Source organism: Ranitomeya imitator, chromosome 9, assembly GCF_032444005.1.
Source record: "Ranitomeya imitator isolate aRanImi1 chromosome 9, aRanImi1.pri, whole genome shotgun sequence".
Taxonomy (NCBI): domain Eukaryota; kingdom Metazoa; phylum Chordata; class Amphibia; order Anura; family Dendrobatidae; genus Ranitomeya; species Ranitomeya imitator.
The window spans coordinates 6,531,415-6,809,398 of NC_091290.1; the positions used below are offsets into that span (position 1 = coordinate 6,531,415).

The 277,984-nt window shown below is 45.9% G+C and overlaps 1 protein-coding gene and 1 long non-coding RNA gene across 2 annotated transcripts; one reads left to right on the forward strand and one right to left on the reverse strand.

Moving 5' to 3' along the window:
* Positions 1–6,305: 6,305 nt before the first annotated feature.
* Positions 6,306–188,109, reverse strand: LOC138649849 (uncharacterized). Its single transcript, XR_011315376.1, has 3 exons — positions 187,997–188,109; positions 34,956–35,094; positions 6,306–6,877 (listed from the first exon to the last, which is right to left on the reverse strand). It is a non-coding gene; the product is annotated as an uncharacterized lncRNA (long non-coding RNA).
* A 9,852-nt stretch (positions 188,110–197,961) lies between these two features.
* LOC138649505 (vomeronasal type-2 receptor 26-like) lies at positions 197,962–201,935 on the forward strand. The gene is made up of 4 exons (XM_069739979.1): positions 197,962–198,107; positions 200,473–200,653; positions 200,745–200,868; positions 200,945–201,935. Exons 1-4 carry the CDS (start codon positions 197,962–197,964, stop codon positions 201,847–201,849), a joined length of 1,356 nt encoding a protein of 451 aa, XP_069596080.1. The 3' UTR covers positions 201,850–201,935.
* Positions 201,936–277,984: the final 76,049 nt, after the last annotated feature.

Sequence of the window (277,984 nt, forward strand, 5' to 3'; positions counted from 1 at the left end):
GGTTTCTTTATTCCCTTTAGGCTAACAAGTACGCCAACCCTATCAGATAACCTAAAATCGGCTCGCGAATTCCCCAACATTCTTAGACAAAAAATTGGAAAGGAGGTAGAATTGGGTAGGGTAGCAGGCCCCTTTCAGTCGCTCCACTTCAAAAACATTAAAATATCTCCATTAGGCATCATACCAAAAAAGGAATCGAGTAAATACCGCCTAATCCACCATTTATCTCACCCAAAGGGCGATTCGGTTAACGACGCAATTTCCCCAGAAGAAGCTTCCGTCTCATACGCGTCGTTCGATAAAGCGGTAGAATTAGTACGGGCAGCCGGACCCGGCGCCCTGCTAGCCAAATCTGACATAGAATCGGCATTCCGTTTACTACCCATGCACCCCGAATGTTTCCACCTCCTGGGCTGCAAAATGAACCAATACTATTACTTCGACATGTGCCTCCCAATGGGATGTTCCATCTCATGTCACTATTTCGAGCTATTCAGCACCTTCCTAGATTGGGTAGTTCGGTACGAAACGGGCAGTAAATCCCTAATTCACTACCTCGACGATTTCCTGTTCGTCGGCCCCAGAAATTCTAAACTCTGCTCCGAGCTACTAGAAAAATTCAAATCTATCCCACTCAAATTCGGCGTGCCCTTGTCACCGGAGAAAACGGAGGGACCATGTAATGTATTGCCCTTTCTGGGCATTGAAATAGATACCAACATGATGGTGTTCCGCTTACCGGAGGATAAAATACAAAAAACCCTGCAAATGTTGAAAGGCTTCCACGAAGTTAACAAGGTAACCCTACAGCAAATGCAGGCGTTATTGGGTCTTCTGACGTTCGCCTGCCGCGTAATGCCGGTCGGCAGAGCATTCTCGTGCAGACTATCTCTGGTGACAAAAGGCGCTTCTCAGCCCGGCCACAGAATTGGGCTCACTCGTTCGCTAAAAGCAGATCTGCTGGTATGGCAGACGTTCCTACAATCGTACAACGTTCATACGTGCGTCATGGCTAAAGAGATCACAAGCAAGGAATTAGGGCTGACAGTAGGGTGGAACAAAAAAGAGGGTTTTGCAGCAATCTATAAAAACCAATGGTGCAAATCTGGTTGGCCAGAGAAATGGACGTCAACAAAGTGGGGGCAAGACCCAGCCCTATGGGAATTGTTTGCGGTAGTAGCAGCGATGGAGATATGGGCCGATCAGTTGAGGAACATGAACATTCGTTTCCAAACTAAAAATGTGAAAACAGCGAGGAGTCTAAATCAAATGTCTTGTTCATCCTTGCCCATACTCGCTCTCTTGCGACGGCTCGCACTGATATGCCTGGAAAACAATATTTGGTGTAGAGCCACCATGGTGGCGGAGGTCGACGAGAATATCATTAACCCATTGTTATTTTCTAATTGGCAGACTTTCCAGCAGCCCAACGTGCAACCCCGGGGTATTCTGTGTCCACAATCCCTGTGGGACACAGTGGCCAATCATTGATGCCCTTAATCCGGGCCTCCGTTTCGCCAGCTACCTGGCAGGTGTATGGTAAGGCTTGGGAGGAGTGGTGCTCACTAATTCAGGGTAGGCCAGTCGATAAATGCGACCGAGCACGAAGCGCGGTGACAACCGATTTCCTATTACGGATGAGGGAAGGTGGGGCTTCGGGCACCTCGGCACAACGGAAATTATCGGGGCTAGCATTTTTCTTTCAATTATTGGGTTGGGTAGACGTAACTAAGTCCTTCTGCATAAGACAAGCCATAAAAGGTTGGAAAAGGCTTCAGCCAAGAATGTCGCCGCCCCATTTCTCTGAGACTATTGCAGGACCTGATTGCGATATCCCCGTCGATCTGCTTATCGCAATATGAGGCGGCCCTCATATCAGCAGCTTTTGCGACCGTCTTTTTCGGAGCACTGCGTATCAGCGAATTGCTACCGCGGTCAAAAAACGCGTCGGAAGGAGGCCTAATTAATGAGGACATAGTTATATGCAGCGACGCCCTGCGCATCAGGGTTAGAAAGTCCAAATGCGATCCCACTGGTAGGGGCACATGGGTCCTGGTTAACTCCACAGATGGCCCAGCTTGCCCGCTAAAAATGGTTAGAAGATACGCCGGGATAAGACACGCTGGTAGATTTTTCTTCACTCATACAGACGGGTCCCCTCTGACTAAGTACCAATTTCAGGCGATGTTCAAGCTATGCTTGGAAAAAGCCGGCGCAAATCCAAAGGAGTACGGAACACATTCGTTTCGCATAGGGGCAGCCACAGAAGCAGCTAGGGCAGGAGTGTCAGAGGCCGAGGTGCAGAGAATGGGTCGTTGGAAGTCAGCATGCTTCGCCAGATACATAAGACCCGACTTGCTTAATTAACATGTGTTGTCTCTTACAGGGGTTGAAGTTTGGGTTGTAGGAGATTCCTACGTTTACTGGGCCGAAAAGAGGGCCAGACTGCGGCCAGGAGGAACAAATCTTTACCTCCCGGGCATAAAAGTAAACTGGAGGGGTATCAGAGGCCTCCAGTGGAAACAGGTGTTTAAAGAGATGGTTGGCATAGCAAGGATGGCGGAACATCCGGTGATAATGGTGGTACACACGAGTGGCAATGACCTAGGCAAACAAAAGGTGGCTGAATTGTACAAATGGGTGACAACGGATATGGATCGGTTCAGCTGTCTATTCAGGAACATGATACTGGTGTGGTCGGATATAACACCACGGGCCGTCTGGCGAGGAGTAAGAGATAAAAAAGCCATAGAGTGGACAAGGAAATTCAACGCGCGGATTGGAAAATATGTGAGAGGAAGAGGCGGTATCGTGATTCGTCACCACCAGCTACAAGGGGATAACACGCCACAATTAAGACCGGACGGAGTTCACCTAACCGACATTGGCCTCGATATTTTTCTGTCTGGTTTACAGGATGGGGTTGAACAGGCCCTAACATCGATGGGTGGGGTCGGAGTCCCGTGTAGGTAATACACGGGATCCTCCGTGGTGGAAAAAGCGGAGGAGGGCAAAGGTCGTAACCGCTCGTTAGGCCAATTCCCCTGTCGATCACGGACAGGAGCTCGGCGCGAGCCGCTCGTTACGATATGTAATTGCCCTTTCTCTGATTATTTAATTAATAAACTGTGACCGACCTGTTCAACCCACCTAGAACTGTGTGTGTTTCATTACGGGATTGATGGGAGGGGGGAAGGCACTGGTTACGACACCCAGGTCTCCACAGTCTTGGATAGGTTTGGGCTAGTCAGGATTTGGACCTACCGGTCACTTGAGCCCCATGGGTACATTTGTGGAAGCTTGGTTACCTGGCTCCATGAAGATATTCAGAAAAGCCAGGTTGTGAACCTCTGGTCAACTGGCTTTCTACATCAATGGACTGTCATCTTTCTAGCTTGTCATCACCTCCTCTCTGTGTGTGCCACAGGTGCGGTAGTCAGCGCTGAAAGCTCTGAAATAACAGCTGCTCTAATCCCAACTAGTCAGCGGAAGAGTGAGACTGTAAGTTGCACCATCTTGTGTATTTTGCTGTGACTGTTCCATATGTGCTGGAGCGTGCTTTCTGAGCTCACATCACCGAAGCTACCAACCACGATGACAAATATTTCCCCTGGAGGACCCGTCTGGTGGCCATGTAACTATACATATATATATTTATATATTAAACTAAGTTAAGTGTGAATAAATTAGACTCAAGCCATGCTTACAAAGCTTCGGCTTCTGTTCGAAAATAATACAAAAAAGCTAAAGTCTGTAAGAGCAAGATGGTAGATCTCTAGATGATTTAGTATGCCTTTGATGTGTTACTATTTAATTCAACATCCCTTTTGGATAAAATGGATATGAACAGCACGTACTCAGCATGTAATTTGCTTTTCATGCAGAAAATAGAAGTTAGAATGATTTTGAACAATATTGGCTTTAGATGCTATACTTTCACTGTCGTTTGGAGCTGAATGGTGTCATCTGCCGAAGAATGTGACAATTCATAAAGTTTATAAATTAACTTGTCAAAGGAAAAGAAAGGATATCGTCTCCTGCTCCTTCTCTTGCTTTAAAAGCTTTAAGCAGTAGTTTTATTAAATTCTGTCCAAGTCTTTTTTTTTAAATAAAAGACTTCCATGCTCCCCATCTGTCTAGTCATTTTCAGAGGAATGAAGAGTTTCCTAGGTAAATTGCAAGATTGACTTAAGATTTTAAATGTTCTGCCAGCAACAGGAAAAAAATGAATTATTTTCTAATCGTCTCCTCTTAAACTATTAGGCTATGTTCACACAGCAGTATACTAAGCTTGTGAGCGTAGCCTTACAGAAGCCCAAAATAGAAATAAGACTAGGGTCATGCGAGCATATTTTCTGTCATCTGAAAGATTTGGGCCAATTATGCCAATCACACTCTGATCAAACTCTGATGAGAGTTTGATCAGAATTGATCAAAGTATAATCAGAACATGATCCCATTTTCTCGGACGAGTAGAAGATGGAGAAAAAATGTCTCTGTCTTCTCCATTCTGTCAGGCTGTGAAAATTGGACTTCACTTTGTGGTCATTTCAGTTAAGTACAATTTTTTCCAGGGACTCGTTGATTTACATTAACAAGATCAATGTCATGATTGACTTTTTCCAGCTTGGTCTAAGGGAAAAAGCTGAAATGGAATAATATTGGTCTGAAGACGATCTAATGTTTTTCCATATCACACTTGTACTGAAATACGAATGAGCCCTTAGGAAGATTAATTAACACTAGAAGTCCCAGAGAGGGGTAATTTAACATTTCTACCTTTGGAACCCAGATACGGGTCAAATGACCTGAAGGATTTTAGCTAACATCCTCTAATCACCGTTTTTTGTTCTTTAATAAGGCCATTACTGTCACACCACAGGAGGTTGTTGTTTTCCATTGAGTTTAGCCATTTAGTTTCTAGTTAGTTCTATTCAGTTTATTGTATTTGATAATGTAAAGAATATAAATATTATATTAAGTTTAGCTTTATTTGAGCAAAAAAGCACTGAAACAATGATATATTTTAAAAAGAGAATTAGAAATTTTAGGGCAAGCTATAGCTGTGAGTAATGACCAGAAGCATGTGTGTCTAAGGCCTCAAGCACACTAGCGAAAAAAAATCGCGTGAAAATCGCACAAGAGGACTGAAATTTCAGTGTGAAAGATATACAAAAGAACAACTGTTATTTGTTTCCATGCTTTTTATTTTTGTTATAAAAATAATTAAAAAAATTCAAGGAATAAAACAATTCCACACATATTTACAATAGGCTGCAGTGGGGGGCTGCATGTGTGTGTGTGTGAGTGGCATGTCCTTCTTGTGTATCTAATGATAAACTTACCTGGAGCAGCCAGTGCCAGGCAGCAGCTGCCAAGGCAAACAGGATCATGGGGTGCATTAAAAGAGGTCTGGATACACATGATGAGAGCATTATACTGCCTCTGTACAAATCCCTAGTTAGACCGCACATGGAGTACTGTGTCCAGTTTTGGGCACCGGTGCTCAGGAAGGATATAATGGAACTAGAGAGAGTACAAAGGAGGGCAACAAAATTAATAAAGGGGATGGGAGAACTACAATACCCAGATAGATTAGCGAAATTAGGATTATTTAGTCTAGAAAAAAGACGACTGAGGGGCGATCTAATAACCATGTATAAGTATATAAGGGGACAATACAAATATCTCGCTGAGGATCTGTTTATACCAAGGAAGGTGACGGGCACAAGGGGGCATTCTTTGCGTCTGGAGGAGAGAAGGTTTTTCCACCAACATAGAAGAGGATTCTTTACTGTTAGGGCAGTGAGAATCTGGAATTGCTTGCCTGAGGAGGTGGTGATGGCGAACTCAGTCGAGGGGTTCAAGAGAGGCCTGGATGTCTTCCTGGAGCAGAACAATATTGTATCATACAATTAGGTTCTGTAGAAGGACGTAGATCTGGGGATTTATTATGATGGAATATAGGCTGAACTGGATGGACAAATGTCTTTTTTCGGCCTTACTAACTATGTTACTATGTTACTATGTTACTATGTGTAATTTGCCTGTTTTGTGGTTTAATAAAGTATTTACACACTGTTTTACCCTCACCCTCACACAGTGTTGTCTGAATAGTATAATTTTGCAAATACTAGGATTTCATCAGCTCACGGATCACCACCAAGTTCCAGGTGAAAATGCAAATTACTCACTTGTCCAGCTCATGCAAATATTAAATGGAGGAGATGAAAATAGAATAAAATCTTGTCCTTTATTAGTGCATCATAAAAACAAGCTGACGTGTTTCAGGCAGTACTGCCCTTAGTCATAGCAGATAAAAATACTTTATTTTTGACAATCGTAGATAAGACCAGACAAAAATTGAATATATATATTGTAACAATGCTACTCATTTGAGAGCAATATGAGGTACCAAAGGAACCATTTCTATTAAAAAGTTCAGCTGGTTTATTTCAGTCCTCATAAACCACATCACAGGAAAAGTTAAATGCAGCCTTTGCCCTGCACAAAGTGAAGCATAAACTAAACAGTCTAAGCCAATAGTGACGAATTGGCACTTTTGCATGGAGTCCAGCTTCTTAGTGGATCGCCCCTACGTCAGGGCAATGGGGTACTCGGATCCGGGCCCTTCTTCTCTTCTCAGTGGGGATGTCACGGTGGCTTGAGCCGGTCCGTGGCCCTTTGAGCGGCGTCCAATAAAAGGACAACAGTTTATAGGATAATGTTCATGGCGCCACCAGTGTTATTCGGTCAGGGTGACCGACGCTGCTTAGGGGTCCGCTGGGGTGATGTTATGGCAGCTAGATGGTATCCCTTCCCACAGGTGAAGTGTGTCTCCAGGGCTTCCCAGAGTGTAGTTGGTAGATGGTGAATGCTGTAAGACGCAGGGAATAACAAGTACACAAGGTTGAAGTCTCGTTACCTTTACTGAAGGCTTCAGCATCCACAGTCCAGGGCACCAGACCACAGGGTAGGCAGAGTCCGGCCGGTCCGAAGGCACATCCAGAGTCTCCTTATCCAGGTGGAATTCAGTAGCCTTCCTACTAGCACCTGGGTGTTGTAGTACCTCCCTGCTGAGCAACTCAGTAAGGTCCTCACAACTGTTGTAGATGTTCTAGATGTTATTTCTTCCACTCTGTCCCCCTGATGGTGTGGATAGGACAACCCGTATGACTGATGGCCTGAGGCTTGTTTATAGGGACCCTAGAGACGCCCCGACCCCCACAATTTGCCACCGTGTCTTCTTAGGTGTTTAGGTCGGACAGCCAACTTGGAATTGACTGTCCTGCCGGTCTCTGAAGTAAAGCGTAGAGTCTATTACTCCCTCAGTGTTCCGGCCACCGGCTACGCGCCTCAGAAGGAGGCAGCCTCTCTCAGGGCAGAACTCCTTCTGGTTTTCTTCTCCTTGTACTATAACTTCATGTCTCACTTTCTACAATACAGTTCTCTTTGTATCCTTTGTTAGGATGCTGCCGCACGTGGGGCAGGTGCAGCTCCGTGTCTTTCTATCTAGGTCTCCGACAGGATCCCACCTCTGTCTGGGGCCCTCTGTCTGCAGCTTTGTGGTGTTCCTCCTTTCCCGCTGTCTGCCTGACAGGAACTCCCTGGGTGAAGCCCAGGCAGCGTCTGACTAACTTTCTATCCAACCCACCAGTTTTACCCTAATGTGAGGAGTGCCTTAATAGATAGGAGCAAGTCTCCCCCTGGTGGACCGGAGTGTGAAGTGTAGTGTATGGTTTGTGATACCTGGCAGGGTGGAATCCTTTAGTGCCATCAGACGTAATATCACTCCCCCTGGTGGAAGAATAACATTACTGCAATGACCAGGACTCTGGGGCGCTGTCCTTCCCCGTTAAATCCAGTACTCCTGGACTGGGAAAAGAAAACAATAATACATTAGCAACAGACATGTAAAATTTTTGAAATGCTATTAAACAAATTAATTTAACTGTACCTCCCTTTATGGGAGGTGAGAACACTTGAACATTGCAAACAATAACATTTTTACATTGTGCGTACAACTTTTAAAGGCAAATATAAAAAACAGTTACTATCTAACTATGAAACACAATTACCCATACAGGTATTCTATCTACTAAGTGCAAGTACCCTCTAAGGGTATACTATCATTAATCCTTAAAGTGCTAATCAACATTTTCCTTATCTTTTTTCTTCATATGCAGGACTATCTGTCTACCCCCACGGGCCTACTGCATTTTCTTTCCTAAAACCTATCATTTTTATTTTAAAGTACATCAGTTTAACATTTTAGCTACATACTATCTTCTATGTGAACTTTATTACTAACTTTTTTTTTTTTCAGTAAATATATTTATTGAAATTTTAATGAAATTTTAAACAGGAAAAACAATAAAAAGAATCATTACAATGTCCAGAGCTATACATTACGCCTCTGAGAACACAGCACAAGTGTAGTTGAACAAGGACTCTGGCACATAAAGGGTACATGCTTCTCATCTTGAGAATCACCTCGGGACATGGAACTTATATACAGAATACAGAACCTGTAAGAAAAGCAATTGTAGAGATAGGAGAAAAGGAAAAAAAGAGAAGAAGAGAAGAAAAAAAAAGGGGGGGGAGGGGGGGAATGAGGGAGAAGGGGAGTTAGGAGGGGGAGGGAGGGGGGTTAAGGGAGACCCAGCAATGTACACACCCACGTATTGAGAATTTTGAGTATGTACGCAGCCAAGTCAGGAACCCTGTGCTCTCCTTGAAGGATTGCCAGAGGAACCAGGTGCATCCCTGGTCATTTGCAGCATCACCATCACCCGCCACCAGCGACTCCAGACGATGTAATCTATCCATTTCAGCTATCCATTCCTCCGTGGAGGGGACCTCAGTGGACCTCCAATGTCAGGGAATAACTGCCCTGGCAGCTATGAGGCAAAATCTCAGGATCCCCTTTTTAACGGAAGCTATCGAACTGGGTATCAGGGACAGTAGGGCCATTTGGGGGGAGGGCTCGTGGCAGACCCCAGTCATCAAATGAAAGGCATCGAAAACTGAGTTCCAGAAGGGTTGCAGGGGACCACAGGACCACCAAACATGAAGCACAGAGCCCGTGGCGGAACCACATCTCCAGCAGGCGTCCGATATCTCCAGGTTAATCCTGTGGAGAAGGGTGGGACACCTATACCAGTGTGTCAGTAATTTATAATTTCTCTCCTGCGCCTGACTGGACATCGTCATCTTATGTGCAAGAGTGAAGATTTTTAGACTATCCGCCTCAGAAAAGGTGATACCCAGGTCCCTCTCCCAAGCCTCCATAAATCCAAGCATAGTTGGGGGAAGTGAATTCAAGACCAGGCCATAGAGCACCGAAACCACGTGGGAGGAACCCTCGGTAGGGAGCATCTGGGACTCAAATGGTGTCAGCGCCCCCATTGGCACACTGGAAAGAAAGCTCCGCGATTGCAGAAACTCTAGTCAGGACAGCGGTGTCGTAAGACCAGAACCTCGTAACCCCCGCATGCCGGAGAGCCCCGCAAGCTTATCCTTCACCTGACCCATTCCCACCCCGTCAAGTTGTGACCAACACAGATACGTAGATCTATTCATTGCTGGGGGAAAGGCCGGATTGTCAAAAAAGGGACTCAGTCTGCTCAATCCGGAGGTCAGGCGTAATTTTACATAGGATCTATCCCAGAACCTCAAAACAATCTGTGTGAGTGGGGCAAAACTCGACACAGGTGGGCGTCCGGTCCCCCCCCAGCCAAGGCAGCCAGTACAAAGAAGAGGGCGATAAAAGTTTCTCCAGGAGCACCCACTGTTTATGAGCATCACTGAACTTCCAGTCGACAATCCTAGAGAGCAAGACTGCCTGATAATAACGTTGCAAATCAGGAAGGCCTACCCCCCCTTCAGTCTTGGGTTTCACTAACACTGAGAATCGAGTCCACGGCTTCTTAGTTCCCCAAATAAAGCTATTGATGGCCGACTGTAGGTGCCTGAAAAAGCAATCCGGACCCTGCACTGGAGTAGTCTGAAAAAGATAGAGGAATCGGGGTAAAATATACATTTTGACCACTCCCACCCGTCCGAACCAAGATAGCTGAGGTCTGCCATACCGTTTAAGGTCCGAGATAGTTTTCTGCACGAGCGGGACCTATTTCAGAGCATATGTTGTGCTAATGTCAGCAGGTATTAAGTCTCTTAAATATTTTAAGGCATCGGTCTTCCACTTAAAAGAGAAGGACGCCTGGAGCTGAGAGACTAGATAATCAGGCAGGGAGATATTGAGCGCCTCCGTCTTGGAGTAGTTGACTTTAAAGTTTGAAACCTCCCCGAACCTATGGAACTCTTGGAGGAGTACAGGAAAAGCCACGGTCGGGTTGGTAATGTACAGCAATAAATCATCCGCATACAGGGATATCTTAAACTCATGTTGGCCAATCCGCAGACCCTCAATATCAGGTGTCTTCCGTAATGCCACTGCCAGATGCTCCATCACAAGGATATAAAGTAAGGGGGAAAGGAGGCAACCCTGACGGGTCCCGTTTCTTATGTCAATGGGTGGGGAAAGGGTGCTGTTCACTCTAAGACGGGCCATATGCCTATGATACAGAGCAAAAATCCTCTCCAACATGTTAGGTCCCACTCCCAGCTGCTTCAGGGAGGCACGTAGAAAGGTCCAGCCTAGGCGATCAAACGCCTTCTCAGCGTCAATAGATAATAAACATGCTGGTACCTTTCCTGTGCGCATGTACGAGGTCAGAGGCAACGTCTTCTCCGTGTTATCCTTTGCCTCCCTGTGCGGCACAAAGCCCACCTGATCACTATGGATGGACCCAGGGAGAATAGGGTTCAGTCTACCAGCTAACACTTTCGCGAACACCTTCACATCCACATTAATGAGGGATATGGGCCTATAGCTTACACACAATAGGGGATCTTTTCCCGGTTTAGGAATCACGGTGATTGTGGCCATCATCGTTTGGGGGGCAAAGGGGCAGCTGGCCGAGATGGAGTTAAACAGTTTGGTCATGAAGGGGACCAGGGAATTCGCATATAACTTATAGAAGGCGGCGGAGAATCCATCAGGACCAGGGCTTTTACCATTAGCCAAAGATTTTATCGTGTCTAAAACCTCCTGTTCCGAGAGAGGACTCTCCAGGGCCTCAGACTCCTCCACCAACATAGGCGGGAGCTCAGTGTCCCGGATGTAGTCGTCCACCCGTGCTTGAAATTCAGAAGGGAACATATCAGACAACGGGCCGCTTAAATTGTAGAGAGAGTCGTAATATGCTCTGAATGAGTCCACAATCTCCTCAGGAAAATGGACCAGTTCACCCGTAGCAGACCTCATGGTAGGGATATAAGTGGTGGGGGCACGATGGTGCAAAAACCTCGCTAGAGCTCTCCCGGGTTTACCAGAGTACTTATACAGAAATTTATGCTAACGTCGTGTCCAGCAAGGCACTCAACTCACAGCATGCCCAGAGGAGATCAGCCAGCACCCCAGCATCTCTAGTCCATTTATGATCCAACTCCAGAGTTTGGATACGAGTCAACAAACCCACAATGTTAGTTTCCCTCTTGTATAAATACTCCCCTTATAACTCCTTTCAAAACCTCCCATTGGTATGGGATGGCCATGGGGTCATGCTTGTGAAAATCTAGAAAGTCCGAGATTGCTGTTCGCACGGCTGCCTGCCAAGGAGACCAGGGTTTAAGGACCAAGTCCATTCTCTCGGAGAAAGGCTCGGCAGCCGAAGGGAGAGCAAAACTGGGGCATGGTCCGACCACAACATCGTGTCAATGTCAGACTTTGGGTCAAGAGACAGGAGCCCGTGGCTGATCAAAAAATAATCCAATCTACTATAGGAATCATGTACTGTGGAGAAGTAGGTATAATCTTGGGTAGTGGGGTGTAGTAACCTCCATACATCCACCAACCTTGAGTCCCTCAGGGCCCGCCGCAGTCTCTCCAGCTGTGAGAGGGACACCGGTGACCTGCCCGAAGCGAAATCCACAGCGCGGTCCGACACCATATTGAAGTCCCCTCCCATAATCACATAGCCTTCCACAAAGGCCGAGAGGTCCCGTAGGTACATTCTGCACGCTCGGACCTGGTCTTGATTGGGGAGATAAATGTTAGCTATGGTGAACAAATCATGGGCAATTTTGAGCTTTAAAAACACATATCGACCATTAGAATATGCTTTAGAGGCAACTACCTGAGCCTGTAAAGACTTGTGCAATACAATGCTGACTCCTTTAGACTTGGAGTCAGAGTTACTGCCATGGAAACACGGTGTGTAGTATTTATGGTTAAGCTTAAGGTACCGTCACATTAAGCGACGCTGCAGTGATATAGGCAACGATGCCGATCGCTGCAGCGTCGCTGTTTCATCGCTGTGTGGTCGCTGGAGAGCTGTCACACAGACAGCTCTCCAGCGACCAACGATGCCGAAGTCCCCTGGTAACCAGGGTAAACATCGGGTTACTAAGCGCAGGGCCGCGCTTAGTAACCCGATGTTTACCCTGGTTACCATTGTAAATGTAAAAAAAAAAAAAAAACAGTACATACTTACATTCCGGTGTCTGTCCCCCGGCCTCAGCTTCCCTGCACTGTCTCAGCGCCGGCCAGCCGTAAAGCAGAGCGGTGACGTCACCTCTGTGCTTTACGGCTGGCCAGCGCTCACAGTCAGTGCGGGAAGCTGACGGCGAGGGGACAGACACCGGAATGTAAGTATGTACTGTTTGGTTTTTTTTTACATTTACAATGGTAACCAGGGTAAACATCGGGTTACTAAGCGCGGTAAAGACCAAGGAAAGAGAGTAGTTCAGCCGGAAGACAGGGTTCCGACCAAAAAGAAAGAGAAAAACCAAGAAGCCACTAGGCCTCAAGGGTACAGGACAATATCAGCGAAAACTCTGAGAAGTAGTGTCAGAAACACACCCTAGTGGGGAGGTGATTGAGCAGAGAGCAACCAGCAGAGCCCCTGCAGCAAAAAAGAAAATAAAAAAATCCAACTCTACCCAGTAGGCCCATGACCCTGGTAACATAAACATTGTTAACTAACATAACAGCGGATCGTGGGCCAAGTACATTTGTCGAAATGAGCAGAGTCATAACAAGCCCCCGAAGGGGTATCATCAAAAGTCACATTTCAGGAGAAAGAGCAGCATTAGCCAACATAAAATAACATTAGCACATTAATGCGGTAGTGCAACAGTTGAGCGCAGTACATGAGGAGTCAATTGACGTAGGTGGACATTCATAAATAGTGCAAAATGAACCATGCTAGGAACCCCGCTCAGGAGTCCCAGGTAGAATCAAATAGAAATATCACCGCTACAAAACATTTGGCTCCAATCCATCCACAATTAACAGGCTAAAGCAAAGTCACGACCAAGCCCCCCGTGGGAGCCCGGCAACATGGAGGGACAATGTAGGCGGCAAGAAAGCAAAAAGAGAAAAGGAGCAGTAGTGATCATAAGGTCTCAGAAGGAGGCAGCCTCTCTCAGGGCAGAACTCCTTCTGGTTTTCTTCTCCTTGTGCTATGACTTCGTGTCTCACTTTCTACAATACAATTCTCTTCGTATCCTTTGTTAGGATGCTGCCGCACATGGGGCACCATGTTTTTCTATCTAGGCCTCCGACAGGATCCCACCTCTGTCTGGGGCCCTCTGTCTGCAGCTTTGTGGTGTTCCTCTTTTCCCGCTGTCTGCCTGACAGGAACTCCCTGGGTGAAGCCCAGGCAGCGTCTGACTAACTTTCTATCCAACCCACCAGTTTTACCCTAATGTGAGAGTGCCCTAATAGATAGGAGCAAGGCTCACCCTGGTGGACTGGAGTGTGAAGTGTAGTCTATGGTTTGTGATACCTGGCAGGGTGAACTCCTTTAGTGTCATCAGACGTAATATCACTCCCCCTGGTGGAAGAATAACATTACTGCAACGACCAGGACTCTGGGGCGCTGCATTAGTCCTTTAGCAAAGCCATACAATCCAGGCGGTCTACACACCTCCATACAAAGAACCATGTGTGAGATAAACAGGCCCCATTTTACTATCTGAAGGGGGCCTCAAACTGTCCCTGGAACTAGAACCCTAATTATCCTTGTCCCTGGGGTACTCTTGAATGTAGAGAGGCCTGAGTCTCTGACCTCTCTATGCTCCTGATAATCCCTGGTCTGTCCTCTCCCCCACATGATGGAGCTCTTGACTGAAATGTAATGTGAACAAGGCACAAAAGACAAAGCAGGGATAAAAGAAACCCTCTATTATACAATATAGGCCCTTTACCAGAAGAGTGTTAGTCATGGAAATTTGTGCAGCTGCTCCCTCTGACATGATCCGTGTTACCTGTGAGCTTTGGTCTCGTTACTCACCACCGGATACATATACACCTTCAATAGTTGGGCTATAGGTAAAGTTGTGATAGAACTCTGATCCCCAATAAGCCCGGCAAATCTCCCCTTCTTTCTGCACGAATAATTCGGGACGGTCACTCCGGGTCCCGATAACAACTGAAACACATTTTTAATTGCCTTTCGAGGATTTAAACATGAATCAAAATAGTGATATCCCAGAGTCACGTTTGGTAAAAATGTTGGATCTTTGTTTATATAGTCAATGGAAAAAAGAAAAAGTTGGAGATTCCTGTAGAACTGATGCAGTGGCCTGTGGGGAGAGTAGACCAGTTGTAATTGATGTCCTTATTATTATATTACATGTGGATTTTACTTTTGCAGTTGATGTAGTTTTGTTATTTTAAAGTATACCTTTCTTTTGTACCTTCAACACAAAATCGGTATCAGCACCCCCAAGCACCACCTACCATTTCTAATAACAATATGTTTGGCTCTGGCAGAGGGAATATTGGGCTCCGCAGGCACCATGCTACTTCAATACTCCTTACAGCTATTACGTTCATTCTTTTTACTATTGCAACTACAATAAATGATTTAAAGCGGACCTTTCACCAAATTTTTCATGTTGAACTAGACACAACAGGCAATAGTGGCTGCAGAGCCAAAAAAAAACTTTTTCTTTTAATGTCACCATTCCTTGTTGGAGATATTAGCAGTCAAAATACTTGGCACCTAATGAGTTCTCTTTCGTTAAGTCCAAGTGGATGTCCTGGCCTTCACCCTTTAAACATTGTACATTGATTTGGACTTACACAAGCAACCCTACTTTGGATCCGCAGAGTCATTGCTGGCTGGTGTACTAAGCTGGCAGAAAACGGTCAGCAAACAAATGTCAATACCAGGAGATCAAGGAGATAAATAGAATTTTTATGCAGAAGAATAGTGTAATATCAGGCCAGGATCAAAATGAGAAAAAAACAGGCTGAACAAGAGTTGAGAAATTGTAGTGAACCAGATCAAGTATAAACTATAACTGGCAACTCCCAGCATTATGGTGTGAGTTAAGTAACATTTGGTGCTGTCCAATTGGCAACAGCAGGGAGCTGATCACTTCTACTAGACAACACATATAGACATAGTACCAGACTGGGATGCACTACAGGTCCCAGCCACACTAGCCTCTTCAGCTGGACAGAGCCTGCACTGCCCAGAGCTTCTGGTCCTAATGTTTCTGCCCATAGAATGAATACACCTGGTGATAGAAGCAGAAGTCGCTGGAGCAGGTCCTTGCGGAAATGTGACAGATGAGACACTTGAGGACAGTCTCGCTGCTGGTAAACCAGGGGAATACTACATTCTTCCTGATCCACTCAAGAACAGAACCACAAGTTAAGTTAAAGGAACTTTCACCAGTTTTTCCCATGTTGAGCTGGACACAGGATGTAATAGTGGCTGCGGAGCGAAATAAAACGTTTGTTACTTTTTTTATTTATCTGTTGCAGAGAAATTAGCAATCCTAGTATTTGGCACCTAATGTGTTAACTTTAGTGAAGTCCAAGTGGGTGTTATTAGAGGAGGTATACTTCTTCTTATATGAGCTGCTATCTGATAACACGGTGCCCCAATGGAGAGGCAAAATGAAAATATTAAAATGTTTTATCTTGCTCTAGAACCACTATTGCATCCTGTGTCCAGCTCAACATGAAAAATGTGTTGAAATTACCACATTAAACAATATTCCAGTTCTGAGCCCTTAGGACTGCTTTGCAACCATCAAGCCCACTTTGCCACCCTGTATGTCTGTAACCACCAAGCATCTGTGCCTCCTTGTGAAGAAGTAAAGTGTAAAGACTGTGACATGCACTATTACCTGCAGCTGTTCAGATCGTTGTAAAGAACTATTAGAAATCTCCTGATTCTCATCACAATTCCTATCAGGAGCTCAGCAGCAGTAACTCTATGGTGTAGGGTTCATGATTGCAAAGTTTTACTTACTTGGTGCAAAACATGGAGCTGATAACTTGGTTTCCAGGTATCGATTTTTGTTCCATCGAGCAGTGAACAGAGAACATTCCTCCGATGATGAAGTCTCCATCCTGCACATATTCATAATCCTCATAGGTTGGGGCAATGTGCAGATTACAAGCCGACGACTGATCTTTGATTCCAGAACCACAAGGTGTCAAATACAACAATAACAACAGCAGCAACAACACGAGTAAGAGCATTTCCAAATGTGGAGATTGTGTCAGTAGAGGAGAAGAATCAGCGGCTCTGGAGAATCCGAAGTGTCTGTCGGTGTAAGGAGCTGGAATATGTAGAGTCAGACGTCTTATATGGAGCTCAGAAGGGCAGAGACCTGATTTTTAGAGCGTTGTTTGCTCACTGTTGGGATTATTCTTATTATATGTAATGTCTGGAGAGAAAATTCTAAAATACATTTTTTTCATTTTATTATTATTTTTTCTTAAATCCATGATGATGATAAAATAGACGATGTACAAGGTCTGTGCAGCCTTAATGCAAGAGCTTATTAAACGGTGCAAATTTCTTTGGTCAATGCAGGGGTTAATCTGCTCTGTTGAGAGATCCTGAAGCTAAGGCTCTCAGCTGCGCACTGTTAGCCACTCCCTTGATGTATATAAACGGAGTCCTGGCTGGCACTCATTGTCTAAGCTAGCTTTTGCTGCATGGCAGGAGGTTGGTGGTTATTGTTGAAAGGCATTTGGTGGGTTTAACTGTGACTGTTGCTAGGTTTTTGAGTGTGTAACAATTCCCTTTATTCTCCTACTTCTCCTACCTTTGTTTAACCCCATCCCCCACTCCCCAGTGCATGCCTCTGTTTTTTATGTGTGTTGTAATGCAACGGTAGCACCATACGCAGTGAAGAGGCAGTGACCCACAAAGTTCAAACACAAAATGTTCCTTTAAAGGGAACCTGTCACCCCCCCAGACATTTGTAACTAAAAGAGCTATTTTGTGCTGCACTAATGCTGCATTCTGACAAGGTGGCTCTTTTAGTCCTGGTCCCTGGCACTGCTGCAATAATCGCTTTTGAAGTTTGCCGCTCATACCTGAGAAATCGCCAGGGAGGCAGGTCTTTCCTGGCTAATCCAAACGCCTCCCAGCCGTCACTCAGGGTCTCTTCGCACCGGGCGCTGCCTCCTCTCCTTCATTAGTATCCCTGGCGCCTGCGCTGCGCTGCACTACGGGGCGAGATTTCGGGCAGCGTGGCCGCACAGGCGCAGTCAACCTGACATCAAATGATGTCAGAAGACGGGCAGCGCTAACTGCGCCTGCCCAAGGGATAACATAGCAGCCCAGGCTCCGGGACAGATTCAAAGAACGCTGAAGAGGCAGCACCCGGCGCCAAGGGGGTATGAATGACGGCTGTGCTGCGTTGTGATTAGGAAGGAAAGTCCCGCCTCCCGGACGGTTTCACGGAATGAGGGGGCACATTTTATAAGTGTTTTTTTCGGCGTGTGCAAGGAACATAACTAAAAGAGCCACCTTGTCCAAATGCAGCATTAGTGCTGCACAAGGTGACTCTTTTAGTTACAAATGTCTGAGGGGGGTGACAGGTTCTCTTCAAGGACAGAGCCATCCGGGTGCTGCACAAACCTCCACCCATCCGTGCAGTGCCTCTTAAGCGTCCAGCCCTCATGTACCACCAAGAGGTGGCATCATATCTTCAGGTCCCTGTTGAGGCCGATGCACAGGTCCTAGATGATGATTCCTCCACAGGACTAGGCCTCCAGATGCAGGAGCTAACTAAAAGCGTTGCTGCATTAGCCTGGATCATGCAGTCTCTACAGGAAGCTCCCAAGGAGAAGATCAAGCCCCTGGCGATGACAGAAGAGGATCCCGTCGACCAGAGGAAGAGACGACAATCGCTATCACCAGGATGGATGACCCATCTGCGGTTCTTGCAACCAGGCATGACACATTGCAAGGTACTGTCATTTAAACGAGCGACTCCTGGTGCAGAGGGCCAACTCCTAGGAATAGGATAACCAGGCCCACACAACTGGCGAGCCAAATACGTCGGAGGACGATCTGTTCTCCCCATTGTGATCGACGGCATCCCGATGAAAGCTTTGTTGGACACTGGTTCTCAGGCCACAACTATGCCTTACATCCTTTATAAGTGTTATTGGGCCGATACAAACATTACGCGTGGTCCAGATAGTGACTTAACGATAGTAACCAGTAATGGTCAGCCTTTGCCGCAGGTGGGATACAGGGAGGTCACCATTAAAATGGGGTGAGCAGAGTTAACCACCATGTGGTTTTTAATTGCATTTCATCACACTTGGTCCCGGCCAACTCATATGTAGGTTTTGCTGAACAGAGGTGTCCACATTCACCCAGGCATACAGACATTGGCCTTTGGTAAGTGTTCACATTTGGACAGGGGGGTCAGGGACCCATCAGTTATGAGACCACCTTGACGACTGGTTGATGGGCTCACACTATTTGATCATATCAAATTCTGTGCAAAGCGTCTCTTAAATATTTTCCTAATGTTCAAAAGCCATTTTTGCTATTCATATTTCATATATTTCATATTAGACATGCATTTGCACAATAGAGTGCAACCTTTTTTGTATATTCATGTATGGAGGTAGCTGCTCCTGGTATGCACCTATTCACACTAGTTTGGATGTGCGAGTCTTTTTTTGCCTTTTTTTGTCATTTCTATGTTAGCTTACTGACTGCGCACTCCTCCCATCACCATGTGGTTTTTAATTGCATTTCATCACACTTGGTCCCGGCCAACTCATATGTAGGTTTTGCTGAACAGAGGTGTCCACATTCACCCAGGCATACAGACATTGGCCTTTGGTAAGTGTTCACATTTGGACAGGGGGGTCAGGGACCCATCAGTTATGAGACCACCTTGACGACTGGTTGATGGGCTCACACTATTTGATTATATCAAATTCTGTGCAAAGCGTCTCTTAAATATTTTCCTAATGTTCAAAAGCCATTTTTGCTATTCATATTTCATATATTTCATATTAGACATGCTTTTGCACAATAGAGTGCAACCTTTTTTGTATATTCATGTATGGAGGTAGCTGCTCCTGGTATGCACCTATTCACACTAGTTTGGATGTGCGAGTCTTTTTTTGCCTTTTTTTGTCAGAGATGTTACCAGACTTGGTAGACTTGTATAACCATATCCCAGTAAGTTCCACCAACTGTACTCCAGCATACATGATGAAAGTAAGATCCTGTAAACTACCTGTTGCTCTAGACATGGGAGTCCTTACCCCAGAAAATACCTCACCAGATGCAGATTGAGACACTGAGAGACAAGAAAAGTACCATCAAGGCAACACGGTGGCTTAGTGGTTAGCACTGCAGCCTTGCAGCGCTGGAGTCCTGGGTTCAAATCCCACCAAGGACAACATCTGCAAAGAGTTTGTATGTTCTCTCCATGTTTGCGTGGGTTTCCTCTGGGCACTCCGGTTTCCTCCCACATTACAAAGACATACTGATAGGGAATTTAGATTGTGAGCCCCATTGGGGTCAGTGATGATAATGTCTGTAAAGCGCTGCGTAATATATTAGCACTATATAAAAATAAAGATTATTATTATTAAGATTATTAGGGAGAAGTCTATCTAAAGCAAGAAAGAGACTATAACCAACGTGCCCCTGCAATTCCCTTGTCACCAGGTGAACAAGTGCAAGTGCTCAAACGTAAAAGGAGACTACACAAACTTGACGACCAGTGGGAAGCATAACCGTACACTATCCTACCTTCAAACTTTGACAACATGAAAGTCTGCCTTATCAGTAAAGATGGAGGAGAATCTTTGACTACAGTATCCAGAGACCATCTCAAAATATGGCCTGATAAATTGAGGAACAGAGAAACAAACCCAGGAACATCTCCACCCATGGAAGAAGAAGAGAAGAAAATATGCACTGTTCTTGGAGATTTGAGTCTTGGACTCAAATACATCAGGCTGTAGTGATACCTCTTAACTTTTCCCCAGCCGGAAATACTAGAAGTAACTCAGAACCATCCTGAACCAGAAGAGGCTTCAAATCAGCAGGTTCAAGCAGCCAATATCACCCCAGCAGTGGAACCAGAGAATCCACCCTCTGCTATTGGTGAAACTGTCAGACCTATGGTGAATCTGAGAAGCCGCAGACAATTACCTAGTATAGTACATGCACTAGTGGGTACACTACAGCAGACATGGTAGACCAGGAAATGTGTAGGTCTACTCGTAGCACAAAGGGTCAATTTCCAGCCCATTATAGGGACTATCAGTAATTGGTATTACCTGTTTGAAAATCTCTGTATGTATTCTGTTACGGGTTAGAAATGGACATTGCGGTAATGGACAGTGATTACCCAAAAACTTTTATTGTAAATAGTTTGGCACCCTCAAGGTGCACTCTGGTTCTGCCCACTTGCCTTCTTTGTTTCAGCAGACCGAAGATAAAACCATCTGGTGTGGCGAACACCTGGTCAGGATATGCCTTGAAGCCCACCCAAACCTTCGTTGGGGCTTTATAATGGGTCCCTCGCATCGGTATTGTTTAATTTATGAACATGGACACCCTGGTATAAGGCCAGATGTTCTTTTATTAACTGTTACGTTTGCTACGTTCAAGAACCGTGCCTCACGTAAGGGATAAAACGTTTAACCTGTTTTGATGTTTTTTATGTATCTACAAAAATGTCTTTTAACCTGTTGTTTTTTATTTCCTTTTCCAAGTCCAGGAGTACTGGAATTAACGGGGGGGGGGGGGGGAGGGGGGGGAAGGGGCACCCCAGGAGTTTGGGTACCACAGTAGTGCTGCCTTCCTCTCGGGGAGGGTAGTGCTATGCCTGGAGACAAGTAAGATTCCCTTTGGTAGGTTTTGACACACACAACACCTTCCAGGCCAGGAGGGGGAGCTCCAAACCCTGTTTTAGGGCAGCTTCCCTGGATAAAGATCCTAGTTTGCAGGCGGAGTTAGACAGTTGGTCCCAGGAGACCAGTTAGATCAGTCTGCAGTTCAGGGAGTGCAGAGAGTTTGTGTGCGAGGACAGACAGGGACGGAGCACAGTGGAGCTACAGGACTCCAGGAGGCTACAAGAAGGCCTCCAGGGAGTCAGTGTTAGGACTGGCGGAACGCACCAAGTACAAGATGAAATGGAACTAGGTGCGTTCGCAGTCCGAGGTCCACCGTGCAGGTAAAAACCCTGCTGCTAGTAAGACGGACTATATGGCGGTACTACAAGTATACACGCACGGGTTAACTGCACCCTGCGTGAAGGAAGCGATCCTGTTGCGTCACAGGACCGCGGTACCGCACATAGAGCGCGAGCAATAAGTCAGCGAACTCAACCCCAACTAGGATTGAAGTCCGATTAGACACTTGCTGGCACAACACCGCAACTGGGTGTGTAAGGAAACTAAAGAATAATATAAAGGCACAAGAGTGCGTGCGGTGCCGCACAGACGGACGCCACTAACCACCCAGGCTTGGGTCAGGAAAGCGCAGAGCAAGCGCACGGCGCTGTACAGGCGGACACAGCAACTGGTAGCTGTAATGTGTGTTACGTGCTGTTGGATAAGTCGGGCGCTAGATAGCAAACATACACCTTCCGCGAACAGACATTCAATAGGGAGGGTATTTAAAGAGCGACTTTCACTCACAACACACACACATATTTACAAGACAATACTAGCGCATGGCCGTGCGGTCATGCGCAGTTTATATAGCTGCAGCACAGGAAACAGCTACAGAAGTTTTGCCCTTTCAGGACCTGCCAAAAGGATCAATGGGATGTGCTGCAGTACCTGAGCATGTGACCCTCGATATCCAACAAGAGATCTTGCCCTGGGCATGCTCAGTGTGTGCAAATAAGGACTTAGATCCAGAAACGTCCACTCGCCGCTGCCCAGCACTTGCTTCAATGGCAGAAGCAGGAAAAGCAGCAGTAACTCTTCGCACAGAGTCAGACTGAGCGAGACGCTGGGATCGACGTCCCTGCTGAGCAGACTCCACTGTGGCTGGAGGAGAATGGGAGACCGCAGCGGAGACGGATCGAGATTCCCCCTGTGCAGCAGAGGAAACTCGACTCCTAACATGGCCCCCCCCCCCTCCTTGGGCCTCGCTACGTTCGAAGGCAGCAGTGAGCTGCAGGGCCCGAATGTGCTCAACAGGCTCCCAGGACCTGTCCTCGGGGCCATAACCCTTCCAGTCTACCAAATAAAATTTATTGCCACGTACCACCTTGCACCCCAAAATAGCGTTCACCTCATAATCGTCCGTAGACGATCCCGATGTCCCAGCAGATGACTCAGAGAACCGGGACATATACACGGGTTTCAAAAGGGACACATGAAAGGTGTCGGTGATACCCAGGCGTGGCGGAAGGGCCAAACGATAGACCACAGGATTAACCTGCTCGAGGACCTTGAATGGGCCCAAGTAGCGAGGAGCAAATTTAGTGGACTCTACTCGCAGCCTGATGTTACGGGCAGAGAGCAACACCAAGTCGCCAGGAGCAAAGGTCGGAGCGGGGCGCCGATGAGCATCGGCGGAGGACCTCATTCTCTCCTTAGAGGCCCGAATGGCATCCTGAGTGCGGTTCCAAATATCCCGTGCCTGCACAGCCCAGTCTGCCACCCTGGAGTCTGCGGAAGACACGGACATAGGCACAGGTACCCGTGGATGCTGACCATAGTTGAGGAGGAATGGGGTTTGTCCAGTGGAGTCGGCTACGGCGTTGTTCAGTGCAAACTCTGCCCATGATAGCAAGGATGCCCAGTCATCCTGCCTGGCTGAAACAAAATGTCGCAGGTATGTGACCAAGGTCTGGTTTGCCCTCTCTACCAACCCATTCGTCTCGGGATGATATGCGGAAGAGAGATTTAACTCAATGCTGAGAAGACGACAAAGCTCTCTCCAGAACCGAGACGCAAACTGGGGACCCCGGTCACTGACAATTTTGTCTGGCATGCCGTGTAGGCGGAAGATGTGTCTTATGAACAACGCTGCCAAGGCCCGTGCAGAAGGTAACCGTGGGAACGGCACCAAATGCACCATTTTCGAGAAATGATCGGTAATAACCCAAATGACGGTACAGCCGCGAGACTTGGGCAAACCCACTACAAAGTCCATCCCGACCATCTCCCAGGGCCTGTCTGCCACCGGCAAGGGATAGAGTAACCCAGATGGCCGTTGTCGAGGAGACTTATTTTTGGCGCATGAGACACACGCTAGAACGTAATCTCTGACATCTCGGACCATATGCGGCCACCAGTACGTCCTCGCCAGTAGCTCAGATGTCCTCTTTGTCCCAAAGTGTCCACCCACCCTGGACGAATGAGCCCAAGAGAGAACCTCCGGTCGCAAATTAATGGGCACAAAAGTCTTGCCCGGAGGCACAGACTCTAGCGAAACCGGCGCTACGGTTCTCAGGCTCTCGGAAGGGACAATAAGCCGAGGCTCCTCTTCCTCCTCCTCAGTTGACATAAGGGAGCGAGAGAGAGCGTCAGCACGGATATTCTTCTCACCGGCGAGAAAATGAAGGGAAAAGTGGAACCGGGAGAAGAACAGGGACCATCTGGCCTGGCGAGAATTTAGCCGCTGGGCTATCTGCAAATAGACCAAATTTTTGTGGTCCGTGTAAACTTGGAAGGGAAACCGCGCACCTTCCAGAAGGTGTCTTGACTCCGAAAAGGCCAACTTCATTGCTAGCAACTCCCTGTCCCCGATGGAGTAGTTTCTCTCCGCTGGCGTGAAGGTCTTAGAGAAGAAGAAGCATGGATGCTTCCGACCTTGAGCATCCTTTTGATAGAGGACTGCTCCAGCACCAACAGACGAGGCATCCACCTCCATTAGGAATGGCTTATCCACATCGGGACGATGTAAGATGGGAGCGCTAGCAAAGTGGGACTTAATAGAAGTGAAGGCCTTGGAGACATCTTCCGACCACAATTTGGGATTCGCTCCCTTCTTGGTGAGGGCTACCAAGGGAGCTACCAGAGTTGAGAAGTGGGGAATGAACTGGCGGTAATAGTTTATGAACCCCATAAAGTGCTGCACCGCTTTAAGAGAATGGGGCTCTTGCCAGTCCATCACAGCCTGTAGTTTGGCAGGATCCATAACCAATCCCTGGGCGGAGATGATATAGCCCAGGAAAGGTAAAGACTCCTGCTCAAACATACACTTCTCCAACTTTGCATAAAGAGAGTTTGCCCGTAGGAGGTCGAAGACTCTGCCAACATCTCTCCGGTGGGAGTCAATATCTGGAGAAAAGATGAGAATATCATCCAGATAGACTACAACTGAGGTGGAAAGCATATCCCGGAAGATGTCGTTGACAAAGTCTTGGAAAACGGCTGGGGCATTACAGAGCCCGAAGGGCATTACCAGATACTCATAGTGCCCATCTCTGGTGTTAAACGCCGTTTTCCATTCGTCCCCCTCACGGATGCGAATCAGGTTGTAAGAACCCCGCTGATCTAGTTTAGTAAACATCCTTGCTCCCCGAAGCCTATCGAAAAGCTCAGATATCAAGGGCAAAGGATACTTGTTCTTAACGGTGATAGCGTTAAGACCCCTGTAGTCTATGCATGGACGTAGTTCCCCATTCTTCTTCTGCACGAAAAAGAACCCTGCCCCAGCAGGTGACACCGACTTCCTGATGAACCCTCTTGCCAGATTCTCTTGAATGTACTGAGACATTGCCTCCATCTCCGGGAGAGATAATGGATAGACTCGACCCCGGGGAGGCTCAGCACCAGGCAAGAGATCAATCGGACAGTCATAGGGGCGATGGGGCGGAAGGGTCTCCGCCGCCTTTTTGGAGAACACGTCTGCATAAGACCAATATTGCTTGGGGAGAGAGGATAGATCTGCGGGTACCTCTGTAGTAGCAACCTGAACACACTCTCGGTGACACCTACCCCCACAAGATTCACCCCATCCCAGAATTCCGCCTGAGGACCACTTGATGTGAGGAGAGTGGTACCGTAGCCAAGGTATCCCCAACAGGACCTCATCAATTCCCTCAGGAATGATGAGCAGAGATATAATCTCCTGATGGGATGGCGACATGGACAGAGTAAAAGGGATGGTCTGTTGTGTTATCTGTGAGGGCAGTGTCGACCCATTCACCACGCGTACCGTTACTGGTTGAGGTAGCATAACCAGGGGTATTGCATGACGTTGGGCGAAGGCAGAAGACATAAAATTGCCCTCAGCCCCAGAATCCACGCAGAGCTCTACCGAGTGGGAGGATGAGCCTAATGTTATTGTCCCCTTAAAGGACAATTTGGAGGCAAACGTCGCCGTGTCTAGTGTACCTCCACCTACTACCACTAGACGCTGACGTTTCCTCGTCCGCTGGGAACATCTGGTGGCAAAATGTCCTGACTGCTGGCACACATGACAAACCTGGAGTGCACGAGCGGTCCGGGACTTAGATCCCGCTCGTGACACTACCATAGGCTCATGGGACTCAGGGGCCTGGACTGGAGATTCCAAAGGTTTGGCGAAGGTGGGAGCCAGCCGAAACCTCTGCCTACACTGGGCTCGCTCTAACCTCCGCTCGTGAAAACGGAGGTGTTACGCCCACAGGGCATGGGGAAATATAGTGGACTCACTAGACCACTGATGGAGCAGTGGCAGCTGTATACCCGGTACACAAGAGACAGGAGAATGGCTTCAAAATGCAAAGGTATTTAATAAAATGAAGTTTTAAACAAACAGAAAGAGGTGCCTGAAAGAAGAACCCTCTGGACCACAACACTGAACCACGTAGTGGAGCACCGGGCAAGGTGTACCCCTATACAGGGATTCCCCCGTCACAACACCAGATGGCCTAAATGCCGCAGTACCCGGACCAGAGGGACGACCCGTACAGACCATATAAAGAAGACGGTGGAATTCAAGCTCTATCAGTGAAGAGGATCCTGGAAGCTCTGTGTAGTTTCGGAAAGGCTGATCCAGCCGGCAGCAATATCAGGATAGTTCTGCGAGGAGCAGCTCAGTCAGCCTGGAGTGGAAACCGGGGAGTCCAGAAGGATCCAGAATAGGGAACTGCCAGCGGAGGATACTGAGGAGACAGAGGGATTAGAAAACCAAAAGTAAACTACACTTTGCAGAGCAGAGCACAGCAGAGTGTGGACTGAGCAGAGGGCCATAAACAATAGAATGAACACATTGTCCAGGCACCTCCCATAATGGGAGGATGCCTTTTATGCACAGAGCATCATAGCACAGAGAGCCTTAATAGAGAACAGGTGCTCTGCTGTTTTAAGTATGTGCAGGAAGCGGGGCGCGCCTCCTATGAGCATTTCCAGGAGACCTGCCAAGAGGATGCAGGTTCTTAGCAGAGAAAGGAGCCGCTGATCGTCTGGAGCCACGGACAGGGTGAGTAGTACCAGTGGAGCTGTGTGAAAGGTGCCGGTCTCCCTTCACAGCAGAGACCGAACCCGCAGCTGAGGGCATGATAGTACCCTCCCCCTTACGCCCCCCCTTCCTCAAACCTGCCAGGAACTTTCTAAGAAGGACCGGGGCATTAATGTTCTCCTCAGGCTCCCAGGACCTCTCCTCAGGACCATATCCCTTCCAATCAACCAGAAAGAGCGACCTGCCCCCTCTTTTCTTCATGGCCAATATGTCCTTCACCTCATAGACATCCTCAGAACAGACAGGAGGAGGAAAATTACCTGGATCCTGGGTAAAGCGACTGAGAACAACTGGCTTCAGCAGGGAGACATGAAAGGAGTTATGGATCCGTAAGGAGGCAGGCAACTTCAAACGATAGCACACATCATTGATCCGGTGGAGCACTTCAAAGGGACCGATGAAACGAGGAGCCAGCTTATAAGAAGGGACCTTAAGACGGATGTGCTTAGAAGACAGCCATACCTTATCTCCTGGTTGAAAAGGTGGTGGATCCAGACGTCTCTTATCCGCATGCTTCTTGGTTTGAACCGATGCCTTCACCAGAGAGGTCCTGGTCTCAGTCCAAACCTTTGTGAAGTCCTTGGCCAGGGAGTCAGCCGCAGGATTGCCGGAGGCAAGAAGCAATGGAGTCGGGATCCTAGGATGCTGTCCATAAACAATGAAAAACGGGGAGTTAGAGGAAGACTCACCAACATGATTGTTGTAAGAAAACTCTGCCCACGGCAGCAGGTCAGCCCAGTTGCTGTGGTGACCATTCACGAAGTGTCGCAGATAGTTGGTGATGACTTGATTCACTCTCTCCACTTGGCCATTAGATTGTGGGTGATAGGCCGAGGAGAAGTCCAGGGTGACCTCCAACAGCTTACAGAGGGACCGCCAAAATCGGGAGACGAATTGAACTCCTCTGTCGGAGACAATGTGCAGTGGAAGTCCGTGAAGCCGAAGGACATGCAGAATGAAGAGCTCCGCAAGTTTAGGAGCAGAAGGGAGACCAGATAGCGGAGTGAAGTGTCCCATCTTGGAGAACCTGTCCACAACAACCCAGATTACTGTACAACCAGATGATGCTGGCAAATCTGTGATGAAGTCCATGGCAATGTGTTGCCAGGGAGCAGACGGAATCGGTAGCGGGAGGAGGCGACCGGCTGGCAGTTTCTTGGGTGTTTTATTACGAGCACAGGAGGGACAGGCTGCAACGAAGTCCAAAACATCTTGGCGCAAGGTGGGCCACCAGTAGTGTCGAGATATTAATTGTAAAGTCTTCTTTTGACCGGCGTGTCCGGCAAGCTTAGAAGAATGACCCCAGTGTAGAACTCTCCTCTTGTCTCTTTCAGTTACAAGGGTCTTACCGGGAGGGGGCTGCGATAGCTTGACTGGAGCCACCGTGATCATCTTGGATGGTTCAATGATATGCTGAGGCTCCTCTTCAAGGTCGTCAGACAGGAAGGACCTGGAAAGCGCATCAGCTTTAATATTTTTTTCTGCAGGACGGAAATGGAGAGAGAAATTGAACCGAGCAAAAAATAAAGACCAACGAGCCTGGCGAGGGTTGAGTCTTTGAGCAGACTGAAGATAGGACAGATTTTTATGATCAGTGTAGATGATGACTGGATGAACTGCGCCTTCAAGCAGATATCGCCATTCCTCTAAGGCGAGCTTAATTGCCAGTAACTCTCTATCCCCAATCGAGTAGTTACGTTCACAGGGCGAGAATGCCTTAGAGAAGAAACCACAGGTCACCATCTTACCGGTAGGCAGTTTTTGTGTGAGGACCGCTCCGGCTCCAGATGACGAAGCGTCCACTTCAAGGAAAAACTGTTTGTTGATCATTGGTCTGTGCAGGGCCGGTGCGGTTGAGAAAGCTTGTTTGAGGGAGGAGAAAGCTGACTCAGCCTCAGGAGTCCAATCCTTAGGTTTGGCACCTTTACAGGTCAAGGCAGTGAGTGGACTTACCAAAGAGGAGAAGTGAGGGATGAATTGCCGATAATAGTTGGCGAATCCCAGGAACCGCTGAATGGCCTTGATTCCCTCAGGTCGGGGCCACTTAAGCACGGCAGAGACTTTCTCTGGATCCATCTCGAGACCTGTATCGGAAATGATGTAGCCAAGAAAGGGTAAAGACCTCTGTTCAAACAGACATTTCTCGAACTTTGCATAGAGACGATTCTCCCTCAATCGTTGAAGAACAAGACGAACATTCCTCCTGTGACTTGGTAAGTCGGGAGAAAACACCAGGATGTCGTCCAGATACACCACCACACAAACATAGAGCAGGTCACGGAATACGTCATTGACAAACTCTTGGAAGACGGCGGGTGCATTGCTTAAGCCGAAGGGCATCACCAGATATTCATAGTGACCATCTCTCGTGTTGAAGGCAGTTTTCCACTCATCCCCAGATCGTATCCTGATGAGGTTGTAAGCCCCACGGAGATCCAACTTGGTGAAAATTCGGGAACCTCGAAGACGATCAAAAAGCTCTGGAATTAAGGGAAGAGGATATCTATTCTTTACAGTTATTAGGTTGAGACCACGATAGTCGATGCACGGGCGAAGAGATCCATCTTTCTTCTTGACGAAGAAGAATCCAGCTCCAGCCGGAGAGGAGGACTTCTGGATAAACCCTCGAGCCAAATTCTCCTTAATGTACTCGGTCATGGCTTGAGTCTCAGTGGGAGAAAGAGGGTAGATCCTACCTCGAGGCGGAGAAGATCCAGGAACAAGATCGATGGGACAATCGTAAGGCCTGTGAGGAGGAAGAGTCTCGGCTTCCTTCTTGTCGAACACATCTGCGAAGGACCAGTAGGCACGAGGTAACCCGGGTAAAGCTGCAGGAGGCCGCAGGATAGAACCAGGCCGAACCGGTTTGAGGCAGTGATCGAAACAGGACTGACCCCAACGAAGGATATCCCCAGACAGCCAATCCAGGACAGGTTCATGGAGACGCAGCCACGGAAGACCTAGTAGAAATGGTGGAGAAAGATTCGGTAACACATAGAAAGAAATCTTCTCCCTGTGGAGTGCTCCAATCTGAAGTTCCACCTCCTCGGTGATGCCAAGAATGGAATCCTTCAGGGGTCTTCCATCTACAGAGATAATGCACTGGGTCCGCTGTAGAGGAATGATTGGGATCCCGAACCGCCTGGCCACAGTTTCTTGAATGAAATTTCCACCAGACCCAGAGTCCAGATAGGCCATCTCGGAGAACCGCACCTTTCCGTAGATCACCTGTATGGATATAGTTAGTGGAGGAGAGGAATCATTCTCACTTAGGGAGACCTCCCTTACCTGTCCTAGGCGGAAGAGTTCTTCCAGCCTCTCAGCTCCACTGCATTGCTCGGGAGCGAAGCATCCGCTATAACAATACGGATTTCTAGTGGGCATCTCCTGCAGATTCCTCTTCACCTTTACGCGATCAAGCTCCATGGGTCCATCCCCAGAGACAAGAGCATGAGAAGGCGGAAACCGGGGTTTCGGTGAAGAAGATGCTGGATGTGGAAATTGCTTCTCGAAGATCCTCTCTCTGGAGCGCTCCCGAAGACGCAGGTCAATCCGAATGGCGAGGGATATGAGATCATCCAAAGTCTCGGGTAGGTCCCTGACTGCCAACTCATCCTTAATTCTTCCAGATAGCCCTCGCCGGAAGGCTCCGACCAGAGGCTCATTGGTCCACTGGAGCTCCGAAGCTAGGGTGCGGAAACGGATGGCATACTGACCGACCGAGAGCGAGCCCTGTTGCAGATTGAAGAGAGACTCCATGGCAGATGTAGCACGACCAGGCTCGTCAAATATCTTGCGGAACGTGTCCAAGAATACCTGCAGATCAGACACGATGGGATCATTCCGCTCCATTAGGGGGTTGAACCAAGCTAAAGCCTCTCCCTCCAGATGAGAGGCAAGGAAAGCCACCTTGGCCATGTCTGTCTGAAAATGCTGAGGCGAAAAATGAAAATGCAGCAAGCATAGGATGAGAAATCCTCTGCACAACTTGGGGTCACCATAGTAACGAGGAGGCTTGCAGAGACGAGGACAGGGTCTCATGGTGGGCTCAACCGTCAGATGCTGTACCTTAGTTAACCGGTCATCCACAGAGGTCATGAAGTCCAACAAGCGGGTCTGCGTCTCAAGTTGGCGATTGAATTCCAGACGGAGCTCTGCTAGCTGTGTCATGTTGGTGGACTCGGCAACCTGTAGAGTAGATAAGCGGGTATCCAGAGTTTGCATGAAGGAAACTAGCTGATCCTGGTCCTGACAAAGCGTAGCCAGCTCTATCAGTGAAGAGGATCCTGGAAGCTCTGTGTAGTTTCGGAAAGGCTGATCCAGCCGGCAGCAATATCAGGATAGTTCTGCGAGGAGCAGCTCAGTCAGCCTGGAGTGGAAACCGGGGAGTCCAGAAGGATCCAGAATAGGGAACTGCCAGCGGAGGATACTGAGGAGACAGAGGGATTAGAAAACCAAAAGTAAACTACACTTTGCAGAGCAGAGCACAGCAGAGTGTGGACTGAGCAGAGGGCCATAAACAATAGAATGAACACATTGTCCAGGCACCTCCCATAATGGGAGGATGCCTTTTATGCACAGAGCATCATAGCACAGAGAGCCTTAATAGAGAACAGGTGCTCTGCTGTTTTAAGTATGTGCAGGAAGCGGGGCGCGCCTCCTAAGAGCATTTCCAGGAGACCTGCCAAGAGGATGCAGGTTCTTAGCAGAGAAAGGAGCCGCTGATCGTCTGGAGCCACGGACAGGGTGAGTAGTACCAGTGGAGCTGTGTGAAAGGTGCCGGTCTCCCTTCACAGCAGAGACCGAACCCGCAGCTGAGGGCATGATAGGAGGTCAATACGAGTGGATACTGTTATTAATTCCTCCAGTGTGGCAGGAATCTCCCTAGTGGCCAGAGCGTCCTTAACGTGGTCAGCCAGCCCCCTCCAAAATATAGGAATAAGGGTTTTATCCAACCACTCCAGCTCAGATGCTAGGGTGCGGAAGTGTTCGGCAAAATGGCTGACCAAGGACGAGCCCTGAGTCAATGCCAACAGTTGGAGCGCCGTATCATGGGTGACACGAGGTCCTAAGAAGACCTGTTTCAGAGTGCTCAGGAATAACGGAGCACTCTGCACCACATGATCGCCACGCTCCAACAGCGGCGTAGCCCACTGCAACGCCCTGTCCGACAGGAGAGACACGATAAACCCCACCTTTGCCCGCTCTGTAGGGAAACGAGAGGCCAGAAGCTCGAGATGTATAGAGCACTGACTCACGAAACCCCTACAAGACTTACTGTCACCAGAAAATTTCTCTGGTAGCGGGAGGCGAGATAGAGTCGGAACAAGGGTGGCAGTGGACAAGGTAGCTGCAGCCACGCTAGCAGCCTGAACAGCGACAGCAGTGACATCCACAGCTGAGGTTGAACACTCTAGAGCCGCCAACCTTCCCTCCAGCTGCTGGATGTACCGCTGTAAACGCTGATCGTCCGCCATTTACTAGCCAGACATTGGCGCTAGTATTATGTTAGGACTGGCGGAACGCACCAAGTACAAGATGAAATGGAACTAGGTGCGTTCGCAGTCCGAGATCCACCGTGCAGGTAAAAACCCTGCTGCTAGTAAGACGGACTATATGGCGGTACTACAAGTATACACGCACGGGTTAACTGCACCCTGTGTGAAGGAAGCGATCCTGTTGCGTCACAGGACCGCGGTACCGCACATAGAGCGCGAGCAATAAGTCAGCGAACTCAACCCCAACTAGGATTGAAGTCCGATTAGACACTTGCTGGCACAACACCGCAACTGGGTGTGTAAGGAAACTAAATAATAATATAAAGGCACAAGAGTGCGTGCGGTGCCGCACAGACGGACGCCACTAACCACCCAGGCTTGGGTCAGGAAAGCGCAGAGCAAGCGCACGGCGCCGTACAGGTGGACACAGCAACTGGTAGCTGTAATGTGTGTTACGTGCTGTTGGATAAGTCGGGCGCTAGATAGCAAACATACACCTTCCGCGAACAGACATTCAATAGGGAGGGTATTTAAAGAGCGACTTTCACTCACAACACACACACATATTTACAAGACAATACTAGCGCATGGCCGTGCGGTCATGCGCAGTTTATATAGCTGCAGCACAGGAAACAGCTACAGAAGTTTTGCCCTTTCAGGACCTGCCAAAAGGACCAATGGGATGTGCTGCAGTACCTGAGCATGTGACCCTCGATCTCCAACAGGAGATCTTGCCCTGGGCATGCTCAGTGTGTGCAAATAAGGACTTAGATCCAGAAACGTCCACTCGCCGCTGCCCAGCACTTGCTTCAATGGCAGAAGCAGGAAAAGCAGCAGTAACTCTTCGCACAGAGTCAGACTGAGCGAGACGCTGGGATCGACGTCCCTGCTGAGCAGACTCCACTGTGGCTGGAGGAGAATGGGAGACCGCAGCGGAGACGGATCGAGATTCCCCCTGTGCAGCAGAGGAAACTCGACTCCTAACAGTCAGTGCACAGAAACTGGGTACCGGGAGCCCAAGGCTTTTGTGGACTACAATACACAGAGCAAAACCGGAGGGCATAGAATTACATGGACTTTGCCCATATTTACCTGTGGCACAGCAGCACCTTGGAGCCTGGAGACACCATGAAAGGACCCCAGTAGGCACGGCTCAAGCTACCTGCCATGCAGGTACCTGTTTCCAGACAGAGGAATGAAAAGGACCTTGTTTTAGACACTTAGTGAAAGCAGGGACTTCAGAGACAGTGAGCGCAGAGTGGAAGGCTCCTACCTGACCTACCCAGGGGAACCCGCTTGTCTCTGGACTAACCAGACTCCTATTGGACCTGTTGCCGTGCCCTATACTGTGGCCTGTCACCCACAAGTAAGCCAGGGGACCCCTTAAATGCAACGTCGGTCCCATTGCTGACCGAACTCCACAGGTGGCGTCACAACAAACTTTGAAAATTTAACCCCCTTTAACGTTGATGCCCAGGACCATGGACCGGGTCGCAGCCACCGTGACCTTATTATTATTATTATTATTTATTGTTATAGCGCCATTTATTCCATGGTGCTTTACATGTGAGGAGGGGTATACATAATAAAAACAAGTACAATAATCTTAAACAATACAAGTCATAACTGGTACAGGAGGAGAGAGGACCCTGCCCGCGAAGGCTCACAATCTACAAGGGATGGTTGAGGATACAGTAGGTGAGGGTAGAGCTGGTCATGCAGCGGTTTGGTCGATCGGTGGTTACTGCAGGTTGTAGGCTTGTCGGAAGAGGTGGGTCTTCAGGTTCTTTTTGAAGGCTTCGATGGTAGGCGAGAGTCTGATGTGTTGTGGTAGAGGGCTCCAGAGTAGGGGTGATACGCGAGAGAAATCTTATATACGACATCCCCCGTCTTGCGACCGGACCCGGTAACGAGTACCCCACTGCCCCGTGGGTGCGTCACAAACAGCAGTAAGAGGGGTCACTGCCTCACAGTGTGTATTTCTATGTTTGGCATTTTTTGTTACCCCTAGTTATATTACCTTGTTAGTCTGGTTGGTGTATTACCATACACTACTACTCACCTCCCTCCCTGAGTCTCGGAAGGGTACAGAATGAGGGCATATTCAGGAGCTAAGGCAAGGTATGTGACCCCGGCATCTTCACCATCAGAAGTAACCCGGTAAACAGGACGATCTAGGGCACCCCTAGGTTAGGGACAGGGAAGGAGCCCCTGGTCCCGGGACACCTGACAATAGAGTCATTTTATTGTACTACCCTCTTTACCTATCGCCAAGACCTTGGCGCAAATTTTTATAAGTGAGATAGTAAAATTACATGAGATCCCTACCGATATTGTGTCTGCCTGAGGGATGCAATTTATTTCCAAATTTTGAAGGGCATTTTGCACTCGTTTAGGGATCCATCTGTCATTCTCTTCTGCACTTCACCCACAGTCTAATGGGCAAACTGAATAGGAGAACCAGAATCTCGAGACTTATCTTAGGTGTTTTGTTACTGAGAATCAGGAGGATTGGGTTACCTACTTACCTCTATCTGAATTTGGTAAGCTTCTGATTTCTCCTACTCCTGCATGGATTAGAAGTATTTTACCTTTAAGCGGTGAAAACTGTTGAACGAAAGAGCGCAAATAGTGTCTTATCTAAGAATGTTAAAAGGTTAATCCATAGGATTGCACTCACCAGATGTAGCTGAGTTGAAGCATTGAAAAGATTCGCTGCAGCAGATCCACGAGTCCAGGAAGGACCAGCCGTTAGATACAGATACTGATTGGGATACATGTTGTTCCTGTGGTGTTTCCTGGTGAAGCAGTCTTGAACTCTGAAAAGCATAAAATAATAAAGCCACATGTACTAATAATTCTGGAATTCTAGTGATTCATCAGCGCAGAAATTTACCACAATTATCCTAATCTGTAGCTTTAAGCGGTGTAAATTTCTTTGGGCAGTGCAGTGATTAATCTGCTCTGTTGAGGGCTCCTGGAGCTAAGGCTCTCAGCTGTGCACTGTTAGCCACTTCCATCTCCTATATAAACTGAGTCCTTGCTGGCACTCATAATAATTCCCTTCCTTCTCTTACTTTGGTTTAATTCCATTCTCCACTCCCGGGTGCATATGCATACCAAATTTTTGGGGAAAAGTGTGCATCTTGTAATCAGAAAATTGCAGTAATTATTGGGTAAAATGCAGTAACTAAAATTTGACTATTATGGTGCTTTGGTTTTTTTTCTCCTGTTTCTATATTCATCATATTGAGTAATTATTTTTAGGTTTTTATAGTTGAAGCAATTATGCACTATATAATTTGTTTTTACTTTTTTTGTTTTGCTGTTTATGTTTTGGAGAAAAAGTAAACTATATTTCTAACAAATACATTTCAATTTTGTTTTACACTTTTAATTAATCCCTTTAGGGGTTCTAAAAGGGGCCTTTTGTGGACCCTCAGCTGCGAATGGAAACCCATCAGTATTCAGAGATTACGTCACGCAGGGGCTGATGACTGAGAGTACTGACAGCCACCACTAGTGATCGAGCTTGCTCACTACTACTCGATACTCGATCAAGCATTGGGGTGCTCGGGCACACTTGGTATTCAATCAAGTACCACGGGTGCTCAAGTACTATGCTCGACTCCCCACCCCACATGTTTGACACCTGTTAGACAACCAATAAATATGCAGGGATTGCCCTCCCCATGCACAATAATTCCGTAGCCGTGTTGGCTACTGGCATTACTATGATTGGCAGGCTGCATAGCATCATGGGGTTTTAAATAAGACCTAGTGACTCAATACTCGGCACTGTATTCTCGAAGAAGTTCAGGGAGAGTTGTTACAGGTGGGAGAGTGCAGATTATAGCAGTGATATTGTTATGGTTTAATAATATTGCTATAGGAGTACTTCTGTACTGCTTCAGCATTAAAACAACAGTCCTTTTCAGGGCTGTGAAGAATACTAGAGATATAATTTCATGTCAATCATTTGTATCCTCTCTCCTCGCTACTCCTCCGCTTCCCCCCTCTGCAAATCTCTTCACTGGCTCCCATTCCCTCAGCGTATCCAGTTCAAATTACTAACACTGACCTACAAAGCCATCCACAACCTGTCTCCTCCATATATCTCTGAACTAATCTGCCGATATCTTCCCTCACGTGATCTCCGGTCCTCCCAAGACCTCCTTCTCTCCTCTACACTTATTCGCTCCTCACTCAACCGCCTCCAAGACTTCTCCCGAATATCCCCCATCCTCTGGAATTCTCTGCCCCAACACGTCCGACTATCAACCACATTTGGATCCTTCAGACGGAACCTGAAAACCCATCTCTTCAGGAAAGCCTACAGCCTGCACTGACCCCGCTGCCTCCTCATCACTACAGGAGCTACTGCCTCACCAACACCGGAGCTACCGCCTCACCAACACTGGAGCTGCTGCAACCCTCAACCTCTCAACCTATTGTGTCCTTGCCCACCATCCTGTAGAATATAAGCCCGCGGGGGCAGGATCCTTGCCCCTCTGTATAAGTCTGTAAATGTTAGTTTACTGTATGTGATATCGGTAACTTGTATGTAACCCCTCCTCGTGTACAGCACCATGGAATCAATGGTGCTATATAAATAAATAATAATAATATCCTATTGGTATGGGATTATAAAAACCCCTTTGTTTGTGCATATTTAAGAGGACACCTAGCTCAGCAAGGGATCAAGACTCAAAAGTCTGTGAGTGACAAATCTCACACCTTGAGCCAGCTAAGCTCATCACAAAAGGCATGTGTCACAGGTTTACTGTGACATAGAGGAGCCAGAAGACCACAGTGTCTGATTTCTCCTACTAGTGCACTGATTAGAAGCACTTCACCTTCATATTAAACAGTGCAGTTTTTTTTAACAGTGCAGGGGTTAATCTGCTTAGATGAGAGATCCTGGAAGCTTTCCTGTATTAAGGCTCTCAGCTGTTCACTGTTAGCCACTCCCATCTCCTATATAATCTGGGCCGTGGTTAGCACTTATTGTCAGAGTTAGCTTATGCTACATCGTTTTGGAGTTGCTGTGTTTGACGTCTCTACAGCGACCTAAACAGCGGCGCTCCAGCGATCGGCTCGTTGTCTATATCGCTGCAGCGTCGCTGATTGTGACGGTACCTTAACACTAGAGAAGACAGATAAAGGATTCAGAAGCATCTAGATAAGCTTGAACAATGATCAGCAACTAATAGAATGGTATTTATCAGAGCGAAATGCAAGTGTCTACATCTGGGCAAGAAAAATGAAAATTACATCTATAGAATGGGAGGAATAGAACTAAGCAACAGCACTTGTGAAAAAGACTTGGGCATACTAATAGATCACAGACTGCACATGAGTTAAAGGTGTGATGCAGCCGCAAAAAAGGCAAACACAGTTTTAGGATGTATTAAGAGAAGCATAGAGTCTAGATCTCATGAAGTAATTATCCCCCCCTACTCCTCCTTGGTTAGGCCTCGTCTGAAATACTGAGTCCAGTTCTGGGCACCACATTGTAAGAAAAAAATTAAAAACTGGAGCAGGTTAGGAGAGGAGCTACCATTATGTGAACGACTGCAAAGTATGTCCTACAAGGAACAATTAAAGGATCTGGGAATGTTTAGTTTGCAAAAAAAGAAGGCTAAGAGGAGACTTAATAGCTGTCTACAAATATCTGAAGGGATGTCACAGTGCAGAGAAATAATCCTTATTCTCATTAGCACATGGAAACGTGAGAAGCAATGGAATGAAACTGAAAGGGTGAAGATAAAGATTAGATATTAGAAAAAACTTTTTGACACTGAGGGTGACCAATGAGTGGAATAGACAGCCATGAGAGGTGGTGACTGGTGAGTTCTCTTCAATGAAAGTCTTCAAACTTTCAAAGTCTTCAAACTTTCAAAGTCTTCAATCTCTTCAATCTCAGACATCTGCCCAAGATGGTTTAATGAATCCTGCAATGCATTAACCCCTTGTTGGACACGATGACCCTTGAGGTCCCTTCCAACTCTAACATTCTACAATTCTAAGTCAAGGAACAGAGGGGACTACAAGCCTCCCATGTGGCAGCCCCTCCCCACAAGGCAAGCCTTTCATCTGACTGCTAACTGACTTTTATATTCTGCATACTTTGCCCTACCATTATTGTATTTGCATATCCGACCATTGTATTTCAATAACCATTTTCTATATAGTGTATTATCTAGTGTGTCTTTAAGGTGATTAAATATATAATTTAACGTTGGGCTGTTCTTTTATCTTGATCCATGAATCCACATATTCATTTCTTAGCTTAACTTTCCATGCTACCGGACCTGCTTTCTGGCCAGATAATAATACTGTCAACGGACTCGGCCTATATCTAGGAAGAAACTGGTGGCAGTCCCACCGGGCTAACCAGGCACTGTTTTACTGGTGCTAGTGGAAGGGGTCTCTCAGCCTGTCAGGGTTGTGGGTGAGTGTTGTGCCACATCAGTGACTGCGTGGGCCACATCCTCTCACTCCCGTGCCTCGCTGGGCCCATGTGGACAGGGGTTGTCTGTGTAAAACTGTACCAAGCTATATGTGTTTCCAGGGGGAGCAGAACGTCACTATGGTGCAAGCAAGGAGACCGTACTACATGATCCTTCTGATGTAATAGTGACGTTAGGAGAGGTGGGGGTTCATCACATGTGGTGGCAGAGTAGTGGGATTGGGATAATAATGTGTGTGAGTGTGGGACCCATACTCCCAGACACTCCCAGACTACCAGCAGTAACTTTTGCTGCTGGGGTCTTCAGATCAGCTCAGCGTTAGATAGTCCCAGTGCACATATTGTAAGGTGTGTGGCTGCATCAGGTTGCAGCTCTGTGTCAGTGTCCAAAGATTGCAAGGATGGCAGAGCCAGGGAAATAGCCAATCCTACGGACGTTGTGGAAGATGATGATGCTCAAGCAGAGGGCTGTCCAGCCTAGGCTCCCCGAGGAGCCAGTCACCAACAGTCAGTCCCGCAGTGGGCAGCTCACCACCTACCTGTCCCTCCAGCCAGGCAGGTTTGGATACCCTCTGCAAGCTGCCCTGGCCGAACTCAAGGCCTCCTACAAGACCCTCATAGCGGCAAAAGAACATTACAATGCGGCAGCATAAGCAAATGCTTCAGCTTCAACTCTAGTTTCAGCAGACCCCAGACAGTTTTTAGTCCCCAGTGATCCTGGTCAAAAGGTACAGGCGGAGGACTTCCCCCTGTGGGACAAAGGAAGAGACTTGGACACTTTCTTGCTGGCATTTAAACAAACTTGCCAGCAGTATCATCTGAGTACCAGTGGGTCCGATTCTTAACCCCTCACCTCAGGGGTAAGGCTGGAAATCTTTGGGTACCTGCCCAGCGAGACAACTCTGAGCTATGAGGACTAGGGTTGAGCGACTTTAACTTTTTTAGGGTCTAGTCGGGTTTCGCGAAACCCGACTATCTCAAAAGTCGAGTCGAGTGAAATCGGCCGATTATCGCAAAAAGTCGGGGATCGACCGAAACACGAAACCCAATGCAAAGTCAATGGGAAAAATCTCTCTCTCTCTCTCCCCCTCTGTCCCTGAACAGAAAATCTGGTGTTACACATTGCAAATCGCTACATCACACAAGCGAGAAGATGGCGATAGGCGTGCACGCCCCTAAGACCTATGCCATCACTCTGCCCACGCTCCTTCATTGGCTGAAAAAATGGCACCAAACGCATCATACGAAACGCGACTTTGTCGCGAAGATCGCCGACCGCATGGCCGATCCCACACTAGGATCGGGTCGGGTTTCATGAAACCCGACTTTGCCAAAAGTCGGCGACTTTTGAATTTGTTCGATCCGTTTTGCTCAAGCCTAATGAGGACATCAAGCAGCCTTTGGTCCGGCAGTACAACTTAACCCCTGAGAAATACCGGAAGAACCTCCAGAGTATGCAGCGGGGTCCTGCAGACAGCTGGACCAATCACATGCAGTCCCTACTGAGAGCAGTCAACCAATGGACCACGGTATTGAAGCTCACCACCGTCCAGCAGATGAAGAAGCTCATTGCAACTGAGCAGTTTTTGTGGAACTGCTTGTAGGACCTCCAGCAGTATTTCCATGACCTTAACCCAAAGGGGGCCTCTGCAACAGCGACCCTTACCTGGAGAGGGAGTAAGTTGAATGCAATGCATGCTGTCTCTGTCCCCAATCCCAAGGGGGCTCCTGCCCATGCATCCCTCTCCACGTCAGTGGGGGAACGTAATCTATGCAAACAGCCGAGGCACCTCAAAGTCATGTGTCTCCTGCGCCAGAAGGGCTCGTTCTGATCCCAGAAACTGTCCACCTTTTTGTGTCTAGGTGGAAGTTGTGGGAGGTCCATTAAAAAATTTCAGCCTGTCACCATAGGCCAGGCCATGGCCATGGGACTCTGAGACACCGGCACTGAGATGACTCTTGTGTGGCCTGAGCTGGTGTCCCCACAGAATTTGGTACCCAGGAAAACGCTTGCTGTCTCTGGTATTGGAAGAGTAGAACCAGCGCTCTTCATCGTCAAGGTGTATTTGGTGTTGGGCTCCAAGCAGGGAATGCCGGTAACCTTGAATATTGCTGCAAATGATCTTCTAGGGACAGACTTGGGGCAGATAGTGTCCCAGTATGTGGCCACTAAACCCCCAAGTATGTAACCAAAGAGAGGGACGGTCAAAAATAAATCGCACTTCCTATCATAACAAGATCCCAAAAAGAAAACGGAAGTCAAGAGCAAACTAACCTCTTTTGCTCCATAGTTTATTTTGTACTACTGGATATCCTTCCCCTCTCCTCGTGCCTTGAAGATATGTATTATAGCCTGTAGGCCTATGGTGTTCCTTGCCATGTGACACTCTATGACTCTTCTCCGTAGCTTATTTTATTGATTATTAATTGCGTAAATAGCTTTTTTTTTCATGTAATACAATGTATTACATGGTTTAGGATTCTTGACAGTATTACATGGTTTAGGATTCTTGACAGTATTACATGGTTTAGGATTCTTGACAGTATTACATGGTTTAGGATTCTTGACACAGTTGGCACTACTCTGTCTGCATCCCAGCAGCTAAGGATTGTTGTGGTTTCCTAGGGTGAGCGCCAGTGTAATCTGTTCAACTTTTTTTTTTCTTACCGCATATGTTAGTTCACTCTTGACTTCTGTTTTCTTTTCTTCCCCACTATACTCCCAAGGCCTGATTCTCCAGACAACAATGTAATGTCCACTCCTGTTGATGTAAGTAGTGTATAATCGGGTGGTTTCATCAAAGTGTGTAACCCCTCCCCTGTCAGCCAGCTGTCCCTGTGTCTGGCTGATTTCCCCTTTTGATATATTTTGATATTGTTAATTTGATCCTGTGATTATTATCCCAGTATTTCTTTTTATATTAGATTTTCATATGTATTTGTTGTGAGAATGTATATTGCATTCCGTAATCAGGGCAGTGTGTTTTATTACCAATGAGCACATATAGTCCAGTATTTGTTTTTTTATATTAGATTTTCATATGTATTTGTTGTGGGATTGCATATTGCATTCTGTAATCAGGGCAGTGTGTTTTATTACCAATGAGCACATATAGTCCAGTATTTGTTTTTTTATATTAGATTTTCATATGTATTTGTTGCGAGATTGCATATTGCATTCTGTAATCAGGGCAGTGTGTTTTATTACCAATGAGCACATATAGTGCAAAATTGTGATCTATAACACACCAGGGATTCAACAAACCAGGGATTCAAGCTTCAGGAGGCTAATTTGCATATTCCAGGTGCCTTCTGGGAGAAGCGAAGTCTCCCTAAGCTAGAAGATCGTTGGGTACAGCCGGGACCAGCTGCTTCGAAAGCATCACCAAACCAGGGATTCAAGCTTCAGGAGGCTAATTTGCATATTCCAGGTGCCTTCTGGGAGAAGCGAAGTCTCCCTAAGCTAGAAGATCGTTGGGTACAGCCGGGACCAGCTGCTTCGAAAGCATCACCAAACCAGGGATTCAAGCTTCAGGAGGCTAATTTGCATATTCCAGGTGCCTTCTGGGAGAAGCGAAGTCTCCCTAAGCTAGAAGATCGTTGGGTACAGCCGGGACCAGCTGCTTCGAAAGCATCACCAAACCAGGGATTCAAGCTTCAGGAGGCTAATTTGCATATTCCAGGTGCCTTCTGGGAAAAGCGAAGTCTCCCTAAGCTAGAAGATCGTTGGGTACAGCCGGGACCAGCTGCTTCGAAAGCATCACCAAACCAGGGATTCAAGCTTCAGGAGGCTAATTTGCATATTCCAGGTGCCTTCTGGGAGAAGCGAAGTCTCCCTAAGCTAGAAGATCGTTGGGTACAGCCGGGACCAGCTGCTTCGAAAGCATCACCAAACCAGGGATTCAAGCTTCAGGAGGCTAATTTGCATATTCCAGGTGCCTTCTGGGAGAAGCGAAGTCTCCCTAAGCTAGAAGATCGTTGGGTACAGCCGGGACCAGCTGCTTCGAAAGCATCACCAAACCAGGGATTCAAGCTTCAGGAGGCTAATTTGCATATTCCAGGTGCCTTCTGGGAGAAGCGAAGTCTCCCTAAGCTAGAAGATCGTTGGGTACAGCCGGGACCAGCTGCTTCGAAAGCATCACCAAACCAGGGATTCAAGCTTCAGGAGGCTAATTTGCATATTCCAGGTGCCTTCTGGGAGAAGCGAAGTCTCCCTAAGCTAGAAGATCGTTGGGTACAGCCGGGACCAGCTGCTTCGAAAGCATCACCAAACCAGGGATTCAAGCTTCAGGAGGCTAATTTGCATATTCCAGGTGCCTTCTGGGAGAAGCGAAGTCTCCCTAAGCTAGAAGATCGTTGGGTACAGCCGGGACCAGCTGCTTCGAAAGCATCACCAAACCAGGGATTCAAGCTTCAGGAGGCTAATTTGCATATTCCAGGTGCCTTCTGGGAGAAGCGAAGTCTCCCTAAGCTAGAAGATCGTTGGGTACAGCCGGGACCAGCTGCTTCGAAAGCATCACCAAACCAGGGATTCAAGCTTCAGGAGGCTAATTTGCATATTCCAGGTGCCTTCTGGGAGAAGCGAAGTCTCCCTAAGCTAGAAGATCGTTGGGTACAGCCGGGACCAGCTGCTTCGAAAGCATCACCAAACCAGGGATTCAAGCTTCAGGAGGCTAATTTGCATATTCCAGGTGCCTTCTGGGAGAAGCGAAGTCTCCCTAAGCTAGAAGATCGTTGGGTACAGCCGGGACCAGCTGCTTCGAAAGCATCACCAAACCAGGGATTCAAGCTTCAGGAGGCTAATTTGCATATTCCAGGTGCCTTCTGGGAGAAGCGAAGTCTCCCTAAGCTAGAAGATCGTTGGGTACAGCCGGGACCAGCTGCTTCGAAAGCATCACCAAACCAGGGATTCAAGCTTCAGGAGGCTAATTTGCATATTCCAGGTGCCTTCTGGGAGAAGCGAAGTCTCCCTAAGCTAGAAGATCGTTGGGTACAGCCGGGACCAGCTGCTTCGAAAGCATCACCAAACCAGGGATTCAAGCTTCAGGAGGCTAATTTGCATATTCCAGGTGCCTTCTGGGAGAAGCGAAGTCTCCCTAAGCTAGAAGATCGTTGGGTACAGCCGGGACCAGCTGCTTCGAAAGCATCACCAAACCAGGGATTCAAGCTTCAGGAGGCTAATTTGCATATTCCAGGTGCCTTCTGGGAGAAGCGAAGTCTCCCTAAGCTAGAAGATCGTTGGGTACAGCCGGGACCAGCTGCTTCGAAAGCATCACCAAACCAGGGATTCAAGCTTCAGGAGGCTAATTTGCATATTCCAGGTGCCTTCTGGGAGAAGCGAAGTCTCCCTAAGCTAGAAGATCGTTGGGTACAGCCGGGACCAGCTGCTTCGAAAGCATCACCAAACCAGGGATTCAAGCTTCAGGAGGCTAATTTGCATATTCCAGGTGCCTTCTGGGAGAAGCGAAGTCTCCCTAAGCTAGAAGATCGTTGGGTACAGCCGGGACCAGCTGCTTCGAAAGCATCACCAAACCAGGGATTCAAGCTTCAGGAGGCTAATTTGCATATTCCAGGTGCCTTCTGGGAGAAGCGAAGTCTCCCTAAGCTAGAAGATCGTTGGGTACAGCCGGGACCAGCTGCTTCGAAAGCATCACCAAACCAGGGATTCAAGCTTCAGGAGGCTAATTTGCATATTCCAGGTGCCTTCTGGGAGAAGCGAAGTCTCCCTAAGCTAGAAGATCGTTGGGTACAGCCGGGACCAGCTGCTTCGAAAGCATCACCAAACCAGGGATTCAAGCTTCAGGAGGCTAATTTGCATATTCCAGGTGCCTTCTGGGAGAAGCGAAGTCTCCCTAAGCTAGAAGATCGTTGGGTACAGCCGGGACCAGCTGCTTCGAAAGCATCACCAAACCAGGGATTCAAGCTTCAGGAGGCTAATTTGCATATTCCAGGTGCCTTCTGGGAGAAGCGAAGTCTCCCTAAGCTAGAAGATCGTTGGGTACAGCCGGGACCAGCTGCTTCGAAAGCATCACCAAACCAGGGATTCAAGCTTCAGGAGGCTAATTTGCATATTCCAGGTGCCTTCTGGGAGAAGCGAAGTCTCCCTAAGCTAGAAGATCGTTGGGTACAGCCGGGACCAGCTGCTTCGAAAGCATCACCAAACCAGGGATTCAAGCTTCAGGAGGCTAATTTGCATATTCCAGGTGCCTTCTGGGAGAAGCGAAGTCTCCCTAAGCTAGAAGATCGTTGGGTACAGCCGGGACCAGCTGCTTCGAAAGCATCACCAAACCAGGGATTCAAGCTTCAGGAGGCTAATTTGCATATTCCAGGTGCCTTCTGGGAGAAGCGAAGTCTCCCTAAGCTAGAAGATCGTTGGGTACAGCCGGGACCAGCTGCTTCGAAAGCATCACCAAACCAGGGATTCAAGCTTCAGGAGGCTAATTTGCATATTCCAGGTGCCTTCTGGGAGAAGCGAAGTCTCCCTAAGCTAGAAGATCGTTGGGTACAGCCGGGACCAGCTGCTTCGAAAGCATCACCAAACCAGGGATTCAAGCTTCAGGAGGCTAATTTGCATATTCCAGGTGCCTTCTGGGAGAAGCGAAGTCTCCCTAAGCTAGAAGATCGTTGGGTACAGCCGGGACCAGCTGCTTCGAAAGCATCACCAAACCAGGGATTCAAGCTTCAGGAGGCTAATTTGCATATTCCAGGTGCCTTCTGGGAGAAGCGAAGTCTCCCTAAGCTAGAAGATCGTTGGGTACAGCCGGGACCAGCTGCTTCGAAAGCATCACCAAACCAGGGATTCAAGCTTCAGGAGGCTAATTTGCATATTCCAGGTGCCTTCTGGGAGAAGCGAAGTCTCCCTAAGCTAGAAGATCGTTGGGTACAGCCGGGACCAGCTGCTTCGAAAGCATCACCAAACCAGGGATTCAAGCTTCAGGAGGCTAATTTGCATATTCCAGGTGCCTTCTGGGAGAAGCGAAGTCTCCCTAAGCTAGAAGATCGTTGGGTACAGCCGGGACCAGCTGCTTCGAAAGCATCACCAAACCAGGGATTCAAGCTTCAGGAGGCTAATTTGCATATTCCAGGTGCCTTCTGGGAGAAGCGAAGTCTCCCTAAGCTAGAAGATCGTTGGGTACAGCCGGGACCAGCTGCTTCGAAAGCATCACCAAACCAGGGATTCAAGCTTCAGGAGGCTAATTTGCATATTCCAGGTGCCTTCTGGGAGAAGCGAAGTCTCCCTAAGCTAGAAGATCGTTGGGTACAGCCGGGACCAGCTGCTTCGAAAGCATCACCAAACCAGGGATTCAAGCTTCAGGAGGCTAATTTGCATATTCCAGGTGCCTTCTGGGAGAAGCGAAGTCTCCCTAAGCTAGAAGATCGTTGGGTACAGCCGGGACCAGCTGCTTCGAAAGCATCACCAAACCAGGGATTCAAGCTTCAGGAGGCTAATTTGCATATTCCAGGTGCCTTCTGGGAGAAGCGAAGTCTCCCTAAGCTAGAAGATCGTTGGGTACAGCCGGGACCAGCTGCTTCGAAAGCATCACCAAACCAGGGATTCAAGCTTCAGGAGGCTAATTTGCATATTCCAGGTGCCTTCTGGGAGAAGCGAAGTCTCCCTAAGCTAGAAGATCGTTGGGTACAGCCGGGACCAGCTGCTTCGAAAGCATCACCAAACCAGGGATTCAAGCTTCAGGAGGCTAATTTGCATATTCCAGGTGCCTTCTGGGAGAAGCGAAGTCTCCCTAAGCTAGAAGATCGTTGGGTACAGCCGGGACCAGCTGCTTCGAAAGCATCACCAAACCAGGGATTCAAGCTTCAGGAGGCTAATTTGCATATTCCAGGTGCCTTCTGGGAGAAGCGAAGTCTCCCTAAGCTAGAAGATCGTTGGGTACAGCCGGGACCAGCTGCTTCGAAAGCATCACCAAACCAGGGATTCAAGCTTCAGGAGGCTAATTTGCATATTCCAGGTGCCTTCTGGGAGAAGCGAAGTCTCCCTAAGCTAGAAGATCGTTGGGTACAGCCGGGACCAGCTGCTTCGAAAGCATCACCAAACCAGGGATTCAAGCTTCAGGAGGCTAATTTGCATATTCCAGGTGCCTTCTGGGAGAAGCGAAGTCTCCCTAAGCTAGAAGATCGTTGGGTACAGCCGGGACCAGCTGCTTCGAAAGCATCACCAAACCAGGGATTCAAGCTTCAGGAGGCTAATTTGCATATTCCAGGTGCCTTCTGGGAGAAGCGAAGTCTCCCTAAGCTAGAAGATCGTTGGGTACAGCCGGGACCAGCTGCTTCGAAAGCATCACCAAACCGCGCGCCTTACGGCGCGCGAATTTTTGCCTGTAGGACATTATTGCAAGAGAGCTTGGCTGAGTAGATTACACAAGAAGGAAAACACACAGCAAGTCAGCAGGATCTAGGAGCAACATGGCAGATGTGACAACCTACATGGTGAGCTGTAGCATGTGCTACATGTTCACAGATCGACCAGAAGAAGAATCCAATTTCACCTGTCAGAAGTGTAGACTAGTGGCCCTTTTAGAAGAAAAGGTGCGGGGTCTGGAAGAAAGAATAGCAACTTTGAAACTCATCAAAGAGAATGAAGACTTTCTAGACAGAACAGAAGCATCTCTACTGGTCACAGAAGGTGCAAAAAGTGTCAGAGAACCTCCAAAAGCAGATGAGTGGAAGCATGTGACCAAAAGAAGCAAGAAGACCATGGAGAAATCACCAACCACACAACTGAAGAACCGATATCAAATCTTTGTAGAGGATGAAGATGGCACACCTAAGAATGAAGCAATACCAGCAAGCAAAAAAGAAAAGGGCACACAGCAACAAGTGACAGCAAAAAGTACAGCCAAGAAGCAACGAAGAGTGGTGGTGGTGGGAGACTCACTACTGAGAGGCACCGAAGCAGCCATCTGCAGACCGGACATAACTGCAAGAGAAGTATGCTGCCTTCCAGGTGCGATGATCAAGGATGTGACCGATAGGATACCAAAGCTCTTCAGCTCCAAGGACGTCCACCCATTTCTTCTGATACATGTTGGCACCAATGACACGGCAAGGAAGGACCTACCGACAATCTGCAAGGACTTTGAAGAGTTGGGGAAGAAAGTAAAGGAACTGGATGCACAGGTAGTTTTTTCTTCTATCCTTCCAGTAGACGGGCATGGCACCAGGAGATGGAACAGGATCCTTGATGCAAACAACTGGCTAAGACGATGGTGCAGACAACAAGGATTTGGATTCCTGGACCACGGTGTGAATTACTGGTATGATGGACTCATCGCCAGAGACGGACTACACCTCAACAAACCTGGGAAACACACATTCGCCAGAAGACTCGCTACACTCATCAGGAGGGCGTTAAACTAGAAGAAGAGGGGACGGGAAGAAAAACATTAGACTCGAACAAAGACGACCCAGGAAAACATACTCAGAAGGGAGGTAAGAACATTTCTAAAACAATCCACAGTGAGGAGATTGGAACAAAACAAAATCCTCTAAACTGCATGCTCGCAAACGCCAGAAGCCTGACAAACAAGATGGAAGAACTAGAAGCAGAAATATCTACAGGTAACTTTGACATAGTGGGAATAACCGAGACATGGTTAGATGAAAGCTATGACTGGGCAGTTAACTTACAGGGTTACAGTCTGTTTAGAAAGGATCGTAAAAATCAGAGAGGAGGAGGGGTTTGTCTCTATGTAAAGTCTTGTCTAAAGTCCACTTTAAGGGAGGATATTAGCGAAGGGAATGAGGATGTCGAGTCCATATGGGTTGAAATTCATGGAGGGAAAAATGGTAACAAAATTCTCTTTGGGGTCTGTTACAAACCCCCAAATATAACAGAAAGCATGGAAAGTCTACTTCTAAAGCAGATAGATGAAGCTGCAACCCATAATGAGGTCCTGGTTATGGGGGACTTTAACTACCCGGATATTAACTGGGAAACAGAAACCTGTGAAACCCATAAAGGCAACAGGTTTCTGCTAATAACCAAGAAAAAATATCTTTCACAATTGGTGCAGAATCCAACCAGAGGAGCAGCACTTTTAGACCTAATACTATCTAATAGACCTGACAGAATAACAAATCTGCAGGTGGTTGGGCATTTAGGAAATAGCGACCACAATATTGTGCAGCTTCACCTGTCTTTCACTAGGGGGACTTGTCAGGGAGTCACAAAAACATTGAACTTTAGGAAGGCAAAGATTGAACAGCTTAGAGATGCCCTTAATCTGGTAGACTGGGACAATATCCTCAGAAATGAGAATACAGATAATAAATGGGAAATGTTTAAGAACATCCTAAATAGGCAGTGTAAGCGGTTTATACCTTGTGGGAATAAAAGGACTAGAAATAGGAAAAACCCAATGTGGCTAAACAAAGAAGTAAGACAGGCAATTAACAGTAAAAAGAAAGCATTTGCACTACTAAAGCAGGATGGCACCATTGAAGCTCTAAAAAACTATAGGGAGAAAAATACTTTATCTAAAAAACTAATTAAAGCTGCCAAAAAGGAAACAGAGAAGCACATTGCTAAGGAGAGTAAAACTAATCCCAAACTGTTCTTCAACTATATCAATAGTAAAAGAATAAAAACTGAAAATGTAGGCCCCTTAAAAAATAGTGAGGAAAGAATGGTTGTAGATGACGAGGAAAAAGCTAACATATTAAACACCTTCTTCTCCACGGTATTCACGGTGAAAAATGAAATGCTAGGTGAAATCCCAAGAAACAATGAAAACCCTATATTAAGGGTCACCAATCTAACCCAAGAAGAGGTGCGAAACCGGCTAAATAAGATTAAAATAGATAAATCTCCGGGTCCGGATGGCATACACCCACGAGTACTAAGAGAACTAAGTAATGTAATAGATAAACCATTATTTCTTATTTTTAGTGACTCTATAGCGACAGGGTCTGTTCCGCAGGACTGGCGCATAGCAAATGTGGTGCCAATATTCAAAAAGGGCTCTAAAAGTGAACCTGGAAATTATAGGCCAGTAAGTCTAACCTCTATTGTTGGTAAAATATTTGAAGGGTTTCTGAGGGATGTTATTCTGGATTATCTCAATGAGAATAACTGTTTAACTCCATATCAGCATGGGTTTATGAGAAATCGCTCCTGTCAAACCAATCTAATCAGTTTTTATGAAGAGGTAAGCTATAGACTGGACCACGGTGAGTCATTGGACGTGGTATATCTCGATTTTTCCAAAGCGTTTGATACCGTGCCGCACAAGAGGTTGGTACACAAAATGAGAATGCATGGTCTGGGGGAAAATGTGTGTAAATGGGTTAGTAACTGGCTTAGTGATAGAAAGCAGAGGGTGGTTATAAATGGTATAGTCTCTAACTGGGTCGCTGTGACCAGTGGGGTACCGCAGGGGTCAGTATTGGGACCTGTTCTCTTCAACATATTCATTAATGATCTGGTAGAAGGTTTACACAGTAAAATATCGATATTTGCAGATGATACAAAACTATGTAAAGCAGTTAATACAAGAGAAGATAGTATTCTGCTACAGATGGATCTGGATAAGTTGGAAACTTGGGCTGAAAGGTGGCAGATGAGGTTTAACAATGATAAATGTAAGGTTATACACATGGGAAGAAGGAATCAATGTCACCATTACACACTGAACGGGAAACCACTGGGTAAATCTGACAGGGAGAAGGACTTGGGGATCCTAGTTAATGATAAACTTACCTGGAGCAGCCAGTGCCAGGCAGCAGCTGCCAAGGCAAACAGGATCATGGGGTGCATTAAAAGAGGTCTGGATACACATGATGAGAGCATTATACTGCCTCTGTACAAATCCCTAGTTAGACCGCACATGGAGTACTGTGTCCAGTTTTGGGCACCGGTGCTCAGGAAGGATATAATGGAACTAGAGAGAGTACAAAGGAGGGCAACAAAATTAATAAAGGGGATGGGAGAACTACAATACCCAGATAGATTAGCGAAATTAGGATTATTTAGTCTAGAAAAAAGACGACTGAGGGGCGATCTAATAACCATGTATAAGTATATAAGGGGACAATACAAATATCTCGCTGAGGATCTGTTTATACCAAGGAAGGTGACGGGCACAAGGGGGCATTCTTTGCGTCTGGAGGAGAGAAGGTTTTTCCACCAACATAGAAGAGGATTCTTTACTGTTAGGGCAGTGAGAATCTGGAATTGCTTGCCTGAGGAGGTGGTGATGGCGAACTCAGTCGAGGGGTTCAAGAGAGGCCTGGATGTCTTCCTGGAGCAGAACAATATTGTATCATACAATTATTAGGTTCTGTAGAAGGACGTAGATCTGGGTATTTATTATGATGGAATATAGGCTGAACTGGATGGACAAATGTCTTTTTTCGGCCTTACTAACTATGTTACTATGTTACTATGTTACTATGCTGTTTATTTTATATCCTATTAGATTTTCATATTATTTGTAGCTGTTTGTGAAGTTGCTTCTGTAAGCTGTATTTTTTTCTGCCACAGTCCATAATGCTCTTGATTTCTTTATACTGAAAGGAAGCAACATTTACGGTATACATAGAACGGCATAGAGCTGAAACAAAATATAACTAAAAGTCAAATTATAAAGAAATTAAGATTTATTATCTGCAAAAAGTGGCAAAACAAACTATAAATGTTTTGTAATTGTAATATTCAGGAGACTGCACATTTATGTTACTTGGTGACTCTAAAACCCTATCTTGGGAGCAAAATTAATTCTAATGACTAACAAAATCCAAGGAAACAAAAAATAAAAATAACTGAATGTAACAATTGCCAAGTAGTAGAAACAATAAATGATTTTACAATATCACCCAAACAACCAGTTAGGTCGTTATTCTTTATTTTAATTATGCTTTAACTTTGTGCAAGGTTTTTTTGCATGACAGAAAAATCTACAAAACATTTAATTCAAGAATGTTGTGTGCAAATAGACAGCACAGACAGCTGTGAAATTAATATGTGATAAAATAATGTAGAATTAAAGAAAGATGGAATAATATATGTGGATGTGGCAGAGCTAAAAGTTATGCATTTGTTTCTTGCGTGTCTTGGGATAACCAAGAAGATTTTTATGCAAAATTTCATAGTAAAGTATGCCTATAGAAAAACATTAGTAATTCAATATAAAATGGCTATTTTCAGAATTTGGCATTGTCATTTGATAGAGTCCAAAACAATATTATTGTTTATGATTTTAACATTAACCAGTTACATACAAGTTAAAAGCAAGAATCATTAGCTGTATGTTATAAAATATGACAAACGTTATTATATTCACTAATCCAACAAGTTCTAGAACCAAATTTCTACACATGGTGTTTATTGTAGAGATCCATAAACCCATTGCATAAGCCTTTTTCACATTATCATCAAGGATAGTTTTCATCATTTTTGTTTTATAACTGGAACGGACAATTCTGTAGCATTATTCTTTCCATAACTATTATGTGGGAAACCTTGATAGAACCCCCTTAGACCCCATTAAAATCAATGGTGTATGTCCGGAATTGAAAGTAGCTATTTGGCTCTATTTTAAGCTCCAGATATTACAATAGTCTGAACAGTGCCTAAGATGTAACTTCATATGAAACTACTGTGATACATTATAAATTACAAAATAGTTTTGAAGCTTTGTGTAGAAATATATCAGACAAAGAATATAAAACTACTAGACACTCTAAAAGGATAGTTAAAAGTAACAATTAATATGAATACTAGTGATTATAAAAAACACTCGATTTTTTTAGATTTCTGTACAATATTGAGGTTTAGCGAGCATTGCAAAGTGTGCCTGTGGTTAGCTGACCGCATTGCTGCATAACTCTAACACTGGTCATTATCTGTACAGGCCGCTGCGTCTCTGTACTTGTGGCTATTTTATCTGTTAACCACACCGGGCACGTAGCAGGATATCACAACTAACACAGCCCCTGGACACGGTGGAAAATTATGCTGACACTGCTTCATTCTAAATGTGTAATGTCAGCGCCCTGGGCAGCCCCTGTAACAGGCATTGGGATAGCATTTTAATTATTAAGGATCGTTTTTTATTACACGCGGCCCTGCTGTATGTTATTGTATATCGTGCTGTAATCCACATATAGTGTATTGTGTCTGATACATACTTTAATAAAGTCTTTTAAAACGCATACAATGACTGTCATTTTTCATAATATTGAGAATTATACTATCACACACTATTAAGCAGCGCACTCTGTTTAGATGAGATAACATAACATAACCACAAGCGGAGCATTATGGACTGTGGCAGAAAAAAAATACAGCTTACAGAAGCAACTTCCCAAACAGCTACAAATAATATGAAAATCTAATAGGATATAAAATAAACAGCATGGTGTGTTATAGATCACAATTTTGCACTATATGTGCTCATTGGTAATAAAACACACTGCCCTGATTACAGAATGCAATATGCAATCTCACAACAAATACATATGAGAATCTAATATAAAAAAACAAATACTGGACTATATGTGCTCATTGGTAATAAAACACACTGCCCTGATTACATAATGCAATATGCATTCTCACAACAAATACATATGAAAATCTAATATAAAAGGAAATACTTGGATAATAATCACAGGATCAAATTAACAATATCAAACTATATCAAAAGGGGAAATCAGCCAAACATAGGGACAGCTGGCTGACAGGGGCGGGGAGGGGTTACACACTTTGATACACTTTGATAGGGGCGGGTCCACCTGTCAGATTAAGTTTGACGAAACCACCTGATTATATACTACTGATGGCAATGTGATCAACATGCCTACTGATGGGGATGTGGGGGTGGGCGATATACTGTGTCCCCCTCCCTTGGGGGGGGGGGAGGAGATCAATCAAAGAAGCTGTACTAATGCTTTAGAGTGTGACCAGTTATCCCGGGATTTGTTCAGCAACAAGCCGAGAAGGATAGAGTCAGACATCTATCACGTGGACACCAGGGATCACCCCCCCTCCGGCGCTCAACATATCGGGTCTACCTGGAGGTGCAGCAGCACATGCACCAGGGGATTGACAAAATGCTGAAGCTTGGGGTCATCCAAACATCCAGCAGCGCTTCGGCCTCGCCTGTAGTCCTTGTCCCAAAGAAGGACTGAACAACCCAGTTCTGCATAAACTGTAGGGGGCTCAATGCTATCATTGTCACTGATGTGTACCCAATGCTGCACATCGATGATCTGCTTGATCAGTTGGCTGGGGCCAAGTACCTTACTATCATGGATCTGAAACAGGAAAATTGGCAGATACAAGTGACCCCATTTTGTAAATGAGACCCCTCAAGTAATGTATTTAGATGTGTGGTGAGCACCTTGAACTCCCAGGTGCTTCACAGTAGTATATAACGTTGAGCCGTTAAAATAAAAAAATCTAATTTTCCCAACAAAAATGTTATTTTAGCCCCAATTGTTTATTTTCACAAGGGTAACGGGAGAAATTGCACCATACAATTTGTTTTGCAATCTCTCCTGAGTATGCCGATACCCCATATGTTTAGAAATATTACTTTTGAGACACAGTGCAAAGCTCAGCAGGGAAGTGGCGCCATATTGGAGTTCAGATTTTGCTAGAATGGTTTGAGTGTGCCATTTCACATTGGCAGGTCCTTGAGATACCAGAACAACAGAAAGCCCCCTTATGTGAATTCATTTTACAAACTACATTCCGCAATGAACTCCTCTAAGGGATACAGCGATCATATTGGCACCACATGCACCTCTCAGAATTTTATACCATTGAGCGGTGAAGAAAGAATAAATTACATTTCTACCATGAAAATGTTGTTTTATCCCCAAGTTTTTCATTTTTCTAAAGGCCAATAGGAAATAGAAACATTTTTTACAGCAAACTGAGGTCAATTTTTTCCTGAGTGCGCTAATATCCTACATGTAATCGGGAAATATTTTTCAGGCACAGTGCAAAGCTCAGAAGGGAAGGAGCGCCATACTATAGCGCATATTTTACTGTTATGGTTTGCTGGTGTGATAACCCACTGGGAGAGCCCCTGAGATGCCAGAACAGCAGAACCCCCATAAGCGACCCCATTTTACAAACTACACCTCTCAATAAATTCATCTAGGGATGCAGTGATCATATTGACACCACAGGTGTCACAAAATTCTGCAGTGAAGAAAACAAATTACATTTTTGTCACAAAAATTTTGTTTTAGTCCCAGATTTTACATTTTCACATGGCACAAAAATTTGTCATACAATTTCTGCTGAACGCAGAAATACCCCATATGCGGCTGTACAGTACTGCTTAGCCATACTGCTAGACTCGGGAGGAACAGAGCGCTATTTGCCTCCTGGAGCACAGATTTTCTAGAATAGTTTGTTGAGTCCATATAGAGAGCCCCTAAGAGCTAGAAGAGCAGAATCCCTCCTTCAAGTGACCCCATTTTGTAAATTATACCCCTTTGAGAATTTATCTACAGGGGTATTGATGATTTTGACTCTATGGGTGTTTTCCAGAAACAAGCAGCATTGAATATTGCCAAGTGAAAATTGCAAACTGCCATTGTAGTGACCAGTACGTTGTAGTGACCAGTACGTTGTAGTGACCAGCACGTTGTAGTGACCAGTACATTGTAGTGACTAGCACGTTGTAGTGACTAGCACGTTGTAGTGACCAGTACGTTGTAGTGACCAGCACGTTGTAGTGACCAGTACGTTGTAGTGACTAGCACGTTGTAGTGACTAGCACGTTGTAGTGACCAGTACGTTGTAGTGACCAGCACGTTGTAGTGACCAGTACGTTGTAGTGACTAGCACGTTGTAGTGACCAGTACGTTGTAGTGACCAGTACGTTGTAGTGACCAGCACGTTGTAGTGACCAGTACGTTGTAGTGACCAGCACGTTGTAGTGACCAGTACGTTGTAGTGACTAGCACGTTGTAGTGACTAGCACGTTGTAGTGACCAGTACGTTGTAGTGACCAGCACGTTGTAGTGACCAGTACGTTGTAGTGACTAGCACGTTGTAGTGACCAGTACGTTGTAGTGACCAGCACGTTGTAGTGACCAGTACGTTGTAGTGACTAGCACGTTGTAGTGACTAGCACGTTGTAGTGACCAGTACGTTGTAGTGACCAGCACGTTGTAGTGACCAGCACGTTGTAGTGACCAGCACGTTGTAGTGACCAGTACGTTGTAGTGACCAGTACGTTGTAGTGACTAGCACGTTGCAGTTACGAGTACGTTGTAGTGACCAGCACGTTGTAGTGACCAGCACGTTGTAGTTACCAGTACACTGTCGTTACCAGTACCATACAGTGATTAGTACGTTATGCACAGCTCATGCTTCTGGAGACATGCACCCGTAAGTTAGGTGGGCTCTCATCACTTCAGACTTGTGGACGCTATACGTCATTTAGGTACACTGTGGGACTCAGCAGGGAGGGGGGCATTTGGATTTGGGAGCACAAAATTTGCTGAATTTCTTTTGAGGGGCAAGGAGCCATTTGGGTTTTCCGGAGTCTTTGTGCTACAGTAATGTTGAAGCCCCTATATTTCTATTAACAGACGACAGGTCTGAGTGGGGACTTGTTTTTTTGTGGATTGAATTGAAGTTTTTGTTAGGAACATTTTACATAATGTTTGGGATTACATTTATTCGGCGCCCTACGCTGAGCACTTACATCAAGGTTTCCATTTAAATCTCTGAGTGACGTGACAGATGAAACCCACGAGGGGTCCATTCACTACAATGAGGCAGAAGAGTTACTCTGGACTCCGTCTGGCCAGAAGTGCACAAAGCTGAGTCCAAAGACACTTTTACGCAATCCTAAAAAGGATTTTTCCATATTTTGGCCCACCGAGTCATGTGAGAGCTTCTTTTTTTTGCGAGAAGAGTTTACATTTTTATTGGTAGCATTTTCAGACACATGACTTTTTTTTATCGCTTTCTAATCCGCTTTTTGGGAGGCAGAATGAACATAAAACCGCAATTCAGGATTATTTACAGCGATAACTCATTTATATCGTTTTTATGTTTTGGCGCTTTTACACAAACACTATTTTGTAAACAAAATAATTATTTTTGCATCACTTTATTCTGAGAACGATAACTTTTTTATTTTTACGCTGACGAAGCTGTATGATGGCTTGTTTTTTTTGCGGGACAAGACGTTTTCAGCAGTACCACGAATATTTATATTTGACACTTTGATTGCATTTTATTCCACTTTTCGTTCCTTGGTAAGATGGCAAAGCATTGATTTTTGCATTTTTAAAAAAAAAAAATTTCATGGTGTTTACTAAAAGGGTTAACTTGTGGGTCAGTTTTATAGGTTGGGTCGTTCCTGATGCGGCAATACCAAATATGGGTACTTTTATTGTTTATATTTGTTTCTTCATAAAAAAATGTATTCATGGGTAAAATATATTTAGATTTTTTTAATATACATGTTTTTAAAATGTTAAACTTTTTTTTTACTTTTGTTAATTTTTTTTTACTTTGTCCCACTATGGGACAATCCTTTTTTGCAGGCTGATTGCTTGCATATCATAGAGATATAGCAGCATCACCATACTATGCAAACTGTCGGCGCTGCACTGACAGAGAAACTTGCTGATCATGCTCTGAGCATGATCAAGTAACTTTGCTAGCTCTGGTGACCCGGATGTCATCATGATGACATCGGGTCACATGTCAACGATCAGGACCCAGCAATGACATCACGGGGTCTCCGATCCAAGGGCAGAGGGGATTTCTTCCTTCTGCCTGCTCCTGCAGTGTTGCGATCGAGTTTGATCGCAGCATTTCGGGGGTTACAGTGCCTGGAGCATTGCGGGAGCACTCGTGGCACTGAGTGACGGGTGTCAGCTGTCAGAATCAGCTGACACTCTGTGTGCACCAAATCGCCATGACGTATCCATACATCCCTGGCCAATAAGTACCAGGTCACAGGGACGTATGGATATGTCTCAGGTGGTAAAGGGGTTAATTAGTGATTTTGGTGGGAACGGTTTTATATGAAGTTTATGGTGTTTATTAAGAATCTGACTTTGGCTTTGCCAGAATGACTCTAGTTTCTGAGCTATTTAATAGTTCATTAATTACAGACGAATTCTGGCTTCAAAAAGTCATTTTTATCGCAGTATAAGCTACAAACGGAAATACAAAATAATTATGTGGGATATTTCATTTCCTAGGACGCTGAGAAAGAGTCAAAAGACCAAAACGTATCGCATTTGTTATCACACACCAGTCGCATTATCTCAAAGCTAGAACCGATTCAGCAAAACTAATGGGATTTTTTTATTCAGCAAAATACCCTAAATCCATTCAAAAAACCTTGGCACCAGAAATAAGAGCATTAATGTGAAGACCGACCTCCCTGCTCCAGTGGCTGACAGCTGGCCACAATATATGAAGGTGCGCAGCTGCCTTCCAGTCACTACGAGGAGGGTCCAGAGGGGCGCAAGGACCCCACCTCAGAAATATAATAGACTGACAGCTGTCCCATACAGTCAGTGTTGGACTGGGCTGGTAAAGGCCCACCAGTAACATTGATTCTTGGGGCCCACTGTTTAGTTACTTGCAAAAATAACCTGACCCTATTGCACACATTTACTTTTGCATCTATATAATATTAATTTGGCTAGCTTGTTTAATGAATGATTAGATTATACTTTTTTTTCTGCAAATTGTGAATCATTAGCACGCCGTCACAGGGGCCTACCGGAGGATTCTCCTGTTCTCCTATGGGCCAGTCCGAGCCTGCGGAGAGCACACTCCATTGTATGATCGCCAACAAGACTGTGCGCCTCACGCTTAGGCTACTTTCACATTTCCGTTGGTACGGGTCCGTCACTATGGGTCGGGCCGACGTACCGACAGACGTTGTGAAATAACTGCAAGACGTGGGCAGCGGATGCAGTTTTACAACGCATCCGCTGCCCATTCTGCAGTCCGGGGAGGAGGGGGCGGAGTTTCGGCTGCGCATGCGCGGTCGAAAATGGCGGACACGTTGCACAAAAAAACGTTACATTGAATGCTTTTTTGTGCATCGCGTCCGCCAAAACACGACGGATCCGTCGCATGACGGATGCGACGTGTGCCCATCCGTCGCGATCCGTCGCTAATACAAGTGTATTGGCAAAAAACAAATCCTGCGGGCACATTTGCAGGATCCATTTTTTGCCCATAATGACGGATTGTGACAGATTTCAAAAGACGGACGTGTGAAAGTAGCCTTAGGGAGCAATGGACAGTGCAAAGTAAATGATGATCAGCCCGTGGATTTATAGTTATATAGAAACATAAATCTCATTAATGGAAAACTGTCACCAGAAACACTCAGATTTCTTATCTTTTGTCAGAAGTATTGATAGGATAGATAGATAGATAGATAGATAGATAGATTAATAATAATAACAATAATTTTATTTATATAGCGCCAACATATTCCGCAGCGCTTTACAAATTATAGAGGAGCTATAGTGAGAACCCTGCTGCTCGCAAGCTACAATCTATAGGAAAAAGGATGATGTTTTGCTTCCATTGCTCTCAGTTCTCTCTGGATAATGAAAGATTTCCCATCTGTATGTTTCCTCTTGTGACTTCACAGTTTATTTTACATCTTATTCTACACTTCTTTATTTCTTTATTATTCTGTTTCTAATCATGAAATTATATGGGAGGACGATGAAGTCACCTAATGACACCTTACAGGTGAGAGCGTCTCTGAACCGCTCATTAATTTCTAACCTTGACCTGAAAATCCCACCGGAGAAAGAACCTGCCGAGAGAAGAGAAATTCATCCATCAAATAAATCTACAGCTCAGCTTATTAACCTAATCAGTGCTGGGGATTAAGCTTTTATTCCTGTTACAAAGTGTCATTTTATTTTTTTAACACTAAAATATAAGAATTTTAGTAAGAAATGTCAGAAGTTTGGGATCACTCTACTGACTTAGAGCCATGTTACCAGGTGATTTTTGCTGCACAATTAACGCCGTAAAAATAAAACCTAAATAAACAATGGCAGAATTGCATTTTATCTCCATTTCACCTTATTTGGACTTTTTAGCATTTTTTGAACATTTTATACTAAAATGAATGGTGTCAGCACTAGAAGATCTGAAGACCAGATCATGAACAATAATACCACATACAAAGCACAAATACTGCCTCACCATTACCAGGCCACATATTATCACCACATAGTGACCAAATAATACCATATACAAGGAACAAATACCGCCACCCCATGACCAGCCCACATATTATCCCCACATAGTGACCAAATAATACCACATACAAGGAACAAATACCGCAACACCATGATCAGATCACATATTACCACCACATAGTGACCGAATATTACAATACTGATCATTAATAAAGAAATCACAATACTAATATTTCCATAAGTGCCATTATATAGGAGCTTTGTACATAGTATACAGTGCATAGTGTCACTGTAAATGTAATACAGGGATCACCAGTGATATTATACACAGGAGCTCTGTATATAGTATACAGTGTACAGGTAATACAGTGATCACTGGTGACATATACAGGAGTTCTGTATATAGTGTATAGTCTTCAGGTAATACAGTGATCACTGGTGACATTATACACAAGAGCTCTGTATATAGTGTATAGTGTACAGGTAATACAGGGGTCACCAGTGACATTATACACAGGAGCTCTGCATATAGTGTATAGTGTACAAGTAATACAGTGATCACTGGTGACATTATACACAGGAGCTCTGTATATAATGTATAGTGTACGGGTAATACAGGGGTCACCAGTGACATTATACACAGGAACTCTGTATATAGTATACAGGTAATATAGTGATCACCGGTGACATACTCAGGAGCTCTGTATATAGTGTCAGTGTACAGGTAATACAGGGATCATTGGTTACATTATACACAGGAGCTTTGTATGTAATGTATAGTGTACAGGTAATACAGTGCTCACCAGTGACATTATACACAGGAGCTTTGTATATAATGTCAGTGTGCAGGTAATACAGGGAGATTTGTATATAGTGTCAGTGTGAAGGTAATACCGTTGTCGTATACTGTACAGGTAATAAAGTGACTCACCAGTTACATTGTACACAGGAACTCTGTATATAATGTCAATGTAATACAGGTAATAAAGTGATCACCAGTGACAATATACACAGGAGATCTGTATATAGTGTCAGTGTACTGGTAATGCAATGATTACCAGTGACATTATACACAGGAGCTCTGTATATACTGTATAGTATGCAGGTAATACAGAAATCATAGTTGACATTATATACAGGAGCTCTATCTGTAGTATCAGTGTAACAGTAATACAGAGATCACCAGTGACATTATACACAGGAGCTCTGTATATAGTATACAGTGTACAGGTAATGGACATACATATTAGTCCATAACTGTTTAACCACACAGTCAAAACTCCGTATCAACATGTAAAACACATAATCCAGAGTCAAGAAAATTTGGAAAATGGAGTTGTAAATTTCACATAAAAGATCACAATATTTTATTCAGAAATTACCAAAATACATGAAAAAAACATTGAAAAACACAAGTTCGTCATGACAACAAGAGATGCAGTGGTAGCAGTATACAATCAATAAAAATAATTTCTTTGTAATGAAATACCCAGGAAAAAATACACATGATAGTCTCCTCAAATAGAAGAACACATTAAATACAGGGCAATAAAAAAGGCTGACAGCAAATATGCAGACCAATTAGGCTCAGTGCCTTTTTTAGTTGAATTGCCTAATTAAAGTGCTTCAGTGCATACATATATAGGTCTCTCAGATATGCACAATGCACTGGTACAAGTACATGCCTGTATAGAGTTTGAAGAACTCTTAATTAAAAAAATGAATCATACAAATGCAGAATTGCAGAGTATATTCTTTACCTGACAATCAATGCTAGTGCGGGACCCTTCCTGCATCTTTCCACCCCAACCCAAACACACATTTTGCCTATTCTTCTTCTGCCCCCGCCGGCTTCTGGGCTGATGAGTGCAAATTTGCCTCCAGTATTTGCTGAGAACGTGCTGTATTCATCTTTCCTTCAACTTTGACCGAGTATCCTGTGCCTTTGTAGCTCACACATGCCCAAAACATTAGCGACCCACCTCCGTGCTTTACAGTAGGAATGGTGTTCCTTTCATCATAGGCCTTGTTGACCTCTCTCAAACATTTAGGTTGTGGCCAAAAAGTTATGCTTCTTTTTACCAGATGCCCCATTAATTACTGTAATGTCTGCTTCATGTTATATACACAATTAACAAATTAACACATTAAGTACTGGGCAATTTTTCCTTTTTGCACTTTAATTTTTCCTCCCCTTCTTTCATAACCAATAATTTTTTTACTTTTCCATCAGCTTTGCTGTAAGATGTTTAATTGTTCCCCAGGAAAAGTTATAGTTTTGGATGGTTCTATACGTTTTACCACATAATATACTGCAGCTTGGAATAAAATCCGATTGGAGGGAAATGGTGAAAATTTCACAATTGATTTTTTGGACATCATGAAGTGGTTAAATAAGTTCATCTATGAGACGTGCATAATTGGCTGAAGCCAGTCAGCTATTAATAACTCACAATTCAAAATACGGTAGATTGTACTAAAGTTCAGCTAATTAAAATGAATCTGATAGCACAGAATGACTGTTCAAACCAACTACAGGCACTTTGTGTACCCTTGGCACGGCTAAATGTGTAAATGCATCTTTCTACTTGGTTATTTTTCCTATATCTCCACCCTTCCTTATTCTTTGGAAGGTGCACTTAAAAGTTGGCACGCAGTAGTACACTGGGGGCCTGTGGTTGGTTTCAACAGTCATTCTGTGCTGATAGAGCCCCTATTTAAAGACTAGATTTCATTTACCAGGAAATAGTGACAGCAACATTGCCATGTTCTGTATCCACCTCCAACGACCTCAGGCCTACATTATGCCTTACTGCAATAGTTGCCTTTGCCCCACCTTTCACAGAGATTTCTCCCTGTGCCCCGCCTTTCACACAAACTTCTCTCTGTGCCCCACTTTTCTCACACACTTCTCTCTGTGACTCGCCTTTCACACAGACTTCTTCCTGTGCCCCACATTTCACAGACTCCTATGTGTGCCCCTCCTTTCACACAGACTTCTTCCTGCGTCCTGCCTTTCACACAGAGTTTCTCCCTGTGCCCCACCTTTCACACAGACTTCTCATTGTGCCCCGCCTTTCACATAGACTTCTTCCTGTGCCCCGCCTATCACACAGACTTCTCTCTGTGCCCCGCCTTTCACAGACTTCTCTCTGTGCCCCGCCTTTCACAGACTTCTTCCTGTGCCCCACCTTTCACACAGACTTCTTCCTGTGCCCCACCTTTCACACAGACTTCTCTCTGTGCCCCGCCTATCACACAGACTTCTCTCTGTGCCCCGCATTTCACAAAGACTTCTCCCTGTGCTCTGCCTTTCACACAGACTTCTCTCTGTGCCCCACCTTTCACACAGACCTCTCTGTGCCCCGCCTTTCACAGAGACTCCTCTCTGTACCCCGCCTTTCTCACTCACTTCTCTCTGTGCCACCCCTTTCACACGGACTTCTCTCTGTGCCCCGCCTTTCACACAGACTTCTCTCTGTGCCCCGCCTTTCTCACTCACTTCTCTCTGTGCCACCCCTTTCACACGGACTTCTCTTTGGCCTCGCCTTTCATACAAACTTCTCCCTGTGCTCTGCCTTTCACATGGACTTCTCATTGTGCCCCACCTTTCACATGGACTTCTCATTGTGCCCCATCTTTCATAGAGACTTCTTCCTGTGTCCCGCCTTTCACACAGACATCTCTCTGTGCCCCACCTTTCACACAGACTTCTCCCTGTGCCGACTTATACACAGACTTCTCTCTGTGCCCCACCTTTCTCACACACTTCTCTCTGTGCCCCGCCTTTCCCGCAGACTTCTTCCTGTGCCCCACCTTTCAGTCTTCTGTGTGCCTCTCCTTTCACGCAGACTTCTTTCTAAACCCACCTTTCACACAGACTTCTCTCTGTGCCCCGCCTTTCACAGACTTCTCCCTGTGCCCCACCATTCATACAGACCTCCATGTGCCCCGCCTTTCACACAGACTTCTTCCTGTGCCCCACCTTTCACAGTCTTCTGTGTGTGCCTCTCCTTTCACGCAGACTTCTCTCTGTGCCCCGCCTTTCACGCAGACTTCTCCCTGTTCCCCGCCTTTCACACAGACCTCCCTGTGCCCCGCCTTTCTCACACACTTCTCTCTGTGCCCCGCCTTTCTCACACACTTCTCTCTGTGCCCCGCCTTTCACACACACTTCTCTCTGTGCCCCGCCTTTCACACAGACTTCTTCCTATGACCCGCCTTTCACACAGACTTCTCTCTGTGCCCCGCCTTTCACACAGACTTCTTCCTGTGTCCCACCTTTCACAGTCTTCTGTGTGTGCCTCTCCTTTAACACAGACTTCTTCCTGAACCCACCTTTCACACAGAATTCTTATTGTGCCCCACCTTTCACACAGACTTCTCCCTGTGCCCCGCCTTTCTCACACACTTCTCTCTGTGCCCCACCTCACACAAACTTCTCTCTGTGCCTCGCCTTTCACAAAGACTTCTCTCTGTGCACCGCCTTTCACACAGACTTCTCCCTGTGCCCCGCCTTTCACACAGACTTCTTCCTGTGCCCCACCTTTCACACAGTCTTCTGTGTGTGCCTCTGCTTTCACGCAGACTTCTTCTTGAACCTACCTTTCACACAGACGTCTCATTGTGCCCCACCTTTCACAGACTTCTTATTGTGCCCCAACTTTCACACAGACTTCTCCATGTGCCCTGCCTTGCACACAGACTTCTTCTTGTGCCCCACCTTTCACGCAGACTTCTCCCTGTGCCCCGCCTTTCATACAGACCTCCCTGTGCCCCGCCTTTCACACAGACTTCTTTCTGTGTCCCACCTTTCACACAGTCTTCTGTGTGTGTCTCTCCTTTCACGCAGACTTCTTCCTGGACCCACCTTTCACACAGACTTCTCATTGTGTTCCAACTTTCACACAGACTTCTCCCTGTGCCCCGCCTTTCAAACAGACTCCTCTCATTGTGCCCCACCTTTCACACAGACTTCTCATTATGCCCCACCTTCCACACAGACTTCTCCCTGTGCCCCCCTTTCACACAGACTTCTTTCTGTGACCCACCATTCACACATACTTCTCTCTGTGTCCCGCCTTTCACACAGACTTCTCCCTGTGCACCGCCTTTCACACATACTTCTCTCTGTGTCCCGCCTTGAACACAGACTTCTCCCTGAGCTCCGCCTTTCACACAGACTTCTCTCTGTGCCCCGCCTTTCACACTGACCTCACTGTGCCCCGCCTTTCACACGGACTTCTCCCTGTGCCTCACCTTTCTCACACACTTCTCTCTGTGCCCCGCCTTTCAGAGACTTCTCTCTGTGCCCCGCCTTTCACACAGACTTCTCTCTGTGCCCCGCCTTTCACACAGACTTCTTCCTGTGTCCCACCTTTCACACAGTCTTCTCTGTGTCTCTCCTTTCACATAGACTTCTCCCTGTTCCCCGCCTTTCACAGACTTCTTCCTGTGCCCCACCATTCACACAAACCTCTCTGTGCCCCGCCTTTCACATAGACTTCTCTCTGTGCCCCGCCTTTCACACAGTCTTCTCTCTATGCCCTGCCTTTCTCACATACTTCTCTCTGTGCCCCAACTTTCACACAGACTTCTCTATGGCCCCGCCTTGAACACAGACTTCTCCCTGTGCCCCACCATTCACACAGACTTCTCCCTGTGCCCCACCATTCACACAGACTTCTTTCTGTGTCCCACCTTTCACAGTCTTCTGTGTGTGAATCTCCTTTCACGCAGACTTCTTCCTGGACCCACCTTTCACACAGACTTCTCATTGTGTTCCACCTTTCACACACACTTCTCCCTGTGCCCCGCCTTTCAAACAGACTCCTCTCATTGTGCCCCACCTTTCACACAGACTTCTCATTATGCCCCACCTTCCACACAGACTTCTCCCTGTGCCCCGCCTTTCACACAGACTTCTTTCTGTGCCCCACCATTCACACATACTTCTCTCTGTGTCCCGCCTTTCACACAGACTTCTCCCTGTGCCCCACTTTTCTCACACACTTCTCTCTGTGACTCGCCTTTCACACAGACTTCTTCCTGTGCCCCGCCTTTCACACAGACTTCTTCCTGTGCCCCACATTTCACAGACTCCTATGTGTGCCCCTCCTTTCACACAGACTTCTTCCTGCGTCCTGCCTTTCACACAGAGTTTCTCCCTGTGCCCCGCCTTTCACACACACTTCTCATTGTGCCCCGCCTTTCACACAGACTTCCCATTGTGCCCCGCCTTTCACATAGACTTCTTCCTGTGCCCCGCCTATCACACAGACTTCTCTCTGTGCCCCGCCTTTCACAGACTTCTCTCTGTGCCCCGCCTTTCACAGACTTCTTCCTGTGCCCCACCTTTCACACAGACTTCTTCCTGTGCCCCGCCTATCACACAGACTTCTCTCTGTGCCCCGCATTTCACAAAGACTTCTCCCTGTGCTCTGCCGTTCACACAGACTTCTCTCTGTGCCCCACCTTTCACACAGACCTCTCTGTGCCCCGCCTTTCACAGAGACTTCTCTCTGTGCCCCGCCTTTCTCACTCACTTCTCTCTGTGCCACCCCTTTCACACGGACTTCTCTTTGGCCTCGCCTTTCATACAAACTTCTCCCTGTGCTCTGCCTTTCACATGGACTTCTCATTGTGCCCCACCTTTCACATGGACTTCTCATTGTGCCCCATCTTTCATAGAGACTTCTTCCTGTGTCCCGCCTTTCACACAGACATCTCTCTGTGCCCCACCTTTCTCACAGACTTCTCTCTGTGCCCCGCCTTTCACACAGACTTCTCCCTGTGCCGACTTATACACAGACTTCTCTCTGTGCCCCACCTTTCTCACACACTTCTCTCTGTGCCCCGCCTTTCCCGCAGACTTCTTCCTGTGCCCCACCTTTCACAGTCTTCTGTGTGCCTCTCCTTTCACGCAGACTTCTTTCTGAACCCACCTTTCACACAGACTTCTCTCTGTGCCCCGCCTTTCACACAGACTTCTCCCTGTGCCCCACCATTCATACAGACCTCCATGTGCCCCGCCTTTCACACAGACTTCTTCCTGTGCCCCACCTTTCACACAGTCTTCTGTGTGTGCCTCTCCTTTCACGCAGACTTCTCTCTGTGCCCCGCCTTTCACACAGACTCCTCTCATTGTGCCCCGCCTTTCACAGACTTCTCTCTGTGCCCCGCCTTTCACACAGACTTCTCCCTGTGCCCCACCATTCATACAGACCTCCATGTGCCCCGCCTTTCACACAGACTTCTTCCTGTGCCCCACCTTTCACACAGTCTTCTGTGTGTGCCTCTCCTTTCACGCAGACTTCTCTCTGTGCCCCGCCTTTCACGCAGACTTCTCCTTGTTCCCCGCCTTTCATACAGACCTCCCTGTGCCCCGCCTTTCTCACACACTTCTCTCTGTGCCCCGCCTTAAACACACACTTCTCTCTGTGCCCCGCCTTTCACACAGACTTCTTCCTATGACCCGCCTTTCACACAGACTTCTTCCTGTGCCCCGCCTTTCACACAGACTTCTTCCTGTGTCCCACCTTTCACAGTCTTCTGTGTGTGCCTCTCCTTTAACACAGACTTCTTCCTGAACCCACCTTTCACACAGAATTCTTATTGTGCCCCACCTTTCACACAGACTTCTCCCTGTGCCTCGCCTTTCTCACACACTTCTCTCTGTGCCCCACCTCACACAAACTTCTCTCTGTGCCTCGCCTTTCACAAAGACTTCTCTCTGTGCACCGCCTTTCACACAGACTTCTCCCTGTGCCCCGCCTTTCACACAGTCTTCTGTGTGTGCCTCTGCTTTCACGCAGACTTCTTCCTGAACCTACCTTTCACACAGACGTCTCATTGTGCCCCACCTTTCACAGACTTCTTATTGTGCCCCAACTTTCACACAGACTTCTCCATGTGCCCTGCCTTGCACACAGACTTCTTCTTGTGCCCCACCTTTCACGCAGACTTCTCCCTGTGCCCCGCCTTTCATACAGACCTCCCTGTGCCCCGCCTTTCACACAGACCTCTCTGTGCCCCGCCTTTCACAGAGACTTCTTTCTGTGCCCCGCCTTTCTCACTCACTTCTCTCTGTGCCACCCCTTTCACACGGACTTCTGTGTGTGTCTCTCCTTTCACACAGACTTCTTCCTGGACCCACCTTTCACACAGACTTCTCATTGTGTTCCACCTTTCACACAGACTTCTCCCTGTGCCCCGCCTTTCAAACAGACTCCTCTCATTGTGCCCCACCTTTCACACAGACTTCTCATTATGCCCCACCTTCCACACAGACTTCTCCCTGTGCCCCGCCTTTCACACAGACTTCTTTCTGTGCCCCACCATTCACACATACTTCTCTCTGTGTCCCGCCTTTCACACAGACTTCTCCCTGTGCCCCGCCTTTCACACATACTTCTCTCTGCGTCCCGCCTTGAACACAGACTTCTCCCTGAGCTCCGCCTTTCACACAGACTTCTCTCTGTGCCCCGCCTTTCACACTGACCTCTCACTGTGCCCCGCCTTTCACACGGACTTCTCCCTGTGCCTCACCTTTCTCACACACTTCTCTCTGTGCCCCGCCTTTCAGAGACTTCTCTCTGTGCCCCGCCTTTCACACAGACTTCTCTCTGTGCCCCGCCTTTCACACAGACTTCTTCCTGTGTCCCAAATTTCACACAGTCTTCTCTGTGTGTCTCTCCTTTCACATAGACTTCTCCCTGTGCCCCGCCTTTCACACATACTTCTCTCTGTGTCCCGCCTTGAACACAGACTTCTCCCTGAGCTCCGCCTTTCACACAGACTTCTCTCTGTGCCCCGCCTTTCACACTGACCTCTCACTGTCCCCCGCCTTTCACACGGACTTCTCCCTGTGCCTCACCTTTCTCACACACTTCTCTCTGTGCCCCGCCTTTCAGAGACTTCTCTCTGTGCCCCGCCTTTCACACAGACTTCTCTCTGTGCCCCGCCTTTCACACAGACTTCTTCCTGTGTCCCACCTTTCACACAGTCTTCTCTGTGTCTCTCCTTTCACATAGACTTCTCCCTGTTCCCCGCCTTTCACAGACTTCTTCCTGTGCCCCACCATTCACACAAACCTCTCTGTGCCCCGCCTTTCACACAGACTTCTCTCTATGCCCTGCCTTTCTCACATACTTCTCTCTGTGCCCCAACTTTCACACAGACTTCTCTATGGCCCCGCCTTGAACACAGACTTCTCCCTGTGCCCCACCATTCACACAGACTTCTCCCTGTGCCCCACCATTCACACAGACTTCTTTCTGTGTCCCACCTTTCACACAGTCTTCTGTGTGTGTCTCTCCTTTCACGCAGACTTCTTCCTGGACCCACCTTTCACACAGACTTCTCACTGTGTTCCACCTTTCACACAGACTTCTCCCTGTGCCCCGCCTTTCAAACAGACTCCTCTCATTGTGCCCCACCTTTCACACAGACTTCTCATTATGCCCCACCTTCCACACAGACTTCTCCCTGTGCCCCGCATTTCACACAGACTTCTTTCTGTGCCCCACCATTCACACATACTTCTCTCTGTGTCCCGCCTTTCACACAGACTTCTCCCTGTGCCCCGCCTTTCACACATACTTCTCTCTTTGTCCCGCCTTGAACACAGACTTCTCCCTGAGCTCCGCCTTTCACACAGACTTCTCTCTGTGCCCCGCCTTTCACACTGACCTCTCACTGTGCCCCGCCTTTCACACGGACTTCTCCCTGTGCCTCACCTTTGTCACACACTTCTCTCTGTGCCCCGCCTTTCAGAGACTTCTCTCTGTGCCTCGCCTTTCACACAGACTTCTCTCTGTGCCCGCCTTTCACACAGACTTCTTCCTGTGTCCCACCTTTCACACAGTCTTCTCTGTGTCTCTCCTTTCACATAGACTTCTCCCTGTTCCCCGCCTTTCACAGACTTCTTCCTGTGCCCCACCATTCACACAAACCTCTCTGTGCCCCGCCTTTCACACAGACTTCTCCCTGTGCCCCACCATTCACACAGACTTCTCTCTGTGCCCCGCCTTTCACACAGACCTTTCACTGTGCCCCGCCTTTTACACAGACTTCTCATTGTGCCCTGCCTTTCACACAAACTTCTCTCTGTGCCCCGCCGTTCACACAGACTTCTCTCTGTGCCCTGCCTTTCTCACACAGACTTCTCTCTGTGCCTTGCCTTTCACACAGACTTCTCCCTGTGCCCCTCCTTTCACACAGTCTTCTCTCTGTGTCCCGCCTTGAACACAGACTTTTCCCTGAGCTCCGCCTTTCACACAGACTTCTCTCTGTGCCCCGCCTTTCACACTGACCTCTCACTGTGCCCCGCCTTTCACACGGACTTCTCCCTGTGCCCCGCCTTTCAGAGACTTCTCTCTGTGCCCCGCCTTTCACACAGACTTCTCTCTGTGCCCGCCTTTCACACAGACTTCTTCCTGTGTCCCACCTTTCACACAGTCTTCTCTGTGTCTCTCCTTTCACATAGACTTCTCCCTGTTCCCCGCCTTTCACAGACTTCTTCCTGTGCCCCACCATTCACACAAACCTCTCTGTGCCCCGCCTTTCACACAGACTTCTCTCTGTGCCCCGCCTTTCACACAGTCTTCTCTCTATGCCCTGCCTTTCTCACATACTTCTCTCTGTGCCCCAACTTTCACACAGACTTCTCTATGGCCCCGCCTTGAACACAGACTTCTCCCTGTGCCCCACCATTCACACAGACTTCTCTCTGTGCCCCGCCTTTTACACAGACCTTTCACTGTGCCCCGCCTTTGACACAGACTTCTCATTGTGCCCTGCCTTTCACACAAACTTCTCTCTGTGCCCCGCCGTTCACACAGACTTCTCTCTGTGCCCTGCCTTTCTCACACAGACTTCTCTCTGTGCCCCGCCGTTCACACAGACTTCTCTCTGTGCCCTGCCTTTCTCACACAGACTTCTCTCTGTGCCCTGCCTTTCTCACACAGACTTCTCTCTGTGCCTTGCCTTTCTCACACAGACTTCTCTCTGTGCCCTGCCTTTCTCACACAGACTTCTCTCTGTGCCTTGCCTTTCACACAGACTTCTCCCTGTGCCCCTCCTTTCACACAGTCTTCTCTCTGTGCCCTGCCTTTCTCACACAGACTTCTCCCTGTGGCCCGCCTTTCACACAGACTTCTCCCTGTGGCTCGCTTTCACACAGTCTTCTCTCTGTGCCCCGCCTTTCACACAGACTTCTCCCTTTGCCCCACCTTTCACACAGACTTCTCTCTGCCACGCCTTTCTCACACACTTCTCTCTGTGCCCCACCTTTCACGCAGACTTCTCCCTGTGCCCCGCCTTTCATACGACCTCACTGTGCCCCACCTTTCACACAGACTTCTTCCTGTTCCCCAACCTTCACACAGACTCCTCTCTGTACCCCGCCTTTCACACAGACTTCTTCCTGTGCCCCGCCTTTCACAAACTTCTCTGTGCCCCGCCTTTCTCACACACTTCTCTCTGTGCCCAGCCTTTCACACAGACTTCTCCCTGTGCCCCACCTTCCACACAGACTTCTCTCTGTGCCTCGCCTCCAACACAGACTTCTCCCTGTGCCCCTGCCTTTCACACTGACTTCTCCCTGTGCCCCGCCTTTCACACAGACTTCTCTCTTTGCCCCGCCTTTCACACAGACTTCTCTCTGTGCCCCGCCTTTCACGCAGACTTCTCTCTGTGCTCCGCTTTTCACACAGACCTCCCTTATAGCTGCAGCAAAGAGCTCAGATATCAGGGGCAGAGGATACTTATTCTTAACGGTGATGGCATTAAGACCCCTGTAATCTATGCATGGATGTAGTTCTCCGTTCTTCCTCTGCACGAAGAAGAACCCAGCCCCTGCAGGTGACACTGACTTCCTAATGAACCCTCTTGCCAGATTTTCCTGGATGTACTGTGACATTGCCTCCGTCTCCAGGAGAGATAACGGATAAACTCAACCCCGGGGAGGCTCAGCACCAGGCAAGAGGTCAATAGGACAGTCATAGGGGCGGTGAGGGGAAAGGGTCTCCGCAGCTCTTTGGAGAACACATCCACATAGGGCCAGCATTGCTTAGGGAGAGAGGATAGATCTGCGGGTACCTCAGTAGTAGCAACCTGAACACATTCAGTCTGACATCTACCCCCACAAGATTCACCCCATCCCAAAATTGTGCCTGTGGACCACTCAATATGAGGAGAGTGGTACCGTAGCCAATGTATCCCTAACAGGACCTCATGAATCCCCTCAGGAATGACGAGCAGAGATATAATTTCCTGATGAGATGGCGACATGGACAGAGAAAAAGGGATGGTCTGGTGTGTTATCTGTGAGGGCAGCGTCGACCCATTTACCACTCGCACGGTTACTGGTTGAGCTAACATTACCAGGTGAATTGCGTGACGTTGGGCGAAGGCAGAAGACATAAAATTGCCCTCCGCCCCAGAATCCACGCAGAGCTCTACCGAGTGGGTAAATGAGCCTATAATAATTGTCCTCTTAAAGGACAATTTGGAGGCAAACGTCGCCATGTCTAGTGTACCTCCACCTACTACCACTAGATGCTGACGTTCCCTCGACCGCTGAGGACATCTGGTGGCAAGATGTCCTGACTGCTGGCAAACATGACAAACCTGGAGTGCGCGAGCGGTCCGGGACTTAGATCTTGCTTGTGACCCTACCATGGCCTCATGGGACTCAGGGACCAGGACTGGAGATTCCAAAGGTTTGGCAAAGGTGGGAGCCAGCCGAAACCTCTGCCTACACTGGGCTCGCTCTAACCTCCGCTCGTAAAAATGGAGGTCAATACGAGTGGATACAGTTATTAACTCCTCCAGTGTGGTGGGAATCTCCCTAGTGGCCAGAGCGTCCTTCACGTTGTCAGCCAGCCCCCTCCAAAATATCGGAATAAGGGCTTTATCCGCCCACTCCAGCTCAGATGCTAGGGTGCGAAAGTGGACGGCAAAATGGCTGACCAAGGACGAGCCCTGAGTCAATGCCAACAGCTGGAGCGCAGTATCATGGGTGACACGAGGTCCTAAAAAGACCTGTTTCAGAGTGCTCAGGAACAATGGAGCACTCTGCACCACATGATTGCCACGCTCCCACAGTGGCATAGCCCACTCCAACGCCCTGTCCGACAGGAGAGACACAATAAATCCCACCTTAGCCCGCTCTGTGGGGAAACGTGCGGCCAGAAGCTCGAGATGTATACAGCACTGGCTCACAAAACCCCTACAAGATTTACTATCACCAGAAAATTTTTCTGGCAGCGGGAGGTGAGATAGAGTCGGAACAGGGGTGGCAGTGGACATGGTTGCTGCAGCCACGCTAGCAGCCTGAACAGCAACTGCGGTTACATCCACAGCTGAGGTTGTGCGCTCAAGAGCCGCCAACCTACCCTCCAGCTGCTGGATGTACCGCATGGATTGCTATGTGTCCGCCATGACTAGCCAGACCCTGGCGCTAGTATACTGTTAGGGTTGGCGGAACACACCGAATATATATTTATTAGAAGTTGGTGCGTTTGCAACCCGGGATCCACCGTGCAGGAAAGCACCAGCAGCTAGATATGGCAGTACAATATAGTAGTATAAACAGACTCTGTTACTTCACAGAGTCTGTTAGCAAAGATAACGCTGTGTCCGGTTTGGCTCACAGAGGCACACAGCTGCTTAGTAGAGTAGATGGTGGTCATGCAGTCAAATGCAAACATGAAACTCCTTGCCGGAGGTGCCAGCATTCTAGGGGCTTATTTCAGCCGGGTCCCTGAATACACACACACACGAAACTCCTCGCCGGAGGTGCCAGCATTCTAGGGGCTTATTTCAGCCGGGTCCCAGACTGCATACAAACATGACCACACTGGCGCTGAGCTCATACATAAATTGCTACTAGCGCATGGCCGTGCAGTCATGCGCACCTCTTATAGTTGCAGCACATATAGGACCTTCCTAGAAGGACCAATGAGAGGCTGCCACAGATGTTGAACATCTTCAGGACCTTCCTAGAGGACCAATAGAATTTGCTGCAGTACCTGAGCATGTGACCCTTGATCTCCAATGAGAGATCTTACCCTGGGCATGCTCAGAAGGGGAAAAGTAGGACTTAGTCCCAAAGACGTCTGCTCACTGCTGACCAGTACTGGCTACAATGGCAGAAGCTGGAAGGACAGCAGTAACTCTACGCACAGTGTCAGACTGAGCATGACGCTGGGACCGACGCCTCCGCTGAGCAGGCTCCACTGTGGCAGGAGAAGAATGGGAGACCGCAGCGGAGATGGTTCAGGATTCCCCCTGTGCAGAGGCAGGAACTCGACCCCTAACATCTGCCGCTCCTTGCTTTTCTCCTCCATTGAACAAAGCTGAGCCTCAATTTTCACCGCTTCAGATATTAAACTGCATTTGGCCTACTTGTTTGGTTGGGCCTACTAACGGTGTCTGCTGCTCCTTGTTGTTCTCCTCCACTGAACAAAGCTGAGCCTCAATTTTCACCGTTTCAGATATTAAACTGCATTTGGCCTACTTGTTTGGTTGGGCCTGCTAACGGTGTCTGCCGCTCCTTGCATTTCTCCTCCACTGAACAAAGCGGAGCCTCAATATTCACCGTTTCAGATATTAAACTGCATTTGGCCTACTTGTTTGGTTGGGCCTTCTAACGGTGTCTGCCGCTGCTTGTTGTTCTCCTCCACTGAACAAAGCTGAGCCTCAATTTTCACCGTTCCAGATATTAAACTGCATTTGGCCTACTTGTTTGGTTGGGCCTACTAACGGTGTCTGCCGCTCCTTGTTGTTCTCCTCCACTGAACAAAGCTGAGCCTCAATTTTCACCGTTTCAGTTGTCCTCCACGGAACAAAGCAATGCCGCCTGTTTAGTCCTGTTACCACTTTTGAACTGCATTTAGCCTACTTTATTATTTGGGCCTATATCTGTGTTTCCTCCTCATCCTGCCCATTGGCCAGCCACTGCTAGATGAGTCTGCTGGTAGATTGACCCAGACCACTACATTCCCCTTGCACTCTACACAGCCAGAATCTGACCCTGCTGAAAGTCAGGTTCCCTTTCCCGCATACTGAATCACCTTACACGGGACAAAGTGGAAGGTGCAGATGAAAGTGCAGGTTCCTTCATCAGGTGGGGGGCATACTCGCTGGCACTGGCACAGGGCCCCTCATAGTACGCAAAAGTGTCTCTGGCAGTGGGAGGCACCGCCTGCCATCAAACACACCGCCGTACTAAGAGGGGCCCTGTGCCAATGCCAACTAGTGGGACCCCCCTGCTTGCTCAGGATCGCAGCACTTGCAAAGTTGAAATACTTATCTCTCCCTGCTCCATCGCCGTGACGTATTCCGTGTTTCCCGGGCTCACGAAAATCTTGAGCCAGCCCTACCTCCCCACAACTTTAGCCAAATGAGCCCCTGTTTTCAATGCCTAACTATTATTATAAAGTAAATTAAGATTGACAAGCTTCAGTAATACGAATTGATGTTTTTGGCATTAAAATGGGCACTGTCAGTGTTTTCCTGTCCTCCACTCACTGCCGACTTTGATTCCCCATTGACTTGCATTGGGTTTCGTGTTTCCCCCGACTTTTCGCAATAATCGGCTGATTTCACCCGACCCAACTTTTGACAAAGTTGGGTTACGCGAAACCCGACTCGATCCTAAAAAAGTAAAAGTCGCTCAACTCTACCACTGACTGATCTTCTCAAGGGTACAAAGATGTTGATGGTAAAATGGTCCTCGGAAGCTGAGATGGCATTCCAGGAATTGAAGCTTGCCCTGTGCAAACAGCCGCTCTTGGTCACACCTGACTTCACTACAAAGTTTGGGCTCCAGACGGATGCCTCCGAGGTCGGTTTAGGAGCAGTGTTGTCCCAGGAAATAGATGGTGACGAATATCTAGTTCTATACCTGAGTAGGAAACTTTCCTCCTGTGAAAAGAGCTATGTCATTGTAGAGAAAGAGTGCTTGGCTATGAAGTGGGCAATCGACACCCTGAGATACTACCTAATAGGCAGGAAGTTCAGGCTAGTGTCAGATCATGCGCCCCTGAGATGGATGAGGGAAAAGAAGGGAAAAAATGCCCGGGTGACTGGGTGGTTTCTAGCATTCCAGGACATTCATTTTCATGTGTAGCACAAGCCTGGGAAGTTACATGGTAACGCAAATCTTCTGTCCAGACTCCCCTGTTTAGCAAATGAAGGTGCCAAAACCCCGGGCAGAGGGGAAGGAATATGTGACAAAGTCTGGCTGGAAGAAAAGTTTCACATACGCTTAATGGCATTAGTTATATAAAACCCAGACATTTTTCTCCAGGACACTAAGTGCGGTGAGGGGTTATAAGCTAATAAGCTAAGTATAATGGGCTGAGTTTTATATGGAGTTCCATACAGCGGGTGGGAGGATGTCCACCTTATCTCCACCTCAGGGTGTGGTCTGGGGCTTAAGTAGCTGGCCTCCAAAGGCAGTAAGTGTTTCAGTGTCTGGAGAGGAACACTCCAGAGAAGTGTTTGTGGTTTGCTGATACCTGAACCGTGTCGCTTGCTAATCCTGAGCGGGCTGATCCATGCTAATACAAAGACTGTGCTTAGTGCTGCCATTTAGTTTTGTTTTGCTATTTTGCCCAGAGGGCTTTGTTTACTTTGTGCTTCATCTTGGTTTATTCCGCATTTAATAAACCAAGGACGTTGTTAAGGAGACAGTGTTCCCATGTCTATCTTTGTGTACAGCCGAGGGAGCCGATCTACTACAATAGATAGATAATAGATAGAAAGATGATAGATAGATACAGTACAGACCAAAAGTTTGGACACACCTTCTCATTTAAAGATTTTTCTGTGTTTTCATGACTATGAAAATTGTACATTCACACTGAAGGCATCAAAACTATGACTTAGCACTTGTGGGATTATATACTTAACAAAAAAGTGTGAAACAACTGAAAATATGTCTTATATTCTAGGTTCTTCAAAGTAGCCACCTTTTTCTTTGATGACTGCTTTGCACATTCTTGGCATTCTCTTGATGAGCTTCAAGAGGTAGTCACCGGGAATGGTTTTCACTTCACAGGTGTGCCCTGTCAGGTTTAATAAGTGGGATTTCTTGCCTTATAAATGGGGTTGGGATCATCAGTTGTGTTGTGCAGAAGTCTGGTGGATACACAACTGATAGTCCTACTGAATAGACTGTTAGAATTTGTATTATGGCAAGAACAAAGCAGCCAAGTAAAGAAAAACGAGTGGCCATCATTACTTTAAGAAATGAAGGTCAGTCAGTCCGAAAAATTGGGAAAACTTTGAAAGTGTCCCCAAGTGCAGTGGCAAAAACCATCAAGCGCTACAAAGAAACTGGCTCACATGAGGACCGCCCCAGGAAAGGAAGACCAAGAGTCACCTCCAGGGCTGCCATTAGGGCATTACAGCCGTTACTGCTGTATGGGGCCCGGTCAGCAGCAGTACACAGAGGGGCCCGCAGATCCGGGGCCCCACTGTTGTGCTTCTACTGATCGGGCCCCATCATGCACTAAAATACTCTGCACTGCGGCGCACACGTCGGCGCTGGGGCCCGGGAGCCTTCTTGGAGCTGTGCACGGCCGTCTCACCTAGTCGGCTGCGCAGCTCCTGCTCGGCTGTAGCTAGAATGTATGGGCTCCCTGCAGGTCCTGACTACAGCCCATACATTCTAGCCGTCTCAGTAGTGAATGTGCTAGAATGTAGGGGCTCCTGTCAGGTCCTCTCAGCAGCCCATACATTCTAGCTGCTGCTTCACTGCTGGAAACACTAGACGTCCCGGGAACGACTGAGGTAAGTATAAAAAACATTTTTGTTTTTTTAAATGGATGAGGTGAGTGGGAGTGAGACTGCAGATGATGAAGTGTGTTTTAGGGAGTACTGCACATGATGAAATAATAGGGGGCTGCAAATGATGAAGTGTATTTGAGGGGGTACTGCACATGAAATGATAGGGGGTTGCAAATAGTAACATAGTAACATAGTAACATAGTTAGTAAGGCCGAAAAAAGACATTTGTCCATCCAGTTCAGCCTATATTCCATCATAATAAATCCCCAGATCTACGTCCTTCTACAGAACCTAATAATTGTATGATACAATATTGTTCTGCTCCAGGAACAAATGATGAAGTAAGGGGGACTGCAGATGAAGTGAAGGGGGATAGGGGACTGCAAATGATGATGTGGGGGTGATGGGGACTGCAAATGATGTGGGGGTGATGGGAACTGCAAATGATGATGTGGGGGTGATGGGGACTGCAAATGATGTGGGGGGACTGCAAATGATGTGGGGGTGATGGGGACTGCAAATGATGTGGGGGGACTGCAAATGATGTGGGGGTGATGGGGACTGCAAATGATGTGGGGGACTGCAAATGATGATGTGGGGGTGATGGGGACTGCAAATGATGTGGGGGGACTGCAAATGATGTGGGGGACTGCAAATGATGTGGGGGACTGCAAGTGATGATGTGGGGGTGATGTGGACTGCAAATGATGATGTGGGGGTGATGGGGACTGCAAATGATGTGGGGGTGATGGGGACTGCAAATTATGTGGGGGTGATGTGGACTGCAAGTGATGTGGGGGTGATGGGGACTGCAAATGATGTGGGGGTGATGTGGACTGCAAATGATGATGTGGGGGTGATGTGGACTGCAAATGATGTGGGGGAGATGGGGACTGCAAATGATGATGTGGGGGTGAAGGGGACTGCAAATGATGATGTGGGGGTGATGGGGACTGCAAATAATGTGGAGGGACTGCAAATGATGATGTGGGGGTGATGGGGACTGCAAATGATGTGGATGTGGGGGTGATGGGGACTGCAAATGATGTGGGGGTGATGGGAACTGCAAATGATGATGTGGGGGTGATGGGGACTGCAAATGATATGGGGGGACTGCAAATGATGATGTGGGGGTGATGTGGACTGCAAATGATGATGTGGGGGTGATGGGGACTGCAAATGATGTGGGGGGTGATGGGGACTGCAAATGATGATGTGGGGGTGATGGGTACAGGAAATGATGTGGGAGTGATAGGGACTGCAGATGATGAAGTGTGTTTGAGGGGGTTCTGCACATGATGAAATGATAGGGGGCTGCAAATGATGAAGTAAGGGGGACTGCAAATGAAGTGACGGGGATAGGGGACTAAATGATGATAGGGGACTAAATGATGAAGTGGGGGTGATGGGGACTGCGCATGAAGTGAGTGTGAGGGACGTGGACAGCGATTGATATGAAGGTGGGGGTGAAAAGAGCAAATGATGTATTGAAGGTGGGGAGAGCAAATAATGAATTTTGAGGGTGGGGAAGAGCAAATGATAATGAATAGAGGGTGGGAGAGAGAGAAAACATGGCAATGAATTGAGGCAGAAGGGGCATATAACTATAATGAATTGGGGTAAGGGTTAGGGCGGGAGGTAAATAGTGGAGGTCGTTGAGGATAAAGTGACTCGTAATAAATTGGGAGAAAGAATACAGGTGCTAATTAATTTATATATTACATGGGGAAAGTGGCTATATACAGATAGTGGGGGCACAGTGGCGGATTATAATTTATATTTGGAATGGTGGGTTGCATAATAACCAATTATATATTAATGGTGGGTGAACGTCTGTAGTCAGATGTGTAGTGTAGAAGAAAGGGAAAAAAATGGGTAATGTGCTCTGGAAGCGGTGCTCTAGATAACTGTGTTATTTTATGCAGAGATGAGTCCTGGCAGAAAGAAGTGATAGCGGTCTGCGCTGGATTAAAAAGAAACGCAAAGATGAAGGACTTTAGCTAGAGACGTCACTAGTGAGTATGTTACCTGCACACTGACACCATACACTGTATACTGTATACAGAGCTCCTGTGTATAATGTCACTGGTGATCACTATATTATCTGTACACTATACACTATATACAGAGCTCCTGTGTATAATGTCACTAGTGATCGCTGTATTACATGTACACTGTACCCTATATACAGAGCTCCTGTGTATAATGTCACTGGTGATCCCTGTATTACCTGTACACTGACACTATATAAAGAGCTCCTGTGTATAATGGCATCGGTGACCACTGTATTACCTGTACACACACTGCATACTAAGTACAGATCTCCTGTGTATAATGGCACTTATGATGATAGTATTTTTTTTAAATTAATGATCAGTATTGTACTATTGAGTCACAATGTGGTGGTAATATGTCGTCCGGCCATGGTGTAGCGGTATTTGTTCCTTGTATGTGCTATTATTCGGTCACTGTGTGGTGGTAATATGTGGTCTGTTCATGTTGTGTTGGTATTTGTTCCTTGTATGTAGTTGGTCACCATGTGATGGTAACATGTGGTCTGGACATGCTGCGGTGGTATTTGTTCCTTGTATGTGATATTGTTCAGTCACTGTGGTGGTAATATGTGGTCTGCACATGGTGTGGCGGTATTTGATCCTTGTAGATAGTATTATAGGTCACTATGTAGTGATAATATGGTGTCTGGTCATGGTGTTGTGGTATTTGTCCCTTGTATGTCGTATTATTGGTCATTTGAAAAATTGAAAAATAAATAAAAATACACCTAAATTGTATTGCATATTTTAACAAATGTTTAATAGGTTAGAGTAGAGTAGGGCCCGGCCAAAAGAGTCTACCTTGTTGTCGTCTCAGATTAAAAAAAAACAAAAGCTGCTGGCTGTGCGTTTGATCTGGTGATGGGAAGTGTTAATGTGTGATTTGTGAGAAGTGGAGTTTTGCCAAGAGACAGCGGTGTGGCTGTGGACAGTTCGAGGGGTGGAGCCTGGGCGGAGTCTCAAGGGGGCCCTGAAAATTTTGTCAGTATCGGGCCCTGAAATTCCTAGTGGCAGCCCTGGTCACCTCTGCTTCTGAGGATAAGTTTATCCGAGTCATCAGCCTCAGAAATCGCAGGTTAACAGCAGCTCAGATTAGAGCCCAGGTCAATGCCACACAGAGTTCTAGCAGCAGACACATCTCTATAACAGCTGTTAAGAGGAGACTTTGTGCAGCAGGCCTTCATGGTAAAATAGCTGCTAGGAAACCACTGCTAAGGACAGGCAACAAGAGAAGAGACTTGTTTGGGCTAAAGAACACAAGGAATGGACATTAGACCAGTGGAAATCTGTGCTTTGGTCTGATGAGTCCAAATTTGAGATCTTTGGTTCCAACCACCGTGTCTTTGTGCGACGCAGAAAAGGTGAACGGATGGACTCTACATGCCTGGTTCCCACCGTGAAGCATGGAGGAGATGGTGTGATGTGGGGGGGGGGCTTTGCTGGTGACACTGTTGGGGATTTATTCAGAATTGAAGGCATACTGAACCAGCATGGCTACCACAGCATTTTGCAGCGGCATGCTATTCCATCCAGTTTGCGTTTAGTTGGACCATCATTTATTTTTTAACAGGACAATGACCCCAAACACCTCCAGGCTGTGTAAGGGCTATTTGACCAAGAAGGAGAGTGATGGGGGGCTACGCCAGATGACCTGGCCTCCACAGTCACCAGACCAGAACCCAATCGAGATGGTTTGGGGTGAGCTGGACGCAGAGTGAAGGCAAAAGGACCAACAAGTGCTAAGCATCTCTGGGAACTCCTTCAAGATTGTTGGAAGACCATTCCCGGTGACTACCTCTTGAAGCTCATCAAGAGAATGCCAAGAGTGTGCAAAGCAGTCATCAAAGCAAAAGGTGGCTACTTTGAAGAACCTAGAATATAAGACATAATTTCAGTTGTTTCACGCTTTTTTGTTAAGTATATAATTCCACATGTGTTAATTCATAGTTTTGATGCCTTCAGAGTGAATGTACAATTTTCATAGTCATGAAAATAGAGAAAAATCTTTAAATGAGAAGGTGTGTCCAAACTTTTGGTCTGTACTGTAGATAGATAATAGATAATACATAGTTAGATAGATAGATGAATGACTCGATTGATTGATAGATGATATTTTGTTTCCATTGCTCTCAGTTCTCTTTGGATAATGATAGATTTATTTCCCATCTGTATCTTTCTTCTGGTGACTTCACAGTTTATTTTACATCTTATTCTACACTTCCTTATTTCTTTATTATTCTGTTTTTAGCCGTTAAATTATATGGGAGGACGATGAAGTCACCTAATGACACCTTACAGGTGAGAGCGTCTCTGAACCGCTCATTAGTTTCTAACATCGACCTGAAAATCGCACCGGAGATTATATTGTTCTTCATGTTCCAAAATGTCATTTTAATCATTGTACAATTAAGTTATTGTTCCCAGAGGAGCTGTCACAGACCAGTGTTCCTCCTGCTCCTACTTCCCGACTGATTCTTGTATTTTGCTTGTGTCCCGACCGCTGCTGCTCAGATGAGCCGGTACCTGCAGTCAAACGGGGGGTGCAGCTACTGCAGAGATACAGTGATCACATTGTAGGATGTCAGGATACATACAGACACGTGGGGTCACACAATCATATTATGGAATGTCAGGATACAGTGGCAAGTCTGATGGGGGTCTGTTGTAAAAAAATCACAGTAATAAGCAAGTGCTAGTCAAAAAATGGAAAAAAACAGGGTATTTAGTTGATACGGTTTTTTGCAAAAAAAGTATACTAAGCTGCTCCACCAATAGTCAAGGTATAACCTTATAGAGCAGTCCTATCTAATGTATATAATCCCTATCTGATGTATTTAAAACCTGATCATCTGTATAGTAACCTGTATAAGCAGGGTTCAGAGAAGGAATATCCATGTGGACATGCAGGATGGAACAGCTTTAATGCAAATGACCCATCTTTTGACTAGCACTTGCTTATTACTGTGATTTTATTACAACAGAGTATTTTTGACCTCACTGTGCTCTTTTGTGTCTTCAAGTTTCTTGATGGTGTGAACAGGTTCCTACAGACTTGTTCAATGTGCAAGTAGCCCATGTGTTTCTGGTTCTATAATTGTTCTCTTGTTTCTACAAGACTGGGGAGTCCATCACTCCTTAGTGGGTCATTTGCATTAAAGCTGTTCCATCCTGCATGTCCACATGGATATTCCTTCTCTGAACCCTGCTTATACAGGTACTATACAGATGATCAGGTTTTAAATACATCAGATAGGGATTATATACATTAGATAGGACTGCTCTATAAGGGTATACCTTGACGATTGGTGGAGCAGCTTAGTATACATTTTTTTGCAAAAAAACGTATCAACTAAATACCCTGTTTTTTTTCCATCCTTTGACTAGCACTTGCTTATTACTGGGATTTTTTGACTAGCACTTGCTTATTACTGGGATTTTTTTTTGCAACAGAGTATTTTTGACCTCACTGTGCTCTTTTGTGTCTTCAAGAAATGCCAAACATGTGGATGCTAAATGTGGTTTAGGCACACTGTAGGGCTCAGAAGGGAGAGGTGCATTTGGATTTGGGAGCGCAGAATTTGCTTGTTTTTTTAGGGGGTCGAGCAGCCATTGTGCTTTCCAGAACCTGTGTACTACTAACAACATGGAAGCCCCCTATATTTCCATTGACAGGTGATGGACCTGAGTGGGTCCTTGTTTTTTTTGTGGATTGAGTTGAAGCTTTTGTTAGGAACATTTTACATAACGTTTGGGATCACATTTATCCAGTGCTCTACGCTGAGCATTTACTTTGGGGTTTCCATCTAAATCTCTGAGTCACATGACAAATGAAACCCCCGAGGTATTCATTCACTATAATGAGGCAGCAGAGTTACTCTGGACTCAGTCTGGCCTCTGTCCAGTGGTGTTCTTTTTTCCAGAGGCACGCAAAACTGTGGCTGACCATGCTTTTATGTACGCCTTAAAAGACGAACACCGGCGGATCACTGATAAGGCGCTGGCTGCATCATCGGCAGAAAAAAATCCACGACGGACCATCAAACGCTTGTCTGGCTGACAAATTTGTGATCCCAAAACTAACAGTAATGAGAGTGATGGACTTTCAGTTTGAGCAGAGGTGCTTGTAGTGGTGGTCAACATAGCGGAGGTCTGTGCGGGATCAGCATTACCGCTCTTACTGGCGTATGGGCCCAGTGAGCAGAGGGGGCCCGCACTGGGAATCCTTGCTTTTGCTCACCGGGCCCCAGCAGCAGGATTCTGCAGGTTCAGTAACTGAATGTCTGTCCTCTTCAGTTGCTGTGCGGAAAGGCTTCCCGCACAGCAATACTTAACAGCTGCCAACCAATCACAGGCTGGCAGTTGACATCAGTGCGCACCTTGCCTACGTATGACATCACTGCCACACGCCGACATGTCCGCACCTCAGATGATTTGGAGAGGACAACACGGAACCTCGGCCAGGTAAAGAGAAATTTTTTTTTTACTTTTTCTTTTGTAAAGCCGCACTATAGGGGCAGAATGGAGAGACATGGGGGCCGTAGGGTTTGTGGATTGCAGCAAATTAAATTAAACTATAAAGTGCAATCGCAACCCGGAGACCACCGTGCAGAGATGAATAACTGCTAGTGTGAATAATGATGGATAAAAAGCTAGCGAACGTTCCTCCTTAAACACACTGAGTAAACTCCACACAGTGTGAATGGAACGCAGAAAACCAAACCCAAATACAACTCAGAGGTCCACAGGGAGAGGAGTACCTACTCAGCTAACCACCGAGAGGTACAGGGTCAGTAAGTACCAGCTCAGCTAACCACCGAGAGGTACAGAGTCAGTAAGTACCAGCTCAGCTAACCACCGAGTGGTATAGGGACAGTAAGTACCAGCTCAGCTAACCACCGAGAGGTACAGGGTCAGTAAGTACCAGATCAACTAACCACCGAGAGGTACAGGGTCAGTAAGTACCAGATTAACTAACCACTGAGAGGTACAGGGTCAGTAAGTACCAGCTCAGCTAACCACCGAGAGGTACAGGGTCAGTAAGTACCAGATCAACTAACCACCGAGAGGTACAGGGTCAGTAAGTACCAGATTAACTAACCACTGAGAGGTACAGGGTCAGTAAGTACCAGCTCAGCTAACCACCGAGAGGTACAGGGTCAGTAAGTACCAGCTCAGCTAACCACCGAGAGGTACAGGGTCAGTAAGTACCAGATCAACTAACCACTGAGAGGTACAGGGTCAGTAAGTACCAGATCAACTAACCACCGAGAGGTACAGGGTCAGTAAGTACCAGATTAACTAACCACTGAGAGGTACAGGGTCAGTAAGTACCAGCTCAGCTAACCACCGAGAGGTACAGGGTCAGTAAGTACCAGCTCAGCTAACCACCGAGAGGTACAGGGAAGGTAAGTACCAGCTCAGCTAACCACCGAGAGGTACAGGGAAGGTAAGTACCAGCTCAGCTAACCACCGAGAGGTACAGAGTCAGTAAGTACCAGCTCAGCTAACCACCGAGAGGAACAGGGACGGTAAGTACCAGCTCAGCTAACCACCGAGGGGTACAGGGAAGGTAAGTACCAGCTCAGTTAACCACTGAGGGGTACAGAGACGGTAAGTACCAGCTCAGCTAACCACCGAGGGGTACAATGAAGGTAAGTACCAGCTCAGCTAACCATCAAGGGGTACAAGGATGAATACCATCTCAGCTAACCACCGAGCGGTACAGGGATGGTGAGTACCATCTCAGCCAACCACCGAGGGGTACAGGGACATAGTAACATAGTAACATAGTTAGTAAGGCCGAAAAAAGACATTTGTCCATCCAGTTCAGCCTATATTCCATCATAATAAATCCCCAGATCTACGTCCTTCTACAGAACCTAATAATTGTATGATACAATATTGTTCTGCTCCAGGAAGACATCCAGGCCTCTCTTGAACCCCTCGACTGAGTTCGCCATCTCCACCTCCTCAGGCAAGCAATTCCAGATTCTCACTGCCCTAACAGTAAAGAATCCTCTTCTATGTTGGTGGAAAAACCTTCTCTCCTCCAGACGCAAAGAATGCCCCCTTGTGCCCGTCACCTTCCTTGGTATAAACAGATCCTCAGCGAGATATTTGTATTGTCCCCTTATATACTTATACATGGTTATTAGATCGCCCCTCAGTCGTCTTTTTTCTAGACTAAATAATCCTAATTTCGCTAATCTATCTGGGTATTGTAGTTCTCCCATCCCCTTTATTAATTTTGTTGCCCTCCTTTGTACTCTCTCTAGTTCCATTATATCCTTCCTGAGCACCGATGCCCAAAACTGGACACAGTACTCCATGTGCGGTCTAACTAGGGATTTGTACAGAGGCAGTATAATGCTCTCATCATGTGTATCCAGACCTCTTTTAATGCACCCCATGATCATGTTTGCCTTGGCAGCTGCTGCCTGGCACTGGCTGCTCCAGGTAAGTTTATCATTAACTAGGATCCCCAAGTCCTTCTCCCTGTCAGATTTACCCAGTGGTTTCCCGTTCAGTGTGTAATGGTGATATTGATTCCTTCTTCCCATGTATATAACCTTACATTTATCATTGTTAAACCTCATCTGCCACCTTTCAGCCCAAGTTTCCAACTTATCCAGATCCATCTGTAGCAGAATACTATCTTCTCTTGTATTAACTGCTTTACATAGTTTTGTATCATCTGCAAATATCGATATTTTACTGTGTAAACCTTCTACCAGATCATTAATGAATATGTTGAAGAGAACAGGTCCCAATACCGACCCCTGCGGTACCCCACTGGTCACAGCGACCCAGTTAGAGACTCTACCATTTATAACCACCCTCTGCTTTCTATCACTAAGCCAGTTACTAACCCATTTACACACATTTCCCCCCAGACCAAGCATTCTCATTTTGTGTACCAACCTCTTGTGCGGCACGGTATCAAACGCTTTGGAAAAATCGAGATATACCACGTCCAATGACTCACCGTGGTCCAGCCTATAGCTTACCTCTTCATAAACACTGATTAGATTGGTTTGACAGGAGCGATTTCTCATAAACCCATGCTGATATGGAGTTAAACATTTATTCTCATTGAGATAATCCAGAATAACATCCCTCAGAAACCCTTCAAATATTTTACCAACAATAGAGGTTAGACTTACTGGCCTATAATTTCCAGGTTCACTTTTAGAGCCCTTTTTGAATATTGGCACCACATTTGCTATGCGCCAATCCTGCGGAACAGACCCTGTCGCTATAGAGTCCCTAAAAATAAGAAATAATGGTTTATCTATTACATTACTTAGTTCTCTTAGTACTCGTGGGTGTATGCCATCCAGACCCAGAGATTTATCTATTTTAATCTTATTTAGCTGGTTTCGCACCTCTTCTTGGGTTAGATTGGTGACCCTTAATATAGGGTTTTCATTGTTTCTTGGGATTTCACCTAGCATTTCATTTTCCACCGTGAATACCCTGGAGAAGAAGGTGTTTAATATATTAGCTTTTTCCTCGTCATCTACAACCATTCTTTCCTCACTATTTTTTAAGGGGCCTACATTTTCAGTTTTTATTCTTTTACTATTGATATAGTTGAAGAACAGTTTGGGATTAGTTTTACTCTCCTTAGCAATGTGCTTCTCTGTTTCCTTTTTGGCAGCTTTAATTAGTTTTTTAGATAAAGTATTTTTCTCCCTATAGTTTTTTAGAGCTTCAATGGTGCCATCCTGCTTTAGTAGTGCAAATGCTTTCTTTTTACTGTTAATTGCCTGTCTTACTTCTTTGTTTAGCCACATTGGGTTTTTCCTATTTCTAGTCCTTTTACTCCCACAAGGTATAAACCGCTTACACTGCCTATTTAGGATGTTCTTAAACATTTCCCATTTATTATCTGTATTCTTATTTCTGAGGATATTGTCCCAGTCTACCAGATTAAGGGCATCTCTAAGCTGGTCAAACTTTGCCTTCCTAAAGTTCAGTGTTTTTGTGACTCCCTGACAAGTCCCCCTAGTGAAAGACAGGTGAAACTGTACAATATTGTGGTCGCTATTTCCTAGATGCCCGACCACCTGCAGATTTGTTATTCTGTCAGGTCTATTAGATAGTATTAGGTCTAAAAGTGCTGCTCCTCTGGTTGGATTCTGCACCAATTGTGAAAGATAATTTTTCTTGGTTATTAGCAGAAACCTGTTGCCTTTATGGGTTTCACAGCTTTCTGTTTCCCAGTTAATATCCGGGTAGTTAAAGTCCCCCATAACCAGGACCTCATTATGGGTTGCAGCTTCATCTATCTGCTTTAGAAGTAGACTTTCCATGGTTTCTGTTATATTTGGGGGTTTGTAACAGACCACAATGAGAATTTTGTTACCATTTTTCCCTCCATGAATTTCGACCCATATGGACTCGACATCCTCATTTCCTTCGCTAATATCCTCCCTTAAAGTGGACTTTAGACAAGACTTTACATAGAGACAAACCCCTCCTCCTCTCCGATTTTTACGATCCTTTCTAAACAGACTGTAACCCTGTAAGTTAACTGCCCAGTCATAGCTTTCATCTAACCATGTCTCGGTTATTCCCACTATGTCAAAGTTGACGGTGAGTATCAGCTTAGCTAACCACCAAGGGGTAGAGAGACAGTGAGTATCAGCTCAGCTAATCACCGTGGGGTAGAGAGACGGTGAGTACCAGCTCAGCTAACCACCGAGGGGTACAGGGACGGTGAGTATCAGCTTAGCTAACCACCAAGGGGTAGAGAGACAGTGAGTATAAGCTCAGCTAACCACCAAGGGGTACAGGGAAGGTAAGTACCAGCTCAGCTAACCACCGCGGTGCACAGGGAAGGTAAGTACCAGCTCAGATATTCACCGAGAGGTACAGGGAAGGTTAGTATTAGCTCAGCTAACCACCGAGGGGTACAGAGAAGGTAAGTACCAGCTCAGGTAACCACCGAGTACAGGGACAGTAAGTACCAGCTCAGCTAACCATCGAGGGGTACAGGGAAGGTTTGCACCCGCTCAGCTAACCACCAAGGGGTACAGGGAAGGTAGGTACCAGCTCAGCTAACCACCGATGGGTACAGAGACGGTAAGTGCTAGCTCAGCTAACCACCAAGGGGTACAGGGAAAATAGGAAGTGTGCAATACCCCGTTAGAACCACTGCTAAAGAACACATGGGTAGAACTTGCTCTGTGGTGCAATACCCTGTAAACCCCACAGGGAAGTATAGCATACACAGCGAGAACACGCTGCAAATTTCCTCTCCGGAGGAACCGGAATTATAATGGCTTGATGCCAGCCCTGGACTCACACAGCCAATCTTCTCTCCAGAGGTGCCAGAATTCTAACGGTACAGGGCCAGCCCTGAACACTTACTAACACAGATCACTGACGTCTCACTGGTAGCTGATACGATGCAAAACACACAAAATGCACAGAAAGAGCGGTAGTGTAACCACCCACACACACACACCAAACACAAGTGACGCTAGCACACCCGCATGCTTCACTGAAAGCCCTTTATACACCAGGCTCCACCCCAAACATTCACACCCAGTCAGACGGGGCATCGCCCGTGGACCAATCCAGAGCTGCCACATCAACAGAGCAGAAAGCATCCGAGCACCAATGACAAGGCGCCACATCACAAACATGCTCAGTAAGGTGATTCCTGGACTTAGACTCCAGAGAATGGGGCTGCCTCTGTATACTTTAGCTGGAGAGGCAACAGTAACCATATGTATAACAGAAGCCTGAGCAAGATGCCGGGACCAACGTCTGCACTAACCAGCAGACCCAGCGGCCAGTCCTTGAATTGGAGACCAGAGCCTGTGATGCATCCCACCCAGCATGGGAAATCTCGGCCTCTAACACATGGGACAGAACAGGGCTGCCACTAGAAATTTCGGGGCCCCATACTTGCAAAATTTTCGGGGCCCCCTTGAGACGCCGCCCAGGCTCCACCCCAGCCCCGCCTCCGTGCTCCACCCCACGAACTGTCCACAGTCCCACCGCTCTCTCTTGGAAAAACTCCACTTCTCACCTATCACACATTAACAGTTCCCATCACCAGATCACACACATATAGCTGGCAGCTTTTGTTTTGGCCAAAAGATTTTTTAAGCCGCCACCATAACACGGTAGACACTTTTGGCCGGGCCCTACTCTACTGTAACCTATTAAATATTTGTTAAAATATGCAATACAATTTAGGTATATTTTTATTTATTTTTCAATTTTTAAAATGACCAATAATATCACATACAAGGAACAAATACCGCTACACCATGACCAGATGACATATTACCACCACAGTGATCGAATAATATCACATACAAGGAACAAATACCGCAACACCATGTCCAGACCACATATTACCACCACATAGTGACTGAATACTACAATTCTGATCAGTAATTAAAAAAAAGCACCATACTATAACCATAAGTGCCATTATACACAGGAGATCTGTACTTAGTATGCAGTGTCTGTGTACAGATAATACAGTGATCACTAGTGAAATTATACACAGGAGCTCTGTATATAGTATACAGTTTATAGTGTCAGTGTATAGGTAACACACTGACTCACCAGTGACGTCTCTAGGTGAAGTCCTTCATCTTTCATCCAGCACAGACCGCCATCATTTCATCCAGCCAGGGCTCGTCTCTGCAGGAAATAACACAGTTATCTCGAGCTCCGCTTGTAGAATACATTACTTAATTTTTCACAACTTCTACATTACACCACATGAAGAAAAAGGCAACATAGTATCACGCTATACAGTAACAGGACCGCCCCTCATTTAAAACAGTATACTCCAAAAATAAAATAAATACATCACTGCAGTAATAATATCCCTAAATTAGCCCCTATGGTTATAATATTCCCCATCCTGGCCACCATGTGTCTCATTCCTGGCGTCAGCCATATGTTCTCCCATCCTGCCCTCATGAGTATCCATTCTGCCCCATATGATCTCCCCATCCTGCCCCATATGATCGCCCCATGTGATCTCTCCATCCTGCCCCATCTGTCTCCATCATATCCATCCTGCCCCATGATCCTGCACGATCTGTCTCCAATTCTGCCCCCAGTGTCTCCAATCATGCCCCATGTCTCCATTCTGCCCCCTATGTCTCCAATCATGCCCCCGTGTCTGCAATCCTGCCACTTGTCTCCAATTATGCCCCCTGTGTCTCCATTCTGCCCCATCTGTCTCCAATCTTCCCCATCTGTCTCCAGTCATGCCCCCATGTCTTTCATCCTGCCCCGTGTCTCCAATCATGCCCCGTATCTTTATTCCGCCCCGTGTCTCGCATTCTGCCCCAATGTCCAGCATTCTGCCCCAAGGTCCAGCATTCTGCCCCCGGGTCTCACAGTCTGCCCCTGTGTCCAGCATTCTGCCCCTGTCACTGTGTCCAGCATTCTGCCCCTGTCACTGTGTCCAGCATTCTGCCCCTATCACTGTGTCCAGCATTCTGCCCCTGTCACTGTGTCCAGCATTCTGCCCCACTGTGTCCAGCATTCTGCCCCACTGTGTCCAGCATTCTGCCCCACTATGTCCAGCATTCTGCCCCACTGTGTCCAGCATTCTGCCCCACTGTGTGCAGCATTCTGCCCCAATGTCCAGCATTCTGCCCCTGTCACTGTGTCCAGCATTCTGCCCCACTGTGTCCAGCATTCTGCCCCACTATGTCCAGCATTCTGCCCCACTGTGTCCAACATTCTGCCCCACTGTGTCCAGCATTCTGCCCCACTGTGTCCAGCATTCTGCCCCAATGTCCAGCATTCTGCCCCTGTCACTGTGTCCAGCATTCTGCCCCACTGTGTCCAGCATTCTGTCCCACTGTGTGCCCAGCATTCTGCCCCACTGTGTGCCCAGCATTCTGCCCCACTGTGTGTCCAGCATTCTGCCCCACTGTGTGTCCAGCATTCTGCCCCACTGTGTGTCCAGCATTCTGCCCCACTGTGTGTCCAGCATTCTGCCCCTCTGTGTGTCCAGCATTCTGCCCCACTGTGTGTCCAGCATTCTGCCACCATGTGTCTCATTCCTGGCGTCAGCCATATGTTCTCCCATCCTGCCCTCATGAGTATCCATTCTGCCCCATATGATCTCCCCATCCTGCCCCATATGATCGCCCCATGTGATCTCTCCATCCTGCCCCATCTGTCTCCATCATATCCATCCTGCCCCATGATCCTGCACGATCTGTCTCCAATTCTGCCCCCAGTGTCTCCAATCATGCCCCATGTCTCCATTCTGCCCCCTATGTCTCCAACCATGCCCCCGTGTCTGCAATCCTGCCACTTGTCTCCAATTATGCCCCCTGTGTCTCCATTCTGCCCCATCTGTCTCCAATCCTCCCCCATCTGTCTCCAGTCATGCCCCCATGTCTTTCATCCTGCCCCGTGTCTCCAATCATGCCCCGTATCTTTATTCCACCCCGTGTCTCGCATTCTGCCCCAATGTCCAGCATTCTGCCCCAAGGTCCAGCATTCTGCCCCCGGGTCTCACAGTCTGCCCCTGTGTCCAGCATTCTGCCCCTGTCACTGTGTCCAGCATTCTGCCCCTGTCACTGTGTCCAGCATTCTGCCCCACTGTGTCCAGCATTCTGCCCCACTATGTCCAGCATTCTGCCCCACTGTGTCCAGCATTCTGCCCCACTGTGTGCAGCATTCTGCCCCAATGTCCAGCATTCTGCCCGTCACTGTGTCCAGCATTCTGCCCCACTGTGTCCAGCATTCTGCCCCACTATGTCCAGCATTCTGCCCCACTATGTCCAGCATTCTGCCCCACTGTGTCCAGCATTCTGCCCCACTGTGTCCAGCATTCTGCCCCCGGGTCTCACAGTCTGCCCCTGTGTCCAGCATACTGCCCCTGTCACTGTGTCCAGCATTCTGTCCCACTGTGGGCCCAGCATTTTGCCCCACTGTGTGCCCAGCATTCTGCCCCACTGTGTGTCCAGCATTCTGCCCCACTGTGTGCCCAGCATTCTGCCCCACTGTGTGCCCAGCATTCTGCCCCACTGTGTGTCCAGCATTCTGCCCCACTGTGTGTCCAGCATTCTGCCCCACTCTGTGTCCAGCATTCTGCCCCACTCTGTGTCCAGCATTCTGCCCCACTGTGTGTCCAGCATTCTGCCCCTCTGTGTGTCCAGCATTCTGCCCCTCTGTGTGTCCAGCATTCTGCCCCACTGTGTGTCCAGCATTCTGCCCCACTGTGTGTCCAGCATTCTGCCCCTCTGTGTGTCCAGCATTCTGCCCCACTGTGTGCCCAGCATTCTGCCCCACTGTGTGTCCAGCATTCTGCCCCACTGTGTGTCCAGCATTCTGCCCCACTGTGTGTCCAGCATTCTGCCCCACTGTGTGTCCAGCATTCTGCCCCTCTGTGTGTCCAGCATTCTGCCCCACTGTGTGCCCAGCATTCTGCCCCACTGTGTGTCCAGCATCCTGCCCCCCGGGTCCCCCTAGATCGCGGCTCTCAAAGAAAAAAAAAAACACGAGTTCTTACCTGGCCGTGCTCCTGCGCCGGGAGAAGATCCCTTCAGGCTCCACACAGATGCACTCGCCGGGCCCGGTGGCTGACAATGACGTCAGACGCCGGCGAGTGCGCACTGTGGCCCTATTCAGCTGCCAGCCTCAGACTGGCTGGCGGCTGTTAACTATTGACGTGCGGGCGCAGGCCCGCACGTCAATAGTGTGCCGCAGCGCCTGCAGGGGGGGCCCGGTGAGCAGATGAGACGGGGCCCGATGCGGGCCCCCTCTGCTCACCGGGCCCCATATGCCAGTCATGGCTGTAATGTCCTGATGGCGGCCCTGGGGCAGAATGAGAGACATGGGACAGTGTGGAGAGACATGGAGGCACTATGGAGAAACATAGGTCCAGGATGGAGAGGCATGGGGCCAGGATGGATAGACATGGGGTCCAGTATAGAGTACATATGGGAGCAGGATATGGGACATTATTACTGTAGGGGCTAATTATGGAATATTATTACTGTTTTGATATATTTTATTTTTAAGAATACTGTTTTTAGTGTGGGGGTCCTGATACTGTGCAGGGCGACACTGTCGCTTTTTCTTTATTTGGTTTAGTGTAGAAGTTGAGGAAAAATTGGGGAATGTGCTCTAGATAACTGTTTTATTTTCTGCAGAGACGGGTCCTGGCTGGAAGAAGTGATGGCGGTCTGTGCTGGATAAAGAAGAAAAGTGAACATGAAGGACTTCAACTAGAGACATCACCTGTGATTCAGTGTGTTACCTGTACACTGACACTATACACTGTATATTATATACAGAGCTCCTGTGTATAATGTCACTGGTGATCACTGTATTTACTGTACGCTATATGCTATATACAGAACTCCTATGTACAGTTGTGCTCAAAAGTTTACAAACCCCGGCAGAATTGTTGCTTTCTTGCCCTTTTTTCAAAGAATAAAAAAACGTTTTCTCCACTCATGGTTAGTGGTTGCGTGAAGCCATTTGTTGTAAAACTACTGTGTTTTCTCTTTTTAAATCATAATGACAACCCAAAACATCCAAATGACCCTGATCAAAAGTTCACACACCCTGATCATTTTGGCCTGGTAACATGCACAGACGTTGACACAAATGGGTGTGAATGGCTACTAAAGGTAACATCCTCACCTGTGTCCTGTTTGCTTGTAATCAGTGTGTGCATAAAAGCTGAGTGAGTGTTTGGGATCCAGACAGACTCTTGCATCTTTCATCCAGCCACTGACGTTTCTGGATTGTGAGTCATGGATCTACGAGGAAAGGCAATAGAACTGTATAAAACAGGAAAGGGATACAAAAAGTTATCCAAGGAATTGATAATGCCAGTCAGCAGCATTCAAACTGTGATTAACAAATTGAAAATCAGGGGCTCTGTAAAAACAAAACCACGGTCAGGTAGACCAAAAATGTCGTCCACAACTGCCAGGAAAATTGTTCGGGATGCAAAGAAAAACCCACAAAGAACATCAGCTGAAATACAGGACTCTCTGAAAACTAGCGGTGTAGCTGTTTCAAGATGCACAATAAGGAGGCACTTGAAGAAAAATGGGCTGCATGGTCTAGTCGCCAGAAAAAAGCCATTACTGCGCAAATGCCACAAAGTATCTCACCTACAATACACAAAACAGCACAGAGACTAGCCTCAAAACTTCTGGAACAAGGTAATTTGGAGTGATGAGAACAAAATTTAACTTTTTGGCCACAACCTAAATGTTGGAAAGAGGTCAACAAGACCTATGATAAAAGGAACACCATTCCTACTGTAAAGCACGGAGGTGGATCGCTAATGTTTTGGGCATGTGTGAGCTACAAAGGCACAGGATACTCGGTCAAAGTTGAAGGAAAGATGAATGCAGCACGTTCTCAGCAAATACTGGAGGCAAATTTGCACTCATCAGCCCAGAAGCCGGCGGGGGCAGAAGAAGAATAGGCAAAATGTGCGTTCGGGTTGGGGAGATGCAGGAAGGGTACCGCACTAGCATTGACTGTCAGGTAAAGAATATACTCTGCAATTCTGCATTTGTATGATTCATTTTTTTTTAATTAAGAGTTCTTGAAACTCTATACAGGCATGTACTTGCACCAGTGCATTGTGCATATCTGAGAGACCTAAATATATATGTATGCACTGAAGCACTTTAATTAGGTAATTCAACTAAAAAAGGCACTGAGCCCAATTGGTCTGCATATTTTCTGTCAGCCTTTTTTATTGCCCTGTATTTAATGTGTTCTATTTGAGGAGACTATCATGTGTATTTTTTCCTGGGTATTTCATTCCAAAGAAATTATTTTTATTGATTGTATACTGCTACCACTGTGTCTCTTGTTGTTATGACGCACCTGTGTTTTTCAATGTTTTTTTCATGTATTTTGGTAATTTCTGAATAAAATATTGTGATCTTTTACGTGAAATTTACAACTCCGTTTTCCAAATTTTCTTGAATCTGGATTATGTGTTATATATGTTGATACAGAGTTTTGACTGTGTGGTTAAACAGTTATGAACTAATATGTATGTCAATTACCTGTACACTGTATACTATATACAGAGCTCCTGTGTATAATGTCACAGGTGATCTCTGTATTACTGGTACACCGATACTATATATAGAGCTCCTGTATATAATGTCAACTGTGATTTCTGTATTACCTGCATACTATACAGTATATACAGAACCCCTGTATATAATGTCACTGGTAATCATTGCATTACCAGTACCCTGACACTATATACAGATCTCCTGTGTATATTGTCACTGGTGATCACTTTATTACCTGTATTACATTGACATTATATACAGAGTTCCTGTGTACAATGTCACCAGTGATCACTGTATTACCTGTACACTGACATTATGCACAGAGCTCCTGTGTATAATGTAACTGGTGAGTCACTGTATTACTTGTACAGTATACGATCACAGTATTACCTTCACACTGACACTATATACAGAGCTCCCTGTATTACCTGCACACTGACATTATATAGAGTTCCTGTGTATAATGTTACTGGTGAGCACTGTATTACCTGTACACTATACATTACATACAAAGCTCCTGTGTATAATGTAACCAATGATCTGTTAGGACTGGCGGAACGCACCAAGACAGGTGACAAAGATGCGTTCGCAGTCCGGGGTCCACCGTGCAGGTGAGAACCTGCTGCTAGCAATTTGCAGACTATATAGCGGTACACTAAAGTAAACACGCGTGGGTTAAACCTCACCCAGCGTGAGGAAAGCGATCCTGTTAATTCACAGGACCGCAATACCGCACTAGAGTGCGAGCAAGTGGCCAGCGGACTTAACCCCAGAAGGGATTGAAGCCCGATTAGGCCCTTGCTGGCACAACACCGCAACTGGGTGTGTAGAGAACCTTCAGAAATATAAGCGCACAAGTGCGCGAGCGATGCCGCACTAACGGACGCCACTAACCACCCAGACTTGGGTATGGAAAGCGCAAGGCAGGCGCACGGCGCCGTACTGGCAGGCACAGCTACAGGACGCTGTGATGTGTGTTTAGTGTAGTAAGCTAAGTCGGGCGCTAGATAGCAGCCGTACACCTTCCGCGAACAGACATTCAATAGGGAAGGGGTAACCAAGAACGACTTGCACTCACACATACACACATATCAATTGTAAGACAATACTAGCGCATGGCCGTGCGGTCATGCGCAGTTTATATAGCTGCAGCACAGGAAATGGCTATAGAACTTTTGCCCTTCTAGGACCTGCCAAGAGGACCAATGGAATGTGCCGCAGAGCCTGAGCACATGACCCTCGATCTCCAACGGGAGATCTTGCCCTGGGCATGCTCAGTGTGTGCAGATAAGGACTTAGTCCCAGAGAAGTCCGCTCGCTGCTGACCAGAATAGGCTTCAAAGGCAGAAGCTGGAGAAGCAGCAATAACTCTTCTCACAGAGTCAGACTGAGCGAGACGCTGGGATCGACGTCCCTGCTGAGCAGACTCCACTGCGGCTGGAGGGGAATGGGAGACCGCAGCGGAGACGGATCGAGATTCCCCCTGTGCAGCAGAGGAAACTCGACTCCTAACATTACCCCCCCTCCTAGGGCCCCCCCCTCCTTGGGCCTCGCTACGCTCGAAGGCAGCAATGAGCTGTGGGGCCCGAATGTTTTCAGCAGGCTCCCAAGACCTGTCCTCTGGACCATAACCCTTCCAATCCACCAAATAAAACTTTTTGCCGCGTACCACCTTGCACCCCAAAATAGCGTTCACCTCGTAATCGTCCGTAGACGAACCCGATGTCCCGGCAGATGACTCGGAAAACCGGGACATGTATACGGGTTTCAAGAGGGACACATGAAAGGTGTCGGTGATACCCAAGCGTGGAGGAAGAGCCAGGCGGTAGACCACGGGATTAACCTGCTCGAGGACCTTGAATGGGCCCAAGTAGCGAGGAGCAAACTTAGTGGACTCAACTCGCAGCCTGATGTTACGGGCGGAGAGCCACACCAAGTCGCCAGGAGCAAAGGCCGGGGCAGGGCGCCGATGTGCATCGGCGGAGGACCTCATTCTCTCCTTCGAGGCCCGAATGGCATCCTGAGTGCGGTCCCAAATGTTCCGTGCCTCCACTGCCCAGTCTGCCACCCTGGAGTCAGCAGAGGACACGGGCATAGGCACAGGAACCCGCGGATGCTGGCCGTAATTAAGGAGGAAAGGAGTCTGACCGGTGGAATCGGCAACAGCGTTATTAAGGGCGAACTCTGCCCATGGTAATAAAGATGCCCAGTCATCCTGCCTGGCAGAAACAAAATGTCGCAGATATGTGACCAGAGTCTGATTGGCCCTCTCTACCAACCCATTCGTCTCGGGATGATATGCGGAAGAGAGATTTAACTCAATGCTGAGAAGACGACAAAGCTCTCTCCAGAACCGAGACGCAAACTGGGGACCCCGGTCACTGACAATTTTGTCTGGCATGCCGTGTAGGCGGAAGATGTGTCTTATGAACAACGCTGCCAAGGCCCGTGCAGAAGGTAACCGTGGGAGCGGCACCAAGTGCACCATTTTCGAGAAATGATCGGTAATTACCCAAATGACGGTACAGCCGCGAGACTTGGGCAAACCCACTACAAAGTCCATCCCGACCATCTCCCAGGGCCTGTCTGCCACCGGCAAGGGATAGAGTAACCCAGACGGCCGTTGTCGAGGAGACTTATTTTTGGCGCATGAGACACACGCCAGAACGTAATCCCTGACATCTCGCAGCATATGCGGCCACCAGTACGTCCTCGCCAGCAGCTCAGATGTCCTTTTAGTCCCAAAGTGTCCACCCACCCTGGAGGAATGAGCCCAAGAGAGAACCTCCGGTCGCAAATTTATGGGCACAAAAGTCTTGCCCGGAGGCACAGACTCAAGCGACACCGGAGCCACGGTTCTCAAGCTCTCAGAAGGAACAATAAGCCGAGGCTCTCCTTCCTCCTCCTCAGATGACACAACAGAGCGAGAAAGAGCATCAGCTCGAATGTTCTTCTCCCCAGCGACATAATGGAGGGTGAAGTGGAATCGGGAGAAGAATAAGGACCATCTGGCCTGGCGAGAATTTAGCCTCTGGGCTGTTTGCAAATATAGCAAATTTTTATGGTCTGTAAATACTTGAAAGGGAAAACGAGCCCCCTCCAAGAGATGTCTCCACTCAGAGAAAGCCAATTTCATCGCTAGCAACTCCCTGTCCCCGATGGAATAATTCCTCTCCGCTGGTGTGAAGGTCTTGGAGAAGAAAAAGCACGGATGCTTCCGACCTTGAGCATCCTTCTGGAAGAGGACTGCTCCAGCACCAACGGAAGAGGCATCCACCTCCATTATAAACGGCTTATCGACATCGGGATGATGTAGGATGGGAGCGCTAGCAAAATGAGACTTAGTAGAAGAAAAGGCCCTGGAGACCTCTTCAGACCACACTTTGGGATTTGCTCCCTTCTTGGTGAGGGCTACCAAGGGAGCTACCAAAGTTGAGAAATGAGGGATGAACTGGCGGTAATAATTAATGAACCCCATAAAGCGCTGCACCGCTTTAAGTGAATGGGGTTCTTGCCAGTCCATCACAGCCTGTAGTTTGGCAGGATCCATAGCCAATCCTTGGGCAGAGATGATATAGCCCAGGAAAGGTAAAGACTCCTGCTCAAACACACACTTCTCCAACTTTGCGTAAAGAGAGTTTGCCCGTAAGAGGTCGAAGACTCTGCCAACATCTCTCCGGTGGGAGTCAATATCTGGAGAGAAGATGAGAATATCATCCAGATAGACTACGACCGAGGTGGAAAGCATATCCCGGAAGATGTCGTTGACAAAGTCTTGGAAAACGGCTGGGGCATTACAGAGCCCGAAGGGCATCACCAGATACTCATAATGCCCATCTCTGGTGTTAAACGCCGTCTTCCATTCGTCCCCCTCACGAATGCGAATCAGGTTATAAGCTCCCCGCAGGTCTAATTTGGTAAATACCTTAGCTCCCCGTAGCCTATCAAAAAGCTCAGAAATCAGGGGCAGCGGGTACTTATTTTTAACGGTGATGGCGTTAAGACCCCTGTAGTCTATGCAAGGACGCAACTCTCCATTCTTCTTCTGTACGAAGAAGAACCCTGCCCCAGCTGGTGACACTGACTTCCTAATAAATCCTCTTGCCAAATTCTCCTGGATGTATTGGGACATAGCCTCCGTTTCCGGGAGAGAGAGGGGATAGACACGTCCCCGAGGAGGTTCTGCTCCAGGCAAGAGATCTATAGGACAGTCATAGGGACGGTGAGGCGGAAGGGTCTCCGCGGCTTTTTTGGAAAAGACGTCTGCATAAGACCAATAGTGTTTGGGGAGAGTAGAGAGATCTGCGGGTATCTCAGTGGTGGAAACCTGAACGCACTCTTTCACACATCTGCCCTTGCAGGATTCACTCCAACCCAATATCCTCCCAGAGGTCCACTCAATATGTGGGGAGTGGAAACGAAGCCAGGGCATTCCCAGCAGAATCTCATCCATTCCCTCGGGAAGGACAAGAAGGGAAATAGTCTCCTGGTGGGATGGGGACATGGCTAACGTGAAAGGGACAGTCTGATGTGTGATCTGTAATGGAAGTGTCGACCCATTCACCACTCTCACGGTTACTGGTTTGGCTAGCATAGCCAGAGGTATTGCGTGGCGCTGAGCAAAAGCAGAAGACATAAAATTTCCCTCTGCTCCTGAATCCACACAAAGCTCTACTGTAAGAGTGGATGTGCCTAACAGGATTGTCCCTTTAAAGGACAATTTTGAGGAAAATGCCGCGGTGTCCAGTGAACCTCCTCCAATGGACACTAGACGCGATCGTTTTCCCGACCGCCGTGGACATTTATTAGCGAAATGTCCCGGTTGCTGGCAATTTTTACATAGCACAGGTACTCGAGCGGTCTGAGACCTAGATCCCGCTCGAGAAACCTCCATGGCCTCATGGGAGTCGGACGCCATAACAGGAGATTCTAGAGGTTTGGCAAAGATGGGAGCCAGCCGAAACCTCTGCCTACACTGGGTCCGCTCCAACCTCCGCTCGTTAAAACGGAGATCGATGCGGGTAGCTATAGTAATAAGCTCCTCCAGTGTGGCGGGAATCTCCCTGGTGGCCAAGGCGTCCTTCACATGATCTGCCAGTCCTCTCCAGAACACCGGAATAAGGACTTTATCCGGCCATTCCAGCTCAGAAGCTAGAGTCCGGAATAGGATGGCAAACTGGCTGACCATGGACGAAGCCTGAGTAATTGCCAACAATTGGAGCGCGGTATCGTGGGTGACACGAGGTCCCAGAAAGACCTGCCTCAGAGCGTCCAGGAAGATAGGAGCACTCTGCACCACACGATCACCACGTTCCCAAAGCGGCGTTGCCCACTCCAACGCCCTGCCCGACAAGAGAGATATAATGAATCCCACTTTCGCCCGTTCCGTAGGAAAACGTGCAGCCAGCAGCTCGAGATGTATGGAGCACTGGCTCACGAATCCCCGACATGGCTTACTGTCACCAGCAAACTTGTCTGGAAGCGGGAGACGGGATAAGGTCGGAGCAGGGGTAGCAGCGGACAAACTGGCTGCAGCTGCACTTGCAGCCTGAACAGCGACAGCAGTAACGTCCACAGCTGAGGTTGTGCGCTCGAGAGCCGCCAACCTACCCTCCAGCTGCTGGATGTACTGCTGTAGACGCTGACCGTCTGCCATTTACTAGCCAGACCCTGGCGCTAGTATTATGTTAGGACTGGCGGAACGCACCAAGACAGGTGACAAAGATGCGTTCGCAGTCCGGGGTCCACCGTGCAGGTGAGAACCTGCTGCTAGCAATTTGCAGACTATATAGCGGTACACTAAAGTAAACACGCGTGGGTTAAACCTCACCCAGCGTGAGGAAAGCGATCCTGTTAATTCACAGGACCGCAATACCGCACTAGAGTGCGAGCAAGTGGCCAGCGGACTTAACCCCAGAAGGGATTGAAGCCCGATTAGGCCCTTGCTGGCACAACACCGCAACTGGGTGTGTAGAGAACCTTCAGAAATATAAGCGCACAAGTGCGCGAGCGATGCCGCACTAACGGACGCCACTAACCACCCAGACTTGGGTATGGAAAGCGCAAGGCAGGCGCATGGCGCCGTACTGGCAGGCACAGCTACAGGACGCTGTGATGTGTGTTTAGTGTAGTAAGCTAAGTCGGGCGCTAGATAGCAGCCGTACACCTTCCGCGAACAGACATTCAATAGGGAAGGGGTAACCAAGAACGACTTGCACTCACACATACACACATATCAATTGTAAGACAATACTAGCGCATGGCCGTGCGGTCATGCGCAGTTTATATAGCTGCAGCACAGGAAATGGCTATAGAACTTTTGCCCTTCTAGGACCTGCCAAGAGGACCAATGGAATGTGCCGCAGAGCCTGAGCACATGACCCTCGATCTCCAACGGGAGATCTTGCCCTGGGCATGCTCAGTGTGTGCAGATAAGGACTTAGTCCCAGAGAAGTCCGCTCGCTGCTGACCAGAATAGGCTTCAAAGGCAGAAGCTGGAGAAGCAGCAATAACTCTTCTCACAGAGTCAGACTGAGCGAGACGCTGGGATCGACGTCCCTGCTGAGCAGACTCCACTGCGGCTGGAGGGGAATGGGAGACCGCAGCGGAGACGGATCGAGATTCCCCCTGTGCAGCAGAGGAAACTCGACTCCTAACATGATCCCTGTATTACCTGTACACTGACACTATATACAGAGCTCCTGAGTATGTCACCGGTGATCACTATATTACCTGTATACTATATACAGAGTTCCTGTGTATAATGTCACTGGTGACCCCTGTATTACCTGTACACTATACACTATATACAGAGCTCCTGTGTATGTCACTGGTGACCCCTGTATTACCTGTATACTATATACAGAGTTCCTGTGTATAATGTCACTGGTGACCCCTGTATTACCTGTACACTATACACTATATACAGAGCTCCTGTGTATAATGTCACTGGTGACCCCTGTATTACCTGTACACTATACACTATTTACAGAGCTCTTGTGTATAATGTCACCAGTGATCACTGTATTACCTGAAGATTATACACTATATACTGAACTCCTGTATATAATGTCACCAGTGATCACTGTATTACCTGAACACTGTATACTATATACAGAGCTCCTGTGTATAATGTCACTGGTGATCCCTGTATTACGTTTACTGTGACACTATGCACTGTATACTATGTACAAAGCTCCTATATAATGGCACTTATGGAAATATTAGTATTGTGATTTCTTTATTAATGATCAGTATTGTAATATTCGGTCACTATGTGGTGGTAATATGTGATCTGATCATGGTGTTGCGGCATTTGATCCTTGTATGTGGTATTATTTGGTCACTATGTGGGGGTAATATGTGGACTGGTCATGGGGTGGCGGTATTTGTTCCTTGTATATGGTATTATTTGGTCACTATGTGGTGATAATATGTGGCCTGGTAATGGTGAGGCAGTATTTGTGCTTTGTATGTGGTATTATTGTTCATGATCTGGTCTTCAGATCTTCTAGTGCTGACACCATTCATTTTAGTATAAAATGTTCTAAAAATGCTAAAAAATCCAAATAAGGTGAAATGGAGATAAAATGCAATTCTGCCATTGTTTATTTAGGTTTTATTTTTACGGCGTTAATTGTGCAGCAAAAATCACCTGGTAACATGGCTCTAAGTCAGTAGAGTGATCCCAAACTTCTGACATTTCTTACTAAAATTCTTATATTTTAGTGTTAAAAAAATAAAATGACACTTTGTAACAGGAATAAAAGCTTAATCCCCAGCACTGATTAGGTTAATAAGCTGAGCTGTAGATTTATTTGATGGATGAATTTCTCTTCTCTCGGCAGGTTCTGTCTCCGGTGGGATTTTCAGGTCAATGTTAGAAATTAATGAGCGGTTCAGAGACGCTCTCACCTGTAAGGTGTCATTAGGTGACTTCATCGTCCTCCCATATAATTTCATGATTAGAAACAGAATAATAAAGAAATAAAGAAGTGTAGAATAAGATGTAAAATAAACTGTGAAGTCACAAGAGGAAACATACAGATGGGAAATCTTTCATTATCCAGAGAGAACTGAGAGCAATGGAAACAAAATATCATCCTTTTTCCTATAGTTTGCAGCTTGCGAGCAGCAGAGCCCTCATTCCTCTTGGTATCTGTTTTGAACTGTGATTTTTGTTATGCTGTAATGTCTATTGTCTCTACAAGTCCCCTCTATAATTTGTAAAACGCTGCGGAATATGTTGGCGCTATATAAATAAAATTAATATTATTATTAATCTATCTATCCTATCAAGACTTCTGACAAAAGATAAGAAATCTGAGTGTTTCTGGTGACAGTTTTCCATTAATGAGATTTATGTTTCTATACAACTATAAATCCACGGGCTGATCATCATTTACTTTGCACTGTCCATTGCTCCCTAAGGCTACTTTCACACGTCCGTCTTTTGAAATCCGTCACAATCCGTCATTATGGGCAAAAAATGGATCCTGCAAATGTGCCCGCAGGATGTTTTTTGCCCATACACTTGTATTAGCGACGGATCGCGATGGATGGGCACACGTCGCATCCGTCACACGACGGATCCGTCGTGTATTTTGGCAGACGCGACGCACAAAAAAGCGTTAAATGTAACTTTTTTTTGTGCGACGTGTCCGCCATTTTCGACCGCGCATGCGCGGCCGAAACTCCGCCCCCTCCTTCCCGGACTGCAGAATGGGCAGCGGATGCGTTGAAGAACTGCATCCGCTGCCCACGTCTTGCAGTTATTTCATCCCCTTGAGAAAGCGGCGATCTGCAGCCGCGAAACGCGCGTCGGGGACCACCTCCCAACTGCCCCTCCACCCTGCCCTAGTATATGGTAAGCCCCTGTTATTTCGCTGGCGATTTATGATCTTTTTACTTGTGTGTTGTACTGCCAGCAGCTATGGCACCTGTGTGCACATCGGTGCTTACCGGTGAGGTTAGTGACACTGAAACCTTCTCCATTTGCCCCTAGACCGGTATAATTTTGGTATTATCCCCATGTCAGCCTTATGATTTTTGGTGCTCTATGGGTTCCCTAGATACTGTTTTACATGGCACATGGGGGTCCATGTTTATTCGGGTGGACACACGTGTGGCTTCATTGTGAGTCTTATTCGTGTTCAGTGTGTTACTTTCCTCTCTTTTCCCTCCCTTAGTCTATTGGGGGAGGGTGGGCAGGGGTAGGATATACACCCATCTGGGTTTATATCATAGGGAGAGGGAATAAGGGTATGGGGTTATGTTTTCAGCTTATCATTCACAGTCATCTTTGTTCATATTACCTGAATATATTTGAAATGTTATTATATGTTATGTGTAGCTTTTGAATAAAGTTGATTTATTGTTCATCGATGCTCAGTTTTTCCTCCGGGCATACATAATTTGTTTTGAGCAGATAGAGTGAGTTCGGATTTTCTTGGTGTTATTTTCACCAGGAATCCGTTTTCTCACATTATATACATGGGATTCTTGTTCTCAGTTATTTCACAACGTCTGTCGGTACGTCGGCCCGACCCATAGTGACGGACCCGTACCAACAGAAGTGTGAAAGTAGCCTAAGCGTGAGGCGCACAGTCTTGTTGGCGATCATACAATGGAGTGCGCTCTCCGCAGGCTCGGACTGGCCCATAGGAGAACAGGAGAATCCTCCGGTAGGCCCCTGTGACGGCGTGCTAATGATTCACAATTTGCAGAAAAAAAGTATAATCTAATCTTTCATTAAACAAGCTAGCCAAATTAATATTACATAGAAGCAAAAGTTAATTTGTGCAATAGGGTCAGGTTATTTTTGCAAGTAGCTAAACAGTGGGCCCCAAGAATCAATGTTACTGGTGGGCCTTTACCAGCCCAGTCCAACACTGACTGTATGGGACAGCTGTCAGTCTATTATATTTCTGAGGTGGGGTCCTTGCGCCCCTCTGGACCCTCCTCGTAGTGACTGGAAGGCAGCTGCGCACCTTCATATATTGTGGCCAGCTGTCAGCCACTGGAGCAGGGAGGTCGGTTTTCACATTAATGCTCTTATTTCTGGTGCCAAGGTTTTTTGAATGGATTTAGGGTATTTTGCTGAATAAAAAAATCCCATTAGTTTTGCTGAATCGGTTCTAGCTTTGAGATAATGTGACTGGTGTGTGATAACAAATGCGATACGTTTTGGTCTTTTGACTCTTTCTCAGCGTCCTAGGAAATGAAATATCCCACATAATTGTTTTGTATTTCCGTTTGTAGCTTATACTGCGATAAAAATGACTTTTTGAAGCCAGAATTCGTCTGTAATTAATGAACTATTAAATAGCTCAGAAACTAGAGTCATTCTGGCAAAGCCAAAGTCAGATTCTTAATCAACACCATAAACTTCATATAAAACCGTTCCCACCAAAATCACTAATTAACCCCTTTACCACCTGAGACATATCCATACGTCCCTGTGACCTGGTACTTATTGGCCAGGGATGTATGGATACGTCATGGCGATTTGGTGCACACAGAGTGTCAGCTGATTCTGACAGCTGACACCCGTCACTCAGTGCCACGAGTGCTCCCGCAATGCTCCAGGCACTGTAACCCCCGAAATGCTGCGATCAAACTCGATCGCAACACTGCAGGAGCAGGCAGAAGGAAGAAATCCCCTCTGCCCTTGGATCGGAGACCCCGTGATGTCATTGCGGGGTCCTGATCGTTGACATGTGACCCGATGTCATCATGATGACATACGGGTCACCAGAGCTAGCAAAGTTACTTGATCATGCTCAGAGCATGATCAGCAAGTTTCTCTGTCAGTGCAGCGCCGACAGTTTGCATAGTATGGTGATGCTGCTATATCTCTATGATATGCAAGCAATCAGCCTGCAAAAAAGGATTGTCCCATAGTGGGACAAAGTAAAAAAAAATTAACAAAAGTAAAAAAAAAGTTTAACATTTTAAAAAATATATATTAAAAAAATATTTAAAAAATCAAAATATATTGTACCCATGAATAATTTTTTTTGTGAAAAAAAAATATAAACAAAAGTACCCATATTTGGTATTGCCGCATCAGGAACGACCCAACCTATAAAACTGACCCACAAGTTAACCCTTTTAGTAAACACCATGAAAAGTTTTTTTTTTAAAAAAAAGGCAAAAATCAATGCTTTGCCATCATACCAATGAACAAAAAGTGGAATAAAATGCAATCAAAATGTCAAAGATAAATATTCGTGGTACTGCTGAAAACGTCTTGTCCCGCAAAAAAACAAGCCATCATACAGCTCCAACAGCGTAAAAATAAAAAAGTTATCGTTCTCAGAATAAAGTGATGCAAAAATAATTATTTTGTTTACAAAATAGTGTTTGTGTAAAAGCGCCAAAACATAAAAACGATATAAATGAGTTATCGCTGTAATCGTACTGACCCGAAGAATAAAACTGTCTCATCAATTTCACCATATGCAAAACGAGACATAAATAGAAAAATAATCCTGAATTGCGGTTTTATGTTCATTCTGCCTCCCAAAAAGCGGATTAGAAAGCGATAAAAAAAAGTCATGTGTCTGAAAATGCTACCAATAAAAATGTAAACTCTTCTCGCAAAAAAAAGAAGCTCTCACATGACTCGGTGGGCCAAAATATGGAAAAATCCTTTTTAGGATTGCGTAAAAGTGTCTTTGGACTCAGTTTTGTGCACTTCTGGCCAGACGGAGTCCAGAGTAACTCTTCTGCCTCATTGTAGTGAATGGACCCCTCGTGGGTTTCATCTGTCACGTCACTCAGAGATTTAAATGGAAACCTTGATGTAAGTGATCAGCGTAGGGCGCCGAATAAATGTAATCCCAAACATTATGTAAAATGTTCCTAACAAAAACTTCAACTCAATCCACAAAAAAGCAAGTCCCCACTCAGACCTGTCGTCTGTTAATAGAAATATAGGGGCTTCAACATTACTGTAGCACAAAGACTCCGGAAAACCCAAATGGCTCCTTGCCCCTCAAAAGAAATTCAGCAAATTTTGCGCTCCCAAATCCAAATGCCCCCCTCCCTGCTGAGTCCCACAGTGTACCTAAATGACGTATAGCGTCCACAAGTTTGGCATTTCTGAAGTGATGAGAGCCCACCTAACTTACGGGTGCATGTCTCCATAAGCATGAGCTGGGCATAACGTACTAGTCACTGTACGGTACTGGTAACGACAGTGTACTGGTAACTACAACGTACTGGTCACTACAACGTACTGGTCACTACAACGTGCTGGTCACTACAACGTACTGGTCACTACAACGTGCTGGTCACTACAACGTACTGGTCACTACAACGTACTGGTCACTACAACGTACTGGTCACTACAACGTGCTGGTCACTACAACGTACTGGTAACTACAACGTGCTGGTCACTACAACGTACTGGTCACTACAACGTACTGGTCACTACAATGGCAGTTTGCAATTTTCACTTGGCAATATTCAATGCTGCTTGTTTCTGGAAAACACCCATAGAGTCAAAATCATCAATACACCTGTAGATAAATTCTCAAAGGGGTATAATTTACAAAATGGGGTCACTTGAAGGAGGGATTCTGCTCTTCTAGCTCTTAGGGGCTCTCTATATGGACTCAACAAACTATTCTAGAAAATCTGTGCTCCAGGAGGCAAATAGCGCTCTGTTCCTCCCGAGTCTAGCAGTATGGCTAAGCAGTACTGTACAGCCACATATGGGGTATTTCTGCGTTCAGCAGAAATTGTATGACAAATTTTTGTGCCATGTGAAAATGTAAAATCTGGGGGTAAAACAAAATGTTTGTGGCAAAAATGTAATTTGTTTTCTTCACTGCAGAATTTTGTGACACCTGTGGTGTCAATATGATCACTGCATCCCTAGATGAATTTATTGAGAGGTGTAGTTTGTAAAATGGGGTCGCTTATGGGGGTTCTGCTGTTCTGGCATCTCAGGGGCTCTCCCAGTGGGTTATCACACCAGCAAACCATAACAGTAAAATATGCGCTATAGTATGGCGCTCCTTCCCTTCTGAGCTTTGCACTGTGCCTGAAAAATATTTCCCGATTACATGTAGGATATTAGCGCACTCAGGAAAAAATTGACCTCAGTTTGCTGTAAAAAATGTTTCTATTTCCTATTGGCCTTTAGAAAAATGAAATACTTGGGGATAAAACAACATTTTCATGGTAGAAATGTAATTTATTCTTTCTTCACCGCTCAATGGTATAAAATTCTGTGAGGTGCATGTGGTGCCAATATGATCGCTGTATCCCTTAGAGGAGTTCATTGCGGAATGTAGTTTGTAAAATGAATTCACATAAGGGGGCTTTCTGTTGTTCTGGTATCTCAAGGACCTGCCAATGTGAAATGGCACACTCAAACCATTCTAGCAAAATCTGAACTCCAATATGGCGCCACTTCCCTGCTGAGCTTTGCACTGTGTCTCAAAAGTAATATTTCTAAACATATGGGGTATCGGCATACTCAGGAGAGATTGCAAAACAAATTGTATGGTGCAATTTCTCCCGTTACCCTTGTGAAAATAAACAATTGGGGCTAAAATAACATTTTTGTTGGGAAAATTAGATTTTTTTATTTTCACGGCTCAACGTTATACACTACTGTGAAGCACCTGGGAGTTCAAGGTGCTCACCACACATCTAAATACATTCCTTGAGGGGTCTCATTTACAAAATAGGGTCACTTGTATCTGCCAATATTCCTGTTTCAGATCCATGATGTTAAGGTACTTGGCCCCAGCCAACTGATCAAGCAGATCATCGATGTGCAGCATTGGGTACACATCAGTGACCATGATAGCATTGAGCCCCCACAGTTTATGCAGAACTGGGTTGTTCAGTCCTTCTTTGGGACAAGGACTACAGGCGAGGCCCAAGCGCTGCTGGATGTTTGGATGACCCCAAGCTTCAGCATTTTGTCAATCCCCTGGCGCATGTGCTGCTGCACCTCCAGGTAGACCCGATATGTTGAGCGCCGGAGGGGGGGTGATCGCTGGTGTCCACGTTATAGATGTCTATGCTTCTCGGCTTGTTGCTGAACAAATCCCGGGACAACTGGTCACACTCTATAGCATTAGTACAGCTTCTTTGATTGATCTCCTCAAGGAAGAGGGACACAGTATACCGCCCACCCACACATCCCCATCAGTAGGCATGTTGATCACATTGACATCAACAGGAGTAGACATTACATTGTTTTCTGGAGGTTCAGGCCTTGGGACTCAGTTTAGTGGGGAAGAAAACGGAAGAGTGAACTAACATATGCGGTAAAAAAAATGTATTTACGCAATTAATAATCAATAAAATAAGCTAAAGAGAAGAGTCATAGAGTGTCACATGGCAAGGAAAGCGATAGGCCTACAGGCTATAATACATATTTTCAAGGCATGGGGAGAGGGGAAGGATATCCAGTAGTACAAAATAAACTATGGAGCAAAAGAGGTTAGCTTGCTCTTGACTTCCGTTTTCTTTTTGGGATCCCTGTTATGATAGCAAGTGCGATTTATTTTTGACCGTCCCTCTCTTTGGTTACATACTTGGGGGTTTAGTGGCCACATACTGGGACACTATCTGCCCCAAGTCTGTCCCAAGAAGATCATTTGCGGCAATATTCAAGGTTACCGGCATTCCCTGCTTGGAGCCCAACACCAAATACACCTTGACGATGAAGAGCGCTGGTTCGACTCTCCCAATACCAGAGACAGCAAGCGTTTTCCTGGGTACCAATCTCTGTGGGGACACCAGCTCAGGCCGCACAAGAGTTATCTCAATGCCGGTGTCTCATAGTCCCATGGCCATGGCCTGGCCTATGGTGACAGGCTGAAATTTTTTAATGGACCTCCCACAACTTCCACCTAGACACAAAAAGGTGGACAGTTTCTGGGATCAGAACGAGCCCTTCTGGCGCAGGAAACACATGACTTTGAAGTGCCTCGGCTGTTTGCATAGATTACGTTCCCCCACCGATGTGGAGAGGGTTGCATGGGCAGGATCCCCCTTGGGATTGGGGACAGAGACAGCATGCATTGCATTCAACTTACTCCCTCTCCAGGTAAGGGTCGCTGTTGCAGAGGCCCCCTTTGGGTTACTGTCATGGAAATACTGCTGGAGGTCCTACAAGCAGTTCCACAAAAACTGCTCAGTTGCAATGAGCTTCTTCATCTGCTGGACGGTGGTGAGCTTCAATACCATGGTCCATTGGTTGACTGCTCTCAGTAGGGAACGCATGTGATTGGTCCAGCTGTCTGCAGGACCCCGCTGCATACTCTGGAGGTTCTTCCGGTATTTCTCAGGGGTTAAGTTGTACTGCCGGACCAAAGGCTGCTTGATGTCCTCATAGCTCAGAGTTGTCTCGCTGGGCAGGTAGCCAAAGATTTCCAGCCTTACCCCTGATGTGAGGGGTAAAGAATCGGACCCACTGGTACTCAGTCAGATGATACTGCTGGCAAGTTTGTTTAAATGCCAGCAAGAAAGTGTCCAAGTCTCTTCCTTTGTCCCACAGGGGGAAGTCCTCCGCCTGTACCTTTTGACCAGGATCACAGGGGACTCAAAACTGTCTGGGGTCTGCTGAAACTGGAGTTGGAGCTGAAGCATTTGCTTATGCTGCCGCATTGCAACGTTCTTTTGCCGCTATGAGGGTCTTGTAGGAGGCCTTGAGTTCGGCCAGGGCAGCTTGCAGAGTGTATCCAAGCCTGCCTGGCTGGAGGGACAGGTAGGTGGTGAGCTGCCCACTGCGGGACTGACTGTTGGTGACTGGCTCCTTGGGGAGCCTAGGCTGGACAGCCCTCTGCTTGAGCATCATCATCTTCCACTTCTTCCACAACATCCGTAGGATTGGCTATTTCCCTGGCTCTACCATCCTTGCAATCTTTGGACACTGACACAGAGCTGCAACCTGATGCAGCCACACACCTTACAATATGTGCACTGGGACTATGTAATGCTGAGCTGATCTGAAGACCCCAGCAGCAAAAGTTACTGCTGGTAGTCTTTAGTGTCTGGGAGTATGGGTCCCACACTCACACACATTATTATCCCAATCCCACTACTCTGCCACCACATGTGATGAACCCCCACCTCTCCTAACGTCACTATTACATCAGAAGGATCATGTAGTACGGTCTCCTTGCTTGCACCATAGTGACGTTCTGCTCCCCCTGGAAACACATATAGCTTGGTACAGTTTTACACAGACAACCCCTGTCCACATGGGCCCAGCGAGGCACGGGAGTGAGAGGATGTGGCCCACGCAGTCACTGATGTGGCACAACACTCACCCACAACCCTGACAGGCTGAGAGACCCCTTCCACTAGCACCAGTGAAACAGTGCCTGGTTAGCCCGGTGGGACTGCCACCAGTTCCTTCCTAGATATAGGCCGAGTCCGTTGATGGTATTATTATAAGGCCAGAAACCAGGCCCAGTAGCATGGAAAGTTAAGCTAAGAAATGAATATGTGGATTCATGAATCAAGATAAAAGAACAGCCCAACGTTAAATTATATATTTAATCGCCTTAAGGACACACTAGATAATACACTATATAGAAAATGGTTATTGAAATACAATGGTCGGATATGCAAATACAATAATGGTAGGGCAAATTATGCAGAATATAAAAGTCAGTTAGCAGTCAGATGAAAGGCTTGCCTTGTGGGGAGGGGCTGCCACATGGGAGGCTTGTAGTCCCCTCTGTTCCTTGACTTAGAATCATAGAATGTTAGAGTTGGAAGGGACCTCAAGGGTCATCGTGTCCAACAAGGGGTCAATGCATTGCAGGATGCATTAAACCATCTTGGGCAGATGTCTGAGATTGAAGAGATTGAAGACTTTGAAAGTTTGAAGACTTTGAAAGTTTGAAGACTTTCATTGAAGGAGAACTCACCAGTCACCACCTCTCATGGCTGTCTATTGCACTCATTGGTCACCCCCACTGTCAAAAAGTTTTTTCTAATATCTAATCTTTATCCTCACCCTTTCAGTTTCATTCCATTGCTTCTCACGTTTCCATGTGCTAATGAGAATAAGGATTATTCCTCTGCACTGTGACATCCCGTCAGATATTTGTAGACAGCTATTAAGTCTCCTCTTAACCATCTTTTTTTTTGCAAACTAAACATTCCCAGATCCTTTAATTGTTCCTTGTAGGACATACTTTGCAGTCGCTCACATAATGGTAGCTCCTCTCCTAACCTGCTCCAGTTTTTAATTTTTTTCTTACAATGTGGTGCCCAGAACTGGACTCAGTATTTCAGATGAGGCCTAACCAAGGAGGAGTAGGGGGGATAATTACTTCACTTTTTTCTAGACTCTCATGCTTCTCTTAATACATCCTAAAACTGTGTTTGCCTTTTTTGCGGCTGCATCACACCTTTAACTCATGTGCAGTCTGTGATCTATTAGTATACTGAAGTCTTTTTCACACATGCTGTTGCTTAGTTCTATTCCTCCCATTCTATAGATGTAATTTTCATTTTTCTTGCCCAGATGTAGACACTTGCATTTCGCTCTGATAAATACCATTCTATTAGTTGCTGATCATTGCTCAAGCTTATCTAGATCCTTCTGAATCCTTTATCTATCTTCTCTAGTGTTAAGCTGGAGTCACACATAATGATATCGTTAACGATATCGTTGCAACGTCACGCTTTTGGTGACGTAGCGACGATCCCGCTAACGATCTCATTATGTGTGACAGCGACCAACGATCAGGCCCCTGCTGGGAGATCGTTGGTCGTTGGGGAATGATTAGGACCTTTTTTGGGTCACTGATCACCCGCTGTAACCGCTGGATCGGCGTGTGTGACGCCGATCCAGCGATGTGTTCACTTGCAACCAGGGTAAATATCGGGTTACTAAGCGCAGAGCCGCGCTTAGTAACCCGATATTTACCCTGGTTACCATTGTAAAAGTAAAAAAAAGTACATACTCACATTCTGATGTCTGTCACGTCCCCTGGCGTCCACAGGGTTAAAACTGCTTTCAGCAGGAGCGCTGCTAATGTGTCAGCGCTGGCCATAAAGCAGAGCACAGCGGTGACGTCACCGAAGTTACTGCCGGCGCTGACACAGTCAGTGCAGGGAAGCTCTCGGCAGCAGCGCGTGCATTAGCAGCGCTCTTGCCGAAAGCAGTTTTAACCCTGTGGACGCCGGCGGGGGACGTGACTGAGTATGTAGTGTTTTTTTTTTTTTTACTTTTACAATGGTAACCAGGGTAAATATCGGGTTACTAAACACGGCCCTGCACTTAGTAACCCGATGTTTACCCTGGTTACCCGGGTGCTGCAGGGGGACTTCGGCATCATTGAAGACAGTTTAAACGATGCCGAAGTCTTTCCCCTGATCGTTGGTCGCTGGAGAGAGCTGTCTGTGTGACAGCTCCCCAGCGACCACACAACGACTTACCAACGATCACGGCCAGGTCGTATCGCCATGGTAAGTCGTTTAGTGTGACGAAAGCTTTAGCTATCCCTTCTAGATTTGCATCGTCTGCAAATCTGATTAGTTTACCTTCAGTTCCTTTATCTAGATCATTTATAAAAATGTTGAACAACACTGGAGCCAGGGCAGAGCTTTGTGGTACCTGACTTGAAACACTCTTCCAATTGGATGTGCAACCATTTATTGCCAGTCTTTTAGTATAATCACTAAGTCAGTTATGAATCCACCTAATCGTAGCCTTGTCAATCCCATTCTTGGTCATTTTTAAAATAAGGATAGTATGAGATACCTTATCAAATACTTTACTGAAGTTGAGATATACTATATCTACTGCATTTCCCTGATCCACCCAGTCTTGTGATTCCATAATAGAAGGGAATTAGATTAGTCTAGCATGTCTTGTTTGCGACAAAAACATGCTGGCTCTGGTAAATTACTGTATTCTTACCCAAGTACTTACATGCATGCTGTTTAATAATTTGTTCAAAGGTCTTTCCTGGTATAGAAGTAAGGCTCACTGACCTGTAATTTCCTGGCTCCATCTTCTTTCCTTTTTTGAAGATCAGGACAGCACTTGCCCTTCTCCAATCTTCTGGGACTTCTCCTGTTTTATAGGATTTTTCAAAGATTCTGGCTAGTGGTTCTGCAGTTTCCTCTGCTATTTTTTTCAGTACCCTAGGATGTAATTCATCTGGGCTGGATCAGGATATTTAAGTTCAGCTAAATTAGCTAAGTGTTCCCTTGACATCTGTTTTAATATAGATAGAATGGATTCTTGTATTCCTTTGATGGCACCATGAAGATCAGTTGATGTTTCATTGCTATCTTAGAGAACACAGATGCAAAACAGGAATTTAAAAGTTTGTCCTCTCATCATTTTTGACCACTTCACCCTTTTCATCCTGTAAAAATCTTCTAGCATCTTTGACATTTATTTTGCTTTTGACATAACCCCAAAATCCTTTTTTACTGTTTTTGGTCTCCCTTGCAAGCCTCACTTCATTACTGGCTTTAGCTCTTCTAACTCTTGCCCTGCATTCCCTGCAGACAGCATTATATCCTTCTTTAGATATGCCCCCCTCTTTCCATTTAATAGACATTTCTTTTTTTACTTTTTAACAAGTGATTAAGTTCTGTGTCCCGAATGCTAAGGGCACCCTAGCTCGTCCTGTTTCCCGGATTACTTCTGAAGGCAAAGATGACGGGACCATGTACCTTGCTTTATCTCCTGAATCCACCCTCAGTCTTTACCCTCCCCCACCTAGGGAAGAGGGGAGTCGTAGTGTAACTGTAATATACCAACCAAACTAACAAGGTAATACAAACAGGGATAAAGAAACATACCAATCATAGAAATATACTCACACAAACAACAGAAGTAAACACCGGAGAGTGGAGGATTGGGTAAAACCAAAGTAGGAGAAGGAGAGGATTAGCACACAACCTAAACCACGCAATAGTCTCAGGTAGTCCACCAAACGAAAACTCAAACAACAAACCACCATCTCCTAGCCATGCAGCATAAGCTAACTCTGGCAATAAGTGCTAGCCACGGCCCAGATTATATAGGAGATGGGAGGGGCTAACAGTGAACAGCTGAGAGCCTTAATACAGGAAAGCTTCCAAGATCTCTCATCTGAGCAGATTAACCCCTGCACTGTTAAAAAAAAAACCCTGCACTGTTTAATATGAAGGTGAAGTGCTTCTAATCAGTGCAGGAGTTGGAGAAATCAGACACTGTGGTCTTCTGGCTCCTCTATGTCACAGTAAACCTGTGACACATGCCTTTTGTGCTGAGCTTAGCTGACTCAAGGTGTGAGATCTGTCCCTCACAGACTTTTGAGTCTTGATCCCTTGCTGAGCTAGGTGTCCTGTTAAATATGTACAAACGAAGGGGTTTTTATAATCCCATACCAAATAGGATATTATTATTATTTATTTATATAGCACCATTGATTCCATGGTGCTGTACATGAGAATGGGTTACATATAAATTACAGATATCACTTACAGTAAGCAAACTAACAATCACAGACTGATACAGAGGAGCCAGGACTTACATTCTACATGATGGTGGGGAAGGAGACAATAGGTTGAGGGTTGCAGGAGCTCCGGTGTTGGTGAGGCGGTAGCTCCGTGTTGGTGAGGCGGTAGCTCCGTTGTTGGTGAGGCAGTAGCTCCTGTAGTGATGAGGAGGCAGCGGGGTCAGTGCAGGCTGTAGGCTTTCCTGAAGAGATGGGTTTTCAGGTTCCGTCTGAAGGATCCAAATGTGGTTGATAATCGGACGTGTTGGGGCAGAGAATTCCAGAGGATGGGGGATATTCGGGAGAAGTCTTGGAGGCGGTTGAGTGAGGAGCGAATAAGTGTAGAGGAGAGAAGGAGGTCTTGGGAGGACCGGAGATCACGTGAGGGAAGATATCGGCAGATTAGTTCAGAGATATATGGAGGAGACAGGTTGTGGATGGCTTTGTAGGTCAGTGTTAGTAATTTGAACTGGATACGCTGAGGGAATGGGAGCCAGTGAAGAGATTTGCAGAGGGGGGAAGCGGAGGAGTAGCGAGGAGAGAGGATACAAATAATTGACATGAAATTATATCTCTAGTATTCTTCACAGCCCTGAAAAGGACTGTTGTTTTAATGCTGAAGCAGAACAGAAGTACTCCTATAGCAATATTATTAAACCATAACTATGTCACTGCTATAATCTGCACTCTCCCTCCTATAACAACTCTCCCTGAACTTCTTCGAGAATACAGTGCCGAGTATTGAGTCACTAGGTCTTATTTAAAACCCCATGATGCTATGCAGCCTGCCAATCATAGTAATGCCAGTAGCCAACACGGCTACGGAATTATTGTGCATGGGGAGGGCAATCCCTGCATATTTATTGGTTGTCTAACAGGTGTCAAACATGTGGGGTGGGGAGTCGAGCATAGTACTTGAGCACCCGTGGTACTTGATTGAATACCAAGTGTGCCCGAGCACCCCAATGCTTGATCGAGTATCGAGTAGTAGTGAGCAAGCTCGATCACTAGTGGTGGCTGTCAGTACTCTCAGTCATCAGCCCCTGCGTGACGTAATCTCTGAATACTGATGGGTTTCCATTCGCAGCGGAGGGTCCACAAAAGGCCCCTTTTAAAACCCCTAAAGGGGTTAATTAAAAGTGTAAAAAAAAACATTGAAATGTATTTGTTAGAAATATAAACAGTTTACTTTTTCTCCAAAACATAAACAGCAAAACATAAAAAGTAAAAACAAATTATATAGTGCATAATTGCTTCAACTATAAAAACCTAAAAATAATTACTCGATATGGTGAATATAGAAACAGGAGAAAAAAAACCCAAAGCACCATAATAGTCAAATTTTAGTTACTGCATTTTACCCAATAATTACTGCAATTTTCTGATTACAAGATGCACACTTTTACCCCAAAATTTGGTATGCATATGCACCCGGGAGTGGAGAATAGAATTAAACCAAAGTAAGAGAAGGAAGGGAATTATTATGAGTGCCAGCAAGGACTCAGTTTATATAGGAGATGGAAGTGGCTAACAGTGCACAGCTGAGAGCCTTAGCTCCAGGAGCCCTCAACAGAGCAGATTAACCACTGCACTGCTCAAAGAAATTTACAACGCTTAAAGCTACAGATTAGGATTATTGTGGTAAATTTCTGCGCTGATGAATCACTAGAATTCCAGAATTATTAGTACATGTAGCTTTATTATTCTATGCTTTTCAGAGTTCAAGACTCCTTCACCAGGAAACACCACAGGAACAACATGTATCCCAATCAGTATCTGTATCTAACGGCTGGTCCTTCCTGGACTCGTGGATCTGCTGCAGCGAATCTTTTCAATGCTTCAACTCAGCTACATCTGGTGAGTGCAATCCTATGGATTAACCTTTTAACCTTCTCAGATAAGACACTATTTGCGCTCTTTCCTTCAACAGTTTTCACCGCTTAAAGGTAAAATACTTCTAATCCATGCAGGAGTAGGAGAAATCAGAAGCTTACCAAATTCAGGTAGAGGTAAGTAGGTAACCCAATCCTCCTGATTCTCAGTAACAAAACACCTAAGATAAGTCTGAAGTTTCTGGTTCACCCATTCAGTTTGCCCATTAGACTGTGGGTGAAGTGCAGAAGAGAATGACAGATGGATCCCTAAACGAGTGCAAAATGCCCTTCAAAATTTGGAAATAAATTGCATCCCTCAGGCAGACACAATATCGTAGGGATCTCATGTAATTTTTCTATCTCACTTATAAAAATTTGCACCAAAGTCTTGGCGATAGGTAAAGAAGGTAGTGCAATAAAATGACTCTATTGTCTGGTGTCCCAGGACCAGGGGCTCCTTCCCTGTCCCTAACGCTAGGGGAGCCCTAGATCGTCCTGTTTACCGGGTTACTTCTAATGGTGAAGATGCATGGGGTCACATACCTTGCCTTAGCTCCTGAATCTGCCCTCATTCTGTACCCTACCGAGACACAGGGAGGAGGGGAATAGTAGTGTATGGTAATACACCATCCAGACTAATAAGGTAATATAAATACCCAACATAGAAATACACACTGTGAGGCAGTGACCCCTGTTACAGCTGTTTGTGATGCACCCACAGGGCAGTGGAGTACTCGGTACCAGGTCCGGTCGCAAAACGGGGGATGTCATGGTGGCTGCGACCCAGTCCATGTTCCTGGGCATCAACGTTAAAGGGGGTTAAATGTTCAAAGTTTGTTGTAATGCAACCTGTGGAGTTCGGTCAGCAATGGGACTGACGCTGCATTTAAGGGGTCCCCTGGTTTACTTGTGGGTGACAGGCCACAGTATAGGGCTCTAGCAACAGGTTCAATAGGAGTCTGGTTAGTCCAGAGACAAGCGGGTTCCTCTGGGTAGGTCAGGTAGGAGCCTTCCACTCTGTGCTCACTGCCTCTGAAGTCCCTGCTTCCACTAAGTGTCTAAAACAAGGTCTTTTTCATTCCCCTGTCTGGAGACAGGTACCTGTATGGCAGGTAGCTAGGGCCATGCCTACTGGGGTCCTTTCATGGTGATTCCAGGCTCCAAGGTGCTGCTGTGCCACAGGTAAATATGGGCAAAGTCTATGTAATTTTATGCCCTCCGGTTTTGCTCTGTGTATTGTAGTCCACAAAAGCCTTGGGCTCCCGGTACCCAGTTTCTGCGCACTGACTCCCTGGAGGCCTTCTCGTAGCCTCCTGGAGTCCTGTATCTCCACTGTGCTCTGTCCCTGTCTGTCCTCGCACACAGACTCTCTGCACTCCCTGAACTGCAGACTGATCTAACTGGTCTCCTGGGACCAACTGTCTAACTTCGCCTGCAAACCAGGATGTTTATCCAGGGAAGCTTCCCTAAAACAGGGTTTGGAGCTCCCTGTTATGACCTGGTGGTCAGGACAATAATGGACCTGGTGGTTAAGAGCACACGGAATGACCTGATAGTTACTGATAATAACGACGAGCTCTGGGATGTGGGAACTCTGCTGACCGCAATCCCTAAACCTATCAACCACACTAGAAATATCCGTGGATTGCGCCTAACGCTCCCTATGCAACTCGGCACAGCCTAAGAAACTAGCTAGCCCTGAAGATAGAAAAATAAAGCCTACCTTGCCTCAGAGAAATTCCCCAAAGGAAAAGGCAGCCCCCCACATATAATGACTGTGAGTAAAGATGAAAATACAAACACAGAGATGAAATAGATTAAGCAAAGTGAGGCCCGACTTACTGAACAGACCGAGGATAGGAAAGGTTACTTTGCGGTCAGCACAAAAACCTACAAAAAGACCACGCAGAGGGCGCAAAAAGACCCTCCGCACCGACTCACGGTGCGGAGGCGCTCCCTCTGCGTCCCAGAGCTTCCAGCAAGCAAGACAACAAATTAAAAAGCAAGCTGGACAGAAAAATAGCAAACCAAAGAAATACAAGCTGGAACTTAGCTTCTGATGGGAAGACAGGTCACAAGAACGATCCAGGAGTGAACTAGACCAATACTGGAACATTGACAGGTGGCCTGGAGCAAAGATCTAAGTGGAGTTAAATAGAGTAGCAGCTAACGAATTAACCTAGTCACCTGTGAAAGGAAACTCAGAAACACCCACCAGAGGAAGTCCATGGACAGAACCAGCCGAAGTACCATTCATGACCACAGGAGGGAGCCGACAACAGAATTCACAACAGTACCCCCCCTTGAGGAGGGGTCACCGAACCCTCACCAGAGCCCCCAGGCCGACCAGGATGAGCCAAATGAAAGGCACGAACCAGATCGGCAGCATGAACATCAGAGGCAAAACCCCAGGAATTATCTTCCTGACCATAACCCTTCCACTTGACCAGGTACTGGAGTTTCCGTCTCGAAACACGAGAATCCAAAATCTTCTCCACCACATACTCCAACTCCCCCTCAACTAACACCGGGGCAGGAGGATCAACGGATGGAACCACAGGCGCCACGTATCTCCGCAATAACGACCTATGGAACACATTATGGATGGCAAAAGAAGCAGGAAGTGGCAAACGAAATGACACAGGATTGATAACCTCAGAAATCTTATACGGACCAATGAAACGAGGCTTAAACTTAGGGGAGGAAACCTTCATAGGAACATAACGAGACGACAACCAAACCAAATCCCCAACACGAAGTCGGGGACCCACACAGCGCCGGCGGTGAGCGAAACGTTGAGCCTTCTCCTGGGACAATGTCAAATTGTCCACCACATGAGTCCAAATCTGCTGCAACCTATCCACCACAGTATCTACACCAGGACAGTCTGAAGACTCAACCTGCCCTGAAGAGAAACGAGGATGGAAACCAGAATTGCAGAAAAACGGCGAAACCAAAGTAGCCGAGCTGGCCCGATTATTAAGGGCGAACTCAGCCAACGGCAAAAAGGACACCCAATCATCCTGATCAGCAGAAACAAAGCATCTCAGATATGTTTCCAAAGTTTGATTAGTTCGTTCGGTTTGGCCATTTGTCTGAGGATGGAAAGCCGAGGAAAAAGACAAATCAATGCCCATCCTAGCACAAAAGGACCGCCAAAACCTTGAAACAAACTGGGAACCTCTGTCAGAAACGATGTTCTCCGGGATACTATGTAAACGAACCACATGCTGGAAAAATAATGGCACCAAATCAGAGGAGGAAGGCAATTTAGACAAAGGTACCAAATGGACCATCTTAGAAAAGCGATCACAAACCACCCAAATAACCGACATCTTTTGAGAGACGGAGAGATCCGAAATAAAATCCATAGAAATATGCGTCCAGGGCCTCTTCGGGACCGGCAAGGGCAAAAGCAACCCACTGGCACGAGAACAGCAGGGCTTAGCCCGAGCACAAGTCCCACAGGACTGCACAAAAGAACGCACATCCCGCGACAAAGACAGCCACCAGAAGGATCTAGCCACCAAATCTCTGGTACCAAAGATTCCAGGATGCCCAGCCAACACTGAACAATGAATCTCAGAGATAACTCTACTAGTCCATCTATCAGGGACAAACAGTTTCTCCGCTGGGCAACGGTCAGGTCTATCAGCCTGAAATTTTTGCAGCACCCGCCGCAAACCAGGGGAGATGGCAGACAAAATTACCCTCTCTTTGAGAATACCCGCCGACTCAGGAACACCCGGAGAGTCAGGCACAAAACTCCTTTACAGGGCATCAGCCTTCACATTCTTAGAGCCCGGAAGGTACGAAACCACAAAATCAAAACGGGAGAAAAATAATGACCATCGAGCCTGTCTCGGCTTCAACCGTTTGGCAGACTCAAGATAAGTCAAATTCTTGTGATCTGTCAAGACCACCACGCGATGCTTGGCTCCTTCCAGCCAATGACGCCACTCCTCGAATACCCACTTCATGTCCAACAATTCACGATTACCAACATCATAGTTACGCTCAGCAGGCGAAAACTTTCTAGAAAAGAAAGCACATGGCTTCATCACCGAGCCATCAGAACTTCTTTGCGACAAAACAGCCCCTGCTCCAATCTCAGAAGCATCAACCTCAACCTGAAACGGAAGTGAAACATCTGGCTGGCACAACACAGGGGCAGAAGAAAAACAACGCTTCAACTCCTGAAAAGCCTCTACAGCCGCAGAAGACCAATTGACCACATCAGCACCCTTCTTGGTCAAATCAGTCAACGGTTTGGCAACAGTAGAAAAATTAGCGATGAAGCGCCGATAAAAATTAGCAAAGCCCAGGAACTTTTGCAGGCTCTTCACAGATGTCGGCTGAGTCCATTCGTAAATGGCCTGGACTTTAACAGGGTCCATCTCGATAGTAGAAGGGGAAAAAATGAACCCCAAAAATGAAACTTTCTGAACTCCAAAGAGACACTTTGACCCCTTCACAAACAAGGAATTCGCACGAAGGACCTGGAACACCATTCTGACCTGCTTCACATGAGACTCCCAATCATCTGAAAAGACCAAAATATCATCCAAATACACAATCAGGAATTTATCCAGGTACTCTCGGAAGATGTCATGCATAAAGGACTGAAATACTGAAGGAGCATTGGAAAGCCCGAATGGCATAACCAGGTACTCAAAATGGCCCTCGGGCGTATTAAATGCTGTTTTCCATTCATCGCCTTGTTTAATACGCACAAGATTATACGCCCCTAGAAGATCTATCTTGGTGAACCAACTAGCCCCTTTAATACGAGCAAACAAATCAGACAGCAACGGCAAAGGATACTGAAATTTGACTGTAATTTTATTAAGAAGGCGGTAATCAATACAAGGTCTCAAAGAACCATCCGTCTTGGCCACAAAAAAGAACCCTGCTCCTAACGGTGATGACGACGGGCGAATATGGCCTTTCTCCAAGGATTCCTTTCTATAACTCCGCATAGCGGCGTGTTCTGGCACAGATAAATTGAACAATTGGCCCTTAGGAAACTTACTACCAGGAATCAAATTAATAGCACAATCGCAATCCCTATGAGGAGGTAGGGCACTGGCTTTGGGCTCATCAAATACATCCCGATAATCCGACAAAAACTCTGGAACTTCAGAAGGAGTGGAAGACGAAATAGACAAAAATGGAACATCACCATGTACCCCCTGGCAACCCCAGCTGGACACAGACATAGATTTCCAGTCCAATACTGGAATATGAACCTGTAGCCATGGCAACCCCAAAACGACCACATCATGCAGATTATGCAACACCAGAAAGCGGATATCCTCCTGATGTGCAGGAGCCATGCACATGGTCAATTGGGTCCAATACTGAGGCTTATTCTTGGCCAAAGGCGTAGCATCAATTCCTCTCAATGAAATAGGATACTGCAAGGGCTCCAAGAAAAAACCACAGCGCCTAGCATACTCCAAGTCCATCAAATTCAGGGCAGCGCCTGAATCCACAAATGCAATAACAGAATAGGATGGCAAAGAGCAAATCAGAGTAACAGACAATAGAAATTTAGACTGTACCGTACCAATGGTGGCAGACCTAGCGAACCGCTTAGTGCGCTTATGACAATCGGAGATAGCATGAGTGGAATCACCACAGTAAAAACATAGCCCATTCCGACGTCTGTGTTCTTGCCGTTCAGCTCTGGTCAAAGTCCTATCACATTGCATAGGCTCAGGCCCATGCTCAGATAGTACCGCCAAATGGTGCACAGCTTTACGCTCACGCAAGCGTCGATCGATCTGAATGGCCAAAGACATAGACTCATTCAGACCAGCAGGCATGGGAAACCCCACCATGACATCCTTAAGGGCTTCAGAGAGACCCTTTCTGAAGATTGCTGCCAGGGCACATTCATTCCACTGAGTGAGCACAGACCACTTTCTAAACTTCTGACAATATATCTCCGCTTCATCCTGACCCTGACACAGAGCCAGCAAGATTTTCTCTGCCTGATCCACTGAATTAGGTTCGTCATAAAGCAATCCAAGCGCCAGGAAAAACGCATCAACATCACGCAATGCCGGATCTCCAGGCGCAAGGGAAAATGCCCAGTCTTGAGGGTCACCACGTAACAAAGAAATAATGATCTTTACTTGTTGAACAGGGTCACCTGAGGAGTGAGGTTTCAAGGCAAGAAACAATTTACAATTATTTTTGAAATTCAAGAACTTAGATCTATCACCAAAGAACAAATCAGGAATAGGAATCCTAGGCTCTGACATCGGATTCTGAACCACAACATCTTGAATGTTTTGTATCCTTGTAGTGAGATTATCCATCCAAGAGGACAGACATTGAATGTCCATGTTTACACCAGTGTCCTGAACCACCCAGAGGTAAAGGGGAAAATTGAGACAAAACACACTGCAAAGAAAAAAAAATGGTCTCAGAACTTCTCTTATCCCTCTATTGAGATGCATTAGTACTTTGGGCCACCTGTACTGTTATGACCGTTAAATCCAGTACTCCTGGACTGGGAAAAAGGAAATATAAACAACAGGTTAAAAGACATTTTTGTAAATACATAAGAAACATCAAAACAGGTTAAACTTTTCATCCCTTACGGGAGGCACGGTTCTTGAACGTTGCAAACTTAACAGTTAATAAAAGTACATCTGGCCTTATACCAGGTTGTCCATGTTCATAAATTAAACAGTACCGATGCGAGGGACCCATCATAAACCCCCAACGTAGGGTTGGGCGTGCTTCAAGGCATATCCTGACCAGGTGCTCGCCACACCAGATGGTTTTATCTTCGGTCTGCTGAAACAAAGAAGGCAAGTGGGCAGAACCAAGTTGCACCTTGAGGGTGCCAAACTATTTACAATAAAAGTTTTTGGGTAATCACTGTCCATTACCACAATGTCCATTTTTAATCTGTAACAGAATGCATACATATATTTTCAAACAGGTAATACCAATTACTGATTGTCCCTATAACAGGCTGGAATTTGACCCTTGGTGCTATGAGTAGACCTACGCATTTCCTGGTCTACCATGTCTGCTGTAGTGTACCCACTAGTGCATGTACTATGTGTAGGTATACTAGGTAATTGTCTGCGGCTTCTCAGATTCACCATAGGTCTGACAGTTTCACCAATAGCAGAGGGTGGATTCTCTGGTTCCACCGCTGGGGTGATATTGGCTGCTTGAACCTGCTGATATGAAGCCTCTTCTGGTTCAGGATGGTTCTGAGTCACTTCTGGTATTTCCGGCTGGGGAAAAGTTAAGAGGTATCACTATGGCCTGAACTATGGCCTGATGTATTTGAGTCCAAGACTGGGGAAAATCTCCAAGACCAGTGCATATTTTCTTCTCTTCTTCTTCCATGGGTGGAGATATTCCTGGGTCTGTTTCTCTTTTCCTCAGTTTATCAGGGCATATTTTGAGATGGCCTCTGGATACTGTAGCCAAAGTTTCTCCTCCATCTTTACTGATAAGGCAGACTTTTGTGTTGTCAAAGTTTGAAGGTAGGATAGTGTACGGTTCTGCTTCCCACTGGTCGGCAAGTTTGTGTAGTCTCCTTTTACGTTTGAGCACTTGCACTTGTTCACCTGGTGACAAGGGAATTGCAGGGGCACGTTGGTTATAGTCTCTTTCTTGCTTTAGATAGAATTCTCCCAAATAATCTTAATAATAATAATCTTTATTTTCATATAGTGCTAACATATTACACAGCGCTTTACAGACATTATCATCACTGTCACCAATAGGGCTCATTATCTAAATTCCCTATCAGTATGTCTTTGTAATGTGGGAGGAAACCGGAGTGCCCGGAAGAAACCCACGCAAACACGGAGAGAACATACAAACTCTTTGCAGATGTTGTCCTTGGTGGGATTTGAACCCAGGACTCCAGTGCTGCAAGGCTGCAGTGCTAACCACTAAGCCACAGTGCTGCCCTGGCGGTACTTTTCTTGTCTCTCAGTGTCTCAATCTGTATCTGGTGAGGTATTTTCTGGGGTTAGGACTCCTATGTCTAGATCAACAGGTAGTTTACTGGATTTTACTTTCATCATGCATGCTGGCGTACAGTTGGTGGAACTTACTGGGATATGGTTATACAAGTCTACCAAGTCTGATAGCATCTCTGGCCATAAGTTCCTTTCATGTAAAGGCAATGTCTTCAGTAGATCACCCACACGTTCCGTTGGTTTGCGGGTGATATGGTGTAGGTCAGATCTTTTTGCATCCATACAGGTTGCAGAATTCTTGAAATACTTCCGCTTCAAAGGCTGGTCCTTGGTCAGTAATTACTTTTTCAGGATATCCATGTGGTCTACAGAAGTGCTGTTGGAAGGCTCTGGCTGCTGTCTTTGCTGTCTGATCCTTGACAGGTACAACTACCAGGAATTTGGAGTAGTAATCCACAATAGTCAAAGTGTAGACATAGCCTGACCGGCTTGGAGTTAGCTTCACATGGTCTAAAGTCACCAGTTCAAGTGTAGGGGAGCCCTCTGGCTGTCTCGGTCCTTTCTGTGCAGGTTACTTGGGCTACACTCTCGGCATCACTTTTCGATGGCTTTCCTCTTGCTAATCCAGTAAAATCCTCCACGTAACAGGATCTCCAACTTCTTCCCCCAAAGTGTCCTGCTCCATCGTGGTATGCTTCTAGAACCATGGGCGCATCTTGTCTTGGGACCACTATCTGCCAGACTAACTCATGAGTGCGTGGATCGATGTTTCTTTGGCACAACTTACCATCAAAGATGAATAACTTGCCTTTTTCCTTCCACAGTTGCTGCGTTTCTTGCGGGTCATCTGGACCAGGGTGCGAATCTGCCTGCGTCAGCAGCTCTTTTACCAAACGGATTGCGGGGTCACTATCCTGTGTCTCTGCCCACCCATGGTGGGGGAACCGGGTTCAGTGTGGCTTCTTTTTTGTTTTTGTGCCGGATCCTCAAGTAATGAGAGTACTCAGTTGCTCTAGGGTGAAGGAAAGCTGGCAGCTCTACCTCTTCAAGTTCCTCTGAATCCTCTCCCACATCTGGTAGGTTGGGCATTCTGGATAAGGCATCGGCGTTGGCATTCTTGTGGCCTGCACGGTATTTGTTAGCGAAGTCGTAATTAGACAACCGGGCCATCCATCGCTGCTCCAAGCCACCAAGTTTTTCCATCTCCAGGTGAGTCAGCGGATTGTTGTCCGTGTAGACTGTGAATCTTGCAGAGGCCAGGTAGTGCTTGAACCTCTCTGTCACTGCTCAGACAATGGCGAGAAACTCTAGCTTAAAGGAACTGTAATTTTCGGGGTTCCTTTCTGTGGGGCGAAGCTTCCTGCTGGCGTACGTAATTACCCTCTCTTTGCCTTTTTGTACCTGGGACAGTACTGCTCCCAATCCCACATTGCTGGCATCCGTGTACAGCACAAACTGTTGTTCGCATTCTGGGTAGGCCAGTACCTCTTCTGCTGTGAGAGCCAACTTCAACCGGGTGAAGGATCCTTCCAGCCTGTCATTCCAGTCAAACGGGGTATTCTTACCCTTGGTTTTCTTAGATTGGCCCACTAACAGGTCTGGCAGTGGTGCGGCTATCTTGGTGAAGTCTTTTTTTTTTTTATTTAAATAGATTTTTATTAACAATATAAAAAAAAAGAACAACAGAATGCCATTTACATTGCATTATATCAGATACACATTTTCTTACTTTAATAAACCCCAACATTACCCCAACTACCCCCCTCCCCCATAAGACAGCTCAGTCTCAATCTCCACCCCACCGAGGCATTATCTGCCTCATGTAATTTATCCTCTTCCAGGTCTTAGGAAACACGACGCCTATACTCCTCAATCCAAATCAAGCCAAGGAAACCATATTTTATTAAAGAGTTCTATTTTCCCCCTTTTACTGTACACCCCCTTTTCCAATTTTAGACCATGTTGAACATATTGGAGAAATTCCCTTCTCACAGGTGGTTCCGCGTTTATCCAGTTTCGTGCTATTACTTTCCTGGCCATGTAGAGTAGCCTAGCGATTGCAATCTTCCAAGTATTGTCAACTCCAATTTCTTCCACATATCCCAGCACACATACTATCGGGTCTCTAACAACTCTGCACTTATATGCTGCTTCAACCCGGCTCAAAACCACCACCCAAAAGGCAGCCAGTCTCGGACACGTCCACATCATGTGATATATTCCTGCCTTCTCACTCGCACACCTCGGACACCCAGAATTGGCACGCAATCCCGCTTTGTATAACACTTCCGGAGATTTATATACCCTATGCAAAATGTATAGCTGCGAGAGCCTATATGGTTCACTCAAGGACAGTCGCGGAACCCACTCCATCACCGATTCCCAGGTTTCATTTTCCATCGGCCCCACTTCTCTCTCCCACTTAGCTCTCGCCTTTATAGGGAAATCTAGCAGAAATGTGTGCATAAGGTCCTTATACAGAGTGGAAATAACTCCCCTTGTAGTACCCTCACCACACACATACTCCAACACTATATCATCTTGAACCCTGATATCAGCCTTCTTATTCTGAGCTCTAAAGGCATGTCTCATCTGCGCATACTGATATTCCCCTGTGGATCGCAAACCAAATTCTTCCTGCAATTGGGAAAAGGACTTCAGCTCCTGCTGCTGGATTATCTGGTGAACAAAGCAAATTCCCTTATTCTGCCATTCCATCAATCCTCCCAGGGCCTCAAAATCCTTTAAGTTGTGGTTAGACCATATCGGTGTGAATTTAGTCAACCCTGTAACCCCACGAATCTGCCTTAGTCTATTCCATAATTTACGAATCAGGAACAGGGTTGGGTATATTTTCCCCAGCGCGCCCAATGAGCCATCCTCCAAACACCTGGCCATCGGTCGTCGGTCCGTCACCTCTTCCAATAGCTGTTGTACTGCACTGGATGACGCCCCTCGCGCCCAGCCCTTCAAATGCTGGCTCTGGGCCGCAAGGAAGTATATTTCCGGGTTGGGCAAAGCCAAACCACCATCTTCCTTGGGTCGTTGAAGCGTCTCCAAGCTAATACGTGGATATTGTCTACCCCATATCAAACTTCTAAAGAGGGCATTAATCTGCCTGAACTTCCCCCGAGGGATCCAAATTGGTGCGTTATGCAGAACATAAAGAATTTTGGGCATAAGGACCATTTTAATAAGGTTTACCCTACCGACGACCGATAGATGTAGCTTATTCCAGGCGTCTACCTTTGCCTTGAGTACCCCCATAACAGGAGTCAAATTTCTTTGCAGAAACTCCGCCACCGGCACCGAAATCCATATTCCAAGATATTTAAATTGGGAAACCACCTTCAGCCTCTCATCCCCAACATCCTCACTCACATTCTCTCCTACGTCATCCACTCTAAAAAGAACCGTCTTATCCCAATTAATTGTTAGTCCCGACACAGTACCAAATCTCTCAACAATTTCAACGGCCCCTCTTAGTGAATTGTCTGGATCCTCCAGGAACAGCAAAACATCATCCGCATATAACGCTATTTTTTCCTCTACTTTGCCATACCTAAACCCAGGGACCCCATCCGACTGCCGAATCTTAGCAGCAAGAGGTTCTACAGCCAACGCGAACAGGAGGGGTGACAGCGGGCATCCCTGCCTAGTACCCCTAGCCAGCCCTATAGGACGAGATAGCTCCCCATTTACTCTAATTCTGGCGGATGGTAATGAGTACAACAGCTGTATCCAGGCCACAAACTGCGGGCCAAACCCCATACATTCCAGCACCTGCCAGAGGTACCCCCATTCGACGCTGTCAAACGCCTTGTGTGCATCTAACGATACAATCACTCTTCGACCACAGTTATCAGACTCTACCTGCAAATTTACATATAACCTCCGCAAATTGATCGCCGTTGATCTATCCGGCATAAAGCCAGATTGGTCCGAATGCACCAGACTCGCAATAACACTAGAGAGGCGGAGAGCCAACACCTTGGCCAGAAGCTTGACATCAATTGTTAGTAAAGAAATTGGGCGGTACGACTCCGGTTTCCCCAAGTCCTTATCCTCCTTTGGAATGACCACTATTATGGCCTCTCTCATAGAGGCTGGCAAGCGCCCACAAGACCTAGCTTCCTCCAATACCATTTTTAATCTAGGAATCAACACTTCTGCCAACCCTTTATAGATCTCAGCGGGTAACCCATCAACCCCAGGCGCCTTCCCATTGGCCATAGACATCAATGCCCGACTCAATTCCTCCTCAGTGATAGGGGCCTCAAGGCTCTCCCTATCTGCCTCACTCAGTCTCGGCAAATCCAGACCTTCCAAGAAAGTCAGTGCATCCTCGACCGATTCACCAACCCGAGAGGAATACAAATCTGCATAGAAGTCCGCAAAGGCTCTCAAAATTTCAGGTGTTTCCGTTATTTTACCTCCACTAGCAGAATCCAAAGAGTGTATATATGAAGAACCTCTCTGAGCAGCAGCCACTACCGACAGCATATGTCCCACTGTTTCTCCCTCCTGATAGAACAATACCCTTTGGAAATCTCGTTTCCTCTCAGCTTTACCTAGCAGAATTTTTTCCAAATGATTTTGTGCGTTTTTCATTCTTTTCTCTGCCTCAGGGGTTCCCAGTGTGGCCATCCCATCCTCTGCTTCCTTCAACTCCTCAACTGCCGCTTTTTCTACCTCTCTCGTCCTCCGCTTACACCTACTAATGTCCCTAAACAGTAGTCCCCTCAGGTACGCCTTCATTGCATCCCAAATTGTAAGAGCGTCGGCGCTTCCATCATTTAAGAGAAAGAATTCCGCCACCTCCCGTCCTATACTTTCCAACTCAATACTCTGTAACCAATTAGGATGAATCTTCCATTCTCTCCCACTTAGCGAGCGAGCCCCCTCCAATCTAACCTCTACTTCAATTGGACTATGGTCCGACAAGGCCCTTGGCAGATATCTCACCTCCCCAACCAGTGTGTCCAAGATCCTGTTACCCAGAGCCATATCGATTCTAGAGAGTGTGGCATGTGCCGGTGAATAACATGAGTACCCTCTCTCCCCCACATGTCTAACCCTCCACAGATCAATCAAACCTATCTCCTGTATATAGGTGCCAAATGTTGTTATGTGTCCCTCCGACCTATTCTGAGTATTTTTATTTTTATCCCAATATTCATCACAGATGTTATTTAGATCTCCGATAATTATTAACGGTGTCGGTCCCCATTTTTCCACTCGCTCCATTACTTCTCTAATCTTCCTGCTAGAGTAGGGAGGCGGAATATACATCGCGGCAACACACAGCATCACTCCATACAGTATACACCGTAATAGTACATACTGTCCCTCCACGTCCACATATACCTTCACCTCCTCATACTGAACTCCCGCTGGAACCAAGATTGAGACTCCTCTTGCATACGTGGAGAAGGTAGAATGATATCCCCTCTGGATCCATCGTCTATTCAAAACATCCACTTTTTCCCTTACCAAATGCGTCTCCAGCAAGCATATCATTGAGGCCCTTTGGTCTCTTGCATATTGCAAACACGCAGCACGTCTAGATTTCTCCCCTAGGCCTCTCACATTCCAGCACAAAATCTTAAAACGGGTCCCCATCACTTGGCTCATCTTCACTATAAGTATCATCAATTTTGAGCTCAGGCTGTCTAACTACCCTCCCCCCCCCCCCTCCCAACTCCCCCTCCCACCCTTCCCCCCTCACATCTAACCATTCCACCTCTTTCCAAGAGTGGGGCATCATCGCCCATAGCGAACACTCCGTTTGGCATTACCTTCCCAACCCTCCTCCCACCACTGTACATAGCAGGATTTCAGACATTTTGAAAAATAACGTTCTCAAAACACTTTAACTTAGAATTATTTGCACACACAAGAAGCCTGCATACACTTAAAATATGCCGCATACCCTTCCTCCCCCTTTCCCAGCAACCATTACACCATCCCATTAACTTAATACAATCCAGCTCCCTTCTTCACCACCCATACCCCTTGGCTTGTCAATCACATGACTCTTTTCCAACTGACAGATAAGTAAACAACTTCAGACTCTTCCCACAGTTTCAGTCTCCTTTTCCTTTAAGCTTTTTAGCATTAATATCGATCCACTGGGTAGCGTCCTCCGGCTTCTGGAAAAAATGAATTTTATCAAACGCCACCACCCTCAGTCTTGCTGGGAACATCATGGAATACTGCACACCCAATTCCCTCAGCCGTCTCTTGATACCCGTGAACATCATCCGTTGTTTCTGCACCAGAGTAGAATAGTCTGGGTAGATAGCAATCTTTTGGCCTTCAACTGTCAGATCCGTCATGTCTCTGGCCTTCCTCAGTATAATGTCTCTGTCTCTATAGTTTAGAATTTTGGCGAGCATGGTACGGGGATTCGCTCCAGGGACAGGTGGTTTCGGCGGGACCCTATGCGCTCTTTCTACCGCGAACACTTTTGTTAGCGCCATATCTCCAAATGTCTCTAACAGCCATTTTTCAATATATTCCGTTGGATTCCTCCCTTCAGCTTTTTCAGGGATGCCCACTATGCGAATATTATTTCTTCTGGACCTGTTCTCAAGGTCCTCATTTTTCGCAGCCAATTCAGCTATTGCTTGAGTGAACTTTTTCTCTGCTTTTTGCAGCTGCACTATATGATCTTCTGCAGTGCTCACTCTCTCCTCTACCTCCCCCACACGTTTGTCAATCTTCTGCATGGCTGCGTTTATCTGGGCTGTGTCCCCCTTAACCTCCTGTATCTGTATGGTCAGAGATTGTTTACATGAAGAGACTAGCGCAAAAAGGTCTCTTAGGGTAGGCTCAGCTTCTGGCGCCATTTCCTCGGGTCCCCCTTCTGCCACCGCCATTTTACTCTCCTTTCTCCCCTGTTGTACCTCATGTTCTCCTGCTGGGCTCTCCTCCTCCTCCTCCTCTTCGGTATCAGCTCCGGCTCCCTCCTCTGCGGCCTCCGCTCTCGCAAACTGCTGGAGCTTTGCCGCTACCTCCATGCGCTTTCTGCATGCGGCGTTCTCCTTGTCTGCCTTTTCCCTCAAGTCGGCGCCATCTTGGATTGCGCCTGCATCCCCGGCTCCCGCGTGCTTCTGCCGTCTCCTGGTCATGTTCGTCGGTTCCAGCGCTACCGAACAGCACCGCCGGCCTCTCCAAGTCTCCCCGCAGCCAGTAAGCCCCCGCAGGGACCAAACAGCAGCGGCTCTGCAGGATTTTACAATATACAGCGGCGGGAGCTCACAGCCGCACGTCCGCTCACATGGACTCTCAGGCCACGCCCCCCTTGGTGAAGTCTTTAACAAATTTTCTGTAATAGCCTACCAACCTGAGGAACTGTCGGACTTCATGGAGGTTACTGGGTTTTGGACAGTTCTTGATCACGGTGACCTTGTCTGGGTCTGGGGCCACTCCTTCAGAGCTCACCACATGGCCCACGTACTGTACTTTAGATTTTAACAAGTGGCATTTCGATGGTTTTACCTTCAAGCCAAAGTTGGACAGGGCTTCAAACACCTCGGCCAGGTGCTTCAGGTGATCCTCATACGTCTTGGAGAAGACAATGACATCATTCAGGTACAACAAGACAGTTTTGAAGTTCTTGTGCCCGAGACAGCACTCCATCATTCTCTGAAATGTTCCTGGAGCGTTGCACAGTCCAAATGGCATGTAATTGAATTCGGAGAGCCCCATTGGTGTTGTGAAGGCCGTCTTTTCCTTGTCTGCCTCTGCTACAGGAACCTGCCAGTACCCACTGGTGAGATCCAAGGTAGAAAAGTAATTAGTAGATTTTAATGCAGCCAATGACTCTTCTATTCTAGGCAACGGGTATGCATCCTTGTGTGTAATGCGGTTTATTTGCCTATAATCTACACACATTCTCATGGTGCTGTCTTTCTTCCTGACGAGGACTAGACCAGGGGCTACAACTATCTCTGATTACCCCAGCCTCCTTCATCTCTCGCAACATACTTTTGGCACACTGGTAATGAGCTGGAGATAAAGGCCAGTACCTCTCCTTAATGGGTGGATGACTACCCCGTGGGGATGTGATGTTGTACCCCTTTTACCTGCCCAAAATCTAGTGGGTGTTTACTCAAGACCCGTTCATACTCTTGGACCACCCGGTAAGCCCCTTGTTTCTGGTGTGATGGAGTTGAGTCAGTGCCAACATGTAATTTTTGACACCAATCTCCCATTTGACCTGCAGAGCCATTGTCCTCCGCCTGGGTGGACAGGACCAAGGGTTCTGTCACCTGTATCACACTGTTATCAACAGTAAACAGTTTGGCTATTGTGCCATATCTGGTTAAGTGAACCTCCTTCTCTCCACAGTTGAGAACACCTACTGGTACCCTCCCCTTGTGGACTTCAACCAGCCCTCTGGCTGTCAGGATTGTAGGCCTTCTGAAAGAATACATAGGTTCTACCAGGGCCTGGTAGTCTTTACCTCTGATACCTATTGCTGCCTGACACCACATCAATATTTCACTCCTGGGGGGTACTGCAATGGGGATTCGATCACTCACTGTGACTCTGCCAATATCTCCACCAGACAGTTCTACCTGTTGTCTTTGTACCAGGACTCTGATTTCCTTATGCAGGACTCTGTTCACTGGAACCAGCAGTTTCTGCCACCTGTTTCAAAAAGACAATAGCCTCGTCCAAACAATTTTCAATAACATTAGTACCAATGGTCATCATAGGGTTACATTCATGTCGATCAATATCAACAATCACCATCCCTTGGGCTTTTAACTCTACCCGCCCTACTTTAATGGTGACCTCCCTGTATCCCACCTGCGGCAAAGGCTGACCATTACTGGCTACTATGGTGAAATCATCATCAGGGCCGCAGGTAATGTCTGTATCGGCCCAATAAAGCTTATAAAGGATGTAAGGTATAGTTGTGACCTGAGAACCAGTGTCCAACAAAGCGTTCATCGGGATGCCGTCGATCACAATGGGGAGAACAGTTCGTCCTCTGAAATATTTGGCTCGCCAGTTGTGTGGGCCTGGTCATCCTATTCCTGGGGGTTGGCCCTCTGCCCCAGGAGTCGCTTGTTTAAATGACAGTACCTCGCAATGTGTCCTGCCTGGTTGCAATGAAGGCAGATGGGTCGTCCATCCTGGTGATAGCGATCGTCCTCTCTTCCTCTGGTCGGTGGGATCCTCCAGTCTGGAAGCCAGCTTTATCTTCTCCTTGGGGGCTTCCTGTAGAGACTGCATGATCCAGGCTAAAGCAGCAATGCTTTTGGTTAGCTCCTGCACCTGGAGGCATAGTCCTGTGGAGGAATCATCATCTAGGACCTGTGCATCGGCCTCAACGGGGACCTGAAGATATGATGCCACCTCCTGGTGGTACATGAGGGCTGGACGCTTAAGAGGCACTGCACGGCTGGGTAGAGGTTCGGGCAGCACCCGGATGGCTCTGTCCTTAAATTGCGCAAAGTCCAGGTCAGGGTTTTGCAAGGCCAGGATGCGTAACTGAGTCCTGTGGGTGCTAGACAGGAACCCCTCAATGAACTGCTCTTTCAAAAGTTTATCTCCATCCTGTACGCTGTTAGGATCTACTTGGTTAACAGCCCGGAGTGCCTTCTGTAAATTAAGAGCATAGTCCCGTATACTGTCCTGTGTTTTTTGCTTACACCCGAAGAACTTCATTTTTATCTCTGCAGCGGTGCAGGTGTCAAAGGTGATCTTAAGTTTAGCAAAGATCTGCTGCACAGTCCTTTTATCCACATCTGGCCAGAATTTTACCTCTCTCAGGACCGCACCAATCAGCTGACCAGTCAGAATGTTAATTTTCTGATGCTCTGTCAAAGGATAAACTTTAAACAGGCTGCAGAGCCTTTCTTTAAAGTCATTTAACGTATATTATTCTCCAGAATACTGTGGGAGCCATGCTGCTCCTGGTATATATGGCATGGACAAGGGCATAATGGCCGCTGTAGCTGTGGAGGTGTCTGGCCGGCTTGTTGGAGCTGCGGGCTCTGCGGGGCCAGGTAGCGGTACGGCTGCATCCACCGCGGGGCCTGAGGGCATCACTGGGCCTGCAGGTGCGTCCGCTGTGGGTCCTGGGGGTCCTGGAGGCAGGTCTTTCCCGGCTAATCCAAACGCCTCCTAGCCATCACACAGGGCCTCTGCGTGCTGGGCACTGCCTCCTCTCATTAGCATCCCGGCGCCTACGCTGTAAGTTCGAAGGGCAGCGCAACTGCGCATGCCCCCCAAAAAACAACAGCACAGGCGCTGGGGACGCTAATGAAGGAGAGGAGGCGGTGCCCGGTGTGAAGAGACCCTGAGTGACGGCTGGGAGGCGTTTGGATTAGCCGGGAAAGACCTGCCTCTCTGCCGATTTCACAGGTATGAGGGACAAACTTCAAAAGTGATTATTGCAGCAGTGCCAGGGACCTGAACTAAAAGAGCCACCTTGTCAGAATGCAGCATTAGTGCAGCACAAGATAGCTCTTTTAGTTACAAACGTCTGGGGGGGGGGGTGACAGGTTCCCTTTAAAGGAACATTTTGTGTTTGAACTTTGTGGGTCACTGCCTCTTCACTGCGTATGGTGCCAATGTTGCACTACAAGACACATAAAAAACAGAGGCATGCACTGGGGAGTGGGGGATGGGGTTCAACAAAGGTAGGAGAAGTAGGAGAATAAAGGGAATTGTTACACACTCAAAAACCTAGCAACAGTCACAGTTAAACCCACCAAATGCCTTTCAACAATAACCACCAACCTCCTGCCATGCAGCAAAAGCTACCTCTGACAATGAGTGCCAGCCAGGACTCAGTTTATATACATCAAGGGAGTGGCTAACAGTGCGCAGCTGAGAGCCTTGGCTTCAGGATCTCTCAACAGAGCAGATTAACCCCTGCATTGACCAAAGAAATTTGCACAGTTTAATAAGCTCTTGCATTAAGGCTGCACAGACCTTGTACGTCGTCTATTTTATCATCATCATGGATTTAAGAAAAAATAAATAAAATGAAAAAAATGTATTTTAGAGTTTTCTCTCCAGACATTACATATAATAAGAATAATCCCAACGGTGAGCAAACAACGCTCTAAAAATCAGGTCTCTGCCCTTCTGAGCTCCATATAAGACGTCTGACTCTACATATTCCAGCTCCTTACACCGACAGACACCTTGGATTCTCCAGAGCCGCTGATTCTGCTCCTCTGACCTCTACTGACACAATCTCCACATTTGGAAATGCTCTTGTTCGTGTTGTTGCTGCTGTTGTTATTGTTGTATTTGACACCTTGTGGTTCTGGAATCAAAGATCCGTCGTCGGCTTGTAATCTGCACATTGCCCCAACCTATGAGGATTATGAATATGTGCAGGATGGAGACTTCATCATCGGAGGAATGTTCTCTGTTCACTGCTTGATGGAACAAAAATCGATACCTGGAAACCCAGTTATCAGCTCCATGTTTTGCACCAAGTAAGTAAAACTTTGCAATCATGAACCCTACACCATAGAGTTACTGCTGCTGAGCTCCTGATAGGAATTGTGATGAGAATCAGGAGATTTCTTTACAAGGATCTGAACAGCTGCAGGTAATAGTGCATGTCACAGTCTTTACACTTTACTTCTTCACAAGGAGGCACAGATGCTTGGTGGTTACAGACATACAGGGTGGCAAAGTGGGCTTGATGGTTGCAAAGCAGTCCTAAAGGCTCAGAACTGGAATATTGTTTAATGTGGTAATTTCAACACATTTTTCATGTTGAGCTGGACACAGGATGCAATAGTGGTTCTAGAGCAAGATAAAACATTTTAATATTTTCATTTTGCCTCTCCATTGGGGCACCGTGTTATCAGATAGCAGCTCATATAGGAAGAAGTATACCTCCTGTAATAACACCCACTTGGACTTCACTAAAGTTAACACATTAGGTGCCAAATACTAGGATTGCTAATATCTCTACAGATAAATAAAAAAAGTAACAAACGTTTTATTTCGCTCCGCAGCCACTATTACATCTGTGTCCAGCTCAACATGGGAAAAACTGGTGAAAGTTCCTTTAACTTGTGGTTCTGTTCTTGAGTGGATCAGGAAGAATGTACCGTATTTTCTGGTGTATAAGACGACTGGGCGTATAAGATGACCCCCAACTTTCCATATAAAATATGGAATTTGGGATATACCCACCGTATAACATGGGGGTCATCCTATACGCCCAGTCATCTTATACGGCGTGTGGTTCCCAGGGTCTGGAGGAGAGGAGACTCTCCTTCAGGCCCTGGGATCCATATTCATGTAAAAATAAAGAATAAAAATAAAAAATATGGATATACTCACCCCTCCGAAGGACCCTGGCTCTCAGCGGTGCAAGCGTCTGCCTCCGTTCCTAAGAATGCAGTGAGTGAAGGACCTTCGATGACATCGCGGTCAGGTGACCGATCACCTGACTGCTCACGTGACCACGACGTCATCGAAGGTCCTTCACTCACTGCATTCTTAGGAACGGAGGCAGACGCTTGCACCGCTGAGAGCCAGGGTCCGTCGGAGGGGTGAGTATATCCATATTTTTTATTTTTATTCTTTATTTTTTACATGAATATGGATCCCAGGGCCTGAAGGAGAGTTTCCTCTCCTCCAGACCCTGGGAACCATCCAGGATAGCTCCCTGCACCCGTTCCCGACGTATAAGATGACCCCCGACTTTTGGGATGATTTTTAGGGGTTAAAAAGTTGTCTTATACGCCGGAAAATACGGTAGTATTCCCCTGGTTTACCAGCAGCGAGACTGTCCCCAACTGTCTCATCTGTCACATTTCCGCATGGACCTGCTCCAGCGACTTCTGCTTCTATCACCAGGTGTATTCATTCTATGGGCAGAAACATTAGGACCAGAAGCTCTGGGCAGTGCAGGCTCTGTCCAGCTGAAGAGGCTAGTGTGGCTGGGACCTATAGTGCATCCCAGTCTGGTACTATGTCTGTATGTTTTGTCTAGTAGAAGTAATCAGCTCCCTGCTGTTGCCAATTGGACAGCACCAAATGCTACTTAACTCCCACCATAATGCTAGGAGTTGCCAGTTATAGTTTATGCTTGCTCTGGTTCACTACAATTTCTCAACTCTTGTTCGGCCTGTTTTTTTTCTCATTTTGACCCTGGCCTGATATTACACTATTCTTCTGCATGACAATTCTATTTATCTCCTCGATCTCCTGGTATTGACATTTGTTTGCTGACCATTTTCTGCCAGCTTAGTCCACCAGCCAGCAATGACTCTGCGGATCCAAAGTAGGGTTGCTTGTGTAAGTCCAAATCACTGTACAATGCTTAAAGGGTGAAGGCCAGGACATCCGCTTGGGCTTAACGAAAGAGAACTCATTAGGTGCCAAGTATTTTGACTGCTAATATCTCCAAAAAGGAATGGTGACATTAACAAAAAAAGTTTTTTTTTGGCTCTGCAGCCACTAATACCTGTTGTGTCTATTTCAATATGAAAACTTTGGTGAAAGGTCCGCTTTAAATCATTTATTGTAGTTGCAATAGTAAAAAGAATGAACACAATAGCTGTAAGGAGTATTGAAGTAGTAATCACACTCGGGCATGGTGCCTGCGGAGCCCAATATTCCCTCTGCCAGAGCCAAACATATTGTTATTAGAAATGGTAGGTGGTACTTGGGGGTGCTGATACCGATTTTGTGTTGAAGGTACAAAAGAAAGGTATGCTTTAAAATAACAAAACTACATCAACTGCAAAAGTAAAATCCACATGTAATATAATAATAAGGACATCAATTACAACTGGTCTACTCTCCCCACAGGCCACTGCATCAGTTCTACAGGAATCTCCAACTTTTTCTTTTTTCCATTGACTTTATAAACAAAAATCCAACACTTTTACAAAACGTGACTCTGGGATATCACTATTTTGATTCATGTTTAAATCCTCGAAAGGCAATTAAAAATGTGTTTCAGTTGTTATCGGGACCCGGAGTGACCGTCCCGAATTATTCGTGCAGAAAGAAGGGGAGATTAGCCGGGCTTATTGGGGATCAGAGTTCTATCACAACTTTACCTATAGCCCGACTACTTTCGACGTATATGTATCCGGTGGTGAGTAACGAGCCCAAAGCTTACAGGTAACACGGATCATGTCAGAGGGAGCAGCTGCACAAATTTCCATGACTAACACTCTTCTGGTAAAGGGCCTATATTGTATAATAGAGGGTTTCTTTTATCCCTGCTTTGTCTTTTGTGCCTTGTTCACATTACATTTCAGTCAAGAGCTCCATCATGTGGGGGAAAGGACAGGCCAGGGATTATCAGGAGCATAGAGAGGTCAGAGACTCAGGCCTCTCTACCATCAAGAGTACCCCAGGGACAAGGATGATTAGGGTTCTAGTTCCAGGGACAGTTTGAGGCCCCCTTCAGATAGTAAAATGAGGCCTGTTTATCTCACACATGGTTCTTTGTATGGAGGTGTGTAGACCGCCTGGATTGTATGGCTTTGCTAAAGGACTAAGAAGCTGGACTCTAAACCAATAGTGACGAATTGGCACTTTTGCATGGACTGTTTACTTTATGCTTCACATTGTGCAGGGCAAAAGCTGCATTTAACTTTTCCTGTGATGTGGTTTATGAGGACTGAAATAAACCAGCTGAACTTTTTAATAGAAATGGTTCCTTTGGTACCTCATATTGCTCTCAAATGAGTAGCATTGTTACAATATATATATATTCAATTTTTGTTTGGTTTTATCTACGATTGTCAAAAATAAAGTATTTTTATCTGCTATGACTAAGGGCAGTACTGCCTGAAACGCGTCAGCTTGTTTTTATGATGCACTAATAAAGGACAAGATTTTATTCTATTTTCATATCCTCTATAGGTTTGCATATCCCCATCCGCAATTTTTATAACGGTTTACTATGAGTATTTCTTTATATTCTATTAATGTTAACGGCCTTAACTCCCCCGGTAAGAGATCGCTTGTTTGGCGTCAGCTCGCTAAATCTAAGCATGATATTATATGTTTACAGGAGACACATTTGCTAGAACAGGATAACGCAAGAATGTATTCGAATCTATACCCCTACCAATTTTTCGCAAATGGGAAAACAAAAAAAGCTGGGGTGGCAATTTTTTTTAGCAAAGCTAACTCTTTCCAGCTAATTAGTTCTGTAGCTGATCCTGCGGGCAGATACATTATAATTTTATGTTTAATCCATAATACCCCCTACACCATTGCCTCTGTGTATGGCCCAAACTCTGGTCAGGTTAAGTTTTTAAATAGCTTATTTCAAACACTAGGTAATTTTCAGCATGGTTATAAATTAGTTGCCGGAGATTTTAATATTCCAGTATCTAGGAATCTGGACTGCTCATCGTCTTCCTTGTCTAGGGGTGAGGCAGCACAGCTGATTAACTCCTGCAACCTCCACGATATTTGGAGATATCTTCATTGCAATGAGAGAGACTACACGTTTTGTTCGCCTCGACATGGCTCTTACAGTAGAATTGATTATATCTTAGTAGATGACGTAGCCCTTCCTCACTGTATATCTGCGAATATAGGTAATATCACTTGGTCTGATCATGCACCAGTGTCAGTTACTCTAAAAGACCCTCTTGCAATCAGACCCCCTTCACACTGGCGTCTCAATGACCACCTTCTATCTGAGCAAACGAACTGTACACTAATTAAAAACTCTTTGCAAGAATTCTTTGCTTTTAATGACTCTGCGGATGTGCGCGAGGACTCCCTTTGGTTCGCTCACAAGGCAGTAGCTCGTGGCCTTTTTATTGAGATGGCTGCGACAACTAAACGCAAATATAACTTGAATCTTCAATCTGCCTTGGCTGAAGTGGCCCGATTGGAGTCTCGCCACAAGGCCCATCCCTCCCCCCAATTATTTTCTAACCTTTCTACTGCACGCCTTCACCTTCGCCAACTCCTCCTTCACAGAGCAGAAAATTCGCTCAGGAAATCGAAGGCCAAATTCTACTCCATGGGTGATAGAGCAGGTACCTTACTAGCTAAATGAGTTAAAAAAAAAGAAGCCCATTCCAAAATTGCTTATCTTCTCAAGCCAGATGGTTCCCGTATTTATAATCCAATCCATATTGCTGAAGAATTTGCTTCATACTGTTCTTCATTATATAATCTAGATTCTGACCCAAATATCCCACAACCTTCTCAAGCTTCAATAGCCGCCTTTCTGAGTAAAGCGAACCTCCCTGCAGTCAATTCGGAGCAGCTATCTTTCCTTAACGCTCCCATTGAGGCATCTGAAATTTCCCAAATAATCAGAGAGGCCAAAAAACGTTCTGCTCCGGGTCTGGACGGCTTTTCCTTCTCATACTACTCTCAGTTTCTCTCTATCCTCTCTCCTTTTCTCGTACGCTTATTCAACTACTCTATGGGTACAATCAAGAAAGAGGGATTGGAAGCTTGTATATCGACCCTTCCTAAATCTGGGAAACCTATGACCTCTCCTGGTAATTTTCGTCCCATTGCCCTGCTAAATTGTGATGTAAAAATGTATGCTAAGGTCTGGGCCAATAGGTTACTGTCGGTACTTCCATCCTTGGTTCACTCGGATCAGGTCGGTTTTGTCCCGGGTAGGCAGACTAGAGATGGCACGAGACGCCTGATTGACCTGCTGGATGTGGTGGAGAGGGGGGCCTCCCCAGTGTGTTCTTGTCACTCGACGCAGAGAAGGCGTTCGACAGAGTGCACTGGGGTTATATTGCATCCACTTTGCACAAATTTGGTCTCACTGGCCAAATCTTCTCAGCCATTATGGCTTTGTACTCCAACCCATGTGCTTCTGTTCGCTCAGCCGGCTTCAAATCCCGTATCTTCTCTATTTCAAATGGGACCCGGCAGGGTTGCCCCCTCTCCCCCATCATCTTTGCTTTAGTTATGGAGCCCCTGGCGGCTGCTGTGAGGCAATGCTCTGATATTAAGGGGCTAATGGTGGGAAGTCACGAACACAAAATTGGCCTCTACGCTGACGATGTAGTGTTGTCTTGTTCTGCTCCCCTACGTTCACTATCTGCGGTTTCTTCCATTCTCTCTCAATTTGCTGAAGCCTCCTATTATAAGCTTAACCTGTCCAAATTGTTATGTTTGCTAATGACAGGTGTTATGAAGGCAATCCAGAAACACAGTGTGCTTAGCGATCAGAGCGCACACAGTGATCTGACAAATACCCAAAAATACAAGAACGAGCTCTGAGACGTGGAAACTCTGTAGACTGCACACCTGATCCTATCCTAAACACAACTAAAAGCGGCTGTGGATTGCGCCTAACAACTACCTAGGCAACTCGGCACAGCCTAAGAAACTAGCTAGCCTGAAGATAGAAAAATAGGCCTGACTTGCCCCAGAGAAATTCCCCAAAGGAAAAGGCAGCCCCCCACATATAATGACTGTGAGTAAGATGAAAAGACAAAACGTAGGGATGAAATAGATTCAGCAAAGTGGGGCCCGATATTCTAGGACAGAGCGAGGACAGTAAAGCGAACTTTGCAGTCTACAAAAAACCCTAAAGCAAAACCACGCAAAGGGGGCAAAAAAAAAACCCACCGTGCCGAACTAACGGCACGGCAGTACACCCTTTGCGTCTCAGAGCTTCCAGCAAAACAAAAGACAAGCTGGACAGAAAAAAAGCAACAAAAAAGCAAAAGGCACTTAGCTATACAGAGCAGCAGGTCACAGGAACAATCAGGAGAAGCTCAGATCCAACACTGAAACATTGACAAGGAGCAAGGATAGCAGCATCAGGCGGAGTTAAGTAATGAAGCAGTTAACGAGCTCACCAGAACACCTGAGGGAGGAAGCTCAGAAGCTGCAGTACCACTTGTGACCACAGGAGTGAATTCAGCCACAGAATTCACAACACCAAATCCACAATCTTTCCCTTGTTTATCTCATCCTCCCTCCAATTACAAATTCAGGCTAAATATCCTTTCATTTGGTCTCCTCTTGGCTTTACGTATCTAGGCATTCAAATACCCATATAAAAAACATTGTTCGCATTAATTGTGACTCGACCCTTCTCGAAATTAAAAAGGAAATAGACCAACTTGCCAGCTCTCACCTGTCCTGGATGGCTAGGATACAAACGTCCAAAATGTTAATTCTCCCTAAACTTCTATATCTTTTTAGATGCCTCCCCCTCACTATCCCCTCTAGGCATCTCTCTGCTTTTCAATCAGTTATTGACTGTTTTATTTGGAATAACAAACCACATAGAATAAAACACCTACTAATGACTCTCCCATACGCCAGGGGTGGTCTTGGAGTTCCCAGAATCCAATTATATCACAAAGCTGACCTTCTAGAGCCCCTTAAGATTTGGTTGGAAGGGAATTCTTCTCTCCAGTGGTTTCATATTGAATCGCAGTTTGCCCCTAGGGGTTCCCTCAAATTGTTACTGGAGCTTTGCTTGCTCCATCCGCCTAGATGGGGCTCGTCTCTCAAAACAATCTGCTCTGCCTCTAAAGCTTGGGCAAGTCTTTGCCCTACTCATTTTCCATTCCTATTTGATTATGTCTCTATCCATGCCCTAGAGAATGCGATAGAGAGTCTGTCTCTCTTCGCCTGGGGGGACTGCGGGATACATTGGGTGAATGATCTCTACAACGAGTCTGGCCTGAGGTCATTTACGGACCTCACTGCTCGTTACAACCTGCCCCCCAGGGCCTTCTTTCAGTATTTTCAAATTCATAGCTTCTTAAAACAACGAAGTTCTTTCGGTGTGACCGCGTCCCCCCTGGGGGTGGAGACCCCAATCCACAGATTTTTAAGACCAAACACTTTAATCCCGCACGGTATTTCCATAATCTATAAATCCCTCCTTTCCCATGACTTTTCTGATAGACTCCCATTTATGTCCACTTGGGAGGCTGCCCTGGCATTCGAAGCTTCTTTGGAGGATTGGAGCATGGCTATGTAGCACCCTTCGAAATTCTCTTTGTGTCTTGGTCACCACGAACAAAGTAAAAAAATTCAGCTCCAATGGTATTTCACTCCTGTCAAATTAGCTAAATTTTATCCCACCTCTTCCCCTTTGTGTTGGAAAAACTGCAATTTCACTGGTTCGCTGGCTCATGTATGGTGGAGTTGCCCTCGTGTGCAAATATTTTGGCGTCAGGTTGAAGCTATTCTTTCGGAGGTAATCCATCTTCCCGTCAACCTAACTGGCCCTTCAGTAGTATTGGGTATATCCCTCTTAGACTTCCCACCCCCCCTTCAACCCATTATTTCTAATATTCTTGTTGCAGCCAGACAATGTATTTCAAAACATTGGAGATCTCCTAGTGTCCCCTCAAGATCCGAATTAATATCAAAAATTAATCTCCACTTTAGTTATGAGTCGATCACTGCTGACTGTCTTGCAAAAAAAAATAAGGTCCTTACATGGTGGGATCCATGGATATCATCACCCTTCATTTCCTCTCCTGACCATCATTCCCCTCCATCTCCTAGCTGATCCAAATGTTACTTGTCATTACTATGTATGTACTTATGCATTGTAATTATTGGACTCCTTCTTTGTGGTGGATTTTCTTATAAATGTGTATATCCCCTCCCCCCCTTTCTCCCCTTTTGCACTTTACATGTGTTTTGGTTATTCAATAAAAATTTGATTGGTTAAAAAAAAAAAAAAAAGACGGATATAAATAACCATGGTACTGCTGAAAACGTCATCTTGTCCCGCAAAAAAAGAAGCCACCATACAGCATCATCAGCAAAAAAATAAAAAAAGTTATAGTCCTGAGAATAAAGCGATGCCAACATAATTATTTTTTCTATAAAATAGTTTTTATCGTATAAGAGCGCCAAAACATAAAAAATGATATGAATGAGATATCGCTGTAATCGTACTGACCCGAAGAATAAAACTGCTTTATCCATTTTACCAAATGCGGAACGGTATAAATGCCTCCCCCAAAAGAATTTCATGAATAGCTGGTTTTTGGTCATTCTGCCTCACAAAAATCAGAATAAAAAGCGATCAAAAAACGTCACGTGCCCGAAAATGTTACCAATAAAAACGTCAACTCGTCCCGCAAAAAACAAGACCTCACATGACTCTGTGGACCAAAATATGGAAAAATTATAGGTATCAAAATGTGGAGACGCAAAAACTTTTTTGCTATAAAAAGCATCTTTTAGTGTGTGACAGCTGCCAATCATAAAAATCCGCTATGAAAAACGCTATAAAAGTAAATCAAACCCCCCTTCATCACCCCCTTAGTTAGGGAAAAATAATAAAATAAAATAAAAATGTATTTATTTCCATTTTCCTGTTAGGGTTAGTGCTAGGGTTAGGGCTAGGGATAGGGTTAGGGTTGGGGCTAGGGCTAGGGTTAGGGCTAGGGTTAGGGTTGGTCAGACGGGCCCAGGGCATATAAACGGGATAGTACGTCTGATGTGAGAAAGGGGTTAGTAATAATTTATTCACATTTTTCTCACTATCAGTCCTTCAGATGAAGTAGCTCATCAGGTCGAATGACATCTTGACACTTACATCTTGATCTTAGATGCTTTTTTTCCCACAGGTTCTCATGCTTGCTCCGCTAGCAGGCACGTTGGTTCTTTTTTTTCTTGCTTTTTCACATTTTCTTTTTTCCTTTAAACGTCCTTAATGCTTTCCCATGCAGAATTCTATTGCAATAACCAATAATTGTCTTATCACACTTTGATAGTTTATGTTTTTTTCATTTATATATGTCATGTGCTGTATCATGTGGCACCAGACTGACCTCTGACACTTCTGTCATGTGGATCAGTTGGTGCCAATGTAAAGAGTTTGCTTTCCCTGCTCCTTGCCTGGAACCAAGGCCTCCAAACAATTACACTAACTAAAGTGCAGCGGACCCAAGTTAAGATGATGGATGACAGAAGCACTGGTGCAATAATACCAATAATGCAGCCAGCCTACAATCAGGATTTGGCTGTCTGGCACACCTGTGCAAAATGATCTGCATATGGCATGTTCACACAGAAATGCAGAGCATATGGCTCAAGGCCTATTAATGACGCCATTTTTTTTTCTGTGAAGTATAGTGGAGGTTTTCCTCTTATGGTGTGTTTTTTTTTTTAGTGTAGGACTGGCAATACGTAAGGACCCTTGGCGTGGGTTGCCAGCTTAAATATTATGGCCATAATACCAACCAATACCTTACATACATTGTTATGTTTTTGGGCACGTCATTTTTTCAGAGTGCAGCTGGGCCCTAGATGGCTCTGTAAACTGTGACCTCTGTTCACACAGGATGCATTATAGCAATGGCTAGCCCGCTTTGTGGCGTCATTAATAGGCCTTGAACCATATGCTCTGCATTTCTGTGTGAACATGCCACATACAGATCATTTTGCACAGGTGTGCCAGGCGGCCAAATCCTGATTGTAGGCTGGCTGCATTATCGGTATTATTGCACCTGTGCTTCTGTCATCCACCATCTTAACTTGGGTCCGCTGCACTTTGGTTAGTGTAATTGTCTGAAGGCCTTGAACAGGTAAGCATCTCAGCCTGTCTACTGGGTTATTTTTCTGTCAAGTATAGTGGAGGTTTTCCTCTTATGGTGTGTTTTGTTTGTTTTTTTTTAGCCTGGGACCACTTAGTCAGACAGCTGGGTTGTTGGGGGAAGACTTTCTGCCCTGGACAGAGGGGACTAGGTGACTGCTGGGAGGAGAGCGGTGTGGTCAGAAAAGAGCGGGAGAGCAGAGAGAGGGCAGCGCGCCAAAGAGGGCAGGCTGCAGCGCCGTGCTCCCCTAAAAGTAGTGCTCCCCGTGAGGGCACTGAGGCTGAGATACCCACCATAGTGAAGGCTGTATATGAGGGTGTAGACTCGGAAGCCTCCTGAATCAGAGAAGACTCTTCCCCTGACAGCGCAGAGACAGTGACCGGTGAATGCATTGACAAGCAAAGATTCTTGAGTGTGATAAGTAACTGCCCAGTGTGTGTGTGACTCCGTTACTACAGAGAAACTGCCAGGCTAACACACAGAGACTCCTGCAGCAGTGACCGAGACTGTGCTACTTCCTGGTTTCAGTTTCACTTTGAGAAGAAAAGTCTGCAAAGGTTTAACCCCAGAGTCTCCGGTTCTCAGAAGACAGGAAAGACTTCAGAATCTTCAAGTGCTGCTGGTGACTGTACACACATTGGAATAAGGACCCTCCAGTCAGTATCTCCCTGGACTGATAAGTTACAAGAACACTCGTTTTTTTTTTTTCATTTCTATTCTGCTTAACTGTTTCATAGATTCAGTTAACTTGTTGTGTACTGTTATACTGTTTGCTTTATCTTTACTAATCCCGTTTACTCCCTGCGAGGAGAATCTTAAGGCCCCTTCACATTAAGCGACGCTGCAGCGATACCGACAACGATCCGGATCGCTGCAGCGTCGCTGTTTGGTCGCTGGAGAGCTGTCACACAGACCGCTCTCCAGCGACCAACCATGCCGGTAACCAGGGTAAACATCGGGTAACTAAGCGCAGGGCCGCGCTTAGTAACCCGATGTTTACCCTGGTTACCTTCCTAAAAGTAAAAAAAACAAACAGTACATACTTACCTAACGCTGTCTGTCCTCCAGCGCTGTGCTCTGCACTCCTCCTGTACTGGCTGTGTGAGCACAGCGGCCGGAAAGCAGAGCGGTGACGTCACCGCTCTGCTTTCCGGCTGACCGACGCTCACAGCCAGTGCAGGAGGAGTGCAGAGCACAGCGCTGGAGGACAGACAGCGTTAGGTAAGTATGTACTGTTTGTTTTTTTTACTTTTAGGAAGGTAACCAGGGTAAACATCGGTTACTAAGCGCGGCCCTGCGCTTAGTTACCCGATGTTTACCCTGGTTACCAGCGAAGACATCGCTGGATCGGTGTCACACACGCCGATCCAGCGATGTCTCCAGGGAGTCCAGCGACGAAATAAAGTTCTGGACTTTCTTCAGCGACCAACGATCTCCCAGCAGGGGCCTGATCGTTGGTCGCTGTCACACAACGAATTTATTAACGATATCGTTGCTACGTCACAAAAAGCAACGATATCGTTAACAATATCGTTATGTGTGAAGGTACCTTTACTCCTGTTAATAAATCCCTTTCAACAGTTGGTCTGTCTGTTCCGTGGTGACATACTCTACCCTGCACTTTATTACACCCACATAAAGAAAACTAACCTATTTAAACATTACCTCTGCATTCTCTGTATACATGCGTCCAATCCTGAGGAAGAAGTAATTTAGGACTTCGAAACGCGTCGAATAAACCACTACCTTTTCACCTACTATACCGAAGTATGCAGTATGTCTGAAGCTCATCTAGCAGTGCGGAGGCCACCCACAAATATCCCTTTATTTGATGGCTCTCCACAAGGAGAAACATTAACCCTTAGATCCTTGGCATTATTGACTAATTTATAACAGCTAACTAGAGATGAGCGAAATTGTTCACAAAACGTTCTCCAATCTCACCAAGTTGTGAGAATTCAGAAGCCTGCAATGTAGTAGTCATACATGGACACTTCACTCACATGCGATTTTCATACTTGTGGTCCTGTGACAACGAGCTTCTCTTCTGCTTCTCTCAGTTTTCACTGAACATTGAGAGCATTAGGGAGAGGCGGGCGCCAAACTGAATTCTTGCCCCGGGTGCCAGAAAACCTAGATACACCTCTGTATTCTTGATGTATGGACTAAGAATTAAAATGACTGTTACACTTAAAAATATGCTTAAAGGCTCCTCAAAAACCCTATGTTCCCGTACCCTTATACTTCAACTGATTCTTCTTCTTTTAATACTTGTCCACTCTTTTTGATGTCATAGATCAGTTATGGAGCTGTTGACAATTTCTTGGGCGATAGACTACATTTCCCACACTTTTTCCGGACAATCCAAACTGAATATTACATAAGTTACAATTTAGTAAAACTTATCAAACACTTCGGATGGACTTGGGTTGGAATTATCACGTCCAATGATGACAGTGGAGAACAAGAGTCCAAATTACTGAATCGATTTCTAACTTACTTTCATGTTTGTGTCGCATTTATATTCAGAAATTCAGTGAGAATAGATGATATTACAAAAACAAATCATGAACGTGTTAAACATTTTGCTGTGCAGGTTGTTATACTTTGTGGCAGCTATCATGATCTGATCTTGGAATCCTCTGTCTCTAAATGGCTCAATAATGTGACGATAATCTTAACACCTTCCTGGGGGCCGAACATCGTTCTCATTGAGAAGTTTCCAGAGATTTTCAATGGAAGCTTGTCCTTGGAACCACTCTCAAGACGTAATGCAGAACTGAAGCATTTCATTGATGGCTTCTGTCCTGCAAATTATCCGGAAGACATGTTACTTGAGGATTTATGGATGATATTATGCCGCTGTGCATCAGGGAAAAAAGAGAAGGATCAATTGTATGAAAAGACTTATGGAATTTCCTTTCGGAATTGCACAGGATGGGAACGTCTAAAGGATTCCTGGAATTACTTGCAGGATGACGTTTATGATCCAGTATCTCATGCGGTGACCCTTATGGCCAATGTCCTACGTCTAATACATTGTTCCAAAAACAACTGGTCAAGAACAGACGCATCCTATCGATTCCAGGTAAATGGAAGAAGTCCACCTTATCCAGCTTTACTCATATAGGAGAACAGGGGTTCCCTTATCTGTCTTTGCCTTGACTGGGTATATATATATATATATATATATATATATATATATATATATATATATATATATTTTCTTTGGGTGAAGGACATCCTGTTATTACCAGCACCCATCATGTGGGGGCGCTCATAGCTGTTGCTAGTGACTGATTAAGGGGTTTTCCACTTAATAGCTATCCCTGATGGGCTCAAGGTGATATAATAAATCAGACACCTATACCCCCTCCTGCAGCAGAGCTATGTATTGTGTTCCCAGATAGCCTCTAATGGAGGAGGTGTCACAGGACCAATGCTGCCAAACATTAGCTGCTGATCGACTGCAGCCATCACATTCTGAAGGTAAACGATCCAAATTTGCAGACAATGTAAAGCTAGGAGGGATAGTGAACACTAGAGAACACAGAGAAAGGATTCAGAAGGATCTAGATAAGCTTGAACAATGGACAGCGACTAATAGAATGGCATTTAACCAGGAGAAATACAAGATTCTACATCTGGGCAAAAAAAAGGAGAATCTGTGCCAATGCAGAGGGTGAAGATAGTTTTTTTTTAATTTTTACACCACCATATGGCTCTATAAGATGATTTCCTAGAGTAGTGGACAACCCCTTTAAGATCAGTATAGGTCTCTGAGAGCTACCTTGGGATATTGACTCCTCTTGATCATCTATAACAGTTACATATCTTGTAAGAGAAGTAGTAAGCCATGCACACGAGCCTTTGAGTTCTATTCTAGCTCCCCCATTAGAATTTAAACGAGAAAGTCATACACATGCCGTCAAAGGTTGACTCTTCTCAGCTGAAGAGGATCACCATAATGCCATCAGGATGTTATGGGCTCATCTGTCCATGTGGATCCTTTAAAAAATAACCATCATTTTAATTTTGATTTCATAAATCTATAGTGTTACACCCAGGTATGGACTGGGGCTGAAATTCAGTCCAGGCATTTGAAATCACACAGGCCCATGATGTCCCCGTCCCCAAGCACCAGATGGGATACATTACTAATATTACCCTGGATGGAGGAAAGCAAGATTTACTACAAGACCAAAATTTCTAATGATCCCCGTGGCTGCTGTGGTAAGTGACTGAATCAGTGACTTTGTGCTTCGTCACTACTCTTAACAGTATGAGTGACTTGAGAACACTAATTCTTTTAACAACGTAGCAGACAAGGCAGCACATGACCAGACAGGCCCTTCTGGCATTTAACAGAATTGCCAGATGGCCAGTCCGGTGCTGGTTACACCAGTTGTTACAGTGATGTTGCCTTCCTTTCGGGGAGGGTGATCTCATGCTTGGAGGCAAGGAGGATTTCCTTTATCAGGTAACGAACATACATGCAACACAGTCTGAAACTAGGCCAGAAGGGAGAGCTCTGAACCCGGATTCAGGGGAGCTTCCCCAGCTTTTAGTATTCTGGTCTGGAGGAGGAGTCAGACAGTTGGTCCAGGGAGACCAGGAGAGAAGGAAGTCTGGACAGTAGAGGAGGAAGGATGGAGAGCAGAGGGGCCATGCATGCACGAGAAAGTGGTGCAGCCCCTGGACAGAGAGTTGGACAGAGATTGCCAGAGAGGAGCTTGTCAAGGAACATCAGCTAGGCAGGTAAGGTAAGAGAGGTGTGTAGCTGATCAGACGTGGGAGTCTGCGGCTCCTGGTAGAAAGTGGAAGAGAGCAGTGAGAAGCACTAATGGGGCCGTGCAGCAGATGTGGGAGCTGCAGCTCCAGGAAAGGAAGATAACCTGAAGGGTTGGAATGTTAGTGAGCATCAGAGGCTTACGGACCTCACCTGGGAGAGGGATCACCATTGCCTCCAAGCCGGCCGGACCACATCTCCACCTATTGCTGGTACCCTGGACTGTGGCCTGCTACCACCAGTAAACCAGGTAAAGACGTTACAACTCTGTGTCCTCCGTTTATTTGCTGGCATTCACCAACCTTGCCATACACGTTGGGAGCCCTGGGGACCCCGCTTCACCTGTGGGAAGTGTCATCATCTTTGCTGCAGTAGCATCACCCCAGAGGACCCCTTTAAGCAGCGTCAGTCCCCTCTGACCGAGAACCACAGGTGGCATCACGAACACAAACTTTATTACAAATCCCTTTAAAGGACCTTCCCCTTTTACTTGGGTGCCCAGGGCCACGGACTGGGTCGCAGCCACCGTGACATCCCCTTTAATGATGACCGGACCCGGTATTGAGTACCCCACGGCCCTGGAGGGCGACTCAATAGTACACATGAAAATAAGCAGATTTGTAATATATCTTATCAGATAAATCTGCGTCTTTCTCCTCCTGGATAGATCATTGATACTTCTCAATTCACAGGTAAAATCTGTATTCAGTGAAGAAAGATGGTTCCATTACTGATAGCGGAGATGGCAGTGGTTACTGATCACATTCTATGTAGATGAGCGGGTGGAGGAGGAGCTAGAGGCAGCGCTCATCCCGCCTTCTCTCACCACCGTCTATAAAGAATCTTATCAGTAACCACTGCCATCTCCAATCTCAGTAATGTAATAATTTGTCTTCACTGAAGACAGATTTTACCCGTGAATTGAGAATTATGAAAACAAATGATTCATCAAGGAGGAGAAAGAAGCTGATTCCTGTGCTAAGATATATTGCAAAATTGCTTATTTTCCATGTACTATTTATTGATTTATAATATAAAATTAAAATGACAATCACTATTTACGTTGCAGGTCAGGGTTAGCAGGACGGAACAGAGACGATGGCGCTGTAAAGCAGGGCTTAAGGTCGGGTATGAGGATTAGCGAGGACCAGGACCGGGTGTATACAGGAGCCGGAAGCACCAGATGCAGCAGAGCTAGGAGTGAGGAATCACATGGAAACAGTAGAACTTGATTTCACAGAGTCATGTGTGAATAACACTCAATAGCAGAGATGAAGGTGTAGCTTACAGATTGTGTCACGCTGGGTAAGGGAGAAGTAAAGGTACCTTCACACTGAGCAACTTTCCAACGAGAATGACAGCGATCCGTGACGTTGCAGCGTCCTGGATAGCGATCTCGTTGTGTTTAACACGCAGCAGTGATCTGGATCCTGCTGTGACATCGGTAGTCAGAGCTAGAAGTCCAGAACTTTATTTGGTCATCAGGTCGGTGTGATTCGTCATGTTTAACAGCAAAAGCAACGATGCCTGCAATGTTTTTTCATGGAGCGAAAAACCAGCGAGAACGATAAGGACGTCACTGGATCGCTCCTGCATCGTTCTGCTGTTGCCGTGTTTGACGTCTCCTAGCGACCTAAACAGCGACGCTGCAGCAATCGGATCATTGTCTATATCACTGCAACGTCACTTAATGTGACGGTACCTTAAGGTGCACAACAATGGGGAAAGGGAGGAGGAAGCCCAAACACTAGGGAAGGGGGGAGTCGAGACCCCCTAGGCAGATCTAACAACACCCTGTCTGCCCTAAATGTCCCTAAATAAGTTCCGCCCCTATCGCCAAGCAGGAACCCAATCCCTGCCTGACCCTAGCGATAGGCCCTGGATAGGGAGGGGATGGGGTGTGCACTAGTCAGCCCCACACTGCAACTAAAGACAGAGAGGGTGGGCGAACAAGGTGATACACTTAGCTTGAGAATACCACCAATATATCATGCCAGCAATCCTCCAATGGTACTCCAAGAAGACACTAGCCAACTGCTAGTACTTCAACCAGACAGAGGAAAATTTAGCTAACGCCTGCACCCTGCTGAGGAAGCTGAATGTATTTAAACCTTCAACAAGAGGTGAGTTAATTAACAGCAGAAAGTGGAGGTAACTGTTGGGTCCAAGATGGAGAAGGATCACTCCTTAAAGATGCAAAAATCAAGCAGGTGCTTGTGGCGCTAATCGCAAAGACCTTCTACAGTCTGATCCAGGATGACTATCTGTGACACCAGACATACCCGTGACAGTACCCCCCTTGTACTAGTGGCCTCCGGACACTTAGGACCCAGTTTCTCAGGATGGGAGGCATGGAACAAACTAACTAGTCTAGGGGCATTAATCTCTGATGCTGAAAACCACATCCTCTCTTCTGGACCATAACCCCTCCAGTGCACCAAGGACTGCAGGGAACGATGCTGAAGATGAGAATCAACAATCCTCAAAATCTGGAACTCCAAATTACCATCAACAAGGATTGGGGGTGGTGGCAGGGGGAGGACTCAAGAGGTTCAACATACTTCTTGAGTAGTGATGAGTGAGTATACTCGTTGCTCGGGTGGTTTCCGAGTATTTGTGAGTGCTTGGAGAATTAGTTTTTGTAGGCTCAGCTGCACGATGCTTGAATTGCCTAGCAACCAGGCAACCCCCACATGTACTCATGCTGGCTAGCAGCTGTAAATCATGCAGCTGCATCGACAAAAACTAAATCTCCAAGCACTCACAAATACTCGGAGACCACCCGAGCAAGAGTATACTCGCTCATCACTATTGTTGAGCAGAGACCTGTGGAACACATTGTGAATTTTAAGAGCCTGGGGTAACTCAAGACGAAAAGCTGCAGGGTTAATGACCGCGGTTATTTTATAAGGGTCAATAAACCTAGGTCCCTGTTTCCAGGAAGGGATCCTCAACTTGATATTCCTGGCAAACAACCACATTATTATTATTATTTATTTATATAGCACCATTAATTCCATGGTGCTGTACATGAGAAAAGTTGTTACATACAGGATTATAGATATCGTTAACAGTAAACAAATTTACAATGACAGACTTTTTCAGTGGGGAGAGGACCCTGTCTTTGCGGACTTACATTCTACATAAAGTCAATAACACTTAGGTCCGACCTGGCGAGAGTTTCCAGTCAGCCATACATTTGTACCTGTCTCCCATGAACTTCAAATTATTCTGAATCCCCAGCAACACAGAAGAGAGCGACGAAGCAAAATGTTCCTCCTCGGGAACTCCTGAAGCCTCTCCCCCACTAAAAGTACCAAACGGTGGATGGAAATCGTATGCAACAAAGAACGGTATCCTGCCGTTAGACTCTTGGCGATGATTATTAATAGCAAACTAGGCCAACGGTAAGTAAGATGCCCAATCCTCCTGATTTTGAGAGACAAAATACCTGAGGTAAGTCTCGAAATTCTGATTAGTGCACTCGGTCTGTCCATTCAACTGAGGATGGAAAGCAAAGGAAAGGAAAGGATGCACCTCCAGTCGAGTACAGAACGCTTTCTAGAACTTAGAAACAAGTTGGGTCCCCTGATCTGACGCCACGTCGGAGGGAACCCCGTGAAGCTTCACAATGTAATTAACAAAAACCTGCGCACGAGTCTTGGCATTTGAAAGTATCAGTAAAGCGATGAAATGCACTATTTTACTGAACCTATCCATAACCAATAGAACCACAGTCTTGCCTGCCGATACCAGTAGGTGGGTAATACAATTCATGGACAAGTGTGTCCATGGTCTGCTAGGAATGGGTAGTGGAAGGACTGACGGACAGGTATGAGATCCTTTAGAATGTATGCAAACACCTCAAGCAGACACCTGTACAACCACATTCAGATACAACCCTGGCAACCAAAAACGACGAGAAAGAAGGTCCACGGTTGACTTACCCCCTGAATGACCAGCAAGTACAGAGTTATGATGTTCCCTAATTACATTGGACTGGACTGAGACAATCACCATACAGCGCGAGAGAAATTTTAAAAAGTTTTGGGGAGTTTACAAGGGGAGTCAGGGGGTTATATAAGGATTTAGGGAATGTAGTGCAGATGCTGAGTAAGGTGATATTTTTAGCTGCTATTTCACAAAACTGGTGACAGGTTCACTTTAATATCTGAAGCACCTGTCTCACATACCCATGATGTGTCTCCAAATCAGGTGAATAAACCAAAATGTCATCCAGATAGACCACCACAAACCTGCCCACAAAATGATGGAGAATATCATTTATGAAATGCTGGAATACCACTAGTGCATTGGTTAGACTGAAAGGCATAATCGGACTCTCAAAATGTCTCTCAGGGGTACTGAATGCCGTTTTCCATTCATCCCCTTCTCTGATTGTAACCAGGTTATAGGCCCCCCCTTAAATCCAACTTGGAGAAAACATTGGCTCCCACCAGATGGTTGAATAAATCTGGAATACCAGGAAAAGGATCTGGATCTCGGATATTTTTTTTAAACTCTTTTTATTAAAAGATTCCACATGATAAAGTTACAAACATATAATATCACAGTATATGGTCAGAATGATCCAAACAGTCACTCTTCACAATAACATGTAGGTAACATTACACTCTCAATAATAGAGTAAACACATAACAAAAAATGAGCAAACATTATAGAACATAGCATATTAGGATAATTTCCATTATGAAGCATTGCACACTCAAATGACTTAACAGGTTCTCTATCAAAATTCAGATCACGTACCAATTTGGGACATGATAAAAGTACACTCTTGCAGTTGCCGTTCTAATGTAGTTATCACTTCGCTCCAGTATCTTTGTATTATCCCACAACTCCCAATAAGATGCCAGAAGTGCGCTCCCGATTCCCCACACCTATGACATTCATCAGTTACCAGTCTGCAGAATCTATGTAGTCTACTCAGGGTCGGGTAAGATTGTTGTAGGATATATAGCTGAATTAACTTAATATTTGCGTCTGGTGACACCATCATATGTGCCTCTAGAGCATCATTCCACTGATCATCAGTGACAGAAGGGATTAATTGCGGCCATTTACTCTCAACAGCAAGTTGAGTAGAAGCAATGCTGGAGTTTAGTAGAAAGGTATATACGGAGGATATTACGCCCGTGGCCCCTTGAGTTGTCAGCACTCCTATCAATGGATATTTGGATATTCGCATCCTAGGAAATGGAAACTGGTGCGTTATGGCATGTCCCATTTGAAAATATTTATAAAAATCCCTATGAGGAATCCCAAACTTTGTATGAATTTTTTCAAATGATAATAAAATTTCATTTTCAAAAATCTGATTAAGTGCTGTTATTCCATATTGCTTCCAGAGAATTGGGTCCTGTAAGTTTTTGAGGTGTGGAAACTCGGGATTATCCCATAGCTGAGTCTCTCCCATTTGGTCACTGAATTTCATGTTACGCTTACTTTCTCGCCACACCTGTATTGCCAAGCTGTGTGCAAATAATAAACCTTGTGGCGTCTATATGATCCTTCTAATATTGCCAGTGATGTATTCCAATCTAAGAAGTGTATAAGATGAGCTTCTGCATTAACAAGTCTGCCCCCAACTCTCCACTGCTTCAAGTAACGTATCTGACCGGCCAGATAATACAAAAGTAGGTCAGGTACTGCGTATCCACCCTGGTTTTTGGTTCTCTGCAGAGATCCAATACTTAATTTGGACCTTGATGATCTCCATATCAATGTCGCATCATGCCATGCATTTTCCTAAAAAACCCATTGGGGACTTTAGTTGATGAATGTCCCAACATGTACAAACATTTTGGTAGAATTATCATTTTGATTAAGCCAATTCTGCCTGCCACAGAGAGGGAAAGCTGAGACCAGCACTCGAACCTTTTCTTCATCATATCATAAAAGGAGTATACGTTATCCTTAAGGTCCTTAATTGGGTTATGATTAATTATAATGCCTAAGTATTTGAACTTTTGTACTACTTGCAATCCAAACATCACAGGTTCAGCCATATTTTCCACAAGTGGCATGACCACAGATTTGCTCCAATTAATTTTGAGACCCGACAATTCCCCAAAATAGTTAACGAGGTCAATTGCTCTCAGGAGAGATTGCTCCACTTTATTTAGGCAGAGTACCAGGTCATTCATATATAACCCCACCTTATCTATTCTGGAATTTATATTGATGCTGTCGTGAAATATGTGTGTATATATATATATATATATATATATATATATATACATATATATATATATATATATGTGTAGGGACATATGTCTAGGGTTATATGTGTGACTAGTGATAATGTAACATCTGTCCTGAAGGCAAGTCGCACCTAGGTGTTAATAGGTACTTCGTTGGGAATAGTAGAAATTCTGTCTCCAGATCTCACCAGGTCTAGCTAGGGCCAAAAAGAAAAGCAACATTTGGCACCTTCTAGGTCTCGGAGGGGAGATGCTAAATTGCGGCCTGAGAGAAGCTATCCCTGGGAAACATCTCACACGTGTCTCCAGAGGAAAATAATATATATTCATTAGTAGAGAGGCCGTGCCCAATCAAACAGACCGCAATTATGATATTAACCTGTGAGGCCGGTCTAGAAACGTGACCTCAGACCAAAGTTATAAATTTAGGCTGCAGACAGATAATTGTGTTCACATGATGGGGGCAGCCTGAGAAGCTGATGTGATCCAATCTACCTTCTTCCTTCCCTCAGGGAGCAGAAAGCAACTACCAGTTAGAACATTTCTGTAAGTTTTCTCCTGTTTATTTTGACATTGTTTGCATAAGTTGTATGTCTTTTTATTATCATATTTTTATACCTTTTTCTTATTGTAAGCATTGAACATTTTGCTGTTAAAGTATAAAACTTTAACAAGTTGAACCTTGAATGTTTTAAAAGAATCCATAGCCAAAAGGTGTGTGAGCCTTATGAGTGATAGACATATTTTTATTAGTATTATTATTAGTCCGGGACTCATCGCCCGTGTATTCGATGAGTGGTGGCAGCGCGTATGAGCGGGTGTGTGGCCTGGGTCGGTGTGTGATTTATGCTCCCATTACAGCATAGGACAGAGGTTGAATGCTGGACTGAGAGTGGGGAGATAAGATTAACCGTTGCAGGCACAACCCCAAGTCACGTGTGATAGCGGGCACGTGACAAATAAGTGACACCACGGAGAAGGGATCCGTGACAATTGGTGGCGAGCGGTGGGATAGAATTATTTCTATTAGAGCATTAGTGCATGGTTTAAGCAATTATTCCCAGTACTAAAGAATTGGTATCCTTGTGAGGATTGCACCAGTTCTTCAAGGTTCAACTCAGTGCTTACTTAGACATACTTGCAAACAGTTTCCCCTCCCCGTTTTTCTTTTCTATCTTTTATTTGGCAAAGGCTGTTCATCGATATGGCAGCCCAGTACAAGAAGCAGAGCAAAGAAGCTCTGACCGGCCTCTGTGAGCAGAGAGGAATAGAGACAGCCGACAGATCCAGGAAGCTGCTGATACGCACCCTGGTCAAGCAGGACATAGAGCAAAGTGCTGGAACATCTGGGCAAGGAGAGAGCCCACCTCAGAGAGACCCAGCAATGCCAGCTCTTGCACCAGAGAAGCCTGATGGAAATGTCAGCAATGCCAGTGCTGAGGAGCCTATGGACTGTACTTTGCAAATGGACTTACAACGGCTGGGAACAAGTGATCCCAATCTGCGCATGCAGCTGATTCTACAGTACTGACAGGCTGCTGTTGCTGCAGAACGCCGGGACCGACAGGCTGAGAGAGAGGTTGCAGAACGCCATGAGGAGAGAGCTTTCCAGCTTCAGATGGCTCAAATAGAGCGGAGTATCAGTCCTCAGATAACCCCCCTCCCAGGACATAAATCCGAAAAGGCCACGTCTTGAAAACTTCCCTGTGAGGGAGAAGGATACGGACTTAGATACTTTCCTGTGGGGATTTGAAAAAACCTGCAGGCAATACCATCTACCCTGTGAGCAGTGGGCACAGTATCTAACCCCAGGGTTGAGAGGCAAAGCCCTGGAAGTTTTTGCTGGCCTCCCAGTAGAGCTAGATGCGAACTATGAGGCCATAAAAGAGGCCCTGATCAGGAAATACAACCTGACACCAGAAGTGTATCGTAGAAAGTTCCGGAACCTACAACGTGGATCAACTGACAACTATCCGGATGTTGTGAGCACCTTGAGGACCACGTTCCATCAATGGATTAGGGGACTTTCTGTTCACAGTTTTGAGGACTTAACAGATCTTATGGTCAAGGATCAATTTCTTCACATGTGCCCAACGGATCTACGACAATTTGTGTGTGATCGGGATCCACTAACTGCGGATCAGGCTGCAAGGATTGCGGACTGCTATGTGGCGAACAGGATGCCTGAGGTGCGGAAGCCATCGGGATTCAGCTGGAGGGGAGGTAAGCTGTTGTGAATTCTGTGGCTGAATTCACTCCTGTGGTCACAGGTGGTACTGCAGCTTCTGAGCTTCCTCCCTCAGGTGTTCTGGTGAGCTCGTTAACTGCTTCATTACTTAACTCCGCCTGATGCTGCTATCCTTGCTCCTTGTCAATGTTTCAGTGTTGGATCTGAGCTTCTCCTGATTTTTCCTGTGACCTGCTGCTCTGTATAGCTAAGTGCTTTTTGCTTTTTTGTTGCTTTTTTTCTGTCCAGCTTGTCTTTTGTTTTGCTGGAAGCTCTGAGACGCAAAGGGTGTACCGCCGTGCCGTTAGTTCGGCACGGTGGGTTTTTTTTTGCCCCCTTTGCGTGGTTTTGCTTTAGGGTTTTTTGTAGACTGCAAAGTTCGCTTTACTGTCCTCGCTCTGTCCTAGAATATCGGGCCCCACTTTGCTGAATCTATTTCATCCCTACGTTTTGTCTTTTCATCTTACTCACAGTCATTATATGTGGGGGGCTGCCTTTTCCTTTGGGGAATTTCTCTGGGGCAAGTCAGGCCTATTTTTCTATCTTCAGGCTAGCTAGTTTCTTAGGCTGTGCCGAGTTGCCTAGGTAGTTGTTAGGCGCAATCCACAGCCGCTTTTAGTTGTGTTTAGGATAGGATCAGGTGTGCAGTCTACAGAGTTTCCACGTCTCAGAGCTCGTTCTTGTATTTTTGGGTATTTGTCAGATCACTGTGTGCGCTCTGATCGCTAAGCACACTGTGTTTCTGGATTGCCTTCATAACACCTGTCATTAGCAAATTTAACAGTACAAGGAGCCCGACTAATGATTCTCAATAGAGGGAAAGAAAAAGTTCTGACATCATTTTTTTTTTTTCTGCTCTGTGTTCATTTTTTTTTTTTCCCCTAGACATTTGGGTGATTCTGGACACAGGTGTGGACATGGATATTCAGGGTCTGTGCTCTTCAATGGATAATCTCGTTATAAATGTACAAAAAATTCAAGATACTATTGATCAGAAATCTATGTTAGAACCAAGAATTCCTATTCCTGATTTGTTTTTTGGAGATAGAACTAAGTTTCTAAGTTTCAAAAATAATTGTAAGCTATTTCTGGCCTTGAAACCTCATTCTTCTGGTAATCCTATTCAACAGGTTTTGATTATTATTTCTTTTTTGCGCGGCGACCCTCAAGACTGGGCATTTTCTCTTGCGCCAGGAGACCCTGCATTGAGTAGTGTCGATGCGTTTTTCCTGGCGCTCGGATTGCTGTACGATGAGCCTAATTCAGTGGATCAGGCTGAGAAAAATTTGCTGGCTTTGTGCCAGGGTCAGGATGATATAGAAGTATATTGTCAGAAATTTAGGAAATGGTCAGTACTCACTCAGTGGAATGAATCTGCGCTGGCAGCTTTGTTCAGAAAGGGTCTCTCTGAGGCTCTTAAGGATGTCATGGTGGGATTTCCTATGCCTGCTGGTTTGAATGAGTCTTTGTCTTTGGCCATTCAGATCGGTCGACGCTTGCGCGAGCGTAAATCTGTGCACCATTTGGCGGTACTGCCTGAGGTTAAACCTGAGCCTATGCAGTGCAATAGGACTATGACTAGAGTTGAACGGCAGGAATACAGACGTCTGAATGGTCTGTGTTTCTACTGTGGTGATTCCACTCATGCTATTTCTGATTGTCCTAAGCGCACTAAGCGGTCCGCTAGGTCTGCCGTCATTGGTACTGTACAGTCCAAATTCCTTCTGTCCATTACCTTGATATGCTCTTTGTCGTCGTTTTCTGTCATGGCGTTTGTGGATTCGGGCGCTGCCCTGAATCTGATGGATTTGGATTATGCTAAACGTTGTGGGTTTTTCTTGGAGCTTTTGCAGTGTCCTATTCCATTGAGAGGAATTGATGCTACACCTTTGGCCAAGAATAAACCTCAATACTGGGCCCAGCTGACCATGTGCATGGCTCCTGCACATCAGGAAGTTATTCGCTTTCTGGTGTTGCATAATCTGCATGATGTGGTCGTGTTGGGGTTGCCATGGCTACAAATCCATAATCCAGTATTGGATTGGAATTCCATGTCGGTATCCAGCTGGGGTTGTCAGGGGGTACATGGTGATGTTCCATTTTTGTCGATTTCGTCATCCACCCCTTCTGAGGTCCCAGAGTTCTTGTCTGATTATCAGGATGTATTTGAAGAGCCCAAGTCCGATGCTCTACCTCCGCATAGGGATTGTGATTGTGCTATCAATTTGATTCCTGGTAGTAAATTCCCTAAAGGTCGATTATTTAATTTATCCGTGCCCGAACACGCCGCTATGCGCAGTTATGTGAAGGAATCCCTGGAGAAGGGACATATTCGCCCATCGTCATCACCAATGGGAGCAGGGTTCTTCTTTGTAGCCAAGAAGGATGGTTCGCTGAGACCGTGTATTGATTACCGCCTTCTTAATAAGATCACTGTTAAATTTCAGTATCCCTTGCCATTGTTATCTGACTTGTTTGCTCGGATTAAGGGGGCTAGTTGGTTCACTAAGATAGATCTTCATGGTGCGTATAATCTGGTGAGAATCAGGCAAGGAGATGAATGGAAAACTGCATTCAATACGCCCGAGGGTCATTTTGAGTATCTAGTGATGCCGTTCGGACTTGCCAATGCTCCATCTGTGTTTCAGTCTTTTATGCATGACATCTTCCGTGAGTATCTGGATAAATTCCTGATTGTTTACTTGGATGACATTTTGATCTTCTCAGATGATTGGGAGTCTCATGTGAAGCAGGTCAGAATGGTTTTTCAGGTCCTGCGTGCTAACTCTTTGTTTGTGAAGGGATCAAAGTGTCTCTTCGGTGTGCAGAAAGTTTCATTTTTGGGGTTCATCTTTACCCCTTCTACTATCGAGATGGATCCAGTTAAGGTCCAAGCCATCCAGGATTGGATTCAGCCGACATCTCTGAAAAGTCTGCAAAAGTTCCTGGGCTTTGCTAATTTTTATTGTCGCTTCATCTGTAATTTTTCTAGCATTGCCAAACCATTGACCGATTTGACCAAGAAGGGTGCTGATTTGGTTAATTGGTCTTCTGCTGCTGTGGAAGCTTTTCAGGAGTTGAAGCGTCGTTTTTGTTCTGCCCCTATGTTGTGTCAGCCAGATGTTTCTCTTCCGTTCCAGGTCGAGGTTGATGCTTCTGAGATTGGAGCAGGGGCGGTTTTGTCACAGAGAGGTTCTGATTGCTCAGTGATGAAACCATGTGCTTTCTTTTCCAGGAAGTTTTCGCCCGCTGAGCGTAATTATGATGTGGGCAATCGAGAGTTGCTGGCCATGAAGTGGGCATTCGAGGAGTGGCGTCATTGGCTTGAAGGCGCTAAGCATCGCGTGGTGGTATTGACTGATCATAAGAACTTGACTTATCTCGAGTCTGCCAAGCGCTTGAATCCTAGACAGGCCCGTTGGTCGTTATTTTTTGCTCGCTTCGACTTTGTGATTTCGTACCTTCCGGGCTCTAAAAATGTGAAGGCGGATGCTCTGTCTAGGAGTTTTGTGCCCGACTCTCCGGGTTTATCTGAGCCAGCGGGTATCCTCAAGGAAGGAGTCATTGTGTCTGCCATCTCCCCTGATTTGCGGCGGGTGCTGCAAAAATTTCAGGCGAATAAACCTGATCGTTGTCCAGCAGAGAAACTGTTCGTCCCTGATAGGTGGACTAATAAACTTATCTCTGAACTTCATTGTTCGGTGTTGGCTGGTCATCCTGGAATCTTTGGTACCAGAGAGTTAGTGGCTAGATCCTTCTGGTGGCCATCTCTGTCACGGGATGTACGTACTTTTGTGCAGTCCTGTGGGATTTGTGCTAGGGCTAAGCCCTGCTGTTCTCGTGCCAGTGGGTTGCTTTTGCCCTTGCCGGTCCCAAAGAGGCCTTGGACACATATTTCGATGGATTTCATTTCTGACCTTCCCGTTTCTCAAAAGATGTCAGTCATTTGGGTGGTCTGTGATCGCTTTTCTAAAATGGTCCATCTGGTGCCCTTGGCTAAATTGCCTTCCTCCTCTGATTTGGTACCTTTGTTCTTTCAGCATGTGGTTCGGTTGCATGGCATTCCTGAGAATATTGTTTCTGACAGAGGTTCCCAGTTTGTTTCAAGGTTTTGGCGAGCCTTTTGTGGTAGGATGGGCATTGACCTATCCTTTTCCTCGGCTTTCCATCCTCAGACTAATGGCCAGACCGAACGAACCAATCAGACCTTGGAAACATATCTGAGATGTTTTGTTTCTGCAGACCAGGATGATTGGGTGTCCTTTTTGCCGTTGGCTGAGTTCGCCCTTAATAATCGGGCCAGCTCGGCTACCTTGGTTTCTCCATTTTTTTTGCAATTCTGGGTTCCATCCTCGTTTCTCTTCAGGACAGGTTGAGTCTTCGGACTGTCCTGGTGTGGATTCTGTGGTGGATAGGTTGCAGCAGATCTGGACTCAGGTAGTGGACAATTTGATCTTGTCCCAGGAGAAAGCTCAACTTTTCGCTAATCGCAGACGCCGTGTGGGTCCCCGACTTCGTGTTGGGGATCTGGTTTGGTTATCTTCTCGTCATATTCCTATGAAGGTTTCCTCTCCTAAATTTAAACCTCGTTTTATTGGTCCGTATAGGATTTCTGAGGTTCTCAATCCTGTGTCTTTTCGTTTGACCCTCCCAGACTCCTTTTCCATACATAATGTATTCCATAGGTCGTTGTTGCGGAGATACGTGGCACCTATGGTTCCATCTGTTGAGCCTCCTGCCCCGGTTTTGGTGGAGGGGGAATTGGAGTATATTGTGGAGAAGATTTTGGATTCTCGTGTTTCTAGACGGAAACTCCAGTATCTGGTTAAATGGAAGGGTTATGCTCAGGAAGATAATTCCTGGGTTTTTGCCTCTGATGTTCATGCTTCCGATCTTGTTCGTGCCTTTCATGCGGCTCATCCTGGTCGGCCTGGGGGCTCTGGTGAGGGTTCGGTGACCCCTCCTCAAGGGGGGGGTACTGTTGTGAATTCTGTGGCTGAATTCACTCCTGTGGTCACAGGTGGTACTGCAGCTTCTGAGCTTCCTCCCTCAGGTGTTCTGGTGAGCTCGTTAACTGCTTCATTACTTAACTCCGCCTGATGCTGCTATCCTTGCTCCTTGTCAATGTTTCAGTGTTGGATCTGAGCTTCTCCTGATTTTTCCTGTGACCTGCTGCTCTGTATAGCTAAGTGCTTTTTGCTTTTTTGTTGCTTTTTTTCTGTCCAGCTTGTCTTTTGTTTTGCTGGAAGCTCTGAGACGCAAAGGGTGTACCGCCGTGCCGTTAGTTCGGCACGGTGGGTTTTTTTTTGCCCCCTTTGCGTGGTTTTGCTTTAGGGTTTTTTGTAGACTGCAAAGTTCGCTTTACTGTCCTCGCTCTGTCCTAGAATATCGGGCCCCACTTTGCTGAATCTATTTCATCCCTACGTTTTGTCTTTTCATCTTACTCACAGTCATTATATGTGGGGGGCTGCCTTTTCCTTTGGGGAATTTCTCTGGGGCAAGTCAGGCCTATTTTTCTATCTTCAGGCTAGCTAGTTTCTTAGGCTGTGCCGAGTTGCCTAGGTAGTTGTTAGGCGCAATCCACAGCCGCTTTTAGTTGTGTTTAGGATAGGATCAGGTGTGCAGTCTACAGAGTTTCCACGTCTCAGAGCTCGTTCTTGTATTTTTGGGTATTTGTCAGATCACTGTGTGCGCTCTGATCGCTAAGCACACTGTGTTTCTGGATTGCCTTCATAACACCTGTCATTAGCAAACATAACAGTAAGCCAAACGGGGACCCTTCTCTCTCTGCCGGCCGATCACCAGTGCTGTCCAAGCCCACCTTCTATGGGGCCCCGGGAAATAGACATTCTCTAGGCGATGCATGCTGGTGCTTCTCCTGTAACAAAGTGGGACATGTTAGCGCTGTCTGCCCTGATGGGGAGAAACGCCCAACTACCACCACAAAGCCGACTGTGCCCCCACCATCTGTCCTCTTTGTAGCCTGCTCTGATGGGAGGGCGAATGAGAACTGTCAATCTGTCACTGTTGGCAATAAAGTCACCATTGGTCTCAGAGACACTGGGGCAGAGGTGACCCTGGTGCATCCAGCCATGATAACCCCTGCCGATATCATACCAGGAAGGACTATGTCTATAACCGGGATTGGAGGGGTCAGCCCTGCCGTGCCCATGGCCCGTGTGTACTTGGACTGGGGAGCAGGGAAAGGACTGAGAGAAGTGGGAGTCTCAGAGGCTATTCCCACCAATATGTTGCTAGGCACGGACCTGGGGAGGATGGTGTCCCATTATGTTCCTCCCTTGCAAGTAAATGATGCAGAGAAGGTGGAAGAAAGAGACCCAACTGAGATCCCGTGTGAGGAGGGAAAATGTCCCTATGCACAGGACTGTAATTATGTGGCAGCTGTGACCTGGAGTCAGGCTGCGGCTCAGACTCAGGCCCAGAGATTAGAGGATGAGTCTCAGACAGAACTGCCAAGACAGGAGGCCCATACTGTGCTACCGGAGCCTCCATGCATGGCAGACCCACCAAGGTCCCTGATAACAGACACTGAAAACTCAGCTTCCGACCAGGGCCTGGCAGTCACACTAGGCCAGGGTCTGCAGACTGTGTGTCAAACAGAAATCAGTCCCAGGAGTGCTGAAGGAAACTCAGACAACATATGTCGTTTGCCACAACGCATTTCAACGGTAAACACCGTCTTCTTCAGGTGGGAGGGTCTGCAGACTGACAGTCAGAGCTTCCAGGAGGCCCTGCAGACAGATGTCAGTTTGGAGGAGCTCAGATGTCTTGCTGACCGACCCCCTGCTGCTTCTGACAAAGAGAGAGTATACTGAGACCAGGGCAGACTGTATACAGAGACTATCCCCACGGATACTACAGAATCTTGGGACTATGAAGTGCGGATGATCGTCCCTTATCCATTTAGGGAATAATTACTGAGGATTGCCCATGAAATTCCTTTGGCCGGACACCTTGGAATACAAAAAACTAAAGCTCGCCTGACACATAACTTCTATTGGCCCAAGATGGGGACAGATATTGCCAATTAATGCCGATTGTGCGTAGTTTGTCAGAGAGTTGGAAAGTCTGGCAATATACAGAAAGCTCCATTGATACTACTGACTGTGATCGATGAACCTTTCCAGCGAGTGGCTGTGGATATCATAGGGCCACTTGCAATCCCTAGCAGCTCTGGCAAAAGTGCATCCTCACAGTGGTGGACTATGCAACACGATATCCGGAAGCTGTGGCACTATCCTCCATCCGAGCAGACAAAGTGGCGGATGCTTTACTGTGTTCTCTCGTGTGGGTTTCCCCAGGAAAATGTTGACCGATCAGGGAACCCAGTTCATGTCTGATCTGATGGAAAGCCTCTGTGAAAGAATACAAATACAGCATTTTGTGGCCAGCGCCTATCATCCCCAAACCAACGGACTCTGCGAGCGTTTTAATGGAACATTAAAGCAAATGCTCAAAATGCTGGTGGAGACTGAAGGGAGAGACTGGGAGCGGTACCTCCCCCATCTGCTGTTCGCCTACAGAGAGGTACCCCAGGCATCTCCTGGATTCTCCCCTTTTGAACTGGTTTATGGGAGGAGGGTCAGGGGGCCACTTGATTTGATTAAGGACTATTGGGAGGACGACCCCAAGACTACTGGAGTCTCAGTGGTCGAATATGTACTGCGGCTCAGAGAGAGAATGCAAAAACTGAGCAACCTGGCCCATGAGAACATGGACCAGGCCCAAACCAACCAGAAGGTCTGGTACGACCGTAATGCCAGACTAAGGGCCTACGAGGAAGGGCAGAAGTTTTGGGGGTTGGTCCCTATGTTACAGAATAAATTGCAGGCCGCATGGGAGGGACCATATACTGTACATAAGCGGCTGAATGATGTTAATTATGTGGTGACACTAGATGAGCATGCAAAGCGTCAGAAAGTGTTTCATGTAAATATGTTGAAGGCACATCATGCCAGGGAGGCCTGTGTCTTACCTGTCTGTAGCCTGCCTGAAGAGGGGGAGGCTGATCTGTTACTGGATGTGGAGGCTGGGACTCAGTATATGGAGTCCCTGGAGTCAGCAGAGTTTAACCCTGAGCTATCCCACAGTCAGAGGTCTGAGCTGATGGGGGCGCTCAGCGAGTTCACCGAAGTCTTCACAGGGGAGCCTGGGAGGACACACTTAGCAGTTCACCATGTGGACACTGGTACTAATTCCCCAGTACGGCAGTCTGCATACCGTGTGTCAGCAGAGGTGAAGGCACACATGAGGGAACAGGTAGAGGAGATGCTGAAACTCAAGGTGATACGAAAATCCCAGAGTGCCTGGGCCTCGCCTGTGGTTCTTGTCCCAAAAAAGGACCGTACTACCCGGTTCTGTGTAGACTACAGGAAATTAAATGTATTGACTACATGTGAGGTCTACCCCATGCCGAGGATAGATGAGCTGTTAGAACAGCTAGCTAAAGCATCGTACCTCACCATCATGGAACTAAGTAGAATTCTGTACCTAAGCAGTAAACTCCAGCCCAGAGAAGTGGCTTATACCACCATTGAAAAAGAAAGTTTGGCAATTGTGTGGGCTCTGCAGAAGCTGCAACCATACCTCTATGGGCGCAACTTCACCGTGATCACAGATCATAACCCATTGAGTTGGCTCCACAGAGTAGTTGGGGACAATGGGAAATTGCTTAGATGGAGTTTGATACTTCAGCAATATGATTTCACAATTCAGCACAAGGGAGTTGATCATAGCAATGCTGATGGCCTTTCTCGCCAAGAAGGGGCAGAACCAGATATGTGCTCGGGAGCTGATCTGTAAGTCAACTCTCATGCACGTTCATAAGGAGGTAGGTGTGGTGAAATATGTGTGTATATATATATATATCTATGTGTGTAGGGACATATGTCTAGGGTTATATGTGTGACTAGTGATAATGTAACATCTGTCCTGAAGGCAAGTCGCACCTAAGTGTTAATAGCTACTTCCTTGGGAATAGTAGAAATTCTGTCTCCAGATTTCAGCAGGAGGTCTAGCTAGGGTTGAAAAGAAAAGCAACATTTGGCACCTTCTAGGTCTTAGAGGGGAGATTGTTATGATCTGTTGGCCTAGGAGCAGCATGAGACATACTCTGGAGAAGGTGGTACCTGTACTGAACGCAGACCCTGAACTTAACACTGCAACTAGAAGTAGCCGTGGGATGTACCTAACACTCCCTAAACACCTCGACACAGCCTTAGGACTAAATACCCCTAAAGATAGAAACGGGAAAACTATCTTGCCTCAGAGAAAATCTCCAAAGGATAGACAGCCCCCCACATATATTGACTGTGAGAGGAGAGGGAAATGACATACAAAGACTGAAATCAGAATTTAGCAAAGGAGGCCGTTCTAGCTAAAAAGACAGAATAGAACAGAGTACTATGCGTTCAGTATTAAAACACTAGAAAATATCCACCACAGAAAATACAAAAACTCCACATCTGACTAAAGACATGGAGGGTATATCTGCATCTCCAGAGATTCCAGCATGGCTGAAAGAATCCTTACACAGACAGAGCTGGACAAAACAAAACATGGAAATGCACTGAACTATTAAGCCCACAGCATGTGGACTGCAAAAACAAAGCCAGAACTTATCTTTGTTGACATGAACAGCAAAACAGGATAGACCAGGCAGGGATGTGAATCCTCCAAAAACAATGGACAACTGGCACTGACTAAAGAATCAAGCCAGGTTAAATAGCCCAGTCCAAATTGCAAAAAGTGGAAACACCTGATAAATGCTGCGATCCAAAGGCAGCAGCACTACCACTCATAACTACCGGAGGGAGCTCAAGAGCAGAATTCACAACACGAGATGCTAAATTGCGGCCTGAGGGAAGTTATCCCTGGGAACCATCTCAAACGTGCCTCCAGAGGAAAATAATATATATTAATTAGTAGAGCGGCCGTGCCCAATCAAACAGACCGCAATTATGATAATAACCTGGGAGGCCGGTCTAGAAACCTGACCTCAGACCAAAGTTATTGTGACGGGGTGTACGGCAGAGCAAGAAGGGACAATAGGCCAAGGGATGATTCCACAGATTTATTATCAAGAACGCTGGAACAACACATGCAGGTAGATCTACAGAGTCCACAATTAGTCCAATGGAACAGGTTCGGGGGCACCTCCCGATAATCCTTGTACCAGGTAACAAAGCAATAGTCCACAATTAGTCCAATGGATCCCAAAACAATCTCACGAACAACGAGATATGTCCTCAGCTCCTTGAGGAGGGGTCACCGAACCCTCACCAGAACCCCCAGGCCGATCAGGACAAGCCAAATGAAAGGCATGAACCAAATCGCCAGCATGAACATCGGAGGCAACAACCCAAGAATTATCCTCCTGGCCATAACCCTTCCATTTGACAAGATACTGAAGCTTCCGCCTCGAAAAACGAGAATCCAAAATCTTCTCAACCACATACTCCAACTCCCCATCAATCAACACCGGGGCAGGAGGATCAACAGAGGGAACAACGGGCACCACATATTTCCGCAACAAAGATCTATGGAAAACATTATGGATGGAAAAAGAGGCTGGAAGGGCCAACCGAAAAGACACTGGATTGATAATCTCAGAAATCCTATAAGGACCAATAAACCGAGGCTTGAACTTAGGGGAAGAAACCTTCATAGGAACATGACGGGAAGACAACCAGACCAAATCTCCAACCCGAAGCCGGGAACCAACACACCGATGACGGTTAGCAAAAAGCTGAGCCTCCTCCTGAGACAACACCAAATTGTCCACCACATGAGCCCAAATTTGCTGCAACCTGTCAACCACAGAATCCACACCAGGACAATCAGAAGGCTCAACCTGCCCTGAAGAAAAACGAGGATGAAAACCAAAATTACAAAAAAAAGGCGAAACCAACGTAGCAGAACTAGCCCGATTATTAAGGGCAAACTCGGCCAATGGCAAGAAAGCCACCCAATCATCCTGATCAGCAGACACAAAGCATCTCAAATAAGTTTCCAAAGTCTGATTAGTTCGCTCGGTTTGGCCATTTGTCTGAGGATGAAATGTGGAAGAAAAAGACAAATCAATGCCCAGCCTAGCACAAAAGGCCCGCCAAAACCTAGAAACAAACTGGGAACCTCTATCGGACACAATATTCTCCGGAATGCCATGCAAACGAACCACATGCTGAAAAAACAACGGAACCAAATCAGAAAAGGAAGGCAATTTAGGCAAAGGTACCAAATGAACCATCTTAGAAAACCGGTCACAAACCACCCAGATAACTGACATCCTCTGGGAAACCGGAAGATCTGAAAGAAAATCCATAGAAATATGCATCCAAGGCCTCTCAGGGACCGGCAAAGGCAGAAGCAACCCACTAGCGCGGGAACAGCAAGGCTTGGCCCGCGCACAAGTCCCACAGGACTGCACAAAAGCACGCACATCCCGCGACAAAGAAGGCCACCAAAAGGACCTACCGACCAAATCTCTGGTACCAAAAATCCCAGGATGGCCAGCCAACACAGAACAATGAACCTCAGAAATCACTTTACTAGTCCATCTATCAGGAACAAACAGTTTCCCCACTGGACAGCGGTCAGGTTTATCAGCCTGAAATTCCTGAAGAACCCGTCGTAAATCAGGGGATATGGCAGAAAGAATCACCCCTTCCTTCAGAATGCCGACCGGCTCATGGACCCCAGGAGAGTCAGGCAAAAAACTCCTAGAGAGAGCATCAGCCTTAATGTTCTTAGAGGCCGGAAGATACGAGACCACAAAATCAAAACGGGAGAAAAACAGGGACCATCGAGCCTGTCTAGGATTCAGCCGTTTGGCAGACTCGAGGTAAATCAGATTCTTATGATCGGTCAAGACCACAATACGGTGCTTGGCCCCCTCAAGCCATGTCGCCACTCCTCAAATGCCCACTTCATAGCCAACAACTCCCGATTGCCGACATCATAATTGCGTTCCGCAGACGAAAACTTTCCGAGAAAAGAAGGCACACGGTTTCATCAAGGAACCATCAGAATTCCTCTGAGACAAAACGGCCCCTGCCCCAATCTCAGACGCGTCAACCTCAACCTGAAATGGAAGAGAAACATCCGGCTGACACAACACAGGGGCAGAAGTAAATCGGCGTTTAAGCTCCTGAAAGGCTAAAACAGCTGCAGAGGACCAATTCGTCACATCAGCGCCTTTCTTCGTCAAATCGGTCAGGGGTTTAACCACACTGGAGAAGTTGGCAATGAAATGGCGATAAAAATTAGCAAAGCCCAAAAATTTCTGAAGGCTCTTCACCGATGTGGGCTGAATCCAATCATGAATGGCCTGAACCTTAACCAGATCCATTTCTATAGATGAGGGAGAAAAAATGAAGCCCAAAAAAAGAAACCTTCTGCACTCCAAAGAGGCACTTAGACCCCTTAACAAATAAAGCGTTATCACGAAGGATCTGAAATACCATCCTGACCTGTTTCACATGAGACTCCCAATCATCGGAAAAAATCAAAATATCATCCAAATATACAATCATGAATTTATCAAGATAACTCCGAAAGATATCATGCATGAAGGACTGGAACACAGATGGAGCATTAGAGAGCCCGAATGGCATCACAAGATATTCAAAATGGCCTTCGGGCGTATTAAATGCCGTTTTCCATTCGTCACCCTGCTTAATACGAACAAGATTATATGCCCCACGAAGGTCAATCTTAGTGAACCAACTAGCCCCCTTAATCCTAGCAAACAAATCAGAAAGCAAAGGCAAAGGGTATTGAAATTTGACCGTGATCTTATTCAAGAGGCGATAATCAATACAGGGTCTCAAGGAGCCATCCTTCTTGGCAACAAAAAAAAAAAACCTGCTCCCAATGGTGAAGAAGATGGTCGAATATGCCCTTTCTCCAAAGACTCCTTAATATAGCTCCGCATGGCGGCATGTTCTGGCACAGACAGGTTGAAAAGTCGTCCCTTAGGGAACTTACAACCTGGAATCAAGTCAATAGCACAATCACAGTCCCTATGCGGTGGAAGGGAACTGGACTTGGGCTCCTCGAATACATCCTGGAAATCTGACAAAAACTCAGGAATTTCAGAAGAGGGGAAAGAGGAAATTGACATCAAAGGAACATCATTATGAACCCCCTGACAACCCTAACTAGTCACAGACATAGATTTCCAATCCAACACCGGATTATGTACCTGTAACCATGGGAAACCCAGCACAATATCATCATGCTAATTATGCAACACCAGAAAACGACAATCTTCCTGATGGGCTGGCGCCATGCACATAGTCAGCTGTGTCCAAAACTGAGGTTTATTTTTTGCCAACGGTGTAGCATTAATGCCCCTTAAAGGAATAGGGTTCTGCAAAGGCTGCAAGGGAAAACCACAACGTCTGGCAAATTCTAAGTCCATTAAGTTCAAAGCGACGCCTGAATCCACAAATGCCATGACAGAAAATGATGATAAAGAGCAGATCAAGGTCACAGATTACAGAAAGTTAGGTTGTACAGTACTGATGGTAACAGAACTAGCGATTCTCTTTGTACGCTTAGGGCAATCAGAAATAACATGAGCAGAATCGCCGCAATAAAAACACAACCTATTCTGACGCCTGAATCCTTGTCGTTCAGCTCTAGACACAATCCTATCACACTGCATAGGCTCAGGACTCCGCTCGGAGGACAACGCCACAGTATGCACAACTCTGCGCTCGCGCAAGCGCCGATCAATCTGAATGGCCAGAGACATAGAATCACTCAGACCAGCAGGCGTCGGGAACCCCACCATAACATCTTTGACGGATTCAGAAAGACCTTTTCTGAAAATTGCCGCCAAGGCATCCTCATTCCATTTAGTCAGCACAAACCATTTTCTAAATTTCTGGCAATACGATTCTGCCGCATCTTGACCCTGACACAGGGCCAACAAGGTCTTCTCTGCATGTTCCACTGAATTAGGTTCATCATACAATAACGCTAGCGCCTGAATAAAGGTGTCTAAATTAAGCAAAGCCGGATTCCCAGATTCCAGGGAAAAAGCCCAATCCTGAGGATCACCACGCAGCAGGGAAATAACAATTTTCATCTGCTGAATGGGATCACCAGAAGAATGGGGTTTCAGAGCAAAAAACAGTTTACAGTTATTTTTAAAGCTCAAAAATTTGGACCTGTCCCCAAAAAACAAATCAGGAGTAGGAATTCTAGGCTCTAAAACCGGATTCTGAACGATATAATTGGAAATACCCTGTACTTTAGCAGCAAGTTGGTCCACACGAGAAGCCAATCCCTGAACATCCATGCCAGTGCCAAACTCCTGAACCACCCAGAAGGAAAGAGGGAAAAAAAGACAAAACAGACTACAGAAAAAAAAATGGCTCAGCACTTTTCTTCCCTTCTTCTGAGATGCGTTTAACTCATTGTTGGCCAGTTGTACTGTTATGATCTGTTGGCCTAGGAGCAGCATGAGACGTACTCTGGAGAAGGTGGTACCTGTACTGAACGCAGACCCTGAACTTAACACTGCAACTAGAAGTAGCCGTGGGATGTACCTAACACTCCCTAGACACTTCGACACAGCCGGAGGACTAAATACCCCTAAAGATAGAAACGGGAAAACTATCTTGCCTCAGAGAAAATCCCCAAAGGATAGACAGCCCCCTACATATATTGACTGTGAGAGGAGAGGGAAATGACATACACAGACTGAAATCAGAATTTAGCAAAGGAGGCCGTTCTAGCTAAAAAGACAGAATAGAACAGAGTACTATGCGTTCAGTATTAAAACACTAGAAAATATCCACCACAGAAAATACAAAAACTCCACATCTGACTAAAGACATGGAGGGTATATCTGCATCTCCAGAGATTCCAGCTTGGCTGAAAGAATCCTTACACAGACAGAGCTGGACAAAACAAAACATGGAAATGCACTGAACTATTAAGCCCACAGCATGTGGACTGCAAAAACAAAGCCAGAACTTATCTTTGTTGACATGAACAGCAAAACAGGATAGACCAGGCAGCGATGTGAATCCTCCAAAAACAATGGACAACTGGCACTGACTAAAGAATCAAGCCAGGTTAAATAGCCCAGTCCAAATTGCAAAAAGTGGAAACACCTGATAAATGCTGCGATCCAAAGGCAGCCGGAGGGAGCTCAAGAGCAGAATTCACAACAGGAGATGCTAAATTGCGGCCTGAGGGAAGTTATCCCTGGGAACCATCTCACACGTGTCTCCAGAGGAAAATAATATATATTCATTAGTAGAGCGGCCGTTGTTATGATCATGTAATTCAGTACCACAATGGACATAGAAGTCAGAGCACATACAGTGATCTGACAATAACCCAAAAACATAGAACGAGCTCTGAGACGTGGGAACTCTGCTGACCGCAATCCCCAATCCTCTCCAACCACACCAGAGGCAGCCGTGGATTGCGCCTAACGCTCCCTATGCAACTCGGCACAGCCTGAGAAACTAGCTAGCCTGAAGATAGAAAATAAGCCTACCTTGCCTCAGAGAAATACCCCAAAGGAAAAGGCAGCCCCCCACATATAATGACTGTGAGTTAAGATGAAAAGACAAACGTAGAGATGAAATAGATTTAGCAAAGTGAGGCCCGACTTTCTGAACAGAGCGAGGATAGGAAAGGTAACTTTGCGGTCAACACAAAACCCTACAAACAACCACGCAAAGGGGGCAAAAAGACCCTCCGTACCGACTAACGGCACGGAGGTACACCCTCTGCGTCCCAGAGCTTCCAGCAAGCAAGACAAAACCAAACAAGCAACCTGGACAGAAAAAAACAGCAAACAAAATAACAAAAGCGGAACTTAGCTATGCAGAGCAGCAGGCCACAGGAACGATCCAGGAGGAAGCAAGTCCAATACTAGAACATTGACTGGAGGCCAGGATCAGAGCACCAGGTGGAGTTAAATAGAGCAGCACCTAACGACTTCACCACATCACCTGAGGAAGGAAACTCAGAAGCCGCAGTACCACTCTCCTCCACCAACAGAAGCTCACAGACAGAATCAGCCGAAGTACCACTTGTGACCACAGGAGGGAGCTCTGCCACAGAATTCACAACAGTACCCCCCCCCCCTTGAGGAGGGGTCACCGAACCCTCACCAGAGCCCCCAGGACGACCAGGATGAGCCATATGAAAGGCACGAACAAGATCGGGAGCATGGACATCAGAGGCAAAGACCCAGGAATTATCTTCCTGAGCATAACCATTCCACTTAACCAGATACTGGAGTTTCCGTCTCGAAACACGAGAATCCAAAATCTTCTCCACAATATACTCCAACTCCCCCTCCACCAAAACCGGGGCAGGAGGATCAACAGATGGAACCATAGGTGCCACGTATCTCCGCAACAATGACCTATGGAATACGTTATGGATGGAAAAAGAATCTGGAAGGGTCAAACGAAAAGACACAGGATTAAGAACCTCAGAAATCCTATATGGACCAATGAAACGAGGCTTAAATTTAGGAGAGGAAACCTTCATAGGAATATGACGAGATGACAACCAAACCAAATCCCCAACACGAAGTCGGGGACCCACACAGCGTCTGCGATTAGCAAAACGTTGAGCCTTCTCCTGGGACAAGGTCAAATTGTCCACTACATGAGTCCAGATCTGCTGCAACCTGTCCACCACAGTATCCACACCAGGACAGTCCGAAGACTCAACCTGCCCTGAAGAGAAACGAGGATGGAACCCAGAGTTGCAGAAAAACGGCGAAACCAAGGTAGCCGAGCTGGCCCGATTATTAAGGGCGAACTCAGCCAAAGGCAAAAAGGACACCCAGTCATCCTGATCAGCAGAAACAAAGCATCTCAGATATGTTTCCAAGGTCTGATTGGTTCGTTCGGTCTGGCCATTAGTCTGAGGATGGAAAGCCGAGGAAAAAGACAAGTCAATGCCCATCCTAGCACAAAAGGCTCGCCAAAACCTCGAAACAAACTGGGAACCTCTGTCAGAAACGATATTCTCCGGAATGCCATGTAAACGAACCACATGCTGGAAGAACAATGGCACCAAATCAGAGGAGGAAGGTAATTTAGACAAGGGTACCAAATGGACCATCTTAGAGAAGCGATCACAAACCACCCAAATGACTGACATTTTTTGAGAGACGGGAAGATCTGAAATAAAATCCATAGAGATATGTGTCCAAGGCCTCTTCGGGACCGGCAAGGGCAAAAGCAACCCACTGGCACGAGAACAGCAGGGCTTAGCCCGAGCACAAATCCCACAGGACTGCACAAAAGAACGCACATTCCGTGACAGAGATGGCCACCAAAAGGATCTAGCCACTAACTCTCTGGTACCAAAGATTCCAGGATGACCAGCCAACACCGAACAATGGACCTCAGAGATAACTCTATTCGTCCACCTATCAGGGACAAACAGTTTCTCCGCTGGGCAATGATCAGGTTTATTAGCCTGAAATTTTTGCAGCACCCGCCGCAAATCAGGGGAGATGGCAGACACAATTACTCCCTCTTTGAGAATACCCGCCGGCTCAGATAAACCCGGAGAGTCGGGCACAAAACTCCTAGACAGGGCATCCGCCTTCACATTTTTAGAGCCCGGAAGGTACGAAACCACAAAGTCAAAACGGGAGAAAAACAGCGACCAGCGAGCCTGTCTAGGATTCAACCGTTTGGCAGACTCGAGATAAGTCAAGTTCTTATGATCAGTCAAGACCACCACGCGATGCTTAGCTCCTTAAAGCCAATGACGCCACTAATCGAATGCCCACTTCATGGCCAGCAACTCTCGATTGCCAACATCATAATTTTGCTCAGCAGGCGAAAACTTCCTGGAAAAGAAGACGCATGGTTTCATCACCGAGCAATCAGAACTTCTCTGCGACAAAACAGCCCCCGCTCCAATTTCAGAAGCATCAACCTCGACCTGGAATGGAAGTAAAACATCTGGCTGACATAACACAGGGGCAGAAGAAAAACAATGCTTCAACTCTTGAAAAGCGTCCACAGCAGCAGAAGACCAATTGACCACATCAGCACCCTTCTTGGTCAAATCGGTCAATGGTATAGCAATACTAGAAAAATTGCAGATGAAGCGACGATAAAAATTAGCAAAGCCCAGGAACTTTTGCAGACTCTTCAGAGAAGTCGGCTGAGTCCAATCATGGATGACCTGGACCTTAACAGGATCCATCTCTATAGTAGAAGGGGAAAAAATGAACCCCAAAAATGAAACCTTCTGAACACCAAAGAGACACTTTGATCCCTTCACAAACAAAGAATTAGCACGCAGGACCTGGAACACCGTTCTGACCTGCTTCACATGAGACTCCCAATCATCCGAGAAGACCAAAATATCATCCAAGTACACAATCAGGAATTTATCCAGGTACTCTCGGAAGATGTCATGTATAAAGGACTGAAACACTGATGGAGCATTGGCAAGTCCGAATGGCATAACTAGGTATTCAAAATGGCCCTCGGGCGTATTAAATGCAGTTTTCCATTCATCGCCTCGCTTTATACGCACAAGATTATATGCACCACGAAGATCTATCTTAGTGAACCAACTAGCCCCCTTAATCCGAGCAAACAAATCAGATAACAGTGGCAAGGGGTACTAAAATTTGACCGTGATCTTATTTAGAAGGCGGTAATCTATACAAGGTCTCAGCGGACCATCCTTCTTGGCCACAAAAGAGAACCCCGCTCCCAATGGCGACGATGACGGGCGAATATGCCCCTTCTCCAAAGACTCCTTCACGTAACTCCGCATAGCGGCGTGCTCAGGCACAGATAAATTAAACAGTCGACCTTTTGGGAATTTACTACCAGGAATCAAATCGATAGCACAATCACAATCCCTATGCAGAGGTAGGGCATCGGACTTGGGCTCATCAAATACATCCCGGTAATCAGACAAGAACTCTGGGACCTCAGAAGGGGTGGATGATGAAATAGACAGGAATGGGACATCACCATGTACCCCCTGACAACCCCAGCTGGACACAGACATGGATTTCCAATCTAATACTGGATTATGGACCTGTAGCCATGGCAACCCCAACACGACCACATCATGCAGATTATGCAACACCAGAAAGCGAATATCCTCCTGATGTGCAGGAGCCATGCACATGGTCAGCTGGGTCCAGTACTGAGGCTTATTCTTGGCCAAAGGCGTAGCATCAATTCCTCTCAGTGGAATAGGACACTGCAAGGGCTCCAAGAAAAACCCACCCATCAAATTCAGGGCAGCGCCTGAATCCACAAATGCCATGACAGAATAGGATGACAAAGAGCAGATCAAAGTAACGGACAAAAGAAATTTTGACTGTAATGTACCAATGGTGGCAGACCTAGCGAACCGCTTAGTGCGTTTAGGACAATCAGGGATAGCATGAGTGGAATCACCACAGTAGAAACACAGCCCATTCTGACGTCTGTGTTCTTGCCGTTCAACTCTGGTCAAAGTCCTATCGCACTGCATAGGCTCAGGTTTATGCTCAGATAATACCGCCAAATGGTGCACAGATTTACGCTCACGCAAGCGTCGACCGATCTGAATGGCCTAAGACTCATTTAGACCAGCAGGCATAGGAAATCCCACCATGACATCCTTAAGGGCTTCAGAGAGACCCTTTCTGAAAATAGCTGCGAGCGCACCCTCATTCCATTGAGTGAGCACAGACCACCTTCTAAATTTCTGACAGTAAATCTCAATCTCATCCTGACCCTGACACAGAGCCAGCAAATTTTTCTCTGCCTGATCCACCGAATTAGGTTCATCGTACAGCAATCCGAGCGCCAGGAAAAACGCATCAATATTACTTAATGCAGGATCTCCTGGCGCAAGGGAAAATGCCCAGTCTTGAGGATTGCCACGCAAAAAAGAAATAATAATTCTCACTTGTTGAACTGGGTCACCAGAGGAGCGAGGTTTCAAGGCCAGAAACAGTTTGCAATTATTTTTGAAATTCACAAACTTGGCTCTATCACCATAAAACAAATCAGGAATAGGAATTCTTGGTTCTAACATAGGATTCTGAACCACCAAATCTTGAATCTTTTATACATTTATAACGAGATTATCCATTGAAGAGCACAGACCCTGAATGTCCATGTCCACACCTGTGTCCTGAACCACCCAAATGTCTAGGGGAAAAAAAAAGGCAAAACACAGTGCAAAGAAAAAAAAATGGTCTCAGAACTTCTTTTTTCCCTCTATTGGGAATCATTAGTACTTTGGGCCTCCAGTACTGTTATGATCATGTAATTCAGTACCACAATGGACATAGAAGTCAGAGCACATACAGTGATCTGACAATAACCCAAAAACATAGAACGAGCTCTGAGACGTGGGAACTCTGCTGACCGCAATCCCCAATCCTCTCCAACCACACCAGAGGCAGCCGTGGATTGCGCCTAACGCTCCCTATGCAACTCGGCACAGCGTGAGAAACTAGCTAGCCTGAAGATAGAAAATAAGCCTACCTTGCCTCAGAGAAATACCCCAAAGGAAAAGGCAGCCCCCCACATATAATGACTGTGAGTTAAGATGAAAAGACAAACGTAGAGATGAAATAGATTTAGCAAAGTGAGGCCCGACTTTCTGAACAGAGCGAGGATAGGAAAGGTAACTTTGCGGTCAACACAAAACCCTACAAACAACCACGCAAAGGGGGCAAAAAGACCCTCCGTACCGACTAACGGCACGGAGGTACACCCTCTGCGTCCCAGAGCTTCCAGCAAGCAAGAAAAAAACCAAACAAGCAAGCTGGACAGAAAAAAACAGCAAACAAAATAACAAAAGCGGAACTTAGCTATGCAGAGCAGCAGGCCACAGGAACGATCCAGGAGGAAGCAAGTCCAATACTAGAACATTGACTGGAGGCCAGGATCAGAGCACCAGGTGGAGTTAAATAGAGCAGCACCTAACGACTTCACCACATCACCTGAGGAAGGAAACTCAGAAGCCGCAGTACCACTCTCCTCCACCAACGGAAGCTCACAGACAGAATCAGCCGAAGTACCACTTGTGACCACAGGAGGGAGCTCTGCCACAGAATTCACAACAGGCCGTGCCCAATCAAACAGACCGCAATTATGATAATAACCTGGGAGGCCGGTCTAGAAACCTGACCTCAGACCAAAGTTATTGTGACGGGGTGTATGGCAGAGCAAGAAGGGACAATAGGCCAAGGGATGATTCCACAGATTTATTATCAAGAACGCTGGAACAACACATGCAGGTAGATCTACAGAGTCCACAATTAGTCCAATGGAACAGGTTCGGGGGCACCTCCCGATAATCCTTGTGCCAGCTAACAAAGCAATAGTCCACAATTAGTCCAATGGATCCCAAAACAATCTCACGAACGACGAGATATGTCCTCAGCTCAAGTCTCGCCCTGTTCGCTTCCGCAGTCACAGCTGGACGTGGGGTCTTGCCTCAGCTAAGAATCCCCACTCCTTCTCCTTCAAGGATCAACTCATAGTAACATAGTAACATAGTTAGTAAGGCCGAAAAAAGACATTTGTCCATCCAGTTCAGCCTATATTCCATCATAATAAATACCCAGATCTACGTCCTTCTACAGAACCTAATAATTGTATGATACAATATTGTTCTGCTCCAGTAAGACATCCAGGCCTCTCTTGAACCCCTCGACTGAGTTCGCCATCACCACCTCCTCAGGCAAGCAATTCCAGATTCTCACTGCCCTAACAGTAAAGAATCCTCTTCTATGTTGGTGGAAAAACCTTCTCTCCTCCAGACGCAAAGAATGCCCCCTTGTGCCCGTCACCTTCCTTGGTATAAACAGATCCTCAGCGAGATATTTGTATTGTCCCCTTATATACTTATACATGGTTATTAGATCGCCCCTCAGTCGTCTTTTTTCTAGACTAAATAATCCTAATTTCGCTAATCTATCTGGGTATTGTAGTTCTCCCATCCCCTTTATTAATTTTGTTGCCCTCCTTTGTACTCTCTCTAGTTCCATTATATCCTTCCTGAGCACCGGTGCCCAAAACTGGACACAGTACTCCATGTGCGGTCTAACTAGGGATTTGTACAGAGGCAGTATAATGCTCTCATCATGTGTATCCAGACCTCTTTTAATGCACCCCATGATCCTGTTTGCCTTGGCAGCTGCTGCCTGGCACTGGCTGCTCCAGGTAAGTTTATCATTAACTAGGATCCCCAAGTCCTTCTCCCTGTCAGATTTACCCAGTGGTTTCCCGTTCAGTGTGTAATGGTGATATTGATTCCCTCTTCCCATGTGTATAACCTTACATTTATCATTGTTAAACCTCATCTGCCACCTTTCAGCCCAAGTTTCCAACTTATCCAGATCCATCTGTAGCAGAATACTATCTTCTCTTGTATCTTCTACAGTACTATCTTCTCACATCTGATCTCAAAATAAGAATGGATTGTCTGAGCTCCTGGGATCCGCCCATGAAGGGGGGGTAGGGGTCACACCTTCTATTCAATGGTTGGGTCCACCAGAAGATTCTAGACTGGTGGGCTCCAAAAAGTCTATGTAGTATGTACATTTGACTAGCCACCTGCTGTGAGGAAGAATGGCTATTCTTTCACTAGTGATGTTGACAAAGCTTAATTACATTATAGCTTAAGGCTGCAAGTATTGGGGGAAGGAGACATATTGTTAAGGTACCTTCACACATAACGATATTGTTAACGATATCGTTGCTATTTGTGACGTAGCAACGATATCGTTAATGAAATCGTTATGTGTGACAGCGACCAACGATCAGGCCCCTGCTGGGAGATCGTTGGTCGCTGAATAAAGTCCAGAACTTTATTTCGTCGCTGGACTCCCTGGAGACATCGCTGGATCGGCGTGTGTGACACCGATCCAGCGATGTCTTCACTGGTAACCAGGGTAAACATCGGGTAACTAAGCGCAGGGCCGCGCTTAGTAACCCGATGTTTACCCTGGTTACCATGCTAAAAGTAAAAAAAAACAAACAGTACATACTTACCTACAGCTGTCTGTCCTCCAGCGCTGCGCTCTGCTCTCCTCCTGTACTGGCTGTGAGCCGGAAAGCAGAGCGGTGACGTCACCGCTCTGCTTTCCGGCTCCCAGACAGTACAGGAGGAGAGCAGAGAAGCAGAGCGCAGCGCTGGAGGACAGACAGCGGTAGGTAAGTATGTACTGTTTGTTTTTTTTTACTTTTAGCATGGTAACCAGGGTAAACATCGGGTTACTAAGCGCGGCCCTGCGCTTAGTTACCCGATGTTTACCCTGGTTACCGGCATCGTTGGTCGCTGGAGAGCGGTCTGTGTGACAGCTCTCCAGCGACCAAACAGCGACGCTGCAGCGATTCGGATCGTTGTCGGTATCGCTGCAGCGTCGCTTAATGTGAAGGGGCCTTTACAGGTGAACTCCCAGCACAAGACAATACATAAATTACAGCTAATAGAAACCAGAGAACAGTTACATACATCAAATGGCATATTATTCAAATAAGGGACAGGGCAAAAGTACATATCATGACAGTTATAAATTTAGGCTGAAGACAGAGAATTGTGTTCACATGATGGGGGCAGCCTGAGAAGCTGATGTGATCCAATCTACCTTCTTCCTTCCCTCAGGGAGCAGAAAGCAACTACCAGTTAGATAATTTCTGTAAGTTTTTTCCTGTTTATTTTAACATTGTTTGCATAAGTTGTATGTCTTTTTATTATCATATTTTTATACCTTTTTCTTATTGTAAGCATTGAACTTTTTTCTATTAAAGTATAAAACTTTAACAAGTTGAACCTTGAATGTTCTAAAAGAATCTATAGCCAAAAGGTGTGTGAGCCTTAAGAGTGATAGACATATTTTTATTAGTATTATTATTAGTCCGGGATTCATCGCCTGTGTATTCGATGAGTGGTGGCAGCGCGTATGGGCGGGTGTGTGGCCTGGGTCGGTGTGTGATTTATGCTCCCATTACAGCATAGGACAGAGGTTGAATGCTGGACTGAGAGTGGGGAGATAGATTAACCCTTGCAGGCACAACCCCAAGTCACGTGTGATAGCAGGCACGTGACGAATAAGTGACACCACGGAGAAGGGATCCATGACAATGATGCCCTCCACCAAAGGGTTATGTCTGATCTTAAGAGCAATAGGTTCTATCCCTAGAGCGAAGAGCATTGGGGACAGAGGGCAGCCTTGTCTGGTTCCGCTACCTAGGTCAAAGTATTCCAACAGTATTCCATTTGCAAGGATATTAGCTTTAGGCATACAGTAAAGTAGCTTAATCCAATTACGAAATTTGTCATAGAAATCAAATTTCAGAATCACATATTGCAATAATCGCCACTTCAAGGAATCAAAAGCCTTTGCTGTGTCTAAAGAAGCTATTGCCAAAGGCTCCCCATACTTGTGACCTATCTTTGTTAGCACCTGAACTCTTCTAATATTATATGATGTGGACCTCCCTGGCATGAAGCCAGATTGATCTTCATGTATAATATTCAATATTACTGTTTTCAACCTGTTAGCTATTAGTTTCATAAGTGTTTTGTTTTTCCAACAAATTTGTATTGGTTTTACAATGTTAACAAAGGTAAGGGTAAAGGGTTCGGGAAAAATAGGATACATGGGATAATAGGGAAAGAAAGGGGAAAGAAAATACAGGACTTCCATACTTTAACATACTGTAGCTTACTCAAATAGAACCAGGACAACTGTCAATTACTCAAAAGTCAAATATGGTTCGAAAGGAAAAATAAATACATCCTGGGATGTCTGGAGTCACCTTTAGGTGTTCCTATGACCTTGTGGGGGCAAAGTACAGTTCAAAACAGGCTACAATTGAGGAGTAAATGAAGAAAAGTCTTTCTGGGTGTTCAAATAATAGAGTCATTATGTTCAATAAGGTGTTGTTAGTTTGTAGTATTTCTTCATTTGGGACGAAGATTAGATTTGGACTTAGAGAGGAATCTGTGGGGGTCCATGGAGGATATTATGCCTGCACCTATCAGGAAGTCAGCTCCCACCGCCGGAGATGAAATATCGATCAATTTGGATGCAAATTTAATTTTTAGCGTTGAGATCTGAGATCAATTGTAAGGTATTCCAGCTTTTCGGAGTTCACAGGTAGTGGACTGAAATAATTTTCGCTTTTGTAATGTTTCTTTAGATAGGTCTTTGAAAAAGACCAAGTGGTTATATGGAGAAGAAAGGAATTTCGGCTCCTTTGGTATATTTAGTAAAGCATTTCTAACCCAATTGGGGTAGAAGGAGACAATGACACCTGTTTCAACATCAGGTGGAAGAGCAGAAGGTCTGCGTACTCTAAAGGCCTTTTCAATTCAATTTTCCTCTTTGGTGTTAGGAAGTAGATAAGAAATTAATTGAGAGATGTAATCTATTAGTTGGGAGTTCTGGACTGACTTTGGAATCCCTCTAATTTTTACATTATTTTTCTTTTTAAAGTCTTCAAGATTGTTTAGATTTTTTCTAACAGAGTTGATATCGTGTTGGATATTTTTCTATGAATCAGAGAGTGTAGCAAGATTTTGGTCCTCATTAGGATATGAGGACCTTTGATTTTTGACTGAAGAGATTTTTTTTTTTGAGTTATAGAAGGAGTTATCAGGAATTTGAGTGTGTGTTAACAGCTATGTATGATAACATATCTTTAAAGAGCTCTTTAATGAAACTCTCGGACGCTTTGGTATTGTTTAAGTGTATAGAGTCTTCAGATTCCAAATCGGTTTCAGATATTTTTGAGTCATCATCACTAGTAGTATTTTTCCCTGAAACTAGGAGGGCTTTACATATGCTAATAATACATTTTACTGTTGGATTATCATCTGTTGCTTGGATATCGTTTATCAATGAGTTGTTGGTGTTAGAGAGCTCTTGTAATTTTTTCAGATTTGGTTTAATTTGATTTGGCTTAGTTTTTTGCTTAAATTTTTTATAAAATTCAGAGTTTTCACTACTAGATTTGTGTTCTGAGGAAGAATATGACTCTGAAGAATAGATGTCATCAAGGGCCATATCATCTGAAAAAAGTCACCTCTATAATCAGATGAATCTACATCGCTAAAAAACTCCCCAAAATGACCATTTTCCATCTGTCCTGATGAGTTAATGGATTCATCTGATTGGTAGGAAACAAATTTGTCTGTATTGGAGATATTTGCTGTTTCTTTAACAGATTTAGCAGAATTAGGAGCTATATTAGGAAACTTCCCTTTAATTTTCCCTAAATTGTAATCTCTAGTATTGTATGAGGATTTAGAAGGGGAATTGTTTTCAGGTAGAGAAATCAGATGCAGATCAACACCCCCATCATCAGATCAAAAATTTTGGCCTCATCTGTCTTTAGATTAGATGATTCTTTGAAAGATCCATCTCCTGTGATTACCTGGTTATACAATTGTTTTGTATGTGTAGGGTTCCCCTTTAAATACTCTGTGTTTTATGGCTATTATGTAAAGAAGTAGAAGTGGCACCATTCTTTACATTAAGTGATGGTTGATGATTTTTATTTTTTAATATCGGTATTTTTCTAACTGCTCCATATGAATGTCTGATAATGCCACCTTTTTGATTTTTTTCTTTCTTCTTTTATATCTGAATTATGGAAGAGGGTTTTCCCCTCTGTGTCCCTGTACATTGTGTGATTTTCAGAGGGCTTTGTCTCTGACCATCCAACATGGGGTGTTTCTGACAAGCCCCGCAGTTGTATATCACTTCCTTCCTTATCCTTTGTGGCATTATATGATCTGCCTCCCTCAGCGCTTATCGGCCCCGGCACAAACACCGATGCATCATGTCTCTAATTACTTCATTGATCGATGGGAGCTGAAGAGATCCCCCCACCGTGTGGTGTTAATGCCGGTGATTCTCCTTCCTTTCTCCTCTGCATCGTCGCAGCATCATGTCTGTGATTACTTCTTTGGACACGGAGAGCGGAGGAGAACTCTCCGTGTCTGTGCAGCGATGAAGATGGTGAATCACCATATTGTTCTGTTTGCTGCGTCATACCTTGTGAGAACTCCGCGGCTCCCCCGCTCCTCTTCTTATGTCTGGCAGCTTGCATTAGATCTCCATCGTCTCCACGTCTTCTCCTGCTTCCTCCTTCCGCTGTGTCACAGCTCCGGCAGCCATCGCGATCCCTCGGCGCATCTTTGGATATCTGTCAGCTGGAGCTCCGGAAAGGGCGGGAGTTGTTGCCGCGTCGCCATTTTTCTCCTCTCTGCTGCTTCTTCATTGCCTCAGAATCTCCCGCGCTCCTCCAGTTTCTTTGCAGTACAGCATCAGCTGAGGTCTCGGAGAGTGCAGGATGTTTTATAACAGATGTCTTACAGGCCATATGGCTGTTGTGAAACTGTGACTCTGGTTTATTGCAGGGATCCATTTTGTGAGGCAAAGGCTTTGTCACCTTTACCTCAGATGAGAGCAGGCTTTCATTAGATCTTCTCCAGGTGTCCCTCCTAATAATAAAGGGATTTTCTTGGTTGAATGTTCTTTTTTCTTCTTATAACCCAGTCCAGGCATGTTTTAGTAGGTTTTATAATCAGGTATTCCACAATTTAATATGCTTTAGGTAGCTGAAATAGGGGAATATTAGGAGCTACGTAAAAACACGTCTGCTCCTGTCCTTCGCCATCCACGCCCCCCTTCGTAAGTGTTTTGTAATCCGTATTAAGTATGGATATGGGGTGATAAGAACCACACTCCTCAACTGGTTTATCTGGCTTTGGAATTACTGGATCTCGGACACTAATTAGATTCAATTCTCGGATATCTAAACGGATGGAGACCGCCATCTTTCTTTTTCATGAAAAAGAACTCTGCCACCACAGGCGAAGATGAAGGTCTGATATGTCCATTCTCAAGTCTCTCAGTAATAAAATCTTTCATGGCTTGTGTCACGTACCCACTTCAGAGCCCGCGACTTGGGGTTGCGCCTGCAAGGGTTAATCTATCTCCCCTCTCAGTCCAGCATTCAATCTGTCCTATGCTGTAATGGGAGCATAAATCACAAACCGATCCAGGCCACACACCCACTCATACACGCTGCCATCACTCACCAAACACACGGGTGATGAGTCCCGGAAATACAGTGGGGCAAAAAAGTATTTAGTCAGTCAGCAATAGTGCAAGTTCCACCACTTAAAAAGATGAGAGGCGTCTGTAATTTACATCATAGGTAGACCTCAACTATGGGAGACAAACTGAGAAAAAAAATCCAGAAAATCACATTGTCTGTTTTTTTATCATTTTTTTTGCATATTATGGTGGAAAATAAGTATTTGGTCAGAAACAAACAATCAAGATTTCTGGCTCTCACAGACCTGTAACTTCTTCTTTAAGAGTCTCCTCTTTCCTCCACTCATTACCTGTAGTAATGGCACCTGTTTAAACTTGTTATCAGTATAAAAAGACACCTGTGCACACCCTCAAACAGTCTGACTCCAAACTCCACTATGGTGAAGACCAAAGAGCTGTCAAAGGACACCAGAAACAAAATTGTAGCCCTGCACCAGGCTGGGAAGACTGAATCTGCAATAGCCAACCAGCTTGGAGTGAAGAAATCAACAGTGGGAGCAATAATTAGAAAATGGAAGACATACAAGACCACTGATAATCTCCCTCGATCTGGGGCTCCACGCAAAATCCCACCCCGTGGGGTCAGAATGATCACAAGAACGGTGAGCAAAAATCCCAGAACCACGCGGGGGGACCTAGTGAATGAACTGCAGAGAGCTGGGACCAATGTAACAAGGCCTACCATAAGTAACACACTACGCCACCATGGACTCAGATCCTGCAGTGCCAGACGTGTCCCACTGCTTAAGCCAGTACATGTCCGGGCCCGTCTGAAGTTTGCTAGAGAGCATTTGGATGATCCAGAGGAGTTTTGGGAGAATGTCCTATGGTCTGATGAAACCAAACTGGAACTGTTTGGTAGAAACACAACTTGTCGTGTTTGGAGGAAAAAGAATACTGAGTTGCATCCATCAAACACCATACCTACTGTAAAGCATGGTGGTGGAAACATCATGCTTTGGGGCTGTTTCTCTGCAAAGGGGCCAGGACGACTGATTCGGGTACATGAAAGAATGAATGGAGCCATGTATCGTGAGATTTTGAGTGCACACCTCCTTCCATCAGCAAGGGCATTGAAGATGAAACGTGGCTGGGTCTTTCAACATGACAATGATCCAAAGCACACCGCCAGGGCAACGAAGGAGTGGCTTCGTAAGAAGCATTTCAAGGTCCTGGAGTGGCCTAGCCAGTCTCCAGATCTCAACCCTATAGAAAACCTTTGGAGGGAGTTGAAAGTCCGTGTTGCCAAGCGAAAAGCCAAAAACATCACTGCTCTAGAGGAGATCTGCATGGAGGAATGGGCCAACATACCAACAACAGTGAGTGGCAACCTTGTGAAGACTTACAGAAAACGTTTGACCTCTGTCACTGCCAACAAAGGATATATTACAAAGTATTGAGATGAAATTTTGTTTCTGACCAAATACTTATTTTCCACCATAATATGCAAATAAAATGTTAAAAAAACAGACAATGTGATTTTCTGGATTTTTTTTTCTCAGTTTGTCTCCCATAGTTGAGGTCTACCTATGATGTAAATTACAGATGCCTCTCATCTTTTTAAGTGGTGGAACTTGCACTATTGCTGACTGACTAAATACTTTTTTGCCCCACTGTATTACTACTACTGTCTGCCAATCATAAGGCTCAAACACTTTAAGGCTATGGATTCTTTATAACATGCAAGGTTCAGCTTATTAAAGTTTTATGCTTTAATAGAAAAGGTACAGTGCTTACAATAAAAAGGTTATAAAAAAATGGTAATAAAAGTGACATACAAATATGCAAAACAGTTATAAAAATAAAAGGGAGAAAACTTACAGAAATATCTAACTTTGTAGTCTGCTTTCTGCTCCCTGAGGGGGGATGAATGTGGACTGGATCACATCAGCTTGGCTGTCCCTCAGTCTGTGAACCCTGTTCTTTCTGTGTAGGCCTAAATTTATAGAGTCATCCTGGAGGTCAGATTTCTAGACCAGCCTCTCAGGTTGATATTATAATTGCTTGCTTTTGACTGGCCCATGGCCACTCCACCAATGAATATATTATTTTCCTCTGAACTGTTGTGAATTCTGTTGTCAAGCTCCCTCCTGTGGTCATGAATGGTACTTCGGCTGGTTCTGTCCATGGACTTCCTCTGGTGGCTGTGGGTGTTTCTGAGTTTCCTTCCACAGGTGACGAGGTTAATTCGTTAGCGGGCTGCTCTATTTAACTCCACTTAGATCTCTGTCCCATGCCAGCTGTCAATGTTGTACTATTGGTCTAGTTCGCTCCTGGATTGTTCTGGTTACCTGTTTACTCCAGCAGAAGCTAAGTTCCTCCTTGCTATTTTCTTGTTTGCTATTTTTTCTGTCCAGCTTGCTATTGTGAATATTGCCTTGCTTGCTGGAAGCTCTGGGATGCAGAGTGGCGCCTCCGCACCGTGAGTCGGTGCGGAAAGTTGTTTTTTTCCTGCACACTCTGCGTGGCTTTTTGTAGGTTTTTGTGCTGACCGCAAAGTGACCTTTCCTATCCTCTGTCTGTTCAGTCAGTCGGGCCTCTCTTTGCTAAATCTATTTCATCTCTGTGTTTGTGATTTTCATCTTAACTCAATGTTCCTGTATTGGTCTTGCTCTTTCCTGGATGATTCTTGTGGCCTGCCTTCCCTGCATAAGCTAAGTTCTGCTTGTGTTTATTTTGTTTGCTATTTTTTCTGTCCAGCATGCTATTTTGATTTGTCTTGCTTGCTGGAAGCTCTGGGACGCAGAGGGAGCACCTCCGTACCGTTAGTCGGTACGGAGGGTCTTTTTGCGCCCTCTGCGTGGTCTTTTGTAGGTTTTTGTGCTGACCGCAAAGCTATCTTTCCTATCCTCGGTCTATTCAGTAAGTCGGGCCTCACTTTGCTAAACCTATTTCATCCCTGTGTTTGTGATTTTCATCTTAACTCACAGTCAATATATGTGGGGGGCTGCCTTTTCCTTTGGGGAATTTCTCTGAGGCAAGGTAGGCTTTATTTTCCTATCTTTAGGGCTAGCTAGTTCTTAGGCTGTGAAGAGTTGCATAGGGAGCGTTAGGAGCAATCCACGGCTATTTCTAGTGTGTGTGATAGGATTAGGGATTGCGGTCAGCAGAGTTCCCACTTCCCAGAGCTTGTCCTGTGTTTTTGTAGCTATCAGGTCTTTCCGGGTGCTCTTAACCACCAGGTCCATTATTGTCCTAACCACCAGGTCATAACAGTACAGCTGGCCCAAAGTATTAATGCATCTCAATAGAGGGATAAGAGAAGTTCTGACACCATTTTTTTTTCTTTGCAGCGTGTTTTGTCTCTCTTTTCCCCTTTACCTCTGGGTGGTTCAGGACACAGGTGTAGACATGGACATTCAAGGTCTGTCCTCTTGGATGGATAATCTCACTACAACGGTACAAAACATTCAAGATTTTGTGGTTCAGAATCCGATGTCAGAGCCTAGGATTCCAATTCCTGATTTGTTTTTTGGTGATCGATCTAAGTTCCTGAATTTCAAAAATAATTGTAAATTATTTCTTGCTTTGAAACCTCGCTCCTCAGGTGACCCTGTTCAACAAGTAAGGATCATTATTTCTTTGTTACGTGGCGACCCTCAAGACTGGGCATTTTCCCTTGCGCCAGGAGATCCGGCATTGCGTGATGTTGATGCGTTTTTCCTGGCGCTTGGATTGCTTTATGACGAACCAAATACAGTGGATCAGGCAGAGAAAATCTTGCTGGCTCTGTGTCAGGGTCAGGATGAGGTAGAGATATATTGTCAGAAGTTTAGGAAGTGGTCTGTGCTCACTCAGTGGAATGAGTGTGCTCTGGCAGCAATTTTCAGAAAGGGTCTCTCTGAAGCCATTAAGGATGTCATGGTGGGATTTCCCATGCCTGCTAGTCTGAATGAGTCTATGTCTTTGGCCATTCAGATCGATCGGCGCTTACGTGAGCGTAAAACTGTGCACCATTTGGCGGTATTATCTGAGCATAAACCAGAGCCTATGCAATGTGATAGGACTTTGACCAGAGCTGAACGGCAAGAACACAGACGTCGGAATGGGCTGTGCTTTTACTGTGGTGATTCCACTCATGCTATCTCCGATTGTCCTAAGCGCACTAAGCGGTTCGCTAGGTCTGCCACCATTGGTACGGTACAGTCTAAATTTCTATTGTCCGTTACTCTGATTTGCTCTTTGTCATCCTATTCTGTTATGGCATTTGTGGATTCAGGCGCTGCCCTGAATTTGATGGACTTGGAGTATGCTAGGTGCTGTGGTTTTTTCTTGGAGCCCTTGCAGTATCCTATTCCATTGAGAGGAATTGATGCTACGCCTTTGTCCAAGAATAAGCCTCAGTACTGGACCCAATTGACCATGTGCATGGCTCCTGCACATCAGGAGGATATCCGCTTTTTGGTGTTGCATAATCTGCATGATGTGGTCGTTTTGGGGTTGCCATGGCTACAGGTTCATAATCCAGTATTGGACTGGAAATCTATGTCTGTGTCCAGCTGGGGTTGCCAGGGGGTACATGGTGATGTTCCATTTTTGTCAATTTCGTCTTTCACTCCTTCTGAAGTTCCAGAGTTTTTGTCAGATTATCGGGATGTATTTGATGAGCCCAAAGCCAGTGCCCTACCTCCTCATAGGGATTGCGATTGTGCAATTAATTTGATTCCTGGTAGTAAGTTTCCTAAGGGCCGATTGTTCAATTTATCTGTGCCAGAACACGCCGCTATGCGGAGTTATATAAATGAATCCTTGGAGAAGGGCCATATTCGCCCGTCGTCATCACCGTTAGGAGCAGGGTTCTTTTTTGTGGCCAAGACGGATGGTTCTTTGAGACTTTGTATTGATTACCGCCTTCTTAATAAAATTACAGTCAAATTTCAGTATCCTTTGCCGCTACTGTCTGATTTGTTTGCTCGTATTAAAGGGGCTAGTTGGTTCACCAAGATAGATCTTCGAGGGGCGTATAATCTTGTGCGTATTAAACAGGGCGATGAATGGAAAACAGCATTTAATATGCCCGAGGGCCATTTTGAGTACCTGGTAATGCCATTCGGGCTTTCCAATGCTCCATCAGTATTTCAGTCCTTTATGCATGACATCTTCCGAGATTACCTGGATAGATTCCCGATTGTGTATTTGGATGATATTTTGGTCTTTTCGGATGATTGGGAGTCTCATGTGAAGCAGGTCAGAATGGTGTTCCAGGTCCTTCATGCGAATTCCTTGTTTGTGAAGGGGTCAAAGTGTCTCTTTGGAGTTCAGAAGGTTTCATTTTTGGGTTTAATTTTTCCCCTTCTACTATCGAGATGGACCCTGTTAAAGTCCAGGCCATTTACGATTGGACTCAGCCGACATTTGTGAAGAGCCTGCAAAAGTTCCTGGGCTTTGCTAATTTTTATCGTCGCTACATCGCTAATTTTTCTAGTGTTGCTAAACCGTTGACTGATTTGACCAAGAAGGGTGCTGATGTGGTCAATTGGTCTTCTGCGGCTGTGGAAGGAGTTGAAGCGTCGTTTTTCTTCTGCCCCTGTATTGTGCCAGCCAGATGTTTCGCTCCCGTTTCAGGTTGAGGTTGATGCTTCTGAGATTGGCGCACGGGCTGTTTTGTCGCAAAGAAGTTCTGATGGCTCGGTGATGAAGCCATGTGCTTTCTTTTCTAGAAAGTTTTCGCCTGCTGAGCGCAATTATGATGTTGGTAATCGAGAGTTGTTGGCCATGAAGTGGGCATTCGAGGAGTGGCGTCATTGGCTTGAAGGAGCTAAGCATCGCGTGGTGGTCTTGACTGATCATAAAAATTTGACTTATCTCGAGTCTGCCAAACGGTTGAATCCTAGACAGGCTCGTTGGTCGCTGTTTATCTCCCGTTTTGATTTTGTGGTTTCGTACCTTCCAGGCTCTAAGAATGTGAAGGCTGATGCCCTGTCAAGGAGTTTTGTGCCTGACTCTCCGGGTGTTCCTGAGCCGGCGGGTATTCTCAAAGAGGGGGTAATTTTGTCTGCCATCTCCCCTGATTTGCGGCGGGTGCTGCAAAAATTTCAGGCTAATAGACCTGACCGTTGCCCAGCGGAGAAACTGTTTGTCCCTGATAAATGGACGAGTAGAGTTATCTCTGAGGTTCATTGTTCGGTGTTGGCTGGTCATCCTGGAATCTTTGGTACCAGAGATTTAGTGGCTAGATCCTTTTGGGACTTGTGCTCGGGCTAAGCCCTGCTGTTCTCGTGCCAGTGGGTTGCTTTTGCCCTTGCCGGTTCCGAAGAGGCCCTGGACACATATCTCTATGGATTTTATTTCGGATCTCCCCGTCTCTCAAAAGATGTCGGTCATTTGGGTGGTTTGTGATCGCTTCTCTAAGATGGTCCATTTGGTACCCTTGGCTAAATTGCCTTCCTCCTCTGATTTGGTGCCATTGTTTTTCCAGCATGTGGTTCGTTTACATGGCATTCCGGAGAACATCGTTTCGGACAGAGGTTCAAAGTTTGTTTCGAGGTTTTGGCGAGCCTTTTGTGCTAGGATGGGCATTGATTTGTCTTTTTCCTCGGCTTTCCATCCTCAGACCAATGGCCAGACTGAACGAACCAATCAGACTTTGGAAACATATCTGAGATGCTTTGTTTCTGCTGATCAGGATGATTGGGTGTCCTTTTTGCCTTTGGCTGAGTTCGCCCTTAATAATCGGGCCAGCTCGGTTACTTTGGTTTCGCCGTTTTTCTGCAATTCTGGTTTCCATCCTCGTTTCTCTTCAGGGCAGGTTGAGTCTTCGGACTGTCCTGGTGTAGATACTGTGGTGGATAGGTTGCAGCAGATTTGGACTCATGTGGTGGACAATTTGACATTGTCCCAGGAGAAGGCTCAACGTTTCGCTAACCGCCATCGCTGTGTGGGTCCCCGACTTCGTGTTGGGGATTTGGTTTGGTTGTCGTCTCGTTATGTTCCTATGAAGGTTTCCTCTCCTAAGTTTAAGCCTCGTTTCATTGGTCCGTATAGGATTTCTGAGGTTCTTAATCCTGTGTCGTTTCGTTTGACCCTTCCAGCTTCTTTTGCCATCCATAATGTGTTCCATAGGTCGTTATTGCGGAGATACGTGGCGCCTGTGGTTCCATCAGTTGATCCTCCTGCCCCGGTTTTGGTTGAGGGGGAGTTGGAGTATGTGGTGGAGAAGATTTTGGATTCTCGTATTTCGAGACGGAAACTCCAGTACCTGGTCAAGTGGAAGGGTTATGGTCAGGAAGATAATTCCTGGGTTTTTGCCTCTGATGTTCATGCTGCCGATCTGGTTCCTGCCTTTCATTTGGCTCATCCTGGTCGGCCTGGGGGCTCTGGTGAGGGTTCGGTGACCCCTCCTCAAGGTGGGGTACTGTTGTGAATTCTGTTGTCAAGCTCCCTCCTGTGGTCATGAATGGTACTTCGGCTGGTTCTGTCCATGGACTTCCTCTGGTGGCTGTGGGTGTTTCTGAGTTTCCTTCCACAGGTGACGAGGTTAATTCGTTAGCGGGCTGCTCTATTTAACTCCACTTAGATCTCTGTCCCATGCCAGCTGTCAATGTTGTACTATTGGTCTAGTTCGCTCCTGGATCGTTCTGGTTACCTGTTTACTCCAGCAGAAGCTAAGTTCCTCCTTGCTATTTTCTTGTTTGCTATTTTTCTGTCCAGCTTGCTATTGTGAATATTGCCTTGCTTGCTGGAAGCTCTGGGATGCAGAGTGGTGCCTCCGCACCGTGAGTCGGTGCGGAAGGTTTTTTTTTCCTGCACACTCTGCGTGGCTTTTTGTAGGTTTTTGTGCTGACCGCAAAGTGACCTTTCCTATCCTCTGTCTGTTCAGTCAGTCGGGCTTCTCTTTGCTAAATCTATTTCATCTCTGTGTTTGTGATTTTCATCTTAACTCACAGTCAATATATGTGGGGGGCTGCCTTTTCCTTTGGGGAATTTCTCTGAGGCAAGGTAGGCTTTATTTTCCTATCTTTAGGGCTAGCTAGTTCTTAGGCTGTGAAGAGTTGCATAGGGAGCGTTAGGAGCAATCCACGGCTATTTCTAGTGTGTGTGATAGGATTAGGGATTGCGGTCAGCAGAGTTCCCACTTCCCAGAGCTTGTCCTGTGTTTTTGTAGCTATCAGGTCTTTCCGGGTGCTCTTAACCACCAGGTCCATTATTGTCCTAACCACCAGGTCATAACACTGAACACTCTTGTGTAAGTTCTCAGATAGATAGTAAATAGAATTTGTCAGGCTGTACTAGGTTCCATTTGGCATCTGCCTTTGAGGCCTCATAGAGGTGTTAAATGTTTCCAATTCTGTCTTTCCAGGAAGGCTCCCCTGTGGTCTGAGAACAGGAAAGCTGCCTTTTCTCAGGATAACACATATTGTCACCTTGGTGAGACCTGCAGCCTTCAGGACAGATGTTAAATTACTGTTAGTCACACAATCATACCTATACATATTTCACTACAGCTTTTTTCTCAGGACCGGAGACATTGGACAGTCTGGACTTTGCTAGTTTAGCTCTTGGAGTCAGGTCAATAGGACAGTCATATACACGATGGAGGGGGGGCAAATCCTGACACCCCTTCTCAGAACATACAGTACATCCTCAAGGCCAGACAAAAACACACGTAAGGTCCTCGTAGATACTGCAGAAAGGCAAATGTTTAGGCAGTTATCATGGCAGTAATCTTCCCACTCCACAATATCTCTGGATTGGCAATTTACAATCAGATTATGTTTCACCAACCAGGGCAAACCCAGAACAATTGGAGAGGGGAGACCTTCCAGGACATAAAAAGGAATTACCTCATAATGAAAAGACCCCACCTTCAGTCTTATGTTATGTACAATCTGCTTCAAAGCTCTTTGTGCAGTTTATGGCGTAAATAGGAATAGGCTTAGTTAAGGTAGAGCAAGCCCATGAGTTCTAGCAAACTCAGCATCCACCATACTGACTCCAGCTCCACTGTCTACAAAAACAAAGTCTCTCAGTCCTGCTCTCTAGCACCACCTCTGCTGTCAGGACAAACCGAGAATTACAAGTTGAAGACGAGCATACCCTCGAAGTGAGGGTATGAACCCCTCCATGAGGCTACAAAATCCACTGATGAATCCTTAAAGTGGAAGAAACGTGATGGGAGGTGGTCGCTCGTCCTGCTAAAAAGAATTTACCCCTATACTGCCCTTAAGAATGAATGCATAAGAACGGATATTTGCGGGCGTTTGCACCCTGATGGGCTGTTAATAAGGGCCGGTATATTTTGAAACAGGACTTCAATCAAAACATGGGTGATATTGTTCTGTGTTTTTTTTGAATAATGTAATACTCATCTATGCTTAATTATTAGTCATATACCACTTACCGGTATGTGAATTTCTGGGTCTCCAATACACGTTGTTGTGGAAAAATCCAGTAAATTTCCTTTTTGAGCTGTAATTATAGCATAGCTGGGGCTGAGAGACCTCTGACTGTGGTAATACTTGGCGAAGGGAAGTGGTACATATATTCTCACTATACCTCATATTTCATAGATCACGTTCAATCAGAAGGTGAGGGATAGTATTATAGGTCCTTTCCTCTCATTGTCATGTAGTGGCGACTAGTGTGTGTTACTGGACCAAGGACGTTTATGTTATATGTTGTGTGTGTCTTCTTTTTAATCTTTTAACCAGCATATTAAAAGTTAGGTTTTAAAGATTGCCTTTTTTTGCTATAGCATTAAGGAACATGCCCACATATTCTATTTATAAACTGGCCATGGCAGACTTTATGACAATCGCAATTCACCATTTAGACGTGCCCTTCCTCAATTTCCTGCAAACTTTTCTTAAGGACTTTTGCAGCGCCCCAGAGATCTGGTTGTTGCAGTAACGTTGCTCTGCCACTAAGGGGAGTGATGGTACGTCTGATGGCACTAAAGGAGTTCTTTGACCAGGTATCACCAGCACACATTACACTTCACACTCCGGCCACTAGGGGGAGAAAAAGGCTTTATTTATTGGGCCACTCCTCACACTGGTAAAACTAGGGGTTGGAAAGGAAGTTAGTTAGAAGCTGACTGGGTTGGATTCAGGCAGCATCCCTTAGCCGGGGGTGCTGCAGGGAGAAGATTCAGGGGGGTCACTGTCAGGCGTGGGAACCTGGCAGGTACCTAGCGAACAGAACAGAACATTACGGAACCACGCCTGCACTACCTTGCGGCGGTATCCTAAGAAAGAGACACGAAGCGAAGGATATTGTGGAACAGTGAGAAACGAGATCAGCACAAAGGAGAACCAGTAGGAGTCGTGCCCCGAGAACGGCAACATCCTACTGAGGTGCGTAGCCGGTGGCCGGAACACCGAGGAAGTAACGGACTATGCCTTACTTCAAACTCCGCAGGACAGTTAATTATAGGTTGGCTGTCAACCCTAAATTTCCTACGAAGACCTAGGGGGCAACGCAGGAGAGGGGCGTTTCTAGGGTCCCGGAAGAGCTCCGAGCCTTCCCGTCATATGGGTGCGTCCTAGCCATAACATACCCGGGGGACGAGAAACTAGTAACATCTGGAACGAAATATAAAGAAAGAGAAAGAACTAGAAAGAACGCACGAACTAGAACAGAAGTTGTGAGGACTATACCGAATGCTCAGCAGGGTAGCACTACAACATTCAGGCGCTAGTGGTAGGCAACAATTTCCAACTGTAAAGGGAACTCTGGATGTGCCATCGGACCGGCCGGTCTCCGACAGCCCTGTTAATCGTGCTCTGGATTGAGGATCCTGAAGTCTTCAGTAAAGAGACTGCAACCCTGTGTCCTCGTTATTGCCTGCACCTCACACCATCACCTTCCACCTTACTGGGAAGCCCTGGGGACATACTTCACCTGTGGGAAGGTTTACCATCTAGCTGCCATCACATCACCCCAGTGGACCCCAAACAGCGTCGGTCACCCTCACGGAACACCACAGGTGGCGTCACGAAACCCTGACAGACTCCTATCAGCTTTTATTGGACGTCCCTTAGCAGGGTCACGGACCGGGTCCAGCCACCGTGACATCCCCAGGACCGAGACAGAGAGGACCGGTACCGAGTAACCCGTGGCCCTGCGTCTGGGGGCGATCCACTTTCATTTCTCATGACACACATTCAATTCATCATCGTGACAAAACCATTGCCTTTCTGAAACCCACATATTGACACACAGAGCTTTTAAAGATCTCCTGATAGTATCACAAAATCATGTTTTGTTCAAAGCTGCTCATCTTCTGCCGTTAATCTTGGGAGATGATGAGCTAAGAGGAAGGACATATCTATATATGTGTAGGTAGGTCGCTTTTTAGGCTTTCCGTGGCTGCCGGTGGTTATATTTCTCAATGTGTGGTTATATATTTTATATTTTAATCCATAGGCATTGCTTTATTTGAAATATTTGACCCATTTTGGTAGAAGGGTTTTCTCGGTGTATGGAGATATCTTAGAGGATTACGAAATTAATAATCACTTTATAGTCAATCAAAGATTGCACTCGAACGTTGTTGGTTACATTTCACCTGAAATGATAGATAACCGCAATCTGCCAGACTTCTTCATCAACGACAGTTTAATTCAGTGGAAAACCATTAACAATGAGGTAATGCTTTACCCTGGAGATACTTTGGCGTTCAGGCTTTATAGTTGATACATTTTCTAATTAAGAAAAAAACTTTGTGTCTTGAATTTAGAAACCAAAGTCTCAATGTACAAAAAGTTGTCTACCAGGAAGCAGAAAAGTCCCAGGAAATACAATCTATTTTTGTTGTTATGGGTGTATTCCTTGTTCTGAAGGAGAAATATCAAACACCTCTGGTAGGTACTACTTCTACATCTGAGCCTTGACCACAAATTCAGTCATATGTGATATTTTTTGTCTTCTTTCCTATAGATAATGAAAACTGCAGGAAATGTCCTGATCATGAATGGTCCAATGAGAACAAGACCCAATGTGTCCCCAAACTGCTAGAATTTCTCTCTTACTCTGATGATGGAATACCAGTAATTGCTCTATCAGGATCCATTTTGCTTCTTACAGTGACAGCAGTAATACTGGGGATTTTTTTTAGATTTCAACACACCCCAATCGTGAGAGCAAATAACAAGAACCTGAGCTTTATTCTCCTGATCTCCATCATGCTCACCTTCCTCTGTGTCTTCTTGTTCCTGGGTCGTCCAGTGGATAGTACCTGCATGTTACGTCAGATCTGTACTGGACTACTACTCTCAATATCCATCTCTTCATTGTTAGCAAAGACCATAATGGTTTACATCGCTTTTAAAGCCACCAAGCCTGGAAGTGTGTGGAGAGCATGGACTGGAGTAAAACTCCCGAATTGCGTGCTCCTGATCTGCACCTCTGTCCAGGTGGTCATCTGTATGAGTTGGGTGACCCTCTGTCCCCCCTTCCAGGAGCTGGACACACACTCTTATACAGAGAAGATCATAGTTCAGTGTAATGAAGGCTCCGATCTTTGGTTCTACTCTGTCCTGGGATATATGGGGATTCTGGCTGCTGTTAGTTTTATTACAGCTTTCTTGGCCCGGACATTACCGGACAGTTTTAATGAGGCCAAGTACATCACCTTCAGCATGTTGGTGTTCTGCAGTGTCTGGATAGCCATGATCCCAGCTTATCTCAGCACTAGAAGTAAATACACGGTAGCCGTGGAGATGTTTGCCATCCTGACCTCTAATGCTGGACTTTTAGGCTGTATATTTTTCCCTAAATGTTACATAATTTTCTGCAGACCTGAGCAAAATACAAAGTCCTATATAATGAGCCGGACTGCATGAGACTGGACATTATTCGATCCTTGTAAATGTATGCCTTATTTTATTACTGTGTACATATTTCATTTAATGTTGATGTAGATTATTGAAGTAAAATTCAATTTATCACATTGCTAATGACTGATTGAAACATTTATTACGGCCGAAAGTGGCTTGTATTTTATATTTGTAGTCTGAAGATTCCTTGGCCTCAGAGAAGTCTGTGTGAAAGGCGGGGCACAGGAGGAAGTCTGTGTGAAAGGCGGGGCACAGGAAGAAGTCTGTGTGAAAGGTGGGGCACAGGAAGAAGTCTGTGTGAAAGGCGGGGCACAGGAAGAAGTCTGTATGAAAGGCGGGGCACAGGAAGAAGTCTGTGTGAAAGGCGGGGCACAGGAAGAAGTCTGTATGAAAGGCGGGGCACAGGAAGAAGTCTGTGTGAAAGGTGGGGCACAGGAAGAAGTCTGTGTGAAAGGTGGGGCACAGGAAGAAGTCTGTGTGAAAGGTGGGGCACAGAGAGATGTCTGTGTGAAAGGCGGGGCACAGGAAGAAGTCTGTGTGAAAGGCGGGGCACAGGAAGAAGTCTGTGTGAAAGGTGGGGCACAGGAAGAAGTCTGTGTGAAAGGTGGGGCACAGAGAGATGTCTGTGTGAAAGGCGGGGCACAGGAAGAAGTCTGTGTGAAAGGCGGGGCACAGGAAGAAGTTTGTGTGAAAGGCGGGGCACAGGAAGAAGTCTGTGTGAAAGGCGGGGCACATGAAGAAGTCTGTGTGAAAGGCGGGGCACAGGAAGAAGTCTGTGTGAAAGGCGGGGCACAGAGAGAAGTCTGTGTGAAAGGCGGGGCACAGAGAGAAGTCTTTGTGAAAGGCGGGGCACAGGGAGAAGTCTGTGTGAAAGGCAGGGCACAGGAAGAAGTCTGTGTGAAAGGCGGGGCACAGGAAGAAGTCTGTATGAAAGGCGGGGCACAGAGAGAAGTCTGTGTGAAAGGTGGGGCACAGAGAGGTCTGTGTGAAAGGCGGGGCACAGAAAGAAGTCTGTGTAAAAGGTGGGGCACAGGAAAAAGTCTGTATGAAAAGCGGGGCACAGGAAGAAGTCTGTGTGAAAGGTGGAGCACAGGAAGAAGTCTGTGTGAAAGGCGGGGCACAGAGAGAAGTCTGTGTGAAAGGCAGGGCACAGGAAGAAGTCTGTGTGAAAGGCGGGGCACAGCAAGAAGTCTGTGTGAAAGGCAGGGCACAGGAAGAAGTCTGTGTGAAAGGCGGGGCACAGAGAGAAGTCTGTGTGAAAGGTGGGGCACAAGAAGAAGTCTGTGTGAAAGGCGGGGCACAGAGAGAAGTCTGTGTGAAAGGCGGGGCACAAGAAGAAGTCTGTATGAAAGGCGGGGCACAGAGAGTAGTCTGTGTGAAAGGCCAGGCACAGAGAGACGTCTGTGTGAAAGGCGGGGCACAGGATGAAGTCTGTTATGACCTGGTGGTTAAGATGACAAAAAAAGACTCGCACATCCAAACTAGTGTGAATAGGTGCATACCAGGAGCAGCTACCTCCATACATGAATATACAAATAAGGCTTTGCTGAACAGAGGTATCCACATTCACCCAGGCATACAGACATTGGCCTTTGGTAAGTGTTCACATTTGGACAGGGGGGTCAGGGACCCATCAGTTATGAGACCACCTTGACGACTGGTTGATGGGCTCACACTATTTGATTATATCAAATTCTGTGCAAAGCGTCTCTTAAATATTTTCCTAATGTTCAAAAGCCATTTTGCTATTCATATTTCATATATTTCATATTAGACATGCTTTTGCACGATAGAGTGCAACCTTTTTTGTATATTCATGTATGGTGGTAGCTGCTCCTGGTATGCACCTATTCACACTAGTTTGGATGTGCGAGTCTTTTTTTGTCATTTCTATGTTAGCTTACTGACTGCGCACTCCTCCCATCACCATGTGGTTTTTAATTGCATTTCATCACACTTGGTCCCGGCCAACTCATATGTAGGCTTTGCTGAACAGAGGTATCCACATTCACCCAGGCATACAGACATTGGCCTTTGGTAAGTGTTCACATTTGGACAGGGGGGTCAGGGACCCATCAGTTATGAGACCACCTTGACGACTGGTTGATGGGCTCACACTATTTGATTATATCAAATTCTGTGCAAAGCGTCTCTTAAATATTTTCCTAATGTTCAAAAGCCATTTTGCTATTCATATTTCATATATTTCATATTAGACTGGTGGTTAAGATGCCACACAGATATGACCTGGTGGCTAAAACGCAACATGGGACGAGCTCTGAGAAGGTGGTATCTCTACTGACCGCAGTCCCTAATCCGAACAACAACACTAGAAATAGCCGTGGGATGTTCCTGACTCTCCCTAGACACCTCTTCACAGCCTAAGAATTAACTACCCCTAAAGAAGGAAATAGAAAGCTATCTTGCCTCAGAGAAACCCCCAAAAGGAAAGACAGCCCCCCACAAATATTGACTGTGAATGGAGAGGGAAATGACGTACACAGAAATGAAATCAGAATTCAGCAAAGGAGGCCAATACTAAACTTGATAGACAGAGAGAAAAGGATACTGTGCGGTCAGTATTAAAAACTACAAAATCCACGCAGAGTTTACAAAAATGAACTCCACACTGACTCACGGTGTAGAGGGGCAAATCTGTTTTCCCAGAGCTTCCAGCTAGCCTGAATAAGACATAGTGACAAGCTGGACAAAAAGAAACATATTTGCAAAGCAATAGAGTCCAAACAAATGGACAAACAAAAACTAGCAAAAACTTATCTTTTGCTGACAAGGACAGGCCATATGAGAAATCCTAGGAGAGAACCAAATCCAACCAAGAACATTGACAGCAGGCATGAACTAAAGCCCAGAGCAGGTTTAAATAACAAACCCAGGCAAGGCGATTAGTGAAGGCAGCTGCTACAGCTACCTAAAGGAGCAGCAGTTCCACTCGAAACCACCAGAGGAAGCCCAAGGGCAGAACTCACAAAAATACCATTAGCAACCACAGGAGGGAGCTCCAGAAGGGAATTCACAACAGAAGTCTGTGTGAAAGGCGGTGCACAGAGAGAAGTCTGCGTGAAAGGCGGGGCACAGAGAGAAGTCTGTGTGAAAGGCGGGGAACAGAGAGAAGTCTGTGTGAAAGGCGGGGCACAGGGAGAAGTCTCTGTGAAAAGCGGGGCACAGAGAGGAGTCTGTGTGAAAGGCGGGGGACAGGGAGATGTGTTATGGTCTGGTGATTAAGGAGCGACATGAGACTAGCTCTGAGCAGGTGGGAACTATACTGACCGCAGTCCCTAAGCTCAACACAACACTAGAAGTAGCCGTGGAATGCTCCTAACTCTGCCTAGGCATCTTGTCACAGCCTAAGAGCTAACTACCCCTAAAGATAGAAGCAGGAAAACTATCTTGCCTCAGAGAAAATCCCCAAAGGATAGATAGCGCCCCACATGTAATGACTGTGAGAGGAGAAGGAAATGACATACGTAGTAAGAAACAAGATTTAGCACAGGAGGCCACTTCTAGCTAGAAAGGAAAGTACAGGAAAGAGCACGGTGCGGTCAGTAATAAAACCTAGAAAAAGTCCACCGCAGAGAAATGCAAAAAATTCCACACCTAACGAAAGGTGTGGAGTGCAAACTCTGCTGTCCAGAGCTTCCAGCAAGCTGAATAGATCAATACTGATAAACCGGACAAGAGCAAAAACAAAGACAGAAATAAGTCCACAATAAGTGAACTGCAAAGGACAAGTAAGGACTTAGCTTTGCAGAACTGGTCAGAGTGTCAGGAAAATCCAAAGAGCAATGACTCCAGGCTGGAACAATTGACAACTGGCACTGAATGAGGACTAAGGCCAGACTAATATAGCCAAGCCCATAAGACGATCAGTGAAAACAGCTGCAGAAGCTAAATCCAAGAAGCAGCCATACCACTCAAAACCACAGGAGGGAGCCCAAGAGCAAAACTCACAAAAATACTACTTACAACCACCGGAGGGAGCCCAAGAGCGGAATTCACAACAGAGATGTCTATGTGAAAGGTGGGGAACAGAGAGAAGTCTGTGTGAAAGGCAGGCACAGGGAGAAGTTTGTATGAAAGGCCAAGCACAGAGAGAAGTCTGTGTCAAAGGCGGACCACAGGGAGAAGTCTGTTTGAAAGGCAGGGCACATGGAGAAGTCTGTGTGAAATTCGGGGCACAGAGAGAAGTCTGTGTGAAAGGCGAGGCATAGAGAGAAGTCTGTGTGAAAGGCGGGGCATAGGGAGAAGTTTGTATGAAAGGCCAAGCACAGAGAGAAGTCTGTGTGAAAGGTGGGGCACATGGAGAAGTCTGTGTGAAAGGCGGGGCACAGGGAGAAGTCTGTGTGGAAGGTGGGGCACAGAGAGAAGTCTGTGTGAAAGGTGGGGCACATAGAGAAGTCTGTGTGAAAGGCGGGGCACAGGGAGAAGCCTGTGTGGAAGGCGGGGCACAGAGAGAAGTTTGTGTGAAAGGTGGGGCACAGGGAGAAGTCTGTATGAAAGGCGGGGAACAGGGAGAAGCCTGTGTGGAAGGCGGGGCACATAGAGAAGTCTGTGTGAAAGGCGGGGCACAGGGAGAAGCCTGTGTGGAAGGCGGGGCACAGAGAGAAGTCTGTGTGAAAGGTGGGGCACAGAGAGAAGTCTGTGTGAAAGGCGGGGCACAGAGAAGTCTGTGTGAAAGGCGGGGTACAGGGAGAAGTCTGTGTGAAAGGCGAGAGAAGTCTGTGTGAAAGGCGGGACACAGGAAGAAGTCTGTGTGAAATGCAGGGCACAGAGAGAAGTCTGTGTGAAAGGCGGGGCACAAAGAGAAGTCTGTGTGAAAGGTGGCGCACAGAGAGAAGTCTGTGTGAAAGGCAGGGCACAGTGAGAAGTCTGTGTGAAAGGCGGGGCACAGGGAGAAGTCTGTGTGAAAGGCGAAGCACAGGAAGAAGACTGTGTGAAAGGTTAGGCACAGAGAGAAGTCTGTGTGAAAGGCGGGGCACAGGGAGAAGTCTGTGTGAAAGGCGGGGCACAGGGAGAAGTTTATGTGAAAGGCAGGGCACAGGAAGAAGTCTGTGAAAGGCGGGGCACAGAGAGAAGTCTGTGTGAAAGGTGGGGCACAGGAAGAAGTATGAAAGGTGGGGCACAGGAAGAAGTCTGTATGAAAGGCGGGGCACAGGGAGAAGTCTGTGAAAGGTGGGGTACAGGAAGAAGTCTGTATGAAAGGCGGGGCACAGGGAGAAGTCTGTGTGAAAGGCAGGGCACAGGAAGAAGTCTGTGTGAAAGGCGGGGCACAGGAAGAAGTTTGTGTGAAAGGCGGGGCACAGAGAGAAGTCTGTGTGAAAGGTGGGGCACAGGAAGAAGTATGAAAGGTGGGGCACAGGAAGAAGTCTGTATGAAAGGCGGGGCACAGGGAGAAGTCTGTGTGAAAGGTGGGGCACAGGAAGAAGTCTGTATGAAAGGCGGGGCACAGAGAGATGTCTGTGTGAAAGGTGGGGCACATGGAGAAGTCTGTGTGGGGAAAAGTCAACTATTGCAATAAGGGTTAATGTGTACTTAAGGCAGTTGGAGGTAGATCCAGAAAAGGGCATTATTGCTGTCACTATATGATGGTAAATGCAACCTAGTCTTGAAATGGACTCTGTCGGCACAAAGTGACTGTTCAAACCAAGTACAGGTTCTCTGTGCACCATGGCATGGCCAAACATGAAGTGCCCCTCCCCTCCTTTTTTTGCTACACATCTGTCCCAGGTATCCTGGGCTCTGCTTCCTTCACTTCTGTCAACTGCCCTCTATTGTGCTCCATGTCAAGGTTCACAGGTTGGCTTTAATGTATCAGTGATGTCATGTCCCTAATCCGAATTCAGGGCCATTAGCATACACACTTGTATCTTAAAGGGATTAGCCACTACTAAGACAATCCCTTCATGATCTAAATGTTTGGCCCCGATAACCAAAAAAAGCCTATACTCATCTCTCATGCCGGCAATGTTTCAGTGGTGTCAGCACTCACAGTATGACATGAGAGCCCGTCTCCCAATTAGCGCTGGCGTCACTGTCTCCACCTTTGTATAAACTGAACATTTAGAGGAAGTCCAGGCTACAGCCCCTCTCTGGCTTCAACTTCATGTTCAATACATACAAAGGTGAGGACACTGACGCCAGTGCTGATTTGGCGCCAGGCTCACGTGTCATAACACCTGCATGTGAGCTCCGGGGCTGCGAGTGCTGACACAGCTGGAACAAGTACAGCATGGGTGGTGATGAGTACAATCTTTTTTATTTTATCAGGGCCAAACATTTAGATCAAGAAGGGGTTGCCAAAGTAATGAACAACTTCTTTAAGATTGAGACTCTACTGTTCCATATTTGGTTTCCTCCATTACATGATCATAATGTGCTTTCAACTTGTATCCATCCATGCTGGGTTCCACTCCATCTGTCTGACTGTTCTTGAGATTCCACAAAATCCAAGTCCTTGATTCTGCATGTACTCTAGAAGGTTGCACCAACGGCTGAATCCATGTGCTCTCTCCCTAGAGAGGCTTATTGGATCCACCTTACCAAGTGAGCCTTAAAGATTTCCATCTATGGCTGTAGTCACACACAATGTATAAAAATACGGTCCGTTTTTTACAGACCAAATACGCAGAAATGTTCCCTGAACAGTGATCCGCATGTCCGCCACACTTATTCTTATCATGCTGACATACGCTCTAACAGTTTTGGCTCCCTTACTCCTCACTCTCTTTCACTATCCTCAAACCCCAGCACCCCCTAACCAAGTAATAATCTCTCCTTCCCTCCTGCCTCCCCACCTGACCTCCTCTGCTGACCTTCTCCTCAACCTCAGATCTCTCCTAATAAAACACAAAACAAGCTGCCCACTCTCCTTCTCCCACCTGCTCTGTCTCTCTCTGCTTCTCCTCACTGCTGGAGACATATCTCCCAACCCTGGGCCCCCACAGCTCATACCTCCTATTACTACCCCCTCCTATCGCTCCCAGCCCAATATAAACACCCAAAATCGTGCCCAACTCAAATCCGTGCCCATGACGCCCACCCCCCTGCACCCTCTCTCTGGATCACTATGGAATGCCCGCTTCATCTGCAATAAACTCCACGTGATTCACAACCTCTTTATTTCTCGTAATCTTTTCTTTCTGGGCATCACCGAAACATGGCTGGCACCCTCTGACACAGCCTCCTCTGCTGCACTATGTTACAGTGGCCTCCACTTTACCCACACTCCTCGCCCTGGCAACAAACATGGTGGAGGAGTGGGCCTTCTCCTTTCTTCCAACTGTACCTTTAACCCAATCCCACCTCTACCCTCCCTTATCCTCCCATCTTTTGAAGTCCACTCTGTCCGCATCTACTCCCCCTACAACCTCCAAATGGTCATCATATACTGACCTCCGAGCCTGACCACTGCCTAAATTGACCAATTCTCCACCTGGTTTCTTCACTTTCTGTCTGCTGACATTCCCACCATCATCATGGGTGACTTCAACATCCCTATTGACACCCACCAGTCAGCAGCCTCCAAACTCCTGTCCCTTACTTCATGCTTTGGACTTACTCAGTGGTCCTCCTCAGCCACCCACACAGACGGACACACATTAGACCTGGTCTTCACCCGTTTATGCTCCCAATCTAACTTCATAACCTCCCCTCTCCCTCTATCTGACCACCATCTACTCACTTTCTAATCCCTGTCCTCCACACCTGTCACCCATGTCCAGAACCATGCGCACCCACACAGGAACCTCGCACCATTAGACACCTACACATTCTCTGACTCTATCCTACCATTGTCCTCTATATCCTCACTCCACGACACAGACATTGCCACTGCTTTCTACACTGCCACTCTTGCTTCAGCTATTGACACGGTCGCCCGTCATGCATAGCAGAGTGCAACAAACCAATAGACAACCCTGGCACAATAACATCACTAAAAAGCTTCGGCAAGTATCGAGATTTGCAGAACGGCATTGGAAGAAAATGCATTCACAAGATGATTTCACTGCACTCAAACAAGCAACACTGGCATTCAAATCAGCTCTCACCTGTGTTAAACAGGCCTACTTCACAACCCTCGTATCTTCCTTATCCCAGAACCCCAAACAGTTCAAAACGTTTAACTCCCTCCTCTGCCCACCACTGCCCCCTCCGAGTTCCCTAATCGTTGCCAAGGACTTTGCCACGCACTTCAAAAATAAGATAGACCAAACAAGGCAAGTCTTTGTTGTCCAACCACCACAAGCCCTTTGTATGAGAGACCAATGCCCAAACCCCATAACTTCACTCTCCAAAATCTCTGAAGGGGTGCTTGCTCATCTTCTCTCCAAATCACACCTCACCACTTATGCACTTGACCCCATCCCATCCCACCTCCTCCCCAACCTCACCACCACACTAATCCCATCCCTAACCCATCTCTTCAACCTTTCACTAACTTCTGGTACCTTCCCCTCTGCCTTCAAACATGCCACAATCACACCTATCCTCAAAAAGCCATCCCTTGACCCAAGCAGTATGTCCAGCTATCGCCCCATATCTTTGCTCCCATTTGCTTCCAATCTCCTTGAGCAGCACGTCCATGCTGAACTTTCCTCTCACTTTGCATCTAACTCTCTCTTCGACAACCTATAATCTGGCTTCCGTCCCCACCATTCCACTGAGACTGCCCTGACCAAAATTACTAACGACTTACTTACAGCCAAAGCTAACAGACAATTCTCTATACTCCTCCTCCTAGACCTGTCCTCTGCCTTCAACACAGTTGACCACTGCCTCCTACTACAGATCCTCTCTTCCTTTGGGGTCAAAGACCTTGCCCTATCTTGGATCTCCTCATACCTTGCCAACGCAAGGTTATTTAGCGTTTCCTACTCCCATACTACCTCTTCATCTCACCCACTCTGTTGGAGTCCCCCAAGGCTCTGTCCTAGGACCCTTACTCTTCTCAATCTATACACTCGGCCTGGGACAATTCATAAGGTCCTATGGCTTTCAGTACCACCTCTATGCTGATGACACTCAGATCTACCTCTCTGGACCAGACGTCACCTCTCTGCTCTCCAGAATCCCAGAGTGTCCATCAGCCATATCCTCCTTCTTCTCCTCTCGCTTCCTCAAGCTCTATGTGGACAAATCTGAACTCATTATCTTTCCTCCATCTCGCATATCTTCCCTACCTGATCTATCAAAATAAATGAAATCACACTTTCCCCTGTCCCCACAATCCTCTGTCTCGGAGTAACCCTTGACTCTGCCCTGTCCTTCAAACCGCACATCCAAGCTCTCGCCACCTCCTGTCGCCTCCAGCTCAAAAATATTTCCAGAATCCGTCCTTTCCTCAACCCTCACTCTACCAAAATGCTTGTGCATGCCCTAATCATCTCCCTCCTCGATTACTGCAACATACTCCTCTGTGGCCAACCTTCTAACACTCTCGCACCCCTCCAGTCCATCCTTAACTCTGCTGCCTGACTAATTAATCTCTCTCCTCGCTACACTCCTGCTTCACCTCTTTGCAAATCCCTTCACTGGCTCCCAATTTCCCAGCGTATCCAATTTAAACTACTAACACGGACCTACAAAGCCATCCATAACCTTTCTCCTCCGTATATTTCCACACTAATATCTCAATATCTTCCCTCACATAATCTCCGATCCTCCCAAAACCTCCTCCTCTCCTCCACGCTTATTCGCTCCTCACTCAATCGCCTCCAAAACTTCTCCTGAATATCACCCATTCTCTGGAATTCAGTGCCCCAACACATCCGGTTATCCACTGCTTTTGGATCCTTCAAAAGAAACCTGAAAACCCACCTCTTCAAGGAAGCTTACAGCCTGTAAAGAGCACACGGCCACCTCAACACCATTGGAGCTACCGCAACCCTCGACCTACTGTCTCCTTCCTCATAATCCAGTAGAATGTAAGCCCACAAGGGCAGGGTCCTCTTCCCTCTGTACCAGTCTGTCATTGTTAGTTTTGTTAAGTGATATTTGTATTTTGATGTAACCCCTTCTCATGTACAGCACCATGGAATTAATGGTGCTATATGAAAAATAATAATAATAATAATGTCATCCGTAGGCAAGGTGTGGCTGCGTATTTTGCTCATGTAAACCTCCGTATGGCATCCGTACTGCGAGATTTTCTCACAAATTGGACATAGAATAGATCCATGGGCTCAAATATTCGTGAAAACATATGTACAGTCTATATATAGTGTAGAGACCAAAAGTTTGGACACACCTTCTCATTTAAAGATTTTTCTTTATTTTCATGACTATGAAAATTGTACATTCACACTGAAGGCATCAAAACTATGAATTAACACTTGTGGAATTATATACTTAACAAAACAAGTGTGAAACAACTGAAATTATGTCTTATATTCTAGGTACTTCAAAGTAGCCACCTTTTGCTTTGATGACTGCTTTGCACACTCTTGGTATTCTCTTGATGAGCTTCAAGAGGTAGTCACCGGGAATGGTCTTCCAGCAATCTTGAAGTAGTTCCCAGAGATGCTTAGCACTTGTTGGCCCTTTTGCCTTCACTCTGTGGTCCAGCTCACCCCAAACCATCTCGATTGGGTTCAGGTCTGGTGACTGTGGAGGCCAGGTCATCTGGCATAGCACCCATCACTCTCCTTCTTGGTCAAATAGCCCTTACACAGCCTGGAGGTGTGTTTGGGGTCATTGTCCTGTTGAAAAATAAATGATGGTCCAACTAAACACGAACCGGATGGAATAGCATGCCGCTGCAAGATACTGTGGTAGCCATGCTGGTTCAGTATGCCTTCAATTTTGAATAAATCCCCAACAGTGTCACCAGCAAAGCCCCCCCACACCATCACACCTCCTCCTCCATGCTTCACGGTGGGAACTGTTATGAACAGGTGATTCAGAACCACAATGGACCTAGTGGTTAAGAGCACACCAAGTGACCTGACAGTTACCAATAACATAGGACGAGCTCTGAGACGTGGGAACTCTGCTGACCGCAATCCCTAATCCTATCAAACCACACTAGAGGTAGCCGTGGAGCGCTCCTGACCAGTCCTAGGCGCCTCGGGCACAGCCTGAGAAACTAGCTAGCCCTAAGATAGAAATATAAGCCTACCTTGCCTCAGAGAAATTCCCCAAAGGAAAAGGCAGCCCCCCACATATAATGACTGTGAGTTGAGATGAAAATACAAACACAGAGATGAAATAGATTTTAGCAAAGTGAGGCCCAACTTACTGAACAGACCGAAGATAGGAAAGATAGCTTTGCGGTCAACACAAAACCCTACAAACAACCATGCAGAGGGCGCAAAAAGACCCTCCGTACCGACTAATGGTACGGAGGTACACCCTCTGCGTCTCAGAGCTTCCAGCAAGCGAGAAAAACCAATATAGCAAGCTGGACAGAAAATATAGCAAGCAAAAATAACACAAGCAAAACTTAGCTTATGCAGGATAGACAGGCCACAGGAACGATCCAGGAGAGAGCAAGACCAATACTAGAACATTGACTGGAGGCCAGGAGCAAAGCACTAGCTGGAGTTAAATAGAGCAGCACCTAACGACTTAACCTCTTCACCTGAGGAAGGAAACTCAGAAGCCGCAGTTTCAAAGAGAAAAAAAAAAAAAAAACTCCAAGTAAATGTGACGCTAAGCACCTACGGATTTTTTGAATTCATCCACTTCAAGTGAAAAATGTTAAAAAATTCATTTATTTTCTCAAAATAAAAAAATAAAATATATTTGTAAATTTTTTAAAAAAACAGTACAACGCGTTTCGGCTGCTATTTTTACAGTGCAGCCTTCATCAGGTAGTAAAAAAAACCAAAAAGAACAAACAATACAATAAGCACTATAAAAGGAGCATTTTATAGTGCTTATTGTATTGTTTGTTCTTTTTGTTTTTTTTTTACTACCTGATGAAGGCTGCACTGTAAAAATAGCAGCCGAAACGCGTTGTACTGTTTTTTAAAAAAATTTACAAATATATTTTATTTTTTTATTTTGAGAAAATAAATGAATTTTTTAACATTTTTCACTTGAAGTGGATGAATTCAAAAAATCCGTAGGTGCTTAGCGCCACATTTACTTGGAGTTTTTTTTTTTTTTTTTCTCTTTGAAATTGCCACCTATGTGGATCTGAAGCAGGATCAACACATAGTTCTCCAAAGTGAGCTGCACACCTTATTGGATTATACAACATACGAAGAAGAGTTGCCTAAAGAATTGATTCCTTGAGAATCTCAACGTGCATTTCTTACCGATAGAAGGTGACCATAACTACAAATAAAAGAAATGTTTTTAACTTGTTGGTAAAAACGTATTACGCTCAGAGGAAGCGCCGCACTTGTCTCTTTTTTTTTTTTTTTTTCCCCTCTTTCCCTAAACCAGGGTATTTCTAAAGTCAGAAGCCGCAGTACCACTCACATCCACCAAAGGAAGCTCATAGACAGAACCAGCCGAAGTACCACTCATGACCACAGGAGGGAGCTTGACCACAGAATTCACAACAGTACCCCCCCCTTGAGGAGGGGTCACCGAACCCTCACCAGAGCCCCCAGGCCGACCAGGATGAGCCATATGAAAGCCCAGAACCAGATCGGCAGCATGGACATCACAGGTAAAGACCCAGGAATTATCTTCCTGACCATAACCTTTCCACTTAACCAAATACTGGAGTTTCCGTCTCGAAACACGAGAATCCAAAATCTTCTCCACTATATACTCCAACTTCCCCTCAACCAAAACCGGGGCAGGAGGATCAATGGATGGAACCACAGGTGTCACGTATCTCCGCAACAATGACCTATGGAATACGTTATGGATGGAAAAAGAAGCTGAAAGGGTCAAACGAAAAGACACAGGATTAAGAACCTCAGAAATCCTATACGGACCAATGAAACGAGGCTTAAACTTAGGAGAGGAAACTTTCATAGGAATATAACGAGATGACAACCAAACCAAATCCCCAACACGAAGTCGGGGACCCACACAGCGCCTGAGGTTAGCGAAACGTTGAGCCTTCTCCTGGGACAAAGTCAAATTGTCCACTACATGAGTCCAAATCTGCTGCAACCTGTCCACCACAGTATCCACACCAGGACAGTCCGAAGACTCAACCTGCCCTGAAGAGAAACGAGGATGGAACCCAGAATTGCAGAAAAACGGCGAACCCAAAGTAGCCGAGCTGGCCCGATTATTAAGGGCGAACTCAGCCAAAGGCAAAAAGGACACCCAATCATCCTGATCAGCAGAAACAAAACATCTCAGATATGTTTCCAAGGTCTGATTGGTTCGTTCAGTCTGGCCATTTGTCTGAGGATGGAAAGCCGAGGAAAAAGACAAATCAATGCCCATCCTAGCACAAAAGGCTCGCCAAAACCTCGAAACAAACTGGGAACCTCTGTCAGAAACGATGTTCTCTGGAATGCCATGTAAACGAACCACATGCTGGAAGAACAATGGCACCAAATCAGAGGAGGAAGGCAATTTAGACAAGGGTACCAAATCGATCATCTTAGAAAAGCGATCACAAACCACCCAAATGACCGACATTTTTTGAGAGACGGGGAGATCCGAAATAAAATCCATAGAGATATGTGTCCAAGGCCTCTTCGGGACCGGCAAGGGCAAAAGCAACCCACTGGCACGAGAACAGCAGGGCTTAGCCCGAGCACAAATCCCACAGGAGAGCACAAAAGAATGCACATCCCGCGACAGAGACGGCCACCAAAAGGATCTATCCACTAAATCTCTGGTACCAAAGATTCCAGGATGACCAGCCAACACCGAACAATGAACCTCAGAGATAACTCTATTCGTCCACCTATCAGGGACAAACAGTTTCTCCGCTGGGCAACGGTCAGGTCTATTAGCCTGAAATTTTTGCAGCACCCGCCGCAAATCAGGGGAGATGGCAGACAAAATTACCCTCTCTTTGAGAATACCCGCCGACTCAGGAACACCCGGAGAGTCGGGCACAAAACTCCTAGACAGGGCATCCGCCTTCACATTTTTAGAGCCCGGAAGGTACGAAACCACAAAGTCAAAATGGGAGAAAAACAGCGACCAACGAGCCTGTCTAGGATTCAACCGTTTGGCAGACTCGAGATAAGTCAAGTTCTTGTGATCAGTCAAGACCACCACGCGATGCTTATTTCCTTCAAGCCAATGACGCCACTCCTCGAATGCCCACTTCATGGCCAGCAACTCTCGATTGCCAACATCATAATTTCGCTCAGCAGGCGAAAACTTCCTGGAAAAGAAGGTGCATGGTTTCATCACCGAGCAATCCGAGCTTCTTTGCGACAAAACAGCCCCTGCTCCAATTTCAGAAGCATCAACCTCGACCTGGAACGGGAGCGAAACATCTGGTTGGCACAACACAGGGGCAGAAGAAAAACGACGCTTCAACTCTTGAAAAGCTTCTACCGCAGCAGAAGACCAATTGACCACATCAGCACCCTTCTTGGTTAAATCAGTCAACGGTTTAGCAATACTAGAAAAATTATTGATGAAGCGACGAAAAAAATTAGCAAAGCCCAGGAACTTTTGCAGACTCTTCACAGATGTCGGCTGAGTCCAATCAAAAATGGCCTGAACTTTAACAGGGTCCATCTCGATAGTAGAAGGGGAAAAAATGAACCCCAAAAATGAAACCTTCTGAACACCAAAGAGACACTTTGACCCCTTCACAAACAAAGAATTCGCACGCAGGACCTGGAAAACCATTCTGACCTGCTTCACATGAGACTCCCAATCATCCGAGAAGACCAAAATATCATCCAAGTATACAATCAGGAATTTATCCAGGTACTCTCGGAAGATGTCATGCATAAAGGACTGAAACACTGATGGAGCATTAGAAAGCCCGAATGGCATAACCAGGTACTCAAAATGGCCCTCGGGCGTATTAAATGCAGTTTTCCATTCATCGCCTCGTTTAATACGCACAACATTATACGCACCACGAAGATCTATCTTGGTGAACCAACTAGCCCCCTTAATCCGAGCAAACAAATCAGACAGCAGCGGCAAGGGATACTGAAATTTGACCGTGATTTTATTTAGAAGGCGGTAATCAATACAAGGTCTCAGCGAACCGTCCTTCTTGGCCACAAAAAAGAACCCTGCTCCCAATGGCGACGATGACGGGTGAATATGACCCTTCTCCAAGGATTCTTTTACGTAACTCCGCATAGCGGCGTGCTCAGGCACAGATAAATTAAACAGTCGACCTTTAGGAAACTTACTACCAGGAATCAAATCGATAGCACAATCACAATCCCTATGCGGAGGTAGGGCATTGGACTTGGGCTCATCAAATACATGCCGGTAATCTGACAAGAACTCTGGGACCTCAGAAGGGATGGATGACGAAATAGAAAGAAATGGAACATTACCATGTACCCCCTGACAACCCCAGCTGGACACAGACATTGATTTCCAATCTAATACTGGGTTATGGATTTGTAGCCATGGCAACCCCAACACGACCACATCATGCAGATTATGCAACACCAGAAACCGAATATCCTCCTGATGCGCAGGAGCCATGCACATGGTCAGCTGGGTCCAATACTGAGGCTTATTCTTGGCCAAAGGCGTAGCATCAATTCCTCTCAATGGAATAGGACACTGCAAGGGCTCCAAGATAAACCCACAGCGCCTAGCATACTCCAAGTTCATCAAATTCAGGGCAGCGCCTGAATCCACAAATGCCATGACAGAATAGGAAGACAAAGAGCAGATCAAAGTAATGGACAAAAGAAATTTCGACTGTACCGTAGCAATGGTGGCAGACCTAGCGAACCGCTTAGTGCGCTTAGGACAATCAGAGATAGCATGAGTGGAATCACCACAGTAGAAACACAGCCCATTCTGACGTCTGTGTTCTTGCCGTTCAGCTCTGGTCAAAGTCCTATCGCACTGCATAGGCTGAGGTTTACGCTCAGATAATACCGCCAAATGGTGCACAGTTTTACGCTCACGCAAGCGTCGACCGATCTGAATGGCCAAAGACAAAGACTCATTCAGACCAGCAGGCATAGGAAATCCCACCATGACATCCTTAAGGGCTTCAGAGAGACCCTTTCTGAAAATTGCTGCCAGCGCACATTCATTCCATTGAGTGAGCACAGACCACTTCCTAAAATTCTGACAATAAATCTCTATCTCATCCTGACCCTGATACAGAGCCAGCAAATTTTTCTCTGCCTGATCCACTGAATTAGGTTCATCATACAGCAATCCGAGCGCCAGAAAAAACGCATCAATATTACATAATGCAGGATCTCCTGGCGCAAGGGAAAATGCCCAGTCTTGAGGGTCGCCACGTAATAACGAAATAATGATCTTAACTTGTTGAACTGGGTCACCAGAGGAGCGGGGTTTCAAAGCCAGAAATAGTTTACAATTATTTTTAAAATTCAGAAACTTAGCTCTATTTCCAGAAAACAACTCAGGAATAGGAATTTTAGGTTCTAACATAGGATTCTGAACCACTAAATCTTGAATGTTCTGTACATTTATAGCGAGATTATCCATCAAAGAGGACAGACCTTGAATGTCCATGTCTACACCTGTGTTCTGAACCACCCTGATATAAAGTGGAAAAAAAGGGACAAAACACAGTGCAAAGAAAAAAAAATGGTCTCAGAACTTCTCTTTTCCCTCTATTGAGAAGCATTAGTACTTTGGGCCTCCAGTACTGTTATGAACAGGTGATTCAGAACCACAATGGACTTAGTGGTTAAGAGCACACCAAGTGACCTGACAGTTACCAATAACATAGGACGAGCTCTGAGACGTGGGAACTCTGCTGACCGCAATCCCTAATCCTATCAAACCACACTAGAGGTAGCCGTGGAGCGCTCCTGACCAGTCCTAGGCGCCTCGGGCACAGCCTGAGAAGCTAGCTAGCCCTAAGATAGAAATATAAGCCTACCTTGCCTCAGAGAAATTCCCCAAAGGAAAAGGCAGCGCCCCACATATAATGACTGTGAGTTGAGATGAAAATACAAACACAGAGATGAAATAGATTTTAGCAAAGTGAGGCCCAACTTACTGAACAGACCGAAGATAGGAAAGATAGCTTTGCGGTCAACACAAAACCCTACAAACAACCACGCAGAGGGCGCAAAAAGACCCTCCGTACCGACTAACGGTACGGAGGTACACCCTCTGCGTCTCAGAGCTTCCAGCAAGCGAGAAAAACCAATATAGCAAGCTGGACAGAAAATATAGCAAGCAAAAATAACACAAGCAAAACTTAGCTTATGCAGGATAGACAGGCCACAGGAACGATCCACGAGAGAGCAAGACCAATAGAGCAAAGCACTAGGTGGAGTTAAATAGAGCAGCACCTAACGACTTAACCTCGTCACCTGAGGAAGGAAACTCAGAAGCCGCAGTACCACTCACATCCACCAAAGGAAGCTCATAGACAGAACCAGCCGAAGTACCACTCATGACCACAGGAGGGAGCTTGACCACAGAATTCACAACAGGGAACCAGGCATGTAGAGTCCATCCGTTCACCTTTTCTGCATCGCACAAAGACACGGTGGTTGGAACCAAAGATCTCAAATTTAGACTCATCAGACCAAAGCACAGATTTCCACTGGTCTAATGTCCATTCCTTGTGTTCTTTGGCCCAAACATGTCTCTTCTGCTTGTTGCCTGTCCTTAGCAGTGGTTTCCTAGCAGCTATTTTACCATGAAGGCCTGCTGCACAAAGTCTCCTCTTAACAGTTGTTGTAGAGATGTGTCTGCTGCTAGAACTCTGTGTGGCATTGACCTGGTCTCTAATCTGAGCTGCTGTTAACCTGCGATTTCTGAGGCTGGTGATTAGGATAAACTTATCCTCAGAAGCAGAGGTGACTCGGTGTTCCTTTCCTGGGGCGGTCCTCATGGTTGCCAGTTTCTTTGTAGCGCTTGATGGTTTTTGCCATTGCACTTGGGGACACTTTCAAAGTTTTCTCAATTTTTCAGACTGACTGACCTTCATTTCTTAAAGTAATGATGGCCACTCATTTTTCTTTACTTAGCTGCTTTTTTCTTGCCATTATACAAATTCTAACAGTCTATTCAGTAGGACTATCAGCTGTGTATCCACCAGACTTCTGCACAACACAACTGATGGTTCCAACCCCATTTATAAGGCAAGAAATCTCACTTATTAAACCTGACAGGTCACAGCTGTGAAGTGAAAACCATTCCCGGTGACTACCTCTTGAAGCTCATCAAGAGAATGCCAAGAGTATGCAAAGCAGTTATCGAAGCAAAAGGTGGCTACATTAAAGAACCTGGAATATATGACATATTTTTAGTTGTTTCACACTTCACACTTTTTTGTTAAGTATATAATTCCACATGTGTTAATTCATAGTTTTGATGCCTTCATTGTGAATGTGCAATTTTCATAGTCATGAAAATACAGAAAAATCTTTAAATGAGAAGGTGGTTGTGTCCAAACTTTTGGTCTGTACTGTATATATATATATATATATATATATATATATATACACACAGCATATATATATATATATATATATATATATATATGTCAGTGAAACACATATATATGTATATATTTATATTTCCTACACAGCTAGATAGCTTAAAAGCTGGTAATTCAATTATTGACTTTTGCTATCTCCTTACTGAACCAGACAGGTATGAGACATGGTTACATACAGTAAACCATTTCATATCCCTTATTTTTTTACATATTCCTCACTAATAATGTTAGAAGTGTCTGTGTGCAAAATTTGGGAGCTCTAGGTGTTAAAATAAAGGGTTAAATCATGGAAAAAACTGGCGTGGGCTCCCGTGCAATTTTCTCCGCCAGAGTGGGAAAGCCAGTGACTGAGGGCAGATATTAATAGCCTGGAGAGGGTCCATGGTTATTGGCCTCCCTGGTTAAAAACATCTGCCCCCAGCCACCCCAGAAAGGGCACATCTGTAAGATGCGCCTATTCTGGCACTTAGCCTCTCTCTTCCCACTCCCGAGTAGCGGTGGGATATCGGGTAATGAAGGGTTAATGCCACCTTGCTCTTGTAAGGTGACATTAAGCCTGGTTAATAATGGAGAGACGTCAATAAAACACCTATCCATTATTAATCCAAAAATAATAAAGAGTTTAAAAAAGACACATTATGAATAAAGTATTTTAATGAAATAAATACACATGGGTTTTAATATCTTTATTGCACGCTCAATCCAATTGACAACCCTCAATCTTCTGAAAAAAAGGGGAAAAAAAACCAAACAACAATATCCCATACCTGTCCACCGTACAGTCATGTCCCACGATGTAAATCCATCTGAAGGGGTTAAATAATTTTACAACCAGGAGCACTGCTAATGCAGCCGCCCCTGGCTGTAAAAACTGGGGAATGAATGAAATGCAGGAGAACGTAGCTTTGTAGACTTAAACGGAATATTTTCCCACGCTAGAGTTCATATAAGTTTATGCCACCAGGGGGCGCACCACCACATGTTATGCAAAATGTTCCCAATAAAAGCTTCAACTCAATCCACAAAATTAGCAAGTCCTCACTCAGGTCTGTCATCTGTTAACAGAAATATATGGGGCTGCCATGTTACTGGTGGTACAAAGGCTCTGGAAAGCTAAATGGCTTCTAACCAGCCAAAAGAAGTCCTGCAAATCCTCTGCTCCCAAATCCAAATGTCCCATCCCTTCTGAGCCCCAGTGTGCCTAATCTACATTTAGCTTCCTCATGTTTGGCAGGGGTATAATTTCCAAAATGAGGTCACTTGAGGGGGATTCTGCTCTTCTAGCACTTAGGGGTTTGTATAAGGAGTCTGCAAAGTATCCAGGAAAATCTGTGCTCCAGGAGGCAAATATTGCTCCATTTCTCCCGAGTCTCGCCGTGTGGCTAACGAGTACTGTACAGCCATATATGGGGTATTTCTACATTCAGCAGAAATTGCGTGAAACATTTTTGTGCCATGTTTACCCATTTTCTCATGAGAAAACGTAACATTTGGGGCTAAAACAATATTTGGGGGATAAAAATGTAATCATTTTTTTCTTCATTAGACCCGCTGGAGTGCCCTGTGGTCAAAGCAGGACGCCTGTGAGTCACAAGGCAAAATAAAAGTAAGCATGGACCTGGTAGAGCTATTTGGCCAATGCATTGTTCAGGAAAACCCGTTATGGGCTTTTATTTTTGAAACAGACTACAGGAAGGTCGCGGGTCAGTCCGTTTCCTCCAGGTCAGATCTTACAAGTGGCCCATGGCCACAGATTCCAGTTTGGAAAAAAACCCTGCAGGAAGGGTTAGGGTGTGTCAGTGTGAAGTTTGCAGCAAGCAGAGCAAATGGCTCTGCAAAAGCTCCATCTATGTGAGGGAACACAGGGCCAAGCAGAGAGAACTCCTGGCAGCCCACAGCGTGATACGGTGGTGCAGTCACCCTCGGCAACCAGGCGCACTCATGGACTGTCTTGTTTCCCGGCTGTGATCCGGAGGATACCGTGTGCTGTGCACTGTGTGAGTTTTGACATTAAACACGTTTTGCTGTGAACTTTTCCGGTGGTCACTGTCTGTCACACTGAACCAACCCTGCTGCACTACAACTGCCCAATGGTATAAAATTCTGTGACCCACTTGTGATATCAATATGATCACTGCACCCCTAGATGAATTCATTGAGAGGTATAGTTGTTCAAATGGGGTTACTTATGAGGAGTTTCTGCTGTTTTAGCACCTTAGGCTCTGCCAGTGTCACACGGTACACTCAAACCATTTCAGCAAAATCTGAACACCAATATGGTGCTTCTTCCCTTCTGAGCTTTGCGCTGAGCCTCAAAAGTAGTTTTCGACCACATATGGGGTATTGGCATACTCAGGAGAAATTACCGTATATACTCGAGTATAAGCCGACCCGAGTATAAGCCGACCCCCTAATTTTGCCACAAAAAACTGGGAAAACCTATTGACTTGAGTATAAGCCTAGGGTGGAAATGCAGCATTTACCGGTGAATTTCAAAAACAAAAATAGATCATTATTTTCCCATAGCTGTGCCATATAGTGCTCTGCACCGTTCATATTCCCCCTTGGCTGTGCCCCATACAGTGCTCTGCACTGTTCATATTCCCCCTTGGCTGTGCCCCATACAGTGCTCTGCACTGTTCATATTCCCCCTTGGCTGTGCCCCACACAGTGCTCTGCAGCGTTCATATCTCCCCATAGCTGTGCCCCATATAGTGCTCTGCAGCGTTCATATATCCCCATAGATGCTCCACATAAATCTGTGCCATGGCCGCTGCTGCTGCAATAAAAAAAAAAAAAGCCATACTCACCTCGCTGATTGCAGCTCCCAGCGTCCGGTCCTGGCGTCTCTCTGCTCTGACTGATCAGGCAGAGGGCGCCGCGCACACTATATGCGTCACTGCGCCCTCTGACCTGAACAGTCAGAGCGCAGAGACGCTGAGAAGATGGAGCGGCGCCCGGCGGCTGGAACGCGGACAGGTGAATATTACATACTTACCTAGTCCCAGCGATCCTGGCGCTCCCCGCCTCCCTCCCCGTCTTCGGTGCAGCAGCTTCTTTCTCTATCAGAGGTCACCGGCACCGCTGATTAGAGAAATGAATAGGCGGCTCCACCCCTATGGGGTGACCGCTGAAGAGGGGAAGAAGCTGCAGCACAGAAGACCGTGGGACGGCAGGGACAGCGCGAGGAGCGCTGGGACTAGGTAAGTATGCCTCAGCGCCCTCTCCCCCTCCGACCCCACCGCTACCGTGACTCGAGTATAAGCCGAGAGGGGCACTTTCAGCCCAAAAATTTGGGCTGAAAATCTCGGCTTATACTCGAGTATATACGGTACATAGTTACATAGTTATTAAGGTTGAAGGAAGACTATAAGTCCATCTATAATATAATAATAATAATTTTTATTTATATAGCGCCAACATATTCCGCAGCGCTTTACAAATTATAGAGGGGACTTGTACAGACAATAGACATTACAGCATAACAGAAATACAGTTCAAAACAGATACCAGGAGGAATGAGGGCCCTGCTGCTCGCAAGCTACAAACTATGGGGAAAAGGGGAGACACGAGAGGTGGATGGTAACAATTGCTTTAGTTATTCGGACCAGCCATAGTGTAAGGCTCAGGTGTTCATGTAAAGCTGCATGAACCAGTATGTAGCAGTACAGACACATCTAGTTCAACCCATAGCCTAACCTAACATGCCCTAACATGTTGATCCAGAGGAAGGCAAAAAAAAACATGTGGCAAAGAGTAAGCTCCACATTGGGGAAAAAAATTCCTTCCTGACTCCACATACGGCAATCAGACTAGTTCCCTGGATCAACGCCCGATCAAGGAATCTAGTATATATACCCTGTAACATTATGCTTTTCCAGAAAGGTATCCAGTCCCCTCTTAAATTTAAGTAATGAATCACTCATTACAACATCATACAGCAGAGTTCCATAGTCTCACTGCTCTTACAGTAAAGAATCCGCGTCTGTTATTATGCTTAAACCTTTTTTCCTCCAAACGCAGAGGATGCCCCCTTGTCCCTGTTTCAGGTCTATGATTAAAAAGATCATCAGAAAGGTCTTTGTACTGTCCCCTCATATATTTATACATTAAAATAAGATCAGCCCTTAGTCTTCGTTTTTCCAAACTAAATAGCCCCAAGTGTAATAACCTCTCTTGGTATTGCAGACCCCCCAGTCCTCTAATAACCTTGGTCGCTCTTCTCTGCACCCGCTCTAGTTCAGCTATGTCTTTCTTATACACCGGAGACCAGAATTGTGCACAGTATTCTAAGTGTGGTCGAACTAGTGACTTGTATAGAGGTAAAATTATGTCCTCCTCATGAGCATCTATGCCTCTTTTACTGCATCCCATTATTTTATTTGCCTTTGTAGCAGCTGCCTGACACTGGACACTGAATATGAGTTTGTCATCCACCCATACACCCAGGTCTTTTTCATTGACGGTTTTGCTCAGTTTTAGAATTAAGCACATAATTATACATCTTATTACTTCTACCCAAATGCATGACCTTACATTTATCCCCATTAAAGCTCATTTGCCATTTATCAGCCCAAGCTTCTAGTTTACATAAATCATCCTGTAATATAAAATTGTCCTCCTCTGTATTGATTACCCTGCAGAGTTTAGTGTCATCTGCAAATATTGAAATTCTACTCTGAATGCCCCCTACAAGGTCATTAATAAATATGTTAAAAAGAAGAGGGCCCAATACTGACCCCTGTGGTACCCCACTGCTAACCGCTACCCAGTCCGAGTGTGCTCCATTACATAGTAACATAGTAACATAGTTAGTAAGGCCGAAAAAAGACATTTGTCCATCCAGTTCAGCCTATATTCCATCATAATAAATCCCCAGATCTACGTCCTTCTACAGAACCTAATAATTGTATGATACAATATTGTTCTGCTCCAGGAAGACATCCAGGCCTCTCTTGAACCCCTCGACTGAGTTCGCCATCACCACCTCCTCAGGCAAGCAATTCCAGATTCTCACTGCCCTAACAGTAAAGAATCCTCTTCTATGTTGGTGGAAAAACCTTCTCTCCTCCAGACGCAAAGAATGCCCCCTTGTGCCCGTCACCTTCCTTGGTATAAACAGATCCTCAGCAAGATATTTGTATTGTCCCCTTATATACTTATACATGGTTATTAGATCGCCCCTCAGTCGTCTTTTTTCTAGACTAAATAATCCTAATTTCGCTAATCTATCTGGGTATTGTAGTTCTCCCATCCCCTTTATTAATTTTGTTGCCCTCCTTTGTACTCTCTCTAGTTCCATTATATCCTTCCTGAGCACCGGTGCCCAAAACTGGACACAGTACTCCATGTGCGGTCTAACTAGGGATTTGTACAGAGGCAGTATAATGCTCTCATCATGTGTATCCAGACCTCTTTTAATGCACCCCATGATCCTGTTTGCCTTGGCAGCTGCTGCCTGGCACTGGCTGCTCCAGGTAAGTTTATCATTAACTAGGATCCCCAAGTCCTTCTCCCTGTCAGATTTACCCAGTGGTTTCCCATTCAGTGTGTAATGGTGATATTGATTCCTTCTTCCCATGTGTATAACCTTACATTTATCATTGTTAAACCTCATCTGCCACCTTTCAGCCCAAGTTTCCAACTTATCCAGATCCATCTGTAGCAGAATACTATCTTCTCTTGTATTAACTGCTTTACATAGTTTTGTATCATCTGCAAATATCGATATTTTACTGTGTAAACCTTCTACCAGATCATTAATGAATATGTTGAAGAGAACAGGTCCCAATACTGACCCCTGCGGTACCCCACTGGTCACAGCGACCCAGTTAGAGACTATACCATTTATAACCACCCTCTGCTTTCTATCACTAAGCCAGTTACTAACCCATTTACACACATTTTCCCCCAGACCAAGCATTCTCATTTTGTGTACCAACCTCTTGTGCGGCACGGTATCAAACGCTTTGGAAAAAAATCAAGATATACCACGTCCAATGACTCACCGTGGTCCAGCCTATAGCTTACCTCTTCATAAAAACTGATTAGATTGGTTTGACAGGAGCGATTTCTCATAAACCCATGCTGATATGGAGTTAAACAGTTATTCTCATTGAGATAATCCAGAATAACATCCCTCAGAAACCCTTCAAATATTTTACCAACAATAGAGGTTAGACTTACTGGCCTATAATTTCCAGGTTCACTTTTAGAGCCCTTTTTGAATATTGGCACCACATTTGCTATGCGCCAGTCCTGCGGAACAGACCCTGTCGCTATAGAGTCCCTAAAAATAAGAAATAATGGTTTATCTATTACATTACTTAGTTCTCTTAGTACTCGTGGGTGTATGCCATCCGGACCCGGAGATTTATCTATTTTAATCTTATTTAATAACCACCCTTTGTTTCCTATCCCTGAGCCAGCTCTCAACCCACTTGCACATATTTTCCCCTATCCCCATTATTCTCATTTTATGTATCAACCTTTTGTGTGGCACCGTATCAAAAGCTTTTGAAAAGTCCATATACACTACATCCACTGGGTTCTCTTGGTCCAATCCGGAACTTACCTCTTCATAGAAACTGATCAAATTGGTCTGACATGAACGGTCCCTAGTAAACCCGTGCTGATACTGGGTCATGAGGTTATTCCTCTTCAGATACTCCAGTATAGCATCCCTTAGAATGCCCTCCAGGATTTTACCCACAGTAGAGGTTAAGCTTACTGGCCTATAATTTCCGAGTTCAGTTTTTGTCCCCTTTTTGAATATTGGCACCACATTTGCTATATGCCAGTCCTGTGGCACAGACCCTGTTATTATGGAGTCTTTAAAGATTAAAAATAATGGTCTATCAATGACTGTACTTAATTCCTGCAGTACTCGAGGGTGTATCCCAGCCCGGAGATTTGTCAATTTTAGTGATTTTTAGACGCCGCGGCACTTCCTGCTGGGTTAAGCCGGTGACATTTAATTGGGAATTTTTATCACTAGTCATTTTGTCTGTCATGGGATTTTCTTGTGTAAATACTGATGAAAAAAAGTCATTTAGCATATTGGCTTTTTCCTCATCCTCATCCACCATTTCACCCAGACTATTTTTAACACTATCATTTTTTAGTTTCTTACTATTTACGTAGTTAAAGAATATTTTAGGATTATTTTTACTCTCTCTGGCAATGAGTCTCTCTGTCTCAATCTTTGCTGCCTTGATTTGCTTTTTACAGAATTTATTTAATTTTTTGTATTTATTTAATGCCTCCTCACTACCTACTTCCTTTAATTCTCTAAATGCTTTCTTTTTGTCACTTATTGCGCCCCTTACAGCTCTATTTAGCCATATTGGTTTCCTCCTATTTCTAGTATGTTTATTCCCATACGGTATATACTGTGCACAGGTCCTATCTAGGATGCTAATAAACGTCTCCCATTTTCTTTGTGTATTTTTGTGTCTCAGGATATCGTCCCAGTTAATTGCACCAAGATCCTCTCTCATCCGTTGGAAATTTGCCCTCCTGAAGTTTAGTGTCCTTGTAACCCCTCTATTACACATCTTTTTAAAGGATACATGAAAACTTATTATTTTGTGATCGCTATTTCCCAAGTGACCCCCAACTCTTATATTTGCTATGCGGTCTGGCCTGTTGGTTAATATTAGGTCTAGCAGTGCCCCCCTTCTTGTTGGGTCCTGAACCAGTTGTGAAAGGTAATTGTCTCTCTTTTGCTGGAACTGCAGGTTTCTGTTCCCCAATCTATTTCAGGGTAGTTGAAGTCCCCCATAATAATGACTTCTCCTTGAGTCGCAGCTTCATCTATTTGCTTTACGAGGATATTCTCCATTGCTTCCATTATTTTTGGAGATTTATAACAAACCCCTATCAGTAATTTATTATTTCCCCCCCCCCTTATCTCCACCCACAGGGATTCTACATTTTCATTAAATTCACCTATAATATCACGCAGGAAGGGTTTTAAGGATGATTTTACATAGACACACCCCTCCCTTATCTGTACGGTCATTTCTGAACAGGCTATAGCCCTGCATGTTAACAGCCCAGTCATGGCTCTCATCTAGCCACGTTTCAGATATCCCCACCATGTCATAATTATGCTCCAACAACATTGGACAAAAAAATTGTACGGTATAATTTCTCCTGTTTCCTACGTGAAAAAAAACTTTGGGCTAAAAGAATATTTTTGTGGGAAAAATTTGATTTTTTTATTTTCACAGGTTAAAGGTATAAACTTTTGTGAATTTTTGCTTTCAAAAAGTCAAACTGTGCTCCTTCCCTTCCGAGCCCAAACAGTAGTTCTCCCTCACATATGGGGCATCGGCGTACTAAGGTGAAATTGCACAACAAATTTTGTGGTCCATTTTCTCCTGTTACTTTTGTGAAGATAAAAAATGTGGGGCTAAAAAAAAAAACATTTTTGTGGAAAAATGTGATTTTTTATTTTCACGGCTCTACGTTATCAACTGCTGGGGGCTCAAGGTGCTCACCACACAAATAGATACATTCCTTGTGGTGCATAGTTTCTAAAATGGGATCAGTTGTTGTGGGTTTCTACTTTTTACGCACATCAGGAGTTCTTTAAACACGCCTTGTTGTCCACTTTCAATTCCAGCCATTTTTGCATTCAATAAGTCAACAGTGCTCCTTCCCTTCAGAGCCCTGCTATGCACCGAAACAGTTGTTTTCCCCCACATATGGGGTATCGGCGTACTCAGGAGAAATTGCACAACAAATATTGAGGTTGAATTTCTCCTGATACCCTTGTGAAAATAAAAAAATTGGGCTAAAGTAAATTTTTTGTGAAGAAAAGTAAAATGTTAATTTTTTCCTTCCACATTCATTTCTGTGCAGCACCTTACGGATTAATAAACTTCTTAAATCTGGTTTTGAAGACTTTTGAGGGGTGAAGTTTTTAGAATGGTGTCTTTTTTTGTGAATGCTATGTCATATAGGCCCCAAAGTCACTTCAAATGTGATGTGGTCCTTAAAAAAATGGTTTTGTAAATTTTGTTGGAAAAATTAGAAATTGCTGATCAACTTTTAACCCTTTTAACTTCTTTAAAAAAATATTCAAAAATTGTACTGATGTAAAGTAGACACAAGGGAAATGTTATTTATTAACTATTTTGTGTTACTGCATTTTACCCAATAATTACAGCAATTTTCTGATTACAAGATGCACACTTTCCCCCCAAAATTTGGTATGCATATGCACCCGGAAGTGGAGAATGGAATTAAACCAAAGTAAGAGAAGGAAAGGAATTATTATGAGTGCCAGCCAGGACTCCGTTTATATAGGAGATGGAAGTGGCTAACAGTGCACAGCTGAGAGCCTTAGCTCCAGGAGCCCTCAACAGAGCAGATTAACCACTGCACTGCCCAAAGAAATTTACACCGCTTAAAGCTACAGATTAGGATAATTGTGGTAAATTTCTGCGCTGATGAATCACTAGAATTCCAGAATTATTAGTACATGTGGCTTTATTATTCTATGGTTTTCAGAGTTCAAGACTGCTTCACCAGGAAACACCACAGGAACAACATGTATCCCAATCAGTATCTGTATCTAACGGCTGGTCCTTCCTGGACTCGTGGATCTGCTGCAGTGAATCTTTTCAATGCTTCAACTCAGCTACATCTGGTGAGTGCAATCCTATGGATTAACCTTTTAGCCTTCTCAGATAAGACACTATTTGAGCTCTTTCCATCAACAGTTTTCACTGCTTAAAGGTAAAATACTTCTAAGCCATGCAGGAGTAGGAGAAATCAGAAGCTTACCAAATTCAGATAGAGGTAAGTAGGTAACCCAATCCTCCTGATTCTCCGTAACAAAACACCTAAGATAAGTCTCAAGATTCTGGTTCTCCCATTCAGTTTGCCCATTAGACTGTGGGTGAAGTGCAGAAGAGAATGACAGATGGATCCCTAAACGAGTGCAAAAGGCCCTTCAAAATTTGGAAATAAATTGCATCCCTCAGGCAGACACAATATCAGGCATCAAGCCCTCACGTACCACCAGGAGGTGGCACCAGATACTCAAGTTTCTGCCGAGGTCGATGCCCAGATCCTGGAAGAAGATTCCCCTGCAGGACTACGCCTCCAGATGCAGAAGCTGACCAAGAGGATTGCTGCCTTAGCTCGGACCATGCAGTCCCTACAGGAGGCCGCAAAGGAGAAGATCAAACTGGGCAAAAAAGGGGAGAAGCCAGCGCAGCCTTAGGTTAAGATGCAATACATAAAGCGCATATGCACATATTAATTTCTAACTGTATTGTCAAAATGAGACATTTAGCAAACAATTGATCAATTCTTTGAGCCACCCCGCCTCTTCACGGCAATCTCATATTGGGGCAGTCCTACACTACGTTTTTTATATTCGCTGTGCCATAAAGGCCTCCTAAATGAACTAAATGCAAGACCACATTAAAAACATGCTGTACCTGGAGCATATACTGAGTCACCCCCATGGCGCCAGAGTAGGCAAGCGAGGATAAAGGTTGACCGGGTCCTGACAGACATTTCGGATCCAACCTCCACACTGCCCATCCAGAGCCACAGATGAAGAGTGAAACAGGCTGAGGCACAGGTGCATAATTAAACAAAGCCTGAGGCAGGGCAGGGCTGCTGTGTGTGAACAGCAGCCTATCAATCACTGAGACACAGAAAGAATGGCGCACATAACCAGGCGCGGCGCACGGCAACAGTGGTGGTCAGCCACCTACCAATAACAGAGCAAAAAAGGGGAGAAGCCAGCGCAGCCTTAGGTTAAGACGCAATACATAAAGTGCATATGCACATATTAATTTCTAACTGTATTTTCAAAATGAGACATTTAGCAAACAATTGATCAATTCTTTGAGCCACCCCGCCTCTTCACGGCAATCTCATATTGGGGCAGTCCTACACTACGTTTTTTATATTCGCTGTGCCATAAAGGCCTCCTAAATGAACCACATTAAAGACCACATGGTTATGTGCGCCATTCTTTCTGTGTCTCAGTGATTGATAGGCTGCTGTCCACACACAGCAGCCCTGCCCTGCCTCAGGCTTTGTTTAATTATGCACCTGTGCCTCAGCCTGTTTCACTCTTCATCTGTGGCTCTGGATGGGCAGTGTGGAGGTTGGATCCGAAATGTCTGTCAGGACCTGGTCAACCTTTATCCTCGCTTGCCTACTCTGGCGCCATGGGGGTGACTCAGTATATGCTCCAGGTACAGCATGTTTTTAATGTGGTCTTTAATGTGGTTCATTTAGGAGGCCTTTATGGCACAGCGAATATAAAAAAACGTAGTGTAGGACTGCCCCAATATGAGATTGCCGTGAAGAGGCGGGGTGGCTCAAAGAATTGATAAATTGTTTGCTAAATGTCTCATTTTGAAAATACAGTTAGAAATTAATATGTGCATATGCACTTTATGTATTGCGTCTTAACCTTAGGCTGCGCTGGCTTCTCCCCTTTTTTGCAAGATCAAACTGGCTTCCAGACCGGAGGATGTTCCCTGGTGACAACAGAGGATTCCGCCGACCAGAGGCAGAGACGACGATCGCTTCCATCAGGACGGACGACCCATCTGCCGCAGCTGCAACCAGGTGGGCCACATTGCAAGGTACTGTCATTTAAACGAGCAACCCCTGGGGCAGAGGGCCAACCTCCATGAGTAGGACGACCAGGCCCACAAAACTGGAGAGCCAAGTACATTGGAGGACGACCTGTTCTCCCCATTGTGATCGACGGTATTCCCATGAACACTCTGTTGGACACCAGTTCTCAGGTGACAACTATGCCTTACATCCTTTATAAACGTTATTGGGAGGACACCGACATTACTCGCGGCCCTGATGATGATTTCACTATAATAGCCAGTAATGGTCAGCCATTGCCACAAGTGGGGTACAAAGAGGTCACAATTAAAGTGGGGCGGGTAGAATTGAAGGCCCAAGGAATTGTAATTGTTGATATTGACCGACGTGAATGTAACCCCATGATGACCATTGGTACTAATGTCATAGAAAATTGTCTTGCAGAGGTTGTCTTGTTACAGCAGGTGGCAGAAACAGCTGGTTACAGTGAACAACGTGCCCTGCAGAAAGAAATCAGAGCTCTGATGCAGAGTCAGCAGGTAGAACTGACTGGTGGTGAAATTGGCCGGGTCACAGTGAGTGATTCGAACCCCATTGCAGTACCCCCCAGGAGTGAAATGTTAATCTGGTGTCGGGCAGCAATAGGCCTCAGAGGTAAGGACTACCAGGCCCTGGTAGAACCTGTGTATTCAGATAGTAGGCCCACCCTCCTGACAGCCAGAGGTGTGGTTGAAGTCCACAAGGGGAGGGTGCCAGTACGCGTGACCTTAACTGTGGGGAGGAAGAGGTCCACCTAACCAAATATGCCACACTTGCCAAACTGTTTACTGTTGATAATAATGTGATACAGGCACTAGAACCCTTGGTCCCGTCCAACCAGGCAGAGGACAATGGCTCTGCAGGACAAACGGAAGATTGGTGTCATAAATTACACGTGGGCACTGACTCTACCCCATCGCACCAAAAACAAGGGGCTTACAGGGTGGTTCATGAGTATGAGCGGTTATTCAGCAAGCACCCCCTAGATTTTGGGCAGGTAAAAGGGATTCAACATCATATCCCCACGGGAGATCATCCACCCATTAAAGAGATACCGTCCTGTACCCCCAGCTCATTATCAGCGTGCCAAAGACATGTTGCGAGAGATGAAGGAGGCTGGGGTAGTGAGAGACAGTTGTAGCCCCTGGGCAGCTCCATTAGTCCTCGTCAGGAAGAAGGATGGCACGATGAGGATGTGTGTTGATTATTATAGGCAGATAAACCGCATTACACATAAAGATGCATACCCACTGCCCAGAATAGAAGAATCCTTGGCTGCTTTAAAATCTGCTAACTACTTCTCTACCTTGGATCTCACTAGTGGGTACTGGCAGGTTCCCATAGCAGAGGCGGACAAGGAAAAGATGGCCTTCACCACACCGATGGGTCTTTGTGAATTCAACTACATGCCATTCGGACTGTGCAACGCCCCAGGAACGTTCCAGAGGATGATGGAGTGCTGTCTTGGACAAAAGAACTTTGAAACCGTGTGGACGATGTCATTGTCTTCTCCAAGACTTATGAGGACCATCTGAAGCACCTGGCCGAGGTGTTCAAAGCCCTGTCCAACTTTGGCCTAAAGGTAAAACCGTCCAAATGCCATCTGTTAAAGTGCAGTACCTGGGCCATGTAGTGAGTGCTGAAGGGGTGGCCCCAGACCCTGACAAGGTCACTGTGATCAGAGACTGGCCGAAGCCCAGCAACCTCCATGAAGTCCGGCAGTTCCTCGGGTTGGTAGGCTACTACAGGAGGTTTATGAAAGACTTCACCAAGAAAGCCGCGCCATTGCAGGACCTGTTGGTGGGCCAATCCAAGAAAACCAAAGGTAAGAATACCTCTTTTGACTGGAATGACGGCCTGGAAGGATCCTTCACTTGTTTGAAATTGGCGCTGACGGGAGAAGAGGTGCTGGCCTACCCTGAATATGACCAACCGTTTGTGCTGTATACGGATGCCAGCAACATGGGACTGGGAGCCGTATTGTCCGAGGTCCAGAAAAGCAAAGAGAGGGTAATTACCTACGCCAGCAGGAAACTTCGTCCCACTGAAAGGAACCCTGACAACTACAGTTCCTTTAAGCTGGAGTTCCTCGCCATCGTTTGGGCGGTGACGGAGAGGTTCAAGCACTACCTGACCTCAGCAAAATTCACTGTCTTCACGGACAACAATCCACTGACACACTTAGACACAGCGAAACTTGGTGCCATGGAGCAGCGGTGGATGGCCCGGTTGTCCAATTATGATTTCACCATCAAGTACCGGGCAGGGCACAAGAATGCGAATGCCGATGCGTTGTCCAGGATGCCCAACTTGCCAGAAATGGGAGAGGACTCCGAAGCACTCGAAGAAATAGAGTTGCCAGATTTCCATTGCCCCAAGGCCACTCAGTATTCCCATCATGTAAGGAACGGGCGCAGGAACAAGCAGGATGCCACACTGAACCCCCTGCCTCACCATGGATGGGCAGAGACTCAGGAGAGTGACCCCGCGGTCCGTCGGGTGAAAGAGCTCCTGACGCAGGCAGGATCACACCCTGGCCCGGAGGATCCACAAGAGACGCAACGGCTGTGGAAGATGAGAGGCAAGCTGTTTATTTACAATGGTTAGCTGAGCCGAAGAAGCATCGACCCACACACCCATGAGTTGGTATGGCAGATGGTAGTCCCAAAGCAGGATGCGCCAATGGTTCTGGAGGCATACCACGATGGAGCAGGACACTTCGGATGGAGGAAGTTGGAGAGTCTGCTTCGTGGAAGGTTCTACTGGATTGGCATGAAGAAAACCATCGAAAAGTGGTGCCGAGTGTGGCCCATGTAGCCTACGCAGGAAGGACCGTGACAGCCAAAGGTCTCCACTACAGCCCATCATCACCAGACGACCACTCGAACTGGTCGCGCTAGATCATGTGAAGCTAACACCCAGCCGGTCAGGCTATGTCTACGCCCTAACCATCGTAGATCACTACTCTAGGTTTCTGGTCGTTGTGCCTGTCAAAGATCTGACAGCGAGGACAGCAGCCAAAGCCTTCCAGCAGTACTTCCGCAGATCGCACGGGTACCCGGAAAAGGTACTGACTGATCAAAGGCCAGCCTTTGAAGCAGAAGTGTTCCAGGAATTCTGCAACTTATACGGGTGTAAAAAGATCAGAACGACACAGTATCACCCCCAAACCAACGGGATGTGTGAAAAGATGAACCAAGTGGTAATTGACTTACTGAAGACTTTGCCTGTGGAGGAACGGAACTTATGGCCAGCAAAGTTGCCCGACTTGGTAGATATGTACAACCACATCCCAGTGAATTCCACCAACTTTACCCCAGCATACCTGATGAGAAGAAGATCCAGTAAGTTACCTGTTGATCTACACATGGGGGTCCTAACCCCAGAAGATACCTCGCCAGATGCAGATTGGGATACAGAAAGGCAGCAAAGGTACCGCAAAGTACAGGAATGCGTGGAAAGAAGTCTAGCCCAAGCCAGACAAAAACAAGAAAGAGACTACAACCAGCATGCTCCTGCAATTCCCTTGTCGCCAGGTGAACAAGTACTCAAACGGAAGAGACTACACAAACTTGACGACCTGTGGGAAGCGGAACCATATACCATCCTGCCATCCGACTTTGACAATACGAAGGTCTGTCTCATCAGCAAAGATGGGGAGAACCTTCGACAGCCGTATCCAGAGACCACCTCAAAATATGCCCTGATAAGTTGAGAAATAGGAAAACAGATCCAGGAACATCTCCACCCATAGAAGAGGAGAAGATGATACACACTGTTCTTGGTTATTTTCCCCAGTCTTGGACTCAAATAAATCAGGCCATCGTGGTACCTGTTTTAACGTTTCGGCAGCCGAAGCCGCGGGAACCAAATGTGATGCCAGATCATCTGGAGCCAAAAGAGACTCTGCACCAACAGACTCCCATAGCCGACGTGATCCCGGCTGTAACTCAACCACAGCAAACTCCAACAGAGGATGCCATGCCAACAGTTGAATCGGCAAGTCCTCCCTCTGCTGACGGTGAATCTGCTATGCCCACAATTAGTAGCAGCAGTCCTGTGAGTTCCAGCTTGCCAGTGATACCTAGACTCACTAGAAGTGTAGCCAGAAGACAGTGCACCACGCCAGCGATAGCGAGCAGAGCGGACTCTGTTAGGTCACTAGCAACCCCTGCATTGCGGAGGTCTACACATAGCTCTAAAAATCAGACCCCAATTTGCTACAAAACGTGGAAATATTAACGGGTGCTGCTGTTTGGTTGGAAACGTTTGTATATATGTCTTTGTTACAGATTTAAAATGGACAATGGAGTAATGGACAGTGAATTGCTCCAAAACTTTCATTATACTTTTAAAAGGGATCCCTGCTGTTTCAAGTTAGCACTCACTGAACTGGGAGTCATGAACTTTGCATGACCGAGACTTTCGCAATGTTCAAGTGTCCTCACCTCCCATAAAGGGAAGTACTACTTTTGTATAAGTTGTTCATAGCATTTCAAAATTGTATGCCTTTTGCTAATATGTATTGTTGTTCTTCTTTTCCCAGTCCCGGAGTACTGGATTTAATAGGGGGGAGTGCGACGCCCCAGTGTCCTGGTCGTCACAGTGATGTCATTATCCTTTCAGGGGAGAAGTGATGTCATGTCTGAAGGCAATGAAAGACAACCACATTCAGGTATCACACACATGCAACATGTTCACACTCCAGACCAGAAGGGGGAGCTCTAAGACTGTTTAGGGTGAGCTCCCCTAATTACATCCTGATTTGGAGGGAAAGGAGTCAGTTCCTGTCAGGCAGAGAGAAGGAGAGGAGCTCTGCTGGCATGACGTGCTGCAACTCCTGGGAAAAGACACTAAAAGGTGGACGTACAGCGGAGAGTGTGCGGGAAAGCAGAGCAGAGGAGAGGAATAGCAGAGGGAGATCAGCCAGGAACAAGCTGCTCCTTTCTGAAGCGCAGAAGCCGGTAGCCAGGAACACCGAGGGAGCAACTGTCAATTCCAAGTTGGCTGTCCAACCTTAATACCTAAGAAGACTCAGTGGCAACTGTGGGGGCCGGGGCGTCTCTAGGGTCCCTACAAAAAGCCTCAGGCCATCAGTCATACGGGTTTGTCCTATCCACAGCATCTGGAGGACAGAGAGAGGAAGACATACCACTAAGAACATCTACAAGAGTTGTGAGGACCTTACCGGGAAGCTCAGCAGGGAGGTACTACAACACCAAGGCGCTAGTAGGAAGGCTACCGATTTCCACCTGGATTGGGGGACTCTGGAATTGCCTTCAGACCGACCGGACTCTGCCTGCCCTGTCATCTGGCGCTCCGGGCTGAGGATACCATCTGAAGTCTTCAGTAAACAAGGTAAAAGACTGCAAACCTGTCTCCTCGTTCTTTACTGCACCTTGCCCATACATAAACTCTGTTACTGGACGCCCCTGAGGGCCACGGACCGGGTCAGCCACCGTGATACCCCCCGAATCGCAGGACCAGGTACCGAGTACCCCATTGCCCTACTCTGGGGGCAATCCACTGTATCTCCACTGTGCTCCGTCTCTGTCCTCGCACACAGACTCTCTGCACTCCCTGAACTGCAGACTGATCTAACTGGTCTCCTGGGACCAACTGTCTAACTCCGCCTGCAAACTAGGATCTTTATCCAGGGAAGCTGCCCTAAAACAGGGTTTGGAGCTCCTCCTCCTGGCCTGGATTTGGAAGGTGTTGTGTCTGTCAAAACCTACCAAAGGGAATCTTACTTGTCTCCAGGCATAGCACTACCCTCCCCGAGAGGAAGGCAGCACTACTGTGGTACCCGAACTCCTGGGGTGCCACATCCCCCCCTCCCCTCGGTTAAATCCAGTACTCCTGGACTTGGAAAAGGAAATATAAACAACAGGTTAAAAGACATTTTTGTAAATACATAAAAAACATCAAAACAGGTTAAACTTTTCATCCCTTATGGGAGGCACAGTTCTTGAACGTTGCAAACTTAACAGTTAATAAAAGTACATCTGGCCTTATACCAGGGTGTCCATGTTCATAAATTAAACAGTACCGATGTGAGGGACCCATCATAAACCCCCAACGTAGGATTGGGCGGGGTCCAAGGCATATCCTGACCAGGTGTTCGCCACACCAGATGGTTTTATATTCGGTCTGCTGAAACAAAGAAGGCAGGTGTGCAGAACCAGGGTGCACCTTGAGGGTGCCAAACTATTTACAATAAAAGTTTTTGGGTAATCACTGTCCATTACCGCAATTTCCATTTCTAACCTGTAACAGAATGCATACAGACATCTTCAAACAGATAATACCAATTACTGATAGTCCCTATAACGGACTGGAAATTGACCCTTGGTGCTACCAGTAGACCTACGCATTTCCTGGTCTACCATGTCTGCTGTAGTGTACCCACTAGTGCATGTACTATGTGTAGGTATTCCAGGTAATTGTCTGCGGGTTCTCAGATTCACCATAGGTCTGACAGTTTCACCAATAGCAGAGGGTGGATTCTCTGGTTCCACCGCTGGGGTGACATTGGCTGCTTGAACCTGCTGATTTGAAGCCTCTTCTGGTTCAGGATGGTTCTGAGTTACTTCTGCTATTTCCGGCTGGGGAAAAGTTAAGAGGTATCACTATGGCCTGATGTATTTGAGTCCAAGACTGGGGAAAATCTCCAAGCACAGTGCATATTTTTCTTCTCTTCTTCTTCCATGGGTGAAGATGTTCCTGGGTCTGTTTCTCTGTTCCTCAATTTATCAGGGCATATTTTGAGATGGTCTCTGGATACTGTAGTCAAAGATTCTCCTCCATCTTTACTGATAAGGCAGACTTTCGTGTTGTCAAAGTTTGAAGGTAGGATAGTGTACGGTTCTGCTTCCCACTGGTCGTCAAGTTTGTGTAGTCTCCTTTCACATTTTGACAAGGGAATTGCAGGGGCACGTTGGTTATAGTCTCTTTCTTGCTTTAGATAGAATCCTCCCTAATAATCTTAATAATAATCTTTATTTTTCTATAGTGCTAATATATTACGCAGCGCTTTACAGACATTATCATCACTGTCCCCAATGGGGCTCACAATCTAAATTCCCTACCAGTATGTCTTTGTAATGTGGGAGGAAACCGGAGTGCCCGGAGGAAACCCACGCAAACACTGAGAGAACATACAAACTCTTTGCAGATGTTGTCCTTGGTGGGATTTGAACCCAGGACTCCAGTGCTGCAAGGCTGCAGTGCTAACCACTAAGCCACCGTGCTGCCCTGGCGGTACTTTTCTTGTCTCTCAGTGTCTCAAACTGTGTCTGGTGAGGTATTTTCTGGGGTTAGGACTCCCATGTCTAGATCAACAGGTAGTTTACTGGATCTTACTTTCATCATGTATGCTGAAGTACAGTTGGTGGAACTTACTGGGATATGGTTATACAAGTCTACCAAGTCTGGTAACATCTCTGGCCATAAGTTCCTTTCATGTAAAGGCAATCTCTTCAGTAGATCACACACACATTCCGTTGGTTTGCGGGTGATATGGTGTAGTTCGGATCTTTTTGCATCCATATAGGTTGCAGAATTCTTGAAATACTTCCGCTTCAAAGGCTGGTCATTGGTCAGGAATTACTTTTTCAGGATATTCATGCGGTCTACAGAAGTGCTGTTGGAAGGCTCTGGCTGCTTTCTTTGCTGTCTGATCCTTGACAGGTACAACTACCAGGAATCTGGAGTAGTAATCCACAATAGTCAAAGTGTAGACATAGCCTGACCGGCTTGGAGTTAGCTTCACATGGTCTAAAGTGACCAGTTCAAGTGTAGGGGAGCCCTCTGGCTGTCTCGGTCCTTTCTGCGCAGGTTACTTGGGTCAAACACTCTCGGCATCACTTTTCAATGGCTTTCCTCATGCCAATCCAGTAAAATCTTCCACGTAACAGGATCTCCAACTTCTTCCACCAAAGTGTCCTGCTCCATCGTGGTATGCTTCTAGAACCATGAGCGCATCTTGTCTTGGGACCACTATCTGCCAGACTAACTCATGAGTGCGTGGATCGATGTTTCTTCGGCACAGCTTACCATCGTAGATGAATAACTTGCCTTTTTCCTTCCACAGTTGCTGCGTTTTTTGCGGGTCATATGGACCAAGGTGCGAATCTGCCTGTGTCAGCAGCTCTTTCACCAAACAGATTGCGGGGTCACTATCCTGTGTCTCTGCCCACCCATGGTGGGGCAACGGGTTCAGCGTGGCTTCTTGTTTGCTTTTGTGCCGATTCCTCATGTAATGAGAGTACTGAGTTGCTCCAGGGCGATGGAAAGCTGGCAGCTCTACCTCTTCAAGTTCCTCTGAATCCTCTCCCACATCTGGTAGGTTGGGCATTCTGGATAACGCATCGGCGTTGGCATTCTTGTGCCCTGCATGGTATTTGATAGTGAAGTCGTAATTAGACAACCGGGCCATCCATCGCTGCTCCAAGGCACCAAGTTTTGCCATCTCCAGGTGAGTCAGCGGATTGTTGTCCGTGTAGACTGTGAATCTTGCAGAAGCCAGGTAGTGCTTGAACCTCTGTCACTGCCCAGACGATGGCGAGGAACTCCAGCTTAAAGGAACTATAATTTTTGGGGTTCCTTTCTGTGGGGCAAAGCTTCCTGCTGGCGTACGCAATTACCCTCTCTTTGCCTTTTTGTACCTGGGACAGTACTGCTCCCAATCCCACGTTGCTGGCATCCGTGTACAACACAAATGGTTGGTCGTATTCCGGGTAAGCCAGTACCTCTTCTCCCATGTGAGCCAACTTCAACCGGGTGAAGGATCCTTCCAGCCTGTCATTCCAGTCAAACGGGGTATTCTTACCCTTGGTTTTCTTAGATTGGCCCACTAACAGGTCTTGCAGTGGTGCGGCTATCTTGGTGAAGTCTTTAACAAATTTTCTCTATAATAGCCTACCAACCCAAGGAACTGTCGGACTTCATGGAGGTTACAGGATTTCGGCCAGTTCTTGATCACGGTGACCTTGTCTGGGTCTGGGGCCACTCCTTCAGAGCTCACCACATGGCTCACGTACTGTACTTTGGATTTCAACAAGTGACATTTTGATGGTTTTACCTTCAAGCCAAAGTTGGACAGGGCTTCAAACACCTTGGCCAGGTGCTTCAGGTGATTCTCATATGTCTTGGAGAAGACAATGCCGTCATCTAGGTACAAGACAGTTTTGAAGTTCTTGTGCCCGAGACAGCACTCCATCATTCTCTGAAATGTTCCTGGAGCGTTGAACAGTCCAAATGGCATGTAATTCTATTCAGAGAGACCCATCGGTGTTGTGAAGGCCGTCTTCTCCTTGTCTGCCTCTGCTACGGGAACCTGCCAGTACCCACTGGTGAGATCCAAGGTAGAAAAGTAATTAGCAGATTTTAACGCAGCCAATGGCTCTTCTATTCTAGGCAACGGGTAAGCATCCTTGTGTGTAATGTGTTTATTTGCCTATAATCTACACACATTCTCATGGTGCCGTCTTTCTTCCTGACAAGGACTAGCCCAGGGGCTACAACAATCTCTTATTATCCCAGCCTCCTTCATCTCTCGCAACATACTTTTGGCACACTGGTAATGAGCTGGAGATACAGGCCGGTACCTCTCCTTAATGGGTGGATGACTACCCGTGGGGATGTGATGTTGTACCCCTTTTACCTGCCCAAAATCTAGTGGGTGTTTACTGAAGACCCGTTCATACTCTTGGACCACCCGGTAAGCCCCTTGTTTCTGGTGTGATGGAGTTGAGTCAGTGCCAACATGTAATTTTTGACACCAATCTCCCATTTGACCTGCAGAGCCATTGTCCTCCACCTGGGTGGACGGGACCAAGGGTTCTGTTGCCTTTATCACAATGTTATCAACAGTAAACAGTTTGGCAATTGTGGCATATCTGGTTAAGTGAACCTCCTCTCCACAGTTGAGAACACCTACTGGTACCCTCCCCTTGTGGACTTCAACCACCCCTCTGGCTGTCAGGATTGTAGGCCTTCTGTAAGAATACATAGGTTCTACCAGTGCCTGGTAGTCTTTACCTCTGATACCTATTGCTGCCTGACACCATATCAACATTTCACTCCTGGGGGGTACTGCAATGGGGATTCGATCACTCACTGTGACTCTGCCAATTTCTCCACCAGACAGTTCTACCTGTTGTCTTTGTACCAGGACTCTGATTTCCTTATGCAGGACTCTCTGTTCACTGGAACCAGCAGTTTCTGCCACCTGTTTCAAAAAGACAATAGCCTCGGCCAAACAATTTTCAATAACATTAGTACCAATGGTCATCATAGGGTTACATTCACGTCGAACTATATCAACAATCACCATCCCTTGGGCTTTTAACTCTGCTCGCCCCACTTCAATGGTGACCTCCTTGTATCCCACCTGCGGCAAAGGCTGACCATTACTGGCTACTATCGTTAAGTCACTATCTGGACCACGGGTAATGTCTGTATCGGCCCAACAACACTTATAAAGGATCGTTATGAGCGGCAAACTTCAAAAGCGATTATTGTAGCAGTGCCAGGGACCTGAATTAAAAGAGCCACCTTGTCAGAATGCAGCATTAGTGCAGCACAAGGTAGCTCTTTTAGTTACAAACATCTGGGGGGGTGACAGGTTCCCTTTAGAGGAACATTTTGTGTTTGAACTTTGTGGGTCACTGCCTCTTCACTGCGTATGGTGCTACCGTTGCACTACAATACACATAAAAAAACAGAGGCATGCACTGGGGAGTGGGGGATGGGGTTAAACAAAGGTAGAAGTATGAGAATAAAGGGAATTGTTACACACAAAAACCTAGCAACAGTCACAGTTAAACCCACCAAATGCCTTTCAACAATAACCAACAACAACCTCCTGCCATGCAGCAAAAGCTAACTCTGACAATGAGTGCCAGCCAGGACTCAGTTTATATACATCAAGGGAGTGGCTAACAGTGCGCAGCTGAGAGCCTTAGCTTCAGGATCTCTCAACAGAGCAGATTAACCCCTGCATTGACCGAAGAAATTTGCACCGTTTAATAAGCTCTTGCATTAAGGCTGCACAGACCTTGTACATCGTCTATTTTATCATCATCATGGATTTAAGAAAAAAAAATAATAAAATGAAAAAAAAAAAATGTATTTTAGAGTTTTCTCTCTAGACATTACATATAATAAGAATAATCCCAACGGTGAGCAAACAACGCTCTAAAAATCAGGTCTCTGCCCTTCTGAGCTCCATATAAGACGTCTGACTCTACATGTTACAGCTCCTTACACCGACAGACACCTCGGATTCTCCAGAGCCGCTGATTCTGCTCCTCTGACCTCTACTGACACAATCTCCACATTTGGAAATGCTCTTATTCGTGTTGTTGCTGCTGTTGTTATTTTTGTATTTGACACTTTGTGGTTCTGGAATCAAAGATCCGTCGTCGGCTTGTAATCTGCACATTGCCCCAACCTATGAGGATTATGAATATGTGCAGGATGGAGACTTCATCATCGGAGGAATGTTCTCTGTTCACTGCTCGATGGAACAAATATCGATACACGAAAACCCAGTTATCAGCTCCATGTTTTGCACCAAGTAAGTAAAACTTTGCAATCATGAACCCTACACCATAGAGTTACTGCTGCTGAGCTCCTGATAGGAATTGTGATGAGAATCAGGAGATTTCTAATAGTTCTTTACAAGGATCTGAACAGCTGCAGGTAATAGTGCATGTCACAGTCTTTACACTTAACTTCTTCACAAGGAGGCACAGATGCTTGGTGGTTACAGACATACAGGGTGGCAAAGTGGGCTTGATGGTTGCAAAGCAGTCCTAAAGGCTCAGAACTGGAATATTGTTTAATGTGGTAATGTCAACACATTTTTCATGTTGAGCTGGACACAGGATGCAATAGTGGTTCTAGAGCAAGATAAAACATTTTAATATTTTCATTTTGCCTCTCCATTGGGGCACCGTGTTATCAGATAGCAGCTCATGTAGGAAGAATTATACCTCCTGTAATAACACCCACTTGGACTTCACTAAAGTTAACACATTAGGTGCCAAATACTAGGATTGCTAATTTCTCTGCAACAGATAAATAAAAAAAAAAAACGTTTTATTTCGCTCCGCAGCCACTATTACATCCTGTGTCCAGCTCAACATGGGAAAAACTGGTGAAAGTTCCTTTAACTTAACTTGTGGTTCTCTTCTTGAGTGGATCAGGAAGAATGTAGTATTCCCCTGGTTTACCAGCAGCGAGACTGTCCCCAACTGTCTCATCTGTCACATTTCCGCATGGACCTGCTCCAGCGACTTCTGCTTCTATCACCAGGTGTATTAATTCTATGGGTAGAAACATTAGGACCAGAAGCTCTGGGCAGTGCAGGCTCTGTCCAGCTGAAGAGGCTAGTGTGGCTGGGACCTGTAGTGCATCCCAGTCTGGTACTATGTCTGTATGTGTTGTCTAGTAGAAGTAATCAGCTCCTTGCTGTTGCCAATTGGACAGCACCAAATGCTACTTAACTCACACCATAATGCTGGGAGTTGCCAGTTATAGTTTATACTTGCTCTGGTTCACTACAATTTCTCAACTCTTGTTCAGCCTGTTTTTTTTCTCATTTTGACCCTGGCCTGATATTACACTATTCTTCTGCATGACAATTCTATTTATCTCCTTGATCTCCTGGTATTGACATTTGTTTGCTGACCATTTTCTTCCAGCTTAGTCCACCAGCCAGCAATGACTCTGCGGATCCAAAGTAGGGTTGCTTGTGTAAGTCCAAATCACTGTACAATGTTTAAAGGGTGAAGGCGAGGACATCCACTTGGACTTACGAAAGAGAACATTAGGTGCCAAGTATTTTGACTGCTAATATCTCCAAAAAGGAAAGGTGACATTAACAAAAAAAGGTGTTTTTTTTGGCTCTGCAGCCACTATTACCTGTTGTGTCTAGTTCAACATGAAAAATTTGGTGAAAGGTCCGCTTTAAATCATTTATTGTAGTTGCAATAGTAAAAAGAATGAACGCAATAGCTGTAAGGAGTATTGAAGTAGTAATCACACTCGGGCATGGTGCCTGCGGAGCCCAATATTCCCTCTGCCAGAGACAAACATATTGTTATTAGAAATGGTAGGTGGTACTTGGGGGTGCTGATACTGATTGTGTTGAAGGTACAAAAGAAAGGTATGCTTTAAAAAAACAAAACTACATCAACTGCAAAAGTAAAATCCACATGTAATATAATAATGACATCAATTACAACTGGTCTACTCTCCCCACAGGCCACTGCATCAGTTCTACAGGAATCTCCAAATTTTTCTTTTTTGCATTGACTTTATAAACAAAAATCCAACACTTTTACAAAACGTGACTCTGGGATATCACTATTTTGATTCATGTTTAAATCCTCGAAAGGCAATTAAAAATGTGTTTCAGTTGTTATCGGGACCCGGAGTGACCGTCCCGAATTATTCGTGCAGAAAGAATGGGAGCTTGGCCGGGCTTATTGGGGATCAGAGTTCTATCACAACTTTACCTATAGCCCAACTATTGAAGGTGTATATGTATCCGGTGGTGAGTATCGAGCCCAAAGCTTACAGGTAACACGGATCATGTCAGAGGGAGCAGCTGCACAAATTTCCATGACTAACACTCTTCTGGTAAAGGGCATATATTGTATCATAGAGGGTTTCTTTTATCCCTGCTTTTTCTTTTGTGCCTTGTTCACATTACATTTCAGTCAAGAGCTCCATCATGTGGGGGAGAGGACAGGCCAGGGATTATCAGGAGCATAGAGAGGTCAGAGACTCAGGCCTCTCTACCATCAAGAGTACCCCAGGGACAAGGATGATTAGGGTTCTAGTTCCAGGGACAGTTTGAGGCCCCCTTCAGATAGTAAAATGACTAAATGACTAATGCAGCGCCCCAGAGTCCTGGTCATTGCAGTAATGTTATTCTTTCACCAGGGGGAGTGATATTATGTCTGATGACACTAAAGGAGTTCACCCTGCCAGGTATCACAAACCATACACTACACTTCACACTCCAGTCCACCAGGGTGAGCCTTGCTCCTATCTATTAGGGCACTCCTCACATTAGGGTAAAACTGGTGGGTTGGATAGCAAGTTAGTCAGATGCTGCCTGGGCTTCACCCAGGGAGTTCCTGTCAGGCAGACAGCGGGAAAGGAGGAACACCACAAAGCTGCAGACAGAGGGCCTCAGACAAAAGGTGGGATCCTGTCGGAGGCCTAGATAGACACGGAGCTGTGCCTGCCCCACGTGCGGCAGCATCCTAACAAAGGATACAAAGAGAATTGTATTGTAGAAAGTGAGACACAAAGTCATAGCACAAGGAAAAGAAAACCAGAAGGAGTTCTGCCCTGAGAGAGGCTGCCTACTTTTGAGGCACGTAGCCGGTGGCCGGAACACCGAGGGAGTAATAGACTCTACGCTTTACTTCAGAGACCGGCAGGACAGTCAATTCCAAGTTGGCTGCCCGACCTTAATACCTAAGAAGACACGGTGGCAAATTGTGGGGGTCGGGGCGTCTCTAGGGTCCCTATAAACAAGCCTCGGGCCATCTGTCATAGGGGTTGTCCTATCCACACCATCTGGGGGACAGAGAGGAAGAAATAACATCTAGAACATCTACAACAGTTGTGAGGACCTTACCGAGTTGCTCAGCAGGGAGGTACTACAACACCCAGGCACTAGTAGGAAGGCTACTGAATTCCACCTGGATAAGGGGACACTGGATGTGCCTTCAGACCGGCCAGACTCTGCCTGCCCTGTGGTCTGGTGCCCTGGACTGTGGACGCTGAAGCCTCCAGTAAAGGTAAAGAGACTGCAACCTTGTGTCCTCGTTCTTCCCTGCGCCTTACATCATCCACCATCCACACTCTGGGAAGCCCTGTGGACACATTTCACCTGTGGGAAGGGATACCATCTAGCTGCCATAACATCACCCCAGCGGACCCCTATGCAGCGTCGGTCACCCTGACTGAATACCACAGGTGGCGTCACGAACATTATCCTATAAACTGTTGTCCTTTTATTGGACGCCCCTTAAAGGGCCACAGACCGGGTCAAGCCACCGTGACATCCCCACTGAGAACAGAAGGGCCCAGATCCGAGTACCCCATTGCCCTGACGTGGGGGCGATCCATTAAGAATCTGGACTCTAAGCCAATAGTGACGAATTGGCACTTTTGCATGGACTGTTTATTTTATGCTTCACTTTGTGCAGGGCAAAGGCAGCATTTAACTTTTCTTGTGATGTGGTTTATGAGGACTGAAATAACCAGCTGAACTTTTCAATAGAAATGGTCCCTTTGGTACCTCATATTGCTCTCAAATGAGTAGCATTTTTACAATACATATTGTAACAATTTTTGTTTGGTTTTATCTACGATTGTCAAAAATAAAGTATTTTTATCTGCTATGACTAAGGGCAGTACTGCCTGAAACGCGTCAGCTTGTTTTCATGATGCACTAATAAAGGACAAGATTTTATTCTATTTTCATCTCCTCCATTTAATATTTGCATGAGCTGGACAAGTGAGTGATTTGCATTTTCACCTGGAACTTGGTGGTGATCCGTGCTCTGCACATGTCCATTGAGAATTGGACTCTAATACGTCTGGTTGGGTGAGCTGATGAAATCCTAGTATTTGCAAAATTATACTATTCAGACAACACAGTGTGAGGGTGAGGGTAAAACAGTGTGTAAATACTTTATTAAACCACAAAACAGGCAAATAACACATGGAACAGTCCCAGCAAAATACACAATATAGTGCAACTTACAGTCTCACTCTTCCGCTGATTTACTGGGATTAGAGCAGCTGTTATTTCAGAGCTTCCAGGGCTGACTACTGCACCTGTGGCACACACAGAGAGGAGGTGATGACAAGCTAGGAAGATGACAGTCCATTGAGGTAGAAAGCCAGTTGACCAGAGGTTCACAACCTGGCTTTTCTGAATATCTTCATGGAGCCAGGTAACCAAGCTTCCACAAATGTATCCATGGGGCTCAAGTGACCGGTAGGTCCAAATTCTGACTACCCCAAACCTATCCATGGATCAGTGGTGGTCAATGGAGCAGATCTACATTTTTTCAGCTGGAGCTGTTGTTCCCCAACCTAGCAACCTGCAGAATGTAAAATCTGTGTCCCTCGTGATGGAACCATTATGCTTTGGCTGCTGTCTTGTAAAGAGTCTCTGGGTCTTTGCATCTCTTGGCAGTCTGGTTGTCTTTGCTTAATATCTGTCTCATATTACAGGGGCATATAACCTTTTTATAGTTAACAACTGTCCTTCAATCTAGCATTCACAGGTAAAGAGGAAGAATGGCAACGGGTAAACTGGCATTATTTGATTATTAAATCTATTTGAATAGTTTTTCCTCCTCTGTTTTGCAAGTCAACAAACTGGCTGGCCTGGACAATGTGTAATCAACATATCAGCAAACATCATTGTTCAATGACCCTGTATCACTAGTCATCCAGGATAACAGCACAATATGGTATATCAAATGTCAACTTTCAAGTCAAAATTATAGGCTTCTATGAACGAAAGTCTGTATGTTCTTGACCAACCAGAAAGAAACACATAAATTCAAAAGTGAATATATACATAACAGTCTATTCCTCCTGGCTTGCTGAAGATAGACATCTTGTTAGTTTAGATAAAATGCTGTGTTGTCACAATAGGTAGGACCAGAGTTGCCAGGAATTTCTGGGTCCCATACTGGCAAAATTTTCTAGGTCCCCTTCAGACTCCGCCCAGGCCCCACCCCAGCCCCTCCTCCACCCCTTGAACTGTCCACATTCCCTCCGCTCTCTCTTGGAAAAACTCCACTTCTCACCAATCACACATTAACAGTTCCCATCACCAGATCACATACATAGACAGCAGCTTTTGTTTTGGCCAAAAGATTTTTTAATCTGCTAGAACGACAAGGTAGACACTTTTGGCCGGGCCCTACTCTACTGTAACTTATTAAACATTTGTTGAAATATACAATACAATTTAGGTATATTTTTATTTATTTTTCAATTTTTAAAATGACCAATAATATCACATATAAGGGACAAGTACCACCACACTATGACCAGACCACATATTACCACCACATAGTGACCGAATAATACAATACTGATCATTAATAAAAAGACAATACTAATATCACAATAAGTGCCATTATACACAGGAGATCTGTACTTAATATGCAGTGTCCATGTACAGGTAATACAGTGATCACCATTGACATTATACACAGGAGCTCTGCCTACAGTATCAGTGTACAGGTTACACAGTGATCAATGACATTATACACAGGAGCTCTGTATACAGTGTCAGTGTACTGGTAATACAGTGATCACTAGTGACATTGTACACAGGATGTCTGTATATAGTATACAGTGTATAGTGTCAGTGTACAGGTAGCACACTGACTCATCAGTGATGTCTCTAGTTAACGTCCTTCATCTTCACTTTTCATCTTCATCAAGCACAGACCGCCATCACTTCTTCCAGCCAGGGCTCGTCTCTGCAATAAATAACAGTTATCTAGAGCACCACTTGCAGAGCACAGTACATAATTATTTCTCAACTTCTACACTATACCAGATGAAAAAAAAGGTGACAGTTTTGCTCTGCACAGTAACAGGACCACCCCCATTTAAAACAATATCTTCAAAAGATAAAATAAATACATCACTGCAGTAAAAATATCCCTTAATTAGCCCGTATGGTAATAACATCCCCCATACTGGCACCCATGTGTCTCATTCCTGGCTCCAGCCATGTGTTCTCCCATCCTGCCCTCATGAGTATCCATTCTGCCCCCATATGATGTCCCATCCTGCCCCATATGATCTCCCCATCCTTCCCCATCTGTCTCGATCCTGCCCCATCTGTCTCCATCCTGCCCCATGTTCCTGCACTGTCTCCATCCTGCTCCATGATCTTGCACCATGTGTCCCCATCCTGCCCCATGTTCCTTCCCCATCTGTCTCCATTCTGTCCAATGTCTCCATCCTGCCCCATGATCCTGCTCCATCTGTCTCCATCCTGCCCCATGTTCTTGCACTATCTGTCTCCATCCTGCCCCATGTTCCTGCCCCATCTGTCTCCATTCTGTCCAATGTCTCCATCCTGCCCCATGATCCTGCCCCATCTGTCTCCATCCTGCCCCATGTTACTGCACTATCTGTCTCCATCATGCCCCATCTGTCCCCATCCTGCCCCATGTTCCTTCCCCATATGTCTCCATTCTGTCCAATGTCTCCATCCTACCCCCATGATCCTGCACCATTTCTCTCAATCCTGCACCATGTTTTCATCCTGCCCCATGAGCCTGCTACATGTGTCTCCATCCTGCCCCATGTGTCTCCATCCTGCCCCATCTGTCTCCATCATGCACCATGTGTCTCCATCCTGCACCAATTATTTCCATCCTGTCCCATGTCTCCATCCTACCTCATGTGTTTCCATCCTGCCCCATGTCTCCACTCTGCACCATGTGTTTCCATCCTGCCCCATGTCTCCATCCTGTCCCTTTTCTCCATCCTGCTTCATGTGTTTACATCCTGCCCCATGTTCCTTCCCCATCTGTCTCCATTCTGTCCAATGTCTCCATCCTACCCCCATGATCCTGCACCATTTCTCTCAATCCTGCACCGTTTTCATCCTGCCCCATGAGCCTGCTACATGTGTCTCCATCCTGCCCCATGTGTCTCCATCCTGCCCCATCTGTCTCCATCCTGCCCCATCTGTCTCCATCCTGCCCCATCTGTCTCCATCCTGCCCCATCTGTCTCCATCCTGCCCCATCTGTCCCCATCCTGCCCCATCTGTCTCCATCCTGCCCCATCTGTCTCCATCCTGCACCATGTGTCTCCATCCTGCACCAATTATTTCCATCCTGTCCCATGTCTCCATCCTACATCATGTGTTTCCATTTTGCCCAATGTCTCCACTCTGCACCATGTGTTTCCATCCTGCCCCATGTCTCCATCCTGCCTCATGTCTCCATCCTGTCCCTTTTCTCCATCCTGCTTCATGTGTTTACATCCTGCCCCATGTCACATGGTGCGGGATCATGGGGCAGGATGGAGAAAGATGGGGCAGGATGGAGACAAGTTCCATGTGGCTCCATCCTGCCGCCCAAACATATTGCGGCTTGTCGATTTCAATAAAAAAAACTTTCTCCTTACGTGTCCACATTCCAACGGCAATATTTCCTCCAGGCATTTCAAGCGCGGACTCGCCGCCAAATGACAATGACGTCATACGCTGGCAATATGCACGTTGACGTCAGCTGCCAGCCTCCGATTGGATGGCGGCTTTTAACTATTGCCTTGCGGGCCCACACAGCAATAGAATTTAACGGAATGTGCATCTCAGACCCAGGATCAGTTACTGCATCCCTTTAACCCCTTTACCCCCAAGGGTGGTTTGCATGTTAATGACCGGGCCAATTTTTACAATTCTGACCACTGTTCCTTTATGAGGTTATAACCCTGGAACGCTTTAACGGATCCCAGTGATTCTGATATTGTTTTCTCGTGACATATTGCACTTCATAATAGAGGTAAAATTTCTTTGATATGATTTGTATTTATTTGTGAAAAAAACGGAAATTTGGCGAAAATTTAGAAAATTTCGCAATTTTCCAACTTTGAATTTTTATGCCCTTAAATCACACAGATATGTCACACAAAATACGTAATAAGTAATATTTCCCACATGTCTACTTTACATCAGCACAATTTTGGAAACATTTTTTTTTTTTTAGGAAGTTATAAAGGTTAAAAGTTGACCAGCGAATGCTCATTTTTACAACACCATTGTTTTTAGGGACTACATCACATTTGAAGTCACTTTGAGGGGTCTATATGATAGAAAATACCAAAAAGTGACACCATTCTAAAAACTGCACCCCTCAAGGGGCTCAAAACCACATTCAAGAAGTTTATTAACCCTTCTGGTACTTCACAGGAATTTTGGAATGTTTAAAAAAATGAACACTGAACTTTTTTCACAAAAAAATGACTTCAGATCCAAGTTTTTTTTATTTTCCCAAGGGTAACAGGAGATATTGGACCCCAAAAGTTGCTGTCCAATTTGTCCCGAGTACGCTGATACCCCATATGTGGGGGGAAACTACTGTATGCGCTCGGAAGGGAAGTAGTAACGTTATGGAATGGCCTGCAGGAGTCACGTCGCGTTTGGAAAGCCCCTGATGTGCCAAAACAGTGGAAACCCCCACAAGTGACCCTGGATCGCCCCCAAGGGCTAGGGGAACTCGGTACTGGGCCCTTCGGTTCTCAAGGGGGATGTCACGGTGGCTGACCCGGTCTGTGGCCCTAGGGGCGTCCGTTGTAATTGGGGGGAAAGGTCTTTAAAGGGATGTTTGTGATGCCACCTGTGGTATTCGGTCAGGGTGACCGACGCTGCTTAGGGGTCTGCTGGGGTGATGTTATGGCAGCTAGATGGTATACCTTCCCACAGGTGAAGTATGTTCCCAGGGTAAAGAGAAAAGGGAGACTGACAGCACTCACTCATTGGGGCGCCAGGGTCCACATCCAGGGAACCTTACTGGAACATCCACATAGTCCATAAAGAAACAAAGAACCAGCGCTCCATCCGGGTGTAGTATTCCAAATAACGATCTTTATTGAGCCATGTAACAGCAACGTTTCGACCCGGAGGTCTTTTTCAAGCATGCTTGAAAAAAACCTCCGGGTCGAAACGTTGCTGTTACATGGCTCAATAAAGATCGTTATTTGGAATACTACACCCGGATGGAGCGCTGGTTCTTTGTTTCTTTATGGAGTATGTTCCCAGGGTGTCCCAGTGTATAGATGGTGGATGGCGAATGGTGTAAGGCGCAGTGAAGAACGAGGACACAAGGTTGCAGTCTCTTTACCTTTACTGGAGACTTCAGTGTCCACAGTCCAGAGCACCGGATCACAGGGTAGGCAGAGTCCGGCCAGTCTGAAGGCAAATCCAGAGTCCCCCTTATCCAGGTGGAAATCAGTAGCCTTCCTCTAGCACCTGGGTGTTGTAGTACCTCCCTGCTGTGCGTCTCGGCAAGGTCCTCACAACTGTTGTGGATGTTATCCCTTTCTGTCTGTCCCCCTGATGGATAGGATAGGACAAACCCTTATGACTGGTGGCCTGAGGCTTTTTACAGGGACTCTATCACGCCCCAGCCCCCACAAGTTGCCACCGTGCCTCCTGGGTGTCGGGTCAGGCAGCCAACGTAGAATTAATTGTCCTGCCAGTCTCTGAAGTAAAGCATAGAGATCCTTACTCCCTCAGTGTTCTGGCTACTGGATTCGGGGCCTCAGAAGGAGGCAGCCTGTTGCAGGGCAGAACTCCTTCTGGATTCCTCTCTTTGTGCTATGACTTCATTTCTCACTCACTACAAAACAATTCCCTTCTGATGTCTCTTTCTTAGGATGCTGCCGCACATGGGGCAGGCGCAGCTTCGTGGCCTTCTGTCTAGGCCTCTGACAGGATCCCACCCCTGTCAGGGACCCACTACCTGAGTGGAGCTCAGATAGCAGCTAACTCGGTGAAGCCCAGCTCACTTCTGCTCTCATTTCCTGTCCAGACTACCAGTTTTACCTAATTGTGAGGAGTGCCCTAATAGATAGAAGCATGGCTCCCCCTGGCGGCCTGGAGTGTGAAGTGTGATGTGTGGTTTGTGATACCTGGCAAGGTGATCTCCTTTATTACCATCAGACGTAACATCACTCCCCCCTGGTGGAAGAATGACATTACTGCAACGACCAGGACCCTGCGGCGCTGCAACCGCATTTTGGAAACTAGATCCCCTAAGGAACATATCTAGATGTGTGGTGAGCACTGCTTCACAGAAGATTATAACGTAGAGCCGTAAAAATAAAAATCAAATTTTTCCACAAAAATTTTGCCCCTAAATTTTATTTTCCCAAGGAGAAATTGGACCCCAAGAGTTATTGTTCAATTTGTCTTGAGTACGCTGATACCCCATATGTGGGGGTAAACCACTATTTGGGCGCACGGCAGAGCTCAGAAGGGAAGGAGCGCCAGATTTTACTGTTATGGCTTGCAGGTGCCATGACATACTGGGAGAGCCATGAGGTGCCAAAACAGCAGAACCCCCCATAAGTGACCCGATTTTACAAATTAAACCTCTGAATGAATTCATCTAGGGGTGCAGTGATCATATTGACACTATGGGTGTGTCACAGAATTTTATACCATTAGGTAGCCATGCTGAGAGACTCAGGAGGAACGCAGCACTATTTGCCTATTCAAGTGAATGAGTCTGTGCACGTCAGTGTGTTTCCATGGATTGTGTGCCATGGGCAAAACATGCTGACATGTCCGTTTTTTAATGTCAGCACAGGCCACAAAACATCCAGCACACGTGCATATGCATAACACACATGGATGTCATCCATGTGACATGCATCGGTGCCCGGGAAGAAGCGTTACAGTAAGCGCTGTTCCCCGGCGCCGGGTGCTGAACACGACTCATCATTCTCCCCTGCTCTGCCAGCGATCGGCACAAGCAGGGGAGAATGAGAGCCGTCATTCTACTCTGCTTGTGCCGTTCACTGGCAGAGCAGGGGAGAATGATGAGAGCCGTGTTCAGCACCCGGCACCGGGGAACAGCGCTTACTGTAACGCTTCCTCCCTGACACCCGTCCTTGTGGTACTGATGCGGCACACAAGGACACTGACATCTCCAGTACCGCAAATATCAGGACGTGTGAACGAGGTGTTATATCGGGTCTTTAGAGCTGGTTATTATGTTTGGCAGCTGTCACAAGCTAAAAGATGCTTTATATTTCAAAAAATAGTTTTTGCATCACCACATTTTAAGAGCTATAATTTTTCCATATTTTGATCCACAGAGTCATGTGAGGTCTTGTTTTTTGAGGGACGAGTTGGTGTTTTTATTGGTAGCATTTTCGGGCACATGACATCTTTGATTGCTTTTTATTCGTTTCGGCATTTATACCATTCTGCGTGTGGTAAAATTGATAAAGCAGTTTTATTCTTCGGGTCAGTACGATTACACAGATATTTCATTTCTGTATTTTTTTTATGTTTTGGTGCTTTTATACAAAAAAAACTATTGTTTATAAAAAATTATTATTTTTGCATGACTATTCTGGGAGCTATAACATTTTTATTTTTCCACTGATGGAGCTGTATGGGGGCTCTTTTTTGCAGGACAAGATGATGTTTTCAGCGGTACCATGTTTATTTATATTCGTCTTTTTGATCGCGTGTTGTTACACTTTTTGTTCGGCGGTATGATAATAAAGCATTGTTTTTTGCCTTGTTTTTTTTATGGTGTTCACTCAAGAGGTTAACCAGTGGGACAGTTTTATAGGTCGGGTCAATACCAAATATGTGTACTTTTATTGTTTAGATTTTTTTTCATTTAAATATTTATTTACTGATAGAATAAATATAAATTTTTTTATTATTATTTTTTAAATATTTTTACAATTATTATTATTTTTTTACGATTTCATTCTTACTGCTACACTGTGTTCCTCTATGTGACAATTATTTTTTGCAGGCTGATCGCTTCCGTAGCATGCACATCTGCATGCTATAGAAGCTGTCAGCGCTGCAGCTTCTAGTACACTGACCTGAGAGACTTCCTGGTCATCACTGCGCATGACAGGAAGTCTCTCAGCTCTGGAGATCCGGATGTCGTCATGATGACATCGGGTCTCCATGGCAGCAATCAGGACCCCACGGGGTGCCGCGGGGTCTCCGGTCCAAAGGCAGATGGGCTGTCAGCCCCTGTGCCGCTCCGGAACACTGGGATGGGTTAAAGTGCCGGGAGCGGCTGCACACCACCTATGTGCGCGGCCGACCGGCTACGACATACTATCCTGTCCATGGTCAGACGGGCCCAGGGCACATGAACGGGATAGTACGTCTGATGTCAGAAAGGGGTTAGTAATAATTTATTCACATTTTTCTCACTATCAATCCTTCAGATGAAGTAGCTCATCAGGTCGAAGGACATCTTGACACTTACATCTTGATCTTAGATGCTTTTTTTCGTACAGGTTCTCATGCTTGCTCCGCTAGCAGGCACGTCGGTTCTTTTTTTCTTGCTTTTTCACATTTTCTTTTTTCCTTTAAATGTCCTTAATGTTTTCCCATGCAGAATCCTATTGCAATAACCAATAATTAAACATACTGATCAGCTAGGCAATCATTAAACTGGGTGCTAAATCAAAGAGTGTTTTGGTTCTTTTCAATAAAAAGTTATAGCTTTATTGATACAGACAAATACAAACAAATACAAAAAATGCTAAAACAATGCCTCAAAACCATACAAATAGATATATAGTGGCAGGTAGGCGTAGGGCGAATTCTGATGATAAAGGAGCACCAGGTAAAATCAGCATTCTTTGAATACAACCAATTGTTAACCAATAGAGCATGCTGAGAAAACACCTCTTTTAATTTCACATCCGATTATTATACAGTAGAGCATGCTAAGAAAATACCTCTAAAATTGTAACATCACTAGCTGACAATAATTTAAATATCACTAATTATAATTATAAATCTCCTGCGAGATGAAAAGATTAGAGGTTAGTACTGCATGCAATATTGCACAGTACTTCATTAATTTAATAGTTGCTAGAGTTAATAAAATAATAATAATAATAATAATAATCTTTATTTTTATATAGCGCTAACATATTCCGCAGCGCTTTACATTTTTTTGCAGACATTATCATCACTGTCCCCGATGGGGCTCACAATCTAAATTCCCTATCAGTATATCTTTGGAATGAGTTCACCAAATCCACTAAACAAATGGGACTGAACATCCCCCAAGAGGAAGCTGTCGCGAAACGCGCGTCGGGGTTTGGCAGGAATCGGCGTGCCACGTGTGGCGGGTAACGGGGAGCACCGCATTCGCAGGTAATATGTACCATTAGGTTGCCTTATCCCGCGTACTGACACCATGATATCATGGGGCCGGCACATCGTGTATAATGGCTGTTGATACTAATCTTTAGGATTTTTCCTATAATTACATTCTCCATCATTAAATGCCCCTCGGATTATTAACCTGCAATTTGATTTGCGTCTAGATAGCAGCAAGATTTATGGATATTCAGTCTCATTTGTTTAGTGGATTTGGTGAACTCTAGCAACTATTAAATTAATGAAGTACTGTGCAATATTGCATGCAGTACTAACCTCTAATCTATTCATCTTGCAGGAGATTTATAATTATAATTACAGTGATATTTAAATTATTGTCAGCTAGTGATGTTACAATTTTAGAGGTATTTTCTTAGCATGCTCTACTGTATAATAATCGGATGTGAAATTAAAAGGTGTTTTCTCAGCATGCTCTATTGTTTAACAATTGGTTGTATTCAAAGAATGCTGATTTTACCTGGTGCTCCTTTGTTATCATCAGAATTCGCCCTACGCCTACCTGCCACTATATATCTATTTGTATGGTTTTGAGGCATTGTTTTAGCATTTTTTGTATTTGTTTGTATTTGTCTGTATCAATAAAGCTATAACTTTTTATTGAAAAGAACCAAAACACTCTTTGATTTAGCATGCAGTTTAATGATTGCCTAGCTGACCAGTATGTTTAATGATTGAGTAGGGTGTTACCCATCCCATAAGTGTGGTAATGGGTCAGGGTTATATGTTTATACAATAACCAATAATTGTCTTATCACACTTTGATAGTTTATGTTTTTTTCATTTATATATGTCATGTGCTGTATCATGTGGCTGTAATAGTATGCAGGTACTGAGTATGTCACCACGGAACATACAGATCAACAGTTGAGGGGTTTAATAACAGGAATAAGGTTCTCCTCACAGGGAGGAAGCAGTGGAAAATAACTAGCAATAAAACAGTGCAAAAATATGGGAGTCAAACAATGTAACAGGAGTAAGCAAGATTTCTTGAGAAAAGAACACTTATCAGTCTGATGACGACTTGCTTAAAGGGTCGTCTTCTCCAACGCAGGCGCCGAGAAACAGCGGCACTTGTCGTCCCTCTGTTGTCCGTGGGCTGAGTAGTCTCTAGAAGCCCGCTGCCTGGGGTTTCGGGAGTTAATGTGATATGCACAGGCTCTGAGTCTTTAGCTTTTACAGCACAGCCAGGAATCAGGGGCTCTGCACTGTTAAGTCTCTGTACCAGGAATCAGGGGCTCTGTACTGATACTGCGGAGACCAGGGGATAGAAGTCTCTGCACGGGCCAATGTCTCTACACAGGTCTCAAAGCGCCCCTCTCCAGTCACAGCAGAATCCGCTTACAAGTACTCACAAGATGCAGTCTTTCTGGACAGTCTCCCTGTATTTGTCCTCTGACGGGGAGCGCTCTCTCTCTCTCTCCTGGAGCGCAGCTGCACCCTGCTCTGACCGCTGCTCTGTGCCTTGCGCGCGTGCCTTTCCCGCTCTCTGCCCACTTCCTTCCTGTCCCAGTCTCTAAGTCTGCCCCCTGGGGAAACTGCAGCACAGCTCAATGGTTCCAGGCACAGAGCTGAGAAGGTAACCGCCCCCAGACTCTTCTGGTGTTTCACCTCCTTACATGGCACCAGACTGAGCTCTGACACTTCTGTCATGTGAATCAGTTGGTGCCCACATTAAAAAAAACTAACCTATTTAAACATTACCTCTGCATTCTCTGTATACATGCGTTCAATGCTGAGGAAGAAGTAATTTTGTACTTCGAAACGCGTCGAATAAACCACTACCTTTTCAGTTATTATACCGGAGTATGCAGTATGTCTGAAGCTCATCTAGCAGTGCGGAAGCCACCCACAAATATCCCTTTATTTGATGGCTCTCCACAAGAAGAAACATTAACCCTTAGATCCTTGGCATTATTGACTAATTTATAACAGCTAACTAGAGATGAGCGAAATTGTTCACAAAACGTTCTCCAATCTCACCAAGTTGTGAGAATTCAGAAGCCTGCAATGTAGTAGTCATACATGGACACTTCACTCACATGCGATTTTCATACTTGTGGTCCTGTGACAACGAGCTTCTCTTCTGCTTCTCTCAGTTTTCACTGAACATTGAGAGCATTAGGGAGCGGCGGGCGCCAAACTGAATTCTTGCCCCGGGTGCCAGAAAACCTAGATACACCTCTGTATTCTTGATGTATGGACTAAGAATTAAAATGACTGTTACACTTAAAAATATGCTTAAAGGCTCCTCAAAAACCCTATGTTCCCGTACCCTTATACTTCAACTGATTCTTCTTCTTTTAATACTTGTCCACTCTTTTTGATGTCATAGATCAGTTATGGAGCTGTTGACAATTTCTTGGGCGATAGACTACATTTCCCACACTTTTTCCGGACAATCCAAACTGAATATTACATAAGTTACAATTTAGCAAAACTTATCAAACACTTCGGATGGACTTGGGTTGGAATTATCACGTCCAATGATGACAGTGGAGAACAAGAGTCCAATTTACTGAATCGATTTCTAACTTACTTTCACGTTTGTGTCGCATTTATATTCAGAAATTCAGTGAGAATAGATGATATTACAAAAACAAGTCATGAACGTGTTAAACATTTTGCTGTGCAGGTTGTTATACTTTGTGGCAGCTATCATGATCTGATCTTGGAATCCTCGGTCTCTAAATGGCTCAATAATGTGACGATAATCTTAACACCTTCCTGGGGGCCGAACATCGTTCTCATTGAGAAGTTTCCAGAGATTTTCAATGGAAGCTTGTCCCTGGAACCACTCTCAAAACGTAATGCAGAACTGAAGCATTTCATTGATGGCTTCTGTCCTGCAAATTATCCAGAAGACATGTTACTTGAGGATTTATGGATGATATTATGCCGCTGTGCATCAGGGAAAAAAGAGAAGGATCAATTGTATGAAAAGACTTATGGAATTTCCTTTCAGAATTGCACAGGACGGGAACGTCTAAAGGATTCGTGGAATTACTTGCAGGATGACGTTTATGATCCAGTATCTCATGCGGTGACCATTATGGCCAATGTCCTACGTCTAGTACATTATTCCAAAAACAACTGGTCAAGAACAGACGCATCCTATCGATTCCAGGTAAATGGAAGAAGTCCACCTTATCCAGCTTTACTCATATAGAACAGGGGTTCCCTTCTCTGTCTTTGCCTTGACTGGGTATATATATATATATATATATATATATATATATATATACACTAGATTGTGGCCCGATTCTAACACATCGGGTATTCTAGAATATGCATGTCCCCGTAGTATATGGACAATGATGATTCCAGAATTCGCGGCAGACTGTGCCCGTCGCTGATTGTTCGAGGCAACCTTTAGGACATCATCGTCGCCATGGCAACCATTATGACATCTACGTCGATACTGTGCCCATTGCTGATTGGTCGAGGCCGCCAGGCCTCAGAGAGGCGGGATTTCCAGGACAGACAGAAAGACAGACGGAAAAACCCTTAGACAATTATATATATAGATAGATATATGTACAGCTGGTATAACCTGGGCATCTCCTGTATATAATATATGTACATCCGGTATAACCTGGACATCTCATGTATATAATGATATATGTACAGCCGGTATAACCTGGGCATCTCCTGTATATAATTATATGTGTACAGCTGGTATAACCTGGGTATCTCCTGTATGTAATTATATATGTACAGCCGGTATAACCTGGGTATCTCCTGTATGTAATTATATATGTACAGCCGGTATATTGTGGCCCGATTCTAACGCATCGGGTATTCTAGAATATGCATGTCCCCGTAGTATATGGACAATGATGATTCCAGAATTCGCGGCAGACTGTGCCCGTCACTGATTGGTCGAGGCAACCTTTATGACATCATCATCGCCATGGCAACCATTATGACATCTACGTCGATACTGTGCCCGTCGCTGAATCAGAAACGTGGGATTTCTACGTCCTTTATGACATCATCGTCAAGTGTCAGGAGGACTGATCAATATAGAAGTGTCAGGAGGACTGATCAATATAGAATGTCAGGAGGACTGATCAATATACAAGTGTCAGGAGGACTGATCAATATAGAAGTGTCAGGAGGACTGATCAATATAGAAGTGTCAGGAGGACTGATCAATATAGAAGTGTCAGGAGGACTGATCAATATAGAAGTGTCAGGAGGACTGATCAATATAGAAGTGTCAGGAGGACTGATCAACATAGAAGTGTCAGGAGGATTTATCAATATAGAGGTGTCAGGAGGACTGATCAATACAGAAGTGTCAGGAGGATTTATCAATATAGAGGTGTCAGGAGGACTGATCAATATAGAGGTATCAGGAGGACTGATCAATATAGAATGTCAGGAGGACTGATCAATATAGAAGTGTCAGGAGGACTGATCAATATAGAGGTGTCAGGAGGACTGATCAATATAGAAGTGTCAGGAGGACTGATCAATATAGAAGTGTCAGGAGGACTGATCAATATAGAAGTGTCAGGAGGACTGATCAATATAGAAGTGTCAGGAGGACTGATCAATATAGAAGTGTCAGGAGGACTGATCAATATAGAAGTGTCAGGAGGACTGATCAATATAGAATGTCAGGAGGACTGATCAATATAGAATGTCAGGAGGACTGATCAATATAGAGGTGTCAGGAGGACTGATCAATATAGAAGTGTCAGGAGGACTGATCAATATAGAATGTCAGGAGGACTGATCAATATAGAGGTGTCAGGAGGACTGATCAATATTGAAGTGTCAGGAGGACTGATCAATATAGAAGTGTCAGGAGGACTGATCAATATAGAGGTATCAGGAGGACTGATCAATATTGAAGTGTCAGGAGGACTGATCAATATAAAAGTGTCAGGAGGACTGATCAATATTGAAGTGTCAGGAGGACTGATCAATATAGAAGTGTCAGGAGGACTGATCAATATAGAAGTGTCAGGAGGACTGATCAATATAGAAGTGTCAGGAGGACTGATCAATATAGAAGTGTCAGGAGGACTGATCAATATAGAAGTGTCAGGAGGACTGATCAATATAGAATGTCAGGAGGACTGATCAATATAGAATGTCAGGAGGACTGATCAATATAGAAGTGTCAGGACTGATCAATATAGAGGTATCAGGAGGACTGATCAATACAGAAGTGCCAGGAGGACTGATCAATATAGAAGTGTCAATCAGACTGGCGGCCTCGACCAATCAGAGAGCCGGGATTTCCAGGACAGACAGACAGACAGACGGAAAAACCCTTAGGCAATTATATATATAGATCAGGAGGACTGATCAATATAGAAGTGTCAGGAGGACTGATCAATATAGAGGTATCAGGAGGACTGATCAATATAGAAGTGTCAGGAGGACTGATCAATATAGAAGTGTCAGGAGGACTGATCAATATAGAAGTGTCAGGAGGACTGATCAATATAGAAGTGTCAGGAGGACTGATCAATATAGAAGTGTCAGGAGGACTGATCAATATAGAGGTGTCAGGAGGACTGATCAATATAGAGGTGTCAGGAGGACTGATCAATACAGAAGTGTCAGGAGGACTGATCAATATAGAAGTGTCAGGAGGACTGATCAATATAGAGGTGTCAGGAGGACTGATCAATACAGAAGTGTCAGGAAAACTGATCAATATAGAAGTGTCAGGAGGACTGATCAATATAGAGGTATCAGGAGGACTGATCAATACAGAAGTGTCAGGAGGACTGATCAATACAGAAGTGTCAGGAGGACTGATCAATATAGAAGTGTCAGGAGGACTGATCAATATAGAAGTGTCAGGAGGACTGATCAATATAGAAGTGTCAGGAGGACTGATCAATATAGAAGTGTCAGGAGGACTGATCAATATAGAGGTGTCAGGAGGACTGATCAATATAGAGGTGTCAGGAGGACTGATCAATATAGAGGTATCAATCAGACTGGCGGCCTCGACCAATCAGAGACGCGGGATTTCTACGTCGATGCTGTGCCGGTCTCTGATTGGTCGAGGCCTGGCGGCCTCGACCAATCAGAGAGCCGGAATTTCCAGGACAGACAGACAGACGGAAAAACCCTTAGACAATTATATATATAGACTAGATTGTGGCCCGATTCTAACGCATCGGGAATTCTAGAATATGCATGTCCCTGTAATATATGGACAATGATGATTCCAGAATTCGCGGCAGACTGTGCCCGTCGCTGATTGGTCGAGGCAACCTTTATGACATCATCGTCACCATGGCAACCATTATGACATCATCGTCGCTGTGCCCGTAGCTGATTGGTCGAGGCCTGGCGGCCTCGACCAATCAGAGACGCAGGAAGTCTACGTCCTTTATGACATCATCGTCGCTGTGCTCGTCGCTGATTGGTCGAGGCCTGGCGGCCTCGACCAATCAGAGGGCCGGGATTTCCAGGACAGACAGACAGACAGACAGACAGAAAGACAGACAGACAGACGGAAAAACCCTTAGGCAATTATATATATAGATATATATATATATATATATATATATATATCTCTTTTCTTTGGGTGAAGGACATCCTGTTATTACCAGCACCCATCATGTGGGGGCGCTCATAGCTGTTGCTAGTGACTGATTAAGGGGTTTTCCACTTAATAGCTATCCCTGATGGGCTCAAGGTGATATAATAAATCAGACACCTATACCCCCTCCTGCAGCAGCGCCAGAGGCGTAGCTAGAGCTTTTGCCGCCCGGGGCTGATCCCGAGTTTGGCGCCCCATCCCCCCCCCCGTTTGGCGCCCCATCCCCCCCCCCATCCCTCCCCCCCATCCCCCTCCCATCCCCCCCCAGCTCAATACACACAAAGGTTACCAAAAATGGTTTTCCTGTTTTGTAGAACTTAAACTGGGCCTAATGGTGTCACCCCCACATGCCACACCTGTGACTTAATACCACCACACCATGACCAGGCCACATAGTGACCGAATAATACTACATACAAGGGACAAATACCACCGCACCATTTCCAGACCACATATTACCACCACATAGTGACTGAATACTACAATACTGATCAGTAATAAAAAAAAACCCACAATACTATCACCATAAGTGCCAGTATTCACAGGAGATCTGTACCTAGTATGCAGTGTCTGTGTAGAGGTAATACAGAGATCACTGGTGACATTATACACAGGACCTCTATATAGTATACAGTGTATAGTGTCAGTGTATAGGTAACACTGACTCACCAGTGACGTCTCTAGGTGAAGTCCTTCATCTTTCATCCAGCACAGACCGCCATCATTCCTTCCAGCCAGGACTCGTTTCTGCAGGAAATAACAGTTATCTCGAGCTCCGCTTGCAGAACACATTACTTAATTTTTCACAACTTCTACATTACACCACATGAAGAAAAAAAGGTGATATAGTGTCACTCTGCACAGTAACAGGACCGCCCCCCCATTTAAAACAGTATACTCGAAAAATAAAATAAATACATCACTGCAGTAACAATATCCCTTAATTATCCCCTATGGTAATAATATTCCCCACCCTGGCCCCGTTTATCTCATTCCTGGCTCCAGCCATATGTTGTCGTATCCTGCCCTCATGAGTATCCATTCTACCCCATATGATCTCCCCATCCTGCCCCACCAGCCTCCATCGTATCCGTCCTGCCCCATGATCCAATCCTGCCCCGTGTCTCCAATCATGCCCCGTATCTACATTCTGCCCATGCCTCAAGTCCTGCCCCCAGTGTGTCCAGCATATTACCCCCATGTTGTCCAGCAATCTGCCCCAGTGTGTCCAGCATATTACCCCCATGTTGTCCAGCAATCTGCCCCAGTGTGTCCAGCATATTACCCCCAGTGTGTCCAGCAATCTGCCCCAGTATGTCCAGCATATTACCCCCAGTGTGTCCAGCAATCTGCCCTCAGTGTGTCCAGCCTTTCCCCAGTGTGTCCAGCAGTCTGCCCCAGTGTGTCCAGCATATTACCCCCAGTGTCCAGCATTGCCCCAGTATATTACCCCCAGTGTGTCCAGCAATCTGCCCCAGTGTCCAGCATTGCCCCAGTGTGTCCAGAAGTCTGCCCCAGGGTCTCCAGCATTGCCTCTGTGTCCAGAAATCTGCCCCAGGGTCTCCAGTATTGCCCCAGTGTGTCCAGCAATCTGCCCCAGGGTCTCCAGTATTGCCCCAGTGTGTCCAGCAATCTGCCCCATGGTCTCCTGTATTGCCCCAGTGTGTCCAGCATTCTGCCCCATGGTCTCCAGTATTGCCCCGGTGTGTCCAGCAATCTGCCCCATGGTCTCCAGTATTGCCCCAGTATGTCCAGAAGTCTGCCCCAGGGTCTCTAGCATTGCCTCAATGTGTCCTGAAATCTGCCCCATGGTCTCCAGTATTCAGTGTGTCCAGCATTCTGCCCCATAGTCTCCTGTACTGCCCCAGTGTGTCCAGCATTCTGCCCCATGGTCTCCAGTATTGCCCCAATGTGTCCAGCAATCTGCCCCATGGTCTCCTGTATTGCCCCAGTGTGTCCAGCATTCTGCCCCATGGTCTCCAGTATTGCCCCGGTGTGTCCAGCAATCTGCCCCATGGTCTCCAGTATTGCCCCAGTATGTCCAGCATTCTGCCCCATGGTCTCCAGTATTGCCCCAGTGTGTCCAGCATTCTGCCCCATGGTCTCCTGTATTGCCCCAGTGTCCAGCATTCTGCCCCATGGTCTCTAGTATTGCCCCAGTGTGTCCAGCATTCTGCCCCATGGTCTCCAGTATTGCCCCAGTGTGTCCAGCATTCTGCCCCATGGTCTCCAGTATTGCCCCAGTGTGTCCAGCAATCTGCCCCATAGTCTCCTGTATTGCCCCAGTGTGTCCAGCAATCTGCCCCATGGTCTCCTGTATTGCCCCAGTGTGTCCAGCAATCTGCCCCATGGTCTCCAGTATTGCCCCAGTGTGTCCAGCAATCTGCCCCATGGTCTCCTGTATTGCCCCAGTGTGTCCAGCATTCTGCCCCATGGTCTCCAGTACTGCCCCAGTGTGTCCAGCAATCTGCCCCAGTGTGTCCAGCAATCTGCCCCATGGTCTCCAGCATTGCCCCAGCCCCAGACAGTCAGACATAAAGAAAAAAAAAAAAAAGTAAAATCCTCACCTCTCCGGTTCCCAGCGCAGGTCCGGTGCAGTCAGCGTTTCTCCGGCTCTGCGACGCTCAGGACAGAGAGGCAGAGCGGCGCGCACAGTAGTGACGTCATCGCGCCCTCTGCTCTGAGACGTCGCAGAGTCAGAGGACGCTGAAGCCGCAGGAACCAGGAGAGGTGAGTATTAGAGCGGGGGGCGGGGGCGGGGGCGGGACCCGGGGGTGGGGGGAGCTGGCCCTGGTCGTGGCGGCGGACGGCGCCGCCCGAAGATTTAAAGGGGCGTCTTTTTTTTTTTTTTTTTATCTTCTTCTCCTGCAGCGCCGGCCGCCCCCAGCATTGTGCCGCCCGGGGCGGACCGCCCCCCCCCGCACCCCCTTCCTACGCCACTGAGCAGCGCTATGTATTGTGTTCCCAGATAGCCTCTAATGGAGGAGGTGTCACAGGACCACTGCTGCCAAACATTAGCTGCTGATCGACTGCAGCCATCACATTCTGAAGGTAAACGAACCAAATTTGCAGACAATGTGCAGAGAACATAGAGAACACAGAGAAAGGATTCAGAAGGATCTAGATAAGCTTGAACAATGGACAGCAAAAAAAGCAAAAGGAGAATCTGTGCCAATGCAGAGGGTGAAGATAGTTTTTTTTTAATTTTTACATCACCATATGGCTCTACAAGATGATTTCCTAGAGTAGTAGACAACCCCTTTAAGATCAGTATTGGTCTCTGAGAGCTACCTTGGGATCTTGACTCCTCTTGATCATCTATAACAGTTACATATCTTGTAAGAGAAGTAGTAAGCCATGCACACGAGCCTTTGAGTTCTATTCTAGCTCCCCCATTAGAATTTAAACGAGAATGTCACACACATGCGGTCAAAGGTTGACTCTTCTCAGCTGAAGAGGATCACCATAATGCCATCAGGATGTTATGGGCTCATCTGTCCATGTGGATCCTTTAAAAATTAACCATCATTTTAATTTTGACTTCATAAATCTATACACCCCACGTAATCGGTTGTTACAGTGATGTTGCCTTCCTTTCGGGAGGGTGATATAATGCTTGGAGGCAATGAGGATTTCCTTTATCAGGTAACGCACATACATGCAACACAGTCTGAAACCAGGCCAGAAGGGAGAGCTCTGAACCCGGATTCAGGGGAGCTTCCCCAGCTTTAAGTATTCTGGTCTGGAGGAGGAGTCAGACAGTTGGTCCAGGGAGACCAGGAGAGAAGGAAGTCTGGACAGTAGAGGAGGAAGGATGGAGAGCAGAGGGGCCATGCATGCACAAGAAAGTGGTGCAGCCCCTGGAAAGAAAGAGAGTTGGACAGAGATTGCCAGAGAGGAGCTTGTCGAGGAACATCAGCTAGGCGGAGCTGGTAAGAGAGGTGTGTAGCTGAGCAGACGTGGGAGTCTGCAGCTCCTGGCAGAAAGTGGAAGAGAGCAGTGAGAAGCACTAATGGGGCCGTGCAGCAGATGTGGGAGCTGCAGCTCCAGGAAAGGAAGATAACCTGAAGGGTTGGAATGTTAGTGAGCATCAGAGGCTTACGGACCTCACCTGGGAGAGGGATCACCATTGCCTCCAAGCCGGCCGGACCACATCACCACCTATTGCTGGTACCCTGGACTGTGGCCTGCTATCACCAGTAAACCAGGTAAAGACGTTACAACTCTGTGTCCTCCGTTTATTTGCTGGCATTCACCATCCATGCCATACACATTGGGAGCCCTGGGGACCCCGCTTCACCTGTGGGAAGTGTCATCATCTTTGCTGCAGTAGCATCACCCCAGAGGACCCCTTTAAGCAGCGTCAGTCCCCTCTGACTGAGAACCACAGGTAGCGTCACGAACACAAACTTTATTACAAATCCCTTTAAAGGACCTTCCCCTTTTACTTGGGTGCCCAGGGCCACGGACTGGGTCGCAGCCACCGTGACATCCCCTTTAATGATGACCGGACCCGGTATTGATTACCCCACGGCCCTGGAGGGCGACTCAATAGTACACATGAAAATAAGCAGATTTGTAATATTTCTTATCAGATAAATCTGCGTCTTTCTCCTCCTGGATAGATCATTGATACTTCTCAATTCACAGGTAAAATCTGTATTCAGTGAAGAAAGATTGTTCCATTACTGATAGCGGAGATGGCAGTGGTTACTGATCACATTCTATGTAGATGAGCGGGTGGAGGAGGAGCTAGAGGCAGCGCTCATCCCGCCTTTTCTCACCACGTCTATAAAGAATCTTATCAGTAACCACTGCCATCTCCAATCTCAGTAATGTAATAATTTGTCTTCACTGAATACAGATTTTACCCGTGAATTGAGAATTATGAAAACAAATGATTCATCAAGGAGGAGAAAGAAGCTGATTCCTGTGCTAAGATATATTGCAAAATTGCTTATTTTCCATGTACTATTTATTGATTTATAATATAAAATTAAAATGACAATCACTATTTACGTTGCAGGTCAGGGTTAGCAGGACGGAACAGAGACGATGGCGCTGCAAAGCAGGGCTTAAGGTCGGGTATGAGGATTAGCAAGGACCAGGACCGGGTGTATACAGGAGCCGGAAGCACCAGATGCAGCAGAGCTAGGAGTGAGGAATCACATGGAAACAGTAGAACTTAATTTCACAGAGTCATGTGTGAATAACACTCAATAGCAGAGATGAAGGTGTAGCTTACAGATTGTGTCACGCTGGGTAAGGGAGAAGTAAGGTGCACAACAATGGGGAAAGGGAGGAGGAAGCCCAAACACTAGGGAAGGCGGGAGTCGAGACCCCCTAGGCAGATCTAACAACATCCTGTCTGCCCTAAATGTCCCTAAATAGGTTACGCCCCTATTGCCAAGCAGGAACCCAATCCCTGCCTGACCCTAGCGATAGGCCCTGGATAGGGAGGGGATGGGGTATGCACTACTCAGCCCCCACTGCAACTAAAGACAGAGAGGGTGGACGAACAAGGTGATACACTTAGCTTGAGAATACCACCAATATATCATGCCAGCAATCCTCCAATGGTACTCCAAGAAGACACTAGCCAACTGCTAGTACTTCAACCAGACAGAGGAAAATTGAGCCAACGCCTGCACCCTGCTGAGGAAGCTGAATATATTTAAACCTTCAACAAGAGGTGAGTTAATTAAAAGCAGAAAGTGGAGGTAACTGTTGGGTCCAAGACGGAGAAGGATCACATCTTAACAAAGATGCAAAAATCAAGCAGGTGCTTGTGGCGCTAATCGCAAAGACCTTCTACAGTCTGATCCAGGATGACTATCTGTCACACCAGACATACCCGTGACAGTACCCCCTTGTACTAGTGGCCTCAGGACACTCAGGACCCAGTTTATCAGGATGGGAGGCATGGAACAAACTAACTAGTCTAAGGGCATTAACCTCTGATGCTGAAAACTACATCCTCTCTTCTGGACCATAACCCCTCCAGTGCACCAAGGACTGCAGGGAACGATGCTGAAGATGAGAATCAACAATCCTCAAAATCTGGAACTCCAAATTACCATCAACAATGATTGGGGGTGGTGGTAGGGGGAGGACTCAAGAGGTTCAACATACTTCTTGAGTAGTGATGAGTGAGTATACTCGTTGCTCGGGTGGTTTCCGAGTATTTGTGAGTGCTTGGAGATTTAGTTTTTGTAGGCGCAGCTGCATGATGCTTGAATTGCCTAGCAACCAGGCAACCCCCACATGTACTCATGCTGGTTAGCAGCTGTAAATCATGCAGCTGCATCGACAAAAACTAAATCTCCGAGCACTCACAAATACTCGGAGACCACCCGAGCAAGAGTATACTCGCTCATGACTATTCTTGAGCAGAGACATGTGGAACACATTGTGAATTTTAAGAGCCTGGGGTAACTTAAGACGAAAAGCTGCAGGGTTAATGACCGCGGTTATTTTATAAGGGTCAATAAACCTAGATCCCGGTTTCCAGGAAGGGATCCTCAACTTGATATTCCAGGCAGACAACCACATTATTATTATTATTTATTTATATAGCACCATTAATTCCATGAGAATTACATGAGAGTACATGAGAAAAGTTGTTACATACAGGATTATAGATATCGTTAACAGTAAACAAATTTACTATGACAGACTTTTACAGTGGGGAGAGGACCCTGTCCTTGCGGACTTACGTTCTACATAAAGTCAAAAACACTTAGGTCTGACCAGGCGAGAGTTTCCAGTCAGCCATACATTTGTACCTGTCTCCCATGAACTTCAAATTATTCTGAATCCCCAGCAACACAGAAGAGAGGGACGAAGCAAAATGTTCCTCCTCAGGAACTCCTGAAGCCTCTCCCCCACTAAAAGTACCAATCGGTGGATGGAAATCGTATGCAACAAAGAACGGTGTCCTGCCGTTAGACTCTTGGCGATGATTATTAATAGCAAACTAGGCCAACGGTAAGTTAGGCTGGTTTCACATTTGCGTTTTTTGCCGCTGCGTTTTAGCGCAAAAAAACGCATGCTTTTTTTTTCCTATACTTAACATTAAAAACGCATGCATTTTTTTGCATGCGTTTTGCCGCCGCATGCGTCGTTTCTATGCATGCGTTTTGTTGCAGAAATGCAACATGTAGTAATTTCTAGCCGCTTTTTTTACTGCAAAAAAACGCATGCTTTTTTGCGGCAAAAAAACGTATTGCTGTCTATGTAAACGCATGCATTTTTAAGCACATGCGTTTGCATGCATTTTTAAACGCATGCGTTTTAATAGAAAAACACAAGAATACACACTGATAAGCCAACCCCCAACCCCAACCCTAAGGGTTAGGATCCCTTAGGGTTAGGATCCCTTAGGGTTAGGGTTTGGGTTAGGATCCCTTAGGGTTAGGGTTATGATCCCTTAGGGTTAGGGTTTGGGTTAGGTCTTATAAACTGGTGATTCAGAAACACAATGGACCTGGTGGTTAATAGCACACAAAGTGACCTGATAGTTACTAATAACATAGGACGAGCTCTGAGACGCGGGAACTCTGCTGACCGCAATCCCTAATCCTATCACACCACACTAGAGGTAGCCGTGGAGCGCTCCTGACCAGACCTAGGCGCCTCGGGCACAGCCTGAGAAACTAGCTAGCCCTGAAGATAGAAAAATAAGCCTACCTTGCCTCAGAGAAAATCCCCAAAGGAAAAGGCAGCCCCCCACATATAATGACTGTGAGTAAAGATGAAAATACAAACACAGAGATGAAATAGGTTTTAGCAAAGTGAGGCCCGACTTACTGAATAGACCGAGGATAGTAAAGATAGCTTTGCGGTCAGCACAAAAACCTACAAACAACCACGCAGAGGGCGCAAAAAGACCCTCCGTACCGACTAACGGCACGGAGGTGCTCCCTCTGCGTCCCAGAGCTTCCAGCAAGCAAGAAAAACCAATATAGCAAGCTGGACAGAAAAAATAGCAAACAAAAGTAACACAAGCAGAACTTAGCTTATGCAGGGCAGACAGGCCACAAGACGATCCAGGAGACAGCAAGACCAATACTGGAACATTGACTGGAGGCCAGGAACAAAGAACTAGGTGGAGTTAAATAGAGCAGCACCTAACGACTTGACCTCGTCACCTGAGGAAGGAAACTCAGAAGCCGCAGCCCCACTCACATCCACCAGAGGAAGCTCATAGACAGAATCAGCCGAAGTACCACTCATGACCACAGGAGGGAGCTTGACCACAGAATTCACAACAGTACCCCCCCTTGAGGAGGGGTCACCGAACCCTCACCAGAGCCCCCAGGCTGACCAGGATGAGCCAAATGAAAGGCACGAACCAGATCGGCAGCATGAACATCAGAGGCAAAGACCCAGGAATTATCTTCCTGACCATAACCCTTCCACTTAACCAGGTACTGGAGTTTCCGTCTCGAAATACGGGAATCCAAAATCTTCTCCACTATATACTCCAACTCCCCCTCAACCAAAACCGGGGCAGGAGGATCAACGGATGGAACCACAGGTGCCACGTATCTCCGCAACAATGACCTATGGAATACATTATGGATGGAAAAAGAAGCTGGAAGGGTCAAACGAAAAGACACAGGATTAAGAACCTCAGAAATCCTATATGGACCAATGAAACGAGGCTTAAACTTAGGAGAGGAAACTTTCATAGGAATATAACGAGACGACAACCAAACCAAATCCCCAACATGAAGTCGGGGACCCACACAGCGCCTACGGTTAGCGAAACGTTGAGCCTTCTCCTGGGACAATGTCAAATTGTCCACTACATGAGTCCAAATCTGCTGCAACCTATCCACCACAGTATCCACACCAGGACAGTCCGAAGACTCAACCTGCCCTGAAGAGAAACGAGGATGGAAACCAGAATTGCAGAAAAACGGCGAAACCAAAGTAGCCGAGCTGGCCCGATTATTAAGGGCGAACTCAGCCAAAGGCAAAAAGGACACCCAATCATCCTGATCAGCAGAAACAAAATATCTCAGATATGTTTCCAAGGTCTGATTGGTTCGTTCAGTTTGGCCATTTGTCTGAGGATGGAAAGCCGAGGAAAAAGACAAATCAATGCCCATCCTAGCACAAAAGGCTCGCCAAAACCTCGAAACAAACTGGGAACCTCTGTCCGAAACTATGTTCTCTGGAATGCCATGTAAACGAACCACATGCTGGAAAAACAATGGCACCAAATCAGAGGAGGAAGGCAATTTAGACAAGGGTACCAAATGGACCATCTTAGAGAAGCGATCACAAACCACCCAAATGACCGACATCTTTTGAGAGACGGGGAGATCCGAAATAAAATCCATAGCCAGAAGCCTGACAAACAAGATGGAAGAACTAGAAGCAGAAATATCTACAGGTAACTTTGACATAGTGGGAATAACCAAGACATGGTTAGATGAAAGCTATGACTGGGCAGATAACTTACAGGGTTACAGTCTGTTTAGAAAGGATCGTAAAAATCGGAGAGGAGGAGGGGTTTGTCTCTATGTAAAGTCTTGTCTAAAGTCCACTTTAAGGGAGGATATTAGCGAAGGAAATGAGGATGTCGAGTCCATATGGGTCGAAATTCATGGAGGGAAAAATGGTAACAAAATTCTCATTGGGGTCTGTTACAAACCCCCAAATATAACAGAAACCATGGAAAGTCTACTTCTAAAGCAGATAGATGAAGCTGCAACCCATAATGAGGTCCTGGTTATGGGGGACTTTAACTACCCGGATATTAACTGGGAAACAGAAACCTGTGAAACCCATAAAGGCAACAGGTTTCTGCTAATAACCAAGAAAAATTATCTTTCACAATTGGTGAAGAATCCAACCAGAGGAGCAGCACTTTTAGACCTAACACTATCTAATAGACCTGACAGAATAACAAATCTGCAGGTGGTCGGGCATCTAGGAAACAGCTACCACAATATTGTACAGTTTCACCTGTCTTTCACTAGGGGGACTTGTCAGGGAGTCACAAAAACACTGAACTTTAGGAAGGCAAAGTTTGACCAGCTTAGAGATGCCCTTAATCTGGTAGACTGGGACAATATCCTCAGAAATAAGAATACAGATAATAAATGGGAAATGTTTAAGAACATCCTAAATAGGCAGTGTAAGCGGTTTATACCTTGTGGGAATAAAAGGACTAGAAATAGGAAAAACCCAATGTGGCTAAACAAAGAAGTAAGACAGGCAATTAACAGTAAAAAGAAAGCATTTGCACTACTAAACCAGGATGGCACCATTGAAGTTCTAAAAAACTATAGGGAGAAAAATACTTTATCTAAAAAACTAATTAAAGCTGCCAAAAAGGAAACAGAGAAGCACATTGCTAAGGAGAGTATAACTAATCCCAAACTTTTCTTCAACTATATCAATAGTAAAAGAATAAAAACTGAAAATGTAGGCCCCTTAAAAAATAGTGAGGAAAGAATGGTTGTAGATGACGAGGAAAAAGCTAACATATTAAACACCTTCTCCACGGTATTCACGGTGGAAAATGAAATGCTAGGTGAAATCCCAAGAAACAATGAAAACCCTATATTAAGGGTCACCAATCTAACCCAAGAAGAGGTGCGAAACCGGCTAAATAAGATTAAAATAGATAAATCTCCGGGTCCGGATAGCATACACCCACGAGTACTAAGAGAACTAAGTAATGTAATAGATAAACCATTATTTCTTATTTTTAGGGACTCTATAGCGACAGGGTCTGTTCCGCAGGACTGGCGCATAGCTAATGTGGTGCCAATATTCAAAAAGGGCTCTAAAAGTGAACCTGGAAATTATAGGCCAGTAAGTCTAACCTCTATTGTTGGTAAAATATTTGAAGGGTTTCTGAGGGATGTTATTCTGGATTATCTCAATGAGAATAACTGTTTAACTCCATATCAGCATGGGTTTATGAGAAATCGCTCCTGTCAAACCAATCTAATCAGTTTTTATGAAGAGGTAAGCTATAGGCTGGACCACGGTGAGTCATTGGACGTGGTATATCTCGATTTTTCCAAAGCGTTTGATACCGTGCCGCACAAGAGGTTGGTACACAAAATGAGAATGCTTGGTCTGGGGGAAAATGTGTGTAAATGGGTTAGTAACTGGCTTAGTGATAGAAAGCAGAGGGTGGTTATAAATGGTATAGTCTCTAACTGGGTCGCTGTGACCAGTGGGGTACCGCAGGGGTCAGTATTGGGACCTGTTCTCTTCAACATATTCATTAATGATCTGGTAGAAGGTTTACACAGTAAAATATCGATATTTGCAGATGATACAAAACTATGTAAAGCAGTTAATACAAGAGAAGATAGTATTCTGCTACAGATGGATCTGGATAAGTTGGAAACTTGGGCTGAAAGGTGGCAGATGAGGTTTAACAATGATAAATGTAAGGTTATACACATGGGAAGAAGGAATCAATATCACCATTACACACTGAATGGGAAACCACTGGGTAAATCTGACAGGGAGAAGGACTTGGGGATCCTAGTTAATGATAAACTTACCTGGAGCAGCCAGTGCCAGGCAGCAGCTGCCAAGGCAAACAGGATCATGGGGTGCATTAAAAGAGGTCTGGATACACATAATGAGAGCATTATACTGCCTCTGTACAAATCCCTAGTTAGACCGCACATGGAGTACTGTGTCCAGTTTTGGGCACCGGTGCTCATGAAGGATATAATGGAACTAGAGAGAGTACAAAGGAGGGCAACAAAATTAATAAAGGGGATGGGAGAACTACAATACCCAGATAGATTAGCGAATACCATGATACCATGATACTATGACTATGTGTCCAGGGCCTCTTCGGGACTGGCAAGGGCAAAAGCAACCCACTGGCACGAGAAAAGCAGGGCTTAGCCCGAGCACAAATCCCACAGGACTGCACACACGAACGCACATCCCGCGACAGAGACGGCCACCAAAAGGATCTAGCCATCAAATCTCTGGTATCAAAGATTCCAGGATGACCAGACAACACCGAACAATGAACCTCAGAGATAACTCTACTCGTCCATTTATCAGGGACAAACAGTTTCTCCGCTGGGCAACGGTCAGGTCTATTAGACTGAAATTTTTGCAGCACCCGCCGCAAATCAGGGGAGATGGCAGACAAAATTACCCCCTCTTTGAGAATACACTCTGGCTCAGGCAAACCTGGAGAGTCGGGTAAAAACTCCTAGACAGGGCATCCGCCTTCACATTCTTAGAGCCCGGAAGGTACGAAACCAAAAAGTCAAAATGGGAGAAAAACAGTGACCAACGAGCCTGTCTAGGATTCAACCGTTTGGCAGACTCGAGATAAGTCAAGTTCTTGTGATCAGTCAAGACCACCACGCGATGCTTAGCTCCTTCAAGCCAATGACGCCACTCCTCGAATGCCCACTTCATGGCCAACAACTCTCGATTGCCAACATCATAATTACGCTCAGCAGGCGAAAACTTCCTGGAAAGGAAGGCACATGGTTTCATCACCGAGCCATCAGAACTTCTTTGCGACAAAACAGTCCCTGCTCCAATCTCAGAAGCATCAACCTCGACCTGGAACGGGAGCGAAACATCTGGCTGGCATAACACAGGGGCAGAAGAAAAACGATGCTTCAACTCCTGAAAAGCTTCTACAGCAGCAGAAGACCAATTGACCACATCAGCACCCTTCTTGGTTAAATCAGTCAACGGTTTAGCAATACTAGAAAAATTATTGATGAAGCGACAATAAAAATTAGCAAAGCCCAGGAACTTTTGCAGACTCTTCAGAGATGTCGGCTGAGTCCAATCATAAATGGCCTGAACTTTTACAGGGTCCATCTCGATAGTAGAAGGGGAAAAAATGAAACCCAAAAATGAAACCTTCTGAACACCAAAGAGACACTTTGACCCCTTCACAAACAAAGAATTTGCACGCAGGACCTGGAACACCATTCTAACCTGCTTCACGTGAGACTCCCAATCATCCGAGAAGACCAAAATATCATCCAAGTATACAATCAGGAATTTATCCAGGTACTCTCGGAAGATGTCATGCATAAAGGACTGAAACACCGATGGAGCATTGGCAAGTCCGAATGGCATAACTAGAAACTCAAAATGGCCCTCGGGCGTATTAAATGCAGTTTTCCATTCATCGCCCCGCTTAATACGCACAAGATTATACGCACCACGAAGATCTATCTTGGTGAACCAACTAGCCCCCTTGATCCGAGCAAACAAATCAGATAACAGCGGCAAGGTGTACTGAAATTTGACCGTGATTTTATTTAGAAGGCGGTAATCTATACAAGGTCTCAGCGAACCATCCTTCTTGGCCACAAAAAAGAACCCCGCTCCCAATGGCGACGATGACGGGCGAATAGGACCCTTCTCCAAGGACTCCTTCACGTAACTCCGCATAGCGGCGTGCTCAGGCACAGATAAATTAAACAGTCGACATTTAGGAAACTTACTACCAGGAATCAAATCGATAGCACAATCACAATCCCTATGCGGAGGTAGGGCATTGGACTTGGGCTCATCAAATACATCCCGGTAATCAGACAAGAACTCTGGGACCTCAGAAGGGGTGGATGACGAAATAGACAGAAATGGGACATCACCATGTACCCCCTGACAACCCCAGCTGGACACAGACATTGATTTCCAATTTAATACTGGGTTATGGACTTGTAGCCATGGCAACCCCAACACGACCACATCATGCAGATTATGCAACACCAGAAAGCGAATATCCTCCTGATGTGCAGGAGCCATGCACATGGTCAGCTGGGTCCAGTACTGAGGCTTATTCTTGGCCAAAGGCGTAGCATCAATTCCTCTCAATGGAATAGGACACTGCAAGGGCTCCAATAAAAACCCACAACGCCTAGCATACTCCAAGTCCATCAAATTCAGGGCAGCGCCTGAATCCACAAACGCCATGACAGAATAAGATGACAAAGAGCAGATCAAAGTAACGGACAAAAGAAATTTTGACTGCACCGTACCAATGGTGGCAGACCTAGTGAACCGCTTAGTGCGCTTAGGACAATCGGAGATAGCATGAGTGGAATCACCACAGTAGAAACACAGCCCATTCTGACGTCTGTGTTCTTGCCGTTCAACTCTGGTCAAAGTCCTATCGCACTGCATAGGCTCAGGTTTATGCTCAGGTAATACCGCCAAATGGTGCACAGATTTACACTCACGCAAGCGTCGACCGATCTGAATGGCCAAAGACATAGACTCATTCAGACCAGCAGGCATAGGAAATCCCACCATGACATCCTTAAGGGCTTCAGAGAGACCCTTTCTGAAAATAGCTGCCAGCGCACCTTCATTCCATTGAGTGAGCACGGACCACTTTCTAAACTTCTGACAATAAATCTCTATCTCATCCTGAC

Coding starts and splice junctions, on each gene's coding strand:
- LOC138649505 (XM_069739979.1), top strand. CDS start 197,962: ATGAGTTCTAGCAAACTCAGCATCCACCATACTGACTCCAGCTCCACT. Junction 200,654..200,744: donor GGAAAACCATTAACAATGAG/GTAATGCTTTAC, acceptor TCTTGAATTTAG/AAACCAAAGTCTCAATGTAC. Junction 200,869..200,944: donor AGAAATATCAAACACCTCTG/GTAGGTACTACT, acceptor TCTTTCCTATAG/ATAATGAAAACTGCAGGAAA.